The sequence below is a fragment of the Natator depressus genome, chromosome 1 (assembly GCF_965152275.1).
Source record: "Natator depressus isolate rNatDep1 chromosome 1, rNatDep2.hap1, whole genome shotgun sequence".
Classification (NCBI taxonomy): Eukaryota; Metazoa; Chordata; order Testudines; family Cheloniidae; genus Natator; species Natator depressus.
Window position 1 is genome coordinate 36,909,643 of NC_134234.1, and position 253,225 is coordinate 37,162,867.

Here is a 253,225-nt window from a genome sequence, read left to right on the forward strand (position 1 = left end):
GCTCTTGCGTGGATCGGTCCATTTTCAAGAATGATCAGAGGAAGCACGGAGGCTCACAGTTGAAGCAAAGGGAAACCCTCAGGGAATCCTCCAAGAGTGTCCTTGAGATCAGCCTCCAGGTCAGAGTCTCTCCTGAAAAAAACACACCAACAGAACAGACATATGAAGCTAAGAAGCCTAATAGCTATGTATATTACTATAAGTAAATGTTATTTCTATTGCTAAAAGTTAGTGTGCGCTGCAGAAGTTAAAAAGCAAAGAGTATCTCTACCAGCTTATCACCTTCTTTGATTTCCACCATTTGAGAAAACATGTTCTCAGTGTCACCCCAAAATACATCTATCACATAACAAGCAATCCTTGGAAGTCAGCTTTGACTTGCACAGTTATTTTTTTAAAAACTTCTGCCATATTCTTTTGAAGTGATACTTACTGCAAGCATATTACTATTAAAATTACTAACATTCAAATATTTGTTATTGTATCATTTTAAAATAAGATAGCTAGAAATTTTTCTCTGATATTCAGATCTTAAACTCTACATCTCTCTCTCTTCATTCCATACTACTAGTTTTACTTTAATACTGCAAGTATAACTTGGAAGAATCACTAAATTCAGCCTTTCTTTGCAGTGCTTGGAAGAGAAAACAACTTGAAGGATTTTTGTTATGACTAAAAAGGGAGAGGCGCAGTTATACAGTTTTGTTTCTGAAAAACATCAAAATTCATGGGCTAATGCTAGTAGATTAAATAGGTTTTCTCAGAACTCTTCTGACTCACCTGCACTTTCAAGTTGCTACAGTTCTCTTAAATAGTAATGCCTCTTGAGCTATATTCAAAAACTTTTAATCAGCTATTGTTTTTATGTGAGTCACTTTAATCACAGAAAGTCCAGATTTGTGTATGTTTCCCTGGGCACACACAGAGAAGTGATAACATTTGTGATGAGTACCCTGTTGCCTAATCCTATTTGTGTGCTGTGTAATAAATATGAAAACTTTTTTAAAAAACAAAAAGAGAACTAAGCTCTGGGCAAAAAAAGAAATGCAGCCATGCAAACAAACTCTTAAAGGAGAAGCTAGATTAGAAAGTAACATCTATGATGAACACAAGAGCAAGTTCAGTATCATACCATGATGAAGACAGAAGGCTTTAACTGGAAATTGTCTTAGTTTACTAATGAAATATTAAAAGCTCAATATGTGGTAATGCAGTTATGCAAATTCCCATGTCCTCATGTTGCTCTATCAGCTTCATATTTTATTTGTACAAAGGAAAAGTAGATCTAAAAAGTAGCCCAGGATTTACCTGAAGAGGATAAATGAAATGGTATTGCAGCTTCTGGAACCCTAGGTCAATCGGATACTATTTCTTCCTCAGCTTCTGCCGATCTCCCAGTGCAGTCTGGATTCCCAGTCTCTGTGTTGGAACTAAAGTAGTCGGAGGGAGGAGAGCAACAAGCGTATTGGCAACAAAAGTGATGACATCACCAACTAAATATTTTAAAAAGGCTATGCTGGGCCTCAGGATTCAATTAGGGCTATTTATGCATTTGGGCATATGGATGGATTTGCATATGACCATTTCATTTCTTCCTCTGATGAGTTGCTTTAATGTCAGAGACATGTACAAACCCTTTGGAACCAACTGGATTTCACAAATGTTTCTTTTGTGCTTCAAGTTCACCAGTTAGTATCTTCATCCATACTGTAAAAAAAGGTGCTTGAAATACTCCATATTCATTTTCAGGATCTGTACAAGACGCTTTCCAGTCTTTAGAAACTGAACAAAGTCCGGGCTACATTGTTTACTTTACAAGTACAGTCACCTGTTGCTGCCTTACATAGTTATTATAGTCTCTACAACGTCTCATGTTCTTATACATTTAGTCTAAGAGAGAGACAGCTAGAGCAAAATATTTTTGCACTTGGATATGCAGTAATTAAATAAAATAATATTTACTGGACATAAGAATTTGGGAATAAATTAAAGTATTTGAAAATCATGGACAGTTGCATTAGCCATGCCCCATTAACCTCCTCTCCTGCACTCTGCCTATTAGCCCATTTCCCCGGGGACTTACTCTAACATTCCACCCCCCTGAGCTACTTGAAAGAGTTGCCAGTAAAAAAAAAATTGCAATAAAATATATTCTCACCAAATGTGGAATTTCTTCCCCTAAATTACACTGCTCTAAAGTCCAGCCAACTTATATTGCCCACCTTACCTTAGCTTTGCTCCTTGGCAGCTGTAAAAATGGACACACATCAACAAAAATATTATTAAAATATAGAAAAGCATTTTTCTCAAATAAATTTGAAAGAGAATAGAACAGTATGACATAATACAGAATTAGGACAAGATTCTACCATCCTCACTCCATTGGGCCAAATTCAGACACCTCAATTACACTGAATACCTTACTCCACAAATATTTCTATTTAGTCAATGCGACCACTACTGAATAAGGAGCTACCCAGCATAAGTCAGTGTATCAGAATCTGGTTCAAGTTCGGAAGGATATTCAAATCGGTCCCTTGCAATTATTTCCAAAAACTACATATTGTGGATTACACAAATTATTTACAAACTCACATGGCTGTTGTGCATTTAAATTAATAACTTTAATGTTTCACTGACTTTTTGCATTTAATAGCTATTGACTCCCAGTTCGTACTCTATAATTTACTGACATTATTTCAGAACAAGTAATACAGTTCCATCCAAGTCACACAACTAATCACCAGCCCAGCCCATAGGAGAGGATGGGGGATATGAGAGACCCAAACTATAGTTCCCACATGGCACCAGAGGGAAATGCAGTTTAATGTAGACCTGACTCAAAATGAAACATTTCAGGTCACTTCAACACACTAAAATATTTCGATTAGAGTCAAACCAGCCCAAAACAAAATATTTCATTTTGGTTTTCCCAATAGGGAAACATTGAAATTGAAAATTTTGGGCAAAATTGAAATTTTCCCATGGAAAATTTTTATTTGCCAGAAACTATATTTTCCATCAAAAATCAGCATTATGATGGTAAAAGCAACTCTAGCCACCACCCTCGTCTCCACATCTTCTGTGCCGCACACTATTCCTGAAATTCCTTTCCTGATTTGGCCTGCCATCCTTTCTGCCTCTAGACCTGCTTTAAACCACAGTTCCTCTAAGATCTCTATACCTAGCCCTCTCTTCCTCCAGGTGTTAATGAAACACAAAATGTTATAAATGTGGAACTAACCAGTCACATGCTAAACATCACCACTTCTTTTGCATTCCTTCCGTTATTTCTATAGTGTCTAAATAGGATCAGATCCTTCACTCTTACTTGTGTGGTATAGGACCTTACTCAGTGAGCTTTCGCTGGGACTGCTACAGAATAAAATACTAGTCAATGCAAATAAGGTTGACAGAATCTGATTTTAAGGTCCAATCCTGCAATCAGAGGCATAAGAGTCAAGGCTTATGCCCGCCTGGAGTCCTATTGTGTTCAATACAAGGGCCCACCCCTGCAGCTCTGTTAGCAAGATTGGGGCTTTACGCTGTAAACTTTCCAGAGCAGGGACCTTGCCCATATATATGTTTGTCTAGAAAGTATCGGGCATACTTTTTGGTACTATACAAAATATAATTCAATAACACTCTAATTAGGGCTTTCTGCTTTATATGTTCATCAAGGCAGAGGGAATTTATTTTTTCTCCTGCAATGGGCAATGTTGAGACAACTCATTTGACAGAACTTTTTATATCACCACAAGACACAGCTGGCAAAGGAAGAACATTTTTGATTGGCAGATATAGTCCATAGTAACTTTAGAAGAGACAAACTACCGTATTACATTTAGATTTTGTGCCATCTGGCAGGATACCTACAAGGCTTGCAAAAAGACCTTAAGCTTAATGAGCACCATGTTACATATTATTAAGATGGGGAACATTTTTTGACTTGAACTGTGAAAGAAAAAAAATCAAGCAATGTTTGGCACTTTTTCTGACTTATGTATGCCACGGCTTAGTCTGCAGTCTAAAATCACCTCTGAGTTCAACCTCTGAGCCATCTCACTAAACTATATCCCTGCTCTTTATGAAGTGTGAAAGACCTTAAAGGCAGTAGCAAAAGAGGATGCTTTATTTAATCTAGTGAGTTAACCTCATCTAATGACGAAGGGAAAGAGGAAGGAAGGCAAAGGATGAGGTAAATGATTATATTTTAAATACTAGTCCTGGGTTTTGGTGATGTATTAAATGGTTCTTTTGTTGGCCATTTGATTTTCCTTTGACAGATTTGGTTGTTCTAAAATTTCACATACACCCTGCCAAAGATCCCTCCTCATGCCTTACATATTCAAACTTAAGGCTCTGGTCTATATTTAAAGTTGCTGTGTCTGTCTCAAATTCTTTCTAGACTACACATCAAGTACCATGTAATCTTTCCAAGTAATTCTTATATAACAAGGCTGCATTCATTGTTGCGGGGGAGACTGTCTTAAGATTTCTTAATAAAATCTCATTAAGAGGTTTTTTTTAAATGTCAAGGTCTGGGCAATGGTGGCCTTGGAATCTCTGTTCTGAGTGTAACAGAAGTGTATTGCCGAAAGATCCACTTGAAAAAATGACCTCTTACTATACATGCAAAGGTAAACATGAAGCCGTTGTAAGGTACATAAATCAGTGGTGTGAGTATGTTGCATATAATTACCATGTCTGGGTATAAGCACATAAAAATACCCACCAAGTTAGATTACTCAGCGTATTAACAATAGGCAATAGGTCTCTGAATTTGCTTTGACAATTAAAAGTCCTTCTAAGCTGACAGCACCACATTATTGAAAAACCACCATGTCAATAAAATAAAATGAAGTATATGTACTTCATGATTTATTGACTGGTCCATTTGATTCCATTATATAGCCTCATAAACCTGTAAGCCTCACAATTAGGGCCCAATCCTGCTCCCACTGAAGTCAATAACAAAACTCCCATAAACTTCAAAAGAAACACGAGCAGGCCCTTAGTGTTTGCCACTTACCCTCTCTCTCTTTCAGGAAGCTACTCAAAAATCCTCTCGGTGTATGAAGCATTACAGTTTCAAAGACCGCAGCCCATGCTATGGTGCCCCTTCTCTTGTGTATAGCTGTTTTGTTCTGACCTGTGCTGCTAGGGCCAGGCCCTGTCCCTGTGGAATTTCGGAGTAAGTGGCAAGGTGATGTGGTCAGAGTGGTGGGAGGGGGAGCAGCAGTAATTTTAACAGACTGGAGGAGACGAGGGTGAGAAGCAGAGAGCCTCAGAGTAGGAGGTTACAGCAGAAATGACCAAGGCATGGACAAGGCATGACTCAATATATGTCCTAATCCTGTAAACCGAATAGCCACCAGGCCATTCACTTACATTCAGTACCAGGCATGCCTAAGGCATTAATACTCCCCATCTCCCAGATGGCATAGCTGGGAGAAAAACCCCCACTCCATCTTCATAATGACAGGTTTCAGAGTAACAGCCGTGTTAGTCTGTATTCGTAAAAAGAAAAGGAGTACTTGTGGCACCTTAAAGACTAACCAGTTTATTTGAGCATGAGCTTTCGTGAGCTACAGCTCACTTCATCGGATGCATAGCATATTGTGGAAACTGCAGAAGACATTATATACACACAGAGACCATGAAACAAAACTTCCTCCCACCCCACTGTCCTGCTCCTAACAGCTTATCTAAATTGATCATCAAGGAGGGCCATTTCCAGCACAAATCCAGGTTTTCTCACCCTTCCCCCCCCCCCCACAGACACACATACAAACTCACTCTCCTGCTGGTAATAGCCCATCCCTCTTTGAAACCTCTCTTTATAATGTGCATGATAATCAAGGTGGGTCATTTCCAGCACTAATCCAGGTTTACTCACCACCACCACCCCCCCCACACACACCCCCCTCCAAAAACCCCACACACAAACTCACTCTCCTGCTGGCAATAGCTCATCTTACAATGTGCACAGCAATAATCCAAGTTTAACCAGAACGTCTTGGGGGGGGGGGGGGTTGTAGGAAAAAAACAAGGGGAGATAGGCTACCTTGCATAATGACTTAGCCACTCCCAGTCTCTATTCAAGCCCAAATTAATAGTATCCAATTTGAAAATGAATTCCAATTCAGCAGTTTCTCGCTGGAGTCTGGATTTGAAGTTTTTTTGCTTTAAGATAGTGACCCTCATGTCTGTGATTGCGTGACCAGAGAGATTGAAGTGTTCTCCGACTGGTTTATGAATGTTATAATTCTTAACATCTGATTTGTGTCCATTTATTCTTTTACGTAGAGACTGTCCAGTTTGACCAATGTACATGGCAGAGGGGCATTGCTGGCACATGATGGCATATATCACATTGGTGGATGTGCAGGTGAACGAGCCTCTGATAGTGTGGCTGATGTTGTTAGGCCCTGTGATGGTGTTCCCTGAATAGATATGTGGGCACAGTTGGCAACGGGCTTTGTTGCAAGGATAGGTTCCTGGGTTAGTGGTTCTGTTGTGTGGTATGTGGTTGTTGGTGAGTATTCGCTTCAGGTTGAGGGGCTGTCTGTAGGCAAGGACTGGCCTTTCTCCCCAGATTTGTGAGAGTGTTGGGTCATCCTTCAGGATAGGTTGTAGATCCTTAATAATGCGTTGGAGGGGTTTTAGTTGGGGGCTGAAGGTGACGGCTAGTGGCGTTCTGTTATTTTCTTTGTTAGGCCTGTCCTGTAGTAGGTGACTTCTGGGAACTCTTCTGGCTCTATCAATCTGTTTCTTCACTTCCGCAGGTGGGTACTGTAGTTGTAAGAATGCTTGATAGAGATCTTGTAGGTGTTTGTCTCTGTCTGAGGGGTTGGAGCAAATGCGGTTGTATCGCAGAACTTGGCTGTAGACGATGGATCGTGTGGTGTGGTCAGGGTGAAAGCTGGAGGCGTGTAGGTAGGAATAGCGGTCAGTAGGTTTCCGGTATAGGGTGGTGTTGATGTGACCATCGTTTATTAGCACTGTAGTGTCCAGGAAGTGGATCTCTTGTGTGGACTGGACCAGGCTGAGGTTGATGGTGGGATGGAAATTGTTGAAATCATGGTGGAATTCCTCAAGGGCTTCTTTTCCATGGATCCAGATGATGAAGATGTCATCAATATAGCGCAAGTAAAGTAGGGGCGTTAGGGGACGAGAGCTGAGGAAGCGTTGTTCTAAATCAGCCATAAAAATGTTGGCATACTGTGGGGCCATGCGGGTACCCATAGCAGTGCCGCTGATCTGAAGGTATACATTGTCCCCAAATGTAAAATAGTTATGGGTAAGGACAAAGTCACAAAGTTCAGCCACCAGGTTAGCCGTGACATTATCGGGGATAGTGTTCTTGATGGCTTGTAGTCCATCTTTGTGTGGAATGTTGGTGTAGAGGGCTTCTACATCCATAGTGGCCAGGATGGTGTTATCAGGAAGATCACCAATGGATTGTAGTTTCCTCAGGAAGTCAGTGGTGTCTCGAAGGTAGCTGGGAGTGCTGGTAGCGTAGGGCCTGAGGAGTGAGTCTACATAGCCGGACAATCCTGCTGTCAGGGTGCCAATGCCTGAGATGATGGGGCGCCCAGGATTTCCAGGTTTATGGATCTTGGGTAGTAGATAGAATATCCCAGGTCGGGGTTCCAGGGGTGTGTCTGTGCGGATTTGATCTTGTGCTTTTTCAGGAAGTTTCTTGAGCAAATGCTGTAGATGCTTTTGGTAACTCTCAGTGGGATCAGAGGGTAATGGCTTGTAGAAAGTGGTGTTGGAGAGCTGCCGAGCAGCCTCTTGTTCATATTCCGACCTATTCATGATGACAACAGCACCTCCTTTGTCAGCCTTTTTGATTATGATGTCAGAGTTGTTTCTGAGGCTGTGGATGGCATTGTGTTCTGCACGGCTGAGGTTATGGGGCAAGTGATGCTGCTTTTCCACAATTTCAGCCCGTGCACGTCGGCGGAAGCACTCTATGTAGAAGTCCAGTCTGCTGTTTCGACCTTCAGGAGGAGTCCACCTAGAATCCTTCTTTTTATAATGTTGGTAAAGAGGGATGGGCTATTACCAGCAGGAGAGTGAGTTTGTATGTGTGTCTGTGGGGGGGGGGGAAGGGTGAGAAAACCTGGATTTGTGCTGGAAATGGCCCTCCTTGATGATCAATTTAGATAAGCTGTTAGGAGCAGGACAGTGGGGTGGGAGGAAGTTTTGTTTCATGGTCTCTGTGTGTATATAATGTCTTCTGCAGTTTCCACAATATGCTATGCATCCGATGAAGTGAGCTGTAGCTCACGAAAGCTCATGCTCAAATAAACTGGTTAGTCTCTAAGATGCCACAAGTACTCCTTTTCATCTTCATAATGTAACTCTCCTGCAAGGTGCCCACCATTTCCCCTGTTAACAGGCGTTGCAGCGTTAAGATTCAGACTCCAGAATAATAAGTAAGCACAACTATACCAATTGATTCTTTTCTTTATCAGGAAAACTTATGTGCCACCAGTTAAGAGAACAGAAAGAAATCCTCAGAAATATTTTAAGGTGCCACCAATATGTTATCTTTCCCCCCTTCAAACAAGTTAAAAAGAACTAAACGACATGACAAGAATAAGAAGCACATATTGCCTCACCCTCAGCTGCAGCTAACTCTCTTGCCTCAAGGAAATTTGAGACAGTGGATAGCATTTAGGAAATTAAATATCAGAGGAAGAGGCTTCCCCTGCTGTGGAAAGTCTAGGCAAAAATATGTATTTTACATCTCATGTTGTGAAGCTACATATATCCAGCAGAACTGAATTCCAGGGGCACAGAAACCTGCTCTCATCTCACTCTCGGTGGGGGAATAAGCCAGAAATAATCTCTCTGATAGCTGGGTTTCAGACCTTTCAAGGTTTCATAGATCATGATCAACTCATAAATTTTACCCTGGAAGGTAACACGCAGTTAGCAGAGTGAACAGAAAACTGCTGTGAGATGCTCCCTCTGTGCTTCCTGGCATCACACGGGCATGCTGAATGCTGCATTGGTTGAAGCTGTTGACAGGCACTCAGAGTTAACCCTTAGAAAAGCAAGTTTCAGTAGTCCAGATTTAAGGGACCAAGGCACAGATTACTGCATCCAGGAAAAATGGTTGCAATTGTCTTGACATGGTCTGGTCAATGGTGGTTACTTGGAACATGGGCTTACTAGGAACAATCTCAGCAATTGTACAATGGCCACCAACCAATAGGCAGAGCAGGAGTGCCCGTTACATGTTATCATCAACTATTTGGTGCTATTTTACTAGAAGAAGTGAGGGCTGGGAGTCACGAGATCCTGAGTTCTAATCCTGGCTCCACCAGTTAATTGTAGGTTTGAGCCACCTCTTGGCCTTGGTTTCCACACCTTTACAATTGTGACACTAATACTTAATTACCTATCCCCCTGTACTAGTCAATATCTGTAGAGCATTTTGAACAGGTAAAGTGTTCTGGAAATGCTAAACGTTATTTTTAAGCTCTGATTTATTAAAGTATTTTCATGAACAAAGTTAAAAAACTTGGTAGATTTCACTGTTAGCACCTGAAGCTAGTAATGCCTCACAGGCAGGCACATTTGCATTGTTATTATTTACAAGTACCCAGAATGGTGTGTGGGTGCATACGTAAGTAAAATTTGGAACTAAAATGGTCTTATTTACTAAGACTGTATACAGCAAGTTTTCACTCAAAAAGTAAATAAAAGAGAATTAGTGGAAATGCTCTAAGACCTGTAAAGGGTGCTGGTATGGGGATCACCAAAATACGGAACAGGATTTGTGAGGAGCCACCCAATGGGGTGTACTCTACCGGTTGAGGGAGAAATAGCAAATTCCAACATTCACTAAGAGCAAAGGCAGGGGAGGGAAGGAGTTGTCTTTCTCCCTCATCGATCGCATGCTACTGCGTCCTTGGCACCAGCCCTGCTCTGGCTCCCACCAAGAGATGGTCGTAAAACCAACATTTTTCTTGTGAGAAACTCCAGGTGAAAAATCTAGGTTCAAAATTTTGGGGATTTCCTTCAGGAAGTTCTGAACCAATTTGTACGAAAAATGTTTGTTTAGAATCAACATTTTTAAACAGACCAACAATTTTTATTTCATTTCAACTCAGAATGTCATTTCATTTTTCAGTTTTAAGAAGAAATAACTTTTTAAGTCAAAATAGTTTAATTGAGTATGAGGCCAGAAGGGACCAGGAGATCATCTAGCTTGACCTCCTGCATTAATTTTCACCCGGATACCCCCATATTGGCCCTAGAGATTTTAGTTAGGTTAAAACATTTCAGTCCTCACAAGACTAAACTGTGTGTCACAAGCGGAGAGTGGGAGAGAGCAAAGCACCACCGAAACTGTCATTTCCAATCAACACTTCATCATAAAATGTTGTTTTGTGTCATTTTTTTAAACTGAAAAGCCAAAAGGAATCAACAGTTTAAGTCAAAATGAAAAATCGTTGTTTCATTTAGAAAGATCAGTTCCAAATGAAACCTTTAGTTTTGAGATTTTCCATGAGAAAAATAAAAATTTTTAATCAGAATTGACATTTTCCTGTGAAAAATGTTGGTTTCAACTTTCTGCACAAACTTATTTGACCAGCTCTACTGACATGCAAGCCTGAGGCTGCTCCTCTGCCTCTCCATCCCCACTCTCACGATACTCGCCTCGGGGAGGGGAAGCAGTGCTGCTGTCTCTGAGCAGAGTGCTCAGAGTACAGTGTGGAGTGGGAAGGAAGAGAAGCATTTGCAGCACAACTCACCCCCCCTTCACTCCAGCAGCCAAAGCCATAGGCACCAACTCCATGGGTGCTCTGGGGCTCAAGCACTCATGGAAAAAAGATAGTGGGTGCTCAGCAGCCACCAGCCACAGCTGTTCGGTGGGGCCGCCCATCAGCTGTTTGGTGGCTGGCAGGAGGTGCTCGGGGGAGGGAGGAGAGCAGCAAGCTGCAGGTGGGCACAGGGCAGGACGGGAATAGGCAGAATGAGAGTGGGGCCTCGGGGAGGGGACAGAGCAGGGGTGGGAAGAGGCAGAGCAAGGGTGGGGCCTCAGGGGAAGGGGCAGAGCGGGGGCGGAGCACCCACAGGGAAAAATAAAAGTCAGCACCTGTGGCCATAGCACCCCTCCATCACCATTGCAATAGCATCTCCATTCCCCAATGATACTATAGGACAGATCTCTCCACCAGCATTCTGACCCAAGATCTATCATTCCCCAGCATTAGCTATCCCCTCCTGAGGACTTTCTACCTTCTTTCAGCACCAGCATCCCCCCACCTATGGTTTCTTATCATGATCCATAAGCTTTTACAGCTGCAAAGGATTGTGGGATTTAATTGATCATAAGATGATTTTTTTTAAATCACTCTTTAGGTCAGTCAGACCAAACAGGGTTGCGAACCACTCATAGCATATTTTAGAAGCCAAATTTACAAAATACTGGTCTTTAAAATTCTGCAGATAGCCTGTTTCATTCTCTACTATACACTAGTTGGAATCTAAATATTATGCACCAAGTCTTGTAGTCCTTGGTTTTCATGGACATTTTTACTGAATAAGGACTACAAGATTTGTCCAAGAAGTTGTAATAGTTCACAGATTCATAGATTCCAAGGCCAGAAGGGGCACTGTGATCATCTAGTCTGACCTCCTATATAAGAGAAGAAGAGGCATTTAGAGACAAAGAGACATATTTTAAAAATTGGAAGTTAAATCCAACTGAGGAAAACAGAGAGAAGCATAAACTCTAGTAAGTCAAGTGTAAAGGTATAATTAGGCAGGCCAAAAAGGAATTTGAAGAGCAACTAGCAAAAGACACAAAAGCTAGCATCAACAATTTTTTAAGTACCTCAGAAACAGGAAGCTGGATAAACAATTAGTGGGACAACTGGACAACCGAGATGCTAAAGGAGCACTCCAGGAAGATACGGTCATTGCAGAGAAACTAAATGAATTCTTTGCATCAGTCTTCATGGCTGAGGATGTGAGGGAGATTCCCACACCTGAGCCATTCTTTTGAAGTGACAAATCTGAGGAACTGTCCCACATTGAGGTATCAATAGAGGAAGTTTTGGAACAATTTGATAAATTCTACAGTAAAAAGTCACCAGGACCAGATGTTATTCACCCAAGAGTTCTGAAGGAACTCAAATATGAAATTGCAGCACTACTAACTGTGGTATGTAACCTATCATTTAAATCAGATTCTGTACCAGATGACTGGAGGATAGCTAATGTGATGTAAATTTTTTTGAAAGGCTCCAGAGGCAGTCCTGGCAATTACAGGCCAGTAAGCTTGACTTCAATACCAAGAAAACTGGTTGAAACTAAAGAACAAAATTATCAGACATGTAGATAAATGTGATATGTTGGGGAAGAGTCAATAGGGCTTTTGTAAAAGGAAATCATGCCTCACCAATTAGTCAAATTCTTTGAGGGGGTCAACAAACATGTGGACAAAGGTAATCCAGTGGATAAATAGTGGTGTCCCCTAAGGGTCTGTACTGGTACCAGTGCTGTTCATAAATGATCTGAAAAAAAGGGTAAACAGTGAGGTGGCAAAATTTGCAGATGATGCAAAATTACTCAAGATAGTTAAGTCCAAAGCTAATTGTGAAGAGATACAAAGGGATTTCACAAAACTGGGAGATTGGGCAACAAAATGGCAAATGAAATTCAGTGCTGATAACTGCAAAGTAAAGCTTGCTGGAAAACATAATCCCAACTATATATACAAAACGATGGGGTCTAAATTAAATGTTACCACTAAAGAAAGAGATCTTGAAGTCATTGTGGATAGTTCTCTGAAAACATCCACGCAATGTACAATGGCAGTCAAAAAAGCGAAGAGAATGTTAGGAACCATTAGGAAAAGGATAGATGACAAGACAGAAAATATTTTAATGCCACTATATAAATCCACGGTGTGCCCTCACCTTGAATACTGCATTCAGTTCTGGTCGCCCCATCTCAAAAAGATGTATTAGAATTGTAAAAAGTACAAAAGCTAAGGAACAGGTTCCACATGAGGAGAAATTTAAAAGACTGGGAATGTTCAGTTTAGAAAAGAGATGATGAAGGAGGGATATGATAGAGGTCTATAAAATCATGAATGGTGTGGAGCAGGTGAATAGGGAAGTGTGATTTATCCCTTCACATAACCCAAGAACCAGGGGTCACCCAATGAAATTAATAGGCAGCAGGTTTAAAACAAATGTAAGGAAGGCTGCTTCATACAATGCACAGTCAATCTGGGACAGCCAGGGGATGTTGTGAAGGCCAAAAGTATAACTGGCTTCAGAAAAGAGTTAGATAAATTCCTGGAGGATAGGTCCATCAATGACTATTAGCCAAGATGCTCAGGAATGTAACACCCTGCTCAGGGCGTTCCTAAGCCTCTGACTGCCAGAAGCTGGGACTGGACGACAGGGGATGGTTCATTCGATAATTACCATGTTCTGTTCTTTCCTTCAGAAGCATCTGGTACTGGCCATTGCTTGAATACAGTATACCAGGCTAGGTGGACCGTTGGTTTGACCCAGTATGGCCATTCTTACGTTCTTATATAGTATTCTCACTTTCAATGGGGTAGATATGGACATTGCGTGCCCATAAAGGTACAAAGTCTACAGGTACCTGGTGAGGTATAAATGCCCTGTCACATGCATTCTTACAGGAAAAGATGTTTACCTTAGGGATGGCAAAGCACTTAATGGCTTCTCTCAGGCTTATGTAGAGAAACACTGGGAACACTGAAATGCTTCAGACAATCATTGCAGAACCCTACATATTTTTCTCCGCACTTTCAGCATGTCTGCAGTGGCGATAAAGCAGAATCTAACACTGAGAAATTGTTCTAGTTTGGGCTGAACATTATTGGGGATAGCTCCCTCATATAGCTCACAACTCTCTTCCACTCCTGCAGCACTTCTGTGGGGACCATCTTGGTGAATAACTTCACAGCATAGCTCACTGGTTTACCCTTTGCCTTTCTCTGCCTCCTAGTCACCTGACTCAGTGTAACTTCTTCAAGAGTCAGGACAGCCTAAAGGGGATGTAGAGATAATTACTATCCAGTTTGCCCCTCACTATCCTAGCCTGACAGCATATAAGCAAACCTGCAAACCCAAACTGAGAACATATTCCCAGCCCCCCTTCCAGGCCTCCCAGATACAACAGCAAACCCAAGCAGCACACACAGCATAGACAAAAATCCCAATGCAGCCGTTTTCATGCACACATCATTTCCCATCTCTGAGGTTCCCCAAGACTGGGAAGAGTCTTGGGGAAGGAAAGTCAGAAATGCATATAAAAATGCTATCACAGCCCCTCTGGAATATGAACAATAATCACTTGTGGGATTTTTCCTACTCTCATAGCCATGGCTCCTGCCGCAGCCAGACCCTCAAGGCTGAGCAGCTGGCTAACTTTGGGGCAGGGGAAACTGAAAATTCAGGATGAAATGTTCATGGACATCACTGCAGAGTCCCAAAGAAAAACGAAAACAGCAGAAAGGTGGAGGCAGTGCTTGAGGTCAGAGAGGGATAAAAAGATGGAGTTCTCCAGAGAGATTGTCAGAGTGGCCAGAGACAGTGTCGTAATGGCCAGGTATAGAGCAGTCATGGCAGAAGACACCGTTGAAAAAGACAGGGAGATGGAGCGGCAACTCTAGAGAAAATACAGAGCCAGAATGCTCTGTTGCAGCACATACAGCCTTTAGGGCAGCAGGCAATGCAGTGCTGTAAACCATGACCCAGCCATGTTCTGCAGCCCTAGACCAGTGGCTCTCAACCTTTCCAGACCGCTGTACCCTTTTCAGGAGTCTGATTTGTCTGTGGACCCCCAAGTTTCACCTCACTTAAAAACAACTTGCTAACAAAATCAGACACAAGAATACAAAAGTATCACAGCACACTATTACTGAAAAAAATGGCTTGCTTTCTCATTTTGACCATATAATTATAAACCAACTGGAATATAAATATGGTACTTACATTTCAGTGCATAGTATATAGAGAAGTATAAACAAGTCATTGTAAGAAATTTTAGTTTGTACTGAGTTCACTAGTCCTTTTTATGTAGCTGCTTGTAAAACTAGGCAAGTGTCTAGATGAGTTGATGTAGCCCCTGGAAGACCTCTGCATACCCCTGGTTGAGAACCAGTGCCCTAGACAATACAGGAGACTAGGAACACCAACTCTGCCCTGCTATAAGGCTACAGCAGTGCTCCCAAAGGCCATTCTCTTCACAGACTTAAGTTCAGAATGGTGAGATCAGCTACACCTGGAAGCCCAGCTCTTTTGTGCCATCTAAGGCCCCTAATAACTTGCCACTCATTGTCAGAAGGCCCAAGAACAAGAGGAGTCCGAGGCACAGTCTGGTATATACTCACCTGTGACTTGAATTCCCCATCCCCTTGTAGTGTTTTGCCTTCCACTGCACAACGTCACTTTCAATCTTGATTTCTTTTTTTTTCTTTTTTTGCACTTTGAATTTTTGTTTCACTATTGTTCTCATTGAGGTTTATTGAGCTTTGCAATATAATGCAGCATTTAATAATAAAAACTGTTGAAAATTCATTTATAGAGTCGCCAATGCATTTTACATAGAAAAATCCATAGATTCTAAATAACTCATAGAGCTTTACAAACACATCTAGGCACAGACACAAGGTAAAGGCTGCCACAGTGTTCAACTTCTACCACCCATGAACAACACTGCATTGCTCACAATCCATCCCAATCCCCCTCCACAGGTTAATGGCTGAATGTATAGCTCCACATTTTCATCCCTGAGACTCAAAGTATGAACACGAGGCATCCCCGATAGTATTGCCCCAGCTGTTTCTATTTCCTTTTGGATGTTTTGCTGGCTGCTCAAACTGATGAGCAAGTCTCTGCTCCTCAGCCTCCCACCCATCCCTGGGTCTTTCTCCCTTACTCTCACAATCATTGCAAAAAACAACATGCTGCTATGATCTTTGGCATGGTTTCTTCTCTTGCTTCCAACCTATTCCACAAACAGGGCCATCTTCCTTTCAAAAGGCCAAATGCCCACTCCACTACAATGCTGGAACTACTGAAGCAGTGGTACTATCAAAAAGGTGATTTCATACTAAGAACAGGACGCTAGGAACAGATTTGGTTCCCTGACAGGACAAAAGGTGGGTGTGTAACAGACAACATTTTGGCACTACATAGAATTACAGTTTTTATCCTCATGAGCAGCCACATCAGCACTACTCTAATGTGCGGCTCTAACTCATACAGCTGTCATGCAAGCATCTTAAATCTCCAGAGTCAGTTACAAGGCAGCCTGTAAATACTTGCTGCATGGAAAGGTTTGCACTGCATTACTATGTACTGTAACCTTATCTATAGTTATGGATTACTTTAACCAATTACCCACCCTAAAGGTGAGGGTTTACACCGACTTGAGTCTCTAAGCGTTCAGCCCCCAAGATTGACTACAGAAGAGAGGTTATCAATAGAAAGGGGAAGCCCTGGGTGCACAACAGAGAATGCATAGTGCTCTTTCTGTAATAATGCCTTTTATCAACCAAACCAAACAAACAATATACACGTTGCAATTTGCTAAAGGAGAGCGAGACCAATATAGAACGCATAATATAGGCATTACTCACACCATGCCTTGTGGAAAAACCAACTACGGTTGATGAGGATGTTAGTTCTCATCCTCACCATCATCACTAGTGATTGCCAGCCTGGTATCTCCCCCCACCACGGCATGCAGGCCAGGAAACAGCTTTTATCATGTGTTATGCTGACACCCACTGGAGTCAATACATATTTATGAAGGTTTTAATCCCTTTTCCTTATTTGAACTTCCAAGCCCCACTACTTTTGGGATGCCCCATATTTCATAGACTAACTCATTAGTTCCCCTTATACTCATTAACATTTATGTGACCATATCACCCTAGTACCAGTGGGTTACCTTAAGGAAGTCTCTAACATTTCTCCCTGGCTACCAACAGTCCTCTTGTGGTGTCTGCTGGTCTCTCGTAGACATTATTATCCAAACTCAGCAGTTAATTTCAAAACATCAGCATACCACAACATAGACATAAGCTTAGTAGGTTTTGTTATTAACTTACTTACGCTAACTTATCCTAAGCCCTAAGGCCTAATTTTGCTAAGATAAATATCTTACAGGCCTGAGGCCTGTGGGCCCTGTGTCACAACATTAGTTAATCCTTATACTTCACCTCTATATCCTAAATATACTTGATACCTTTTATCCTTGGCTACAGTAGCCACCAACTGCTATGCCAATGCAGTATGATACACTCAGCCTGTAATGTAAGGGGTATTATGCAGGTGGATAAGCCTCAGCCATTTTGCAAGGATGACTTCAGAGGAGCATTAAACCACTGACAATGTCCGCAGGTATTCTGACTGTGAGGACACAGGCAAATAGAATGTCTCAAGGGTGCTACAGGGACCATGCCAAGAAATAGGGCCTACAGTTTTGAAGATGTAATGTCTGCATCAGTCTGGTTTGCCAGCCAATGTGGATGGGGTGAGGGTTATGGCCCCACACGCAATACCTTCTTTGGAGTGCCTATCATCATTGACATTACTATGATCCCCCCTCCTGCTTCTTCTCAGGGAGTATAAACACTGGGCTTCTGGCTTAAAACCTTTAGAGGGTGAGGAAAGAACTGCCGGCATGCTTTCAGCTACACAGGGCAGAGCCAGAATCTAGAACAGAGACAAAGAACTTTATAGTAGAATGGCTAATGGTGCCTATATTGTTGTAATGAACCAGCTAGCTCATTCCTTCCCTTCGTGGCTGGGCAGAGGTCACAGCCTGCAAACAGGAGATGGGGGGGGGGGCAAATGCACGTGCCCAGCAGGAGGACAGTGCAGTGGTGAACCCAATTATTCTGATACCTTTATACCCCAGTACTGCACAGCCCTAAGGACAGGTTTAGGAGCTGTTGGGATGATCTTTATTGTTACAGTAATTGAAGTAATTGTGCCTAGGGAATTTGCACTTTTTAGTTTGAGGCAACCCTAGGTAAGGCATCCTCTGGACTCAGAATGGACTAGCCTAGTCCTTGGGGTGCTGAAGAAGTGCTTTACACATGAGGTGTTGGTATATATGTAAGTCGTTAATAGAGAAGGTGGCAGTAGATGGCTCTGAAGAACGATGTACCGTAGTTCATGGGCTTTCTGGGATCAATTACATTTCTTCCTGTTGTGCACCACAAGTGGCATCCTCTGTGCAGCTCTCTACTGCTTTAATGCTTTATTATGGCTGTCTGGAGGCACTGAGTCAGATTAATAATGGCTGTGAGCAGCATTCCACTGCCTTCTGCAATGCAAATGCATGGGGACGTCTGTGAGAAGTTGGAGCTTCTTCAGGCCACCTGGACAAATTATGAAGTGGCTCAGAGGCTTGACAAAGACAGCATGGCAATCAGAGTGGCTCCGAACACAGAAGTGGGTGGACTATTGCCTCATTTGTCAGCACTTACAGCTAGCAGATGGAGAGAAAGGCAGATGGAACCAAAATCATAGATGCTTTAGAAAAATACTTGTGCCTAAAAATATAGATAGTATGTGAGATTCCCTAGAGTGCTTAGCTACAAGCTTGTGATAAACGGAGCACACTACCAAATACCAGAGGGGCCAGTATCTCACAACACTCACTGAAGTGGCGTTAATTACAGTGTTACTATTACATTCCCTTTTCAATTACCAGGCCAGATACTCAGCTGTATAGATGGTATAGCTCCAGAGAAATCAGAAAAGATCATAACTTATATTACGAGCCCAAACCAAGTGGGAAATTACCTCAGTACCTGCAGTATTCAGTTGATAGATTTGAGCCATTCTGGAGATCTTTGCTACAAATAATGCCATATTTCTATGTTTTGTTTTTTAACTGCCTACAGACAGTATTTCCCTGATGGACTGAAATGGATACTTTTGAGCAACAGTAACAAGTAACTATAGCAACACAGAAGCCAAATAAATGAGAGAAATATGAAATGCAATAGCAAACATGACCTTAATTTAAGCAGCCATGTTTCAGTCAGCTACATTTATCTTCCGTTCATGCTTATAGGCCTGCCTCCCATTCCTTAGCCCACTAAGAATATGTCTACACTGTGATAAAATCTCCACGCACTGAGTATCTGCTGACTCAGGTCTGCAGGGCTCAGGCTGCGGGGCAAAAAACTGCAATGCAGACGTTCGAGCCTGGGCACGGCGGGAGTGAGCCTTGCGGGGGTCTCAGAGCCTGGGCTCCGGCCCAAGCTTGAACATCTACATTGAACTTTTATAGCCCAGGCCAGCTGTAGCCATGCAGCATGTGTGTAACATGACGTAGGCTCAGGTTCTAGTGGTGTGAAGGAAAACAAGGCTGGAGCTGAGCTTAGCTCAGCAGTCATTCTCTTCCCTCTGCCATCCTTCAGGTGTTTAGATACACCCAGAGATAAAGTCATGGGGGTGGGGGGTGCATTTTAATGCTTGTCTAGTCACGTAGCTCATTTACCCTGAGCGAGCTGCATGAAGTCTGAAATGAAACATGCTGCCCCAAATGATGTGAACTGAAGATTTGTATTTAAATATTAAAATAAACAATCCTCTTCTCTCACTGCATTATTATCAGCTAACAAACTAATGCGATTTGCAGACAGTGCTTAGATATTAGAGATTGGCCAGGGCAAAAATTATAGATTAGATTAGAACACACCTGGGCAGTCTCTTGCCACAGACGATGTTTAGGGGGTGTTGAAAATGGAACCCAGATACAAATTTTGCAAATGGCCTCAAATTTTACCCTATGCCAAACCAAAATTTCAGCTCTAAATTCTCCCGCTGCGCCTGTCCTTTGGTGGTGGTGGTGGTGGGTTTCACAATCCAAATCTACCCTATGGTTGCATTTCCCCTCCCCAGTCCATTTCTCAGGGTTTCCCACCTTTTGACTCCTCTGTAGATGCTTTGGGGATGAGTGAAACAAGACACAAAATTATACTGGGGGATGATGACAGCCCTTGGTGCTTGTTATTAATGCAGGTAAGAGGCAGTTTACAAGAGAGCTGCGGTGCTCATAACATGCATCAGGGAAATGAGAATCCCAGCAGACTGGGGCAATGCTATTAGCATCGCCGCAAGAGAGCAGCTGTTTATAATCTATGAAATATTTAGAAAATAAGCTTCTGGATTTTGATTAGCATTTTTAATAAGATGGCACTTCGTCTGGTGGATGAAGCACTGGAAAGGCATAAGGTCATACTCTTGCAGGAAAGGCTGACTAAGAAGGAAAGCACATTGTGTTCAGCTCTCTTTTATTATTATTTGTATCGCCCTAGTGCCAAGGAGCCCTAGTCATGGACATGGACCCCCTTATAGGCTCTGTACAAACACAGAACCAGCAACGGTTACACAGAGTTCCTAGGAAATACATACTGGACCCAATCAAACCTCATCAATATGCTTAAAAGGACAGACGAAAAGTGAACACCGAACCAGGTATACATTAAGGGCTTGATTTTTCCTGGCCCTTGTACAATTATGCAGCTAGAGGAGAGCAAAAGGAGCCTTTATTTCCCCTGAGGATGGCTGCAGATTGCTCCATCCTGGCAAGTTTAGGGTTCCAGCTGCTTCAAAGGGAACAGGGAGGGCAGGGTGTGAAAAATACAATCAGCCAAATTTGCCTTCTTTAAACTACAGTGTGCAGTTCACACAAACAAACAATGGGCCAGTCGAAAGAGCTATGCCAATGTATACCACCTGAGGAACTGGTGGTGCCCTCCTCCCCCTGCCCACTGCTTCCATCTTTTCTCAGGAATACCTGCCAGAGATTGGCGTAGGTAGAAATCTATATATAACTTCATGTGGGAGTAATTCACTAACCTCTGATGCACAGAGAGCATGGGAAGATTTATGGAAACAAGTGTAGTTCCACTAAGGATTGTTAAGGGAAGGGTGACCAGATGTCCCGATTTTATAGGGACAGTCCTGATTTTTGGGTCTTTTCTTATATAGGCTTCTATTACCCCCCACCCTAGGTAAGTGAGTGTGTGCATAGATTGCAAAAAGGTACCGCTGGACTAAAAATAAACCTGAACGTAATGATGATGATTATTGTTAGTAGCTACAGAAAAGAGACATTATCCTAAATAAGGAAAACATTGCGCAATTAGTGTAATGATACACCCTATTTTGGATCCTAATCCCTAACGAGACTCAGCAGGGGCATCAGCATCATCCGGGCAGACCCCTTTTCAATATGAGTACTTCCTAAGCAGAGCGATGCAAAGAGAGAACAGAAGTAACCGTGCATTAAGGAAGATGAAAGACTAGAGGAAGTCATTGTATTTTTCAGACAATGATCTAGGACAGTGGTTCTCAAACTAGGGCCACCGCTTGTTCAGGGAAAGACCCTGGCGGGCCGGGCTGGTTTGTTTACCTGTCGTGTCCGCAGGTTTGGCCGATCGCGGCTCCCACTGGCCACGGATCGCCACTCCAGGCCAATGGGGGCTGCGGGAAGGGTGGCCAGCACATCCCTCAGGCCGCAACACTTCCCGCAGCCCCCATTGGCCTGGAGTGACGAACCGCAGCCAGCGGGAGCAGCGATTGGCCAAACCTGCGGACATGGTAGGTAAACAATATTTTTCATGAAATGCATTGAACATATCTCTGAAGGAGATAGTAGGCAGAAATACAATGTATAGACTTCTATGCCAAAGCAATGTGAGCCTAGTACTCTCCAGTTTCAGCCTAGTGACAACTTTGTAAGACTTCTGGGGCACAGACTATGTCTTCCTCCCTGGAAAGCACCTAAATACACTTGCACTGAACAGAGTCTCTGCCCACTCTGCTTGTTGAAAGGGTCTTGGAGCTATGAGCAAAGAAACTACCCCTGCTGTTTCATTCTGCCTGTGCTCAAGAAAGAGACTTGGCATATTCTTTGTAAATAAACAGGATTGCATCAAAAAAGCGCCTGACCCAGTCATCAATTTCTCCTTCTAACGGAAGCAACCTGCAGGGCCTCAAACTTTGGCTAACCGCTCCAGTCACAAAGGGGTAACCCTAACAATAATTCCTAAAGGGTAATGACTAATCAATCTTTGTAACACCCCTCTTCCAGAATCCCAGAGAGAGGTTAGCTTTTAGTACTTGGTTAGAACTGCATTCAAAGTATCCTTGTCTTTGCTGCTTGTGGTTACATGTATTCACATTGAGTCTATTTCAATATATGCATGTGACTTGGCTGATTTCCCAGACTGTTCGGTTCCATAAGTCTGAAAGACAACACAAATACAACTTGCAGCAAACGCACACTCTGAGTAATAGGGCTGTGATATCTTTTTGCCATAGCTACTGTATCTCTTTACGCTATAAAGTTTCCTTGGTAACCACTTCATAACTTGTATTTATTTCACAGACAGCAGAATGCCTGTCACTCTCGGCTTCAAGAGCTCATTAAGGGCCAGGTGGACATTATCTGACTTCAGAAGGACTTGTTTGGATGAATGATTGTTACAGTGGAGAACCTGTGGTTTAATATTTCAGGTAAAGTTTAGTTTAATTGTTCTTTCAGATGACAAGGCTATGTCAAGAAACATTAGAATGGTTAGATGATCTGCAAAGGGTATAGGAGAATAATCCACTATAACATTTTACTGAAGAAAAACCTTCATTTCCTTATGTGGTATTAATAAATGTAGCTACAAAAGGTCAGCTCACAATGTACTTAGTTGATGTGGCTGACCTAAGTGACAAGAGAATGAGTCCATATATGGTCTGAGGACTGCAACGAAAATCTCCCTATGCAGTAGAGAAATACATCTGAAGAAATCAAAAAGATACCTTAATTGTTTGTTGAAAGAAATTAGGATCTATAGTGCTACATATGACTGCATATAGCCAAATATAGATGCTTAACGTTAGACACTTTAGTCAAAGGTGCCAGAACAGGGGGCCAGAGGGCCATGGCCCCAACACTTTTTACCAGCCATAAGGGTGAGTGACAGGGTGTGAAGGGGTAGAGAGAAGAGAGCGGGGTTGGGGTCTTGGGGGGAAGAAGCAGCATGAGGGTGGGGGCTCAGGGAGAAGGAGTGGTGCAAGGGCGCGGTCTCAGGGGGAATGGGCAATGTAACAGGAGGGGCCCAGGAAGAAGGGGTGATGCGGGGGTGGGACCTCATGGAAAGGGGCAGCATGGGGGATGGGGCCAGGGTTCAGGTGCTAGTGGCCCCCCACTTTTAGGGGGCTTCCGCTGCTCCTGACTTTAATCTATGTTAAGGCACTTAAATAAAAAATGTCTTGATTTGCCGAGGTTCTGAGCAATCCAACTCCAATTGAAGTCAGTGGGAGCTGGGGTTGCTCAGCAATATCAAGTCACTTTTATTTAGGTGGCTAATTATGGAATTTTATGCCTAAACTTGACTGTTTTTGCCATCGTGCTGTAAATATACAGGTTTCCATACTGTGCCATTTCATCCAAGCAAAGCCTTCCAGGGTGGTGAACTGATCAGGTGTGATGGTTTGAGGAGGGGAGCTGTAAACAAGAGTGCTCTTGAGGTAGAGCTCTGGGGAAGGATATGCCTAAACTCCAGGAGTGCCGTGGGGCCAAACTTCCAATGAGGGGTATCAGAGCGAGAGTCTGTGACAAGGAAAAAGAAAAGGAGTACTTGTGGCACCTTAGAGACTAACAAATTTATTTGATCATAAGCTTTCGTGAGCTCATGCTCAAATAAATTTGTTAGTCTCTAAGGTGCCACAAGTACTCCTTTTCTTTTTGCGAATACAGACTAACACGGCTGCTACTCTGAAATGTGACAAGGAAGTGGGCCAGAGACTACCCAGTGACCAAGTGGTGCTTTAAAAAGCACATAGGCCCAGAGTCCAAACACAGAAGCCCGGTGTGAGTGTCCAGAACTTACAAATGTAGATTTTGTTTGTTACGTAACTGCACTCAAAAACAAAACAATGTAAAACTTTAGAGCCTACAAGTCCACTCAGTCCTACTTCTTATTCAGCCAATCGCTAAGACAAACAAGTTTGTTTACATTTATGGGAGGTAATGCTGCCCGCTTCTGATTTACAATGTCACCTGAAATTGAGAACAGGTATTCTCATGGCCTGTAGGAAAGGGAAAGGCTCACATTTTAAGGGTTCTCCCTGCACCTTCTCACTGCAACCTTGTCTAGATTAGGAAAATAGGCTGTTTTGGGAACCTGTTTTCTTTGTCACATGTACTTTGAGCAGCAGTGAAATGATTAACAGTGTACACATTTTGTCAATTGGCACCTGAGTTAACACCTCCTTGAAGTGAAGAGGGCAGTTCATATCCTCTGTTGCTTCAGGCTCTCAGCAGACTCAGGCACACATCACAGTGTCAGTCACATGCTGACACTCAGGTCACATTTTCAGGGGGTTTGCTGCAACAGCTAGAAAGTTTGGTTTTTAAATGAAAGCTGAGACTTTGGAGTACAAGCCTGCAGCCAAACACAAAGTATGCAGGTTGCATTACCCAATCCAAGCACTGGACTGAGGTCTGGTTTAAGGATTCTGCTCTGGCAGTATTCCCAGCCCCCTGTGTCAGGCACATTGGGATTGAAGTTAAGGAAAAGAAGTCTCAGAATGGGAAGGTAGCCACAGCAAACTGCCCTATGGTTAATCTCAGTTACCCAGGACTCCTTGGAGGCATGGAAAATGGAACATAAGTAAGAGCAGCCTTGAGACTAACTGCCTGGGGCACCAGTAGCCCCAAAGGCTGAGTGCTAAGGTGGCTTAAAGCCATGTCCCCCACCTCCTTCCCCTCCATTCCCCATTCCCTTACTCAGTGCAGGAATGGAAAGCTCAAAAATGGGCCCCCTGGTTTTAGCCAGGTTGTCATGTAGCTGGTTTATTAATTTTTCAAAGGATGCTGTTTCCCATCTACAGTCTCTTAGTGTATGGGAGAGGATGCGCCACCTGGGCAGCATTAATCATTTAACACATTATATTGCACTAGCTACCAACTGTTTTCTTGGGGCAGAGAGGCTTGTGAGTTGAGTCCTAGTAGGCATTTCAGAACTTCACTCATCTAGTTCTATATTAAGTTTAGGCAGGGGCACGCCCAGAGTATATGTCCAGTGTCACACTTGTGCTTCTCACATCTTCAGCACTGATAGTTATTCATCAGGTCACATTGCCACAGAAAAGCAGGAAACTAGTCTCTGCAGGATGTATTTTATTTCAGATGGGGCATTTTCAAGCCCCTCTGATTGAGTGACAAGGTGTTTATAGGATTCTGTCCCACTCTTTGTATATTAAACATAGACCAGTGGTTCTCAAACTTTTGTACCGGTGACCCCTTTCACATAGCAAGCCTCTGAGTGCGACCCCCCCCCTTATAAATTAAAAACACTTTTAAATATATTTAACACCATTTTAAATGCGGGAGGCAAAGCGGGGTTTGGGGTGGAGGCTGACAGCTCGCGACCCCCCAGGTAATAACCTTGTGACCTCCTGAGGGGTCCCATCCCCCAGTTTGAGAACCCCTGACATAGACCAAACAAAAAGAAGAAAACAAAATCATCATCAATAAAGTTTGCTGATGACACAAAAATTGGGGGTTGGTAAATAATGCAGAGAACAGGTCACTGGTACAGAGCGATATGGATCACTTGCTAAACTGGGCACAAGCACACAATATGCATTTTAAGATGGCTACTTGCAAATGAATGCATGTGGGAAAAAAGAATGTAGCCCATACTTACAGGAAGGGGGCCTCTCTCCTGAGAAGCAATGACTCTGAAAAAGATTTGGGAGTCACAGTGGATAATCAGCTGAACATGAGCTCCCAGTGTGACATTGTGTCCAAAAGAACTATTGCAATTCTAGGATGCATAAACAGAGGAATTTAAAGTAAGAATTGAGCAGTTATTTTACTTCTATATTTGGCACTGGTGCAACTGCTGCTGGATACTGTGTCCAGTTCTGGTGCCCACAATTCAAGAAGGATGATCGTAAATTGGAGAGGGTTCAGAGAAGAGCCACAAGAATGATTAAAGGATTAGAAAACATGCCTTAAAGTGACAGACTCAAGGAACTCAATCTGTTTAGTTTAACAAAGAGAAGGGTAAGGGGTGACTTGATTACTCTCTGTAAGTATCTACATGTGGAACAAATATTTAGTAATGGACTTTTCCAGCTAGCAGAGAAAGATATATCATGATCCAATCTCTGGAAGTAGGAACTAGGCAAATTCAGACTGTAAATAAGGCATAATTTTTTAACAATAAGAGTAATTAACCATTGGAACAATATACCAGGGGTCGTGGTAGATTGTCCATCACTGACAATTTTTAAATCAAGATTGGTATGTTTTTCTAAAAGATGTTATTTTGGGGAAGTGCTATGCTCTGTGCTGTACAGGAGATCAGATCACAGTGGTCCCTTCTCACTCAGATGCTATGAATCTATGAAACAGCTGTTTAGGTTACTTTCCCATAACTGTCAGGTTGTGCTTATTTAACTTTTATTACACATGAGCCCTCTTCCTTTCCCAAGCTTGGTGACGATTTAAAATATCCAAAATGCATCCTTCAATAAATACAAAGTCAAGATATAAAAGTACATATATATAACTTTTAGTAGTTAAATGATTTAAACTAACTGTTAACTAAGTTACCAGTGCCCCTTGTCCTATGAAGAACATTAGTTTCAAATGATGTGCCAAGTTTGAATGACCTATGCAGCAGAGAGGCCTGATTAATGTGGCACTGACCCCACCCTCTCACCCATAATCCAGGGCAGCGTGATCCATACAGTACCTTGTCTTTAAATATGTTGATTCAATATATTTTATGCTGAAGCCATACTCTCACATTTCAGCTTTCTGCCGATTCCTGTCACAGCATCAGAGAAGCTGCCAAGGGAAAAGCCGGAGGGTTTGGCAGATGGGTAGACACGCCTCTACTAGCCAGGAGGGGATGTGTCTTCTTTTTTTTGTCTTGGACAGGGCCAGAGGTGACCTTAAATTTGGCAACTGGGGTTGAGTTTGTCACTCCATACCCCATCAAACCTCTATAACAACTACCTATCCCACTACACCTCTTCTCAATATCTTCCACTACATCACACAATGGTAGGAAAATGTGTTATCTTGGTGTTTCTGCTATTATGAAAAGCAGTGACTCATTAATAATGTTGACATCATTAAGCTCCACAGTTAACGCTCCGTTGAAATGAACGGGGTTATCTGTACCTCTCTCAGAAAGGATGGCCACACTGCAAGCAGTACAGTGGCACAACCGCCATGCTGCAGCTACGCTGCTGTAGTGTAGACTCTACAGCAACAAAGGAGGTTTTCCATCACTGTAGTAAATCCACCCCCTTGGAAGACGGTAGCTGGGTCAATGGAAGAATTCTTCCATCAACCGAGCTGCGTCTACTCTGGGGGTTAGGTCGACCTAACTGAGTCACACAGGGCATGACATTTTTCACAGCCCTGACCAATGTAGCTAAGTCAAATTAAGTTTTAGGTGTAGACCAGGCCAGAGTGATTTTTTCAGGCTGTCTATAGACTTGGGTGGACATCACTGCCTTGATATATGTTCATTTCATGTTTTGAAGGTTATCTTTGCAACTGTAAAGGCTAGAGGTTTAATTTTTTTACGTGAAACCTTTGATCCTGGAGCACAATTATGCAGCAGATTCAAAAAGGACAACTAGGCAGTACTTTGAACAGCTGCATCATCACCTGATGCAGTGAGCTCTGCCAATAACTGCTTGCTTCTTTCCTATGCAAATTAATAAGTGATTCAGTTCTGTGTCTCCTGACACTAGCAATTTCCATGTTCACTATAAAAACTTGGAATAATAACCTACTCTTGAGGAAGGGGCCACACTTTAACCCCTCTGACTTGTGAACAAGGCTGTTTTTGGAATTTGCCACAGATGAGCTGACCTTTGTCGGGTTTAGCCTTAGCTGGTTTTTGTTTGCTCATCTGCAGAATTTTAGCCACTTGTGCTGTGATCCTCTCAGGCATTCCGATACCTATTTTGGTGTCATTTTCTTTAATATTCACAAAAGTTCCAGAATTGTACATTCTTGTAGTTGTAGTTGAGTCTATATTTACTTCTGTTGCTTGAAGTTGCTTTGCCTGTACATTTGCCTGTTGGTCTCATCTACACTACAACTATATTTGAGACAGGGTAGCTGGTTACTGCACAGTTGTCCCCTCCCCTTAAAAAGCTGTAGTGAAGAGGTTCTCAGACATTTGTACTGGTGACCCCTTTCAAATACCAAGCCTCTGAGTGCGACCCCCCCCCCTTATACATTAAAAACACTGTTTAATATATTTAACACCATTATAAACACGGGAGGCAAAGCGGGGTTTGGGGTGGAGGCTGACACCTTGTGACCCCCATGTAATAACCTTTTGACCCCCTGCGGAGTCCCGACCCCCAGTTTGAGAACCCCTGAGGTAGTGTGACTTGGCTCTACCTGGGACCTCATCATTACAGCATTGCTAACCTCAAGACTTCAAAATATCATGAGATTTGAAAATAAATAAATTTGGGATGCTCTTTATTTGCATTCAGGTTTTTGAGCCCCTAAGATTCATATTTTGAAGTTTTTCTCTGCAACCACGAGGACTAGAAACTTATTTTTTGTTTAAAATGAAATCTGACATTTATGATGTAATAACATGACTCTAAGAACTGGAACTTTAAGGGAAAACACTATATATCATGTGACTAATAATAAAATCCTCAAGAGTTGGCAACTCTGTATCCATATGAAAATCCTGAACTGTCAAAGACTTTAACTGGGTTTCTGGGATACATTTAGGTCTCAAGTGTGCTGCAGTTTTAACTGTGTTTTAATGAGGGCAAGGAACAAGCCGGCTGTAACTGGGTCACTTGATTCAGTTATAATAGTAGTATAAGTAACAGTCACAGAAAGATTTTGCTTATTTTTCTCATGGTGACTTGTCCATCTGGATTACTTTGAAACATCCTTCTGGAGTGATATTTGCTTGTACTCCTTTGCCATTAAATATAGAAATTCTGTCTCATGTAGTTTCGCTTTTGCACAGGGTGATCCCAACAGATGCAAAACACTGACTGATGTTCCTGGGTCACTGCCTCTTTCAAGGTGACTGTAAAGGTCTGGAACATTAATCTCTGTCTTCTATGTCTGCAAGTAAAAAATAACAGTTGAGAATGCATAGCTGCACATTACTTGTAAAGGGTCTCATGCCTATTGAAATGCAAGCTTGAGAAGAAGTTAGGTAATGCCTGATCTAGGGAGAGGAGATCCCTGAGGTATAATATAACACAAAAGAGAAATAAGAATAGAAACAAAATTTTAACGGGTAAGAAACTAGAAAAAGATTGAAGAAGTTTGCTGGAAACAGCCCAGAAGCAAAGAGATAAAATATGGAATAAAGCCTGGAAATAAATGAAAGCAGGCAGGGTTAAAATCTATATCCAATTCACTGTGGAAAAGATTACCATAAACTTAAAATAATTTAAAATACTTCAATTTGCAAATGTTCCTATCAGGTCTATATGTCGAGGAGCAAGCAGGAGGCGTAATACATGGCCATGAAAAAGGAAGCAAGAGGTGAGAATTTGCTGACTCTCTGTTCAAGCCCAGTCAAGGCTGAGTGTGTCTATTAGAACTGATAACGGGAGCTGAATAACAGCATTAACTTTATTTTCAGCCTTGGAATTTTGTTGATGGTAGATTCTTGTAAATGCGTTTGAATGCTTCACACTGTGCAGAATGCTTGGTTATCCTGGAGGCTGTGAATCCAACTCCTCCCAGTAAGGAAGTGTTGGATCAGAGGCCATTTCCCATTGATTTCAATGGAGCACATAGCGTTTAGACACAGCCCATAGTTAGGGACCATGCAGAACTGCACTCCCCCCCCCCCCCCACTGGGGCATCAGGAGGCATTCTGTTCTACAGGCACATTGACTCCTGAAGCTCCCTGGCTGTGCTGAGGGAGTAGGAGGGGGTAGTTTGATACAGCACTTTAAGAGGTGCAACATACTCTTTCCCTGTGCAACCAGCCAGCCGTGCTGACCAGCTTTCTCAGTCTGTTCCTGCCCCTAACTCCTCCTTTTCTGGAGACTTGGTCCAGGTGGGCAGCCTGACATGAGCAGCCCCTGTGCCCCTACAGTTCTGGCCAGATATTGCACAACTAGAAGGTATAAGTAACTCAAAATGTGTTGGGAGACTGACTGGGATGGGAAAGTGAGAGATGATGTATAAGTGCTTAGATACAATAGTGATGGGCACTATTAAAAAAAAAACCCTGTAGGTAGGTGCATAGATCACAGCTAATTGTATTTATGGAAGGGATCACCAGAAAGGAAAGAAAAAACAGCTAATTTCTTCAGAAAAAAAGAGTGTGGTCTGGCCCGATAATAAGACTGGGAACCAGGCATTTCTGAGTTTTAATCCTGTCTCTGTCATTGACCGGCCATGGGCAAACCACTTAAAGCCAAATTTTTGCCACCCTTATTCTTCTAATTAGTACCTTACTCTATGAGGAGACTAATCAAACCTGAGCAAGAGTTGCAGAATCTGGTCCTGGACTTCACTGTGCCTCAGTTTCCCCCTCTGTAGATTGGAGTCAGTAGTTCGTGGCTGTATCACAACGGTGCCTGCAAAGAGCTAAACTTTAAATTTCCAGAGGCAGGTGAAGAATTTAGAAGAGCACCAGTATAGATACCATAAAATAAGACTCTGAAGTGACATAATTAATATGGTTGTTACAGTCCTTCAGGCATTATATTTTGCTAGCAAGCATTGAGTAGTTATAAAGGTGCAACTTCCTTTTTGGTCTATTTGATCTCTTTGGCTTTCCTTTAGGTTGCTAAAATAAACAAAACCTCACCAAACCATTGTCCCGATTGCCTCAGTGAAAGCGCGGTGGTGTAAAACTTTCTCAGACTGTTCCATTGCAGACAGAATATGAAACAAAACTAATTTGGTAAAGTTTGAGATTAGACGGAAGAACGGATATTTTAAGACTAAATCGACCCTGTCATTCTTTCCTCTCTGTACTCAGCTTAGTAGAACTTTCTGACCTTGTATCGGTTTTTGATTCTCGTGGAGATGATGTTTACAAGAACCACTGTAACTTGACCTACTTATATTTTCTTGATCCAAGAATAGTACATTCTAGGCTTCTTGCCACCTGCCAGAACTGACAGCTGTTTATGAGATCACTATCTGACATACTTTGAAGTGGGGGATTCCACTTAAGGAGGACTACAAGAAGTCTTTTTTTCCCTTTTTTAGGTTTCTGTTACTGAGGGGAAAATGTATTAATTAAAAACAACAACTCTGACCTAAAAATGTCCTTGTACAAAATCCAGTGAGGTTAGTAAAAAAAGGGAGAGACAGCAAGAGAGAAATTATGAAGCAGGTGACTCCCTCTTCTATTTCTTCACCATTTTTTAGTTTGTGGGACTCCTCTATCAGCTCCACTTCTTCAGACAGATGACTGTGCCCCATGCCTCTCTCCTCATCCCTCTGTTGAATATAAATTTTCCTTCTTGGACAGGCAAAAAGTGTGTGTGTGTATCTGGGTCTGTGCTTGTGTATGTCTGTATGTGTTCTCTGTCATACCCTTTCCCCCCCCACACACACTGGTAAAATAATAGATTTTTCATAGAAGCAGCTAAGCCTCTGTACCCAGTAAAGCTTCCCCGAAACATAAGAAATGCTTTATTAAAATCAAATGGATGCTGTGTGTGTCTCCCTATATCACTACCTCCCTTATATAGCATTCAGCAAGCCTCACAAACATACAGATGACATTCCTGATTGCTCAAGGCCTGCGCGGCAGAATATATGCATTCCCTGAATGTAAAGCCAAACCTCATCTCATATACTGCAATTCATTTCCATTCCTGCTCTGTTCTTTGTCATCTCCCTTTTCCTCAGAGCAGCACCACTTGCAACAAAGACTGCAGCACAGAAAAATAAAGCTCATATGGGATTTGGATTAGAGAAATCAGCATTTGCATAATTCCTTTGTGTGCAAACCACTACACCCCACAACCTGCAGCAGCTTTTGCTTTCAGTTCATGCTCACCTTGTCATTAGAGCACTGGTCTGTAAGTTTTAACCCATTACTACACCTACATTACAGATATAGTCCATGATCCAACCCTCATTAAAGTCATTGGAAAGATTTCCACTGACTTCAACAGAAGTTGCATCAGGCCCAAATTTTGCACTTGTCTTTCCATTATTAATTTCTATTTTTTGGAACTCAGCTGCAACAAACATTTGCCCTGAGATAAATCACACTTTGGGTTTTCTGGTGACAACTAAAGAAATTACATTTGCTGACTTTTTAGTAATAATGTTTATTTTTTCTGCCTGTTTGCTCATACGGCACCTTCCAGCTGAGGTTCTCTGAACATCTCTTGTGCTTTAAAAAAACCTATGACTTGAAAATAATAATTATTATTATGTATTTATATTACTGTAGCACCTACACGCCCATGTCATGAACCAGACCCCATTGTCCTAGGTGCTGGACAAACACAGAACAATATAGATAGTCCCTTAGCTTACGATCTAAGTATAAGGCAAGAGACAACAGATAGATAGGTGTAGTACAAGGAAATTATGAGACAGAACCAATCAGCATGACAGGCTGTGTCTCAGTGCACCATTAGCCTAAAGTCTGTCAAGTTTTTTTATGTTGTGCTTTAAAAATGTGATCGGTTTTCCAGAAACAAAGCACAAACACATACTTTCAGTTTGGATGGCTTCTATTTTAAAGGAAAACAAAAAGAAGGAACCAATGGTCTCCATAGGTCTGACTCACACTGTGGCAGCTTGAAAGGACTCCTAGGGAGTGCCCTGCAGATAGGTCAGTGAGTCCATTTTATTCTTTAATGTGTGAAGTACACATATGGTGAACCACATGTACCATATCAGAGATGCTTTTTTTGGTCCTCTGACACCTCAAAAACTGATTTAAATTTTTTAAATGTAGATCACTGGTCCCGAATGTGAAAAACCACTCCCCACATATGAAAATAGTGAAACAGAATTAGAGCAAAGAATTACTGTCCAGGTGTGTTCCAATTCCACTCATTCTACATGGGAGTTCCTGCCTCAGATGTTCTTGTCAACTGCTGGAAATGGCCCACCTTGATTATCACTACAAAAGTTTCCCTCCCCCACCCCCTCACCCCCGGTAATAGCTCACCTTACCTATCACTCTCATCATAGTATGTATGGTAACACCCATTGTTTCATGTTCTCTATGTATATAAATCTCCCCACTGTATTTTCCACTGAATGCATCCAATGAAGTGAGCTGTAGCTCATGAAAGCTTATGCTCAAATAAATTTGTTAGTCTCTAAGGTGCCACAAGTCCTCCTTTTCTTTTTGCAGATACAGATTAACACGGCTGCTACTCTGAAACCTGCCTCAGAAGGTGATTTCCAGTGAATGAAACTGGGTTCTGGTAAAAAAAAGACATTCTCTTTGCACAGGACAGGAGGAATTTGGTGTCTCCAGAACAGCGTTTGGCTGTTGTGCTGTCTTTGATTGCAGACTGGCATGGGGGGGTCCCGATTCCTGGAATAGCTCCCTGAGAGTTCCAGATCAAAGTCATTTTTCACCATGTAGATAAGGCCTTAGAAAGGCAGGCGCATTTCTTTGAATTTATATCTGCTGAATTTACATCCCAAGCATGAGGAAGAGCAGGGAAAGAATATGTGGCATGAAGTCTTAACTACAAGGGCCCAAGAATCTGGTTCTACATTATTATTTATCAGAAGATGGGGATGTGTGTGTGTGTGTATATATGTATATATATACACACATACACACGCACTCAAATATGAAAAAACCTCAATTCCTGGGGACATTTGTCACCTCTTTGTCAGACATATCCCTGGTGACACCAGATTAGCATTGACAGAAGGAAGCAAGAGCATTAGCACTACCACACTTCACCATTCTTACAAGACACTGTGGTCTCCCTGAATCTAGTCAAACTAGAAGGTATTTACAGCCTCAGCTGAGCTGCCACAGAGCACAGTGCAAAGGCAGAGGTTATAAATTAGTTTTAAACTGCAATGACAATTGTTCACATCTCTGCCTTTCCCATAAATTTCAGAGGCAAGAGCAATTAGTCTGATTAAAAACGTGAATGTGAACTGGGCAGGCTGGATTTTAATAAGCAATTACATTTTTCCATTAAAAATGGTTTGCATGATTTAATTGTAATGCATTATCCTAATTTCCAAGCCCATTTGTGATTTTGGTTACTGAGCCCCATATTAATTATTAAGAAAAATCAGAGCAGCTGGCCTCAGTTTTAAGGTCCTCCTTCCTTTTGTGAACAAGAAGCTCAGAGGCAGATGTAGTTTTGCTAAGGTAAATACACATTCTAAAGTAGATTAGTAACATTTTGACTGCCTAAGAGAGATGTTTGCCAGTTTGAATGGGGAATTCACTTGCTTCTGTGGAAGAAGAGGAGGAGGAGGATCGGTATTACATGTAACCCTCTGCTTGCTATCAAGATGTTCTGTATTGTGCATTGCTCTCTACAGATCATAGCCCAATTTTCCACTCTCTTGCAGCCCTGAGGCTGCTCTATCTAGCACCGGGGCGGGGGGGAAATGGCACCCAGTGAGATCAGGATCGGGGAGGGAAGAGATAAAGATGCAGCCCTTTCAGTCCCTTCCCTCACTGAGTCTGACTTGTCCCAAGGATCTACTCCAGTATGTACATTTCTTGTCTCCCAGCTTCCAAAAAATATATTGAAAAAAATCAATGCATCCGATGAAGTGAGCTGTAGCTCATGAAAGCTTATGCTCAAATAAATTGGTTAGTCTCTAAAGTGCCACAAGTACTCCTTTTCTTTTTGCGAATACAGACTAATACGGCTGCTACTCTGAAACCAGTAAAATATAAATTATTCGACCCAGGTGTCCACACCACAAACCCCCCCACACAACAACCAGCACTATTGTTAGACTCAGCAACAGAGCCAGGAGCAATTCATGAATGCTGAACTAGGTATTTGTCCTGCAGAGGGCTGAGACTAGAACTGGGTAAATACAATAAAAAAGTATTTGAGAGTATTCTTGAGAATGAAACCTAGTGATCCACTTCACTGCTAACCAGGCCTCCCTTTTATTTCACAAATATTTGGGTGAGCAAGGTTTTAGCTGCAAAAATATTTAAGGAAAGCAACAACAGTATGAACACATTGCTGGGTCACCGGTGTCTCATGCTGACCAGTATTGTCTCATTGTACTTCCCTGTCTGTTTTATTCACCCATGGCTGATAGTCTTATATTTAGACAGTAAGTTCTTTAGACCAGGGACTCTCCCTTTAGTATATGTTCATTCACTGCCTAGTTTAAGACCATAAGAACATAGAACTGGAAGGAACCTCTTGGGTCATCGAAACCTGTCCCCTGCTATCACACACAATTGTTTTATAATCCCATTCATAAATTTATCAAGCTCCATCTTGGTTCCTAGCACAATGGGGCCCTGCCTCTAGGTGCTGCCATAACCCAAATAAATAATAATAATAGGAAATACTTGCAAGAATGTTTAAGCTGGAAATTCTTTTTAGCCATTATGAAAACCTATGATTTAGTCACAAAAAGATTCATCAGAAATTTACTAATAATGGGTACCTTTGTAAAAATCACACCTTGTTTGCAGATAAATTATGAACTGGAAAAGGGACTCCTAGTTTTAACACAGAGGTCATCCAGTCAGGAAAGAGAGATAAGCACCTATGATTCAGATGAGACACAATTTGCTATTTTTGCCATATCATAAAGAGAAAATACTAACAGAAATTGTTTTGCAAAAAAAAAATTGCACAAAGCAGTCAAACAACTGGGAACAACAAACACTTTAATAAATATACTAACTTTAATATTAATAAATATCACATTAACACATATCACATTCCATTGATGGATAATTTGCATTTATAGACCATTTAAAAAAAATATGAGTTCCCTTTCTTGCCAGCGTCTCTAAAGGACAATTAGAATCAGAATAATTGGATGGAGAATGAATTTGGATTGTGTATGGTTCAAGTTTATTGCTCCTAGTTCATTTATTTATTAGTAGCACAAACGAGAGAATCTGTAATTGAGATCAGCTAGCTAGTTAAGCTATCAGGCCTTATTTAATAGGCATCAGCAGGTGCTGTACGTTAATCTTGATAAGCCCTTGATACTCTGCAAGGCCTGTATTTCCAGGTTTGTTAGAAACACTTAGGCCCCAGATCCTCAAAAGTATATAGGCTTTTAACTTCCAGTAGGCTTCCATCTCTGTACGGTTAGGAAATGGAGGGGTTTGCTCTTATTTTATGCTGTTAGTTTAAATATTCCCATGCTGAAGGAATTCTGTGAGTGGTCAGGACCTGGGAAATGGCTTAGCACGCTACTAAAAGGGACAGTGGCAGTTCTGAGAATACTTCAGAGGCAGAGTTTGGCTATAGGTCTAAAGACCAATATTCTGTTTATGTGTGAAAGGACTGGTGCTGTCAGATTCAGGCTCAAACTTGCTCCCATTGACATCAATGAGACTTTTGCCTTTGGCTTCAGTGGGAACGGCATCAGGCACTATTTGTTTTTAAACATGTTTTAAAGTTTCCTAGGCAGATTGGCATTGCCATTGTGCAGGGTGGACACACCTCAGGCCCAGGTCCCCCAGACTCAAGTCCTGTGCTCATGGGCACCAGGTTTGTATAATTTTTGTTGGTGCCCAGAATGGGTCCAAGCAGAGGCATCCCGTCCATAGGATGGACCAGGGCAACCACCCCGGGCCCCAAGCTTTGGGGGGCCCTGTGCTTCAGGAGTATTTGGGGTCCAGGGTGGCCTGGTAGGGTAGCAGGGGGCCTGGTGCCAGCAGCAGCAAGTGACCCGGCCCCAGCCTTCCCCGCTCTGCCAGGTCCCAGCGTCGCTCGGGAGAGAGGGCAGAAGCCAGAAAGAAGCAGGGCAGGGACTTGGGGGAAGGGGTGGAATGGCGATAGGGAGGGGGCAGAGCAGGGGCAGGGCTTGGGGGAAGGGGTGGAATGGGGATAGGGAGGGGGCAGAGCAGGGGCAGGGCTTGGGGGAAAGGGTGGAGCAAGGGCGGAGCACGGGCGGGAAGAGGCGGAATGCAGCAGGCTGGGGGCGGATCGCTTGCTGCTGCCGGTGCCCGGCCCCCCGCTAATCCCCCAGGCCGCCCTGGGCCCCTCATCCCCCTGAAGCGTGGGGCCCCCCAAAGCGCAGGGCCCAGGGTGGTTGCCTCAGTCCATCCTGTGGATGGGACGGCTCTGAAAATATAAGCCCAAACATTGGTGGAGCCGGGCCCACGTTCCTGAATATTGGTGGAGCACGGGCACCATGGGCCCATATAACTATGCCTGTGCTATCCCACAATCCCATGGGCCAGTGTTCCTAGACATTCTATCTCAAGACTAGCCAAGAGACCCTCCGGAAACAGCAGGAACCCCCTGGTTCGAGTACAGCTGCTTGATGTTTAACCCTTCCATTTTATTCTGATCACAGAGGGACCTCTCTCCTGCATATGGCCACCAATAAGAAGGCCTTTGCCAAGCATGCTGCCACCTCTCACGAAACTACAGTCAAATTCTGGTAAATATGTGGTGTGAGGTGAGCAAGACATTCGACTCCAGTGCCAGAGTACCCGAAATGACCATGTGTACCAAGAAATAGACAAGATGGTCGTGTTGGGGATTCACTGGATTAAGTGGCTCAGGACAACTACCAGAAAGCCAGGGATGAGAACTGCACCTCTGAGAACTCCTCATCATGTGCCTCCATATGAGGATTTTGACAAGAGTCGGGATGCTGCGCTATGCACTGAGCCCCCAGTGGCTCACACCAGCCTGAACTGTGATCTTGAGACCCCAGAATCCAGTTTGGGACTGGAGGGGAGCCAGTAGGTGATGGATCAGGCTACCGAAGTGACTCTACTGCTCACACTGATTGCCGAGGAGGCTTTGCCACCACAGCAGCTGCAGCAATCCTGGGTCCCTACGCAGAGGAGCTTTTAGATGCTCCCTGCCCACCAAAGGAGCAGCCCGCTACATGGAACTGGCACATAAATAAAAGGGGCAGAATTAGTCCCAGAGCCTGATACCTTTCTGGCTCCATGGCTTTTGTTATTATTAATGGATGGGAGGGATTTCTGGTTTATGCCCCAATACAAATTTATTACAAGTTGCAGGCAGCAACATGTATCCGCTAATGGCAGATTTCATGCCAGCGCCCCCGTCCTCATCGTCACCACGTGGAATTCAAAATGGAAGCACAACTAACAGTGAAACAAGTATTCAAAACTAAATTTTTAATAGAAACTCGCACATTCCCACAAAGATGTGCTGAGGTGTTAAAAGTGAGAACCTTGTATTGCCTTCCCTTTCAGTATGTCCTGCCATACAAATCAACCAAACCTCCTGTAAACAGTGAATTTTACAGGAGGTAGGTGAAATATAGTTAATGTGCGAAGTATGGCTAGGGGTTTGTGTGTAGTCAAGAAATATGCTGGGGGGAAGGGAGGGATGTCTGTGTAGCTCTTTTAGAGTCCGTATTATCAGGTGTGTTTGCATGCATTCACAGCAGGCTGAATCAGAAACCAAAGGGAGGCAGTAATCCATAGCCATCCTGTTGATTTCCCCCATGCATTTTGACCCAATCCCGGGTGCTGATAGCTGCAAACTTTTCCCGTCGTCAGAACTCCAGATAGGCGGTCAAATTACAGGGATGATGGGCATATCTTCTGGGCCCACCTGTTTCGGTCACCAGCCCACTCCACTCACACATGTGCTGCTCAGTCACCATAAGTGTGAAAACTTCTGTAGCGTACACAGCTGAGCTGCCCCCAGAGGTTTGGAATGAAATGTCTCTTTGCCTTTTGAGAACCTCCAGAACTGTTATGTCCTCCAGATTGTGGAATGCCTGAAAGGACAGAGAAAGCTCAGGTAGTAAGTTGTGCCCTCCCTGCTCCCCTCGTCCCCATCCCCCACCTCCCAGTCCAAAATGGTCTGCAATTTTTAAAGAAAAAGCAATTGTATATTTTAACTCATGATTGTCGTGCACTCTTTTCACTCTCACTCTGTTGTGTCCATGGAACTCCTGGGAACTGAAGAATCACTCACACAATCTAGTGACCCTCAGTTTTACAAAGTTTCATTCTTTGGCCTTGAGACTCCACCAGGTGCTTTTCTCTGTGGATAAAGTGAACCTGTTTTGAAGCACTGAGACAATAATGTACTGTTTGACATCCGCTTTCCAGTCCATCCGCCTCTGCAAGCCCTTGTACCTTGGCAGCGCAGCCACACTTCAGCAGGACCCTGGGACTCCAAACTATCACAGACTGATCCAGGTGTGTTTGTACCATACTTGGTATCAGGGGTTCTGGTACCACCCTTCTGAAAGGTGCTTGCGTGAGTGTCCTGTGCCTAGTACTTTTTAGGAATGTGGGTGTTTTTGCAGTGCCAGCCCTATTCTTGCCAGCTGCTTTGAATTTGAATGTTTTATAACAGGGCCTGACTTCTGCTCACAGTCTGACTTTGCTTTATATTAGCACGGTTTGACCACTACCTTAGTTCAGGCCTCATACCAGCCCTCATGTCTCAGGCTCTCTCTTTCTACTACAGTAATATGTCAAAACACATTTCCAAAGGGTTCTTGGAATGTATTGGGGACAACTTTTCATTTCAGAAAGTGGAGGAAGTAACGGGGGACAGCCATTTTAGACTAGATTCTGACCAACAGGAAGGAACTGGTAGTGAATCTGAAGGTGGAAGGCAATTTGAGTGAACGTGATCATGAAATGATAGATTTCATGATTGTAAGGAAAGGAAGGAGTGAGAGCAGCAGAATAAGGACAATGTAATTCAAAAAACAAACTTTAACAAACTCAGAGAACTGGGATAAGGTCCCATGAGAAGAAAATCTGAGGGCTAGAGGAGTTCAGAAAAGCTGGCAGTTTCCCAAAGAGACAATAATAAAGGCACAACAACAAACTTTCCCAGTGCAACGAAAAGACAGGAAGAATAGTAAGAAGCCAATATAGTTCCATCAGGAGCTCTTTAATGAGCTGAAAAATCAGAAACAAATACTATTAAAAGTGGAAACATGGACAAATTGTTAAGAAGGAGTACAAAAGAATAGCACAAGCACGTAGGGAGAAAATCAGAAAGGCTAAGGCAGCAAGTGAGTTTCACCTAGCAAGAGATATAAAAGGCAGTAAGAAGAGGCTCTTCAGATACATTAGGAACAAGAAAAGGATGAAGTTAGGTGTAGGTCTTCTGCTTAGCAGTGAAAGAGAGCCAATAACAGATGACACTGAGAAGGCTGATGTGTTTAATGCGTATTTTGTTTCAGTCTTCACTAAAAACGTTAATGGTGACCAAATACTTAACACAATTAATATTAACAACAAAGAAGAAGAAACATGAGCCAGAATAGGAAAAGAACAGGTTAAAGTGTATTTAGATAAATTAGAGGTAGTCAAGTTGGCAGGGTCTGATTAAATGCATCCTAGGGTACTTAAGACATTAGCTGAAGCAATCTCGGAACCATTAGTAATTATCTTTGAGAACTCATGGAGGACGGGTGAAGTCCCAGAGGTCTGGAGAAGTGCAAATATAGTACCTATCTTTAAGAAGAGAAACAAAGAGGACCCATGGAATTATAGACGGATCATCCTATTTTCGATACCTGGAAAGATACAGGAACAAATTATTAAACAATCAATTCGTAAGCACCTGGAGGATAATAGGTTTATAAGGAACAGCCTGCATGGATTTGTCAAGACTAAATCATGCCAAACAAATGTAATTTCGTTCTTTGACAAGGATACTGGCCTAGAGCAGTGGTTGCCAACCAGTGGTACACGTACCCCTTGGGGGTACGCAGAGGTCTTCAAGTGGGTACACTAACTCATCTAGCTATTTGCCTAGTTTTACAACAGGCTACATAAAAAGCATAGTGAAGGCAGTACAAACTAAAATTTCATACAGATAACTTGTTTATACTGTTCTATATACTATACACTGAAATGTAAGTAATATATTTATATTCCAATTGATTTATTTTATAATTATATGGTAAAAATGAGAAAGTAAGCAATTTCTCAGTAATAATGACTTTTTTGACACTTTTGTATTTTTATGTCTGATTTTGTAAGCAAGTTGTTTTTAAGTGAGGTGAAACTTGGGGGTACACAAGACAAATCAGACTCCTGAAAGGGGTACAGTAGTCTGGAAAGGTTGAGACCCACTGACTTAGATAATGGAATGGAGAATATGCTTATAACACTTGCAGATGAGCTGGGATGCATTCCGAGCACTTCGGTGGATGTGATTAGAATTCAAAAAGTGCTTCAAAAATTGGAGAATTGATCTGAAAGGAATAAGATGAAATTCAGTACTGATAAGTGCAAAGTACTTTACTTTGGAAGGAAAAGTCAAATGCACAACTACAAAAAGGGGAATAACTGGTTAGATTGTTGTACTGATTAAAAGGCTTGGGAGTTATATGATTCAACTATGTGATGCAGTTGCAAAAAAGGCTAATATTCTGGGATATATTAGCAGGATTGTTGTACCTAAGACATGGGAGATAAATGTCCCACTCTACTCAACGCTGATGAGGCCTCAGCTGGAATATTGTGTCCAGTTCTGGGTGCCACAGATTGGAAAAGATGTGGACAAATTGGAGAGAGTCCAGAAGAGAGCAACAAAATGATAAAAGGTTTAGAAAACCTGACCTATGAAGAAGATTTAAAAAAAACTGAGCATATTTAGTCTTGAGAAAAGAAGACTGAGGAGGTACCTAATAACAGTCTTCAAATATGTTAAGGGCTATTATAAAGAAGACTGTGATCAATTGTTCTGCATGTCGACAGAAGGTAGGACAAGAAGTAATGGCTTTAGTCTGCATCAAAGGAGATTTAGGTTAAATATTAGGAAAAACTTTCTAACTATAAGAGTAATTAAGATCTGGAATAGGCTTCCAAGGAAGGTTGTGGAATCCCTATCACTGTAAGTTTTTAAGAACAGATTGGACAAGCATCTGTCAGGGATGGTCTAGGTTTACTTGATCCAGCCTCAGTGGAGAGGGCTGGACTTGATGACTTCTTGAGGTCCCTTGCAGCCATACATTTGCATGATTACATGATTCTGCAGGGCTTAATTAGTGTGAGTCGTCAACACCTGAGTGAATTTCACCCTTAGACTATGTCTAATTAGGAAAAAAAGATGTATTAACTAGGGCGGTCGATTAATCGCAGTTAACTCACGTGATTAACTCAAAAATTTAATAGCACTTATAACAATAGAATACCAATTGAAATGTATTAAATATTTTTGAATGGTTTTCTACATTTTCAATATTGATTTCAATTACAACACAGAATACAAAGTGCACAGAGCTCACTTTATATTATTATTTTTGATTACAAATATATGCACTGTAAAAATGATAAACAAAAGAAACCGTACTTTTCAATTCACCTCATACAAGTACTGAAGTGCAATCTCTTTATCATAAAAGTGTAACTTACAAATGCAGATTTTTTTTTTTGGTTACATAACTTCAAACAAAACAGTGTAAAACTTTAGAGCCTACAAGTCCACTCAGTCCTATATCTTATTCTGCCAATCGCTAAGACAAACAAGTTTGTTTACATTTACAGGAGATAATGCTGCCCTCTTCTTATTTACAATGTCACCTGAAAGTGAGAACAGGCTGTTCTCATGGCACTGTTATAGCCGACGTTGCAAGGTATTTGCATGCCAGATATGCTAAACATTCATATGCCCTTTCCATACTTCGGCCACCGTTCCAGGGGACATGCTTCCATGCTGATGATGCTCGTTAAGAAAATAATGCGTCAATTAAATTTGTGACTGTACTCCTTGGGGGGAGAATTGTACATCCCCCGTACAGAAAGGAGAAAGCTAATGCTGAAGATCAGGGGAGAAAGTCTGGCAGCTGTGACTTATTAAACTGCTGGCCTATGCCTCTGGGAAGCCATAAAAAGGCATTGGTGATAGAAGCCAGTTAGTCAGAGAGTAGTAATCCTGAAGAGGGAATTGGTTGCTTTCTAACTCCTGAGACTGCTGAACTAGGCCCTGGCTGAGTGAGAAGAGGAGCTGGAGAGTTATCTGCTTTGCTTGTATTGAGACAGACTAGATGCCAGGCACTGTAACAATGGTAAAACCTATTTGGGTTTGTTCTCTCCAATTGTCTGAGGCTGAAGAAAGGGGAGCTTTGCAATTGTTTCGGTTCATTTGGCCCTGTAGCTGGGGGAAGATTTTTGACTTTATGTTGTTTTGCATGAGACTATAAGGGTGTTTTGTGTGTGTATATCACCTTCTCCTTTTGACTTGGCCGAAAGGCCCCAACCTCCTGCCCAGTTTCCCCCAGGGAAGGCAATGGTCCTATTACAAAGTGCTAAGTAAACAGTTTAGCGTCTGATCCTCTGTGTCATCACACTATCATGAGTCTGGTGTATCCCATGAAGTTACACAGAGCCAGCACTAGGCATAAACAGATTAAGCAATAGCTTAGGGCCCCGAGCAGCTCCAGGGGGGCCCCTATTTGCTTTCTATTATGTATTGGGGGGGGGTCACAAAAATATTCCTGCTTAGGTCCTCCAATGGGCTAGCACTGCCTCTGGTGTTACAACAGCATAAAACTGATGTAACAGAGTAGAGAATTGGGCCCATAAATAGGCTATGTGTGGGAGGAGGAGTCACAATAATGTGACTATATAAAGCTGACTCTTAGAAACTAAGTGTTTCATTAACACTTCAAACCCATTCTTTAGACACTTTTGAATAAGCATTAATAATATTATTCACCTTTGTGGTGCTTTTCATCTGTATCTCCAAACATTTACCAAAGAAGGTTGGTATCCTCATTGACTCTTTTACAGATGGGGAAACTTGAGGCAAAGAGAGGCAAAGTGACTTCCCATGATCAAACAACAGGGCCATGACAGAGCTAGGTCTCCTGGTTCTTATTCTGATGTCCTATCTGCTGAAAGATGGTCAGACAAAAACAACCTGACCAGACGGTAAAATTATTTCAGTGCACATTTCACTGCATTGTACAAGAGGCCTTATCAAAATGACTTGTTCATAGATTCATAGATATTTAGGTCAGAAGGGACCATTATGATCATCTAGTCTGACCTTCTGCACAATGCAGGCCACAGAATTTCACCCACCACTCCTGCAAAAAACCTCACACCTATATCTGTGCTATTGAAGTCCTCAAATCGTAGTTTAAAGACTTCAAGGAGCAGAGAATCCTCCAGCCAGTGACCCATGCTACAGAGGAAGGCAAAAAACCTCCAGGGCCTCTTCCAATCTGCCCTGGAGGAAAATTCCTTCCGGACCCCAAATATGGCGATCAGCTAAACCCTGAGCATATGGGCAAGATTCACCAGCCAGATACTACAGAAAATTCTTTCCTGGATAACTCGGATCCCACCCCATCTAATATCCCATCACAGGCCATTGTTTCCATGACTCATACATAATCTTCACTTAACACACCTTAGTTGTTTCCTAAGTGTATACAGTACACTTAGTAAGGCTGCACTGAACCTTATATTCACAACCAGACAGTAAAGTAACCCACAATGTGTAAAGTGGCTTTATTATACTTTGAACGTGGTAGCTGAATGTTGCTGATGTTCTCTGATAAGTAAAAGCAATATAAATTGTTCCCCATGGTACTGTACTGATCAGTGAGAAACACATCTCAAGACAACTCCTTAACCCTGAAGCTTTATGAAAAGAATACAAGAAAGCTGTGCCATAAATAATTAAATATATGTATTTTTAATATTAATGCAATTCGTTGATAGCTTGTGTTTTGCGTCTGATGTTCCAAAGATGTTGACTGTAGGCAAGTAAAGATCTTATTTCTGATGCGAAAAGCTTTGAAAATAGGACAATGTCTTTTATGCTAAAAAGCGTATTTCCAATTGTGGGTTTTTAACTGAAGTGTATTGGCTGCTGTGCAGTGCACCTAGGAATGGGTCCTGAAGATCAAAAACAAGCAGATGATAAAAGGAACGGCAAATACATTTAGCTGTTTTTTAACTAAGTAATGTGTCAGCCATTTAAAGACTACAACATTGTACTCTATGATAAGGCTGGTGCCAGAAATGTGTCACTATGATTTACCACCATAAGATGGTATGAAACAGATGCTGGCCACAGCAGCTTTGCAGATCTATTAAACAATATTTCTTGACATTGTGGAAAAAGCTGAGTTTTCTATGTTGGTTAGATATATCGATGTTATTTTCAAACTAGCAAATATGATAAGTTGACTGTTGCCTTTCAGTGCTGAGAAAAGCACAGAACATAATAAGTCATTTTCCTTATTGGAATTCTGCTCTTCTTGGGAAGACCTTATGAATTTAAAGGATGTTGGCAAATGAGGAAAATCCAGATTTCTGGAGTCAGTTGTTACACTGAGTGAATTAGAGCTGGTCAATATTTTTCAAACTTACAAAAATGTGGCAAAATTTTTCTGATTAAATTTTGTGAAATGTTAAGGGTTTTTAAAAAATCATCTTATGTTGGGGTGAGGGAAGGGATTCAAAGCACTTCCAATCCTTATCATTCTTTAAAGAGAGCAGGACAAATGCCCACCACTCTTGTTCCAATTTCGTAAGTCAGAATCCATCTTTTGACAGAGTTTGGTCTTGTTTATTCATCAGGATTTGAATCTGGCTGGTGCTGAGCACCTTTTATTGGGTGCTGAGTGCCCTCTGCTTCCTGTGACTTCAATAGAAGTTGAGGGCACTTGTTTAGAAAAAGGCATGATAGGACCCTTCTGCTGTAATTCTATCCATCACCAGTATTTTTATACAACCTATTATTGGCAGAAGCCTACTCACTCGGTGAGGTTTGAATGGCTCGGCCTGATTTATCATATGCTAGGTATTCTATTAAAAAAAAGCACCCTTGTATTAAAGTAAACCCAGAACATAAAGATGAATAACATAAAAGGGTCCTGTTAAAAAGAAATAGCTAACAGCTACTAGCCTATAAAAAAGAGCCCCAGCTACAGAAAGGAGCCCATCTCCTAGCCCCTTGTGCCACTGCCAACAGACTAAAGTTTATATTTTCAAAATGCGTACTTTAAATCAATGCTGGTTATTCCAATACAGCTGCAGAATAGCTTGACTTATCTGTGTAGGGAATATATGGTTTGCATTATTATGTGCTGTGCACAGATATTGTACTGCACAGGAATGCAGGGCATTGGTATTCCGGAGCTCAGGTGTACTGATACTTATGTTAAATGGGTTCACTTGAGCCCCGTTGTAAATGGTCAAAATCATAATGGAAGCTGTAAAAACAGCCCAAGGAGCCCTACGTATGTTAGTGAGCTCTGACCTTCATGAGTCAGAAACGTTTACGCTCCAAAGTTAATGGGGAGCTCAGACACATGACTACACCTGGCTGTCCGAGGCAAATGATTAGTGATGTTATTGTACATCCCTGTTGTACAGTTCCTTTGCAGTTCATTCACTTCTCCAAAGGCCATGTTGTCCTCTCACATTTTGGGGCTGATCAAAGTCAGTTGATGCCAATGGAAGTGTTTCCATTGACTTCAACAGGCTTAGGATCAGCCCCCCTAAGGCGGAACTCCTCTGTGAACTTAATGTAGTTCTGATTAAAAACTGGAGACACAATATGCCCTCTAGTCACTAATAACTAGTAAATCTGTAACTTAAACTAAAGTAATGGTGGAGGACACTGGTATATGATGTACCATTTGCTAGGCAGCCAACTAGTAGCTGACCACTGCATTAGAAAACAAATAAATAAGACTCAGTTCTTGCTAGACCTCACGACACAAGTGCGATTTTCCAGCTGGAACATGTGCTTCCCCCGTTAAGCAGGAACACTAGAATGTAAAATGCTAACTTCAAAGGGATTCAGAGAGTCCTTGGTGCCAGCTAAAATGGAGATTTCACTATAAACTTTCTCCTACCAGCTTCATAGACCAGCAGTGCCCTCCATAACTTGTTCATGGATAATAACATTGTCTTTCTTTTGGTTTGAATTTTTAATCTTGAATTTCCACATGGAGGTTCAGTATTTTGAAACAGAACCCATTGGATGAGAAAACTGACTAACATGACCAGCAAATTTCCATTCACAAAAATTGTTTACTACAAGCTACTGGCTTAGCAGGATCTGGGACAGACAACCACAAGCTGCTGATGAGGTGGACTCCATGGACCTGCACCCCCGTGCTCCCAAAGACCAGACATGAAGGGCAGACTTATAGAGGTTCAAGGAGGACCATGATGACCCAGAAGTCTCGGGAAGGATTATGTTCTGAAGTACAATACCTTCCTGTGCTTTTATGGGGCAGTGTATTTTGAACGCAGCCCCTACATATGGCAGAGACTAAATAGTAGAGTCTAGACCTTAACCTCTCTGTACCTCAGTTTACTAATCTATATAAAAAAAGGATCCTAAGTCTCCCTTTGCTTCCTCATAGAGCTGCTGTAAGACATAATTCATTAGTGTTTATATGGTGCTTTGAGATCTTTCGATGGAAAATGCTACAGAAGTACAAAGTACTATTATCACGTATTAACTTTGCTTTTCCATCTTATCACCCGAATCAGACATCACAGTGAGCTCTCTGGGGTAGGGACTGTGTCTTACAATATATGTATACAGTGGAACTGTGATGAAGGATAAAAACCCCTCACTAGACAAGCAGGGGTTAAAGAATAGCTATGGGCTCAGGCAGCCCCACCTGGCTGTGTCTGTAAAGCATGGCAGCATTGGCGGAGGAGACTTAAAAGGGAGAAGACAACCCCCCAGCTCAGAGGATAGCTCTACACTGCAATTAAACACCTGCAGGTGGGTCAGAGCCCAGGCTCCAACCCAAGCCCAAACATGTGCACTGCAGTTAAACAGCCCCTTAGCCCAAGCCCAGTGAGCCCGAGTCAGCTGACACGGGCCAGCCATGGGTGTTTAATTGCTGTGTAGACCTACCCCGAGGGCCCAGCATAGGGAGGTGAACAGCCTCTGATCCTCCTCTCTCAAAGAGGAGCACAGCAGAGAGCCAAGCTGCTTTCAGTGCCTGTGAGCACAGAGCAGTCGGACAGATGGCTGGAGGATCCTGCTAGGACAGAGATGCTGGTGCAGCTCTTTACTGCTATTAATTTAGTTTCTTTCCTTTGTTATGTGGGGAACTGGGACCAGGGCTTGACCCCAGAGCAGACTGCTCTGAGAATGTGAGCCCTTAGAGGAGAAGGTGGGCTGATGTAGGAAGTAACTCAGGGAAGACGCATCAGGCCTGGCAAGATGGATCTTAACCATTCGCCAGAAGCCGGGCGGGGGAGGAGGGTGTCTGGGTTCCACGACAGCCTCACTGAGGAGACTAAAGTGAAGACCCCAGGCACAAGGGGCCTGACACACTAGTGGGCCTGCACCTGGGTTGTCGACCTGGCATGAGGTTCTGGGACTACTGAATGAAAACCCTGGATTAAAACCCCAAAAGGGGTGAGACTAAATGTAACCCAGCCAGAAGGCCGAGTCACAAGGCAAAGGAGACCACCAGCAGACTGCGTCAGCAGGTCTATGGAGAAAAAATCCTGCATCAGTGCACCTCACTGCCAAGTGGCAGACCAGCTGGTGAGTCACTCTGTCACTGGGCCCCAGCAAAGTGAGCCCAGATCAGAGCTTTGAGGCGCTGTCACAGTACAAAGAAAATGCTATACGAACTGAAGGTTAGTTACATTCCCAGAAGGAACTGTGGACTTTTTATTTATTGGATCCAATTTCCAATATGTAGAAAACTCAGGACATTTGTACTAACCACTCAGTCCATTGACCTAGATTCCTATCTTAGCAACTAATTAAAACGTCAATACCTGGTCAAAGAGTTAGAGTTCATGTCACTTCGTATTTCTGCTTGAAAAAGTGAAATGAAACAATTAACTAGATGGTACAATAAACCACTTTACATATTCACAGCATTATACACACACTCATTCATTTCTAACGGGATTTCCTGCCGCTGGAGCAGTCTGCTACTGAACTGATTATCAGAGCACACAGAAGCTTAGTTAGGATGGTGAGAACTCACAGCTTCCACATCTCAGCATGTCCTACTGTACCCAAGGTCACCGCCAGCAGGGCACAGGTGGAAAACCACGTGAGCTGGTGCAAATGCAATTGTGAAGGAGACAACGATGACAGTTCTCTGTTCCTGCTGCAACCATCCCAGTGTGCACTTGATCATTTATTATATATTTAGCTCTATTAATCATCTTATCCCATTCCTGAAACAGGCAGGATTACATTTCAGTGTGGTGTCAGAACTTTTCTTTTAACAGTGACTATACTGAGCTACACATTAACCAGCTTTCACATTTCACCCAGTGGACCATGTTAGCAAAGATGGCCTGGTGAGTTATTGTGAAGGTGACTCCTAAATGCCCCCTTTCTTTTGTGCCAGCCTCATCGCCAGCTTGGTATCCAGATGGCTTCTAACAGATGAAGCTGGAAGGAAAGCCAGTGGTGGGAGCCACATTTGTAGTAATGGAAGCAAGGAACAGGTTCTCATCCTCCGCCCTAGCATCCACAATGTCCCCGGTGGTGGCACTACTTCAGACGAAGCACTGCCTGGTGGCTCTTGGTGGTCTCTGCCAGGATACAGTATCAAGTGTGTCTCACCGAGAAGAGCTTCTTGTCTACTTCACACACAAGGTTGTTGAGCTTTGGACAGGACTGCTCAGCCAATGGTGGGTGATCATGCCAAAAGGAGACAAAGTTCTCTGCTGCATTTTAGCACATGTTCAGGAGGAGCATAGGGAACTGTGGGACATGACCTATGACTTGGACTCGTGCCCAACTGATAAAATCTCACAGTGCGACACTGGTCCATTGCTGGGGCAACAATTGACAAGATTGTTGACAGTTGCCTGATCGCTGATCTATTTTTTAAGGGGACATCATTAGGAAGGTGGTGGCAAAGCAGTACCTGGAATTCTCAGATCTCCTTGACCCTGACTATACCCCTCTTGTTCATGTTAGTGAGCCTTTATTTGAGTAGGCCCACTGATACCTATATTGCTATGTGCACAAACACTTACAAATGCTAGGCACTGAGGCTGTAGGTCAAGGTGTTTAATACCTTAGATCCAGTAGTCAGTGAGTTAACATGAAGCATCCTGATCTTAACTGAATAGCCAATCACTTTAAAGAAACTTGTGCAGCACTCTGATTCCCGGGCTTATGCCATGTGAAAGACAGTCAAATGACAGGAGACACAAACTGAGAGTCCCATTGGAAGACTTCGTAACACTGCTGGCCCCTGAAAGATTCATCTCAGAAACCATACAACACAGGGGAGCAGAGCACATCACATTGTCTGACAGTGCAACATCGTCCTCCATTCACAAGAGGAGTAATTGGATGAACTAGAGGAAAATAATGATTAGCTGTAGATCACTGGTGACATGTCCACACTGTGGAATCGTACTGAAAATCCTGTTTCTGAAGAATATACTATCTATCTGGATGGCAAAATTCTACCTTGGCATCCTACTCCCTAGAGGATGGACTAAATGGGACTTACTCGTAGGTCTCTTCTACATCTAACTGCTATAATTCCATATTCCAAAGGAAAGCACTTACTTAATTGTGCTGGCCAATCTTTGGTGAGGGGCTCTCTATTACAGACCCCAATATTCAGGAGAGTACTGGGGACACTGTCACTCACCTTCCCAGCCCCCTACATACAAGCATTGCTCCACTGGAGTAGGACTTTGCCCCATACTGCTTTAGGTGGCTCTGGGGAACTAAGACCCTGACAAAAAGCCAAATTGCGTGTCACTTTTGCCGCTCCTCAGAAAACCATGCTTGCATAGTCGTTGTATGAAGCATGATAAGGGGGCACTGCAGTGTCTTGGGGGTTGTATTTCTGTTTCCTCATTGATGGCTCCTACCAGCTGTCAGAGAATCTAAATTTTAAATCGCTTGGACAATGAAAGGGGAGACCTGTACTGAGGTGAGCAGGAAGATGAGGATGGAGAGAAAATACAGCGTTGGTTCAAATTTGCCACTTCCATAATGTTTTCTGACATCCTTGGGAACCGGATCCTGCAAAGTACTGAGAGCCCTGACCTTCTGCTGAAGGACAGCACAGGTTTGGATCCATGACAGTGGCCTTAATCTGACCCTGCAGTACCTTACATTATAGAGTGCTTTTTTTGTCCTGAAGTATCCTCAAGTGTTTCACAAACAAAAGCTGATCTAGATACTTTACACAGCGCTCATTGCATTTCATGAGTGAGTGAAGTCAACTCTGAGATGAAGTACCCAGTAGCACAGAGATTGTGTGTGTGTGTTCCTTACCTCATGCTGCTGGAAATCCCTAGCAACAGAACCTGTGTCCTCCCAGTGATCTGTGTACCTCAGTACAGACCTGTGTAAGTGGGTACAGCTAACTGAGATCCTGGCAAAACTCCCCCAAAAAACAGCAAGTGCCTGTCAGAGCACGGGAATTGTGGGAGGACAAGGAGCAAAAAATTCCAGAGTCTCGGTTGGAGGAACTTTCAATCCTGGCCAATGTGAGAGTCCCAAAACTAGAAACACCTGGTAGTTACAATTCATGTGATTGCTAGATGGCACGTGTGGGCATTTCTCAAGCGGTAGAGCACCCCTTTATTTCTTTTTGTATGTTTTGATATAAAAGAAGAAACTGTTTCCATGTCAAATGATTTATTTTAGATTTAAGAAAAACAACAGGAGTAAAAGCAAAGCCTCCATGAGAGAGCACAGTGTGTACTTCCTCAGTTACAAGCTGATGCAACTCTGAGAGTAAGATGGCTGTAGAAATCTGTACACAGGACACATATTTGCTCACACTGTGGTTTTATCTATTTACTAACATTTAACCACACATCAAATAATACAACTTTTTTTGTAGGTTGCATAGTGGACCATTTTGTGGCTACTGAGAGGAACCATAACTTTGTGCCTACTGACTTTTGTTTGACTAAATTCTTATCCTTAATATTGCATTAACATGGTGTGTGCAGTCATACTGTAATTTCATTCCAACCGCCTACATGCTCCCCTTAATTTAATCAAGCTACTCTAGTTTCCTTGTGAGTTATAAATCACTGTTGTTCTCAGGAAACAAATTAATTTACAGATGTTACAAGCGATAAGATTACCCGGTAGGGTTCCATTTTTAACACATGCAGCTTATAAACTTTATTAAATGAAAAGAATTTCTTCCAACAGGCACTTGCATTAATGGCAGAGGAAGACAAATTAGAGAAAGTGTTAGCTTTATACAGCATCGCAGGCTGCTTGCAACTGAATTTGACAGAGTGCTGTTATGAATAATACAACAAAGCTAGTGTATAAAATACACATCCACACCTGTGTTTTTCAGTATTCACTGACTATTGTTGGTGAATGCACAAGACACAAATGTGGTCACTAGAACATACAGGGGTGCTTTTCCAGTTGCTTAGCACTTTTGTCACTCTCACTTTCAGGGCTAACTTTCTAGTTCAGTTTCGGCCTGATGGTCTCTGGAAAGCTTGAGCAAAAAGGGTACCACTGCTTCTAGGATAGAAAGTGAAGAAATATCCTTGAATGCTATATAATGCTTCCGAGGAATTCTTTGCTCTTTGTTATGCAGGAGATCAGACTAGGTGACCCTCCTGGCCTTAAATGGTCCCTCCTGGTCTTAAAATCTGTGATAAAGTGCACTCTTTACAAAGCTTAATAGCTTACAGAAAGATGGAAAAAAACTGTTAAAAGGCACAATAGCCTGGTGGTTAAGGAAACTGCCCTGGGATTTTAGAACTACAGGTTCAATGCTCTGCTACACGTTTCCTCTGTGACATTGGCAAGTTACTTAATCTCTCTTTACTGTAAAATGGGGGTAATATACGCTGTGTCTTGTCTACTCAGATTATAAACTCTTTGGGCGGGGACAGTCTCTCACTGTGTATGGATAGGACCTAGCACAATGGGGCCCTGTTCTTGGCTGAGGCCTCAAGGTGTTGCAAAGAAATAATGATCAGCTTAAAATACAAAACTGCTGCTTTAGGGCCTAATGTTGTACTTCATCAGAATTCATGGCACTTGATGATCATGCAGGAGCTTGCAGGATCAAATTCTTCAATGGCATTTGGGTGACACTGGGAATATTTTTGATGAAAGGCTGATGAAATTCTAAAATCTTTAGTTGGACATTCTTCAGAAACTGTATCTGTTTGTGCCACATTGTTCACAGATCAGCCATATCGCCTTAGAGCAACTTTTCCTATCAGATTTCCCAAACTGATTTAAATGAGTATTTGCAAGGTGGCAGAGAACGGCATAAACTCTCCAACAATATATAATGCGTGCATAAACTGATGTGTTTGTCCTGAACATCACGTCATACAGAACTAAGTGCGTGTCTTATGAGTAAAGGTCATGATTCTTAAAATAGTTAATAGCCAATAGCTCTATTTTCTTCCTCAAATTCCAGTGACGATAATGTCACACACTCATACTCTGTTGCACTCAGTTTTTCAGACACATCACAACATTCTAATGCCAGCTAGGTTTCTGATGTCCTTGAGACCAAACCCTGCAGCAAGGCAGGAAGTCACGCTCTTTGGTTTGGACACATAGATTCAATTCATCTGAAACATCCGAATTTCTTTTTTTTTCAGTACAGTGCTTGCATGCTTAAAAACGTCTGCCTTGTAACTTCTCCCCCAGGTGCTGTATGCTCTTATATTGATTCATTATCTTGACACTCATTTCCCCAGCAACAGTGAATGTGTGTCACTTGTGTTCTTAAGAGATGCACAAATCTAAGAGGCTCTAGACCTTATTGCTTTCTGATCTGTGCCTTGCCTCCACAAAACAAGCCACTGGAAAGGGGAACTGATTGCAGCATTAAAGGGATAAGCCGCCCTTCACCTGTATGTCACTCACTCAAACCCAGACCAGTCTTACCAAACTTTGTGCTTGGACACAATTTCTAGATATATCCCCTCTCACCTCACTGAGCACCGTAACAACAAAAAGCTGTGAGGGGAAGGACGGACTACTGGTTAGCAGGCCTGGATTAAAGTTCCTGTTCTGCCATAGAGTTCCTCTGTGACACTAGGCAAGACACTTAGCCTCCCCTGTACCTCAGTTTCCCACCTATCAAGTGGCTAATAGAGCTTCCTAGCTCATAGGGGTGTTATGAGGCTAAATGCATTAAAAATTGTGTGATACACTTCGCTACTGCTATAATGGATGCCTTAGACGTTCCAAAGGTAAATAGATAGAAAAAAGCATGTAAATCGGTGATATTCAGAATGTGACTTTATTGAACTGTGACCGTATAGATCATTGTTGCAACCAGGGTCTTATGGTTGCACCAGGTCTTGTACAGAGGAGGTCAAGTGCGGTGTCTATGGAAAGGTTGTACTTTGCTGTCTGTATGTGTGTATCATTTTTGTATTTGAAGTTATGAATATTGGCTATGTACTTGTATCTCAATGTGTTTGATTCTAAGTAGCCTCCGTGAAGCATTTGGTCAGCTTCGTGAGAAAGGACTATTCTCAGTAAATGCCCAATCAAGAAACACTTAACTGACAATGGACTTTGGGAGACGCCAATCGACATCTGAGCTTTCCTGGGAACATTCAAACTAACATGTAAACAATAGCATCGGCCTGTAAAAAACTGAATCATTCATAGACATGTGACTTGCCCAGGTGGCTACAAACTCCATCTTGTTGCTGTGACTTTGCACAGGAGAACAAAGGGGTTTCCGCCCACAAGAGAAAGGCCCGGGAAACCACTCCATTTTGTCTTCAGCTGGTTTAAGAGATGGCCTCTCCTCCCCAAAGTAGGGTGACCAGACAGCAAGTGTGAAAAATCGGGACGGGGAGAGGGGGGGTAATATGAGCCTATATAAGAAAAAGACTCAAAAATCGTGACTGTCCCTATAAAGTCGGGACATCTGGTCACCCTACCCCAAAGAGATGCCTGAAAGAAACTGGAACAAAGGACAGTAACTACAGGGGTGTGAGTGATTGCTGGACCCAGACTAGGAAGGAGTCTAGTGTGTGAAAGAAGCTTATTGGAACATCTCTGAGGGTGAGATTTACCTGCATTCAGTTTCCTACTGTATTAGGCTTAGACTTGCATGTTTTTGTTTTATTTTGCTTGGTAACTGACTTTGTTCTGTCTGTTATTACTTGGAACCACGTAAATCCTACTTTTTATATTTAATAACATTACTTTTGCTTATTATTGAACCCAGAGTTAGTGACTAATACCTGGGGGAGCAAACAGCTGTGTGATAGAAAGATACTCTATCAGTGTTATAGAGGGCAGACAATTTATGAGTTTTCCCTGTATAAGCTTTATACAGAATAAAACAGATTTATTTGGGGTTTGGATCCCATTGGGAACTGGGTATCTGGGTGCTGGACACAGGAGCACTTCTTAAGCCATTTTCAGTTAAGTCTGCAGCTTTGAGGGACGTGGTTCAGACCTGTGTCTGTGTTTGCGGCAGACTGGTATGTCTGGCTCAACAAGGCAGGGTTCTGAAATCCCAAGGTGGCCGGGAAAACAGACCCAGAGATAGTCTCAGCACATCAGGTGGCAGTCCCAAGGGGATTTCTGTGACCCAACCCGTCACACAGACCTCAGTGGTTCAGGAGCCAAATTAGCAATCAACTTTACTCAAAAGACACTCTGCTTAAAAAAGCTTGGGAATAATGAACCTGTTGTTGAAAAACAGCTTGGATGGGAGCCTTGAAGGGACATAGGCATTGCAGTGCTGAGCGTCACAGCACTAATTTTTAGGCGCCTAGAAAGATCATGGGAAAAACACTGCGACCCACAAAGTGAGGTGCCCAGGCTCCTATACAATGAATGGGGAGACACAGGCACCTAAGTATGCAATCCACAAAAGCCGGCATGCTGGGTGGGGAGCCGCCTGAGCTAGCCAAAGACAGATGCCCACAGGAGTGGTGTGTGCTAAACCCTGCCCCTCTCATGGAGATAGGCACCTAGGTCAGTTTAGCAATCCAGGAACGGGAACCCCACTGTCTGCAGTCAGGCAGCTCAAGCACCAAGGCTGCTTTTTGAGGGAATGTGTTAGGTGGCTGCCTTGCTTTGCACACAATGGCAGGAGGTGCTCCCCTTACAAGTTATAGCCAAGTAGTTAGAGTACTTGTCTGGGGTGTGAGAGATCCAGGTTCAATTCCCCACTTTCTAGGGAGGAAGGGGCAAGGATTTGAACAGGACTCTTAAACCTCTCAGGAGAGTGTGCTACCCACTGAGCTACAGGACATTCTGAGGTGAGGCTCCCTCATTCGCTCCTCTTGAAGCTGTTGCAGTCTGGATAAATAATGAAAGAGTGGCTTGGGCAGGGGGACTGGACCCAGGGTCTCCCACCTTGGTGCCCTAAGCACTGGGCTACAGAGTCATTCTCTTACACATGCTCTCTGTCTGGTCCAATGACTGTTTCATCCACAGGGAGTCAGAGAGAGAGATAGACAGCATGGGAACCACTCCGTAGTGCAGTGTTTAGGGTATGCACATGGGAGACCCTGGATCTAGTCCCCCATCTCCAATTGTTCTTGCATCATTTATCCAGAGCTTCACTAAGAGCAACTGAGGGAACCCTGCATCAGAATATACCAGAGCTCCCTGGCTGGAGCACCCTCCTAAGCAGTATTCCTTTTCCCCCTCTGGTGGAGCGGGGGAAGGGAGAGCATGGCAGAATTGAACCTGGATCTCCACATCCCAGGTGAATGCTGTAACCTGAATGGGACCTGATCCACCAGGTGTACTCACAGGCCACCTACTGGATCAGGTCCTGCATGTGCCTTAGGCAGCTGAACTCCTGCCTTCCCCCGGTTCATGAATTGTGCTGGGGTGTTGGCACCCAGATGCCTAGAGGGAGGCAGCGGTATGTGTGCCCATAGGCAGGAACAGAGGTGTCTAGGGATCCTTTACGTTTAAACACTTAGGCACCAAGTGACAGTAATCTCGCTTACACCAATTTTACACAGATTTAACGCCATTGGCTACAAAGCAAATGAAGAGTAGCTGATATTGGGTCCCATCTACTTACTTATATGCTAAGTTGTAACTAATCTTATATAATATGCAGACAGACTTTTCTGAATTACCAGCATTAGACTTGGCAGCACTTCATTTTGTAAATTAGCCAAAATTTGAATTTGCGCCCTTATCTATATGTATTCCCAGATAAAAATCTACATTCAGATGGCATTAAGGTTGAGTGTATCTCAGTAATTTAGCGTAAGTACATTACAGGACTATTGCAATTATCTCAAAAAGAAGCATGAGCCCAGGAAATTCAGATAAGGTTAAAACTAAAAGTAATCCAAACATGTTAAACTATGGGAATAAACAATAAGTGCATCCTAACAACCTTAATTCTGCCCTGTCATGACACCATGTAATAACCATCTGATTACGATTAAGACATTTTAGTATTTGTTGGCCCAGACTAGCTGAAAGTCTTCAAAAGTCAGTTATTAGATGATTTATTTCCCTCTTGATGTCAACACATGGCAGAGTTAACGTTCTTTAATGTAGCCTACACACAACACTTAGGTGGGTTTAAACTACAGGGCAAGATTGAAGCATTTGTGTTTACTCTGTAATAATCATTTGGGATAAATAAAACTGAACCTGGGTGCTGAACTTCTTAAAGGAACTATTTAAAACCTTTAATCCCTGGAAGCATTGTGATTTTGGGGAGAATACACGTCCCCACTTCCCCCGCCCCATCATACATAAAGGGTTGAGTCCCTGCTTTAAGTATAAAATTCAATTTAGCATTCTCTTTGGAGACGCAGCTAAACCCTCTACAATATGTAGGAACATTAAATGTTCTAGTTCACCTTTTTTAAGGTTTATAGGCATTTCTAGGGTGTTTGCCACTGCAGGTGTATTTGACTTCCTCACAAATAGGGATTAATTAAACCTCACGAGTGCCTGGCAAGCTAGGTAAGTATTGTTATAGCAGGGGACGTTAGAGGGCTTTCCCTTCACCCTCTTGCCTGGTTCTTGTCACGCAGACAGAAAGCAGAAGACCAGAAGTCCGAAGTGCAGGCAATTTGATGTTTATTGGGGTTCATTCCAAGGAAGCATATCCACAGCTCTCCATGCCGGCAGAGTCTGTTTCCCATTGTTCCATTCCCAGCTCTGACCTTTACCCCGTGTCCCCCTTCCCAGCTTTGATGCTGCAGAGCCTTGCCTGTGTCTCCCTTCCCCATTCCCACCTCCCATCCCCCACTCCTTAGCAGGCCCAATATACCTTGAGTGCACACCCCTAGTCACACCCCTTACAACTTATGGTCATGTTCCGTTTGGGAGGGTTGTGAGTTGGAGTCTTCATCCCACCTCTTTTGTATCCCAGGGGAGGGTAAGGAGTGAGGTTGTAATCTGGTCAGAGGCAGGCATTTCTCTGGTCTTTCAGTGTTTTACCTTCCCCCCATCCAATCCCAACTTGTCCCTCCTGACTGGTTGCTTGACCTTGCCTTGAAATAAGGAGCTGAGGCAGTCTTCAAGTGTGCACTCATATATTTACATTTCCACCACCATGCCCAGTAACACTTTAGCTGTATCCCTTATCTTTTCCCATTGTACCATTGCCCCATTTGGTTGTGGGAAATTCAACACACAGTCTCTTTGTTCGTTGTTCTTCACACATATTAGTATAAGATACAAAACGTCAAAACCAGAATTCTATCTCAGGCTGGCAAACAAGCCTATATACTAACAAGGGTCACCAGCTGACCCTGGTAGTCACTCTTACAAGCTTCTTTTTCGTGACATGTGAGCAAGTCTATGATTTTATGAAGTATGTGGTGTTAGAAGTAAATGTCGCATTGATGTGCTGGTTTGGGGGGTTTTCTGATTTTGTTTCTTTAGGAGAGATACGGCAAGCAGAAAAAGAGTTTTTCCTTTGGCCTTTCTCTCTCTATCTTTGAGAGAGAATTCTAGAGACAGAGTTGCTCCCTGGAAACCAGGCATTCAAGTTTGGGCTGAAATCGCAGAAAGAGGGGATGGCCCTGCATGATGTTTGTGACCACCACTAAGCTAGGATAGCATATGTGTAAATAAAACAAGTTTCACTGAGAATATACCCCGCCTCCACATAGCTGATTCTTCTACAAATAGGAAGCTCCGCTGCAAGGCCTCAACAGCTGCTTTACTCAGCCAAGGAGTGACAGTCTTATCATTCTCCTTTTACATACAGGGAAAGTGAAGTGCAAAGAGTAAGGCCAAAAAAAAAAGTTCTTATTGACTTTTACACAAAGAAATACACACCCACCACACATCTTAAGTACAGGTAAAATCCCTGTTATATCCACCACTGGTTAGCTAATTTACCAAATTCTTGCCCCATAAAAGGAAGAGTTTTTACACCAATGAGTCACAGATGAAACGGGATGAACCCAGTGCTTCATTTGTGCCAGGGCTTGCCAGGTACCTGGCACAAATGGTACCTCAAATGGCACAAATGGCACCCTGGCACCTGTAGGCTTGGCAGTTCCTAACCCCCGCAGCTCTGGGCTTGCTGCATCCGTTATGAATGTAAAAACGTTGCTTGAGCCCCAGCATCTAATTGCTTGAGCCCTGGCACCTCTTTTATTACAAATTATGCACTGGATGAACCCTTACATTTTAGATTATTGAGTCACTTTGGAACCATGCTGTCATGGACACCTGCCCATGCCTGGCCTACCCCAGTGGGAGTTTTCAAAGGATAGAGTAAGAGCTTGTATAAATCAGCGCTAACAGGGCACCCTCAGACTGTGGGAAAGATCTCCATGGGGCTCTAGGAGTTTGATGGAGAGCTTTGCCTGCTGCCAAAGCACAATGGAATACCAGTTGAGTACCCCTCACATACAAGGACTGCTGTGACATGAGGCGAATGATGCCACATAGCCACAATGCCTTCCCCCGCCACCCTTCTGAGGAAAGATTTTGGCACACAGGAGCAGACCTTCCTCTCCTTTCATCCCTTCGATGGGACATATCAGAGGGGAGGGTGTGAATAGCAGAGCTCACTTACCTTTGTTTTCACCATTCTCCCGAGCAGCGCAGTCACCGCCTCTTATTTTGCCTGTGTCCGTTTCTGATGGACTGCAAGTCAGGTAGCATTTCTGTTGGAATGATTATTACATGCTAGTGCTGTAGCCTTGTACTTTCTTTTCTTTGTTCTATGATTCATTCGCCACTTGGGTAAAGGAGCACACTGTTCTTTTGTGTGTCCTACTTTCCTGCTTTAACTAAAATGGCTGTAAGTAAAGACAATAAAAATGCACAGTCTTGGCCATGCAGCACTGCATACGGTACATGTCAACACGCTATGGAATATGACAAACCATGTTGTTATAATATAAACTCTTAGTTTAGAGAATGGATTCTTAACGCTCCATCTAGTGCCCACACAAAGTCAATACTAGTACAATATGCCTATGGTGTGATCGTAGAGAAACAAGGTGGATGAGGTAATATCTTTTATTGGACCAACTTCCTTTGACGAGAGAAGCAAGCTTTGGAAGAGCTCTGTGTAGTTCGAAAGCTTATCTCTTTCACCAACGGAAGTTGGTCCAATAAAAGATATTACCTCCCCCACCTTGTCTCTCTAATATCCTGGGACCAACATGGCTACAACATTGCAATACAGTCTGATCTGTAACTAAGGAATTAGGTTCAGTGTTCTGTACCCTTCACCTATGAATCCTGAGTGGTAGCATTTTGCACTCATGTTGCACTGGTGCAAATGGCAACACAAGGTGCAAGGCAACAGAGAATTGGACCCAAAGCTTTTCATAAGGATCAGCAGCTCTTCTAATCCTTGTCTGTATGAAGTATTCAGTGTAAAGGCAATATTGAAAAATAGCCACCTCACTGTGTACTGAATATTTATTTTGTGATCTCTGAAGAAAACTGGATAAACCACTTTGCACAAATGAAGTACAACAGACCTATACAAAAAACAATCACATTGTAATTTGATACCCAGTATCTTCTAAAGAGGACCATTTACCATTTAAGACAAAACCTGTTAGTTTAAAAAATAGTTTGGTCAGTAAAAATCAATAAATACAGTCTTTAACAGAAAGTGAAATTCCAACAGGCAAAAACAGAGTGAGAACCAGATCTTCAGCTGGTGTAAATTGACACAGTGGAACTATGCAGATTTACACCTAAAAGTCTGGCCACAGAATGTCTAAACAATCTCAAAACCTCACTTTCATGTAGTGACAGATCAGTTTTAATCACAGATTAGAAATGAAAAAAAATGGCACAAATAAAGACAAATTAATTACAAGCCTAGCAAAAGTACTTAACATTTTGGAGAGCCAGAGATCATTGCTACAAAGAATGAGCTGATGTGGGGCACCAGCAGCATCCCCGCCCATGCTCACTTAGCGGCATCTCCCCCTTTTTTTTAAAAAAAAATGTGGACTGCCAATTTTGCGTGTGGCTCCAGTGAAGGAATGAGGTCCTACATCACTTGGTAGATGTACACAGGTATTATGAGAGAGAGTGAGAAGGGGGATGAGGAATATCTTTTATTGGACAAGTTTCTGTTAGTGGAAGGCACAAGCTTTCAAGCTTCACAAAGCGCTTCCTTCCTGAGACCTGAGGAAGGGCTTTGTGAAGCTTGAAAGCCTGTCCTTTCCACTAACGGAAGCTGGTCCAATACAAGATATACCTCACCCACCTTATGTGTCTCATATCCTGGGACCAACACAGCTACAACATTGTAAACATATGTATGATGGCATGTAGAGCTAGATCTTGCAAGGTGCTGAGGGCCTCTTGAGAAGTGCCGAGTGCTCTCAAATCCCACTCATTTCAATGGGAGCAGAGGACACTCCCTTAGCACCTTGCAGGATTGGGCCCTTAATAGTTAACACACAACAAAGGATTTCTGCTCCAGCTAGTGACCTGAGAGCTAGCTTTGGCTTCATCTTTGTAAGGCATTTGGTCTTAAATTAATCAAACTTTCTGAACATGAGGTTCTGTCACTTCCCAGAGGCTTCCAAATATATTTCTACTTCACTTTAAGGGACAGATCTTCAGTTGGATTAGATTAACATAGCTTCATTGATTGAGGATCCAGTTTTAACAGCTAAGCGTTTATCCAGTGTACTAAAACAAATGCAGCATGATGTACACTCTTGGCAACAGAGCAGTTCTCCATATCGATATTGAGAGATAATTTTGGCAGTATAAAGGCTTCCTTTAAAACGCTGCTAGTTTTCTAACCCGTGTTCACCTGCACATTTTCCTCTTTAGTATATTGTACAGTAGCAGCAGGAGTTTCCTGGTGGTTGTCCTCAATTTTTAGTCCAAGGTTATCAAACCCAATGCTGGCTGGTTGTGGCAAACTGGTTGTGGCTTCTTCTGCTGTTCGAGTTGGAGTAGAACAGTACAAAATGAAGCCCACCATAATGACACCAAAGGACAGAAGGTAGAGACCTGAAAACTGACAAGGATATGGGGAGGGGAAGGGAAATAGATGTGGTTAGTAATCCTGACTTATGATTGTGCCTTGCAGAAAGAGCATCAGTTACAGCTACACTTTCTTTATGACTCAATATTTAGAATGCATCCATCACCATAGTATATAGGGCCCAAAAAACAAAATTCAGAAGCTCAGTCCACTGTCAGACTCAGACTGCCTTATTGTTCCTCTCCACTTCCCCTTCTTAACACTGGTATACAGGGAATTGTTGTCCTAAGTTTAGACACCCATCTTGACGGATGTGACCAAGGATAACATGGTTCTAGATACGGTGATGGCAAGGAGTAATTGTTTATGCAAGTGAACACTAATGTAATGTACCACTGAGTGTTTTCAATTTTAAATGCAACATGGCCAAATTCTGTGATGGATTTACTCCAGACTTTCACCTGTGAGAAAGAATTTGTCCCTGTTGTTGGAATCCTGCAAGTCACTAGATCAGTAGGTGTGTTGTACATCACTTTTAACCATTTGATGTGCTATATACTTGTTATTACTGGGCCAAACCTGTTTTTCTGTCTCCTGATATACACCAGTTTAATTTCACAGAAATTATACCAGTGTAAAGAGATAACTACTAGTAGGTGGATCAGGCAAACAGGAATTGGTCCATTATTATCATCCAGTAAACTGTTAACATTCTAAAAAAGGAAGGATTACTACAAACCATCTTGATAGGAAAATAAGAGTCCACTTAAAGTGTTGACTTTATAAAATTGGATTTAAAATGTAAAAGGATCAAATTACCCTCAGCTGGGAACAGTTTGTCAGCAGACACAAAAAGCTACAGATTTTCTTCCCAACACCATAATTACTGAAGCAGCCGGATGACTGAAATCAAAATATCCCTGCTTAAAACTAACTCCCCAGTAATAATGCAGGCATAATATTCTTTTGAGGCCTGATCCTGCTGTCAACAGAAAGACTCCCATTGGTTTCAATGCATGCAGGATTGTTCCATACGTCTTTGTTATCTGGGCTTATTGTCTTATGGCTGAGATTTTCAATTATGTCTTATGATTATTGTTTAATACTATGAATTCTGATGGAGGTTTATATTGTTTCACTTGTCTGCTAATACTTGCACTGACAGTTCTGGTGTCAAGAGGATTCTATTACCAACTACAATTAATGTTGACAAAGTCAGTGTCGAAAATTATTTTCAGCTGAATCAGAATGCAGTATAGCAACCCAGCTTTAAACAAGTTCAGTTGCTCGGCGTATTGGCATGAATACTAGCCAGAACTTTTCAAACACTGGCCTCAATTTTAAGGAAAACAAGTAATTCCTCACAGTCACAAAATGAAGGAAAAATTGGGACTTCAGACTCAAGCCTCTTTGATAGCTCAGCGCTTTGAAGGGCACCACATGATACTGCACGTGGAGAGGTGAGCTGGCTCAGAATGGACAGGGGCCTGAGCTTAATATGGTCACGCAGGCACAACTGAAGTTGAACTACTAAGGAAGGGTAAATGGCTGCTACAATTCCAACTCCTCAGCTTCTACATCGAAGGATTTCAGAAATGATGAAAATTGTGCCAGATTCTGCTCAGTTACACTGATGTTAATCTGGAGTAACTCTTACCTGTAATGGAGTTACAAAAGTTTAAACTGAAGACAGAATTTTGCCCATGGATGTCTAAATTTTATTTATTGGTTCCCATGAAGACGGTCTGTTTTCACAGAGCCTTCGGTTTACGTCCACGGTTATCTTATAGCCAGGCAGCTAAATTCTCATCAGGCACACAGACGTAGCAAAGCAGAGTGTACTGGTGCCCATAATCTCTAATAAGCATGCTCATGCACAGCTTCCCCTGCTATGCCCCACCTAAAAGGATTATTCTTCTTAGGATCTGTGGCTAAGACTTTCAAACTGACTGATCTGGGGGCGTGACTTTCTAAAAATGCTGAGCACTCAGCCCTGAAACTCAGGCCCTTTTTGGGGTGCAACCAAAACTTGAGGCACACAAAATAGTCACCTTTGAAAGTCTTAGCTTAGCTGCAGAGCTATTGCCAGGTCCAAGGGAAACACACAGGCATAAACATGAAGATCATACCTTGGCCCACCCAGGAATGCCTCTGCCTCTCAAGGAGGGGTTGTAGGACAGTTTCTTCAGGGCTTTAAAGGGAGATAATGAGAACAATGATCGTACCCTCTTCCTTGCACTTTCACTGCTGAACATAGGATTTCTGGACACACAGCACCTGCTGTGACTTGGCATAAGACAGACAACTCATCTCCAATCTGCACTGTGGATTTTTGTGACATAACACTGTACCATGCATGAAACTCCCACTGTCATTGATAGGAGGCCTGAGTACATAATGTGCAACAGACTGCTACAATATGGACTGGAGAAAGTTTTGACCACTGAATAGCTTGCAGCATAGGAACTGCAAGTAAGCAAAAGGGGTGATTGGAGCCCATTTGTGAGCACCCACAAAATGACTGCTGAAACTTACATCCATCCTGTAATTAGAGATGATGGTTCCCTAAGCTTTCCAATCATATTTATGTTTTACCTAATTATTGCACTGATGTCTTGTACTGACACCAATTATTCCAGAATATTTACCAGTCACTTTAATGCAAACTCCGCTGGGATTTCTTTTCAATAGGATACTGCCAACTGCTCTTGGGGCACTCTCCCTCTAGAGGTCCTAGCTTCCTCCTAACCTGTCCCCCTTTCTACTTCACATTAGCCCATTCAATCAACTTAGCCTAAAATGAGTCAATCAGCCCTTAAACTCTGGGGTGTGCAGACTTCCTTTGTCTACCTATCATTTTCTTAGGCCATGTACAAAATTAAGTCAACCTAACTTATGTCAGCATACAGCCACCACAGTAATTTCTTCACTTGTGCGTGCCTACACTTTGCTCGTGTCAGCAGTGCGCGTTCTCAACAGGACTGCTTGTATCACTTGTGCTGTCAATGTGGAGCATTGTGGGACGGCTTCTGAAAGCCAGTAAAGGTCGACCTAAATAGCAGTGTCTACATTGACACAACATCAACCTAACTACATTGACCTTAGCTCTATGCCTCTCATGGCGGTGGAGTTATTAAATAGGCATAGCAGGGTGGTTATGTCAGCGGGAGTGACATTTAAGTTTAGACACTTCCATAGTTAGGTCGTCATAAGATGCTTTGCATCGATCTAACTCTGTAGTGTAGACCAGGCCCTAGAGGCAGCTGGGCATGGTGCTGTTGTCCCTACATTCTCCCAAACCTTTCTGCCTCCCCAGCCTTCTCCGTTTTCCTTCCTTTATAACTGGGCTTGTTTTCCTTATTGGTCCAGGCTGTGGTGCATGCCTCCATGACTGGCAGTCCCAGCACCTGTGTGGTCAGCCTGGTCACCTATAAGCCAGGAAGTCTGTCCTCCCACTTCTGCCTATGCTCGGTATGGGGTTTGCACCACAGACACAAAACCATTTTAGATGCAGGCGACTCAACTTTTTAGAGATGAGTAATTAGGAAAATTAAATTTGGATTTTCTGATACATAAGTTACTCTAACCACTAGAGCATGTGCTAGAGAATAAGGTATGTATCTTAGACACCAAGGCAGAGATACTTTTCCTGAAATAATAGAATAAAGGCTAAATCCTGGCTCTGAGTACAGGGGCGCGCAAGGAGGAGGCGGCTCCATCATAGTCCAGGCATTGTGGCTGGAGCCATTCGCCGCGTGTGTAAATCTCAATGCCTGCACAGATAGCACAGCATTAGTTACCTAGACGGATGGCTCTGGAAGTTGGGAGGAGGGCACTAAAGCAGCACCTGTCAAAAGCTACAGCCAGCATTCCTCCAGCACAGTCCTACTAGCTCTGTGGGGAGAGGTGTAAGGCCAGGGCTACGCTCCCACCCTGCTTACACAAATGCCCCCTGAAGCGTTGCATGCTAAGACGACTGCTGGCTGGCCTCCATCACTTATGCTCCGAAGACCAATCTGAATCTGTGTAGACAACGGCAGTCTTTACAGTGACGGTGATGGGAATCAGATTGGGCCCTAATAACAGAAGCAGCCACACCACGTTTGCTTCCTGCACTGGGGCAGGAAAGGGTCTCCCATCCTCCTTCCCCCTACAGACTCATAGGCAGAGACATGTAATTTAACCCTTCTGGTGCACAGCAAGCGGATGGTCTTGTGGTGAAGGCACTGAACTGGGTTCAATTTCTAGCTCTGTCACAGACTTTCCTGTGTGACATTGGGCAACTTACTTCACTTCTCTGGCCTTCAGATTCTCTAGCTGTAAAATGATGATCAAAATCCTTCCTGACCTCGCAGGGATGGTGTGGGGCTAAATGTTTGGGAGAGTGCTCGGATACGATGGGGATGAGGCCAGATAAGAATGGGGGTTGGGATTAAAGTAGATAGAAGTGCTGCTCAGTAATCCAATGTCACTAGAACTCATTTGGGTTGAACTCACTAAATTCGGGGGTGTGGAGAAATGTGTGGCACTGACAGCAGCCCCTTCCCTTTGGAACGGAAACAGAAAGGGGGTTATTCCTCAGGCACAAAGTAAGCCATTGTTCCATTCTTTGACACCTTTTGCCTTGGCAGTTCCACAGCTCCAGTGTGTTTTATGCCTCACACTGCTGAAGAAATAAACTCTCGCATAGTTTTGCTTGCCCTCCTCTTGCTGCTTTGAGAGGAGAGATTTTGTTTCCCCTTCCACCAGGACGCCCTCAGCATGTCTTTTAGGCTACTATATGTGGAACAGGGCTGAGTTCAGAGGACTAAAAGCCCCATTTTAATTAGTGCCCCATGTACCGTATCTGAAAAACCAATATTCAAGAACAAGTATTTATTTATTTTACTCAGTCAGGCTTTATTGCACCAATTTAAAGCAGCATAGAAACTAATTTTCGTTAAATCTGTACAACTTGTGTATGTAGACAAGGCACCATCCAATACCAAATCTAAAGTCTACTCTCAATGTGATTGGTAATCCGATAACTCCACCTAGTGTCCAGATTTGCAATAGACTCTTTCCTAAAAGTTTACACAACAGAAGCATGTTCAGAAAATATTTGTGGCAAGCAAACTCTCTGTTCAGTCTTTGGAGAGCTCCTGGGGTTTTGGTTTGTTTGATATTTGCCATTGTATTTCAGATCTCAGCTGCAGCTGCATGTAAGACAATGACAGAAGTGATGTTCCCACGGGGTGAAAATGTAATTCTGAAAGGGAGGGTTGGCCACATGAAGGCCCCCTGTGGGCCTGATCCTGTAAGGGACCAGGTATCCTAATTCCCATCAATTCCAGTGGTAGGCAAGGGCTCACACCACCACACAGGAATAGGAATGGGATCTTCCCCCACCTCAGATACTGTTCTGTGATGAGCTTATTCCAAGTGGCAACAATGAAGAAGGTTTCAGACTTGTGACACAAGTACTCCTTTTCTTTTTGCGAATACAGACTAACACGGCTGCTACTCTGAAACCTGTCATTATGCAAGGCACTGAATTTAGCCGTATGGAGTAAAATTTTAAATTTGTTAGTCTCTAAGGTGCCACAAGTACTCCTTTTCTTTTTAATAATGAAGAAGGTTAACAAAACCATCATGTACTAGAAGACCACAGCCAAGAACCCCTGGGGTTAGCAGAAATCAGAAAAGTAGAGCAGAATAAAGGCACTCTGTGGCATAAAGCTAAGATGAAGACAGAGATACTCTAACTTCACCTGCAACAGCCTCTGAGGGGGCTTATATGGAATATCTTTTGGTGACAAGAGAAAAACTGTTCTTCTTCAGTAAGAGTTGAGTGGTTCCTTGCATTTTTTATCATATATTCAATCCCCTATACCTTTATAATCCATGAAACACCCTTCCTGGTGTCTTTGTGCAACAGCAAAGGAAATATAACATAACTTTGCTGCTGTTAAATATGCAAAAATTGTGCTTCCTGGTGTGTAGTTACCTAGTTCTCCCCTTAGACCGGCTTGTAACTGTAGGTACTGCATTAGTATTGCTCCATTCTCTCACTGCCTCCCCGTGGCTGTTTTAAATTACTTATGGAAGCTCTCTGATTGTGGAGTTGTCATTCTCCAGACAATTTCATTCCTTGATCATTCATAGTGTGATCCAGAGTTCATTACTGCTCCTTTCGCCCAGGAAAAATGTATGATGGTTTCAAACACCACTCACTCCACCTTGCTTTGTGAAGACACTAGCAAAGAATTAATTTAACCTTCAATAAATTAGTCTTGCCATCTCCTCCACTTCCCATCGTGGCCTTCACTCTAATTTCTATATGTGCCTGAAATTCTCTTCTAACTTACCCCCAATGCCTTCTGAAATCCCCTCTTCTTTTTTTTTTTCTTTTTTTTAGCCAACATTGGCTGGTACCAGATGCTTCAGAAAGAGATGTAAGAAACTCTGCAGTGGGCAATTATGGGACAATCTGCCTCTAGGGAAAGCTTCCTCCCAACCCCCAACAGTAAGAAGTTGTCTTAAAAAAGCGTCATGCTTCAGGGTTTATATATGTCCCTTCCAAAATTCTTGATTATCTTTTAAAAATATTTACTATTAGCTCTATAAATGTCTAATCCCTTCTTGAATTACACCATTAGCTGTTTGGTGCCAAGACACATCATTGATAGGTGACTTAGAAATGGATGCAGTAACTGAGCTGCCTGTTACAATGCACAGTGCAGACATTTTCAGTCTCTCGTATTTACTTAATTTTTAAAATGAACACTGTTGAGTAGGTTAGATCCAAAATTTATTAATGCTCAAAACTGTTGTAATCTGGTGGGGAACGTCAATTGCTACATATCTCTTCGAAAGGAAACTCTAGCCGTTGTGTGTGCCTGACACTGCAATATTTCTGTTCTTATGCTTCAGAACTAAAATAAATGGTCCTTCACCTTTACAACCAAATCTGACATAAAAGCTTCTGATTTCTGTATGGCTGAGGGCAAGTGACCTTGTAGAGTAATACAGCTAAGCCTCTTAAGCAAAGTTCTCAAGCTTCTCACTAAGCTTTTCCATCTACTGAGAAGGTCAATGATTAAAAAGGTGATAGTGAGCTCGGAATGACTCTGGGTGCAAAGGATTAGCTAGAGTGGAAGGTTGTTTTTAATAGGACCACACGGCTACAACAGAATGCTAAAGAAACAAATCTTACAGAAGCAGTTCCACAGACTGTCCTAGTCAGAGTGTAGAACAGATACATTTGTGTTCAGAACTCAGCCCTGGTCTACACTAGGACTTTAGGTCGAATTTAGCAGCATTAAATCGATGTAAACCTGCACCCGTCCACACGATGAAGCCCTTTATTTCGACTTAAAGGTCTCTTAAAATCGATTTCCTTACTCCACCCCTGACAAGTGGATTAGCGCTTAAATCGGCCTTGCCGAGTCGAATTTGGGGTACTGTGGACACAATTCGACGGTATTGGCCTCCGGGAGCTATCCCAGGGTGCTCCATTTTGACCGCTCTGGACAGCACTCTCAACTCAGATGCACTGGCCAGGTAGACAGGAAAAGAACCGCGAACTTTTGAATCTCATTTCCTGTTTGGCCAGCGTGGCAAGCTGCAGGTGACCATGCAGAGCTCATCAGCAGAGGTGACCATGATGGAGTCTCAGAATCGCAAAAGAGCTCCAGCATGGACCGAACGGGAGGTGCGGGATCTGATCGCTGTATGGGGAGAGGAATCCGTGCTATCAGAACTCCGTTCCAGTTTTCGAAATGCCAAAACCTTTGTCAAAATCTCCCAGGGCATGAAGGACAGAGGCCATAACAGGGACCCGAAGCAGTGCCGCGTGAAACTGAAGGAGCTGAGGCAAGCCTACCAGAAAACCAGAGAGGCGAACGGCCACTCCGGGTCAGAGCCCCAAACATGCCGCTTCTATGATGAGCTGCATGCCATTTTAGGGGGTTCAGCCACCACTACCCCAGCCGTGTTGTTTGACTCCTTCAATGGAGATGGAGGCAATACGGAAGCAGGTTTTGGGGACGAAGAAGATGATGATGATGACGAGGTTGTAGATAGCTCACAGCAAGCAAGCGGAGAAACCGGTTTTCCCGACAGCCAGGAACTGTTTCTCACCCTGGACCTGGAGCCACTACCCCCTGAACCCACCCAAGGCTGCCTCCTGGACCCAGCAGGCGGAGAAGGGACCTCCGGTGAGTGTACCTTTTAAAATACTATACATGGTTTAAAAGCAAGCATGTGAAAGGATTACTTTGCCCTGGCATTCGCGGCTCTCCTGGATATACTCCCAAAGCCTTTGCAAAAGGTTTCTGGGGAGGGCAGACTTATTGCGTCCTTCATGGTAGGACACTTTACCACTCCAGGCCAGTAACACGTACTCGGGAATCATTGTACAACAAAGCATTGCAGTGTATGTTTGCTGGCGTTCAAGCAACATCCGTTCTTTATCTCTCTGTGTTATCCTCAGGAGAGTGAGATATAATCCATGGTCACCTGGTTGAAATAGGGTGCTTTTCTTCAGGGGACACTCAGAGGAGCCCATTCCTGCTGGGCTGTTTGCCTGCGGCTGAACAGAAATGTTCCCCGCTTTTAGCCACAGGGAGGGGGGAGGGTTGAGGGGGTAGCCACGCGGTGGGGGGAGGCAAAATGCGACCTTGTAACGAAAGCATATGTGCTATGTATGTAATGTTAACAGCAAGGTTTACCCTGAAAGAGTGTAGCCAGTGTTTTATAAAATGTGTCTTTTTAAATACCGCTGTCCCTTTTTTTTTCTCCACCAGCTGCATGTGTTTCAATGATCACAGGATCTTCTCCTTCCCAGAGGCTAGTGAAGATTAGAAAGAAAAAAAAACGCACTCGAGATGAAATGTTCTCCGAGCTCATGCTGTCCTCCCACACTGACAGAGCACAGACGAATGCGTGGAGGCAAATAATGTCAGACTGCAGGAAAGCACAAAATGACCAGGAGGAGAGGTGGCGGGCTGAAGAGAGTAAGTGGCAGGCTGAAGAGAGGGCTGAAGTTCGAATGTGGCGGCAGCGTGATGAGAGGAGGCAGGATTCAATGCTGAGGCTGCTGGAGGACCAAACCAGTATGCTCCAGTGTATGGTTGAGCTGCAGCAAAGGCAGCTGGAGCACAGACTGCCACTACAGCCCCTGTGTAACCAACCGCCCTCCTCCCCAAGTTCCATAGCCTCCACACCCAGACGCCCAAGAACGCGGTGGGGGGGCCTCCGGCCAACCAGCCACTCCACCACAGAGGATTGCCCAAAAAAAAGAAGGCTGGCATTCAATAAATTTTAAAGTTGTAAACTTTTAAAGTGCTGTGTGGCATTTTCCTTCCCTCCTCCACCACCCCTCCTGGGCTACCTTGGTAGTCATCCCCCTATTTGTGTGATGAATGAATAAAGAATGCATGAATGTGAAGCAACAATGACTTTATTGCCTCTGCAAGCGGTGATCGAAGGGAGGAGGAGAGGGTGGTTAGCTTACAGGGAAGTAGAGTGAACCAAGGGGCGGGGGGTTTCATCAAGGAGAAACAAACAGAACTTTCACACCGTAGCCTGGCCAGTCATGAAACTGGTTTTCAAAGCCTCTCTGATGCGTACCGCGCCCTCCTGTGCTCTTCTAACCGCCCTGGTGTCTGGCTGCGCGTAACCAGCAGCCAGGCGATTTGCCTCAACCTCCCACCCCGCCATAAATGTCTCCCCCTTACTCTCACAGATATTGTGGAGCACACAGCAAGCAGTAATAACAGTGGGAATATTGGTTTCGCTGAGGTCTAAGCGAGTCAGTAAACTGCGCCAGCGCGCCTTTAAACGTCCAAATGCACATTCTACCACCATTCTGCACTTGCTCAGCCTGTAGTTGAACAGCTCCTGACTACTGTCCAGGCTGCCTGTGTACGGCTTCATGAGCCATGGCATTAAGGGGTAGGCTGGGTCCCCAAGGATACATATAGGCATTTCAACATCACCAACAGTTATTTTCTGGTCTGGGAATAAAGTCCCTTCTTGAAGCTTTTGAAACAGACCAGAGTTCCTGAAGACGCGAGCGTCATGTACCTTTCCCGGCCATCCCACGTTGATGTTGGTGAAACGTCCCTTGTGATCCACCAGAGCTTGCAGCACTATTGAAAAGTACCCCTTGCGGTTTATGTACTCGCCGGCTTGGTGCTCCGGTGCCAAGATAGGGATATGGGTTCCGTCTATGGCCCCACCACAGTTAGGGAATCCCATTGCAGCAAAGCCATCCACTATGACCTGCACATTTCCCAGGGTCACTACCCTTGATATCAGCAGATCTTTGATTGCGTGGGCTACTTGCATCACAGCAGCCCCAACAGTAGATTTGCCCACTCCAAATTGATTCCCAACTGACCGGTAGCTGTCTGGCGTTGCAAGCTTCCACAGGGCTATCGCCACTCGCTTCTCAACTGTGAGGTCTGCTCTCATCTTGGTATTCATGCGCTTCAGGGCAGGGGAAAGCAAGTCACAAAGTTCCATGAAAGTGCCCTTACGCATGCGAAAGTTTCGCAGCCGCTGGGAATCATCCCAGACCTGCAACACTATGCGGTCCCACCAGTCTGTGCTTGTTTCCCGAGCCCAGAATCGGCGTTCCACAGCATGAACCTGCCCCATTAGCACCATGATGCATGCATTGGCAGGGCCCATGCTTTCAGAGAAATCTGTGTCCATGTCCTGATCACTCACGTGACCGCGCTGACGTCGCCTCCTCGCCCGGTAGCGCTTTGCCAGGTTCTGGTGCTGCATATACTGCTGGATAATGCATGTGGTGTTTAATGTGCTCCTAATTGCCAAAGTGAGCTGAGCGGACTCCATGCTTGCCTTGGTATGGCGTCCGCACAGAAAAAAGGCGCGGAATGACTGTCTGCCGTTGCTCTGACGGAGGGAGGGGCGACTGACGACACGGCTTACAGGGTTGGCTTCAGGGGGCTAAAATCCACAAAGGGGGTGGCTTTACATCAAGGAGTAGTTCAGGCAGGACTTCACGGAGGGTTCCAATAAGAAATGGTGCACCTAAGTTATTGTTCTTATTGGAACAAGGAGGTTAGCCTGGCCTCTGATTGATACATGGCTAGATTTACCTCGCTGCACCTTCTCTGTGAGTGACTGCAGTGTGACCTAGACAGGGGAGGAGGCAAATGAGTACAAAACAAATCTGGTCTATTTCTTGTTTTGATCCACTCCATCTATCTTTTACATCTTTGGCTGGCAGCAGACGGTGCAGAAGGACTGCAAGCCATCCACATCTCATGGCTGCTCGGCAGAAGATGGTACAGTACGACTGCTAGCCATCCTCATCTCTTGCCTGCCTGGCAGAAGATGGTGCAATATGACTGCTAGCCATCCTCATCTCTTGCCTGCCCGGCAGAAGATGGTACAATACGATTGCTAGCCATCCTCATCTCTTGCCTGCCCGGCAGAAGATGGTACAATACGACTGCTAGCAATCCGTATTGCCTGCCTGATCACCATTAGACGGTTCAATAGGACTGACTGCAGGACTAAAGAGAATGACCTGGTCAAGTCACCAAAAATTTAGTCCCTGCGCCCATGTCTGCCCAGGCGCTCCCAGCCGACGTGGCCAGGAGCACCTCGGACATGACGAGGACGGCTATCAGTCATACTGCACCGTCTGCTGCCACAAGGCAATGGGTTGCTGCTACTGTGTAGCAATGCCGTACCGCGTCTGCCAGCACCCAGGAGACATACGGTGACGGTTACCTGAGCGGGCTCCATGCTTGCAGTGGTATGGCGTCCGCACAGGTAACTCAGGAAAAAAGGCGCGAAACAATTGTCTGCCCTTGCTTTCACGGAGGGAGGGAGGGAGGGAAGGGGGGACTGACGATATGTACCCAGAACCACCCGCGACAATGTTTCAGCCCCATCAGGCATTGGGATCTCAACCCAGAATTCCAATGGGCAGCGGAGACTGCGGGAACTGTGGGATAGCTACCCACAGTGCAACGCTCCGGAAGTCGACTCTAGCCTCGGTACTGTGGAAGCACTCCGCCGAGTTAATGCACTTAATGCACTTCTGTGGGGACACACACACTCGAATATATAAAACCGATTTCTAAAAAACCGACTTCTATAAATTCGACCTTATTCCGTAGTGTAGACATACCCTCAGTGTCTTGAGTTCTGTTCAGAGATATAACTGCATAGGCTTGATTCTTCTCTCACAGATGTCTCTAATAACTGACTAAACATGCAGAAAACATTTACTTTTCACATCAGCCCAAGCCATAGCTTCAGATGTAGACACGCTTGAACTTTTGATGAACTTTGGATCTGAACTTTTTAACTGGCCTGTGAGGGCTGACCAGATCTGAACACTCCCAAATTTTGGGTGATTCAAAATATGGATTAAGAAAAGAATTCTGGGACTAGAATGAATCACTAATTTATTTACAGTTTCTTGTGCTGATTGCAAGACTTTCTGAAGGTTTTGCAATGGTCTTTAGCACCCTAATCCAGAAAGTGTAAAATGAATTTTAAATCACCATCTACCTAACAGTGCAGTATTATCTAATTAAACTTGAGTCTTCTGATTAACTTTTTCATTTCAATGATAAATGAATGATGTAATCTGCACAAACTCACAGCTGCAAATAGCTGTTAGAGACAGTTAAAATGGTTATACTTTGGAATGAAACTTAACTGAAACCACGATTGGATGTTTGCTTACCTTATAGCCAAACAGGAACAGTCCAAAGAAAAGACTGTAGAGATCAGCTGTCAGAATGCCCAAGTTGACAGAAGTAGCGCTAGTAACTTTAATCACTACTGGCATGAAGCTGTACAGCCCAAACATACAGAAGGCAAAAGCCACGAATAGTAACACTGAAAAACAAGACAACAATTTACACTAAAAGGGATGAATAACAAGAGAGCAAAAAAGGCTGAAGTTCTTCAGACACTGTAAACCTTTGCACATTTTATCAGGTGCTACAGTCATATAAATAATAAATGTTAATCAGACTGGGTACAAGCAAATTCTTTACCCACAACTCTCTTGTATGGCAAAAGCAAGCAAGAAAGAAAATTACAGTAACAAGGGAAGTCTTGTACAGATTCAGACGCGGTGTGGATGAATGGCAGGGAGGAGGTACTGAATTTCTATACAGAAATCCCTTGATCACAGGGAGATGAAGGAGGGGGCCTGTCACATCAAAAAAAGGAATAATCCCGTTCCTTCATTCTTCATTGGATAATACTAGAGCTGGTCAGAGAAACTTTGATGGAACCATATTCCAGCTAATATGTAATTCCATCTAAATCAAAACACTTCATGAAATCACGTCATTTTTGCTGGAGTTTAATTTCAGAAGAAATCAGAAAAACTGCAACAGGTTGAAACATCCCATTTTGACCCTTTCAAAGGAAAACTTTTCAAATTTTCATTTTGAAATGACATTTCATTTCCATTTTTTAAATGTTGTCTCATATGATACAAAAGAAAAACGTTGGAATTGAAATGAAACATTTTGATTGACCCAAAATGAATTCTATTTTGGAACTTTCCTTTGCAGACAATCTCAAGATTTTTGGTTTTCGCTCAGATTTGAAACAAAGCCAAATTTTGAAATCTTGATCTTTTGCAAAACTGAATTTCTGTCCTCCAATCAGCTCTAGTTAAGACTACCTTTGCCTAGAGGGGACACCAGCATCTGCCTGAAATATTCTGGCTGAAACAAACCCAGTCAAGAAAACAATGATGTTGGTGGCATGAATAAAATATTATGAAATAGCAACCAATTCCATAACTTCTGTCTTGATTGGGTCTTCTGTCCTTTGACGGTCAATGTGGTTCAGTTCCTGGACCTACTTGGCTTTTGGGGTCCAAAACCTGTAAAGCTTATCTCTTTGCTACCCAGAGTCTGCACAGAGTACAGCTCTTCTTTAAACACAGTATGAATGTTGCTTGTTTTATGTCGACAAATGAAATAAAGGCAAATGAAGATATCACAGCTCTGATAAATTCATTTTTCTGAGGTTTTTTAATTTATACATTCATTTTAATGTATACATACCAATTTTCCAGTTCCACTGAATGTGAGCTATGTCCGTGTGTTCCACAATGGCTCTACATAAGAAAAGACATGCCACAGTGAAAATTACTTTGCATTGTTTTCACTGTGTATTCAGTGACTTAGAAATGGATGGATTTAATCAAATGATGGATTTAATTACAAGCATGTATAAGAAATGTTTTGACTTTCTGTCTCTCTTATAATAAGGAAACAATACATAAGAGTTAAATAAAAGGGCTCTTGCCTTTCACGGGTTCACTTGCTATTTAACATACCAGCTGAGAAAATGATTAACTGTGATGCTGAGAGGTGAGGAACATAAAATTAGTTAGTCTGCCTTGTTTGCCTGCTCTCTCCGTCTCCATGTTTGTTTGTAATAGTAAATGTTGCCTCATTTTTAAATTCAAGCTTAAACATCACAAATACCCCTCTTTAATCATTCCTTTTTTTTTTAAATAAATTTTAACACTGATTTTTTAGTCACTTTTTAGAAAATCACAGAAGTCATTCTGCCAGGGAGTAACTTCTGCAGGTTCCCACTGGAAAAACCTTTACAGAAATGCAACCCTGTGAGTAATCTTTCCTCACATGAGTGGTCCCATGAAGGTCAATGAGACTATTCACACAAGTACATACTATGGCCCAGATCCTCAGAGGTATTTAGGTACCACACTGCCACTGAAATCAATGGAGTTTGGCACCTAAATGCCTTTGAGGATCAGGGCCCACACTCAGAGAGGTTTGCAGGATTGGGCTTCAAGGGTGCTACATGAAGCAGCTGCATGTATGACCTAGGCAGAAGATGTAAAAAGGAAATGAAATGCATGCTGCAGCTCAACAAAAAGGACCCCAAATGCCTAGGTAAATGCAGACTTAACAATGAATTAATTTAAAAACAATAGCACCATTTGGTGGTACACAAAGAAATCATTCTGCAGTGTTCTTAATTAGGGTTAAAGTAAATATATTAGATCCTTACAGCTGTAGACCGCTGATAATAGTCCCAAACAAGCCCACCATTCCTAGAAACTCCACTCTGCTCAGATTTTTCACAATGTACTCCTCACTCACATTAGAAATGGCATAGAAAGAAGCACCCAGCAGAACTAAGACATCGCCAATCACCACGTCACTTCCTGTACAGAAATATTAATCCACAAAAAGGGAAATACTGTAAACACTTTTTAGCTTTTTTTTTTTTTTTTTTTAAATAAACAAGTTTATTTCTAATGTCTCCACCTTTCAGGATAGGGAGAGGGGAATGTTTCTGTCCTGCTTGTGACCTATCACTTGCAAACCAAAGGCTGACAATGCCAAAGGCTCCAGCCGCCCTTGCAAAGTTTGGGGTCAGCTGAGCTTTTGGTTTTTATTTTAAAGGTTAAAACACACTTTAACTCACCAGCTATTTTATATTAAGGTCCAGTTCTATCTAGTTCTGCTAGGGTTAAGCACTGTGTGGGAATTCCAGCAGAATCCAGAAGAATCCTAACTTTCAGACCATTGATTCAGTTCTTCTGCATTAAGGGCCTGATTCAGCTCCCACTAAAGTCAATTTATTGATTTCAGGGGGAGCTGAATTAGGCTCCAAGTCTACAAAAGCTCTTAAATGGGTGCTACAAGTCTGTGATTGCATGATATGGGCTAAAATAAGCCTTTTATACTATACTAATGGAATTCCCTGTAACGCCAACAGTCTTCAGGTAATGTCTTATGCATCAGTTCAATAGCCAGATCGTTGCTCTCATTAAAGTCCTTGATTTGATTTAAAACCTCTTCCCCAAGCAGTTTGATAATCATTCTTTAGGAAACATGACTGGGAGCTGGGGGAAGGACTGAGAGAGTCACTTCTTGCAAGAAGTATAGCTATGGGCTTGTCTACACTTACATTTTATAGCGCTCTAACTTGCTGGCTCACGGGTGTGAAAAATACCGCCCCCCCCCGAGCGCAGCAAGTCTGAGCGTTTTAAAGCACTAGTGTAGACAAACTCTGAGTATTGGGAGCCGCGGTCCCAGCGCTCGGAGCTAATCCCTTGGTGCAGGTGGATTACCAGGAGCGCTGGGAGAGCTGTCTCCCAGCACTCCCGCGTGACCACACTCACACTTCAAAGCGCTGCTGCGGGAGCGCTCCCGCGGCAGCGGTTTTAAGTTTCCAGTGTAGCCATGCCCTATGTTGTATCTATGATGGATGAATCATGACAAATCTAGATATCTCAGGGAAGGAAGATTTTCCCTTTGGACTCTATTCTGTCATAGATTCTAAGGCTAGAAGAGAACATTGTGATCATCTAGTTTCACCTCCTGTACAACAAAGGCCATAGAACTTTCCCAAAATAATTCCTAGAGCAGATCTTTTAGAAAAACATCTAAACTTGATTTTAAAATTGTCAGTGATGAAGAATCCACCACGACCCTTGATAATTGTTCCATTGGTTAATTACTCTCACCGTTAAAATTTTACACCTTATTTGCAGCCTGAATTTGTCTAGCTTTAGCTTCCAGCCATTGGATTGTGTTATACCTTTCTCTGCTAGATTGAAGAGCCCATTATCAAACATTAGTCATGCTTACTAATGTCAAGCAGCACTACGACTACGCCTTCACTACAAAAAAGATGTCTTTTTACATCGAGATAGCTATCACACTCACTGTAAAATCCTGGTGGAGACAAGGCACGAGGCAGTTTTACCTACATGTAGCTAGTCGAGGTCAAACTACACCTCCCACCTGAGGTTTACCTTGACTCGTTTCTGCTAGGATTTACACTGAGATAGCTAAAAGCTGTGTAGTGTAGACAAAGCCTAAGTCATATGAAAAGACCCACTGACGTCAATGAGACTGGTTGTGTAAGTAGGTGCTATTCAGTGTATTTAACAGATGCATATCTGGGCCCACTATACGTTTTTTAATTGGACTAAAGACATGTTGATACATTAGCTCTAGACAAAGAGTACTCATCCACACTCTCTTTGGTTTGCAACAGTACTAATTACTTGAAGTTATAATTAACTCCAGAATCTAAAGGACAAGGTTTTATTTGAGGAGAGGTTAAAAGACATAAACATACACATAGGCCACAGTAATCAGCTGCACCCAATAAGTGCTGTACACAGCAGGGTTGCCAACAGTCCCTTATTACAAGGGACCTCCCTTATTTTTTCATCTCTGTACAACAAGATTGGGACTTGCTGAGTGCTGCAAAAAGCAGCAAGAAATACCCCTGGCGAAGGTAGATAAGTACTGCTTATTATTAATAATGATCATTATTAATGATATCAGAAGGAGGGGTGGGGCAGGGGTACGAAGAAAATGGTCCCTTATTCTTGAAATACAATGTTGACAACCCTAGGTAATGGGCAAGCTGCAAAGGAGCTCTCTGTGGCTCCCTAATGCTGGAGCTGGCTTGAGATTGTTTTGGCCCCAGCATAGTTTAGAGCAGCCCTAATGCTGCTCTAACCGATGCCCAGTTGGCCGTTGGCCTCAAGGGGCCAGCCTTCCTGGCCACACATCCTCCATCCCCAGCATGCCCGACACCGGCTTCTATGCCACGCAGGGATTCCCTTATGCAAGCAGTATCTCCAGCTGCAGAGAGCTGCTAGCCTTCTGGCCCCTTCATGCCTTTGGAGTGGTAAGATAGGATAGGAGCAGGTCTTAGTGAACTTGGGCCTAGATCCTCAAAGGTATTTAGGTGCCTAACTCCCAATGAAATCAATGGGAGTTAGGCACCTAAATACCTTTGAGAATCTTGGCCTCGTTCTTTGAGGCAGTAGCATTAACCCAGGTCTGCAGGCAAACGGATACCACCATCCCCATAAGTCTGAATACAAGCCCTCAAATACTGTCTTTGGGGACGAGGAGCTACTACACTTCAATAAAGGAACCAAAAGTGGGAGTGTTGTTCTCCAGGACAAGTAGAAGGGCATCCTGTAACATATGGCTCCACCCCCATGTCTGCAGTCTGAAAAGACAGAAGTCCTAGAGTTTGGAAGGGCATTAACCTGAAATAGAGGGTGTCACCCTGGAATAGAGCCAAACCCATTCACCATGAGTTTTCTCTTCTTTTGTCTCCCCTTTGAAAGTAAGAATGTCATGAAACCCATGTTTCCACACTCTGCCCAGATGATAACCAATTCCTTACCTTCACTGTTCTGCCTCCCAGCTAATATGTCTGCACCAACCATAGTTCCCACACCCAACAGGCAGACAGCAACAGCTATGAAATGGATGAGTCTGTATCTTGCGCGCAGAATGAACCATGATAGAGCCATCAACACAGGGATCCCAAAGCAGTCCAGCAGCTACGTGTACATAGAAACAGTTTTTAATTAGAAACCTGCCAAAAAAAATCTTGACTTCACCATCCAGAGGGCAAACACGGACTTTATACTCCACCAGAGTACATCAGGAGTAAGCCTATGCAAGTCAATGAAGTTACACCAGTGTAAAGCCAGTTTAGGTCAGAAGGGAATCAGGCCCACAATTTTGCCATCAAAGCCATTATGTGACTTAGGCAGGTGTGGATGCTACTGAGTTGAAAGTCTCTCGTATCTGTAAACTAAGTGTACTATATTCATGATGGGTCTGCTCACCTCCGCTATCATGAGGAGTGAGAGCGTTGAAAGTGTTGCTGCTAAACTCAAGTTCCTCCAGGAGCCACTGAACTACTAGAAAGAGGATTTTTGTTTGGATTTCATTTTTTCCTCTTTTTATGTGGTTTTATTTTGCCACACTAAAGTGGCTAAATCTGGTCATGCTCATCTGGGGTTTTTTCTTTTTCCCCTTTTCTACTTTGGAATCAGAACTACGGGCTAGATTCTGATCCCAGTTACACCAGTGAAAATCTGAAGTAAATGAGGTAAAAAGAATGGAGTTATTGCAGCTTTGTCCCATTCTGACTGAGACCAAAATCTGGCCCTGCATTTTTAAAACGGGTTCTGCCGAAAAAACTATGTTTTGTTTAATTTAGTGCTACTGAAAGGAAAGGTGTAAAGAATTTTTGAGGGGAACAGTTATCCCATAGCCAGTTTCCAAAGCCTCCTGTTTCTTCCAGAAAACATCTACAATACAGCAATGCATTATCAGTCCAAAACGCTGTAGTATACTCAAAACTGAAAATTGGGTTGCAGCATAAAACAGATTGAATGTAACAGAAAATTAAATAACACAAGGAACATTGTCCCAATTGTATTAGTCATTTTTTATATTTAATTCAGTAAAAACAAAAACCACCTTTCCTGTTGGAATTTGCCAGAAACTGATGTGGACTTTCTAGTCTGCCTTAATGGATGCCATAGAAAGTGAGGGTCACGGGACTATAGCCGAATTCAGGTCCAACTTCCCACAGAGCCCTGAACATTGTGCTTCAAATCACTGAAACTTACCAGAACTAAAACATAGGTATTAAAAACTGATCTCCTGAAGTCACATCCAAACATAAGTGCCAAATCAATGGGAAGTCTCACATAAGTACCATGATCAAGATTTAGCCCTCCGTACTTAATGTTCACTGTTACTTTTTGCCTTTCTAAATACACCATTTCAGTGTTTTATTCTGCACTCCTGTTACTGAAGTGTGATTACCACTTAGAAAAGCAAGGCTGCAAAATGACTTTTGTTTATAACCCCATGTTTTCACTTCTCATAACTATACAGAGTATTTCAACTAAAATCAAGACAGCAGAAAGAGGAATTGTCACAGGTTAAATTTTAATTGGGCTTCATAAATCACATGCTCCATCTAATCCTGCTATCAGTTTTTTCTCTGTTCCCTGGATTCTCTCCAGTTTGCCCTATTTGAGAAGCACACAGATGTACAGGGACCTACCAAGGCTGTATTATGAGAACATGTTCCGACATGTATTACCAAACATTCCAATGTAGCATTTGCTTTATCGTAAGAATGAAAACATTTATACTTCCTCTGGCACCACTGAATTCTGTGGTTTTATCTAGTGTTAAACTAAAGGTGTCATTTATCTGCTGGAACAGCAATGCACATTGTTCTAATTTCACAGCTCGGTTACTCCATTGCCTGTAATTAAAGGCTAGGTTGAGAGTTTACTTTCAGCCCTATGTAGGGAGGTGTTTAACCCCAGGAGGCGCTCCAGAAAGGAATGGTGACTCTGAGTCCTGATCTGCACCTAAAACAGGTCAACCTATCTGTGTCACTCAGTGGTGTAAAAATACACACCCCTGAGCGATGTAGCTAAGCTGACCTAGGCCCAGGTACAGACACCACTAGGTTGATGGAAGAATTCTTCTGTTGACCTAGCTACCCGCTCTCGAGGGAAAAACCCCTTTTGTCACTGTAGCAAATGTCTACACTACAACCCTGCCGCAGCACCGGAGCTGCACCACTGTAGCACCTGCAGTATAGACATAGCCTGAGATGTCCCTCTGCATCACAGTTTCCCTTGAGCTCATATTTTTGGGTGGGTGAAGGGAATTTGTTACAACAGCTGACTTCTACTTTCCATATATTCCCCCTTGACATCCAGCCAGTGACATGTAAGAGAGCTTTACCATTGCTCTATCTACTCTCTGCCCCCCCTCCAATCCACTTGCTCAGAGAAATGAGCATCAGACACCAAGTTCCATCTCTTCCCCCCCATTATGCACAGACTCACAAGGCCTGCTCAGCCATACAGGCCCTACAGCCTTATGTCCAGTTACTCCCCTGTGTATCTGCTTAGGGATAAATCACAACTAAGCTCTAAGGTGGCTGTCTCCTAGAATGAAGCACTTAAAAGTGACCTGCAAAGGATTTTTTAAAACTGTGTTTGTCCCCTTTTTGGTTCTCAATGATGGATAAAGTCAAAAGGGTTGTGGGGAGAGTATTTAAAGATGTTTGTTTTCTGCTTTCTTTCTTTCTTTTTTTTAGCCTTTAGAAATGTCAGGAATGTAAAATCTTGTCTTCCCTGATTTTTCTGAAAGACCAGATATTAGGGAATCTATCTGAGATTGCTGAATCTTTAACAAAGCCTCCTCTGCGTGAAATGATAGGCATTGACATCAAATAGGTTTTACCAAAAAGAAGCAAAAGCAAAGCTGTCTAGAAATGTCCCTTTCACTGTTAATAGACAAACACGGTCACCATTTCACTAGTTTTCTAATCATTATACAGTCCTCCAGCCCAGACCGAAAAAAATCATTTTTAAAATAAAAAATTTAATAGATTTCTTAGCCCAGAAGGGACCATGGGATGATCTATTCTGACCTCCATAGAATTTTAGCCAGTGATTCCAACATCTAGCCCAATACCTCCAATAACTTGTGGTTGAGCTAGAACACATCTTTTAGAAAGAGTTCCAGTCTTGATTTAAACATCCAAAGGATGGGTAATTTTTCTTGGTAATGTTTCAGTGGTTAATCACCCTCAGTTAAAAAAAAAATCTTATTTCCAGTTTGAATTTTTCCACCTTCAACTGGATCTTGTTATGTCTTTTTCTACTAGATTACAGAGTCCTCTACTATAAGATATCATCTTCTAGCACCATAATCGGAGAAGGGCAAAGCAGCTGAAGTATAGCAGTGAATCTGGCCAACTGATGTCACTGGGATTACTTATAAGAATCAGGGTTCGTACTATAGCACTCTAAGACACCTATGGGGAAGTAGGCAATTGACATTTGGAGTTATTGCTACTAGCACCTCAGCAAACTCTCTGTTGCTGTTCAATTCTGCCCTCCTTTTTTATCGGGAGGAAAAAAATGACCCTCCAATTTGATTTACCAGATGTTCTGTCTCAGCCCAGTTTTGGCCACACTTTATACTGAGGTTTCATTTATAAACAGCTAATAGATGTTTTAATAAACGGTTAGTCAATTATTACAGATTTAGAGATCCCAACAGGTCAATAGGTTGCTTATAACCATTATAACACCTTCAACTAATGTGCTTATAAACATCTATAATAGATAATACTCTTGTCTATAACATGTTGATAACATCTATAATTATTCAGAAACCATTTATAAATGGGCCCTTAATATAAAGCGATCTTTCTTTCAATATTGCATATTTTGTGCTGTGAAGTATATGGTCAAACAACTTGTTTCCGTTATCAGCTCAGCTAGACGATGGCATGAAATTAAAATATGTCCTTGTTACAATTCTAATTTCCACTGGCATTGTCTGAACTGTAGCAGGATAAACCATTGCATATGTGCATCAAAATCCTTTTTTCTTTATCTACCAGGAAATAGTAGTTGCCATCTCAATGTTATCGCTGTAAAAATCTACAAGACCTTTCCTTGGCAGTACAAACATCTGCTAAACTAAAGAAAATAGTTTTGCTTTTCCATTGTTGAAAGCATGTGGAAGTTTCCCACTGAGTGGAAGTTTCCCACTGAGAAGAATCATGAGGCTGATCTCAAGCTCCATTGATTCACTGATGCACAGAGGATCCTGAACTTGCTTTAAGGGGGCAGCCCGCTGGGCCATTTTGCCAAGTAGCCTGTCTCCAGCAGTGACCAGGGCCTTGGGGAAATTCAGCACCAGAGATAGGGCTAAACGTTATGGCTCGGGCCTCTCTCTGTATTTTAAACACCTCTTTCTCCCTGTCTGGCTCATTCACTGTCATATTCCCAGATGCAGGCCAGACCAGTGAGGGGCTGTGTCACCACGGCCCCTGCAACCTTGGGTGCCTCAAAGTGCTTTGCTGTTGTAGCTCCCAACCTGGGCTGCACACAAACAGCCAAACAGCATGCACGTCGCACCCCGAGTATCTGTGTATAGCTACACCCCTGGTCCAGCAACTCTGACCCCAGCAGCCTGTCGGCAACACACCAGTCACACATTGGCTTCCCTCACCCTTGGTTACTACTTGCAGGGTGGATCCCAACACAGTCCCAGTCCCAAAATTTCCCAGAAATGTCTGTTCTGCACTGTCTCTTTACTCCTGAGGGAATTCTGCACCAAAAAAATTAATATTCTGTGACAAAAAATTAAATATTCTATGCACAATATTTTAAAATTCTGCAAAATTCTGCACATTGTATTTGTCAAAATAACACAATATAATCACACCATTTTCAACTATTTGCTGACAAGTATTTTGAAATAAATTACCAAAATAATTGAAAATGGCGTGATTATATTGTTATTGTGTTTGTGTGTTATTTTGACAATTAAAATATGCAGAACTTTGCAGAATTTTAATTTTTTAAATTTTTTGGTGCAGAATTCCCTCAAGAGTTCCAGGGTTCTGTGTGGCGCAATCTGGGTGTGGGCAGCTTGGTAGGGGTTCTGGGTGCAGGGGGAATGGGACTCTGTACGGGACTCCAGGTGAAGGTGGTTAGGGTTTGGGTGGGGGACTGGGGGAGTGGGTCTTGGTGCGGGGGTCTGGGTGTGGGGAGCTCCTGATGCAGAGGGTGAAGCTCGGCAGGGTAGGAGCTTGGACAAATCAGTGGGGGGGTTCTGGGTGCGAGGGGCTCCTGATGCAGAGGAGGCTCAGGGGGAGGGGGGTTCTGGGTGCATGGGTGGGGAGAAGGGTCACTGTACAGGGAGCTGCTCCCCCTGTCCACCTAAACCCAGTGCATCCCCCCCTCACACACACCCAGCCCCCGCCACTGAGCCTCACCCCGCCACACACCTGGAACACCCCTCTCCCCGCCCCCGAGCCAGATCCCCACCACAGTGCAGGGCTTCCAGCAGCCAGGGTAAATTTCTGGGGCTTGGTCTGACCCAGCCCCTGCTGCTCCGTGCAGGGAAGGGAGAGGGGGAAGGGGAATTCTCTCTCCATCCTCTTCCCGCGCTCTCTCCCCCAGCTGGGATTAACAGTCTCTGGTTTGTTGGGGCATGCTCAGCGCAAACAGAGCATCTGAGCTGCCTGAGAGGGGTGAGTGAGTACTGGTGCAGCTTCTCTTTGCTTCCCCGCAGAAACCATTTTCTGCAAGGAAGCAACGGGAATTCGGGGGGCATTTTTCTGCTGCACTGCAGTTGCCCAGCATTTCCCCAAGAGTATCTCCTGGAGAGTTCCAATATTAAAGGTTTATTGTCCCTGTAAAGGGTCAATAATCAACAGTTTGCTACTTTAACTGGAGTTACCAAACAGTTCAATTTACACACGGCACTGGATTGCTTATTTTAAAAACTAAAACAAGTTTATTACAAAAGAAGATAGGATTTTTAAGTGAATTCAAGTACAGGAGATGAAAGTGAAAACATAAATCTAAAAATCTAAAACCTAATCTAGCAAATTTTGGGTCCAGGCTTTGTTTAAGATGGCCTTTTTCACCCACAGTCTTTCAGAAAAGATGATGACTGACCCTTTCCTTGGTCAGGATCTCTCCCAAAGGCTCAAAGGCCTTGGTCACTTTGTCTCCTTAGGTGAAGCAGAGAGATATAACGTGGGGTTCTCGGCCCCTCTCTTGTATAGTCCAGTGAACCTCTGAAGTGGTTTCTTCTGAAGGTTATCCTCAAAGCAAAGTTTAATCAAACTGTAAAGAAGGTGACAGGGAATGTGGTGGTGAAGAAGGCGCCATTATCTTCCTTCTCACCTGTGTTTGCTGAAATGCAAATTTTGCTTTGTCTCCTGTCATTTCCTCCCCCTGCTGTCCCGAGGACCCTGTTTACTACTCATGTCACACATTCCTTTGTTTAGGGTAGGCCTGTTTAACAACTTCTGCCTGGGCAGGGCTATGTGGGTTGGAAAGTATGCTAATAATATCATACAGGGGGATTTCATAATATTACATATAATATTGCTCCATACATTTCACCACCATGATATTATTGACAAGCCTCGTGATACCTCACAGGCCTATTTAGTACTAAGATTATTACAGTGGTGCATAAGGTGTGAATACAGGGTTGCTTTCAGTCACACTCACAAAGCTCTGTCTCTGCTGGAGCTCCTTAGGGCGAGGCTGTGGCTGACTCCCGTGCAGCTGCTCGAGCAGAAGGGTGTGAAAGGAACCTTCCCATTCTCCTCACACTAAGGGGCAGCCACAGCTGCAGTCCTTGCTCTCCCCTGTGTCCTGGGACTGCTCCCTGCAGTGCTCCTTTGATGCGGGTACAAGCCCCATCAAAACAGGGTGAAGAAGAACAGGAGGCAGGTGGGATTATGGCCCTGCTCCCACTCCACACTGGTCAGAAATACTGGTTGGCCGAGGATGAGAATGCACCCATCTAAGTGTCGTGCAACAGGTGTGCCCCACTGTGTTACAATGCTTCCCAGAGCTCCTTGGGGCAGGGACAGCACCACCCTGCCCCCAACAAAGGCCTTTGCCAGAGAGACACAATCTAGCCCAAATCCTTGTTTTGCACCACCCAGGAAATGGAGCTGTTGTCAGCAAACTCTTAAAAATGCGTTCTATCAAAAGAATAAGAGCTGTACTCAAGAGACTTGGCACTGGATACCACAAGCAAATGTTCACTGCTTCCCAGAAGTATTACTCATGGCACAGCATGCTCCACTCCCCAGACTGCAGAGAGGACTCCATATATTGACAACCTTTTCCATTTTAAAACAGTTCCATATTTGTTCTATAAAATCTCATGTTAATAACAGATTCAAATGGATTTAAAAGCAGCAAATCAGAAAGGGAAAAGGACCCATACCTGAACGCTCGTTAGGGTTGTATACTGGTAAGCCTTTACAATTGTGTAATTAGCTTCGACATCCACTAGTGCCAACAGAATATACTTCCACCATTTCCTTTTCAGAATTTGCAAAAGGTTGTCACTGCCTGGTTAGAGAAAACTTCAGTCAATATACGTTTGTTTCAAAAGGAATGCTGAATGTTTTTTAATTTTAATAATGCTGATATTACTGTGTTTGGTTCTAGTTGGCCCATCTGAATTAAGATAAAGTAGAAACAGACCGCAGCCCACAGACAGGCAATAGAAATGATTAAAGGCATAGAAAGATTTCCATTTGAAAAGAAACTGACAAGACTATGGCTGTTTAAAGAGAAGATGAATAAGAAAAGCAGCAGCCTCAGGACTGCTCTAATTTATTCAAAAGGCTGAGCATAGCCCTATATAGCCCCGAATACGGGAAGTGCAAAGGTATCTTAAAGCTGCCTTTGCCGTCACATCCTCCCTCTTCATTCCTGCCAGAAGTACAGGAATTCAGTAACTGAGAATTAGGTCCACAGACTTCAGTGAGGTTCTGTACAAGAAAAGGGTCCACTCGTGCTTATCTGAAGGCAGGGTCAGAGCCATAAAATTGCCAGCTTCTCACTATGCTATCACTGATACTTTAAAATATATACAAAATGGGTTTTTTTAACTAATTATGAAACAAATAAAACCTCCTTTGCTCTCCCCACAATATTCAGGTGAATTCACGCTTCTACAGCCCAATCCTGCTTCTACTGGAGTCATTGGGGATTTTACCATTGATGTCAGTGGGTGCAGGAGTGGACCCCTACTTTTACGATATCTCTCATATCTCTCATGGTGTTCAGTTGGCCCATACTTCACAGAGTGCATGTCTCACTGTTTTAGTGCATTAATCTGAAAAGTATGCAAGGAAAACAGAGTTTTATGAACCAAAATCCCTCCCACAGTATTTCACATACCTTTCCTAAATGCCAACATAGTCGTATAAACTAGAAGAAGCAAACAATAGTTGATAAAACTTTGTAGCATTGGAGTGTTCACTTTGTACTGTTCTGCTAAATACTGGCTTGCAACAGCAGTCCCACAGATAAACAAGGAAAGCATCTGACCCAGCGCAAGTGTTTTCAAAATATGACTGTAAATGTAAAAGAAAAATGTAATTAATTTAGAATTAAAAAAATATTAATTATCTTAATATTTACAGAAAAAAATAAGAAGCCGTTTCTTCCAAGCTAGTTCTTTCTTCCACTCCCTTTCATTAGCTCCTTAGCTCAAACATGTTGTTGATACCATTTTTAGCGCACCTCCTACTTACACATGCACATGGGGCCCTGTCTACATGGGAAGCATTTTCTAACCTCATACAGTCTTGGAACCCGTTCAGTAAAAATAGATCAAGCCAACTTAAATCACCTAAAACTGAGTCCATATTATCTCTTTAAATAATTTTAAATTCAGTTTAGCTGAAGTGGTTTTAAAACCAAGCAGAGAATATCTCCAATGTAGCTAGGTATTCTGATACCAAGGGCCTGTGGTCTATTCCTTGCTCTGCACAGACTTCCTGTGCCACCTAAACTCTCTGTGCCTCAGTTACCCAAACCATAAAAGAGGGATAATACTTATCTAACTCAAGCCTCTTGTGAGGCTCAATTCCTGAGTGACTTGAAGTCAGCTGAGACATTTGGAGGGAACGTGCTACAGAAATGCAAAGTGTTATTATTAGCTGTGGATATTTTTGCTATTTTCCATCACATTCCACTGGAGTTGTTGATGGTGATTAGAACGAACACTTCCTGTGCAAGCATTGCTTTAACTCACATGCCTCTTCCTATGCCCAGCTAAAACTAGGGAAAGGGTTCTAGCCCACTTTGGTTTTCAAGCACGTTATCTATTTAATTCAAAGTAGTTTTGAGCTTTGTTGTATTCCTAGACATTCAAAGTTAATATATCAAATTATATTCCTAGCCTAGTTCACAGGCTGGTTATGTTGGTGACCATTCTGTCTATTCTTTCTGTGTAGGATATTAGATCTCACTCATCACTGCAGTATCTGAGCTCCTTCCAGTCGTGCATTAAGCAACACAACTACACATCTGTCATGTGTGGTTTATTCTCTCTTCCTTTCCCCAGACACAGAAACATGTGCAGTGGCATGCCTTGTTGTGATAAGGGTTTTGTTGTTGTTTTGGTTTTGGGGAGAGCGGTGGGGAGCTAATAAATATACCTGTTGCTATCTATGTTTGAAAAGGCAAGCTCAAAGAAAAGTGCCTTGCACTTGGAAGTGGAAGATGGTGAGGTTTGTGATGCTTCTTAGTTTCTGGGGGTATTCATTCCACAATCTCAGATCATGCGGTCTCCTGCACAGATGAGTTTTAGTGCTAAGAACTCCCATGTACCAGAGGAGTGGAGTTGTCAACCACCATCTTTGTCCTGGAGCTTTAGTCGATCTTTTATATATACTGGCCATGGAGTGCTCTGAGCACAAGGACGAAGACCATGAACTTGATTTGAAATTCTATGATCGTTGAATGCTTGAAGTTGGCAATATTGCAAAGATACAGCCAGGTTTTCATGTACATCACAAAACAATGTGGATGTTGAAAACTGTCTGACTATGGGCTTGTATTCACGGCTGAGCTAACTCGAGTGTTGCCCCAGTAAGGGTATTTCTACAATCAGAGGTGTGACTGCAGCATGGGTAGACATAGCTAAGCTGGCTTTGATCTAGCTAGTTCGAATCACAAATAACAGTGAAGCCAAAGCAGTTTGGCTGGCAGCACAGGTGGTAGAAGCCCACCCAGGACCCTGGGACGTAATCATGCGGCTAGCCTATGCTGCCACAGTTTTTGTAGCATGAGAAGACCTATGCCAAAGCCCTGGGCACCACGTCTACACTACTACTGGTAGCTGTGCTAGCTATATTAAAGCTTGCACGGGTATGCTTACCTGTGCTACAATCACATCTTCGTTTGCTGTGTAGGCACATGGGTACCTCTGAGCTGCAGCTGCAGGACATGCAGATGTCCCAGCATTAAGCTAGCTAGCTCACTAAAAACAGCAGTGAGAGCGTGGGCTTCAGCTTGGGCTAGCAATGCAAGTACATACTTAGAATCATAGAATCACAGTATATCAGAGTTGGAAGGGACCTCTGGAGGTCATCTAGTCCAACCCCCTGCCCAGAGCAGGACCAATCCCCAACTAAATCATCCCAGCCAGGGCTTTGTCAAGCCTGACCTTAAAAACTTCTAAGGAAGGGGATTCCACCACCTCCCTAGGTAACACATTCCAGTGTTTCACCACCCTCCTAATGAAAAAGTGTTTCCTAATATCCAACCTAAATCTCCCCCACTGCAACTTGAGACCATTACTCCTTGTCCTGTCATCTGCTATCACTGAGAATAGTCTAGAGCCATCCTCTTTGGATCCACCTTTCAGGTAGTTAAAAGCAGCTATCAAATCCCCCCTCATTCTTCTCTTCCGTAGACTAAACAATCCCAGTTCCCTCAGCCTCTCCTCATAAGTCATGTGTTCCAGACGCCTAATCATTTTTGTTGCCCTTCACTGGACTCTCTCCAATTTTTCCACATCCTTCTTGTAGTGTGGGGCCCAAAACTGGACACAGTACTCCAGATGAGGCCTCACCGATGTCGAAAGGAGGGGAACGATCACGTCCCTCGATCTGCTGTCAATGCCCCTACCTATACACCCCAAAATGCCATTGGTCTTCTTGGCAACAAGGGCACACTGTTGACTCATATCCAGCTTCTCGTCCACTGTCACCCCAGGTCCTTCTCTGCAGAACTGCTGCCTAGCCATTCGGTCTCTAGTCTGTAGCGGTGCATTGGATTCTTCCGTCCTAAGTGCAGGACTCTGCACTTGTCCTTGTTGAACCTCATCAGATTTCTTTTGGCCCAATCCTCCAATTTGTCTAGGTCCCTCTGTATCCTATCCCTACCCTCCAGCGTATCTACCACTCCTCCCAGTTTAGTGTCATCCGCAAACTTGCTGAGGGTGCAATCCACACCATCCTCCAGATCATTAATGAAGATATTGAACTTGGGGGGTCAGGCAGGCTCGTGCAGCCCACGCTGCCATATCCTCACTGCTATTTTTAGCGAATTAGCTAGATTAAAGCTACCAGATAACTCACACTCCTGGCTGCACTGTACACTAACCCCAAGGGTATTTCTTCTACACTGCAGTCAGCACATGTAGATGTACCCCAGATAGCTTTGAGCTAGCTGGCTCGAATAACAATAGCAATGAATCCGCAGTAGCATAGGCTAGCCGCTCGAATACATACATACCCAGGGTCCTGGATGGGGTTGTGCAGCCCTTGTGGCCACTCAACCTGCTGTGGCTTCACTGCTATTCTTATTCGAGCTTGCTGGATCAAAACCATCTTGGATATGTCTACTCCATACACTGTCGTGCGGACATACTCAAGAACCCCAAAATTGACTGCATGCTTTTAACTCAAGTTGGCTGGCCCATCATGGGGTATAGGCGACAGCTCAAGTTACCAAAACTCATCAGCTGCTAATACAATCACTAATACAATTATTTTGTGCTGTTCTAGTGTCATTTTGCAATTATTTTGCACTCAAGCTAAGCTAATTCAAGAGGAGTTAACTTGAGTTAACTGCAGTGAAGACATAGTTTTAGGAAAAAGAAAAGGAGGACTTGTGGCACCTTAGAGACTAACAAATTTATTTGAGCATAAGCTTTCGTGAGCTACAGCTCACTTCATCGGATGCATTCATAGTCTTAGGGTATGTCTAAACTGCAGTTGGGAGGTGTAATTCCGGTCTGGGTAGACATACATGTTCTAGCTCTGAACACCTTAGTACAGCAAAAATATAAGGGCCTGTCTACATTTGAAATGCTGCAGCGGCACGATGCCTGGTGGCAGTGAAAGTTGTGATCTTGTATACTCACAACCCATAGGGCCAGTGCCAAACAGAGTAGTCACCATAAATGTACAGCAAGCATGCCAACATTATTAGCTGCAATGTCGGTGACATACGCACAGATGTGCAGCAAGCATCACACAGTTCCTAACAGGCCCCCAAACTGCAGCGCCAGGTTGAGTGCAGTACACCAGAGCACATTACTTTGGCTTGCTGTTACAGTGCTCTTTCAAAGCCTCCCTACACCGTATAGCTCCTCGTTGAGGTTGTCCAATAGCCCTTGTCTTTGTGCAGTGTTGCTGTAGCCGTGATGGTCCCAGGATATTAGAGTTTGAACAGCCAGAGACACAAGGTCTTTAGAGAGACAGGGTGGGTGAGGTAATATCTTTTATTGGACCAACTTCTGTTGGTGAGAGAGACAAGCTTTCGAGTTTACATAATCTCTTCTTCACGGCTGGGAAACTTGAGTGTCACTGCTAAATTCAAGGTTCAACAGATTGTTTAGTATAAGTAGTTAACACATATTTCAAGGAACCACTCAAGGTGAAATGGCCCTTTAAGACCACTCCAGTCACAGGAAGGAAAGGAAGCCGGGGGGCGGGGGGGGAAGCAGATGGGATGGGTGTTGTAAGTGGGTTATAGATTTTTGTAATAAGCAATAAATCCAGCGTCTCTATTGAGTCCAGGATTTTTAGGGCATGTCTACACAGAGAAGAAAGACCTGGAGCTGGCCCATGCCACCTGACTCAGGCTCAGGCTGTGGGGCGCTTTCATTGCTGTGTAGACTTCCGGGCTCGGGCTGGAGCCCAGGCTCTAGGACCCTGCAGGGTGGGGCTATGTGGAGGCAGCTAACAGGAAACAGGTGGGGCTTCTATATATCTGGGAGGCTTGAAATAGTGTGGGAAGGCAGCAGGGAGGAAGCCTGAAGCCCTGCTCTCTGACGTAAGGGAGAAGGAAGAGAAGAAGCAGGAAAGAAGTAATCCAGAAGTGACATCAGTAAGGTCAGGGAAGCTGCAGACCTTGACTGCTTGGTAAAGGGCCCTTGGCAGGTTCCTCTACAAACCACTGCAGAGTGGTACTGTTTGGGGCGATGAATTAGAAGACTGCCTGGATCACTGCAGGAGTGACAGGTCAGGGCAGTGGACGTGAGGAATGCCTGATGCCACTTGAACAGAAGAGACTTTGAAGGACTTTACCCTGGAAGGGGAAACCGCTGAGTGACCTGGCTGGAGGACCGAGTCACAAAGAGGCAGCAGCAGCTCCTATAGCGAGAGAGGGGCTGCAGACTGGGAGAAAGAGACAGTGGACAATGGAAGGAAGGGGCATTGGCCTGGCAGAGCTAATCACCAGAACCACCAGGAGGGGACACCATTCCATGGTGAATAGAGCCCACATCTCAGGTCCTCATCAAGTATGGGTTGTAGCTGTGGGATGATAGGTGACAACAAAGTGACAATAAATCCCCTCCGACTACACACCCCTAGTTGTCACCTCCCACCATGACTGTCATTCTGCACCTGCTGAGTTGGTAGTTAAATCTTTCCATGGTGCTGTCAAGATGGCTGGTACACGGCTTCATGAGCCCAGGGCGTAAGGAGTAGTATGAGTCCCCCAAAGATCACTACTGGCATTTCAACATTGCCAGTTAGCAAAGAAGGTCCCTGCTTGTAGCTGTCTGAACAAGGGAAGCATCATGCAGCTTCCCTGACCAGCCAACATTGGTGGCAATGAAGTAAATCCCCAGTGATCCAACAGCACTTGCATAAGCATAGAAAATTAACCCTTTCTGTCGATGTACCCTGTGGCAAGGTGCTCTGGGTCCAAACTAGGGACATGTGTGCTGTCTATTGCTCCATCCATGATGTCCTGCACATTGCTGAAAGTCACAGTCCTGCGTAGCAGGAGACTATTAATGGTCCAACACACCTGCATCACAACGGCCCTAACTGTGGATTTCCCCACTCCAAAATTACTCCCACGGACAGATAGCAATCCGCCATTGCAAGTGTCCACAGTGTGATTGCCACTTGCTTCTGCACTATCAGAGTCTGTCTGTGCTGGGGCAGAGCCCCATCCCCTGAGAAATGGGCTGAACCAGGCCAGGGAGGCTGTGCGAACCAGCATCCAATCACTGAAGGCCTGGGGAGAGCCAATCAGGGTGGGGGGAGGGGCAGCCAATCAGGACCGGGCAAGGTCCTATATCAAGGCTGCCCAGCTAGGGAGCAGGGTAGTCTCTCCCTGACTGGCAAGGAAGGAGGACTGGCTTCTGAGCAGAAAGGTAGCACTGTAGACAGAAGGTGCTGGGGAGCTCTGGCCAAGGAAAACCCCAGGCTGCAGGCCTTGCTGCAAAGGGCTGAGCAGGTGCACAGGGCTGAAGGGGAAGTGGCCCAGGGACAATAGTTTGACAAGGGGAGAGAAGGAGGGCAGAGAGGCTGCTGCTAGAGGGTCCCTGGGTTGGGACCCAGAGTAGTGGGTGGGCCTGGGTCCCCCCTCCTTTCCCCCTTGTACTACACCTGGCTGAGGAGGAGCGTGGCCTGATACAGGCTGTGGCTGGCCCCTGTGACAAAGGGGCTAGACTCAGAGGCTGCAGCTGGCCACTACAGCATGTGCAGATTGTGGACTGCTGATAACACCAAACCCCTGGAAGGGGGTGAGGCCGGAGCAGTGGGCACTGCCAGAGGGCAGTGTCCTGAAGAGGATGCTGCCAAGCAAGGAGCAACGCAGGTCCAGATGCCAGCAGGGTGAGAGATGGATGGGACACCACCAGCAGAGGGCACTCTGCACTGGACAGAGCTAATTCCCTGAGGCTCTGTGGTGGTGAGTCACAGAGTCACTCCCAGTTTAGTGTCCCTGAGTTGGATGGTTGGGGTGAGTTCAGTGCACAGATCCAGGAATATGGCGTTGCACAGCCAAAGGTTCTGCAGCCACTACCCGTCATCCCAAATCCGCATCACGATGCGATCCCACCAGTTGGTGCTCATTTCTTGATCTTAGAAGCAGCACTCCACCATCTGCAGATATCTGTGAATACCAACAACCACCTTGAATTGGTTCTTGTTATGTCCCATGGCAATCTGTCCCATGGCAGTCTGTCCTCCAAAAAATTGTCATGTTCCCTGCAGTTTTTGCGGCTCTGCAAATACCAGAGGACCGGGCCTCCTGTGCTTGCAACGCTCACAACAATAGCGCAGAGCTGTGCAGGCCCATGCTTCTGTCAGAGATGGCAGACAGCAACAAGTTCCACATGGGTTTGTGGGAAACTGATAACAGGTGTGAAAATTATGGGATGGAGAAGATTGCTTTATGGGAAGTTGAACCCTTGCTCCCAGTCACCCTGCCCAACTCACTTGCGCCCAAGACAGAGTGCTGAACAGTGGTGGGTTGCTCACTGAATACCCACGATGCAGCACCGCACTGTATATCGACACAAGCACTCCTGATGAGTACACACAGTGCCAGTGCAAGGAGCCCAGTCTGCATGCACACAAGCAATATGCTAACTGCAGCGGTTGTATGCTAACGTAACTTGCATCAGCAAAACACTGTAGTGTAGACAGAGCCTTAAGTGTAGACACACACACACACAACTAGGTTGATGCAAGGCATACATCGACCTAACTTGGTAATGCAGACCAGGCCTAAGTGTGGCCGCTGTGGCTCACGTGGTGGCTCAGTTTAGCCGCCTGAAGTACATACCTAGGATCCCGTACAGGACTGTACTCTGGAAGATAGCCCAAGCCACTGCTTATGCTGCCATGTCAACACTGCTGTTTTTAGCACACTCGTTCAATCAGAGCTAGGACATGCACATCTACCCAACGTGGGAATTATACCTGCTAGCTGCTGTGTAGATGTACCCACAGACTAGCAACTAAGCTTGTGTGAACCCTTGTAACAGCCAGGCAGCTGTAACTCAAAGCAGTTTTTAGTTGTGTTGTGAGGCTAAATTAATTAAAAAGGTCTGCACTGAAGATAGATTATACCAAAATTACATTTTTCTTATTCAAGAGCTCTGCCCGTGTGTATATTTCAGTCAGATCTGCTGGCGGGACGGCTAATAACAAAACTTACTACTTTTTATTTTTGTTAGCCCTGCACAGCTAGCGTGAGCTGGGTTCTACTCCTTCCAGTGACTCTTCAAAAGAGTTGTTTGGTGTCACCTATGCAAACCTACTGAAAGTTAATGGCATTGCAGAGGTGTCACTGCGGGTCTTTGTTACTGTTGATGATGTATGAAAAAGAAACAGATTGCAGGCTGCGAGTGCAGAGCTGGCAGATAAAAAAACAAAGTAAGCTGAGCATATTTAACACAGAAGTTATTAGACACTAGTAAATATGGAGCCCAACAATGCATTTTTACAGAGATACTTTTCAGAATAGAAGTGCATTTAATGTTTGTAAAATGTATTAAGAGCCTTGAGATAAAAGTCCAAAATAGTATATGAATTATTATTACAGTTCCTAAAATGGCTCTCTGAGAGTAGATGGCTCTGCATGCATACACTTCAGGGTATATATACTGCCTTTCACAACTTTGCCAAAATTCATCCATAGGAACAAAGAACTTTTTTTTCTTTCCCTTTTTGAGATCCCCATACTTAGCTAGCTTTCAGAGAACAATCCTGCATTGGCAGTGAGATAGTTTGTGCACCACTGATCTAGGCTATGAGGTGCGCCACTCTGGGCATGGAGGAATGTTTGGGGGTGTGAACAGCGATGCCAAATGGCTCATGCCAGCTCCAACAGGGGGCTGGGGATGGAGCACCACCTACTCCCCAGACTCACCTCAAGAGGCCACCCAGCCTGTGGGTCAGTGTCCACGCTGATTTCTGCTTCCACCAGCCTCCATGCCCAGCATTGGCTCTGCCCCCCAGAGACTATCATACTTTGCCCTCCCCACCCTGAAAACCCTAGAGGGGAGAGACAGGGGCAGGTATTGGCCCTGCCCTCGCGATGCAGCCTGGCAACAATATAGAAGCAGCACGCTGCTGAGGAAGCCTTGACTGTGCAGTAATGGGGGGTCACGGACAGATTCTGTTAATGGTAAGGGGGAGCGCACCTGGAAAAGTTTGTGCACCATTGGCCTAGATGACCTAACAGACCTTGTCCACCTCTAACTAAACTAGGGCTGGTTAATTGTTTTTTCCATATGTAGGCTTTTTTTGTTATTGTTGAAAATGAGTTCTTTTCTATATCAGAAATCTTTAGAAAAAACAAAATTTTCACAAACTTTCTGGGGGCTTTTTCATTTTCACAAGATTAGAAAATGAAAAATGTAGTCTCAGTAATGTTGTTTATGATTTATTTATTTCCCGCTTCCTTTTCCTTCCTCTTTTGTCTTCCCCCTTTTTCTGTGGCAAATGGAAAAAGGGGTGAAGATTTGGGAAAATTAAAATGTGGGAAAAATGGGAAGGGGTGAAGGAAAAAAAAGAGCCCCAAAACATTCAAAAACCTGTAAACCAAAAATTTCTTTTAAAAATTTGAATGAAAAATTCTGAAGTAATTTTCAGTCCATAGGTTTTAAAAAGGAACTTTTGTTATTCAACATGTTTGTGAATATTTTGAAAGAATATGAGTTCCTTTTCTAAACCCGTGGAAAGAAAATGACTTCTAAAATTTTAGTGACGATTTTTCCCATTTGTGTTTTCACCAGATACTAATACTCTCCAATACGAAGCTTGTCTGAGCTGAAGTCACTTGTCAGACATTGAGATGCAAAAGAGATTGTAGTCTTGAGTTTTGTCCTGTGTTAGACACAAAAAGGATCCTCACTGAGAGACTTGACTCTTAGAAACCTCTCTTGTCATCCTGGCCCGTGATGTTACAATGCTGTAAAAAATGTTCCTACTATGTCGTGGTTCTGGGATACAGACGGATAGATGAGTGGGGATACAGGCCTGATTCTGCAAGGTACAAAGCAGTCTGGTCCCAGTCCAGCAAAACATTTAGGCGCAAAGTTTTAAAAGGTATTTAGGCTTTGCTATACTCAGCATTGCAATGCCTCACTGATTTAAGAGCCTTAAGCACTCACTTAAATGAAAGCATATGAGTAGTTTTTCAGTGGGACTACTGGCATGTTTAAAGTTAAACATATGCTTACAGGCTTTGCCAGGTCAGGGCCAGCACATTCCACATCTTACAGGACCAAAGTCACACAGGAAGAGTTAAAAGCAGCCTTTCATGGTGATGGTTCATTTAAGGCAGTGGTCAACAACCGGTCAATCACAATTGACTGGTCGATCCTAGAGGATCTCCCAGTCGATCACAATCTCTGGTGGAGAAGCAGGGCTGCCGCTAAGGCAGGCTCCCTGCCTGCCCTGGCCCCACGCCGCTCCCGGAAGCGGCCAGTGCGGCCCCAGGGGCAGGGATCTCCCTCCGCACGCTGCTCCTGCCTGCAAGCACTTGCCCCCACAGCTCCCATTGGCCAGGAACAGGGAGTTGTGGTGCTTCCAAAGAGGGGCAGCACACAGAGCCACGTTTCCCCCCAACGTTCCCCCCCAGGGACGCATTGGCCCCGTCCAGGAGCAGCGTGGGGCCAGCGTAGGTGGGGAGCCTGCCTTAGCGGCAGCCATGCTACACCACAGACTGGGAGCCACTGGGGGTAAGTGTTGCCCGGCGGGAGGTCACACCCCAAACCCCAGCCCTGAGCCCCCTCCCGGAGCCAGCATCCCAAACCCCCTCCTGCACCCCACCCCTGACCCCACTCCCAGAGCCAGCACCCTGTACCCCCTCCTGCACCCCAACACTGCCCAACCCCTGACCCCCCTCCCAGAGCCAGCATCCCATGCCCCCTCCTGTATCCCAACACTCTGCCCCAGCCTGGAGCCTGCTCCTACACTCAAACTCTCTCCCTGAGCTTGCACCCCTCACCCCCTCCTGCCCCCCAACCCCCTGCCCCAGGCTCAGCCAAGAGCCTGCGCCCCCTCCCGAACCCCAACTCCTTACCCCAGCTCGGTGAAAATGAGTGGGGGGGGGAGCGAGCGATGGGGGGGAATGGAGTGAGCAGGGCGGGGCTTTGGGGAAGGGGCAGGGCCTCAGGGAAGGGGAGGGGTAGATCCTGGGTTGCCCTTACATTCAAAAAGTGATCTTGTCCAAAAAGGTTGGAGACCACTGATTTAAGGGTATGTGTGACTACACCATACCCAGACTTCACTACTGCAGGTTTTTAAAAGGCAGAAAGATGGATGGGAGATTACATCATGCTTCCCTTCCCCCAGTTTATCCACAGGACAGAAAGCGTGAAATCCAGAGCCCATTAAAATCAGTGGGAGTTTTACCAATAATGTAAATGAGGCCAGGATTGCAGCAAAGGTGGACAGAGTGAGTCTGTTCCCTGTTCAGGTCACTAGCTCTGCCCTGCCACTCCTTCCCAAAAGATTGTTACTACCTTACAGAGATACCAAACAGGGATGAGTTGAGGGGTGAAAGGGGACCCATCAAGGGTTGCCTCTCAAGCACTCATCCCCCTGGTACTGACTTCTTCATGGTAATCCCACTAACTGTAAACTCTGTTCGTGAGCCATTAGCAGGCCCCCAATTCAGCTTTAGAGCCTGCAGAATATCAGCCCACAAGCCAGGCCCAGGTTAGGTTACACCCCGGGGCTGTTTTGTTGCAAAGGGCGGACACGGTGCCAAATCAGGCTGCTATTGTCCATCCTGTTCGCATGTGGCAACACCCAGTTGGGTGTGCAATAAAGTGGCTGGTAAATCAGGGAAAGGGGGCACGTTTGCTCTGAAGCTGGGGACACCGATTTAATAGCAAAAGCTACAGAATACCGTGCTTTTCTGTAGCACCTTCCACCCGAGGATCTCCATGCGTTTTACAGCGTCCCCTCATCCCCCCTGGGTCAGCGGCAGCGCTGGGATCTGGTCTCCTGACCCTTGATCCTGCAATTCACTCACAGGCTCGTTCTCCGCCTCCCAAGCAGTCCCGGAGCGGCGCCGCTGTTACCCCTGATGCTGGGGCTTTCCCAGAGAAGCACGTGTAAACGCCCCAGGCAGCCCACACGCGCTGGTAGCTGGGCACAGCCAGGGGGCTGCTCTGAATCGGGTGGCCCTCTGGCGGGGGGGTGGGGGGGGGGCGCGATTAGGGCATCCCTTCCGGGAAGGGAGCTCCCCGCTGCCCCATGTGCGGATCACACGTGGCTCAGCCTCGGCAGGGCTCCTCCGGCTCGCAGCAGGGCAGAGACGCGCGGCAAGTCCGCCCGCCGCCTCTGCCCTTTGTACTCACCAAGTGCAGAGTTTGTCTTTGATCCCAAGCAAGAGGCTGCGGGGCGATCTCAGAGGCGCTGCTGCAGCCGCGGGAGCTGCTGCTGTTTCCGACGGTGCCCGCGGGCAGGGGGCATCCTCCGGACCAGCCACGTCCATTGGGAGCCAGACGCCGCCGAGCAGCCGCTGTCTAGAGAGCTGGGTGGGAGGCGAGCGCAGACTGGGAGGAAGGGGGGGGGGCGGTGCTAGCGCGCGGCTTCTTTGCTGGCTCAGCTGCTCTGCAAAATCTCTCTCCTGTGCGGGTGGCTTCCGCAGCAAATCATTAACAGTCAGCAGACAAGACCCAAACAATCCAGTCAAGATCGCACGCTGGCATCTCTCTCCGGGGCTGTAACCTGCTCCAGGAGCGGGGAGAGACTTCTGCTCCTCTCTCCTGGCTGGTCTGGGGAGCTGCCAGCTCGTCATTTATTCCCTCCTTTTCTACCTGCAGGTGAGGTTGCACAATGATTTTAGTTCTCGTTTTTCCCCTCCAAGGTGTCTTTAGGGCAGAGGAGGCCATGCCCCAAATCTCTGGGATTTTCTCACTCAGAATGGATTTGTTGTGCGCCCCTATTTGCAAGAAGCAACACTTAAACCAGACTTGCAATGAATCAGAGCTGCTTTCCCGAAGGCCTGATTCTCTTTCCAGTCATACACGAGTTTTACACCAGTGTAACTCTTGACGTCTACAGGGTTTCTTCTGATTTCCATCATTTTAAGTGATGGGACAGTCATTATTCTGAGCGAACAATAGATCTGTGGGTGGTTAGAGACTACAAACCAGGTCTCTAGCATGGCCCAGAGTTTCCTTTTCAAGATGTTGAACAAATCAGGAAGGTCACTGGCTGAATCATAGAATATCAGGGTTGGAAGGGACCTCAGGAGGTCATCTAGTCCAACCCCCTGCTCAAAGCAGGACCAATCCCCAATTTTTGCCCCATCCCTAAATGGCCCCCTCAAGGATTGAACTCACAACCATGGGTTTAGCAGGCACAATCTGAAAAGGTGAACTGGCAAGGAACAAGCAAGATTGTGAATATCTGGAATGTACACATGCTAGAGAGATGCTTTAACATGAATTCAGTCACCCCAAGCAAAAGTTGGCAGATCCAAAAGGGAGAGTGAATAATTTCCCTCTAAGTTTGGTTGACTACCTTCCTTTAGAATGATTTTTAGATAGCCCTTATTATTCCTGAACCAGGGTGAAAGTACCTTGTGTGGCTATGTGAAAAGTTCATGATCTCTCTCAAGGGAAATTAAAAGTGCAAAACTATCAATCAGTTATTTTACATTGATTTTCCTTGTAAGAGGGTTGGCCTAATTTAATTGTTGATTTGCTATGTCCAGGTTTTTGCATTCTCCAGTTACTTCTGTTTCTTTTTAACTTTTGGTAATGATGCAGCATATTCCTGCTCCACAAGCACAAAACCCACTGGCCCCAATAACAAATAAAATTTCAAAAATTAAGTAAACCAAAAAGTTGGATTTTTAGCAAGTTTTCTCAAATGAAAGTGGAACAAAACAACACACTGCAAACCTACTTTATAAGCTCTGGTCTACACTGGGCTAGACGCGATAAATCGACCCCACTGGATCGATCGCTGCCCTCCAATCCGGCGGGTAGTGTAGACATACCCTAAGATTCCAGAAATCTGGTGCTAATGTAACTTTCTGGTTCCGATTTTAAAAGTTTGAAAATTCAAGTGATTGTCACCAGAGTAACTGCAGTTTGGTATTTTTTTGGTATTTTATAACCGTACATGATTTTTTTTCTTTATTATATATATATATATGTCTAGTGTAGAGAAAGATGGGCCCAAAGCCAAGCCCTGGGCTTTGGGAAACTTCAGATTCAGATCTGACCTTTGCATCTGTATACCCTACCTTTACAGTAAAGGCTGGAGCATAATCCTCTTAGTTTTTGTGGAGTTCCAATCTTGGATTCAGATGCAAACTTTGCAGCTTGAGCTCATCCCTAATGAAGTGAGTCAGAGTTACTCTGGGAACCATAACTTTTAACTTCTCAACCTTTATACCTATAAAATCTCAGTGATCTCACCTATTCACAAGGCTTCAAATACCCTCATTATGCCAATGACTCACAAATGTAACTTTCCATTCCTGATTTGTCTCTATCTGTCCACATCCACATCTCAGGTTGTCTCTCGGTGATATTTCCTGAACGAATTGCTGGTAATTTAAACATAGCCCATCTTTCCTCACTAATCCTTCCTCTTGTGCCACATTCTCTGTCACTGTTGACTATCACTATCTTCCCAGTCACTTGGAATATGACTTGAGAATATTTTAGTCCTTCTCCTCTGCACGTCACAGCCAGGTTGTGTCCAGGTCTCACTCCTTCTTCCTCCATAATGATAAGATAATAAAGCAGTTGATATGTGATTCAATTAATAAAGAACTAAGGGAAGGTAATATAATTAATGCCATCAGCGTGGTTTATGGAAAATAGATCCTGTCAAGCTTACTTGATATCTTTTTTAATGAGATTACGAGTTTGATTAATAAAGCTAATAGTGTTGATGTAATAGACTTCTGTGAAGCATTTAACTTGGTACTGCACAATATTTTGATTCAAAAATTAGAACAATACAAACGTAACACTGCACACACTAAAAAAAACACTTGGGAAAATGGTTAAGAAGTTATTAATCTTAGCGAAGTGTTAGTGACCTTTATTGAGAATTAGGTTTATACCCAAGTTGAAGTTTTAAATCCAAACTATTTTGAGTGAAAAGGAGCCAAGATCGTCCACTCTCCTTTAAAGGTTGAAAACCAATTATAATGTCTGAAAAACAAGTTGGATAACAGACTGACAAGCTTTTCTTATATTTTCCAAAACCAATTACTGGTACTTCATGGCTGAGAATAAACAAAAAATATCAGCCCAAAAGATAACATTTGTGGGTAGTAGGAGAAGTTTGAAAGGGGGAGCTTGAAATCTAGCTGGTTTTTTTTTAAAGGAGTTGAAAGCAGATTAAAAAATGACACCTGCCCTTGAATCCCCATTGTTACAGGAGTGCTCTATAAAAGAGAGGTGTCTAGGTGTATAGCTAGATAGCTAAATAATATGCCAGTAGGTGGTTATCCAGAATATGCAGCATAGTTCATGGGTTTTGTAGGACCAGTACCACTTCTTCTTGTTGTTCATTGCAAATGGCTTCTTACGTGAAGCTCTTTACATGCAGCTTTTCATAACTGTGCTGACTTTTGTGGATTTACAATAGTATTTTCCTTTTAACATTTTTTCCTCCCTGGTTGGTGGGTGAAAGCCTGCACAAAACAATAAGGGAAACTGACTCGTGCTCTGATACTGCAAATATTTATGCATATGAGTAACTTTTTTTCAGATGAGTAGGCCTATTGAGATCAAACTGATTATTCATTAGCATAAAGTTACTCACATAAGTGTTTCAGGAGTGGAAGGAAAAAAACCCTGTTAGCTTCAAGAGCTTTGACTCAGGCCCTAAATGAATAAAGGAGAAACAATTAAACAAGTGCTGTCAAATGCATAAAGAAAGAAACTTGTGGAGAGAAAAAGAGAAATCTTTTTTTTTCCATTCAACTTCTCTCAATACACTATTCAATCAGAAGTCTCATTTTTAAGTAGGCAGTGCCCATTAAAGTAATTGAAATAGGAGCTTAAAATGGAAGTGCCATCTCAAGCGTAAGCATAATATTATGTTATTAGTATAACACAATCAAAACACAGATCAGATTTCCAGATCTTTAAAAAACAACAAGAAAGATTGTATCCCATTAATGCAGTGTCAATTTCTGAATGTGAACAGAAATTTTCCTGTACGATGACAGTACATAGAAGCAGGTTTGCATTATTTTGTAAAATGTAGACCATTTTCACCACTAGAGGTTCCACATGATCCATACATGTCTCTGTGACATCTGAGTCTCAATGTCCATCTCTTCTGCCTGGTTTATGGTGCTGTTAGACTCAAACAAAAAACATTATTTATGCCATTTTTTTTCTTAATTCATATTTCTCCTTCCATAAGAAACCCCAGATTGCTATCCATAAAGATAACTGGTTTTGTTTAGTTTAACATACATATACGTAGAATTTTCCTGCAGAATTTTTGAAGGGTAAAAACATCCTGAAAATCAGGTTTTCAGTTGAAAAATTTCAGTTTCCACTTTATTTGTTTTTACTTCAAATGCCTGGTTTTTAGACCAAAAATTGTGGGTTTTTAAAAACTTTTCTGGGTTTTCTCCACCCGCTTTTTTCTCTTTGTTACACTTCTCTTTCCCAACCCCTGCACACACACTTTTTTCTGCTAAAGGGAGATAAAGGTCAAACTGTGAGAAAGTGGGGAAATCTTAATGAAAATAGTAAAAATTCACAAAAAGTAGTTTTTTCTCCACAGTTTCCTGATGGTTTTGCCAATTGTAAAACAGTTACTAAGTGTTTGAAAAGCAGGGGGAAGGGAGGGTAAACCCACAATTTTGAAACAAAAGTGTTCATTTTTTTCCAAATTTTGCCAATTCAATTTTTTTGTCAAAAATCTAAATTTCTCTGCTTAAAAAAATTGTTTTTTTTTAATAAAACTGAAACTTCTTCTTTTCCCTTTATGCTGCTTTTCTTGGTGAGGGTCGCGGCGGCAGCATGGAGAGTAGGGAGGACCAGACCTCCTTTTCCTCCCCAACAGGTTCCAGCTGCCCCTGAGGGATTCCCCAGTGTTCCCAGCCGGGAGATATCATCCCTCCAGCATGTCCTGGGTCAGCCTCAGGGCCTATGCCCAGTGGGACATGCCCAGTATAGTTCCAACAGAAGCCTCCCAGGGGGCATCCTTATCAGGTGCCCAAACCACCTGAGCTGGTGCCTCTCGATCTGGAGGAGTAGCGGCTCTCCTCTGAGGCCCTCCCATATAGCCGAGCTTCTCACCCTGTCTTGAACAGTAAGGCCAGCCACGCTGCAGAGAAACCTCATTTCCACTGCTTGTACCTGCAACCTCATCCTTTCGGTCATTACCCAAAGTTCATGACCATAGATGAGGATGGGGAAGTAGAGTGACCTGTAAACAGAGAGCTCCGTCCGAGAACTCAGCTCCCGCTTCACCACCACGGATCGGTACAGTGCCTGCATCACTGCTGCTGCTACACCAATCTCCTCTGAGGACCGTTACCTTGTGGTGGTGGAGGGGCTTGTGTGTTCCAACAAACCCCAGGGCTATATCGTCTGGAGCCTAGTGCTCCTGGTAGGGTCACCGTAGGCAGATAGGTCTGGGGGGAGGTTCCAGACTAAAAATGATCCACGTCAAGGCCCTCTTGAAAGCCCAAAATGACCATGTGAACTTCACCTGGACTAGGGATACCTGAACCTACCCCTGGGGGTGGAGTCAGGCGAGCATCTGGTGGTCAGGCTACCCGTGTGTCCCAGCTGGGCCCAGCCCCGAAAGGCAATGTGGACCCAGTGATGAGCTGCCAAAATCTTAACAACCGGTTCCCTCCTCACCCCATGAGGGGGTCGTGGCCCACCCCCGCCCCCCAGGGACTCCTGCCTCATCCAACCCCCCGTGTTCCGTGACGCCTCCCCCAGACCCCTGCCCCATCCACCCCCCTCCCCGACCCCTGACTGCCCCCAGAACTGGGCAGGAGGGTCTCATGGGCCACCATAGTGGGTGCCCACCCCACCCCTAAGAGCCAGAGAGACCTGCCGGGGGGCGAGGTGGGGAGTCCCGGCAGTGCTTACCTGGGGCAGCTCCCAGGAAGCATCCGGCAGGTCCCTCTGGCTCCTAGGGGTGGGGAAGCATAGCTGGGGGGGAGCAGGGGGAGCAGCTGCTCCCCCCAACTGATCACATCAAAAGTGGCGCTTTAGGCGCCGACTCCGTGGGTGCTCCGGGGCTGGAGCACCCACAGGGAAAATTTGGTGGGTGCAGAGCACCGACAGCTCCCCACCCCGTGCCCGGCCCCAGCTCACCTCCGCTCTGCCTCCTCCCCTGAACGCGCCGCCCCGCTCTGCTTCTCCGCCCCCTCCCCCGGCTTCCCGCGAATCAGCTGTTCGCGTGGGGGGGCTGAGAAGCAAGTGGCGGCTTCACGCTCAGGCCCAGGGAGGCGGAGGTGAGCTGGGGCGGGGAGCGGTTCCCCTGCGCGCCCCTGGGTTACCTGCTGCAGCACGGGCGGCCCTCCTCGCGCTCCCCCCCCGCCCCAGCTCACCTCCGCTCCGCCTCCCTAGGCCTGAGCGCGAAGCCGCCGCTTGCTTCTCAGCCCCCCCCCTCCCCCCGGCTTCCCGCGCGAACAGCTGATTCACGGGAAGCCAGGGGGAGGGGGCAGAGAAGCAGAGCAGGGCGGCGCGTTCAGGGGAGGAGACGGAGTGGAGGTGAGCTGGGGCCAGGGGCGGGGTGGGGAGCTGCCGGTGGGTGCTCTGCACCATTCAAATTTTCCCCGTGGGTGCTCCAGCCCCGGAGCACCCACGGAGTCGGCGCCTAAGGCGCCACTTTTGGCCGGTTGTTAAATTTAGAAGCCCTTTTAGAACCGGTTGTCCCTCATGGGACAACCAGTTCTGGACAACCGGTTCTGAAAGGGCTTCTATATTTAACAACCGGTTCTAGCAAACCAGCTCCAGCTCACCACTGTGTGGACCCATTTAGTGGGCTCATCGCCCATGAGGCGAAGATGAGGATCAGGTGCGATGCCAGAATGGTAGGAGGAGAGACGGACCATGCAATGGAACTGGCCCTCAGCAATGGAAAAAAATAAAACTGAAACTTTTTGTTGGCAAATTTTAGACTGATTCTATTAGAAAGCCAGGTGTTAAAATAGGGGATGAAGGATAATGGTATGTATTTTAAGTGTGTATATATAATGATATGTATTTTATATAATCTATTTTTATAGTGTGTCCATCACTGTAGCAGCTGAATAAATACTTCTGAATTTACCAAGGTGCAAATGTAAACACAATGTGTGACAAAGACCCAAGATAGGACACAAAAATATTATTCCTGGTGGAAACTTAATATGCTATGGGTTTAATTCTATTAGCGTAAATGGCCGCAGTGCACTAATTCATTGTTTCTGATGTAAATAATTTTTCAACAATAAAACTGAGGGAACGCCAAATTTGTGTGAATGTGATTTTGGGAATAAAATTAGGTACACTTGACAGTTATGGCTAGGTACCAAATGCAGATCTGTCTCTGGACTGTGAAAAGGATGTCTTTTATATCTCCCACCCTTGTTTCCCCTCAGGCCTTGCCAGGGCCCTAAACTACAATCATGTTTGCCTTTAGGACTACATTTCCCAGCAATCCCTAAGAAGAGTTCCATTCCACCCTGTTTATGGAGTGTTAGTCTTGGGCCTTAAAAGCAGTAGCAGTATGAGATTTTCCCCCAGGCTGCCGCTGCCTCACTTACTACACCCTTGGTCCACCAGGTTTTGTTCCTGGAATGGAGACATTCTATAGATAGAGCTAAATCTGAGTTGCAGGTGCGGCGTCACATATACCAAAACTCTTGAGAAATGTTAAAAGGAAGTATGGGAAAGAGAGTTCTTTGGTTGATGGATCAAAATTGCTCTGTTAATAAATTCCTCAGCTGTATGTGTTTTAGGAGTGTGGTGAAGGTCTTTGGACAATTTAAGTATGTCATCTTTTATCAGAAAAGTTTTTCAAAATCACGTCATTAGGTTTTAACGCTAGTTGCTTTGCTAGATTTTCTCCAATGTTATTTACATGGCACTATTCACAGGGGAGGTCAACTGAAAAAAGCCCCAAAAACAATACTATTTTGAGCCCGAACAGCAAAAATTGCATATTTGTACAGGAGATCTTGTTGTAAGTTATATGTTCCCAAGCCAGAGTGTTACATGTGATTCCCTGAAACCACAGTAGAGCATGACTCAGAAGGAAGGAGCCAAAATATTTTTTAGGGTTAAGAAAGCAGCCTCCTCATTTGGATGTTGGAAGATAACTGCAGGGAGATCATATTTTTTTCTTATTAATCAAAGTGTGTTAAGTAGCTCCAAGCTTTCTGTGCTTCCTGCCTTTGTTATGTCTGTCTCTAGAAGACACAGCATAGGATTTTTTCTCACTGTAATCTCTGCCAGACTGGTTCAGAAATGCAAGATTTTCCCATCAGCTCTTTGGATTATCATTTGTCAGGCCATGTCAAATACCACTAGCAGGACAAGATGGATTTGAGGGAGCTATGTTTAGGCTGGCCATGAAGGCAGACTGTCCTTCCGGATTTTGTTAGCTATTACTGGAATTAGCAATAGGGTCAGTGAACTCAAAAACGCAAGTGCTTCATGTGTACAAAATCTGCTATAATATCACACTTTGTCTGGGCATAGTGTAATGCATTATTTCAACCTTTTCCCCCATTGTGCCTCCCTGTCAGATAGGAACCCACTACTCGCTTCTGTTGATATCTAGCTTTTGTAAAACAGTAAAGATGCATAGTGTGTGGGGCCAGAGCTAGCTGTAGCCAGAATCCTATATGTTCCCTAAATTATTTAGCCCCCATGTAACACCCTAATGGTAAATAATTCATCTGCCTCCTAGGTGTGTGCACCCTTTAAGTATTTATACTCTGTTACAGTGATTTTCAATGGTCACCCACCTCCCTTAGGCTCCTTTAAGGCTGACATTTTCAATCTTTACTCATAAGAAAATCCCTCCAGCCCCTGATTGATTGAACTCCTTCCAATTAGTCAACATCTTTCTGGCAATGAGATACCAAAGACAGAACGTATATTTTTCCAGATATCATCTCACTCAGGCTCTTGAGAGAGGATCCTATCACCACCGTGCTCTGTGACATGGTATCTCTCAGGTAGTGTCTTAACTGCAACAGAGGTGTGGTTTTATGTCAAGCTAACTCTTGCCTAGAAGATGAACCCTGGGTAAGCAGCCCAGAATGACACTGACCCTTTCTGCAGATCTAAAAGTAATGGAGGTTTCTTGCTGGATCATTCACAGAATAGTTGGATAATGTTCTTTCCAGACAGGATGCTTAGATACCAAAGGTGACAGATGCTTTGGAATGTATGATTAATGAGCCCGATTTTTCAGAGGTGCTAAGCACCTGCAGGTTCCATCAGCTGCAGTTATGAGTGCACAGTGCCTCTAAAAGAATCAAGCACGATCCCCTTGGATTACAGTGGCACCGAGAGGTTCCAGTTAGCATTGGGGACTCACTCTGCTAGACAGTGTACATTCTTACAGAAAGACACAGTCCCTGCCCTGAAGAATTTACTGGCTAAGAGCATGATTCATCTTCCATTAAAGTTAACCAGAGTCTTTCCATTGATCTTAACTGGCTTGTTGGTCTAGGGGTATGATTCTCGCTTAGGGTGCGAGGGGTTCAAATCCTGGATGAGCCCATTTTTAGGCGACCATATGGCCTAGTGGAGAGAGCACTGAGCCAGGATTCAGGAGATCTGGGTTCTATTCCTGTGACTGGCCTTCTGGGCACTTCCCTCTTGGGTGAGGGATAGTTCAGTGGTTTGAGCATTAGCCTACTAAACCCAGGGTTGTGAGTTCAATCCTTGAGGGAACCATTTCGAGATCTGGGGCAAAAAGAAAAAAAAATTGGATGATTTAGTTGGGGATTGGTCTTGCTTTGAGCAGGGGATTGGACTAGATGACCTCTTGAGGTCCCTTCCAACCCTGATCATTTATGATCTTAAGGGTATGGGATCAAGCCCTAAATATTTAGTATTTGTTCCCAGTCCCATTTCCATATCTTTTTCTATGCTGCCAGGTGCTTCCCCATCCCAGTTCAGCAAGCCACCAGCCTCTCTGCATTCAAATCCCTCCCTAAAGTCTCACTTGTTCCAGAATGCCTACAACCAGTAAGGTTAAAGATGGAAAATAATCCAGTTATTCCCTCTTCTGAGCTTCCCAGTGAGTCCTCTTGTTTCTGTGTGTGTCTTTTAGACTATAAACTGTGAGCTAGGAATATCTTCATTTTGTGTCTTGTACAATCATTAAATGATAGTAGCCGTAGTAATAATAATCAATAATTAATAAATAGGTAACTACAGTTCCTGAATAAAGGGAATAACAAGCAGAGGAAGTAGGTTCTGATCACTGTGTCCTTAGTAGGAAGGACATAAGCAAAGAGACCAATAACAACCTCACAACATGCATTGCAGTCATAAGATTCAGCCACTAGAGATCAGGCATTTATACTGGTTAATTATCTCCCAACTGCACACTACTAATTTATTTTCTCTTTTATGTGATTGTCTCTGGCTGGACAGCCATGTCTGAGTTGAACTTTTATTTTTGCAATTACAATAAGCAGTTACTAAATCCAATACAGTAAAAATATTTATAAGCATATGATCAGTATACTTACAAATAGGCTAAACCAGGGGTGCTTAGACCAATATTGGTCAGCTCCAGCGTAGTCAGGCAGGTATTAGTAATGAACCCTTTAAGAGTTTACCTTTAGCAAAAGCTAGTTTGAAGCAGTTTCTCCCTGCTACTTTCCTTCCTTCAAGACCTTCTCTTATTTTCTCCCCCACCTGCTCCCCACTCCCTACCATCCTTGCTTGCACAGCAGTACAGTGGGAAACTTTGGGGTTTTTTTCTTTTGAGACAATTTCCCTTTGTCTTGTTACTGCAGCTGTTTTTACTTTATTAGTTACTTTTAAAACCATACATCCTTCTCATACCTACAGGTAACACTACTTACTATTCTCATGGCCTTCATTTACTTGCTAATTAGGGCCTTTTCCATACTGGTCACAAACTGTAAGAGAAAATGTTACTTTCTTAACCAAACTTAAGCTAACTTTTATTATTGTTAATTATTATTATTTTATTTATGTATTTATTTATGCATTTATTTATTAATTATCCTACAAACACCATTTAGGCAGGGCAGATGCCTTTATACATTTTTCCCTCATGCTCCATTTCTATGGGGACCAGGCTGTGGTCTCCAAAAAGCTTGAGGTTATGTCAGAGTCCAGCATTCTACTCAAAATGTAGATAAAATGTACAGAAGGTGTGCCAATATACTCATAATATGGAAAAGAAACCAAAATGCTTTCCATTCATACTGTTTTTCATAAATAATTGTTATGAATGTAGCATATGTAAAACAGGAAACTTCAAATAAAATAAAATAAGTACCATGTCTCCTACCTTTTGTTAGTTCTTTGCTTTTCTTGTTCATAAGGTTGAGGAGCTGTCCCTTAGAATGGACATTTTCCTTCCTTCTGTATATTTTTATTTCTATTATATCTATTTCTATCTCTATTCTATCTGTATATATATTTCAATTATATATTCCTCACAAGATTCTTTTTTCCCTTTATATTTTTCTCTGTGTTTTCTTCATTTTTGTCTCCTCCATGCTCTTTTCTTCCAGAAAATCTCTCTTCCTCTTTTCCATGAATACCCTATTTTTCTTATTATTATCAAACCTAATGCCCCTCCACACTCTGAAATGACTCATCACTCCTGTCCTTTCTCCAGTTTCTGCCTTCCCTGCTATCCTCCACTTCCAGTTTACCCTATGTCATATGACAAGGGTAAAAAAAATCAATTTTCTTTTAATACTGAACAAGGAACTTTATTAGAATAAGAGAAACAATAATAAAGTAGCAACTGGCTACTTCCAAACTCAGCTTTCTGGTTCTCATCAAGCCTATTCATTCCAGCTGTCACACTGCCTGCTCCTCACCTCCCTGTCCCAGCTTTGAGGTGGCAGTAGCTGCTGCAAGATCCATCTAAACAAGTTCCCTTTCTGCAACAAACCCTTTTTTAAGGATTTCCATCCATTTTGACCTTTTGGACAGGACAGTGATCTGAGGCGTGCCTTCTCTCCTGTTGACCAATTATGTACAACTGAGGTATTCCTGGGGCTTGAAAAATGAAGAATCTATAGTGCAGCAGGTTGATCACAACATGATATTTTATTGAAGCTCGTAGGCAGAGAAAAACTATCCAGGTTGTCTTGAGAAGATAACATCCATGTTGATAGAAGGCGCTCCCTTCAACACTTATGTGCTTAAAGAAATGGGGCTCGATCATCTTTCCATTGTTATTAAGGAATTATTTTAAAGAGGGTCATCACTGGTGAAGATTTTTTAAGACACACTGAAATAGGGGTATTTTCACCTATGTCTAATATACACAGTTTATTCCATGGTGTGATGAGGATGTTAAAAGCCTGAGAAGTAAGACTGTAGAGGCTGTGTCATAGAGTAATTTAGAATAATTTTGTCATAGGACCAGAGTATATGTGATAGAGAAGCTGGGGAGTGTTGACACCTCCAACATTTTGCACTCTGTTACTTCAGTTGAGTAGAATTTTGCTGGAATCCAACAGTATAATATATTTAAGATTTTTATTTAGAGTTAGCAGGGAACGGATGAAAACATTAGTGTGACATTGTTGACATATCATAGCCCAGTTTTCTTCCCATAGGGACTAAGCTCTTCGTCCTAACCTTCTGGAAAGGGGCAGATTATATACAGATATTTAGTGAGCTAATAGCAGCAATTGCACGCAAAATGAGCTTTGGCCCCAAAGTTGACAATCATGTCTTCTAAAAGTGACTAGTTGTTTCTGCAGCATAGGGTTAATTCCATGGAAAATGCCATGGACAAAGGAACTGATGGGAGCCTAACTGTAAGGTGAAAGGAGAAGAAACTTCGGATAGAACATCAACTTTTTCTTAACCACCATGTGACGTTGCACCCCATAATTCTTTATAGAAATATGCTTATGAGTGTAAATGTGACATAACTGGAATATGTTTTATGCTAGATATGCCATGTAACATACCTTTGCAAAGGTTATGTTCTACTGAATATATTCATCCTATTTGTATGCATGTATCATTTTTATATCTGAAGTTATGAGAGTTGGGCTTGTGTTTAAAGTGTTTGCTGTAGGAAGCACAAAAGGCAGATTTGGTCAACATAGTGTGAAGGGGTTATTCAAGTAATTGGGAGTACTTATCTAACAATGGACTTTGGAGACGTCAATCCACATCTGAGCTTTCCTGGGAACATTCAAACTAACATGTAAACAATGATGTTGGCCTGCAAAAAGCTGAATCATTCATAGACATGTGACTTGCCTAGGTGGCTAGAGAGGTGGGACAAGAGAAAGACTATATAAACCCCTGGAAACTCCTCCATTTTGTCTTCAGCTGGCTCAAGAGATAGCCTCTCCACCCCAAAGAGATGCCTGAAAGAAACTGGAACAAAGGACAGTAACTACCTGGGTGTGAGTGATTGCTGGACCCAGACTAGGAAGGAGTCTAGTCTGTGAAAGAAGCTTATTGGAACATCTCTGAGTGTGAGATTTACCTGCATTTAGTTTCCTACTGTATTAGGCTTAGACTTGCTTGTTTTATTTTATTTTGTTTGGGAATTTACTTTGTTCAGTCTGTTATTACTTAGAACCTCTTAAATCCTACTTTTTATATTTAATAAAATCACTTTTTACTTATTAATTAACCCAGAGCAAGTATTAATACATGGGGGAGCAAACAGCTGTGCATATCTCTCTATCAGTGTTATAGAGGGTGAACAATTTATGAGTTTACCCTCTATAAGCTTTATACAGAGTAAAATGGATTCATTTGGGGTTTGGATCCCATTGGGAACTGGGTATCTGGGTGTTGGAGACAGGAGCACTTCTTAAGCTGTTTTCAGTTAAGCCTGCAGCTTTTGGGGGATATGGTTCAGACCTGGGACTGTGTTTGTAGCAGGCTAGCATTTCTGGCACAGCCAGGCAAGGTATTGAGTCCCAAGCTTCCAGGGAAAATGGGCTTAGAGGTAGTCTCAGCACATCAGGTGGCAGTCCCAAGGGGATTTCTGTGACCCAACCCATCACACACCACTGGATGGAACATGACATAGGGCCACCTAGGAGCCACTGAAGTCTCACTCAGTTGCAAAAGCCAAATCCTCCAGCTGCTGCTTCTCAAGTAACCATTTTATTTTAAGCTGCCACCCAAGTTCCACATTTTCCTTATTTGGCTCTCTCAACACCCATTTCATGCTCTTTTTCAACTCGTCTTACATGACTCTCTCCTCAGTCCCTCTTTATATGACTCATCCCATGCCTTCCTACCCGTTTTCCAGGCCTCACTCTTCACTATCTTGCACTCTCGCCCACCCATGCTTCTCCTTGACTGTCTTGTGTTCCTTTCCTAGCTCACAGCTCTCCACATCAGTCTCACGCCCTTCCTTGTCTGTCTCCCACCTAGAGCTCAGCAAGTAATTGATTTTTCAGTTCAGCGGCTGAAGTGAAAAATCCTTCCCAAATTTTTTTGGGACAAACTGAAATGGAAATTTTGGGGGTTTTCTCATCAAAGTGAAATACAATGAATAAATAATAATAATTAATTGCAATAATAATTTTGAGTCAAACAAAACATTTATTTGACGTAAAACATTTTTTTCAGTTTTTTAATTTGTTACATTTTTGGGTGATTACCACTTTAAAAAAAAATTTAAATAAATCTAGCTAAATTTTGAAACAAAGCATTGTTTTGAAGCTAAAGGTCAAAGCATTTCATTTTGAAAATGTCAAAACAAACTGTTTTGGCTTTCAATTATTTATTTTTTTCATTTGTTATTTGGTCACAACCATTGCCCAAAGTGGACCAAAATTCATAGCTAGTTTTGATCACCCCAAAACTACATTTTTCAGTGAATAAGCTATTTGACAAAAAAAATGTCACCCAGCTCTACTCCCACTCTTGCACAGCATCTCAATCTTATGCCCTTCACCCCTTCTGCAACTCCTTACTCATCTCCCTCCCTTCCTCTTCATATCTCATGCTTCTTTCTACCATCCTTGCCCATCACCCTTTATTGCACCCACCTTTACTTTGCAACACACCCTTTTTTCTCAGCCCTGCTCACACCTTCCCTTGCCCATCTCATGCCCCACAGTCCATTGTCTATCCCGCATCATACCCCAACTCCCTGCTCATCCTTTTCAGTGCCTAGCTTGTACACCCCCCCACCACCACTGCCTCTCTAATTCGCCCCCCTTTCCACCCATCTTGCAGTTCTTGTTGGATCTGTTGTGAGTTGTTACAAGCTGTTGTATAGGGGAATAGGGCCTAACATGTGTGAATTGGAGTTTGGGGATAGAGGGGAAACTCTTGCTTCAAGGAAATGTCTTTGCCGCACTGAGCCTGGGTAATTGGCACCCAGGTCTTAGCACCCAGAGTAGCCTAGCTGGGGGATGAACCGCCACATTGCAACACCACATCTGAATCACTATGTCCTCTTCGGGGTTGGGCTCCCACGTGTGTCACTAGGACCTGTGCAGGGACATACCGCAGTTGGTTATACTGCAGTAAGCTAAGCCACTCTGTGAGTCTTTCCCAGTGAATTGTGGAGATCTTGTCTGTCCTTTGAGGCACATGGGGGGAATTGTGGGAAAGCACTGGAGTCCTGAGAGGGGCTTAGCCTGCCTCCTCACTGCAAAGTGATTGGGTAAACCCCCAGCTGGGCCAGCTAGCACCACCACACTGGGGTGAGAGGACTGGGGGGTGGGGGGGTGGGAGGAGTGATGGGGTGACATCCCAAGAAGAGCATGAGTTAACTCTGCAGGGAAGACACAGGGTGTGTGATGCAATGGCTCAGGCCGACCTGTTCAGCTCAACCTGAGCAGAACAGGTGCTGAAGGGACAGCACCCTCCCTCCCCCACCTGTACCGCCTCCAATCCCCCAGGAGTACAATCAGCCCTCCCCCCTGCATCACGGGGTCCGTGGGACCCCAACCCTCCCCTCTGCACCACGGGGATCGGGGGGGACCCCCAACCCTGCCCTTTGCCCATGGGGATCGGCGAGACCCCAACCCTTCCCCATCACCACCAGGAGCCAGGGGGCCCCGCCCCTCCCTGGCATCACAGGGTGCAGCTGCTCGGGTCCGAGCCGTCCCCTCCCCCGCAGCCGGCCTGCAGCGCCGATGCCCGGGATAGGGGCGGTGGGAGCGCGGTGCAGGCACCGGCCGAGGAGGAGCCCCAGGAAGGGCCCCGAGGCCGAGCCGGGCCAGGCCGGGGCCGCCATGGACGCCGCGATCTGGATCTATCAGTTCCGGCTGATCGTGCTGGGCGACTCCACCGTGGGCAAGTCCTGCCTCCTGCACCGCTTCACCGAGGGCCGCTTCCCGGGGCCGCTGCACTGCGACCCCACCGTGGGGGTGGACTTCTTCTCCCGCCTGGTGGAGATCGAGCCCGGCAAGCGGGTCAAGCTGCAGCTGTGGGACACGGCGGGGCAGGAGCGGTTCAGGTACGGGCGCCTCGCCTCGCTCCCGGCCTCCTTCCAGCGCCTCTGCCTCCCCGCCCATCCCCGCGCCGCCCCGCACCGCGCTCCTGTCTCCCCGCCCATCCCCGAGCCGCCCCGGGACCCCACCCCTGCCTCCTCCTCGCCCAGCGCCAGGACCCTGCCCCTACCTCCCCGTGCTGCCCCGGGACCACCTGCCTCCCCGCCCAGTCCCGTGCTGCCCCGGGACCCTGTGCCCGCCCCTGCCTCCCCATTCCACCCCCAGGATCCCGCCTCTGCCTCCCCCTGCTGCCCTGGGACCCCCTGCCTCCCCGCCCATCCCCCCGCCACCCTAGCACCACGCCTGCCCCCTACCCTTTCCCGATTATTCCTGTGCCTCCCCTGCACCACACCCCATACCTCTCTGGCCCTCCCCTTCACACTAGGTGACAGCTCTCCCGCCACCCCAGCCCACCCATACAGAAGGGATGAATAGTGCCATTGTCCCATCTCTTTACCCCTCCATCTCTGCCCCACACCTCCACTGGGAGTAGCAATTCCCTCTCCCTCATCTGCCTCCTCCCTTGCAATAGGGGATCTTTACTCCCTGCCTCCCCCCAGTCTCTTACTTTCTCACCCCCTTAAAGCTAGTCCCCTCCCCCATCTCTCCTTCCTCTGCAGTAGGGGGGAAGCTAGCCCCCTCCCCAGTCCAAGGAGCTACCACCTGTCAGTTGTACCAGTGCTAGAGCCATAGTGTAGACACCTTGCTGTCTGGACTGTTGATTACCTGTCTTCTCTAGTGCCCTTTAATGCCTTCACACTCCCAGTCCTAACCTGGGCTCTCTCCCCTCTACTTTGGCCCACTACTGGAGAGTCTCTACCTGCACCCTGGGCTGTGGGCGGCTGCCCTGCCGCTCTGCGCTGAGCTCCCTCAATGGCCACTGCCGGCTACAAAAGGGAGCAGCACCGGCGGTGGGCTGAGGCGGCGGCATACACATAATGGCAGCTCTTCCCCTGGCACCCACCACAGGGGAGGCAAGGGGGCTTCCTGGACCTGAGAGGGGCCTGGCCCCTAGGAGCACGTGAAGTGATGGTGCCGGGTGAGTGTGCTGCCAGGGGGAAAAGGGGGGCCCCTCCCCCAGAGCTTGCTGCTGCCAGGTGGGAGAGGGCTGGGGGGACTATGGAGTCCTCCTCTCTGTCCCCAGCCCTGGGGCAGCCTGCCTGTACCCCAAATTCCTCAGCCCCAGCCCACCCCAGATCCTGCACCCCCAGCCAGAGCCCTCACCCCCTGCACCCTAACCTTCTGCCCCAACTCTGAGCCCCCTCCTGCACCATGAACCCCTCATCCCCAGCCCCATCCCATAGCCCTCACCCTGCACCCCAACCCTCTGCCCTAGCCCTGAGCCCCCTCCCACACCCCAAACCCCTCACCCCCAGCCAGAGCCCGCATCCCCCCATACCTCCCCACATTGTGCAATAAAGGGAAACTGTATTGTTTCCAGTCCATTTTTACATTATTTTAAAATATATATATCAGCTTTCCAGGCAGGTATAGGGAGGGGGCAGGACTTGGACCCGTTCTGGACACCACCAAAAATTATACAAACCTGCCACCCCTGAAAGTAACCAGCAACTTTCCTGGGCTTGCATGAGTCAGAAGTGCATAAATATTTTTTGATGAGTCAGGCCTCTCCAAGATTAGTGCAGGATTCACTATTGATAACAACAGCCTCTTAATGTTTTTCAACTTTTTAGTATTTTCCTACAAACAAATGTAAAATACTTATAAACACATGCCTAATAACTAGTAGTCGTTGAATTTTGATTTTGCTGGCAAAGGGCCAATATGTCCAATGACAAGACTATTAGTGGACTCAAAGGGGTGTAAATAAAATACCATTTGAAATCAAATAATACCCATCATTTAACATGATGATGCTCAGGGGATATGCAATGATGAGTCATGCATGCCGTTGCTTTGACTTTTACCCACTAGTGTACAGGATATGTGTATTCTCCAATACCCAGCAGATACTTACCAGAGGAAATACTGTTAAATATATTTGGGTTGCTAATAGACATTTCTTGACAGTTGGCATGCACAGAAATTATGAAAGCAATTATTGTGTTTAGCCTATTCAAGCATGTTATAAATAGATTACTAAAATATAAACAGTATATTGGAAACTTGTATATTCTGTCCTCTGTTCATTACACTTAAATGAAGAAAACTGCAACCTTTGGCACGTGGCCCATCAGGGAAATCCGCTGGCGGGCTGGGATGGTTTGTTTACCTTCAGCGTCTGCAGGTTTGGCTAATCGCTGCTCCCACTGGCTTCGGTTTGCCGTTCCAGGCCAGTGGGGGCTGTGGGAAGTGGCGCGGGCTGAGGATGTGCTGGCCGCCGCTTCCCACACTCCTCATTGGCCTGGAACGGCGAACTACGGCCAGTGGGAGCTGCGATCGGCCGAACCTGCAGACACTGCAGGTAAACAAACTGTCCCGGCCCTCCAGCGGATTTCCCTGACGGGCCACATGCCAAAGGTTGCCGATCCCTGCTGTAGATCATAATCAAACTATAGCCTTCGGAGATTAGAAGATGCCAAAAGGTCTAGGATGCTTTTGTTGTAGCAATAAAAATGACCAAGCAGTGTATAGGTCTGTTTCTCAAGTCTGCTGCAGCTCCTTTGCACTGTCCCACTGGTGCATTAAGGCTGGCTTAATACACTCCCAGAGGATTTCCCTGTGTAAGGGGAATCCATAGTAGTTATACGCCAGCCCCCCTGCTGGTCCCAAGCCTGGGGACATCCCCAGAGAAGAGTACATTTGGATGGTGTACTTGCCACCACCACCCTATTCAAATCTCTTTCCTTCTTCTACATCCTATGGTAAAACTTCTGAGAAAGTTATTGGATCTGCCAGTGGTGTCTTGGGATTGGGATCTGATTCTAAGTAGGCTCATGGAAACACCATTTACATTGCTGAGGAGTGCATTACTTTGCATTACTTTTCAATTAAAGTGGCATGGTTTCTACTACTTCTGCAAAGTGGGTAAGCAAGTTGCAAGCCTGAATGGCTCCTTACACTGAGATCAGATAATACAGTGATGGACACAGTTTTATTATTACTAATTTATTTGTATTGTGGTAGCATCAAGGGGCTGCAATCATGGACCAGGACCCCGTTATGCCAGGTGCTGTCCAAAGAGAACGAAAAGATAGCTCTACCCAAAGGAGTTTACAATCTAGGGGACAAGAACCTAGATAGACTATGTTTAATGAAGATAAAGTGGTTATTCACCGTGTATTTCTGACCAAGATGGGATAAGATTTAACCTAAATTAGTTAATTTCTTTGCCTACCTTTTTTCCTAAGCCTTACACTCTGCCAGGGAAGCTAGCTTCAGAAAGTCTGTTTGTGGACTCTAAGAAAAAGTCCAAGGAGAGATGATCTATGCTCACAAGCCATCCAAGTGGATTTAGTATTGCCTATAGTCAAGTTTGTTATGACAAATTATTTGTACCAGGGAGATTATGGGATGTTTTAAAGCTCATTCTACCAGAGTGTTAACATCAATAGCTTCCCTGTAAAGTGTTTCGAATTCTGATATTGCCACTTGTTGCTCCGTTTATTTTTTCACAAAATTATTCTTGGTTCTGAGACTCAGGCTCATGCCCAGATCAGGAGAGCACTGCTTCTGTCTTTATTGAATTAAGTATTCACCAGCAAGCATTAGCAGACAACTCCAATAGGAGGGCTAATTTACTATAGCAGGGATCGGCAGAGACAATTTTATGATAGAGAAAAAAAGGTTACTTACCAGTAACTGCAGTTCTCAGAATTTTTTTGCCTATGCCCATCCATGCTGACCCCACTTCTGTGGAGTGTCTTTGCTGAATTAGATGAAGCTAGGAGAAACTCTGGATTTATTAGGGGTGGTGCTTTTTATAAAGGCCTCAGGTCAATGGTGCTAATGTTCCAGAATGGTCATACTGCTTTGGAATAGTATGTTCGGAACCACATGAAGACTATGGATGTTGAAAGGCAACCATATTGTCTTTGGCCTCATTTATTCTTCCAGAACTCCGCTGGCTCAGCTTTGGAAATGCATATCTTTTATAGTTAATCTCTTATGAAGGTTTTTGAACATTTTATTAATGTTAGCATTCTTCATTTCTACACACACACATCCCAGCTTTACTTATTTCAGGTAATAAGGAAGAGGTACCGACAGAGATACAGGTGTCAAAGAGGAGGCACTAAGGCATTTTGATAAAAAGCAACAAGATACCATGGTTTGATGGCATTTATACAACAGAATGTAAATTGGGCACTCCTATTTACTCTCTTATAATACAAGAAAAAAGGTCTATTAAATTAGATTGAAAGATGTCATATTTAAAACTGATAAAATAAATACTTTTTTACACAGTGCATAATTAACCTGTGTAGCTCACTGTCACAAGATATCATTGAAACCAAGTGCGTAGGCTTGGTGAGAAAAGAGTTCTTGTACCAATTTAACTACTTTGATTAGAGGTGTATATTTTTAATCAAATTAGTTAAATCAATACAAATCATAGTGTAGATGAAGCTATTTTGGTATAAAGGTGCCTTATAACAGTATAGTTTGTTATCCGTCCCTACACAAATAAGCTATATCAGTTATTTCATTTACCAGTAAAACTGTGTCCACACCAGGGACACTTCAACTATTCTGGTATAATTAAAGTAGTACAATACGTGTATAGACAAGCCCTTGGTAAGATTTTTTAAAGGATTAGATATTTACATGGCTAACAAGAACATCCATAGTAATGTCAAATAGGATAAAACATTATAACAGATATAAGCTTCATGCTTCAAATCATAAATCAACTTCTAATTGACAGGGGTTAGGAAAAACTTTCCCTCTGGGCAAATTTTTTCCATAACTGTCCATCACAGGGTTTCTTGCACCTTTCTCTGAAGCATCTGATACTGGCCACTGTCAGAGATGGGAACTAGATTAATGGACCACTGATGTGATCCAGTATGGCAATCCCTGTGTTCCTATCACATTCTTCATAGCTCTGCATTCTGTTTCTGCAACGTAGAAGGAGCTTCTAGAGAGGAAGTTGGTTATGGAAGGAGATTTTAAGTAAGCAGATCCAACAGGTGAGTCAGAATGTGATTCTGAATTGGGAGCCAATCTTATTATTTGCACAAAATTTGCAAACGTGAGTGACTGAAGTTAGTCAGGCTCCTGAATCCATCCTTAAGTACTAAAACCATGGCCTGGTTTTCAAAGAAGATGAGCAATCCCAGTTCCCATTGAAGTGATACTGTACCAGAGTATATTTGTGTACACATTAAAGCAAAAAAATTAAACTTCCAGGTTAAGTGAGAGGAAACTTTGAACAATCTGTATGTGAAACTCACATGAATCCAGACTGGATAGTTTTTTCACATGACCTTCTCACATATTAACACATTTGTTTTTTTCCTATGCTTGACTGAATGCAAAGGTACCTCATAGGAACAAATAATTTGCCATTGGCAATGTCAGGACAGAATTTAAGAGAGAATGGATCTGTTGCCAGTTTGACTGAGTAGTGCTTATCACCTGCCTGGTTCAGTAGTGAGTAGGCAGTGTGGACTTTAAATGATTTGTTCAGCCCTCCCTGGGGTTGAACCACTCTTATATAATCTGAGCTGCAGACATACATGCTGTGGGGTGAGTTAAAGACAGAGATTGAACTTGAATGTAGCTTGCCTTGTTGCTCTGAGTTTTTCAGATGTTTACAAGTATCCATGCAGTTTTTAATACAGATTAAATATAAACTGTGTGAAAGGATATACCTTTATTACTGAGGTAATGGTAAAGGCTCCACAGTTAGGGTCAAAATAGACTACCATCCCCAAACTCACAGCACTTCCTCTTTGAGTAAAGAATGGATTTTCCGTTCACATACAAGTAAATCTGTAAATCAGTTGAAGTTCAAATTAATTAAAAACTGAGTCCTTTAAGAAATTTAGCATGTTTCAATCTTGTCATTGTTCAGAATTATCTTAATAATGGAATAACACAGACTCTTCAACTATCCATACAGTTAAAATGAATTGTAATCTTGTGCATAGGCTGTATTTGAAAAAAATAGACTGAAATTAAACTAAGTTATTAATGATTGTTGTATTTAATTACTATGATTACATAGACTACCGACGGGCTCAGGTAGGGTGACCAGACAAGTGTGAAAAATCGGGACGGGGGTGGGGAGTAATGGGAGCCCATATAACAAAAAGACCCAAAAATCAGGACTGTCCCTAGGACATCTGGTCACCCTAGGCTCAGGTAACTTTTAAGTGGAGCCATTGTGACTGCAGAGGTAAATCAACCAATTACCCCCCTTCTCCTACAGCTAATTTGCATGCAATAAGTCTATTGGCTGAAATGAGACAGTGGTATGAAGCAGACTGGACAGTGTGTCAAGAGTTTTCATTGGTTGATTACGTGACCCAGTTATCACTGCTCCCTAAAGATTCTTTGCCTGCATACCAGCTTGGTCATCTCTGCTTGAAAGTCTCCCCATAGCACTGCTGCCTGAGCTCCACTAAGCACCCAGCCAGACCTTCTGGGGAAACTGAGGGAGGAGTGCATGGGGAGCCTTAAACCCCAGAGTCATTGGGATTCTGGCACTGGGCTCCCCAAACCTACTCTCATATTCTGCCTGTCTCATTAACACCACCCTCTAACTCATACATCAATAAGAAATTAAGGGTCAGAGTCACCAGTAAAGTTTGCCTGGTTTTCACTGCTGTGATGCAAAGCCGCTGTACACCTATCTTAACTGGCTAATGCACACTGGCTGTTTTGCTCTGCACTGATGTACCAGTGAATTTGCCTGTAAAAGGTATTTTTTTAAATGATTTATGGTTGATATTACATATCATCAAACCATTAGAAATTTCACATGGTCAATTTTGCTTTAGGTTTCTTGTTTAATGTTGTTTGAAATTTTTAATAACTTTTAAATAGCAGGGAAATTCCAAAACTGAAAACTACATTTTGATACAGATAAGGTTGAGAACGTGTATTAGTAGTTTAAGGGTAAAAACAGTGCATAGATGTTGTAACTATCCTAAAAGTATGCATTACAAAGCCAGAATATTATATGAATGCATTCTAGCTTTGTAAAGAATGGTTTGGGGATAATTATACCATCCCTGTAATTTTTTAATTGATTGATATGTATTCTCAAATTTAACTCCATTATAATATAGTTCGTAGGCTGGGAATACAAATAATTCTCTTTCTAAATTAGATAAAGATAAAGCTTTCATTTGGAAAGTTTCCTTCATTTTAGTAAAAATCAGTGAGATCAGAATCAGAAAGAAAATGGTAATTAAATAAGCATGACTCTAAAATGAGCATTACTCTAAGAATACAGTTTGATGTGATTAATATAGCCTCTAATTTATTTTCAGAAACAGTTGTCCAGTGAATAATATCTTATCATTCCTTTCATTTAGAATGACTATCAGGGACATATTTTTTAACCTAATTTCTCAATTTAATCTAAAATGACTTCTGAAGTAAACAATTTCCCCCTTTAGTAAAACCAGTTTAATCAGGATTAATTAACCTACACAAGGATTCCGCTAAATGAGAAGTCATAATTTCAATAAAGCATTTTAGAATCTACATTAAACAATATGCTCCCAATTAAAACTAAAGAGTGTGAAATTATTATTCTTTGGAGGGTCAGTCTGCTGCATGATTTTCTGATGGAGCAATCTCATTTTCAACAGGAAACTGTTGTAGAATACAGAGTTATTTTGTGGGCCTTGTAATTGTAGAATTCAGGATCAAAGCCATCTGGTTCCAGTTTAATAGCTACTGTAGCTTTATTTAATCTATTGAAAAGGCAGAGACTTATTAAGATTTATTTTAGCATGTTTTGATCGACAAAGATTAACTTTCTCAAAAAAAACCTGCCTTTTTTGTTGAAAAGTTTTGTATGAAGATTACAAATGTATTATTGATAGCTTTGATACAAACTCTCTTGTTGCAAATCTGAAATGATAGCAGTCCTTTCAAGAATCCGATATCCTTTAGTTAACATCGTTTATCTGGGGGAGGGGGTTGTTTTTGTTTTTTTAAGATAGATTGTTTTACTATATTTAGCAAAAGCACAAATGGTTCATAGGTTTCATAACCTGTAACTGGTTTATATGGAGTAGAGAATAAATATAGCATTGTTTTTTCTAAATGATTTTTAGACTCAAGTTTACTAACACTCATAAACTTGGTTTGATTTGTACTTAGCAAATCTTTGTGATATCATGACTCTATCTGGTAAGAGGGAAATATATTTCATTTTCTCTTTTACAATAAATTAAACTTTGTTTAGGGTCTGATATTGCAGCACTTATTTGCACATTGCTAGTGATGTCAATAGGTTTTGCTTATGAACTGCATCATGCTGTTCAAAATTATTGTGATGGTGGTCACAAGAAGAATGTTTGAGATGTAGTTAAGCTCTTTTCCTTTAAGGTTGGGCAGGACAGAGTGAGTTGAGAAATAAAATTAATACCATCGAAAAATACTAAAAGATTTTCCCTTAGTATTAGTAAGGACCAAATTCTGCCCTTTCATATGGTTTCATAGAATCTATAGATGGAAAGACCTATTGTGCATCATCTAGCCCATGCACTCTCATCACTACCCTCTCTTTTGGCATGGTAGAGGATAGTGTGACTGAGAACTACCGAAGTCAGAGATACAATGCATCTATTAAGTCACTGAGGCCCAGATCCTCAAAGGTATGTAAGAGACTAATTCCCATTGAGTTGAATGGGAGGTAGGCACCTAAATAACTTTGAGGATCTGGGCCCTAATCCATTTCCCAACCAATGCTGGAATGTTCCCCAAAATATATTTTTCTAGTGTTTGCCCAGACTAGTTTTGAAAACCTCAAGTCTGGGGTCTTCCATGACTTCTTTTGGAGTGACTGTTCAACAGCCTAATAGATCTCAGTGCTAGAAAGATTTTTCCTGATTGTCAGCCTCAATTTCCTACTTCTTAATTTTATCTCATCACTCATAATTATACTTTCATGTAATACACTACTCTAAACAATTGCTTTCCTTGAGGTTGAACCTCTTCAAATATTTGCACACTATTTCCACACATATCTGCCCTCCTTAGTTGTCACTTAATCAAACTATACATATTTAAATCATTTTTAAAAAAATCTTTCTTCATAAGTTATTCTCTCTAACCCTCCTCTCTTGCTGTTTTTTGAACTCCTCGAGTTTATCAGATTTTCTTTAGTAATGAGATCTGAAAGTGAAAGATTTATTTGAGTTATGATTGTACCCAAAGATAGAAACTATTCTCTCCCTGATATGATGCCACTTCTTATGTAGTCCAAAATTACAGTTGCCTTTTTTAACCATTTGTTTATTTTGCAGAACTGTTTTTAGGTAATTAAACAAATAATATAGGCCATAAAATCAACATTGCTATAGTGAAGCCATGGAGCTACACTGATATACAGCTTAGGATCTGGTCCTGTATATGTAAAACACACAGGTGTACATGTGGTATTATTTAAAGGCAAATAGACAGTTCATGGGTATTTGATGCCACATAATTCTATATAAGAAAGTATGGTACTTGTATAGCATTATTCCAGCTAATTTTCTGTCCCCTATTGCTTATATCACTGTCTGCATTACTGTTTTCAAGGATTTTCTTCAGATTGCTTGCATTATTTACATTATTCCAAGTTAAATCTCATTTTGCTGGCAATATTCCTAGTCCCTCTAGATCCATTTCAATTATTTCTTATGGCCTTGCTTGCATTTGCAATTCATCCAAAGCATCATCTGAAAATGTCAACAACATGCTAGTTATGCCCTCTTCTAAATTATTAGTGAAAATACTGGGTAAGACAGAGCCTGACACAGATCCTTTTGGTCTCTCCATTAGAGACTTCACACAAAGTATTATTTACCCTGTATTTATGTTTCTTCAGCCAGTTTTCACCAACATCATTTTTCAGATCCAAGCCAATTTGAATTAATTTTGAGGATACGATTCCATTGGCTTCACTTTAGAACTGCACACACACACATCCACAATAGAATTTGGCCCTAAGATATTCGAAAAGATCAGTCCAAAATATTAGAATAAACAGTTAGTCTTACCCTAGTATATAGCTGCTACCCCCCTTCAAATGCAACTTGCTGTGACTACCAGAATTTAATTATCCCAGGATTCATGTACACATCTGCAACATCATTATTTGAGTTCGTTATGCCTTTATGTTCCAGTTGTTACAAAAAACTTTACAGGTGATAAATTGAACAGTTAAGGAGAGTTGTTGCTGTATAAAAATATGTTATCAAATAGGGTTTACCCTGATCCAAACTATTTTAAGGCTATATACACTTGCTATATAGCATTTATAAAAGAACCTGCCCCCCACTGTAAAATTAAATAGAATAATTTGTTGGCTGTATTTTTACTCCAAATACTTACCATAAACACAATAAGTGTATCATTTCAATTGGAAAGGCTTTTTACACTAGTAGTGTTTCTTGTGTCTTCTCCTAGATGCCCTTTCACTTCCTCAAATTAAAAATGGCTAAAATTGAGCTAATCTTTTTGGCTTTGTGAAATACCATTGACAATAACATCATTCTCCCTGTTGCCCAGGCTTGCAACCTCATGGTCATTTTCAACTCATCTCTCTCTTTCCTGCCTCACACATCCAGGCGTTTGCCAAATCACGACATTCCCTCCCTCACTCCGCACACACAGCATATCAAAAAACTTTCCTTTCAGCAAAAGGCTTGGTTATCTCCTATCCAAATAACTGCTTTTGAGGTTCAGAGTAGGGATGGCAGTTACACTCTATCTCAAACCAATCATTGTCTCCTTCAGTCTCAGGTCAGGCTCACCTTTCTCAGAGAAAGGCTTTATTTTATTGGTTTGCTTGTTAGAGGCTAAGAGAACCTGTTTGATTCTGGTATGAATATCGTTCAGCTGGGTGAAACATTCTACTCATAGTTTGGTGGGACACTATTCTAATCTTTTGTCCACAACTATGGTTACAATAGCTCTGAAACCCCATGTTCCCCAGCTGCATCCTCAGAGGTCATCATAGAATCATAGGACTGGAAGGGACCCCGAGAGGTCATCTAGTCCAGTCCCTACACTCATGGCAGGCCTAAAGTATTATCTTGACCATCCCTGGCAGGTGTTTGTCTAACCTGCTCTTAAAAATCTCCAGTGATGGAGATTCCACAACCTCCATAGGCAATTTATTTCAGTGCTTAACCACCCTGACAGGAAGTTTTTCCTAATGTCCAACCTAAATCTCCATTGCTGCAATTTAACTCCATTGCTTCTTGTCCTATCCTCAGAGGTTAAGAACAATTTTTCTCCCTCCTTGTAACAACCTTTTATGTACTTAAAAACTGTTATCATGTCCCCTCTCAGTCTTCTCTTTTCCAGACTAAACAAACCCAATTTTTTCAATCTTCCCTCACAGGTCATGTTTTCTTAGGGTGACCAGACAGCAAAGGTGAAAAATCAGGATGGGGGTGAGGGATAATAGGAGCCTATATAAGAAAAAGACCCCAAATCAGGACTGTCCCTATAAAATTGGGACATCTGGTCACCCTATGTTTTCTAGACCTTTAACCATTTTTGTTGCTCTTCTCTGGACTTTCTCCAATTTGTCCACATCTTTCCTGAAATGTGGCATCCAGAACTGGACACAATACTCCAGTTGAGGTCTAATCAGCACGGAGTAGAGCGGAAGAATTAATTCTTGTGTCGTAGTATACTGAAGGCCTGTGACAGATGAAGTGGGAGGAATATTGATTAAAAAACTAGAACAATATATAATTAACATGGCACACATTAAAAGGATTAAAAACTGGCTAATTGAAAGGTCTCAAAATGTAATTGTAAATGGTAAATCAGCATCAAGCGGGTGTGTTTCTAGTGGGGTCCTAAAGGGCTCTGTTCTTGACCCTACATTATTTAACATTTTTATTGATGACCTGGAAGAAAACATAAAATCATCACTGATAAAATTTGCAGATGCCACAAAAATTGGAGGAGTGGGAAATACTGAAGAGGTTAGGCTCACTGATACAGAGCTGTCTGGATTGCTTGGTAAACTGGGATCAATGTGTTTTAATACTGCTAACTGTAAATGAATATATCTAGGAACAAACAATGTATGCCAGACTTACACAATGGAGAACTCTATCCTGGGAAGCAGTGACTCTGAAAAAGAGTTCGGGGTTGTGATGAATAATCAGCTGAACTTGAGCTCCCAGTGTGAAGCTGTGGCCAAAATCCATGGCTGCATTATCAGGGGAATATCAAGTAGGAGTAGAGAGGTTATTTTACCTCTGTATTGGGCATTGGTGCAATCACTGCTGGAATATGTGTCCTGTTCTTATGTCCACAATTCAGGAAGGATGTTGATAAAGGGAGAGGGTTTGAAGAAGAGTCACGAGAATGACTGAAGGATTAGAAAACATGTTTTATAGTGATAGACTCAAGGACCTGAGTTTATTTACTTTAACAGAAGAGAAGGTTAGGGGGTAACTTGATTACAATTTATAGGTACCTGCCGGGGAACAGATATTTGATAATGAGGTCTTCAATCTAGCAGAGAAAGATACAACGCGATCCGATGGCTAGAAGGTGAAGCTAGACAAATTCAGACTATAAAATAAGGAAATAAGGCATAGATTTTTAACAGCGAGGGTAATTAACCATTGGAACAATTTACCAAAGGTTATGTTGGAGTCTCCTTTAAAAACAAGATTGCATATTTTTCTAAAAGCTATGCTCTAGGAATTATTTTGGGGAAGTTCTATGGTCTGCGTTATGCAAACTAGATGATCACAATGGTCCCTTCTGGCCTTGGAATCAATGACAAATGTCTAGAGCCCCAATGCTAAATGTCTCATTCCAAGCCTGAGTGATTGTAACATAAAGAATTTTGGAAGCCCTGTGCCATAGATAGGCAAGAGGTAAAGAAAGGTTCCTTGTCAGTGCTGTAATAAGTGCATTTGCCCCTCTGATTTCTTTTTGGCCAGAGTTACAGAACTTCCTTTCTCGGTCTTGTGGTATATTTAAAACTGTTAAAATTGTAAAATATCACCTTCAGTTGTCAAGGGCTTTCCTGGTCCTGCTTGTAAGATATGGGGCTCTGTAGGAAAGCGTGCCATCTGGGTCCATCTGCGCAGAGCCAGCCTAGAGCAAGGTGGGGTGACTTGTGCCTCTTTGCGTTAGGGAGCAGCTGCTTTTTCTCTCTCTGTCTTTGGTTTTTGCAAGTTAGGGTTCAGGATTCTAAGAAATAAAGTGATGTTATGTTGCAACCTTCCAGAAAGAGTGTTTTGTTTTTTCTAACTTCTCTTTCCGTATCCCATGAACATAACAAGTCTTATTCTTGCTGACCTCAACAGACATGATTATCTGCATGGAGTTTAATATCAAGGAATTGGTTTGAGAGGAGATTACAATAAGTATACTTGTCTATGGCAAACTTAGGTCCCAATTCTGACAACACTGTTCCATGTGCCGAACTATAGAACTATTCACATGAGCAGTTAAGTACATGCATGAGTGTTTGCAGGCAGGGCCGTCCCTAAGGGGATGCGGGGCCTGGGACAAATCAGCCTCCCCGCTAGCCTCCTTGCTGTCTGCCCAGCATGCCTGCCTGCCCAGCCACCACTCACTTCCTTATCCTCCCGACCACTGCTCTCCTCCTTGCCATCCTTCCGCCTGCTCTCCGCTCGCTTCCCCACTAGTCTCCTCACCGTCCGTCCGGCATACCTCCCCGCCTGACCACCACTCTACTTGCCGTCCTCCCACCCGCCTGCCTCCTCACCCCCAGCCCGCCTGCCGCTCACCTCCTCACCCACCTCCCCGCCGCTCGCCTCCCCGTTAGCCTCCTCCCCTGAATACCGGGACAAATGGCGTCCCAATCGTACATTGGCCAGGACTCAGGACAAAGGGCTAAATATCAGGACAGTCCCAATTTTATTGAAGTGTGGGGCCCCCCAAAGTGCAGGGGCCGGGGCAGTCACCCCGATTCGCCCTATCCAAGGGACGGCTCTGTTTGCAGGATCAGAGCCTTATCTTTAAAAAAAAAATTGTCATTAATGCTGTAAATTTTTTTCTTCTTGAATAAGTGCAACATGGTAATTTTTTTACCAGAAATACCTCTTTCCAAACTGAGTCTGCATCCAAAGTTGATATCAGAGATGTTGAGTTCAAAGAAGCTGCATGCAGTGACAGCTTTTGGCTTTAAGACAATATGGAAAATGAACATGATCAAAGACAACTTCAGTAAATAAATTCTGGTTGTGAAAAAGAACCAATGTGTATTTTGTGAAGAGATGGTAGCAAGCAAAGAATATACTGCTGCACTGAAATATCAACTTGAGAAATGTAATTACATTCCCTTTAAACTTTTCTTTTTTTCCCCCCTTCTCTCTTCACTTTTCAGATCAATAACACGATCTTATTACCGCAATTCTGTTGGTGGCTTACTGGTGTTTGACATCACAAACCGGCGATCTTTTGAGCATGTGAAAGACTGGCTAGAAGAAGCTAAAATGCATGTACAGCCATTTCAGATTGTGTTTCTGTTAGTTGGACATAAATGTGATTTAGTGTCACAGCGTCAGGTTACAAGAGAAGAAGCTGAAAAACTGTCATCTGTCTGTGGTATGAAATACATAGAAACCTCAGCAAAAGATGCCACAAATGTTGAAGAATCCTTTACAATTCTGACCCGAGACATATATGAACTTGTAAAGAAAGGAGAAATTTCTATACAGGATGGATGGGAAGGTGTTAAGAGTGGCTTTGTTCCAAATGTTGTCCATTCATCAGAGGAAGCTGTAAAGCCTAGAAGACGATGCATCTGCTAAACTCATAGCATGCCAAAGAGCATATCAGGTGTTCAGAGAATGATACCAACATAAATAACATCACTTTGAAGACATAATAGATCATGATGTAGCTGAATCACCAAATGATAATTCATTTTTGTATCATTTTGTCTCATTCACAACTTCATAAAATTTAAAGCGCTTTTTCCCCACAATACAATAACTTTGAGCAGTCTTCAAGAAAATAAATTAGATATTGCTTAAGGAAAAATATGTGCTAAGTAGCAAGATGTTGAGAAAATGCAATAATCATCATGGTAGCATCCTTTATGGGCTTTGTATTTTGAACAGAGTTTAAAATCAAGCTCTTGTATATAGGCTAAGTGTTGATAAGCTCATTGCTTCAGTTCATCCTGCCTCCATTTGGGATAAAAAATATTATAACCTGTACTTTTTTTATTGTGATTTTTCATTCACGAAGATGGATTTGCTAAAAGACAGCTAAGATTTAGAGCACTGTAGAATTTAATAATATAAATCACTTCGAAGAAAGCAAACTGAAAGATTGCTCCATCAGTGAACACTTTTGTTATGACTGTGAATACAAGCCTTACTAAGGAACAAGAATGTATTTGAGAAGACTAATATATTTATATACTAAAACAGGGACCAGAAGAAATGCAGTTTAGTATGAAATATTTTCTGAATCACCAGTGTAACTAGATGTAATGAAACAAATGGTACAGCCATTATTCTAGATGCACAGAAAATAGATTTTCCAACTACTAGCAGCTATATACCAAGAAGGTAATTTAAAATTTGTGAAATGTAAAATTTTTGTTCAAAAGAGGAGTTGCTTTAGGCAAGTATGATTATCATATATTTTAAGGAATCAGTTTATACTTCTGAGCTATAATAATTAATTCATCCACGAAAATATTTATCACAGTTGATAACCTAATATTCATTGGGCCAGATCCTCAGCTGGGATCACTGGCGTAAAGTTACACCAATTACACAAGCTGAAGATCTTGCCCACCAGCTTTAGAGAATAATTTTGATTCTGACTAGGAGTAAAATTCAAGAAAATATTTAGGGCTGTGTCCTAAGGGGACTCCTGCCCTGAATATGGAGAAAATAGGGATTGGTTTATTCTCAGCCACTCTTTGTCTAACTGTGGTCCACAGAATGAAAGGTTCTGAGAATCTAGCAGTTGGGAATTGGCATGTTGGGAGGGGAGGGAGTCCATAAAAGGATTTCACTCTTAGGAGGTAGGCACAGAATGAAAAAAGGTGGAGGATCCCTGCTCTAAGAAAACAAAGAACACTGAATCCTAAACTAAGAAATTTGACCCAGCAAGCCTGCTGCATTTTATCTGACCTTGGGCTCACCTTCCTAACTACCTATGGGCATAACACATACTTGCTTTGTGCAAAATATTCCCCTATGTGTCACTTTTATGCCAAGGAACCCAATGTCACTTGTATCTTGGCAGCAAAACAGATGGATGGCTCACAGCTGATGAGCGCTCACCTCTGAATCAATTGCACTAAAAATCCCTTGACTTCAAATGGCATTGAACTGAACTCTTCAAGGGCCTGATTCTCATTTATATTAAGGCCCCTTTATGCTGGCAGAGTGATACAAAGGGGCCTTAGTATAAATGGGAATCTTGCCCTAAGACTCTAGTGCCATACTATAGCAGTTAACAAAAATCTGCTGTGTGCTGTGAACCAACCTATTCCTGTGTGTGACATGCTGCTAGAGGCAAGGGGCCTGATTCTCAACTGACTTTCACCTTTTAGAACTTGTCTATACAAATACTTAGTTTACAGCTAGCTGGGGTGATGCAGCACATTAAGGGTATGTCTACACCGCAAGGAACACCCAATGGCACCAAGTCTCAGAGCCCAGGTCAACTGACTCGGGCTTGTGGAGCTCAGGCTGCAGGGCTAAAAATAGCAGCATAGACATTCAATCTGGTGCCATGCCCCCCACTTTTTAACATGGGTGTAATTTTTGGGGGCAGGGTTGGCACCTGCATGAGGCTTGCAATTCTGGGGGGGCAACGCCGCTCCCTGCTACCCAAAATATGACCATGTTAAAATGGAGTGCATAGCCTCCTGGTTCTGACATGGCCCTCCCACTGTTACAAAGGTTCCAGGGCCCTTGCTTATAGGTCTCAAAATATTTCCTCATAGCTTATAAGAGAGACAGAGTGGTTTGAGCATTGGCCTGCTAAACCCAGGGTTGTGAGTTCAATCCTTGAGGGGGCCATTTAGGGATCTGGGACAAAAAAAAATTATTGATTGTGCCTGCTTTGAGCAGGGGGTTGGACTAGATGATCTCCTGAGGTCCCTTCCAACTCTGATATTCTGTGATTCTAAGACCTGAATTCTGACTCATTGTGTAACCATGGGCAAGTCACTTAACCTCTGTGCCTCCGTTTCCTCATCTCTAAAATAGGAATGATAATTCTTACTCACCTTTGCAAAGCCACTGAGATCTAGTACAACTATAAACTCTTGGGGGCAGGGACCCTTTTACCTGTGTGATTGTACAGCACCTGTCACAATGGAACCTGGAGATTATGGCTGCTACCACAATGCAAATAATAGTTACATGGATGAAAAGAGATATAAGTGCTAGGTATTATTATTTTAAGTCTACATTTAATTGCACGCATCCCCAGACCAAAATTGTTAATTTTGAAAAAAGATTCCTGAATACTCTGCAGCCAACACACTTTTCTTTCTATGTAGAAGATTTTTAGTGTTGGAACAGTGAGGAAATATGCACCAACTAATGAAACAATCATCAGAATAGAGCCTTAATGATCTCTATTGGGAATGTTGTAGTCTTCAATTAATTATGGTGGGAGGAGTGGTTTAACCAGATTTGACTGTGTGGGGAATTGCCAGAGCCAATGAAACCAGAAAGGATTTGCAATGCATTTTAAAGTACTGTGCACATATTCATCTTATTTGTAGCACCTATAACTGTAGAGTAATGTGTAAATTCAAACATTGCATATCTAGATAACATATTAAAATGATACAGTATCTTCTCACTACACACATTTAATAGAAGTCGCTGCTGTATAGCTGACTTGCTGAAAAGTATGAACTTGCTTTTTTATGTTTTGCAGTGCAATATATAAGTAACAGCTTGAGCACGCTGTAGATGTCTGATTATATTTTAATGCACCTTAATTCTTTTTTCAAGAAAGTTTAAAGATAATCACTTGAAACTAATAGTGGAGCTTAATATTGTTCTTTATAGATCATTTTGCCTGCCAAATTAAAACATAGAAATGGTAGAGGGAAATATAATCCTTTACAAATTAAATATTTTTTTCTGAGTATTTTATGTATGGTAAGTCCCATTTATGGATAAATAGAATTATAAAAACAAGTCTGTCTGCATTTGGATTCCAGTGTCCACTAATGCAGTGGTTCTCAACCAGGGGTACGCAGAGGTCTTCCAGGGGGTACATCAACTCATCTAGATACTTGCCTAGTTTTACAACAGGCTACATAAAAAGCACTAGCAAAGTCGGTACAAACTAACATTTCATACAGACAATAACTTGTTAATACTTCTCTGTATACTATACACTGAAATGTAAGTACAGTATTTATATTCCAATCATTTTATTTTATAATTATATGGGAACAATTAGAAAGTAAGCAATCATTCAGTAATAGTGTACTGAGACACTTTTGTATTTTTAAGTCTGATTTTGTAAGCAAGTAGTTTTTAAGTGAGGTGAAACTTGGAGTACACAAAACAAATCGGACTCCTGAAAGGGGTACAGTAGTCTGAAAAGGTTGAGAGCCACTGATCTAACAAAATTCTGGCATCCAAAACTTTGGTTTGTGACCCGCCACTAAAATTTTAAAAACGTAATTAGAGCTTTAAGATGTTTGAAAATTTGCTAGTGAAGAAAAATAATCTTGTTCTGCTCACCAAAATACTTTATGCCGTAGAGTTCTTCAGATAACTGTGGCTTACAATGCACCATAAGTGGCAGCAAGTAGCTTAGGAGCAGATCAGAGAATGAATTGTGACTCAAATTGTTAGTCACAGTTTCTCCCCCGCTCTCCCATCCTCTGAGAGGGAGGGGAGTATGTCACTTAGCCTCTTTTCCTGATGCAGCTTGCTCCCCACTGTGCATCCAGCCAGCCATTCTGGCTGCCGGTGGAGAGAACAGAGCCTGGGCTCCTCTCACTCTCCACTTCTCGCCGTCCTTGCTTTCCCAATGGAGCTGGAGCCATGGCCTAAGCAGCCCTTATTCAGCCATGTAGGGAAGAAAGGGGTGGAGGGGCAGGGCTTAGTCCCCTGCGTGTAAGAGCTGTGGCAATCTAACCAAAATGTTTTTAAATATTTTACAAAACCACGAGACAATTGTTAATAGTTAAGATTCTCCTTGCTGGTTTTGCAGAGACAATCTTCTAAATAATTTCATGGAATGCTGTTCCCAGAGCAAAATATTTGAACATAGTAGTATTTTCAGCAATCCCTAATTACCAAAATCACCAAACGTTAACACCACAGTAGTCTGACAATAATAATTATGAATTTCAAAGGAACATGTACTATCCTTCATGGAACTGAGTCTACACATATTCATTTCAGAGACTGTGTACTACAAAATAATAAAGGTTGTAACCAAATTATTTGTAAAATTATATAAACCACTTTACAAGAATTAGTTGCTATGATTTGCACAACAAAATAAAGAGATTATGAATGTGCTAGAAGAAAAATCTGATTGCTTGTCAGTGATTCTTTAATATTTATTTATGTATTTATATTGCCATAGCACCTTGAGTCCTAGTCATGGACCTGGCTAACAGGATAAGGAATAGTATTACCAGTTTCTGTACGTATTTAGAAATAGGAGTATTTGTGTTGAATGCCACATTCAGCTGGCCATCCACTTAGGAGAAAAAAACTTCCAAAAGATCTCATTGGTGCACCTACACTTTCTATTGGCTCCCAGTTCTTAAACTTTAAAAGTGTGGCTCTCTGAAAAATGACTCTATAAATATGGCACCCTCTTATTCAGCAATTCTTCCCTCAGCACTATGGCACTAACACATCGAAAACTAAATTCTTTGTTGTGTAGGCACATTTGATGTGGAACCACTGAGAGTCAGACACAGTGAACATGGAGCTCCACACAGCCATCTTTTTCATCCAAATATTTTTGTTGCAGGCACAAGGGAACAGTGAAATCAAACTCTCAGAAGAATAAAATATGCTGTAATACTCACTGATAGGACCACAGGGATTTACTGGAACACTGGAAATACCAACTCCAGCACACACAAGCAGGACTCGGCTTCCAGCTAAACCAGGTCAGCTACAACAACACCATAACATACCACACAACAACTACACACCAAGATAAAGATACAGCACCATCTAGTGGTGGAGGTACTGCCTACGCTAATCATTACAACTTTCCCCTCTCTAGTTCAATAACAATTTAAACAGGTTTCAGAGTAGCAGCCGTGTTAGTCTGTATTCGCAAAAAGAAAAGGAGTACTAGTGGCACCTTAGAGACTAATGCATCCGATGAAGTGAGCTGTAGCTCACGAATGCTTATGCTCAAATAAATTGGTTAGTCTCTAAGGTGCCACTAGTACTCCTTTTCTTTTTAAGAATTTAAATAGTAATTCTGGGGAATCTGGGCAATCGGCCCCCCCACACAAGTTTTCTATTGGTCTGCCTGCTCAAGTCCTATATTCAGTCAATGAACCATCACTAATAGTTGGATCTAGATTATCAGCAAATGCAGGAGTCATGTCCTTTTGGTCAGTCCTATCCATTGTGTCTGCTGAACCCTGTAGTGTGTTGAGGTCCCAAGGACACCCTGGCAATTCTTCCTCCACAACTGGTCTCCCACCACGAGCCACAGGAACCTGCTGGGGTACTTCCAAATCGTCTTCTGCATCCCTCTGGGATGGTGGTTGAGCATCCTCAGTGTTGGCCCTCCCCTTTCTGTCAATATGTTTGTTCACCAGTTCTCAGTGTGCTACAGAGGGATGAGCTTTTGCTTCTAGTATTATCAGCGAGGATAAATTGTTTAGGTATTTTAATTACAGACAGACAGACATAAGAACATAAAAACGGCCACACTGGGGCAGACCAATGGTCCATCTAGCCCAGTATCCTGTCTTCCCACAGTGGCCAATGCCGATGCTTTAGAGGGAATGAATAGAACAGGGCAATTATCAAGTGATCCATCCCCTTGTCATCCGGTCCTAGTATCCGTCAGTCAGAGGCTTAGGGACACCCAGATAATGGGGTTGCATCCCTGACCATCTTGTCTGTGAATCCATCTCCACAGGCATCCTTCTGGGTTGTGCTTGATAAGGAGCCGCTGCAGGGCAGCGTGGTCTATGTTCACAGTGAATTCTGTGCCTTATCAATTGGGATGATAGGCCTCAAGGGCTCCACAATAGCGAAATACTCCAATTGTGTAGCTGAATACTTGATGGTAGTAACTGTGATGGGGATGGTCATGCTGAGTGGTTGGAACTGTGGCAGTTTGCCTAGTGGTCTGAGCCAGGAGTCAGGGCTGGAATTGAAAGTCCAAAGTGGGGTTGGAGTGAGACCAGAGTGAGAGCAAACCCAGAACAGGACAGGAGCAAGAGCAGGGCCAAAGCAAGACTAAGAACAGAACTGGAGCAGGCAACAGATGTCCCATAAGGCAGAAGATAGTTCCAAGCCCTGGAGTGACACTGAGCAGACTGAGCTGCTGTTCTTCCTGTGAGCCTTATATACCTTCCCTGAGAGTCACCAGATCAGTTCCTGACTTGTGGATTGGCTGGAGTGTAGCACAGGAGTTACATCATCTTAAATTTGGTTTCCCTCCCATTTAATTTGCTACCTCCAAAAGCCACCTACCAAGCTCATCAATTTAAGTGCAACCTTTGAGGCATCACAGGTTACTATAAATGGGTGAGCTGGATCTGGAAATTTAAGCACAGCATAATTTAGAAGTCCTTCCTTCAGTGACTCAAACACTTTTTGATGTTCCTCCATCCAGACAAGGTCACTCCTGGTTAGCTGCTATAATGGTGCTGCCCACTCTGCAGATTTTTTTACAAATCTATAGAATCTGCAGAGGCCTACAATCCACTGTACCTCCTCCCAGCTTGTAAAAACTTTACAGTCCTTTATAACATTCAGTTTTTGTGGTTGGGGTTCCAACCCAATCTCACTGACTACATGTCCCTGGAAGGTGATGCAACTCCTCCCAAACTGTCATTTGTTTCCTGAATATTTAAACCCTGACTCCTTAAAAAGCTTTAGAATCCTTTCCACTCCAACCAGATGTTCCTCCCACATCATCTAAGTATGTGAGGATGTCTTGATTACTCAAAATTTGGGTTAGCTCATTTACTACCCTCTGAATATCCCTCGTGCATTCATGAGTCCAAAAGGTATTCTGTGGAATTGAAACAGTCTATAGGGTGTCACAAAGGCAATTTGTCACTACAACCTGATACACCAGTGGAATCTGATGCGGGGCGGGGGGTGCCTCACAAGAACACTCCCTATCTTAAGCACAATCTAATGTTACCCCCGATCATCTCTCCCAAACTCTTCATTATTCTTGGAGAACACACTAGCACACTGTAAGAGCAGCTGTCTAATCGCTTCCTTCTGTTGTCTTCTGCAGCTTCTTCCATCAAGCCATCCCCACCCTAGTCCCTTTACTGATTGGGCCACTTCACAGCTCTTGATCTCTGGCCCCTGTGAGGTTTTGAGATACCAGCTACATTGGACACTATCCCCATGGTCTGATTTTTCATCAGCTGCATTTCCTGGTCAGTCACTTTAATTGCTCTTACACAGAACCCTTTGATCCAGCTTGAAAGAGGGTTCTATTAAACAGGAGTCCTGACTGGATATTGGTAGCTTCAAACACTCCTACAGAGTCACTGCAGGACCTTTATCCTTTGTGGTATTATTGTGTGATGACCTGGCTTCACCACAACTTTATTCCAAGCCTCCACATGCATCTGGCACGTAAATACCTTGCAATGCCAGCTACAACAATGCCATGCGCACGGCTGTTCTCACTTTCAGGTGACATTGCAATTAAGAAGTGGGCAGCATTATCTCCCGTAAATGTACACAAACGTGTTTCTCTTAGTGATTGGCTGAACAAGCTGTAGGACTGAGTGGACTTGTAGGCTCTAAAGTTTTACACTGTTGTTTTTTTGAGTGTGGTTATGTAACAAAAAACCTACATTTGTAAGTTGCACTTTCATGATAAAGAGATTGCACTATACAGTACTTGTATGAGGTGAATTGAAAAATACTATTTCTTTTATCAGTTTTACAGTGCAAATATTTGTAATAAAAAATAATATAAAGTGAGCATTGTTCACTTTGTGTTCTGTGTTGTAATTTAAATCAATATATTTGAAAATGTAGAAAAATATCCAAAAATATTTAATACATTTCAATTGGTATTCTATTGTTTAACAGAGTGATTAATTTTTTTATCACAATTAATTTTTTGAGTTAATCACGTGGCTTAACTGTGATTAGTCAACAGCCCTACAAATTATGCCTTCAACCAGGCCTGAAGAGCTCAGGTAGAGAATGTAATACACCCTGCATCTGTATTACATTTTCAAGGCCCTCATTGGAAAAATCCCTTTTAAAAGGTGGCAGAACCCTTAAGACGCTGCAGAAATCTTTATAGAGCTAGAGAATGATGGGAGAGACAGGTGATCTGCACAGGCCATCAGCAGCAGGCCTGTTGCTTATCCCTCAGGATCTGAGGATTTTGTGGACAAGTCCTTAGGCCCCCTCCTGCTGGTTTTCCTCATAGGAGAGCATTATTGGGTGCTGTATTTGGAACCTAAATGTTAGAACTATGGGGCCCCTGGGAATACCTATGATAGACACCGACTGCCATCCTAGTACACTGATGTTTAGCAAGCATTGCTAAATCGGAGAAAAGAAAAATAATAGAAAATTGTCGATTTTCTTTACTTAATGGTAATAAGAAAATTGCAGACCTGGCACTGCTTCAGCAGCATATTGGGAATTCCCACTTTTGGTTACAGTATTCAGAGTCAGAGAAATAGTTTAGACATTTAAAGATGTTAAATCGCTTATGTAGTTATTAAAGCATATCCAATTATACTCACTTTCATAATGTGAAGAATATGGTTTTACTGGATGACATCTGAAATCATTATTTATTCTTTTATTCTTCCTGCAAAAGACTTTATAGGGATCCTTTCAAAGTGTCAGTGAATAAGAACTCTGCTTTCTCTCTTCCAAATTCTTCAGCTTTCCTACCCATCATTTAAAATTTTTGGTCTCATAAGTGAGTGAAGCATCTTTATTTGATTCTGGAGAATTTTCAGAGACAAAACAAACATATTGTTTGCCACTGTTAGTTCCCCCTTTTTTCTTGCAATTGCAAGATCCTCTTAATCTTAGAACAGGTTGTGTTTTAAAACATGTTAGCAAATACATGTTATTAATATGTTTTTAACCATCATTTAGCATCTAGTGTAGTCAAAGACAATGTACAGCTGGGCAAGCTAACACATTTTAGAGGTATTAATGTCCAGTCCACGATAAGTGTTTTAAAATGTGCTAGTTAAAACTTGTTAGCTAACACAATTTTAAACATGACCTATTTTCCTACTGTAGACATGGCTAAACTGAGTAAAAAACTCAAGATCTTTATCAAGTATTCTTAAAACTACAACAACCACCTGGGGAAGTGAGGAAACAGATTGACAGAGCGAGATGAGTATCCAGAAGTCACCTACTACAGAATAGGCCCAACAAGGAAAATAACAGAACACCACTGGCTATCACGTACAGCCCCCAGCTAAAACCTCTCCAACACATCATCAACGATCTACAACCTATCCTGGAAAACAATCCTTGACTCTCACAGACCTTGGAAGGCAGGCCAGTCCTCGCTTACAGACAGCCCCCCAACCAGAAGCAAATACTCACCAGCAACCACACACCACACCACAGAAACGCTAACCCAGGAACCAATCCCAGTAACAAACCCCATTTCCTACTCTGTCCCCATATCTACTCTAGCAACACCATCAAGGACCCAACCACATCAGCCACACCATCAGGGGCTCATTCACCTGCACATCTACTAATGTGATACATGACCTCATATGCCAGCAATGCCCCTCTGCCATGTACATTGGCCAAACTGGATAAAAAGAATAAAAGAATATTCTATGTAAAAGAATAAATGGACACAAATCAGACATCAGGAATGGTAACATACAAATGCCAGTAGGAGAACACTTCAATCTCTCTTGACACTCAGTAACAGATTTAAAAGTAGCCATCCTTCAACAAAAAAACTTCAAAAACAGACTTCAAAGAGAAACTGCAGAGCTACAGTTCTTTTGCAAACTTAACACCATTAATTTGGGCTTGAGTAGGGACTGGGCGTGGCTGGTTCACTACAAAAGCAATTTTCCCTCTCTGGGTATTGACACCTCCTCATCAATTATTGGGAGTGGACCACATCCACCCTGACTGAATTGGGCTTGTCAGCACTGGTTCTCCACTTATAAGGTAACTCCCTTCTCTTCATGTGCCAGTATATTTATGCCTGTATCTGTAATTTTCACTCCATGCATCTGAAGAAGTGGGGTTTTTACCCATGAAAACTTATGCCCCAATAAATCTGTTAGTATTGAAGGTGCCACCATTGTTTTTGTGGGTACAGACTAACACGGCTACAACCTCTGATACTCATTTCTCCCAGGGGGATGGTCTTTACTTCCCAGTGTTTCAATCCCTACTAAACAGCTGGGGTATTATTACCATGAATTTCTAGGCCTTGATCCCTAGAACAACACAGCAAAGTTGCTGCATCATCCAGACATTATGCAGCACATGTAATCGGACATTATAGAGTTCGTAGCTTCCCAGTGCCCCCACATTTTGAAGCAAAATGAAAAATTGTAAAATAGACAGACTGTTCATCAGAGAGTGATTCTAAATATACATTATTTATAGTAAACTTAAGTCTGAAATGTTCCTTTAGTTTATTATAATATTTAACACTTTTCATCTCAGAGAGTTCCACAAATGTGAGCATCATTCCCCACCTGGGGAAGAGGTTGAGAGAACAAGCAACATGTGACAGATGTTAGTCATGTCATTTAATGCATACTGGAAGGCATTCAGATAATATGGTGATGAGTGCAGTATAAGAACCTATGCAGAATAGACTAGAACATATTTTCTCAAAAAGTATTTACAAACTCATATTTTAGCCAGAGGGCTGTTAAAGTAACCAGATGCATGTAATCAATTAACTATTTAAAGTACATGGTTGCAGTAACAGACTGATTTTTAAAGCTCCTGAGACTCATCCGATTGCTTTTTAAGGCTAAATAACAAATTCGAATTACTTTGTTAGTTTTTGGCAATCTAGTCACATGTATAAACAGTGGTCATAGAATTGGTCGTAGGTCATAGAAGTTAAAGATCAGCGTGATCTATTCAATCATCTGATACCTGTCCCTGTCAGGGCAGGATTACTCCCTAAAATACATTTTCAAATGCTTTGGCTAGTATGGTTTTTAAAGGGCCAAGTGATGGAGCTTCTATGGTACCACTTCCCTTGGTATCTTTCTCAGCCTATGTGATGTTCCTCTGGTGTTATCTGGACCGGCGATCTGCTAGGTCACTCCAATCCTTGACTCTGGGAGCCAGCCTTACCCTGCTCTGATGTGAGAAGCCCCACTCCTGGGCTGTTCACGGACAGCCTCTAGCATGTAAGCTGCTCTTTGGATTGTGCAACCAAATGACACTAACCAATTCCTCCGGTCCCAGACACAACCCTAGGAACCTCCCTCTTGCAGTGTCCAGTTATGCCCGCTGGCTGCTGCAAACTTATATGAGTTCATCAATTTAACAAAGAAATTGATATGTACCAGACTTGTTATCCCAAGGGGAGTCTCTGAGACGCTTCAAACCAAATGCACGGCTTCAGGTAGAATAAACAAACATTTTGTTATGCTTGTAACGATACATGCATACAAATTGGATAATCACATTCAGTAAATCATAACCTTTCCAATGAGAACTCACGACACATCTTGCATAAAACATATCTTAATTATGCCATATTCATATCATAACAATATTTCTATGAAGAATATGGGGCATAATGTCACAAGGAGTACTAAAGATGAAGAGACCTCGTTTCATGAACTCGTCACTTCCAGACTCCCTTACATAAAGAGCTGTGTATATATACATGAGGGCTGTTGATTAATCGCAGTGAACTCACGTGATTAACTCAAAAAAATTAATCCCAATTAAAACAAATTAATCACGATTAATCGCAGTTTGAATCACACTGTTAAACAATAGAATTCCAATTGAAAATTATTAAATATTTTGGATGTTTTTCTACATTTTTAAATATATTGATTTCAATTATAGAATACAAAGTGTATCGTGCTCACTTTATATTATTATTTTTATTACACATATTTGCATTGTAAAAATGATAAACAAAAGAAATAGTATTTTTCAATTCACCTCATACAATTTCTTTATCATGAAAGTGCAACTTACAAATGTAGATTTTTTTTGTTACATAACTGCACTCAAAAACAAAACAATGTAAAACTTTAGTTTAGAGCCTACAGTCCTACTTCTTGTTCAGTCAATCACTAAGACAAACAAGTTTGTTTACTTTTATGGGAGATAATGCTGCCCACTTCTTATTTACAAAGTCACCTGAAAGTGAGAACAGGCATTCACATGGGACTTTTGTAGCCATGTGGTATTTATGTGCCAGATATGCTAAACATTCGTATGCCCCTTCATGCTTCTGTCACCATTCCAGAGGTGGCGGAAGCATGAAGGGGCATACGAATGTTTAGCATATCTTATTCTATTTGTAAGAAAAAAATAAATAGAAAGTGAGCACTGTACAATTTGTGTTCTGTGTTTTAAGTGGAATCAATATATTTGAAAATGTAGAAAACATCCAAAAATACTAAATAAATGGTATTCTATTATTGTTTAACAGTGCGATTAATCACGCAATTAATATTTTTAATCGCTTGACAGCCCTAATATATATATATATATATATATATACATATATTTATATATTCAAACCAGTTTACAACACTTTCCAGCAGATAGCAACTTGCTCAGCAGGTGGCGTGGGTGAGGGAGAGTGAAATGATTGGTGCTGCTTGGTTTAGAGACAATTATGAAGAGAGAGTGAAATGATTGGTGCTGCTTGGTTTAGAGACAATTCACGTAACAGAGGATATAATAGAGGTAAATAAAATGTGAAGGTAATTCTGGTGCTCTAATTTACCTTTTTTAAAGTGGTCATTAAATGAAATTCCAAAGTAAATACTTTAAAACTGATAATGAGAAATACTCTTTGACATAACACAATTAAACTGTGGAATTTATTCCCACAAGACATTGAGAGGAAAAGCTTAGTATGATTCACAAAAGGATTAGACATTTATATGGATAATGAGAACATCCACAGCAACATTAGCTAGGAGGAAAAAATGTATAAGAGTTATAAACCGTCATATTTCAGGGTATATGCCAATCACTCTCATGATGTTAGAAAAGAAGTTTCTCTATGTGGATGTCATTCCATAGTTGTCCTCTATGACATTTCTTGCATCCCCATCTGAAGAACCTTACACTGAGAACTGGAAGAGACAAGATACTGTCCCAGATGGAATGATGGTCTGAGCCAGTATGGTCATTCTTATGTGTGGTTTTGGGCCGCCCTGACTTCCAACATGGAGGATTTTTTTGAAATTGCTTCATGATAACATGAAAGCGACTGTTCTGAGCAGCACTGGCTCCCAGAGTGAACCTTTCAAAGTACAAACAGGAGTCAAACAGGGCTGTATCATCACTCCAACCATGTTTGCGGTTTTTATTGCTGTCATTCTTTACCTAATTGCTGTGAAGTTTACAGCTGGCACTGAAATCATTTACAGAATGGATGGAAAGCTTTTCAGGCTTAACAGGCTGAAAGCCAAGAGTAAGATTTCCACAACATCTATTGTGGAACTTCAGTATGCTGATGACAACACAATCTTTTCCCACTCTGAGAAAGATCTTCAAACTATCTTGAATGTGTTTGCCGATGCTTACGCATGTCTTGGTCTCACTCTTAATATCAAGAAGACTAAAGTGCTCTATCAGCCCTCTCCAAATGAGATATTACATGCCCCATCTATCAAAATCAATGGAGTGGCACTGGAGAATGTCAATCATTTCCTCTATCTTGGAAGTCATCTTTCATCCAAGGCAGATATTGATGCAGAAATTCAATATCGCCTGAGTTGTGCCTCTGTAGCTTTTTCTTATTTATGGAACAGGGTCTTTGAAGATCACAACATTCGAACAGACACCAAGCTTCTTGTTTATCAAGCCATTATTCTCCCAACACTGTTGTATGGGTCCGAAACTTGGACAACCTGAAGTCCCTGAGAGGCACCATCAACGCTGCCTTCATAAGATTCTGAAGATCAAATGGGAAGACAGGCGCACCAATATTAGTGTTCTGGAAGAGGCAAAGACCACCAGTATTAAGGCAATGATCATCTGTCAGCAATTCTGCTGGACTGGTCATGTTGTCCGGATGCCAGACCATCACCTCCCAAAACAGGTCCTGTTCTCTCAGCTGAAAGAAGGGTACCGTAACGTGGGTGGACAATGGAAGCGTTATAAAGACTTGCTGAAGGAAAACCTAAAAAAATGTAATATTAACATTGATACTTGGGAGATACTTGCCCAGGATTGCTTAAAATGGACTGAAGTCCTACGTGATGGTCCCCTGCATTTTGAACTTGCTCGCTGACAAGCCGAAGAGGACAAGAGGCACAGGAGGAAGGAGACACTGGTCTCCAGTCATGGTCAACAGCCTCCTGCTGAGCCTGAAAACATCTGCTCTCATTGTAATAGAACTTGTGGTTCAAGGATTGGTCTTATTAGCTACCTGAGGACCCATAACTCCCATGGAAGATGATCATACTTGGTAATGAGTGAATGCCCAACATCATCAAACATGGAGGCCTTTCCTGGTTCTAAGGTGGTATTTCCCATCCTCTCACAACCATAACAACCACTAACCAAAATCCTTTCTATGTATAAACCAAGGTGTTTTTTAATTACAAATCTAGTGCTCTATACGTCTCAAACTGAAAAGTTCTTTGTACTTTGGGTAAAACCATAGTGGATGAGCAAATGAAGAAATGTATGTAGTTAATAACGGAATGTGCATAACCTTTAATCTGACCCTGTTAACCCTTGGAGACTTGTGTCCACAAGTCCAGAAAGAGACCTCTGGTGACTATCAAAGGATACCTGTGTAACACAGACATGCCCCTGCATACCCAGGCAGGGTACATCTATGTCAGACCATCTTCTTGATATTACACCAAAAGGGGTCATTTGTGATCTCTGCCGAACGCTAAGAGTTTGTATGGGAAACAGTTTGTGAGATATGTCAAATGTAGAATATGAGGTTGCAAAACTGCTGAAGTGAGACTTATCACCTGAGGCAAGGCAGGTTCAGGGCTAACTCAAACAACGTTAAGAATAATGGACATCTGTGGAGACAGCACTTTGTTTAGTGTCTGGTCCAGGTGGAGAGTTGAACACTGACAAAGAAAAAGAACTCCAGGAGGGATCTCTGAAGATGGGGGGCCCCTAGGCTAAGAGACAATAGCCTGTAATGGTAAAAGAGCAGAAGAAACAACAGAAGTTGTTACCCATCACAGGAGGAGACTCTCTGCCAGCAGGGATGTCTCATGGACAAGCACTGCAAGGAATAACCTTTGGGTGAGAAATACATTGTTAGACAGGAAAGTAACCTGTTGGAAAGTATAGGCTCTAGATTGCATCTTATGTTTTTCTTTTACCTGTAACCTTATGTTTCCAAATCCTTATTCTCGCTTTTATTTGAATTGCTATATTCATGGTAAATAGGCCCAATGGCCTGTGATGGGATGTTAGATGTGGTGGGATCTGAGTTACTACAGAGAATTCTTTCCTGGGTATCTGGCTGCTGAATCTTGCCCATATGCTCAGGGTTTAGCTGATTGCCATATTTGGGGTCGGGAAGGAATTTTCCTCCAGGGCAGATTGGAAGAGGCCCTGGAGGTTTTTTGCCTTCCTCTATAGCATGGGATACGGGTCACTTGCTGGAGGATTCTCTGCTTCTTGAAGTCTTTAAACCATGATTTGAGGACTTCAATAGCTCAGACATAGGTGAGAGGCTTTTCGCAGGAGTGGGTGGGTGAAATTCTGTGGCCTGCGTTGTGCAGGAGGTCAGACTAGATGATCACAATGGTCCCTTCTGACCTTAGTATCTATGACTCTATGCTATCTCAAGCTTTGTTAAATAAACTTTAATCTGGTTTTACTATAGACTTGTCTAAGTAACTTGCGCTCAAGAGAGCGTTGAGCTGAGGGGAAGCCAGTGAACTGGGGTACACTACTTCACCGGAGACAGTGAATCAGTGTATACTGCAGATGAAGATAAGGGACTGGGCACTCAAGTGTAACAAAGTGGGGTGTGTAAATTGCTAGTCTGCATAGACACAGGGCAGGGCTTGTGGAGCCTGGAAAAGAGTGCTTAAGTTGCCATCAGCTGGTAGTTGGGGAGAGTTTCTTCTGGTGGGTGCAGAGGAGTCTCTATCCTGCTGTGAGCAGGTGGCAGTGATTCACCTGGACACCTCGGCTAACCCAAAAAAGTGTCAGAGGCTGTTATGACAGCTGTGTGTTGTAATAACAACACAAGACTGTCTGAAACCAAGGCGAAGCTGGTCATGCCTAGGGGGTGGAACAATGTTAGGTCTACGGGTCAGAGCCAAGGGTCAGCACTGAAATCAGAAGTCAAAAGTAGGGTTGGAACACGGCAAGAGCAGGGCTGGGAGCCAGGCTGGATCAGGACTAGTGCAAAAGCTGGGCTGAGGCCTGTGGAATCTGTCACCTTACCAGGCAGAGTAATATTCCACCCCATGGAGCAATGTTGGGCAAACTGAGCTGCTGTTTCTAATCCTGTAAGGTATGCACCTGCTCTGAGAGTCACAAGACCAGCTCCTGGCTTGTGAATTGGCTGGAGCCTAACACAGGAATGACTCATTTCCGCATGTGGCTTAATCAGGATATTATTCAGGGATGACTTCACCAGGACAGTGTGATAAATAACAGGTACTTATCCAAATATGTTCTGTGATTGGCAAGATATATTTGTTATTGTTTTCTGTGATTGATTTAATAATGACCCCTTGAAAGATGTGTGATGTTGCACTCTATATGATTTTAGGAAAATATGCTAATGAGTGTGAATACAATGTAACTAGCATATGCTTCATGCAAAAGGTCTCTTGTAAGGTATCATTACAAAGCTTATAATCTACTGAGTGTGGTCATCCTATTTGTATAAATGTATCACTCTTGTATCTGAAACTAGAAATATGAAATATTACTCTGAGGGCCTATTGTAATTATGCAAAGTGTGGGCCATTAATGGTGGTTTGGAGTCTTGATGGCTCCCATTAACCAGGACAATTGACTGTGGATGGCTCTGTTTGCAGGCAGGCCTTCCTGTGAGTCAGGCTGGGAGGAATGAAGGCTTGGGGTCTCACAGGACATGTGACCGTGTCACCTGGTACTGGAATCCATCTTAAACCTGGTGCTTTTCCATTTAGAAGGGGGGAGGGGACCCAGAGAGACAAAAGATTCTCACCTTGTGCCAAAGCCATATAAGGGGGTGGAACAGAACAAAGGGGGCGGCCATCATGAGAAATCCCCTAGCTACCACCTGAGCTGGAACAAGGGCTGTACCAGGGGAAAGTATTGTGCCCAGACAAGGAAGGTGTCCAGTCTGTAAAAGAAATGTATTGAAACATCTCTGAGGGTAAGATTTTCTCTGTATTCAGTTTTATTACTGTACGAGACTTAGACTTGCATGTTTTATTTTATTTTGCTTGGTAATTCACTTTGTTCTGTCTGTTACTAATTGGAACCACTTAAATCCTACTTTCTGTATTTAATACAATCACTTTTTACTTATTAATTAACCCATAGTATGTATTAATACCTGGGGGCGGGGGGGGGCACAAACAGCAGTACATATCTCTCTATCAGTGTTATGGAGGGCAAACAATTTATGAGTTTACCCTGCATAAGCTGTATACAGGGTAAAACGGATTTATTTGGGGTTTGGACCCCATTGGAATTTGGGCATCTGAGTGTTAAAGACAGAAACACTACTTAAATTGTTTTCACTTAAATCTGCAGCTTTGGGGCACGTGGTTCAGAGCCTGGGTCTGTGTTGGAGCAGACGGGCGTGTCTGGCTCAACAAGACAGGGTGCTGGAGTCTGAAGCTGGCAGGGAAAGCAGAGGCAGAAGTAGTCTTAGCACAACAGTTGGCAACCCCAAGGGGGTTTCTGTAATCCAACCTGTCACAAGATGTTTATAACTCATTAGGAATTGCTAGTTGCCACACATGTTCTTAATAATAATGACAGGATTAGAAATCCCTATCAGTCATGTGAACTGTGATACCATAAAAAAAGTTCCATAAGTATTACATAAACTGAGATATAAAAACAACACATAGTGGGATCAACTGTGGGAAAGTAGATTCTCTTCTTCACAAAGGAATATCTTTGTCCCATACCCTATAAAAAGGAAAAGATAGCTATGCTGAAAGTGGACACGTTGCTATTGCTCCACCAGTTACAGAGGATGTGGTAAACGATGCTTTTTTTCTGAATCCCGTATCGTGCCAATCTCCCATATCATACTAATAATCTTTCATTAAATAATTCCAATTGACCCTATTTGACATCTTTTGTTACTAATATTATCGTCATTAAATTAATACACACAGCATGCTGATTATGATTGCTTCTTTCCCATGGGTGCCAGTTATGTGTTGGGTTGACAAGCCAAGTGTTGAGTGTCGTCAGAGTTTGGCTCCATGCATGTGTTCTTTCTGTGGGCTGCACTGGCTCTGGCCAGTTAACCCATACAGCAGGCTCCGATCAAACTGCCCAATGAGACTACAAGTAGCGAAGGAACTCAGTTTTAGTAGCGAAGGAACTCGGTCAGGTTTATTGCCAACGAAGCACGGTCCTAGGTCCCTGGATCAATATCTACAGTTATACCAATGGGGGCTGCGGAAGTGGTGCAGGCAGAGCGACGTGCTGGCCACCATTTCCTGCAGTCCCCATTGGCCTGAAGCGGCGAACTGCAGCCAGTGGGAGCCGTGATTGGCCAAACCTGCGGATGCAGCAGGTAAACAAACCGGCCCGGCCCGCCAGCAGCTTTCCCTGAACAAGCGGCTCCCCTAGTTTGGGAACCACTACACTAGCACATGTATGCCCATGACAATGGACACAGCTCAGTCAGTGGAGGGAGTTTCCACTGTGCCCAGGCTGGACGAAAGGTTAAAGCGAGGTATCCCAACATTTATTGACTCAGACAAACAATCTGGGGTAAATAACTTACGTATCACCTTATGTGTTTCATGACATGTTTGTTACCTCCCCTTGTAGTGCCTGATATTTAATCCTGAGGGAACTTGCGCCACTGCGCAATGCAGAATTTTGCAGAAACTAACATTGTGCACGCAGAATATCCTTTCCCCCACAGAAATGGGCTGCTGTGCTGCTGGCTGCCCCGAGGGGCCACTAGATCCAGCAAAGCCCAGCTCGCACATAGAAGATGCTGCCGGGGGGAGGGGGAGGGAGCTAGAGGGTTCCTGGCAGCTGCAGTTCCCAGCATGCCCTGCGTGCAAGCTGGGACCCAGCATCAGGCTGTTTCTCCCTCTGGATCCCTGGGCTCTGGGGAAGGAGTGAGACTGGTGTCTGGGCAAGGGGGGGGCCCCCGCGGCTGGGCTCGGGGGAGGAAGGGGTTTGGGTGTATTGTCTGTGGTGGGACACCACAGCAGGGCTAAGTGGGGGAGAGGTTGTAGGTGTCTGGCCCCTCGGATGGGCTTGTGTGGGGGCAGAAGGTGGCAGAGAAACAGGAACTGGGTTGTCATGGGTTTCTTTAACTCTCTACTCCTGGAGGAATTTTTGTGTGTGCATATTTGCTGACAGGTATTTTGAAATAAATTATCAAAATAATTGAAACTGGCATGATTATCTCGTATTATTTTGACAAATTTGCAGAATTTTAAAATTTTATGTGCAGAATTTTTAATTTTTTGGTGCAGAATGCCCCCAGGAGTAATGTTTCAGACAAAATATCCCTATTCACCACCTGTCTTTGTACTTTTACTCCTGATGTTTCAGACAAAATATCACTATTCATCATTTTTATCTAACCATTTTATCGTGTGCTAGGATGTTCTTAAGTGGCCAGCTGGAGTGTGTTTACATATTCAGTGTGTTATAGCAATGCTACATGCTGGTACCGAGTTCATGTACCAGACACTGACTTGCAGGCAAGCTGCTGCTTTTGCTAGGGCCTGACTGTTGCTCAGAGCATAACTTTTGCTGACTTTGGTTCAGGCCTCAGGCCTTGCACCAGGCCCATGCTTCAGGTCTCTCTTTCTACTACATTCCTGAACTTTTTGTCTTTTTATGGGGAGGATGTTTACCCATCGTCCCAGAAAAGCATAATGCATGGACTGAAGATGACCCAGTGGGCTAAACACTGTTATGTGGCCACCTTATTTTATCATTCATCCATTCATGCCCCATCTGTCCCTTGGTCTGCACATTTCCTCGTACGACTGATGGATACGTTTTATTTTTTAATTGTGTTTAGTTTTTTATGGTGGGCCTGTTAGGAATGTTAGGCCTGGGACTTTTATTGAGGAAAGTAGTTTTATAATTGAGCCGTGGGGGCACATAAACTATATGTGTAGTTTATATGGGTGACATATGACATAGATCCAGTTGTTTCTTATAGATGCTGTCTTCCAGATAATCTACTGGATGGACAGCAACGAATTTATCAAATATTGCTGTGTTAGGATTTAGTATTAGTACCCAGACACTGAACAAGATGTTTTTGAATTACATGTGCCTCAGTTAGGATGCAGTGCCGCTGACCCCATATTGTGACTATTACTCACCGGGAATTTGTTTACCCAATTTGTAGTTACTATGTAATTTAATTTCTTTACCAATTTGTTTTTTTTTTCCTTGCCTTCATTTTGTTTCCTGGCATCCATTTTTTGATTTTTTTCTGTGTTTTGGTTAAATAGTTTAGAAATGTTGTGCACATTGTAAGTGTACAGCAAAAATATAACAATACAGCAATAATACAGTAATACAGCAATAGTACAGGTGCTTTTATACGGTAGCCAAATTCAAATTAAATGACAGTTTAACCTGGTCCAGCTAGTGGTTTCTAGCTGATTGCCAACTTATTTGTCCATATATGGTAGACTGAGGTGTAGTTGACCAGTGTCTCATTTATAAAACACTTCATTTTGCTTTTCTTGATGCTTGGGGGTTCCTTCACTGTATATTGATATCTTCTGGTTTCTTTGTGGTGTGATATTTTCTGGTGTCTTTGATCTGTTGGATGCAACCTTAAACATCTTAAGTTAGTTAACATAATACAGTTTTTGCTTGTTTGTTTACATTTTTTTTTTGTTTTCAGTAACCCAAAATACACAGACTAATTTAGTTTGTTTACAATGTAATAGGGACCAAGTCTTTTATAACACAAGCTATACTTTTGAAATTGTTGTATAGACATTTATTTTCACTTGATGTGCATTACTAATATTTTATACTAAATATAATGCTTGACTGCTAAAATAGATGCTCACAACCTTTTATGAGAAGGTGTATTGCTTTCCCCTCTGAGCACTCTGTTTTAACAAAAAAGTTAGTAACAGAATTTTTACCCAAGCTTTTCAGAGTTAATTTGCTTGTGATACCAATTCCACTTTTGTTAACTGTTTAGAAGCACAAACTTTAACAACCACTACTTCCCTTTAATATAACATAAAAGAAAAGCTTATACAAAATTAAACCAAAATGAATTTTAAATGCAAGTTTCTGCAAACACTTTGAGGGTATTACATTTTTGTGACACTTTGTTGTGTTTGGGAGCCAAAGGTGGGATAACCACACATAGCAAAATTGTTATATTTTTAACATTTTTGCTATAACATTCTTATAACTATATGTATAAAATACTTGATAAAGGTGCAAACAAGTTTATAAAACCCAAATAGAAGATTGGCATTTTGTTAATATTACCTTTGCCTTAATGTTGAGGTTATGTGTTGGGTTGACAAGCCAAGTTTTGCCAAATAGCAATGGAACATAAACATCTAGGGCCCATATCCTCAAAGGTATTTGGGTTCCTAATTCTCATTGAAATCAGTGGCGTTTAGGAGCCCCAATACCTTTGAGAAACTCGGTCCATCAGCTTTATTGAATACATCCAGCCTGATCTGAGGGTGGCATAAAAATGACTAAACTCCCATCAAATGTTCTGTCCCATTATGCACTCAGTAAAAGGTGGGATAAATTCTATACAGGTTGTGCATAACGCGCTGATACTAACTTCTGGTAAGGATCTTAATGCCCCAAATTTATCTCTGATGTAAATCAGTTAACTTCAATGGAATTACACCAGGGATAAATTTGGCCCAACATCTCTAGGACATTATACCCAATATTTATTTCTGTCATCTGCCAAATCTTAATTAACTAATGTTTTGCAAATCAGTTTGAAGGAGTACAGTGCTATAACTGCTAAACGTCATTCATTATTATCTTTTAAATACATGCAATATATTTGTAATTGTAAATCAATATAACACCATGTACTCATTGATAAATCATTAATCTTTTGTCAACATCATCATTTAGTAATAATCAGCTTGCAATCATTAAAACTAAGACAAAATTATGTAACTCCTTCATTATTAATACTTATATAACTATAGAGGCAGGCACTAAATAAACAATAAACCATGATGCTTAAAGAGCTCTTCCCTTTCCAGCAAAAATACTCTATGGGCCTTATAGAAAGATCATATCGATGTTGTCAAAACCATGTAGAATAAATTAAGCTTTATTTTATTTATTTATTTTTGTTATCAGCAGGAAGTACCATTATTTCTTTAACTTGCGTTTTTTTGTTTGTTCAAATACCCTTTCTTCGCTAGCTATCTTTACTCACAAAGGTTACTTCAGAACAGATCGAATAGTATGTGCTCTCTCTATGTTAATGCTCTCACTGTTGCAGCACCGGTGGAACCACACCAGTGCTAGAGCAATGGTGGGAGAATATTTTAAAATGTTGATGCAGACAAGAGCTTGCAGGGTACTCATACACTTCTGCAACCTGTGTGCTCTTACATTTGCCATGCAGCATTTGATATTTTTACAGGGAATGTGTAATCACTGTAAGCTATGTCATTATCTTTTAGCTACATGTAAAAACTCTATGCAGGAAACAAACTTGTTTTATCAACACCCACCACAAAAGCTAAAGGGGACATACTGAGACACAGCACAGCTCAAGAACCACTACTGCTTATCTACCTGCATCACTAAGGGAGAGAAATAAAAAGATAAATAGTAATTAGATTAATAATAATAGATGATAAATAAAAAGCAATGTATGTATCTCCTTGGTGAGTTTGTTGTAAATCATAGCATTAAAAAAATCTTACAAGTTCATCCTGTTTGAATGCTGGATAAGCAACATTTACAAGTCATGAAATTCTGATGAGTTGCATTGTGGTTTTGTACTACAAACTCTGTGCCAATGTTTGAGAACTGAAGTCATCGTCTGCATATCAATTTGCATCTTGGCTAAAATCCTTTCTCAAAAGCAAAAATTACTAAAAAAACCACTAAATTGTGGCAGAAATAGCAAAGATATAAAAATTTAAGGTATAAAAGTTAGTAATTGAGGTGAAGATTCATCTTTGTAAATGGAAACTAAACCATTACAGAGCCATTGGAAATAACCTCATATTAAAGAAGATATATGAAAGAGGTAGGAAGTATTATTTCATCTGAGAGAACGAGGCTTGTCAGCTTGTGAACCAATAACTCTAGTCTATACTAATATTAACACTCAGCACTTTACATCTCCAACACATTACATGCCCACTGATTGATCCTCACAATATCTCTATAAGGCCAATGTTATTATTCCCATTTTTAAAAAAGAGGAAACTTCAATTCATAGATTAATAGAAACATAGGTTCAATGACTTGTCTCATGTTACCCTCTCTATCCCGAATTCTGCAAACATTTATGCAGATGCTTAACTTCAGACACATAGCTAGTCCCACTGAAGTACCTGAGGAGCGACTGGTCTAGTAAAGGAATCTGGACAGGTACCAACCGAGCATGGACTGAAGGGAAGTATTATGTTTGGGTTGGAGTTGCACACAGAGCCTTTCAAGCTATGAGAGGAACCTCTGAAAAATTAGTTATATGGAGAAGAATCTGAGCTCTGCTGGGAAAAGGGCCAAATCCTGAAGTCCTTGAGACTCTTGCCTGAATAAGGACTTCAGAATTTGGCCTGTAGAGAACTGTACATTAAGACATTGGTGAGAAAAGTCATGGATATGAGTCCACTTTGCAAGCTTGAATTTTGCTGTTTTTTCAATTAATTCCCATTTTTGTTCAAAAGTCTGGGAACTGTGCATTTGTAAATAAAAATGGATTAGGATAATTTCATACTCCAGTGTCTTCTGACCACTAATTTTCTATCCTAAAAGGAATAACCCACCTTTGGGAACTTAGTGCGTTAAGGCCTAGATCCAAAAAGGGACTTAAGTGTCTACGCTCCAAATTTAGGTGCATAAATCCCAGTTTTAGCATAAATCCACTGGGATACCACAAACCCCTGCTCAGTTGCCACCTTCCCTGTCTCCCACACCTCTCAGGTGAGTTCTTTAACTATTTTCTCCCCATTCAGGAAGAAGGGGCAATTGAACCTATGTCTCCCTCATCCCAAGCGTGTGCTCTAACTAATGGGCTAAAAGTTATAAAGTGGGAACCATCACCACCACCTCCTCCTTCTCCTTACCTCCCCCATCTCCATTTTGTGTGGAGTTAGGCAGACACCCGTGTGACGTTGCACTCCATATGTTTTATGGAAATATGTTTATAAGTGTGACTATAATGTACTTGGAACATGCTTTATGCTAAAGGTTTCTTGTACAAAGCTTATAATCTACTGAGAGTGTGATCCTATCTGTATGTATGTATCCTTCTTGTATCTAAAGCTAGAAATATGAAGTATTACTCTGAAGTCCTATTGTAATTATGCAAAGTTTGGGCCATTAATGGTGGTTTAGAATCTTGATGGCTCCCATTAACCAGGACAATTGGTTGTAAATGGCTCTGTTTACTTGAAAGCCTTCCTGTGTTCATGTGAGTCAGGCCAGAAAGAATGGAGGCTTGGGGCCTCACAGGATATGTGACCAGGTTACCTCATACTGGAATCCATCTTAAACCTGGTGCTTTTCCATTTAGAAGGAAGGGTGGAAACCCAGAGAGAGACAAAGGATTCCCATCTTGTGCCAAAGCTATAAAAGGGGGTGGAACAGAACAAAGGGGGCTGCCAGTCATGAGAAATCCCATAGAAATCCACCTGAGCTGGAACTAACAAGAACTGTACCGGGGAAAGGATTGGACCCAGACTAAGAAGGAGTCTAGTCTGTGAAAGAAGCTTATTGGAACATCTCTGAGGGTGAGATTTACCTGTATTCAGTTTCTTAATGTATTAGGCTTAGATGTGCATGTTTTTGCTTTATTTTTCTTGGTCACTTACTTTGTTCTGTCTGTTATTACTTGAAACCACTTAAATCCTACTTTTTATTCTTAATAAAATCACTTTTGTTTATTATTGAACCCAGAGTAAGGAATTAATACCTGGGGGAGCAAACAGCTGTGCATATCTCTCTATCAGTGTTATAGAGGGCAGACAATTTATGAGTTTACCCTGTATAAGCTTTATACAGAGTAAAACGGATTTATTTGGGGTCTCTGTGACCGAACCCATCACAACCCACCTATCTCATTCTTGCAAGAAAATACTTAGGCGCTGAAGCTGCCTGGTTCAGTAGTTGATCACAAGCAGAGAAAGGCATCTCCTTGCAGCCCAGACTTAGGTGCCTATCTCCATGAAAGGGGCAGGGCTTAGGAAACAGCTCTCTTGTTGACATCACCCATTGGGTGCTTAGGCAGCTTCTCACTTAGCATGCTGGCTTTTGTGAATGTCATTCTTAAGCACCTAGCGCCCCCTCAGCATTCATTGTATAGGGAGCTAGGTGCCTAACTCAGGCTTTGCGAATCCAATTGTTGTTCCAGTGGTTTTCTAGGCACCTAGAAGTTGGGTGCTGCGACATTGAGCATCACAGTGCCTAAGTCCCTTTGTGGATCTAGGCCTAACTAATTAATGACTATGCCACTATCTTAGTCCTGTTTCCTTTTCCACTTAATGCAGCTTTGCCAGAAGCTGGGAATGGGCGACAGAGGATGGATCACTCGATGATTACCTGTTCTGTTCATTACCTCTGGGGCATCTGGCATTGGCCACTGTCGGAAGACAGGATGCTGGTCTAGATGGACCTTTGGTCTGCTCCAGTATGGCCATTCTTATGTTCAACATATAGACTATAGTTTTTTTCTCAGGGAGATGAAGTATAACTTGAGACTCCATTTTGCTTCTTCTCCCCTTCTCCTTGAGGCCTTCCACTGCAGTGACCCTGCTTCTAGTTCAGAGAGACTGAATTTTCTAGAGCACAACATTAATATAACTCTGAACGCTGCCAAAGGGAAAGGGCATGCGAGGCTAACAAGAAAGAAAAAGCACTTATTAGGGGCTGAGGGTGCTGCCTCTGTGGCACTCTTAGCCCTGCTAGTCAGAGTGAAAGTTTGAATGGTGCTGCTACTAGACTACAATAGTGGTGCAGAATACAAGCATTTCTGTTTAGTCTTGCTACACTTGCTGCATTGTATTTTGTACTCCTACCTCACTAACTGATTGTATTCATAAGAACGGCCATATTAGGTCAGACCAAAGGTCCATCTAGCCCAGTATCCTGTCTTCCGACAGTGGCCAATGCCAGGAGCCCCAGAGGGAAAGAACAGAACAGGTAATCATCAAGTGATCCATCCCCTGTCGCCCATTCCCAGCTTCTGGCAAACAGAGGCTAGGGACACCATCCCTGCCCATCCTGGTTAATAGCCATTGATGGACCTATCCTCCATGAATTTATCTAGTTCTTTTTTGAACCCTGTTATAGTCTTGGCCTTCACAACATCCCCTGGCAAGGAGTTCCACAGGTTGACTGTGCATTGTGTGAAAAAATATTTCCTTTTGTTTGTTTTAAACGTGCTGCGTATTGATTCCTTTAACTTCCCGCAGCTTTCTTTAATCTATCTTCTCTTGGAAAATAACTGTAGTGACAAATTGTGCTTCCCCCACTCCACCCGTCGAGGCAGCTGTGACACTGCATGTCATGTTCTTCACAGATATATTATTATGATATGATTATGATATAATCATTGTGTTTTGTGCAAGATAAGTGATGTGAGATAGCATTGAAAAGGTTATGATTTACTGAATATGTTTATCCTATTTGTATGCATGTATCATTTTTGTATCTGAAGTTAGGAATATTGACTGTGTATCTGTATTACTAATGTGTTTAACCTGGGGAACACCCTCTAGGCAAAAGGCTCTCAGTCTAGATGGCTGGCTGGGAAGGGCCCATTCAGGAGCCATTAGGAGAAAACAATAGGCCTTAGAAGAAGTTTATCTCCCACCCGGGGGCCTTCCTGAGGATGCTACAGACAGCCTCCGAGTTATGGCTGCTGTGACACTACAGGGACATGTGACCAGGTCACCTGTTGCTGGACTCCATCTTGGGATATTGGTGTTTTTCCACTGACTGGTGTGGGAACCAAGCTTTGAAACAAACGGTTCCTCTCATATGTAAAAGCTATTTAAGGCAAGGGAGTGACATCATCATAGTTCTTCACTGACTCCCCCCAAGAGAGACTCCTGAAAACACCTGAGGAACAAAAACTGAACTGGGGGTAGTGCTGGACCCAGGCTAAAGGGATTTTTAGCATGTGAATGGAACACCTGGGGATTCCAAGCTGTATGCCAATGCAGTTTGCCCCTTACGAATCTGCAGCCTGCTTGTATCATCACTTAGAGTGAGGATTTGCTATTCATATCTGATGTATGTAGTATATTAAGCTTAATCTGAGTGTTCAGTTTATTTGCTAGGTAATCTGCTTTGATCTTTTGCTAGCCCTTATAATCACTTAAAATCTATCTTTTGTAGTTAATAAACTTGTTTTTGTTTTGTCTAAAACCAGTATGTGGGAGTCATAACTCGGGGCAGAAAGCTGTTGTATATTCCTCTCCACATTGAGGAGAATTTAATGAGCTTATGCTGTACAGTTCCCTGTGCAGCAAAGACGGTATAATTTTGGGTTTACTCTTCAGATGGGTGCATGCCTGTGTAGCTGGGAAGTTCCTTAGCTGGAGCCTTCCCATGCAGAGCTCATTACAGCATCTGCATGTAACTGCAGCTGGGTGTGTCCCTACCTGCATGTGTGCTGGTGAAAGTGCAGGCTGGTCACAGCAGTATAGTGTAAAGGGAGGCCAGGCTGGTGGGTCAGGGGTGTTCAGTGGTACCCCAGTTCCAGGTGGCACTCCAGGGGAAACCTGTTACAGCATCAAGGACATTTGCAAGACAGCTAGGGAAAGGGCTAGGCTCATGGACCGACAGCTTGAGAAATGACAAAAGGAAATACTTTGTCATCCAATGTGTAATTAGACTATGGAAATCATTGCCACACAGAGTCATTGAGGCCAAGAATGTAACAAGATTCAGAAAGGGATGGGACATGTATATGGATAACAAGAATACCCATTTATCATAATTAATAGCAACAAATTTTGTAAGGGATATTATATCTTGTGCTTTAGGGTTTAAACCAGTTCTAATTTAGAGACCAAGATGGAAGCAGATTATCCCACTTTTGCCTACTGCGCTGTTTTTAATACCTCCCTCTGAAGCATGATACCGGCCACTGTCACAGACTGGATAAGACACTACACGGATCTTGGTTTGGGTCTGATCCAAATTGCAATGGTAATTGCTATGTTCCTACATTAAATCTGCCCAGACGAGAAGATTTTATTTAGCACAATATCTACTTTATTTTTTGTTTTAATTCGTGAGTTGAGAGAAAATGGACAGATATGGGCACAAACAGAAGCTGTGTTATTGTAAAAATTGCTTTGCTCTCATATTTTATTGTAAAATGAATGTGTTTAGGTACTGGCTCACCATGTTTACAGTTTGACGTGACTAGATCACAGGTGCTTTGGTCTTGTGTAAGTCAATCACTTTTAATCAGAATCAAAAAATGCCTGAAGATTCACTCCCCTCCTCTATAATGTACTCAAACAATAAGGATTTTGCCCCCATCGGGTCTGTTGTATGTTACAATATAATTTCATACAAAAAGAAAATGTTTAAGGTTAAAATTCAAGCATTCAAAAGTTAGGAAAGTTAGGAGAGAGTGTTCACTGAATGGGTAGCTATTCAATATTTCTTTTTATACTTATCATTTAAGTGTGGCCCTAAATCTTATTTACTGAATATTTTCCATACCTAGCACTGAATACACAATTATTTCCTCATGGGTTTTTCAATGGCACAATCACTGTAGTATCTCAGTGCTTTACAAACATATATTTATCTTCACAGCACACCTGTGAGGTAAGAGGGTGTTATTGTCTCCATTTTACAGATGGAGAACTGAGCCATGGCCTAAACTGTCAAAAGTGTCTACTGATTCTGGGTCCCCAACTTGAGATGCCTAAGGCCTGATTTTTCAGAGTACTTATAAAGTTCAGTAAAAAAAATGCTGTGGTCAATGCACGGCTCCCATTTAGTTGCAGTTGTGACTGCTCAGGACTTCTGCAAATCAGGCAATTGGCATTTTAAGATGAGCACCCAGAGATGACCCACACAGTTATTGACCACCTGTGAAAAATTTGGTTTAAACAACTTGCCCCAACAGAGGCAGAGATAGAGTCCTGTCCTCCGGGGCTGCATTAAACTTTCTGAACTGCAAAACCATCATTTCACTTCCTGTCAGCTCCTGCGTCTACACCCCTTCCAGCTTCTGCAATTAAGCAGGTAGGAATCTACAGATAGAGCACCATTCATCTTGTGCACTGAATGCGGGATAAAATAAGGACTGTATCATACAATGCTTATACACAAAGGGGCTGAATTAAAGTTGTACAGTCAATTTTAATTCCAGAATTTCCCAACCTTTGAGTAAAGCAGGTTGACATTTTTTCATCAGAATAGTTTTTTGACACAAAAAGACCTATTGCCCAAAATTAAAATGTTCATAAAAGTTTCATTTGACTTATAATTTTCAAGTTTTTCAACCAAAACCCCCACAGAAGCTAATAAATCTTTGGTGAAATATTTGATTTGTTTAAAAAAAAAACCCACCATTTTTCCCCCCAAATAATTACCTGAATCCAATTTTTGTTTTGTTTTGTTTTTGTTTTTGAAAGCCCGTTTTGGTACAATTCCTTACCTTTGGCTTAAAAAAAATAAAAAAGCAGAACAAATTTACCAAACCCCCCATTTTTTCCTGGAAACTGAACATTTTTACTACATATTTTACTCCATAAAGTTAAGCGCATACATAATTAAGATGCCTGGAAATGCCTTGGGGTACGGATTCTGTTAACTGTTCAGCATAGTTACCACATTGTACAGCTTCACATACACTTGCTGTACACCTACAACTACATCACAATATTAGCAATGCCAAGTGTTCAAAAATCATGACCCCTTGAGAGGCTGGGCTGCAGGGGCCTGGGGTCTCTCTGGGGGAGGTGGAGGGAGCTGGGCAGGGCTGCAGGGGACTGGGGTCTCTGGGCTGAGCTCCAGAAGGCTGGGGTCTTCCAGGGCAGATAGGGGGGCTAGGCTGCAGAGGGCAGAGGTCTCCTGGGGGGTTGGAGGCAGAGCGGCAGGGGTCTCCCAGGGATAAATGGGGGTGCAGGGCTGCAGGGGACTGAGGTCTCCCAAGGCAGATGAGGGTAGGAGGGGGAGGGAGGCGAGGGGGGTCTCCCAGGGATAGGTGGGGTCAGGGGTGCTGGAACAATTTGTATAGTGGGGGTGCTGAGAGCCATTGAACCAAACTATAAGCCTTGTATAGGATGGAAACCACTTCAAGCTAGGCGGTGCAGCAGCACCCCTAGTTCCAGCACCTATCAATGGGGTGGGGGCTGGTGTCAGAGAGCAGGGGTCTCCCCGACGTAGATGGGGGTGGGTGGGCCGAGGGGGCGAGGGTCTCCCGAGGGTAGATGGGGGGTGGGTGGGCTGAGGGTGCAGGGGTCTCCCGGGCGTAGATGGGGTGGTCTGCAGAGGACGAGGGTCTGCCGGGGATGGATAAGGAGGGGGTGGGCCAAGGGGGCGGGGGTGTCCTGAGGGGCAGGCCTGTAGGGGTCTGGGGTGTCCCGGGGGTAGATGGGGCTCAGGGGGGCAGGGGTCTGCTGCGGTCGACGGGAGTCAGGGGAACCGCCCGGCCGGCAGAGGGCGCTGCAGCTGGAGCCTCCCGCCCCAGCCTCTCCCCTTGGCGCCGGAGCCGGCTCCTCGGCGCCGCATCATGCGGGCCAGGCCAGCCCTTGCACGGAGCCGCGGCCGCGGCCGAGTGTCTCCTGGGTGGGCGCCGCCATGAGGCGCTGAGCGGCGGCTGCGTGGGGAGCATCGAGCCGGCCGCAGCCCCGAGTCTCCGCCCGGCCTTGTCCCGAGCGAAGCCCCGTCCGCTGCGGCGGCGGGTCCGGCCGGCGGGAGCGCGGGGCCATGTGAAGCGGAGCGGCCGGGAGCCCGCGCCCGGAGCGAGGAGCCGCCGCCGGCCCGGAGGGGCCCCTGCGGGGGGAACATGGCGACGTCTAATCTCTTAAAGGTGCGACCCAGGCCCGCTGCCCGGGCAGGGCCTGGTGGGAGGACGCGGGCGACCCGAGTCCCGTCTGCCGGTGGCGGCGGGGCCTGGGGGCTGCTCCTGGTGGCCCCCAGGGCCCGTCACTGTGGGGCGGGGGAGGTGGGTGAGCGCGGCGGCCGGGCAGGGGAAATGTGGGGGAGGGGGTGTAGGGAGAAAAGGGGGAGTAGATGAGAAGGGGGGCAGTGCTGAGGGCGGGAGGGACAGGGGCTGTGCGGAGACAGGGACCTGAAGGGCTTGTCTCTGAAGTTGTGGTATCCAGTATGTTGTAATATTGTGAGGGGGAGGGTTTATAACAAACCTTCATTTTACCCTGTGCTGGTGGCTGTCTGGGCTCGAGAGACACGGGTCTCTCTTCTCTTCCCCCCTCCCTCCAGTACTAAACTTCACACAGTCTAACCTGTCTCCAAATATCACACACCTCCCCCCCTCCCCCGATCAAATAAGCGTGGGGAAAGTATACGGTAACATATTTTAGACAGCAAAAAGAAAAGGAGGACTTGTGGCACCTTAGAGACTAACAAATTTATTTGAGCATAGCTCACGAAAGCTTATGCTCAAATAAATTGGTTAGTCTCTAATGTGCCACAAGTCCTCCTTTTCTTTTTGCAGATACAGACTAACACGACTGCTACTCTGAACCCCATATTTTAGACAGGACACTGTTTCATCCATTTCTGCATTAACAGAGAAACTAGAAACGCAATGATTTTTAGGATAAACAGAGTTTTAAATGATTGTACAGTGAATAAATATTGCTTGCATTACCACCATGTTCAAAATCTGATGGGTGCAATTTACCTGGAAGGAAAAAAACACTGAACATGTACCACTTATTTAAGCAGCTTTTTTTACATAATCTAGTGTTTCCATAAATTTTTGGTATATGATGATAAACATCTGAACGTTGACATATTACTCCGGAGGGCATTCTGCGCACAATATTTTAAAATTCTGCAAGTTTTATTAATAAATATATGCAGGGGTTCCAGCACGGCAGTGGGCAGCACAGGCCAGTGGCTGCATGAAGGTGGGAGATGATCCTGCAGCCCCCAGGGTTACAGACTCAGTGGGGAGGCTGCACCTGACCTTGACACAGCACAAGGCCTGGACCTGCCCCAAAAACACCCTGGGGCCTTGCCCCTCTGTGCCAGGTGCACCAGGTGTGGGGCAGGCAGGCTCACTGAGGCAGGATCTAAGTTTGGGGGGATCCAGGTGTGGGGTGAGAGGATTCTGTGTGGCACAATTTGGGTGTAGGCAGCTCAATGGGGGGTCTAGGTGTGGGGGGATTGGGATGCACAGAGGCTTGTTGGGGGGTGGTTCTGGGTGAAGAGGCAAGCCCCTCTGCTGAGGCTTCCTGGTGAAGGTGGTTGGGGCTCAGTGGAGGGGTCTGGGTGTGGGGGTCTCAGCAGGGGGCCTGGGTGCAAGGGGAGTGGGGCTTGATGGGATGGGGGTCTGGGAGCAGCTAGTGGGGGTCAGTGGCGTGGGGGCTCGGGGGTAGGGCTCATCAGGGTGGGGGTTTGAATACAGGGAGCTCAGTGGGGGGTGGTCTGGGTGCAGGGGTGGGGGTACAGAGACAGGAGGTCTGGGTGCAGGGGGCTCCAGATGCAGGGTTGAGCTTCAGTGTGGTGGGGTTTAGGTATGGAGGACTAGGGGGGTTCTGGGTGTACGGGGTGAGACTTGGGGGTGTCTGAGTATGGGAGGTCCGGTATGGGTAGGGGGTTGGGCAAATGGGGCAGCAGCTCCTGGCAGCTGAGGAGCGATGGGGGCAGGAAGCAGGGGAGGATGCTGAGCTTCCTGCAGCTGGGGGAGGTTTCTGGGAGTGGGTCTAACACAGCCCCAGCCACTCCTTGCAGGGGAAGAGGAAGTCCAGTTCTCTCCTGCCTCCAGCCCAGCCAGGACTAGCAGCTGATCCTGGCTCAGGGTACGAGCCACTGGCTGCAGTGATTTACCTCTCCACTAGCTGTTCCGGATACCCTAAACAATGTACCTGTGCTGCTAGAGAGTGGTGTGTGACTGCTGTTGCAGCTTCCCTGTCAGAGAGTCATTTTTCTGTGGGGAAGCAAAGAAATCTGCGGGAGACAAGAATTTGTGTGTGCAGAATTCCCCAAGGAGCAATAGCCCTTATCAGTTAAAATTGCAGAGTTCCAAAACCAGTATGTGTTGCTACGAAACAAAATGCCCAAGAGGGGGAAATGGGGATGCAGTATGATTATTTGAAGGAATCCTATTTCAGAATGCTAGGTCCAAACAGCCTACCTATTTGGTCATGTTTTACTCCATCACTGTGTGTATTGTGTTGTTATTTATAGTATGTTTAGGGATTTTGGATAGATTGACATTTGCTTTGGGAAAACATTAATTACATGGTTTTACAAACAGATGTAAGAAAGTTTAGCATCTCAGAGTTGATAGTATTTCACTTTAAATCTTCTAGAAAATAATTCCTACAGTTGTGGGAGAGTGCAGTGTAAGGCCCTGATTTTGTTAGTTGCAGAATGGTGATATCTGCAAAACTGGTTTTGAAAAAGTGTTTATAATCACATGTTAAATATACAAAGGTGCAGGCTCACCACAGATAATATAGATATAGATGCCTGGTAGATAACTTGGTGATGTCTATAAAGCTTTTAGATAATTAAGTTAGTAGTAATTGAATGCTAGTTTGCCTTTTCCATCAGAACATCTCAAAGCGCTGTACAAAGACACATAAATATGAACCCTTTTTACTAAAGGAGAAACTATGATAGAGATCGACTTTCAGGAAACCATACAGCAGTCCAGTGAGACCTGGGAATAGAAACACTCTTGACTCCCAGTTCTTGAGGCTTAAAAAACTACTACACTTAAAGCATATTAACACAAAATTCAGGATGACTGGCAGTGTCTCATATCCTTTCAGAATATAAAATGTATCTATACTTCAACCATCTGAAAACTCTACAATACAGAGTTAAACTTAGGCCGGGTCTACACTAGCGAAATTACTCCGGCACAGCTGTACCAATAGAAGATTGCTTATGTAGCCACTCTATGCCAATGGGAGATGTAATAAAATCATCACGATCGGTGGTAGCTATGTTGGTGGGAGAGCGTCTCCTGCAGGCATAGTGCTGTCCAGACCAGCGCTTCTGTTGGTGTTTTTTTTCACAACCTTGAGCTACCTAAGTTATACCGACAAAAGTGCTAATGTAGACGTAGCTTAATATTTCACCCCCTTTCTTTTTGGGTGGGGCAGAGGGTTGTGGTATGCGGGAATTGCAGAAGCGCTAGCTTTGTTATCACTCACCTCCACATCCTGGCATTCCACTAGGCGTGTCCAGAAAACACGGGAATACGAGTTTCACCAGATTCTAACTCTCTTGCATATTCTCAATTCTCAGTAGAACCCCGTATCCGAACTCGTGTTCACGCATTGTTGTGTATCCTTTCTGTCCTCTCTGCTACATTGAGGTTTTGGGGAGTTCTAACCGTTTGGTGGCCCACATCCGATACTACTGCTATACAAATAAGTAATAACTGAAGGTGTTGTCCCATAGGTAATATTTAGGATTAGAAAGAAAAGGTGTTAACATCTGGCTAGTCTACTTAGAAGAGGGAGACGGCCAAGTGGTTGAGTGTAGGTCAGATTTAGGTAGCTTCTGTTCACTAAACTGTACCTTTATCCTAGTAAATACAAGGCCTATGAGTTTCCCTCTCATTCCTTGTGCACTTTCCCCATGGTTCTCTATTTGCTTGGGAAGTGAAGTGAAATGAAATATGGCTTCCCCACGGGGGCAGTGGATGCCTTGACAGTTGCTGAGTTGAAACCTGACTGGGTGATGTCAGTTTGGAATGGATCAGTACAATAATTTGAGCCTCAGATATGCACCTTCATTCGCCCCAAAAATGAAGAATAGTAACATTTTGATATCACATGAATTTTTTTTTAAAGGGATGTTGTGTTTTGAAAACAGTTTGCTCAAACAACCTCAACTTTGGTCAACTAGTCCTCCCCTGGACCGTGATGAGGCACAGCAAATTTCAAGGCAATCTCAATATGTGTGTGGATTTTAACAAACTGATTTTGATAAGTGCTCTAAACAGTAAGGGCTTGTCTACATTATGCGCTGGATCGATGGGCAGCGTATAGGCCAGGCCTAAGATGGTCTCTGCCTTAACTGTAGTGGTGCTACACTCCTCTATCATAGGCCTCAGGTTGCAGGGGACAGTTCCTTGTGTCTGTATTTAAATATTTCTAGAGCTCATCGCATAAAACTGGAGCTGTTATGAGACTTACATGAATTATGTGGTTATTTCAGAAGTATATTTGCTACTCTGTAAATGACTGCATTACAAAAGTTAGTAAAGATGCTCAAACTAGTGCAGGGATCTCATACTTGCTTTCTGGAACTCTGAAGTAGAGAAAGGCTTAATACATAACAGGATTTTGATCTCCCAAAGTTCAGGGATGTTAAAATCCATGGTTTTCATTCAGATATCACAGTATATCAATACTGTGGTCTCCTCAGAGCCCTTGGTGGCACTGGGAGCAAGAAAATATGGTCCCTGATTGTGCAATTGGATCCATGTGGACAGAACCTTGTATCTATGTAGAGTCTCATTGGAGTGAACGGGGCTGCATGCAAGTGCAAGTAAACCCTTGCAGATTTCGTTAGGGATTGGGGCATAAGCTTAGTCCGGCTTCTGTAGGAAACCTACTCCTTTTTTTCCCCCCTTTCCCTGTTTAAATCCTGTATCTTATCCCATTTACCTTTTATTTCAACCATTCTTCTCCAACCTCCCATCCCTGGCAACCTGCAATATACCAGCTAGTTTTGATCTCTATAACTCACAGTAAATATTTCCAGCTGCATATTTTGGGTGTCTCGTCTTGGCTATTTCGTAATAGGACTTCCTTAAAATGTCAGCAAGGCATATATGCCAATTGCAGTTGTATAGTGGAGGCCTTCTTGTCATTAACATTGCCTAACCCTCAATATCTGTTGATAAAGCCCCATTCTTCGGCTTGTCCATAGTTGCTCAGTATTCAGTAGTAACTGCACTGCAGTCACAGCACCAAGTGTGAGAGCTGCCAGACAGTAGAGGTTGGTCAAATTGCATGCTAAATTTGAAGTTGATGTGAGAGTTGGATTTAATCACCCTTTAGGACACATATTTGACATCCAGGAGCTAGTATATAAGATCAGCACAGTAACATACATGTTAAAGTTAGAGACAAGGCGGGTGAGGTAATATCTTTTATTGGACCAACCTCAGTTGGTGGAAGGAGCAAGCTTTTGAGCTTCACACAGCTCTTCCTCAGGTCTGCAGAAGGAAGGAAACTAGAGTGTCCAAGCTAAATACAAGGTGGGATAGATTGTTAAGCAAAAAGGGTTCACACATGTTGTAGGCCAGTGGTTCTCAACCTTTTTTTACCCAAGGACCCCTAAACTTAAATAGACGAACCTGCGGACCCACAATCAGAGGCGATGCATAGAGGCGTCACATGCCCCGCAGATTTCTGCCTTCCATTTGGCCCTGATCCCTGAAGTGCTGATGTAGCAGGGCAGAGCTGTGGTGTGTCTCCTTGGCTAGCTGCTGCCTGCTCGTGGAGTCAGTGGCTGTGCGGCAATCCCTTCTGATGGCTGGGGAAGATCTCTCTTCTGCCGTGATCCTTCAATTTTTGGTTGCACCCCTCTAAACCCAGACAGGCTGGGTGACCTGCTGAAGTGAGTCGGGGGTGGAGGTGGCGCTCCCTCCCTCAGTTCCACTGCCTGGGGTTGATACTTGGTTTATTTTGTCAGACCCCCTAAAACCTGCTTGTGGACAACCCCCCCCCCCCCCCCAGGTGAGAACCAGTACTGTGCAAGACCACTTAAAATGAAATTGGCAACTAACACCCCTACAGTTCTAGAACAATGGAAGATTAGTAGATAGCAGGGTATGTAGTAAGTAGGGCTGTCAGTTAATCACAGTTAACTCACACGATTAACTAAAAAAAAGACTAATTACGATTAACAATAGAATATCAATTGCAATGTATTAAATATTTTTGGATGTTTTTCTACATTTTCAATATTGATTTCAATTACAACACAGAATACAAAGTGCACAGTGCTCACTTGATATTTATTTTTGATTACAAATATTTGCACTGTAAAAATGATAAAAGAAATTGAATTTTTTAATTCACCTCATACAAGTACTGAAGTGCAAATTTTTTATTGTGAAAATGCAACTTACAAATGTAGATTTTTATTTTTTTTGGTTACATAACTGCACTCAAAACCAAAACAGTGTAAAACTTTTAGAGCCTACAAGTCCACTCAGTCCTCCTCCTTCTGCCAATCACTCAGACAAACAAGTAAACATACGTTGATGGGAGATATTGCTCCATGCTTCTTACTTACAATGTCACCTGAAAGTGAGAACGGGCATTCGCATCACACTTTTGTAGTCGGTGTTGCATGGTATTTACATGCCAGATATGCTAAACATTCATATGCTCCTTCCATGCTTTGGCCACCATTCCAGGGGACAAGCTTCCATGCTGATGATGCTTATTAAAAAAAAAAAAAAGCATCCATTAATTTTGTGACTGTACTCCTTGGGAGGAGAATTGTAAGTCTCCTGCTCTGTTTTATCCACATTCTGCATATATTTCATGTTATAGCAGTCTCAGATGATGACCCAGCACATGTTCATTTTAAGATCATTTTCACAGCAGATTTGACAAAACGCAAAGAAGGTACCAATATGAGATTTCAAAAAATACTACAGCACTTGACCCAACGTTTAAGAATCTGAAGTGCTGTCCAAAATCTGAGAGAGATGAGGTATGGAGCATGCTTTCAGAAGTCTTAAAAGAGCAACTCTCTGATGTGGAAACTACAGAACCCAAACCACCAAAAAAGAAAATCTCAACCCTCTGCTGGTGGCATCTGACTCAGATGATGAAAATAACATGCGTCGGTCCGCACTGCTTTGGATCGTTATCAAGCAGAACCCATCATCAGCATGGAAGCATGTCCTCTGGCATGGTGGTTGAAGCAGGAATCTTTGAATGAATCTTTAAAGCACCTGGAACGTAAATATCTTGCAATGCCAGCTACAACAGTGCCATGCAAATGGCTGTTCTCGCTTTCAGGTGACATTGTAAACAAGCAGCATTATTTCCTGCAAATTGTAACCAACCTTGTTTGTCTGAGTGATTGGCTGACCAAGAAGTAGGACTGAGTGGACTTGTAGGCTCTAAAGTTTTATATTGTTTTATCTTTGAATGCAGTTTTTTTGTACATAATTCTACATTTGTAAGTTCAACTTTCACGATAAAGAGCTTGCACTACAGTACTTGTATGAGGTGAATTGAAGAATACAATTATTTTCTTTTTTACAGTGAAAATATTGGTAATAAAAAATAAATATAAAATGATCACTGTACACTTTGTATTCTGTGTTGTAAGTGAAATCAATATATTTGAAAATGTAGGAAACATCCCCCAAAAATAAAAAAATAAATGGTGTTCTATTGTTGTTTAACAGTGTGATTAATCACAATTAATTTTTTTAATCGCTTGACAGCCCTAGTAGTAAGTTGTCCTAATGGGCCATGAAATCAGTCTCTCTTTTAAATCCATGGTTTTTGGTGTTCAGTAGTTACAAATATGTTTCCTTGTCTCTCTCATATCCTGGGACCAACATGGCTACAACAACACTGCATGCAACATTAAAGTTAAGGAAAATGAAGTAAGAAGTGTGAGGGAAATGTAGTACTAGCTACAAAAATAATTGAGATGAGTGGGTATGCTCTCAGTATAAAGTGTCTCATTTTCTTTTATTGTATTACAGTAGTGCCTGAACCCCAGCTGAGATCAAGGCCCCATTGTGCTAGACGTTCTACAACAAGCAGTAAGAAACAGCCTTGCCCCAAAGAGCCTACTATTCAGTGTAAAAAAAAAAAAAAAAAAAAAAACCTCACTACATTAAGGAAGAGTTACAGTTGCTTGGTAGTGTGTCGTCCTGTTGCAGAATGTTGAGTTGGGGGAAAACTCAGACTTCTGAGAAGCGGGAAATGAAAGTGAAAGTTACCTGTGCAAACATTCCTTTTTGTCTTTTAATAGTGTTAGATGGAATCCAATGGGTGAGAGTGAATGGGTTGTAAAAGGAAGTAAAGTATATTTCAGGAACTGTGGGGTTGGCAGAGTAAAGGTATGTCGTCCTTTCCCCCCCCCCCCCCCCCCCCCCCAAGATGCATGACAGTTTTATTTTCCGTTGGGTCTTCTCGTACAAATCACTGTTTTTGTGATTCAGAAATGTAGCTTGTTTGATTAACAACATTGGTTAGTTTACAGTGTTTGTAATAATAATAATAGAAAGATATGCATGGTACTTTATAGACAAACAAGAATGACAGGCCTCCGTTCCAAGGAGCCCAATCTTTCACACGTCTCTTGAGTGATCTTTACTCATGTGAGCAGTCCATTTAAGTTCAAGACTTGTAGAAATGGGCCCTAAATTATGGAAATTTATATTTGCAAAGGTGTAGCTAATGCTCTGAAAACACTTAGTCATACATTTTTGTTTGTGTTAACAATGTGTACTGGGACATTGCTGAAAGAGAGCAGAGTTAAGGTTGCATGGGCAACCTTAACTGCATATCTTGGCCAGATTGAAAAGGGCTAGGATGGAATTGGAGGAGAGGAACTCCACACAGTGAATGTAGACAGCACACTCTGAGCTTAGAGATGGAAGGGAGATGGGGGAGTAGCTGCAGAGGCATGTGGGGTCAAGGGTGTGTGTTTTGTTTTTTAGGGTGGCAGAGACTAGAGCAGGGAAAGCAGAAGAGTAAAGGAGAGCATGAGAGTGGGCACAAAGGAATCAGATTACTTGATGTGCTGGGGTCAGTAGGGCAAGTAGGATGATGTTAGAGGTGGAGAGCAGAGGAGAAAATTGTGTCTGTGACGGTAGAAGGAGATGAGAGTTGTAGGAAGGGAAGGAAAGACGAGCTGAAAAGAGGGTGAAGGTCATATAGTATTTTTGTCAACTTTCTCTTGGGGAAAAAAAGTGGTGAAAACCTGTGCAGAGAGGGAAGTGAATATATGGTGGAGTCAGAATCCCCATCCTAAAGCAGAATATATTTTTGAAGAAATAGAGGTTATTTTGGAAGATAACTACAACTGTAAGGATTGTTCAGACATTATCTGTATGCATTTTGTACAAAATATAATTTTATATGTTATACATAGACTTGGCAGAGTTTGATTTTTTTTATAATGTCAAAGGATAATTTTAAGCTATTAATATTTATATAAATTATGGGAGGTGGGGGGGGTCAGACAATTATTTAATGACCGTAGATACTGAGGGTATGTCTACCCTATGAAATTAGGTCAAAGTTATAGAAGTCTTTTTTTAGAAATCGTTTTTTAATAGTCGATTGTGTGTGTCCCCACACACAATGTTCTGAGTGCATTAACTCGGTGGAGTGCTTCCACAGTACCGAGGCTAGCGTCGACTTCCGGAGCGTTGCACTGTGGGTAGCTATCCCACAGTTCCCGCAGTCTCCACCGCCCATTGGAATTCTGGGTTGAGATCCCAATGCCTAATGGGGCAAAAACATTGTCGCAAGTGGTTCTGGGTACATGTCGTCAGGCCCTCCCTCCCTCCCTCTGTGAAGGCAATGGCAGACAATCGTTTCATGCCTTTTTTCCTGAGTTACGTGTGCAGACGCCATACCACAGCAAGCATGGAGCCCGCTCAGCTCACTGTCACCGTACGTCTCCTGGGTGCTGGCAGACGCGGTACTACATTGCTACACAGCAGCGGCCTATTGCCTTGTGGCAGCAGATGGTGCAAGAGGCCTGATAACCATTGTCATCATGTCTGAGGTGCTCCTGGCCACCTCGGTAAGGTCGGTCAGGAGCGCCTGGGCAGACATGGGCGCAGGGACTAAAATAGGAGTGACTTGACCAGGTCGTTCTCTTTAGTCCTGCTGGCTTCTGGCGAGCAGGCAGGAGATGAGGATGGCTAGCAGTCCTACTGCACCGTCTGCTGCCAGCCAAAGATGTAAAAGATAGATGGAGTGGATTGAAACAAGAAATAGACCAGATTTGTTTTGTATTCATTTGCTCCCCTTTCCTTCCCTCCCTCCCTCCCTCTGTGAAATCAACGTCCGACAGTCATTTTGGTGAGATCTGTCAGGGGCACCTTGAAAAGTTTAATGGAGATTCAGTCCTGCCTGAAATACCAGGGGGAGGGATAGGTCAGTGGGTTGAGCATTGGCCTGCTAAACCCAGGGTTTTGAGTTCAATCCTTGAGGGGGCCATTCTGTGTGACAGTTGTTTTTGTTTCTCCTTGATGTAAAGCCACCCCCTTTGTTGATTTTAATTCCCTGTAAGCCAATCCTGTAAGCCATGTCGTCAGTCGCCCCTCCCTCTGTCAGAGCAATGGCAGACAATCGTTCCGCGCCTTTTTTCTGTGCAGACACCATACCACGGCAAGCTTGGAGCCTGCTCAGATCACTTTGGCAATTAGGAGCACATTAAACACCACGCACATTATCCAGCAGTATATGCGGCACCAGAACCTGGCAAACCGAAACCGGGTGAGTAGGCGACGTCAGCGCGGTGACGAAAGTGATGAGGACATGGACACGGACTTCTCTCAAAGCACGGGCCCTGGCAATGTGGGCATCATGGTGCTAATGGGGCAGGTTCATGCGGTGGAATGCCGATTCTGGGCTTGGGAAACAAGCACAGACTGGTGGGACCGCATTGTGTTGCAGGTCTGGGATGATTCCCAGTGATTGCGAAACTTTTGCATGCGTAAGGGCACTTCCATGGAACTTTGTGACTTGCTTTCCCCTGCCCTGAAGCGCAAGAATACCAAGATGAGAGCAGCCCTCACAGTTGAGAAGTGAGTGGCAATAGCCCTGTGGAAGCTTGCAACGCCAGATAGCTACCAGTCAGTCGGGAATCAATTTGGAGTGGGCAAATCTACTGTGGCGGCTGCTGTGATGCAAGTAGCCAACGCAATCAAAGATCTGCTGATATCAAGGGTAGTGACCCTGGGAAACGTGCAGGTCATAGTGGATGGCTTTGCTGCAGTGGGATTCCCTAACTTGTGGTGGGGCCATAGACGGAACCCATATCCCTATCTTGGCACCGGAGCACCAAGCCAGTGAGTACATAAACTGCAAGGGGTACTTTTCAATAGTGCTGCAAGCACTGGTGGATCACAAGGGACGTTTCACCAACATCAACGTGGGATGGCCAGGAAAGGTACATGACGCTCGCGTCTTCAGGAACTCTGGTCTGTTTAAACGGCTGCAGGTAGGGATTTACTTCCCAGACCAGAAGATAACTGTTGGGAATGTTGAAATGCCTATTGTTATCCTTGGGGACTCAGCCTACCCCTTAATGCCATGGCTCATGAAGCCATACACAGGCAGCCTGGATAGTAGTCAGGAGCTGTTCAGCTAGAGGCTGAGCAAGTGCAGAATGGTGGTAGAATGTGCATTTGGACGTTTAAAAGCGTGCTGGCGCAGTTTACTGACTTCGTTAGACCTCAGCCCAACCAACATTCCCATTGTTGTTACTGCTTGCTGTGCGCTTTACGATATCTGTGAGAGTAAGGGGGAGACGTTTATGGTGGGGTGGGAGGTTGAGGCAAATCACCTGGCTGCTGGTTACGCGCAGCCAGACACCAGGGCGGTTAGAAGAGCACAGGAGGGCACGGTGCACATCAGAGAAGCTTTGAAAACCAGTTTCATGACTGGCCAGGCTTCGGTGTGAAAATTCTGTTTGTTTCTCCTTGATGAAACCCCCCGCCCCTTGGTTCACTCTACTTCCCTGTAAGCTAACCACCCTCCCATCCTCCCTTCGATCACTGCTTGCAGAGGCAATAAAGTCATTGTTGCTTCACATTCATGCATTTTTTATTAATTCATCACACAAATAGGTGGATAACTGCCAAGGTAGCCCGGGAGGGGTGGTGGAGGAGGGAAGGACAAGGCCACACAGCACTTTAAAAGTTTAAAACTTTAGAACTTATTGAATGCCAGCCTTCTGTTGCTTGGGCAATCCTCTGGGGTGGAGTGGCTGGGTGGTCGGAGGGGCGCCCCCCCCCCACCGCGTTCTTGGGCGTTCTGGGTGAGGAGGCTATGGAACTTGGGGAGGAGGGCGGTTGGTTACACAGGGGCTGTAGCAGCGGTCTGTGCTCCTGCTGCCTTTCCTGCAGCTCAACCATACACTGGAGAATATTAGTTTGATCCTCCAGCAGCCTCAGCATTGAATCATGCCTCTTCTCATCATGCTGCCGCCACCTATCAGCTTCAGCCCTCTCTTCAGCCCGCCACCTCTCCTCCTGGTCATTTTATGCTTTCCTGCACCCTGACATTGCCTGCCTCCACGCATTCGTCTGTGCTCTGTCAGTGTGGGAGGACAGCATGAGGTCAGAGAACATTTCATCGTGAGTGCGGTTTTTTGCCTTCTAATCTTCGCTAGCCTCTGGGAAGGAGAAGATCCTGTGATCCTTGAAACACATGCAGCTGGTGGAGAAAAAAAAAGGGACAATGGTATTTAAAAAGACACATTTTATAGAACAATGGGTACACTCTTTCACGGTAAACCTTGCTGTTAACATTACATACATAGCACATGTGCTTTCGTTACAAGGTCGCATTTTGCTTCCCCTTCACCACATGGCTAACCCTTCCCCCTCTCCCCCGGCTAACAGCAGGGAACATTTCTGTTCAGCCACAGGCAAACAGCCCAGCAGGAACGGGCACCTCTGAATGTCCCCTTAAGAAAAACACCCTGTTTCAACCAGCTGACCATGAATGATATCATTCTCCTGAGGATAACACAGTGAGATAAAGAACGGATGTTGTTTGAACACCAGCAAACATACACTGCAATGCTTTGTTCTGCAGTGATTCCCGACTATGTGCTACTGGCCTGGTGTGGTAAAGTGTCCTACCATGGTGGACGGAATAAGGCTGCCCTCCCCAGAAACCTTTTGCAAAGGCTTTGGGAGTACATCTAGGAGAGCTTTATGGAGATGTCCCTGGAGGATTTCCGCTCCATCCCCAGACACGTTAACAGACTTTTCCAGTAGCTGTACTGGCCGTGAATGCCAGGGCAACTTAATCATTAAACACGCTTGCTTTTAAACCATGTATTCTATTTAAAAAGGTACGCTCACCAGAGGTCCCTTTTCTGCCTGGCGGGTCCGGGAGGCAGCTGTGGGTGGGTTCGGGGGGTACTGGCTCCAGGTCCAGGGTGAGAAACAGTTCCTGGCTGTCGGGAAAACTGGTTTCTCCGCTTCCTTGCTGTGAGCTATCTACAATCTCATCATCTTCCTCGTCCCCAAAACCTGCTTCCGTGTTGCCTCCATCTCCATTGAGGGAGTCAAACAACATGGTTGGGGTAGTGGTGGCTGAACCCCCTAAAATGGCATGCAGCTCATCATAGAAGCGGCATGTTTGGGGCTCTGACCCGGAGCGGCCGTTTGCCCCTCTGGTCTTCTGTTAGGCTTGCCTCAGCTCCTTAAGTTTCACGCGGCACTGCTTCTGGTCCTTGTTATGGCCTCTGTCCTTCATGCCCTGGGAGATTTTGACAAATGTTTTGGCATTTCAAAAACTGGAACGGAGTTCTGATAGCATGGATTCCTCTTCCCATACAGCGATCAAATCCCGTACCTCCCGTTCGGTCCATGCTGGAGCTCTTTTGCAATTCTGGGACTCCATCATGGTCACCTCTGCTGATGAGCTCTGCATTCAACCTGCAGTTTGCCACGCTGACCAAACAGGAAATGAAATTCAAAAATTCGCGGGCCTTTTCCTGTCTACCTGGCCCGTGCATCTGAATTGAGAGTGCTGTCCAGAACGGTCACAATGGAGCACTCTGGGATAGCTCCTGGAGGCCAATACTGTCTAACTGGGTCCACAGTACCCCAAATTTGACCCAGCAAGAGCGATTTCAGCACTAATCCCCTTGTCAGGGGTGGAGTAAAGAAATCGATTTTAAGAGCCTTTTAAGTTAAAAAAAAAAAAAGGGGGGGGGGCTTCATTGTGTGGACGGGTGCAGGGTTAAATTGATTTAACACTGCTAAATTCGACCTCAACTCCTAGTGTAGACTGGGGTGAGATTCAAAAACTTAAAGCATTAGAACTGTTCAAACACAAGTTGTCAGCATCAAATATCAAAATATACAAAGTAAATATCTTTATATCAAAGTCTAATAGGATCTCAAGTAGCATTTTTCTAACTTTATCTATTTGTAAATTTCATTTATCGATGGAAATATTTCAGATCGATTTGTGTACAGTGAAATCGATTACTCACAGTTATTGATAAAAATATAATCCTTCCAAGCCTAGTTATACAAATGTTTGTTCTACGGTTATATTTTGTTTGTAAAGTTAGTCAGCTTTGTTACTCTGACAAAAAGCAAGTATGTATTCTCATTCTGATGATATGTGAACTTGTCTACCACTGCACTATAGTTTAACTTCCACTGGAAGAATACTTCTTGCATCAGTCTCTACTCATTTATTCTTTTCTGTTATAACCATTTACAGGGCGTAGGATTTCGTTAAGAAAAAGGAAACTTGTTCATAGAGCATTGTGTAGGCAATATGTAGTGAAGAGAGAGAGTCTAAAATTGGTACATGTTATGCCTGGTATTCAGTGCCTCTTCAGACAGCGGATATTGGTATTGTTGAAATGCAATTATTGTGTTTTAATGTAGTATGTGAATGCTGGGAGGAAAGGAAAGTCAAAATTTCATTAGCAAGATTCCTTAAATGTATCACAGTGAAAGATGCTTACTTATTTTTTAAATTTACCTTTTTTCTCTATCTTGTGGATAAGATCACCTGGATTTGTCTCAGATGGATGCTTTCTGTGGTGGCACAATCGCCAGGTGGGAAAAGAATGACAAATACGTAGGGCCCTTCGTTTTCAGTTTTTATTTTATTTAACTTTTTCCTAAGAATTTATCAGTGTTTATTACCACAGCAACAAAAACAGATGAAAATCAGTGCAAAAATATTAATTTTTCTGGGTAAATATCGCAGTCTATTTTGGTGGACAATGGGAAAAATTAGTAGATTAACGCTTTGAATTCAGTTTATCAATGTGGTTTGCTGCAGAACTAAAACAGAACTCAAAACATGCCACTTCTGAGTTTAAGAGAAATATATCTCTGATCCCCAGATAAAACTTTATTTGAATAAACAGTTTACTGTTGTAGACTTAGAACTATTAGCCTGTAAATATTTACATTTAATAATTGGGCCACACTGTTTGCAGCGCATACATTCAATTTTAGCTTTTTCTCCTGTTTTTGTTTTTTAAAACTTTCGAATACTTCCTTGTGTTCTGAAACGTATTCTGATACAGACTTTTGTTTTCTTTCCATTTTAGTGTGTCAAATCTTTAAACCATTGTATGTTAGAAACTTGAGATGTGTACTTGGTGGGCGAGAGATTTATCAGTACGTTCAGATGAGGACATACTTAGAGTTTGCATGCGTTCCTGTTTATTGCAGTATCTTCTAGACCGGGTTCCCAAACTTGGTTTGTGGCTTGTTCAGGGCAAGTCCCTGGTGGGCTGTGAGACGCTCTGTTTACCTGAGCGTTCGCAAGTATGGCCACTCGCAGCTTCCAGTGGCTGCGGTTTGCTGTTCCTGCCCAATGGGAGCTGTGAGTGGCCGTACCTGAAGACGCTTAGGTAAACAAAGCGTCTCACAGCCCGCCAAGGGCTTACCCTGAACAAGCCACGAACCAAGTATGGGAACCCCTGGTCTAGACTAATACATAGCCTTACTTCAACAGGCAGTTTTGCATGTACACACAGACTTAATATATTACTGTAATATATATAGCTCATGCAATGTATTGTATTTTCCTAATAAAACAAGTTATTTTTTATATATTTGAATGATACACAAGTAGGGTGAAAATGGGAAAAAACTGAATAATACTTTTTGTAAAACCCAGGAATTTTTCAGTAAAAATCGGTTTAACTGAAAATGAAGGGGCTTACAAATAAGTCCTCTCTGTGGTCTGGTCAGTCCAGGGGGGAGTTGATTTAAATCACTAGTCAGGAAGACTCAATTTAATCATGGATTTCTACATAAAAATGCATTCTTGTTGGTTTTTATAACCTTAATACATATTCTTCACAACTCAAAAAGAAAAGGAGTACTTGTGGCACCTTAGAGACTAACCAATTTATTTGAGCATAAGCTTTCATGAGCTACAGCTCACTTCATCGAATGAATACTGTGGAAAATACAGATGATGTTCTTATACATACAAACCATGAAAAAATGGATGTTTACCACTACAAAAGGTTTTCTCTCCCCCCACCCCGCTCTCCTGCTGGTAATAGCTTATCTAAAGTGATCACTCTCCTTACAATGTGTATGATAATCATGTTGGGCCATTTCCAGCACAAATCCAGGTTTTCTCCTCCCCCCCCCCCCCCCAAACCCATTCTCCTGTTGGTAATAGCTTATCTAAAGTGATCACTCTCCTTACAATGTGTATGATAATCAAGGTGGGCCATTTCCAGCACAAATCCAGGGTTTAACAAGAACGTCTGAGGAACGGGGGGGGGGGGGGGGGTAGGAAAAAACAAGGGGAAATAGGTTACCTTGCATAATGACTTAGCCACTCCCAGTCTCTATTCAAGCCTAAGTTAATTAAAGCCTAATCGAATTTGCAAATGAATTCCAATTCAACAGTCTCTCGCTGGAGTCTGGTTTTGAAGTTTTTCTCTTGTAATATCGCAACTTTCATGTCTGTAATCATGTGACCAGAGAGATTGAAGTGTTCTCTGACTGGTTTATGAATATTGTAATTCTTGACATCTGATTTGTGTCCATTTATTCTTTTACGTAGAGACTGTCCAGTTTGACCAACGTACATGGCAGAGGGGCATTGCTGGCACATGATGGCATATATCACATTGGTAGATGTGCAGGTGAACGAGCCTCTGATAGTGTGGCTGATGTCATTAGGCCCCGTGATGCTGTCCCCTGAATAGATATGTGGGCACAGTTGGCAACGGGCTTTGTTGCAAGGATAGGTTCCTGGGTTAGTGGTTCTTTTGTGTGTTATGTGGTTGCTGGTGAGTATTTGCTTCAGGTTGGGGGGCTGTCTGTAGGCAAGGACTGGCCTGTCTCCCAAGATTTGTGAGAGTGTTGGGTCATCCTTCAGGATAGGTTGTAGATCCTTAATAATGCGTTGGAGGGGTTTTAGTTGGGGGCTGAAGGTGACGGCTAGTGGCGTTCTGTTATTTTCTTTGTTAGGCCTGTCCTGTAGTAGGTGACTTCTGGGAACTCTTCTGGCTCTATCAATCTGTTTCTTCACTTCCGCAGGTGGGTATTGTAGTTGTAAGAATGCTTGATAGAGATCTTGTAGGTGTTTGTCTCTGTCTGAGGGGTTGGAGCAAATGCGGTTGTATCGCAGAGCTTGGCTGTAGACGATGGATCGTGTGGTGTGGTCAGGGTGAAAGCTGGAGGCATGTAGGTAGGAATAGCGGTCAGTAGGTTTCCGGTATAAGGTGGTGTTGATGTGACCATCGTTTATTAGCACTGTAGTGTCCAGGAAGTGGATCTCTTGTGTGGACTGGACCAGGCTGAGGTTGATGGTGGGATGGAAATTGTTGAAATCATGGTGGAATTCCTCAAGGGCTTCTTTTCCAGGGGTCCAGATGATGAAGATGTCATCAATATAGTGCAAGTAGAGTAGGGGCGTTAGGGGACGAGAGCAGAGGAGGCGTTGTTCTAAGTCATCCATAAAGATGTTGGCATACTGTGGGGCCATGCGGGTACCCATAGCAGTGCCGCTGATTTGAAGGTATACATTGTCCCCAAATGTAAAATAGTTATGGGTAAGGACAAAGTCACAAAGTTCAGCCACCAGGTTAGCCGTGACATTATCGGGGATAGTGTTCTTGACGGCTTGTAGTCCATCTTTGTGTGGAATGTTGGTGTAGAGGGCTTCTACATCCATAGTGGCCAGGATGGTGTTATCAGGAAGATCACCGATGGATTGTAGTTTCCTCAGGAAGTCAGTGGTAGCTGGGAGTGCTGGTAGCGTAGGGCCTGAGGAGGGAGTCTACATAGCCAGACAATCCTGCTGTCAGGGTGCCAATGCCTGAGATGATGGGGCGCCCAGGATTTCCAGGTTTATGGATCTTGAGTAGTAGATAGAATATCCCAGGTCGAGGTTCCAGGGGAGTGTCTGTGCGGATTTGATCTTGTGCTTTTTCAGGGAGTTTCTTGAGCAAATGCTGTAGTTTCTTTTGGTGACTCTCAGTGGGATCAGAGGGTAATGGCTTGTAGAAAGTGGTGTTGGAGAGCTGCCGAGCAGCCTCTTGTTCATATTCCGACCTATTCATGATGACAACAGCACCTCCTTTGTCAGCCTTTTTGATTATGATGTCAGAGTTGTTTCTGAGGCTGTGGATGGCATTATGTTCTGCATGGCTGAGGTAGTGGGGCAAGTGATGCTGCTTTTCCACAATTTCAGCCCGTGCACGTCGGCGGAAGCACTCTATGTAGAAGTCCAGTCTGCTGTCTCGACCTTCAGGAGGAGTCCACCTAGAATCCTTCTTTTTGTTGTGTTGGTAGGGAGGTCTCTGTGGATTAGTATGTTGTTCAGAGGTGTGTTGGAAATATTCCTTGAGTCGGAGACGTCGAAAATAGGATTCTAGGTCACCACAGAACTATGTCATGTTTGTGGGGGTGGAGGGGCAGAAGGAGAGGCCCCGAGATAGGACAGCTGTTTCTGCTGGGCTAAGCGTATAGTTGGATAGGTTAACAATATTGCTGGGTGGGTTGAGGGAACCATTGCTGTGGCCCCTTGTGGCATGTAGTAGTTTAGAAAGTTTAGTGTCCTTTTTCTTTTGTAGAGAAGCAAAGTGTGTGTTGTAAATGGCTTGTCTAGTTTTAGTAAAGTCCAGCCACGAGGAAGTTTGTGTGGAAGGTTGGTTTTTTACGAGAGTATCCATTTTTGAGAGCTCATTCTCTATCTTTCCCTGTTTGCTGCAGAGGATGTTGATCAGGTGGTTCCGCAGTTTCTTTGAGAGCGTGTGGCACAAGCTCAGAGATAGATGTAGGTTTCATTCTTAGAAGGTATACACTATACATTTTGAAACAGTGATTTATTTTGAAAACTTTTCAGATTAGTTTTACAGCTGTATCAGAAAATGAATGATTGTTTGGTTATTTCGTTTACCAAAGATAATTGAAGCAGATATTTATGAAGTCGTTGGGAGGTGAACTATCTCCAGTTCAACAGGTTAATCATTAATATTTGGAGGATTTTCTTGCCATGTTGTATTAGGAGGAGAACATCACCAGACAGACATTTAAATTGTTTTATTTAACTAAAACAACGTTATGTATTCTGGATTTTTTTCTTCAACAGCAAATATAATATTTTAACAAAACAAGCATACGCCCCTCACTTCTCACATTTATCTCCAGACTTTTTCTCCTTGTCCAGATCTATTCCGCCCCCAACAATCTTCTATTCATTGAACTTTTTGAAACTTTGCACTTTTAGAGAGAAGTAAGGGATTGACTCTGTGTACACAAATTTGCAGTGGGACAATAGAGCTAAGGTCTGTTTCTCACCTCTCTATATTAATTTATTTATTTAAAAACATTTTTGCTGTTAACAGGCATGTTACCTCTGGAGACACAAATCCACAGTCTGAGAACTACAAAACTAAGCATCCCTGATGGTATCTTCTAGACTGAGCACTGAGTCCCATTAGGTAGATAGAAAGATTAACCTAAATTATCTGTATAGAAGCCTGTGGAACCCCATAAAATTGGGTCTCTAATCCATGAACTGTTGGAACTCATTTACAAAATTTTCTTAATCATTACGTGAATATATTGTCTCATACTATAGAATTAGAATTTATAATCCCTGTTGCATGATATGAGATATTTGAGCTATAATGTATCTTAATTAAAACTATCTTTAGATAAGTTTTTTCCTCAAAAAGTATTTTATCAAAAAAATCCAATTTAAATTAAAAAATTCAATTTTTTTATTTTAAAATCATTGATTTTTATCCACCCTGTTTTTAAGTCGTCTTCGCTCTTCCAGCGCTCTTAAAAAAAACACTTCCACAGGGGCGTAGCTACCAGCGCTGGGGGCGCGGCTCCCAGCGCTGGTGCACTGTCTACACTGGCCCTTTACAGCCCTGAAACTTGCTGCACTCCGGGGGGTGTTTTTTTCACACCCCTGAGCGAGAAAGTTGCAGCGCTGTAAATTGCCAAAGTAGACAAGCCCTGGGAAATGTAGTCTGAGGGCTTGGCTACACTTGCAAGTTAGAGTGCATAAAAGCAGCACCGAGCGCCTTAGCTCACTACCTGTCCACGCTGGCAAGGCACGTAGAGTGCTCTGATTCTACGGCTAGAGCACTCCTGGTACTCCACCTCGGCAAGAAGATTAACGCTTGCTGCGCCTTGGCTGAAACGCCTGGGCGTCACTGTGGACGAGGTGTTGCATTACTGCGCTCTGATCAGCCTCCGGAAATGTCCCATAATCCCTTTAAGTCAAGTGGCCACTCTTCTCATTGTTTTGAACTCACTGTAGGAATACGGATATGCCCTTTGAAAGCTCTGTTTCTGACAGCCGGCATGCTTATCTGCTCTGAAACAAAGCAACCATTAGTGTGGAATGCTGTGTGTGAGAGAGGGGTGGGGGGGAGGGGGCGGTCTGCTGCTCTCTGAACTTATAAGACAGCATGCTGACATGCTCTCATTCCCCCCCAAAACCCACTTTCTCTCCCCCCACATACACACAACACACTCCCTGTCACACTCCACCCCCACCCCCCATTTGAAAAGCACGTTGCAGCCACTTGCATGTTGGGATAGCTACCACAATGCACTGCTCTCTGAGGCCGTTGCAAAAGATGCTAATGTGGCCATGCCAATGTGCATGTAGCTGTCAGTGTGGACATATTGCAGTGCTTTCCCTACTGCGCTCTACGAAGGCTCGTTTAACTCAAAGCACTCTGCATCTGCAAGTGTAGCCATGTCCTGTGTCACAGCGAAATACAAGGTGGAACAGATTGTTTAACATAAGTAGATAACACACTTTTCAAGAGACTATTCAAGGTGAAGTGGCCCATTAACACCTCTCCAGTCATCAGGGGGTGGAAAGCTGGAGGCTGGAGCGGGCTTGGTGGGTTATAGATAGTTGTAATAAGCCATAAAGCCAGTGTTTCTATTCAGTCCATGATTTTTAATATCTACCAAAATTATGAATTTAAGCTCCCAGGCTCGTCTTTTGAAGGAGTTGTGCAGGGTTCCTTTGAGGATGAGTGAGGCTACGTTTTAGTCACAGGTATTTTTAGTAAAAGTCATGGACAGGTCACAGGCAGTAAACAAAAATTCACAGGCCCGTGACCAGTCCATGACTTTACTAAAAATACCCCTGACTAAAACTGCTGGGGGGGATGGGGGACGACTGGGGACGACTCGGGGAAGCACCGCAGGTGCTGGGGAGGAGGGTATTGCAGCCCAGGGAAGCGCCGTGGGGGTTGGGGCTTGGGCAGGCTCCTTTCCCAGCTCCTGGGAAGCAGCAGCCCTAGCTCTGTGTGCTGCCTCCGCTTTGCCCCAAGCGCTGGTTCTGCAGCTCCCATTGGCTGGGAACCGCAGCCAGTGGGAGCTGTGGGGGCGGTGCCTGGCTGCCGGCAGAGACAGCATGTGGAGTTAGGGGAGTTGAGGGGGAGGAGCCCCTGCCCCGGTAAGCAGCGGCCCTGAGTGCACCGCCCACCTCTCCCCGCCTCCCACACCCAAACTCCTGCTGCTGGGTGGCTGCCCAAGCTGCTGAGGTGGCTCCTGGGCCAGCTGCATGGGGCTGCTGCAGCAGTCACGGAGGTCACAGAATGTCATGGAATCCGTGACCTCTGTGACAAACACAGAGCCTTAAGGATGAGGACTGAGTTCAGATAAAGAATGATGACTTTAGTGAAAAGCTTTCACCCACAGGTGATGCAGTGTTTGTTTTTTTATCTTTTTTTTTTTGTATGAGTTCATCCAAGAGCATAGTGATTGTCTTGTTTCACTCATGTAGTTGTTGTTGGGGCATTTAGTGGGCTGGATGACGTACACCACATTTTGTGATAGGCATGTATAGGACAGATATGCAGATATATCACTGGGTTCTGCTTTGAGTTGCTGGGAAGCTTGCTTCTGATGATGAACTTGTAGAGGTCGGGGAGTTGTCTGTAGGCCAGAAGAGGTGATTCAGGAAAGATTTCTTTGCGGATGTGGTCCTCATCGAGTTTGGGTTGTAATTGTAATTGATTGATGATGCCCCATATGGGTTCCATTGTGGGGTTGTAAGTGACAATTCATGGGTCCTACACATACCAAATCCTGGTAGATTGAACACAGGTTTACTTACTACCCATGTTTCTTGCACAAACTTTACATTAGGCTTTTTTCGCCAATTCAAAGATGGGTTTCTTAACTGCATTATTAAATTATGCACATTCCAGCTAAGGATCGTTAAGACCATGTTATTTAAGATGTATTATTGCTTTCATTTAAAATCATGTGAATGTGATCTATTGAGAGGTTGTCTATTTTTAGATATGTTTCTGCTGATTTTGCTATGATTTTAATTGTTTCAGGTTTTTTCCCATCTGCAAGATTCAGTTAATTATTTCTCTAATGAACACTATAAACTGCTCTTTATTTACAAGCAGTCATCATCTCCCATTCTTCTCATATTCTCCTCCCTGACCAGAGATGTGTTCTGCTGCCCATCTCTTCCCTGAGTATTTTTCTTCCTATTTTCTGCAGTGTACACCTTTTGGTAGCCTCTGCTTACGACACACAAAAAAATAATTCTAAATGTATTTCTCTAGCTTGTTCTGCTACTGCACATCCTTTATATTCTGCACTGTGCTTTCCCCTCATGATTGCTGCATTTAGGTTCTGTCCCTTCTACACAGTTCTCATAGGAATGATTTCCTCCACATTTATTACACCTTATTGTTCCCTTACAAGTGGCTGCCCAATGTCCAAAACTTTGACAATTATAGCAACTTATTGGGGGAGAGGGTATTAATGTATGGTCACTTTGGGAAGGCAAGGTGAGCATCTCTCAAATAAAAACAACGAGGAGTCCTTGTGGCACCTTAGAGACTAACAAATTTATTTGGGCACAAGCTTTTGTGGGCTAGAACCCACTTCATCGGATGCATGGAGTGAAAATACAGGAGCAGGTATAAATACATGAAAGGATAGGGGGTTGCTTTACCAAGTGTGAGGTCAGTCTAACGAATTAAATCAATTAACAGCAGGATTCCAAGGGAGGAAAAATCTCTTCTGAAGTGGTAAGAGAGTGACCCGTTACAGACAGTTGACAAGAAGGTATGAGTAACAATAGGGAGAAATTAGTATTGGGGAAATTAAGTTTAGGTTTTGTAATGACCCAACCACTCGCAGTCTCTATTCAGGTCTAATCTGATGGTATCCAGTTTGCAAATTAATTCCAGTTCTGCAGCTTCACGTTGGAGTCTGTTTTTGAAGTTTTTTTTGTTGGAGAATTGCCACTTTTACGTCTGTTGTTGAGTGACCAGAGAGATTGAAGTGTTCTCCTATTGAATGTTATGATTCCTGATGTCAGATTTGTGTTCATTTATTCTTTTGCATAGAGACTGTCTGTTTTGGCCAATGTACATGGCAGAGGGGCACTGCTGACACATGATGTCAAATATCACATTGGTAGATGTGCAGGTGAACAAGCCTGTGACAGTGTGACTGATGTGGTTAGGTCCTATGATGGTGTCCCCTGAATAGATATGTGGACAGAGTTGGCTCCGGGGTTTGTAGCAGGATTGGGTTCCTGGGTTGGTGTTTTTGTTGTGTGGTGTGTAGTTGCTGGTGAGTATTTGCTTCAGGTTGGGGGGCTGTCTGTAAGCAAGGACTGGCCTGTCTCCCAAGGTCTGTGAGAGTGAGGGATCGTCCTTCAGGATAGGTTGTAGATCAGGGGTGGGCAAACTACGGCCCGTGGGCCAGATCCGGCCACTCGGGGCTTTGGATCCGTCCTGCAGGATTGTCCCTGCTGCGGGCTCCGCACTGCTTCAGGAAGTGGCCACCCCACGTCTCTACAGCCCGTGGGGGTGGTGGGGCAGAGCTCCGCACGCTGCTCTTGCCTGTGGGTACCTCCCCCAAAGCTCCCATTGGTTAGGAACGGGGTACCGCGGCCAATGGGAGCTTCGGGGAGGTACCCACAGGCGAGGGAAACTCGCAGAGCCCTCTGCGCCTCCCCCACTCCCAGGGGCCGCGCAGGGGCGTGGTGCCGGCCGCTTCCCGGAGCGGTGCGGGACTGGGGCGGGCAGGCAGGCAGGCAGGGAGGGAGACTGCCCTGGCCTCGGTGCATGCCGCTGCCACCCCGGAGCCACTCTAGGTAACCGGCGCTGGTCTGGAGCCTGAACCCCTTCTGCACCCTGCCCCCCAACTCCCTGCCCTAAGCCCCCTGCATGCACCTTGCACCCCTCCTGCACATCAACCCCCGACTTGAGCCCCCTCATACATCCCGCACCCCTCTTCTGCCCCAACCCCTTGCCCTGGGCCCCTTCCTGCACACCACCCCCCCACACACACCCCGCACTCCTCCCCCAACCCCCTGCCCCGGCCATGCAAGCAACTTCCCCACCCAGATGTGGTCCTCAGGCCAAAAAGTTTGCCCACCCCTGTTGTAGATCCTTGATGATGCGCTAGAGAGGTTTTAGTTGGGGGCTGTAGGTGATGGCTAGTGGCTTTCTGTTACTTTTTTTGTTGGGCCTGTCTTGTAGTAGGTGACCACTTGGTACCCTTCTGGCTCTGTCAATCTGTTTCTTCTTCACCAAGTGGGTATTGTAGTTTTAGGAATGCTTGATAAAGATTCTGTAGGTGTTTGCTCTGACTGAGGGATCAGAGCAAATGGGCTGTATTTTAGAGCTTGGCTGTAGACAATGGATCGTGTGATGTGGTCTGGATGAAAGCTGCAGGCATGTAGGTAAGTATAGCAGTCAGTAGGTTTCCGGTATAGGGTGGTGTTTGTGACCATCACTTATTAGCACTGTAGTGTCTAGGAAGTGGACCTCTTGTGTGGACTGGTCAAGGCTGAGGTTGATGGTAGGGTGGAAATCGTTGAAATCTTGGTGGAATTCCTCAAGGGCCTCCTTCCCATGGGTCCAGATGATGAAAATGTCATCAATGTAGCGCAAGTAGAGTAGGGGTGTGAGGGGACGAGAGCTGAGGAAGCGTTGTTCTAAGTCAGCCATAAAGATGTTGGCATACTGTGGGGCCATGCGGGTACCCATAGCAGCCCTGCTGACTTGAAAGTATAAATTGTCCCCAAATGTGAAATAGTTGTGTGTGAGGACAAAGTCACAAAGTTCAGCCACCAGGTTTGCCATGGTGGTATCGAGGATGCTATTCCTGATGGCTTGTAGTCCATCTTCGTGTGGAATGTTGGTGTAGAGAGCTTCTACATCCATAGTGGCTAGGATGGTTTTTTCTGGAAGATCACCGATGGATTGTAGTTTCCTCAGGAAGTCAGTGACGTCTTGAAGATAGCTGGGAGTGCTGGTAGCATAGGGCCTGAGGAGAGAGTCTACATAGCCAGATAATCCTGCTGTCAGGGTGTCAGTGCTTGAGATGATGGGATGTCCAGGATTCCCAGGTTTATGGATTTTGGGTAGCAGGTAGAATACCCCTATCCTTTCATGTATTTATACCTGCTGCTGTATTTTCACTCCATGCATCTGATGAAGAGGGTTCTAGCCCACGAAATCTTATGCCCAAATAAATTTGTTAGTTTCTAAGTTGCCACAAGGACTCCTCATTGTTTTTGCTGATACAGACTAACATGGCTACCACTCTGAAATCTCTCAAATAAATAATTATTTGGCCCTTACACAAGAAATAATCTCTCAGTGCTAACAGTCTTGCCCTGTCTCTAATGTTTCTGGGGGGCTGGAAAGTGGGGAAGATTACTGAGGAGATTGTGATACTGCCACTCTGGCACATGTGAACTTTTTTTTAACCCCCTTCAGTCTTAGCCCTAGGATGGTATGGAGACTGTGCTGGGCTTGTTGGTCTATCATTTCCTTCTGGTGATGAACAGAGATCAAATGTCTCTGTTAACTTAGGTCCATCACTTGCTTTTGATCCTGTCATCGACCATAGTTGATTGTGTTAACTGTAGAACCTGCCAGGGATAGCCAGAGTAGCACTTGAGTGGCTTGGTTCTTTTCTCTTTGAGAAGAACCAGAGGATAGTATTGTGTGATGGATCATCTGTTTGGAGAACTCTGTCATGGGTGGACTTGTAGGCTTTTATTTTGTCATCTTTCCTTGTTTTGTGTCAAGGTGCTGAGGTGATGTCAGTTTAGGCTGCATTTCCATGAGCATGCTGGATGCTCAGCTCTGTCTTCATCTCATTGGACTTGCATAGTAATGTCATTAGCCATTCCTCATAATATGGTCTGAAATCAAATAAAATTCGTCTGCAGATACTTACATGTTAGATGGAAGTAAAGCTGTTTAAGTGAGGAAACAACCAGAATTAACTTCTCCAGTCACGTCTACACCTAAAATTTAGGTCAACTTAGGTCAGGGGTGTAAAAAATTCACACCTGTGAGAGACGTTAAGCTGACCGAAGTCCCAGTATAGACACTACTGGGCCGAAGGAAGAATTCTTCCATTGACCTAGCTACTGCCTCATGTGACAGTGGATTAACTAAGGTTATGGAAAAACCGTTTCCATATGTGTAGCATCTACACTATATTGCACAGCTGTAGCACCATAGCTGTGCCATTGTAGAGTCTGTAGTGTACACAAACTCTCCTTCTTTGAAAGGGTGTATTCCTCTGTGAATATGACTCCCAAATCCCAGAATTCCAGTTGGTTCTGGTAGGAATTCCACAATGCAGTACAAGAAAAAACCCAGAATGTATAGGCTAGTGGTGGAACATTGCACCATTGGAAAATCTGCTCAGAATGCTGTGCGGTTATTTTGAAAAAGCACAGAGCTGTCTGGACACTAATTAACATGGGAAGCAGTCTAAGCGGGCATCAACAAAGTGGTGTGGGTGCATATTTTGGTATAGTTATATTGGAAAAACATATACTGAAGAAACTTTCCTGTATAGACAAGACCAGACTTTTTGGGTTGGTGAATTCTTCTCAGGTGTCCCAGCACTTGTCTCGGCTGCTGTTCAGAGCTTGCCCAAGCAGTATTTAGAGTAAAACTGAAATAATTATTCGTTTCACAGCTGTATATTGTTCTGGATAGCAAGAGTAAAAATAGCCAGCCTTGACATTTTCACTTTACTAATGCTTGTGAAATCTGGGATCTGCAGTAAAGGCATTGGAACTGTCAGTCTGCTGATTCAGGTAGCCTGTACTGGATGGATTCAGAACTGGAAGATTATTTTAGCAACTGTGAAGGCTAGAAACTTTACATAAATATAAGCTTACATCTGTCAGAAATGGTTGGCTTAGTGACCTAATCACCAAGGAACATACTGTGCTTACCATTGGTAAGTGGCTTTTCCAGGGCTTATTCTGAGGGAGGCTGGGAGCAGACTCAAGGTTTCAGTCTTCCATTGCTGGGGGCAGGAAAGAGGGAGCATAGGGGAGTGTCTGCTTCTGTACCCATACACTCTCCGCAGCAAAGAACAGTGTTATATTGACAGTGTCTTTCCTCAGAGCCATCAATGAAAATTACAAAGCTCTCGTCTGTTTTACTAGTACTCGGAATCATAGGCCTAATACTGTATTCCTCAGGCAAAACCCTTAATTCTCTCCAATTGTAGTTCTGTCGTCATGTGGAGTACAGAATTGGGCTCTTTAATGGCAATGAAACTCAACACATTTTTGTAAACATCATTCTTTTGCTCTGGTAATTTGTGGCTAGTGAAGATATGGAAGACACAGGGGAAGAGGATCAAAAATAGGCTGGTGAAGAGGAAGAGTGAGAAGGTCTCCCTACCTTTTTTCAGCAGGCAGGAAATGGTAGTAGGGGAGGGGAAGGTTTTTCCGTCTCCTTCTCAGTATCATTGTGGTGTGTGTATGGGAGGACATGAAATGGATCAGATACCGAAAGGTAAAGGGCCATGCCAGCCAGATGTACTCTGCAGCAGAATGAATCTAAGGCTTCAGCAAGGTCCTGGCATTCTGTACCACTTGGGTGATCGGAAGTTCTGCAGTAGCTGTCTGTAAATTAAAAAAAAAAAAAAAAAAAAGTATTGAATATATATGTGACAACAAATGATACAATCAGTGTAATAGCCACCCCTTATATTTAAATAAATTTCTTTATAATTTATATTGTTCACACTTTCTTTTGCAGACTTCAGTATTAACACTTTAGCTGCATTGTAGAAATAATCTGGCTATTTCTCATGAAATTAACATTAGAGACATAATTTTTTTTAAAAAGTGGTTGTTACATTATTATTCTCCACTTCAGTGAATGAATATGAGGTAGTTCTTAACTCTTAGAGCTTCTGTTTCAGGCTGTCTGTAGATTCAGGCAGATAAGACTGCAGTCTTCAGGTCACGCTTTCATGATTTTCACAACACTGAGAACTGGAAATACTTACTTTAAATGAAAGGCTGGAGTACCATTCTGCCATTTCTGGAGTGCCATTCTTCATCAAAGAATACAGAGAGCCCTGGTTAAGGGCTATGAGACTCAAGTACTCAAAAGCAGGGTCCAGAGCCATTGTTTTGGTGGGAAGCCCAATGCTTCTCCTTGTCTCCTGCCCTACTTTCTAGCGGTTGGGAAAGGAAGACAATGCTAGGCTTCTCTGTAAGGTACTGTACTGTGCTTCCAGGTAGAGGGAGTCTCTTTCCTATTGGATTGCAACTGCAGCTGTTTCTCTGTAGTGTGGATGCACTTTACATGGATCTGTGCTTGACAACCACTTGAAAAGTTCAGCCAGTACTTATTTGCTTACTTAGCCTGGGCAATATATTCCTTATGTTTAAAACCACGGTGTACACACTACAGCTTACCTCGGTATAAATCGTGTTGCTTGGGTGTGAATAAACTAACCCCCCCCCCCCCCAACCACCACCCTGCGAGTGATGTAAATTATACCAATCTAAGCGCCGGTGTGGATAGCGCTTCTCCCACTGATATAGCTACTGCCACTCACAGGGGCTGGAGTAATTAAGTTGATGGGAGAGCGCTCTCCCATCGACTTAGAGCGTCTGCACTAGCAGTGCTACAGCAGCACACCTGCATCAGTGGAGCTGCACAGCTGTTGCCATGTCTCTAGAAAGCAGGATTCTCATTTTTGCTCTAGGTTTGGTGTTGATTTAATCTCCTTTCCTATGAACCAGCATGGCAGTTAAGATCTATTTTGGCCCTTATGCTAACTTTCCCTAGATGTGACAGCTGAGGATTGGTGACAGGGAGGCTGTGGAGGACCATTGTATCTGGAATTGCCTCACCTTGTTGTGCCAGGCTTCGAGGACATGGTTCAAGGTTGATTTTATTCATTCAGGTGTTTTCTGGAGGGGGAGTGTAGGGAGATGTTTTGGGCAGAAAGCCCTTTTTGTTGATGAGTTAATTCTAATTGTATGTTACATTTAAAACTGCATTTCATTTTATATATGCTTAAAACTTACAAGATAATCATAAATCAGATAAATAAATGTAACATGTTTAAATCGTAGTTATATTTCACCATACTTAGCAAAAGAGACTATTCTTATTTATACAGCAAGGTGCAAAGCAGCTGCATTTGTTTATTTTCAAACAAGTCTGAACAGTTGTGTTTTCCTGTTTTAAAAAACAAACAAAGTGTATTCCTATCCCTCTCAATTCTTAATGGCTGAACAGGGTTTTCTCCACTTACAAAAAAAACCACCTTTGGACTAATATCAAACTTGTGAAGTTTCAGCCCAAAACTAAATCTTTTCAGGAAGTTCTAAGTGCAAGCACAAGTTTATGATGTCTGGCATGGAACATCCTACTCTATTAAACAATTGGTCTGTCAAATCTGTTACCTTGCTGTGAGAGCAGTAGATCGGGACCAGAAATGCTAACAGAAGTTGAAATCTTGCCATAGGAACAAGGAAATATTAAGCAGGCTACCTGTGATTGCCCAACAGACTTAAGAAAACTGAACCGAAGTAGGAAGAACCAGGCAGTTCATGATTTTCAAAGATACTATGTGATATTCAAGAAGAGTGTTATCCCTACTTCAGACTAGGATGAGGCATTTGATCATTACAAAAATAAATGGACAATTGATCTGTCAAGCATGGGTCAAATTATTGTCAGATGTCAAAAACGGTGAAATATTTTAAAGTGCTAATTTATTAGAACAGTAAAAAAAGGTCTCCAATGGTCTTAGTCGCAGACAGATACTTATGCCTAATTACAAGATTAACTAGTTAAGTAACTTGTTTTAACTCAGAAAAATGTGAAACAATGAATTTCTAAAAGATGAAAGAAAAAATGAACAGTTACAAAATAAAAGAAATTAAATTAAACAGAAATGGAATAATACATAGCAACAATAAAAGAAAAGTAATTTTAAAATACACTTATGCTAGGTAGGCAACAGGCCAACTCGTTACTCATCTTACTTTTCATTATATTTTTCTTTTTTGATTTCAGCTGCTTCATCTATATCATTGTTGTCATCAAATTCATCCATACCTCCTCCTTCCTTTTCATATGATCAATATTGATTCATCTGCCATTTTCTTTTCTAATCTTAAATTGTGATACACAGTCACTAGCTTCTCAGCACTAGAGGTCTTCTGTCTATTTCTGGATTTTGAATGGATGATTCCCCAAATTGAAAAACGTTCTTCCATACATGAAGTAGTACAGATAGTGTTAAAAGAATTTCTGCCACTATGGCTAGAGTGCAAAATGGACACCCCCCCCCCCCCCCCCCCTTTCAATCATGATGAAGTAGCAAGCTGTCTTGATTCAGCTGCTGGGATTGTACTCCATATTGTTCTACGACTGAACGAGCTGCTTCTTATTTTATAATTTGCTACTTCCATCAGAATTTTGTTTGCTTGGAGATCTTTTAAAATTTGCATCAGTCACTACAAGGTCACAAACTGAATCAAATTCATCAACAGAAAGGTCTTGGTCCTGGGAGCGTGGATCAAGAAGGTAGGCAGCATTACGTGGAGGTATTTTTTCAGTGCTACTATTTTGGGTATTATCTTTTTCTCTTACACTTTTGTAAGTGGACTGTTCAGTATTCTCACAAATGTTTCTTAACCTTTAGGATCTTATTCTCTGCATCAGACAATGTAGAATGATCATTTTTCTATATTCTGAATGGGTTGAGTTTCACATCCAAAAGATATCATCATCAAGAATGTCAGTGCGGTTTACTCAGGAGCAACACCCAGCCACCCCTTTTGGAACAGCAGCTGGTTACAAGAAGGCTGTTAGTATCTGAAGATTTTTGAGACATTTAGTAGATGCCCCTTAAATATGACAGGGCTTACTTAGTGTAGATGAATGGAGTGCTGTACTAAATAATGCTAAAAAATGACTGCTGGTACTTTGGCTTTTAAAAAAAATGTCGAGACAAAAAACACTGACTTGATGAGAAAGTTGTCAGATATTGAACATAGCTAATGGAAAGCTGCATCACGTGGGTTGCACATCTGTAACATAAAAGATGTGGTTACTCATTTATCAATAAAGCCCAAGCAGCTTTTATATTAGCATTATTGTCAGTCACAACCAAAATAACCTTCCATGGACCCAATTTGTTGTTTTTAAACTGGTCAGCAATATATTGGGTTGTGTGGTGATGCTCAGTTGTGCATTGGAATGGGTAAAATACTGATTGTGAAGTTATTATGAAGTTGAAAACACCCTCATTGCGAATAATGCTCCAGCCATCAGACATCATGGATGTGAGGAGCTTGACCAATAAGAATGCCAACTTTTTTTGTTGGTCCACTTTGGCATTCAGAAAACATTCTGCAAGCCATACTTTGTAAACTGTGTGCAGCTTGTGAAAAAATTCTAGAATATAAGGATTTTAAACTATATGAAATGGTGGGTGTATTGCTGGCATAAATACCAGTGGTCAAGTTTTGTGTTTCTGGTCACGGGACATTCCATGCAAAAATCTCTTGATCCCAATTTGATGGATATCTGAAGGCTTTCCAGGAGTAAGGAGTTTTCAGTGCTGAAGCAGATGGAGTAGTAAAATTCTTATTAGAAGAAATGGAATTAGCTTCACTTTCATTGTCATTCATATCACTGTCTTCAGCAAAAGACTCCATGCTTCATGCTGCTGCTGCCAAAGATGAAATTAGACAAGAATGCAAAGAAGAAAATAAATTTTGATCCAGACTGGTTTTCCCTTTCTTTCTGTTTGAGTGCAATAATCTAGTTTTGACAATAGGTCAACAAACATCATAAAAATGCAACAAGTGTTTCTCCATTCTGTCTGTGTCACGCTTTCAGAAGAACAGAACTTGCACTTGTCTTGAACAGTTTTGCCGTACAAATTATTTTCGCTTTCCTTGACTGTGTAATTTATGTCACTCTTAATGTCTCACTACTTCTGGAATGCTCTCTAGATTATGAAGTGTATCTCATATTTCAGTTATCAGTATCCACTCATTTTGATTTCTAACTTCTGGTATTCCAGAAAATTCCAGTGCATCAAAATGTTTTTGGGCATGTTGCCCCCCTCCGCGGGACCTTTACAGACTCCCAGATCACATGGAGGGGGAGGTAGACAGGCGACTCCTCCTTTCTGCAGCAAATTCAGTGGATTCTTAAGCAGCCTCAGGGGGAGGAACAGAGCCGAAAAGGAGGAGCCTTTATATTCAGTGCAAAGCACAGAAGAAAAATAAGGCATACATGGAATCACAAAAATATTGCCAAAATTCGCACACTTGTCACCGCATTGATGGCCTAGTACAAATATTGTATGTATATCTTTGGCTGCAATCTTCTAGTATACAAATAATCAAGATACTCAACTTTCAGTTGATTCTCCTTTTGTCCGAAAGGTGACATTAGTATATAAGAGAGACAAGATGGGTCAGGTAATATTTTTTTATTGAACCACCCACTTGGTCTCGCTAACGTCCTGGGACCAGCATGGCTACAACACCACTGCATACATTCACATATAGTAAAGTGAATGATCAAGATATTTAAGTAGATTTGCTAACAGATGGTACCACCATGCTGTCATAAAGTAGGCTGCTGCCTACATCAGGGCATTCTTGCTGGAATACTTGACAATATTTGACCATGGTCAATAGGCAGTCAGTTGATATTATTTGACTGGTCAATTGGATCAGCTTACTAAGCCTACTTCAGACTTTCCAAAGAGTTAAAATTTTATTAGTGGAATTTTGTAGGTTCTATTTAAATAAGTTGTAAATGATTGTATCTAATTATGATTATAGACTAAGAAATAAGTTGATAGCACAGGTCATTATTTAAATGAGTATTTTGGGACATCGGAGAGTTCAACCAAGACCCCATGTCTTAAGCAATTTCCAGGCCACAGAATTTGCTACAGAAGCCAAGTTTGTATTCTTAAAAGAATGTTTTCTATCCCATAAAATTATTTTTTCTGGAAAAAGTGGGGGGCTCTGCTCAGGCAAGATTACAACATGTACAGTAAATATCCTTTATTGTTTTTTATATCCTTATCATTTATCTCTCGCCCCCCCCCCAGTCTGTATTTTTGCTAGGGTTCAGTGCATATATAGGATTTGGATTTTTAAAAGCACTTGAGGTGGTGTACGAGTTCAGGGTCCCACTGACTTTCAGTGGGACTTATGCTCCTAAATCACTTAGATGCTTTTGAAAATCCAGATCCTCCAGCATAATGTGGTTATTTGGACTGGACTGCTCACAGATTCTGGCTGCCATGTTGATATGCCTGCCCTGGAGAATCACCCTGATGGAAGGAGGTTCCTTTGGTATAGAGGCTCCTCCACTTCCTTGTTCTCTCCCCCTTTCCCTGCTGCCAGCGTAGTGTGTAGTCTTAAGGTAGTCTTAACCAAACAAATACCATAAGAAGCTTGCTGCCTGGACAGCTTCGTTTAAGAGTGAGCTTGTAGAAGCCTAAAGGACAATAATTGGTTAAATGTGAGGGTAGGAAACCATCCTATGGGAACAAAATGTTCCTTTTTTTCAAATGAGATTGCAAGTACAGCAAGGACACCCAATCTAAGGAGAAGCGTTCATTACAATATCTGGAAAGATTAAATGTTTTATGAAAGGATAAATGTGCTTGGACAAGCAGAATGGTAAATAGTCAATCTTAATCTTTGCTAAAGAATTTTTGAGCTGGAAGCTCAAAAGAACGGTCATTTCCACTAAATGTTTTAATCTTGGGAATAGTCTGGTTCTGAGGTTCTCAAACTTCATTGCATCGCAACCCTCTTCTGACAAGAAAAATTGCTGCATGACCCCAGGAAGTGGGACCGAAGCCTGAGCCCCGCCCGAGGCAGGGGGGCCAAAGTCCGAGGGCTTTAGCACTGGCCAGGGGGCCTGTAACCTGAGCTCTGCCACCCAGGGCTGAAGCCGAAGCCTGAGCCCCGCTGCCCAGGGCTGAAGCCCTGGGGCTTCAGCACTGGATGGTGGGGCTTGGGCTTTGCCCTAGGCGGTGAGGCTCTTGCTTCAGCCCTGGGCCCCAGCAAGTCTAATGCCAGCCCTGGTGACCCCATTAAAACAGGGTCGTGACCCACTTTGGGGTCCCAACCCACAGTTTGAGAACTGCTGGTCTGGTTCTTAGAGAAAATGCCATTCTGCATTTTAGCCTTGGTATATGTACTTCATGATAAACGAAGAGATGGCTTCGCAAATAGTATCATGTGCAGCTTATCAGGAAATCTAGATTTCTCTGGCTACTTGGGCCTCTAAGGAACATAGGGGTGACTGCCAGTCTATGAAAATACAATGTATACGAATTTTTGACAGTGAAAGTGATGTAAGCTCCTTAGGGCTGGGGCTGTCTCTGTATGTGTTCATATGGGCCCAGCACAATGGAGTTCCAGTTCTGACGGGGGCCTCTGGACACTACTACAATAACATTAGACAAAATGTAGTTAAATCTAGAGTTAGCTACAACTGTTTTTCACGGAGTCCCTAACGTGTGCCGTACAAGAACTTTAGACTTTTTTAAAAAGTTAGAAAATTGGGGAACTTCAGAATTAAAGTTGCATTTCATGAAGAAGTGTTTCCCTGCATTTATTCACTGGGGAAGCAAGGGTTCGTATGCACATGGATGGTCTGAGTGTGTATTTCCTCTAAAGAATGTTGAAATTAAAAACGAACATTAGGAAACATTACAGGGCATTTAGAGTTCAGGTTGTACTTCTTAAATAAGACAATTGATGTATAGCTTTTTCCAAAAATCATGTATTACATTTTATAAAACATTCTGGGATCACAGCATAATAAACTAGCAGCCATATCTCAAGTGACATATAGAACAAAGTTTATAGTTCAGAATAATTAAAATAAATATGAAGCATTCACAACTGGCCATTCTAATATACTAGAATGCATGACCATCGTGTGCTCCAAAGACAGTACAGAATCTGTATGTGTACATGGCATTTTACAAAAAAAGTCAATCACTGCCTTGAAAAACTTAAGTTGAACTTGAATATTGTAGATATGACCATTCAAATGGAAGGAAATGTGAAAAATCTGTGATGAGATCATAATATTTATTGCACTATAATCCACTGAGGACTGTAATTCTTAGAAGTAATTTTAAATCAGAAAATTAAGATTCTTTTAGGTATTAAACATATGTATTAAGTGTAAATTACTATTTGTAAAAATCTTAAATAGGAAACCTACAGATTCGGAAAATTTTATAACTGTTCTTTTACATCTATTCTGTGAAGTAGGTCATACCTCACAACTTTAGAATTAAACAAATTTTTGTTTGTTAATTTTACTCAATATTGAGTCTTAATTTGTCTATTTAGCTTCTGGATTTAGTAATCCTTAAATTGAAGTAAAAAGAAATATTAGAAAACGTGGAAGCTCTCAAACTGTCCTAATTGACTTAGAGGTTCATTTTTACTTGATCTGCATTTAAATTATGCTTTTTGTTTCTTCTTTAAAGAATAAAGGTTCACTTCAGTTTGAAGACAAATGGGATTTCATGCGCCCCATTGTTCTGAAGCTGTTACGCCAGGAATCTGTCACAAAACAGCAGTGGTTTGATCTGTTTTCGTAAGTGTTTTTTTTTTTTTATTAAACTTCCAGTTCTTGGGTAACAGAATGGAAATAAAACTATAATATTGCTTATAACGTAGAAGTCAGATATAGGAGGGCCATGTAGAAATGGATGCATTCACAAGATAAAAGAGAGAACAAAAAATACTAGTTAATTCCATTTCATTAAATAGTTACACTGACGTGTCTGCTTCTCTTGAGTACAGTTTTGTAGAGTTGGTGTTTTACTGAGACACAGGCCTCCACAGATAGAATACAAAATACGGCACAGCTTTCTTACTGTTTTTACAGTTTTGTTCTACTTCAGCTGAAGATGATAGGCTTATTTTGTAACATCTCGCAAACCTTTCACTCTAATTGGAAATGGGGACTAGATATTTTGTAGTGCTTTGACAGTAAAGTCTGTATATATGATCAATCACTTCATACAGTATTACTCTGACAATAAATGCACATGACTTACAAGTAGTTTAGCTTGAAGCTGATTGTTGCGTGTCCTTCAAAAATGAAATTATAATGCAATTTCAGTGATATGATTGGAGTAATTGTGTGCTTTTAAACATAACCCTTATGATTTTTTTCCTGACAATGATTGCAGAATTATACTTTTAGCTTTTTTTTTTTTTATTCCAGATTTACTACAATACAAGGAGTAGACAGTAAACCTTTCATTGTATAAATCAGGCCATCTCTGCTCTATCAGCTGAAGAGCTGAAGTTAAAAATGACTTACGATAGATCAAAAATTAAGATTGAGCTTGGGGAGGCCCTGTTTTAATTGCAAAGTTCTAAAAGTTGTTGTTTCCAGCAGGGATATCTTACACCAGCTCCTGTAATGGAACATAGGTATCTTCTGACATTCCAGCTACTGGTTCCTTTCTGACCCTGATCAGAGAACAGTGTGGTCTCATATGGATGAGGAGTATTCAGAGATCTAGCCCTTGTCTGCATGGGAAAGTTGCACTGGTTTAACTTTAATATGCTTTTACGCTGATATAGTTAAACCCTGCTTAGACATTCTTAAGCTGAAAAAAATCACTTCTCTAAAGAAATGAGTGTGTTTACAGAAGGGTAACTATATTGATGTAAATCCACTCCTTAGATTATGCAATACAACTTTCCCATGTAGACAAGGCCATAGTATCCCAAAAGGTAGTAATGAATCAAAGTGATGCTTGACATAGCATGTTTTAGGTGACCCATGATGATGTAACTGAGGGCATAATTTACCTGCAGTATCTTTATTATTAGTGATGAGAGGGAAAGAGCCCAGCTTGACTCTTAACGGCCAGGTTGTTTGCTGGACTGGCAGTGTTGGGGGGGGAATTATGTTCATGTGGATGGAATTAGTGATGCAATAGTGCCATTTTTGGTTCCTTTTCCCGAGGAGAGCCACACTTTTAAAAGCCACCCATATCATGGAACATTTCTTGACTAAACTGACAAAAGTGCCTCTTGAGGTCCCTGATTTACCTGTAAGCTCAAATTTCTTACAAGGAAGGTCAATTTCCAGGCAGTAGTGATTCAGCTTGTTGAACAAGTAAGCTTCAAGCTGTAGTGCAGTGATTCAGAAATTTTTTACAGTTGGGACCACATCTTACCAGAGTGTTTCATGTAAAGCTCTCATCTTGCTTAGGATTGGTCAGTGTCAGTGTGACAATGACGGCAATTGCTTGTAGGTAAAAGTAAAGTTAGAAAAGTATTTAGATGTTATTAATTTAGTAAGTGTTCCTGGCCCTTTTGAAAGAAAATAAGCCTTCATTTGTTCTTCATTTTACTCTCCCTTTCCTCCCATCTGTTCTTTTCCCCTTATCTCCTACCAGGTGCCTGGACATGCTTCTGTAACCTGGTCCCTTTCTCTCTTACTGTCTCGTTCTTTTCTCCCATTATGTGTTTCCCTACCCCCAGTTCTGTTCTCCCATAATCCTTGCATGTGTTAATGATCTCCCTGCTACCCCAGTTCCATCCAACTCACAGCTGTCCTTTCCCTGATTCCTTGAATGTATTGCTTGGCTACTTGTTTACCTTCTCCTTTGCTTCCCTGGATGTTCTCTTTCTAATGAGAGGAGGCACGAGTCCTACTGGCAGCTCTTGGGTTCAAATGGTGGCTGTAATCCCTAAGCATATTCTCCTCATATACAGGAATGGCTTCTAGTGGAGGCTTGCTCCTTTTCTGTTTCTAGCTGCTTCTATAAATGTCAAGGCTCTTTGCTCACTGGAAATGAGGCCCCAGCGCCCTGATTGGTCAGCAGTAACATGTGAGCCACAGTTTTGAGAACTGTTGATTTAGAGAGAGATCCATTTTGTACCATTTCTAGACTCCTTCAGAAGATGGTGGTGATCCCACCTTAATCAGTCAATCACTCTGCTGATGTTTTCCCATGTCTGCATGCCACTCCTGTTAGTCCTCCTTCAGATGTTTCATGTTAAAAAAACCAACTAAAACTTCCTTAAAAGCGATCCAGCTGTTTCTTTTGGTACTAAGTGAGTATGTTTTGCTGTTTCCAAAAGAATCATATTTAAAATGTCTGAGTGAATCTGTTAGACTGCAGCATATTGGTGCTTCAAAGCTTGCAACGACGACTACTTGTCAAGTCTGCTACATTAGCAAGCTTCTAATCTGTGGCTATCGAGGAGATTTGCAAGATAGTCATATGGAGTTCTTTGAACACATTCATTAAAGGGTATGGTATTGCTTAGATTTGGCCTCTAGATATGAATTAAGACTTGATCTGTCAGTGTTATAAAGCCCCTTCCCAAGAGAGGTTTGACCAAACATTTCTTAAAATATTTCCCAAATAAAATGAAACTACATCCTCTTCCTGTTTTGAGAGGTATCCTATTTCTCTCTACATAAAATCTCTTGGTTAGAGCCCCAAAATTGCCTATTTTCTAATTCAGTGACAAGATTGCTTTTTGCTCTCTGCCGTGCCTACCACAGTGGGTCGTGATTGGGGCCTCTAGGACTAAAGTAATACAAATAATTAGTACTAGCTTATGATTCTGCTTGTTGGGACTAGTAGCTTTAGAACAAATTAGCAGTTTTAGAAGTTGGTGTTCCCACCTTGGTTTGCAAAGGAACAGACTCAAGTATCAAGAGTGTTGATACTTACTTGGTGAATATCTTCAGAAAGTAATAAGTGAATGAGTAAGTCTTTTTCTTGTCTGAGTACAGTAGAACTTCAGAGTTATGAACACCTCGGGAATGGAGGTCATTCGTAATTCTAAAATTGTAACTCTGAACACAACGTTGTGATTGTTCTTTCAAAAGTTTTCAGCTGAATGTTGATTTAATACAACTTTGAAACTTTACTATGCAGAGGGAAAATGCCGGTTTTAACCATCTTAATTTAAATGAAACAAGCACAGAAACAGTTTCCTTACCTTGTCAATTTTTTTAAAACTTCCCTTTATTTATTTAGTAGTTTAACACATATTGTACAGTAGAGTATTTGCTTTATTTGTCTTTGCTGCCTGATTGCGTACTTCCAGTTCCAAATGAGGTGTGTGGCTGTCTGGTCAGTTCATAACCCTGGTGTTCGTAACTCTGAGGATCTACTGTACCATTTTATTTTTTTTCCATTAAAACAACTGAAATGGTGGAAATTTGAAAGTTCATGTATAGCGTGGATTAGTTCTGCCTTTAAATGTTTAGTTTTGATAACTTAAGTAGGAACATTTTGGAGAAGGCACTGTAGGAAAATATATCAAGCTCAAAATGCATATTTAATCTTGCAACCAACTCCACACAGGTGGACGATGGAACCCCATTAAAGGCACTGGGTTTCCATGTAGGCATAAGTGTCTGCCCGTGTTGATCCAATTGCAGGACTAGGACCTTAGTGTTCATACTGGTGCAGCTGCTTATCTATGCATACCAAATGATAGTTTTTCACTATATCAAGACGCTGTGGAGACCATCTTACTTGTTGGGAGTGGCAGACAACCTTTTAGTTGAGGACAGAGAGTCAGGAGATGTAGGCTCATTTCCTGGATCTGCCACAGAGTTACAGCATGATCTTGGCCAAGTCATTTAAACCTGCTGGGTCTCCACTTTCATATCCCGAAGTGGGGCTATTTCACTACCTCAGAGTGGTGCTTTATGAACATGAACGATGGCTCTATGGTATATTCAAATGGAAGGTGAAGGACAAAGTATTACTGCAGTTCCTGACTTTATACTGCTTGACTGTCAAATTTCAGTGTTACATCTAATATTATTAAGGCATCATTTTGGGTTTATGAATTTCATTTTTCAGGGTTTATTTTTACCAATTTTTGCATTTTATGTAGATGTCAATAATTGGGAAGGTTGGGTGCTTTCTCTTTTTATATGCTGTAATGAATAATATATATTAAAAACATTACTCATCATATACAGTAATGAGTAATCTCTCTGTATTGTTTCCTAGTGCACTTTAGCATACTACTGTTTCAAAAGTGCTATGTTAAAGCATACTAGGGAATCTTTAGTGCTTACCAGAAAGCCTACACTAACCAATAAGTATGCAACACTGTTAGTGCTTCAGAAATCACGCCTCCATAGACTGAATTACTGCTCTGTGTAGAAAAGTCCTCAAATACAAGTACCCATTTCTGGTGTGCTTTGGATCAACACCTATTATTTATTTATTTGTTGTTTTATTTTTTTTATTCGGGGTGTTTTTCAGATAAAACCTAAAATTACATGTCAAAATGGTTCATGAATGGCTTTCTAAAAAAGAGGACGGCATGTGCCCTCATTCATAAACAGTCACTGTATTGGTGGGATTTCCTTTTTAGTGTGTGGAATGTACACACGCTTCCTTTGGAGAACTACTTCAGTATAACTGTTTAGACTTCATACATTTCTGCATTAAATTGTAAGTGTAGTTCTTACTGAAAGATGTATACACTGTTTTCTAGGGATGTGCATGCAGTTTGCCTGTGGGATGACAAAGGTCCAGCAAAAATCCATCAAGCTTTGAAAGAAGACATCCTTGATTTTATTAAACAAGCACAGGCTGTAAGTTCTCAACCTTCAACAATTTACACTGTCCTTTAAAAAATAAAAGTATAACTGTAAACCTCTTTGGATCCCAAACATGACTTGTTCCAGTAATTTCTAACACAATGGAAAATTGCCTTTTAGGCACTGATGGATCTTGTTTTGAATGTCACAACGGTACTAAAAACTTTTTAATAACTGATTCATTTTATTCTGAGTGTTTACTTTGGCCAGAAAGATTAAGTACTTCTCAGTCTGTTCTTGAGAATAAAGAGGTAATGGTTGTTATATACTGTGGAGGAGATTTGGCCATTATTGGATGAACAAAAATATTTATCAGGCAGTCTCCTTGGAAGTATTCCTTCACTCGCTTGCCTCTTTGACTTATAAATAAAAGCACTTACTGCTGAAACTTTGACTGAGGCAAAGTTAAGCATCAAAGTGGTCTCTTTTGTATGATTAGAGAGAGAGCTGGAAAAGGAACAATAAACCCCCTTTTCTAGTTCCACTTTTTATTGCCTAGAAAATTCATTTCTGGGGATGTGATCTGCAAGCTGTCTAGCTTGCTACAGAAATAGCTAGAATATTCTAAATTTAGCCATCAGTAAAGAGACCTTTAATCTGATCTCCATCTTTTTTGATAGGCATTAAAGATACTTTAAATATTTTTCAAAAATTACTAATATTTGTTTGACTGTTAGCTGTCACATTGATAAAGCCAGAATTTGTGTTCTATAAGAAAATGTCTGGAAATAAAGATTAACTCTTAAAAGCAAGGAAGTTCTTTAATTGTTTTAGCTGGCTTCAATACTACACTAGCATATTCATGGTTTTGGTTAAGAAATGGTCAAGTGTATAGTCTTCTGACAGAATACTAGTGAGGTACCAGCTTTACATGCTCCATAGGCTATTTGTATTTCAGTAGCTTTAGTCTACTGTTGACTTGACACCTGGTTTTGGGAGTTTATTCTAAATTAAAATACATATGAAATAGTGTTGTAGTGTGCTCATAAGAGTTTTTGTAGAGAGTGAAAGATGTGCAAAGACAAAAATTTAGAAAAGTAAAATAAATCTAAAATGTGTTCCTAGAAACTCAGAAAGGGTCTTTTACTCAAACAAAGCCCTTTCTTTTCTAGGCCCAGATACAGCAGACTTATCCCTATCTGGCAAAGCTCTTACACATGCTGATGTCCCTTTGACTTTATTGGTACTTAAGTACTTGATTACGTGCTTCGTTGAATTGGGGCCATAGGCATGATCTGTAATGGTTGCTGTTTTCATAAGCTTATGTTTATGCAGTGTCTAGCCCAGGGGTCTCAAACATGCCGATGCAGCCCGCCCGAGTTACTTCCTGTGGCCGCCAAACTCCCCTCACCCCCGCCCTCCCCCCGAGTTATTTTCTGTGGCCTCTAAGCTCTCTGCCTTTCTCCCCCCGCTCCTCCCGCGCGCTGCTCCTTGCTCCCCTACCTACCTCCAGGCAGTTCCTGCCGCCAAACAGCTGTTCGGCTGCTTAGCGGTTTCTGGGAGGGAGGGGGGAGGAGCGGGAAGCCGTGTGCACAGGGGAGGAGGGGAGAAGAGGCGGGGATTTGGGGAAGGGGTTGGAATAGGGGCGGGGAGGGGGCAGAGTTGGGGTGAGGACTTGGGGGAAGGAGTTTGAATGGGGACAGGGAAGGGATGGGAAGAGGCGGAGCAGGGGTGGAGTGGGGGCGTAGCCCAGTGCAGGGGCGGGCTTTAACAGAAGTAAATCTAGCTAAGTGCGTGTTTTGTCCTTTGAGTGAGGTGCATTACTGAGTGTGTATATTTTATTAAAACCGCCTGGAAATGACTTCGTCGAGAAAAAGAACACTCATAGAAGAAAAGAGAGTTTTCCAAGACAAATGGGAGAATTTATATTTTTTTCCACAGAGGTAAAAGATAAAATTCAATGCCTTATTTGTCAGCAAACGATTGCTGTTCCCAAGGAGTATAATGTGCGTCAGCACTACGACACAATGCACTGTGAAAAATATGATGCATTCACCGGAAAAATCCGAGAGGAAAAAGTTCAGCAACTTAAAGCAGTATTTGCCAAGCAAAGAAATTTCTTTTCGGGGATTAATAAGTCTAGCAAAGATTCAGTAAGAGCAAGTTTTGTGATAAGCGAAATGATAGCTAAATCATTGCAACCTTTTACAGAAGGCCTATTCGTAAAAGAATGTCTTATGAAGGCCAGCGAAATTTTATATCCTGATAGGAGGAAAGTTTTTGAAGGCATAAGCTTGTCTGCCAGTACAGTTGCCTGCAGGATAACGGATATAGCAGATAATGTGCAAAAACAATGGATTCAAATGGCAAAAGACTTTGAAGCATTTTCAATTGCTCTTGATGAGAGTACAGATGTATCAGATACCTCACAGAGTGCAGTGTTGATTGCAATTGGTATATAACTGAAGAATTGCTAGACTTAATGCCACTGAAGGGTACCACAACGGGACGTGATATATTTCAAGGACTGGAAGAGTGATTGAAAAAGCGGCGCTGCCATGGAACAAACTCGTATCTTTGGCTACGGATGGTGCGCCATCATTGTGCTCTGAAAACGTTGGTGTGGTTGGATTATTGAAGACCAAACGGAGCAACCTCAATATACCAGGAATTAGCTTCACCAGTATACATTGTATTTTGCACCAAGAAGCCCTGTGTAGTAAAAGTCTACAAATGAAGGAAGTTATGGATGTAGTTGTTAAAACTGTTAATTTTATACGTGCACGAGGGCTGAATCACAGACAGTTCACTTCTTTTCTAGCAAGTATGGACAGTGAATATGGGGAACTTCTGTATCACACTCAAGTTAGATGGCTGAGTTGTGGAAATGTTTTGAAGTGTTTTTTTTCCACTTAGAGGAGATTGATTCCTTCATGAAAACGAAAAACAAGGAGGTTCCACAGCTTGCTGATTCCACTTTCATCTGCAACCTTGCTTTTCTAACAGATGTAACTGATCACCTGAATGCGCTGAACTTGAAGCTTCTGGGTAGAAAACAGGTGATAACACAGATGTATGACAGTGTTAAGTCATTCAAAGTCAAGCTTACTTTGTGGGGGAAACAGCTGACTGCTGGCAATTTCTCGACTCTGAATTCCTTAGGAAAAGTTGAACCCAAATCCTTGAAAGAATATGCAGATACTTCTAACTTACACAAACAGTTTGATGTGCAGTTTAAAGATTTCAAGGCACTTGAACCACATTTTCAACTTTTTTCCACACCATTTGCTGTTGAAACTGACAATGTTGCAGAGGAAATGCAGATGGAATTAGTAGAGCTTCAGTGTGATACTATTTTGAAGCAGAAGTATACAGATGTTAGAATTCCAGAATTCTACAGGTTTCTTCCACAAGAGAGATTTCCCATGTTATTCTCTGCTTCCGCAAAGATAATGGCAATGTTTGGAAGTACATATATATGTGAACAGTGTTTCTCTTCCATGAAGATTAACAAATCTGTGTTAAGGTCAAGGCTCACTGATGAAGTTTGAAAGCAACACTGAGATTGGTTTTGTCTCAGGATATCAAACCTAATATTGATGCTCTGGTTGATGCAAAACGCTGCCAGCTAAGTGGCCAAAAATGAAATGGCTGTCAAAATTAGCCTTGACTTTTCACATTACAGTTAAAAAAGTTAATAAATTAACTTTTAATAGCATACTATATTTTAATACTACTATATTACTCTTCATTTTTTTCTGCCTACCTCCATGCGCTTCCTGCTGCCAAGCTGCCAAAGAACTGCTGGCGGCGCTTAGTGCTTTCCAGGAGGGAGGGCGGAGGAGCGGGGAGCCACACGCTCAGGGGAGGAGATTGGAGAAGAGGAGGGGCAGGGCAGGGCCTCATGGAAGGGGTGGAGTGGGAGCGGGGCCCGGGGGAAGCAAGCGGGGGGTGTCAGTGATGCGGCCCTCAAGCCAATGCACTAGTCCTCATGTGGCCCTCGTGGTCATTTGAGTTTGAGACCCCTGGTCTAGCCCATTATGCCTAAATTGATTGTCCTAGTGCAGCATAAATGTTAAAAGTTCAGGTGTCTAAAGCCAGATCAGTAAATCACACTGAATTCGACTTTCTACTGCATGTAAGGTAGAAAATAATCCTTGTGAAACTTTCCTGTGTAGACTGGCTATACTGATATAACCCCCATGTGGACATTTATTCTGGTGTAAGAATAAATAAAACCAAGAAAAACCAAACCTCTTCACAGGCAACATAACCTAACCCAAAAAAGCCATTCTTATACCAGAGTGGTTACATGGGGGATTATATCATTTTAAATTCAAATCTTAGGTTATAACAAAAATACTTGTACCATGTGGATAAAACCATATGTTGTTTATTTAAAAACTTATTTACAAATGAGCTGCTCTTTTCTTCCAGAGAGTACTGAGTCATCAAGATGATACAGCTTTACTAAAAGCATACATAGTAGAATGGCGCAAATTCTTTACACAGTGTGATATCTTGCCCAAACCATTTTGTCAATTGGAAATTACTTTAATGGGTAAGCAGGGCAGCAACAAGAAATCCAATGTAGAAGACAGTATTGTTCGAAAGGTAAGTGACACTTTCTGATCAGAGTTTTGTAACAGAACATAAAAGATTTAGTGTTTTATAGTATTGATGCATTCCACAGCTGAGAGATGAAATTGCACTAACCTCACAGTATTGGAGGAGTATCACTTTGCTTAAATCACCTTGCAACTTTTACTCCTCTTCCCATAATTTTCCTCTGCCACTTACCGAATATTGCCCTAACTCTGACAATTTCCTTCCTCTGCTCAGAGCAGCTTCCTGTGTTTTAAAATAGTTGTAGATCTCTGTAAAACGATTTATTTAACAAAAAGTACTTCTGATCTTGCTCCCTTTACAGTCTGAGATACAGGAGGTCAATGAGCTTACATTTACTGGACCATTAAGGAGTAGTAATGACATGTTACAGATGAAGCTCTAGTCAGTACTTAGCAAGGAGCCGGACAGCTGTTACTAAGGGCACTTAATGGGGCTATTCAAGGGCAATCCCTCGTGCTCCATGTAGAACACTTCCCCACCCTTTGGGAAGGAATGGAATTTATACTTCTAAATAGCATGGAATTTGCTGTGACAATCAGATACAAAAACTGCACAGAATTACAAAAGGGAGCTTTTTTTGGTTGCTCAAGATAATGCTGATCATGTTTTCTAAGCATCTATTAACTTGTTTCCCTGGAATTCCTATTGATTTTTTTAATGCAATTTAAAAAGTGTGCTGAGGTAAATAGCTAAAAATATTGAAAAACAGTCTTTGCTGAAAAGAAACACATCTTCCTCATCTCCATTATTGATAAATCTCTGAGCCAAAATTGTTACTTTGAAAATTGTAAATTGGAAGACTGCTTTTTGGAATGCTTGAATTATGATCATGCATTTTAGAGCTCTAAAAAATGAACCATTTTGTTTTGAGTAGCAGCCCAAAAATTTCACTATCCTGTGGCTATTAAATTGCATTTTGTTTGGACGTGTTTTGCTAAAATCTCAGATAAGTGGTATACCTACTGTATATCTTACTATTATTATAAATCCTTTAGAGTTGGTTGTTAAGACAGTGTGATGAGCTCACGTTGAGAATCCCTAGCTTTGCTGGCTTCCAGGTTTTAAAAAATGAGTATTTATTCATTTTGAGTGTGAGATTCCTCTCCAGTTCCAAGAGGTGACCGTCACAGTGTCATGGTAAAGGTCACAAGTTGTTCTTGAATAAATTCTTGTACATCAAAATACAAAGTTAAGTATTTCACCTACCTACTCTGAAGTGAAATTTTAAAAGAAAAGCAACTGTAATGTATACATTTACTCTCTATTTTGACATCTTCATTTTAAATTTCCTTTTAAATATGAAAGGAGAGCTAAACAAAAGAAACACAACTTAAGAAAATTCTTTATTTTAATGACACTCAAAAATTACCTGCTGTCTTCTGAGCATTAATTCAGTTCCAACATGTCCGAGTCTAGCATGTTTAAGAACATTGAAGTTAAGTCAGGGCAGAGTGTGGTTTCATGGAGAGGCTCAGGCTAAAGGGTGTCTTTATGTTCCTTAACTTTTCCAAACACTCATCTGCATTTCATTAGACACCCACTATAATAAATTATATGATGCACAGAAGTGGAAATTTTTATCTTTACTAAACTTGTCAAAAAAATTAGGCTCCTAGAAATCACTATTGGAATCACTGAAATATAAGACTGTTCACAATCATCCTTCAGAAACAAAGTTGATTCAATACATTTTACACTGATGACAGTGAAAAACAAAACTGGACTCTCAAGTAAGTAGTTGGTGCACTTAAAAGCTTGAGATCATAGCAATTAATATAAAGCACAGAGATACTAGACATTAACAAAGTCAGAGCTTAAAATATGATATTTTAGGTATTCTGTGTGGCAGAAAGAAGAGAACCAGGATTTATAAGGAAAGGTTATTACAGACATTTTAACTTTAAAATGACCAATATGTCATTTACATACATGCTTCTTAGTTGTAGAATTTTTGAACGGCTGGCAGTGCTTGGCTCTGTACAAATATGGCTTCCACCAGGGAGCTTTCAGTGTTGTTCAGATGCAACACATTGGTCTGACTTTGAGGTGTGTTACCAAAATCTTAAGAGGTCTTGGTGCTTACCAGAACCAGCTGAAGAGACAGTCATCCAATAAAAGTAATGAGACCCTTATCTAGCAGTAACTCTTTTTAAATGGGGACTAAAGCATTGACTGAAACTGCTCATTGCAATATCTGTGTAACTCACTGATTATTTTTACGTTGTACTCACAGAAACAAGTGATCACATGGCTTTGGATGCTAATAGCTTAATCTGTTATGAAAATCTAAGGCAATCCAACAATTATTTACTTTTTTTGCATACCCTTTGCTCACTTACTAATGGCTATTTTATCTTAATTTTTCTACGTAAGCCTTTGAGTCTGCCAGCTGCTGGACCACTATTTGACATTAGCTCCAAAGTTAACTGCTTTGTATTGGGAGACCTGTTACGTCCTTTAGTATGTCAGTGCGCACTTAGGGAACTTCTGGTGCACGTCAGCAGGGTTCACATAGACAATTAGTGCATGGCATGGTTGAGTTCTCCAGATTTACACCCCAGCTTGCTGTGCAGTAAGTGCTCATGTAGACATGCCCTTAATTTGAAGTTCTGCCCATCTCTTTCTAACTGACTTTTTTTCTTCCTTGTTGTTTAGCTCATGCTAGATACTTGGAATGAGTCCATATTTTCAAATATAAAGAATCGACTTCAGGACAGTGCAATGAAGCTGGTCCATGCTGAAAGACTAGGAGAAGCTTTTGACTCTCAACTTGTTATTGGAGTTAGAGAATCATATGGTATGTCTTATACAGTGTGATCTCAGCTGCATGTTCCTTTCTAGTTCACAGACTTTCATAACATGCCTTCAACTAGATGTTGACAAAGGAGGTATGGTTGGAATGATCATTATAATGTTTTTGTATTGATTATCAGTGGGGTAAATGCACTTGCCAATGGCAAGTAATAAACTTTTCACTGGCAGATGAGCCTGCTCACCAATTTCTGCAAAATTGAAACGTACGTTTTAAATAATAGTTTTATCCCTTAACGTTGCAAAGAGACCCTTTTGAATATGACATCTGGCAGTGTAGTCCCAGCCCTAGATCTTGGGCTCCAGCCTGAGCCTAAAAGTCTACATAGCAATGTAGAATTGGCTGGCATGGGTCAGCTGCAGGTTTTTCTTTGCTGTGTAGACATACCTCAGTATCTTCAAAAGAAAAATTTTGTAAAAGAAATAATTATTTTTTAGTCACGTTCAAAGCACTGAAAACTAGAATAAGATCTAAGTTTTTCTCTTTACAGTTAACCTTTGTTCTAATCCTGAAGATAAACTTCAGATTTATCGGGATAACTTTGAGAAGGCATATTTGGATTCAACAGAGAGATTTTATAGAACACAAGCCCCTTCTTATTTACAACAAAATGGAGTACAGAATTATATGAAATATGTAAGTATAAAGTAGGGCTGTCAAGCGACTAAAAAAATTAATCGTGATTAATCACGTGATTAAACAATAATAAAATACCATTTATTTAAATATTTTTGAGTGTTTTCTGCATTTTCAAATATATTCATTTCAATTACAACAAAGTGTACAGTGCTCACTTTATTTTTATTACAAATATTTGCACTGTAAAAAACAAAAGAAATAGTATTTTTCAATTCACCTAATACAAGTACTATAGTGCAATCTCTTTATCATGAAAGTTGAACTTACAAATGTAGAATTATGTACAAAAAGATAACTGCATTCAAAAACAAAACCATGTAAAACTTTAGTGCCTACAAGCCCACTGAGTCCTATTTCTTGTTCAGCCAATCGCCCAGACAAACAAGTTTTGTTTCTATTTGAAGGAGATAATGCTACCCGCTTCTTTTGCACAATGCCATCTGAAAATGAGAACAGGTGTTCTCATGGCACTGTTGTCGCCAGTGTCACAAGATATTTATGTGCCAAATGCGCTAAAGAGTCATATGTCCCTTCATGCTTCAACCACTATTCCAGAGGACATGCGTCCATGCTGATGACAGGTTCTGTTCGATAACAATCCAAAGCAGAGCAGACCGATGCATGTTCATTTTCATCCTCTGAGTCAGATGCCACCAGCAGAAGGTTGATTTTCTTTTTTGGTTGTTCGGGTTTTGTAGTTTCCACATCTGTGTGTTGCTCTTTTAAGAATTCTGTAAGCATGCTCCACACCTCACCCCTCTCAGATTTTTGACGGCACTTCAGATTCTTACACCTTGGATCGAGTGCTGTAGCTATTTTTAGAAATCTCACATAGGTACCTTCTTTTCATTTTGTCAGATCTGCTGTTAAATGTTGTTAAAACGAGCATGTGCTGGGTCATCATCCGAGACTGCTATAACATGAAATATATGGCATAATGCAGGTAAAACAGAACAGGAGACATACAATTCTTCCCCAAGGAATTCAGTCACAAATTTAATTCACGCATTATTTTTTTAAATGAGCATCATCGACATGGAAGCATGTCCTCTGGAATGGTGGCCGAAGCATGAAGGGGCATACGAATGTTTAGCATATCTGGCACATAAATACTTTGCAACGCTGGCTACAAAAATGCCAAGCGAACGCCTGTTCTTACTTTCATGTGAGCTTGTAAGACGCAGGCAGCAGTATCTCCCATCAATGTAAACAAACTTGCTTGTCTTAGCGATTGGCTGAACAAGAAGTAGGACTGAGTGGACTTGTAGGCTCTAAAGGTTTGTATTGTTTTGTTTTTGAGTTAAGTAACAAAAGAAACCTACATTTGTAAGTTGCACTTTCACGATAAAGAGATTGCACTACAGTAGGAGGTGAACTGAAAAATACTGTTTCTTTTGTTTATCGTTTTTACCATGCAAATATTTGTAATAAATATAAAGTGAGCACTGTACACTTAGTATTCTGCATTGTACTAGAAATCAATATATTTGAAAATGTAGAAAAACATCAAAAAATATTTAATAAATTTCAATTGGTATTCTATTGTTTAACAGTGCGATTAATCATGATTAATTTTTTTGAGTTAATCGTGTGAGTTAACTGTGATTAATCAACAGACCTAGTATAAAGATCGTCATGTAATAACCGTTCTGTTATTGTTAGTACTTAAAATGATTGTTGTTCTGCTTCTGCACAGGCAGATGCTAAATTAAAGGAAGAAGAGAAAAGAGCATTAAGGTATCTAGAGACAAGGCGTGAATGTAACTCTGTAGAAGCGGTAAGTTTAAAAACTTAGTTGTATATGTAGTAAAATCACGTGCAGTATTTCAATAGTAGTAAAGGTTTCTGATGTCAGTTTTGATTGTAATTTGTCTTGCATTATTTTATTCTGACTGTAATTGCAGTCAGAAGATCTGACCTGGTAGAAGCCTTATTTTTTTTTTTTTTAAATCCGCTATTAGTTTTACTTATTTAAAAAAAATAAAATAAAAAAAAAATCAGTAGGCCCTACTTCAAAGGTCTCCAAAATGTGGGGTGTGCCCCCCTAGGGGGGAGTCGAGAAACATTCTGGAGGGCATGGTGTGCCTGGGCCAGCCCCCACAGAGGGCTGGGGGAGAGCGCGACCCAGCTCTGCTTCTGGCCCTCACCCTGTCTGCCGGGCCCCGCCTGCCAGCCGGCCCCACACCTCAGCCAAGACTCCTCTCCCAGCCCCACTCCGAGCTGTGGCCACAGTCTCAGTCTCTGTACCCCTGTCTGTGGCCCCCCCTCCCAGAGCCACGGCCTCACTCCCAGCCCTGGAGTGGGGGGGTGTGGACAAAGGTAAGGGGGAGCGTGAAGTAAAAAGTTTGAGGACCACTGCCCTACTTTGTAGTTTGGAATCTTACTAAACATTCTGTGGAAAATACAGTAAAAGGACATAGTTTTTAACTTCTAACTCTCCTGTTTTAGATTCAGTACGGATTGGGTTTGCCTTTTTTTAAATGTAAGCTAATACAATTTATGTGGATTAGAGTGACTTGGGAAGTAGGTAGGCAATCATAGGCGGTAAAAGGTTATTCAGTGCCAGTTTACAATATCTGGAAAAGTTCACTGTTTATCACATGAAAATCCCCAAACACTTCACAACTGATAAAATGACTAAATTTCCTCCCTCCATAACTGAAATGTAACCATCTCTGGTGTGAAGTACGTCAACAGTTTACCAATGCTCACCAAACAGCCTAAGAAGGAAAGTGAAAAAATAGTTTATCAGGTTGAAACTTCAGGGAGAGATTTAAGTGCAGCAAGAAGCAATTTGTAATTGCCTGTGCTGAAATTTGTTCAGCACACAAGGCTATTTTAAACAAACGCCCTAGGATCTGTGGTAGTCAGGATTTGTTTGGTTGCATTCTGCATTACATCATAAGTGGGGCATCCCTTGCTAAGGTGAATGGTAAGCAGTATATAAAATTGTCTCATCTGCCAATCCCTTGAGTGTAGAAGTAATTTCTGTGCTAGAATTGTCATTAGGCCCTTGTTCAAAGCAAACCAAGTCAGGTCAGGTAGGGTACACTGGAGTGAGAACTATTCTTGGCTGATGGAAGTGTACTTGGAAACTAAGTAGGGTAGTTACTGTTCCAGAACTGATACTCCCTTGTGAGGAAGAGGCCACAGAAATATTAAACTGTTCACTATTTTATGAGAGAAACTACTATATTTCCCGTTCTACATGCTTTAAAGAAAAACATCTATGAACTGAAGTATAGACTTTGTTTCATAGTATCATAACTTCTGCATTAAGTACAGCCTATGAGCATGAAACATTTTACTGAGCTGTAGTGCATGAGGAAAGGCTAGTATTTATATTGAACATGAACTTGAGAGAGACAGAACAAACTGGCGCTCAAAGGATTGTAATAAGCTAACTATGTTTCTTAATACATTTCAGCTTATGGAGTGCTGTGTGAATGCTCTAGTGACATCATTTAAAGAAACTATTTTAGCTGAATGCCAAGGCATGATCAAACGAAATGAAACAGAAAGTAAGTGAAGCTTAAAAAATATTGCAGCATGATCTCACGGTCAGCTAGGTTTAAAAAACTAATTTGTTGATAAATGTATTTGATTACCATTTTGTAACTGAGGCAGCTACATGTTTCTTAGATGAAAAATTTATTTCATATGGGACCGTTTCATTCCACAAAAAGCATATGCTGCTATGCACCATCGTAGGGTAATACGTTTTTAAATGTGTTTATACTCTGTACCTTCAATACGCCCGTTTGACTGGCTGGATAACTCTTCTTTTCGTGAAAGGCCAATTGTAGCTAAGGATTTTTTTACACCCATTTATTATCCTTTCTTTTGCAACAACCTGCTTTCTCCAATTTTAATCAACTTTGGGGCTCTTCTTCAGAGCATGCAACCTCTTGAACTTGAGTAATTTTAAAAATAAAAAACCTCTCTCTGGGAGTCTCCCTCCTTCACCAAGATACTGCTTTTGAAGGCAGAGAAGGAGTTGGGTGTTTTTAATTACTATTTCTGGTCCAGGACCAACATGTGGAAGAATGTACTGGTCAGTGAATAAAGTACCTCTGCACGTCTTTCACCTGTTTTCACAGCCAATATCTCAAGACCTGAGAGAGCTAAAGATTAATGCTGTATGACATTTAAAAGATGGTTTGAAGTGTTTGCTTCTAGAGATTTTGAGAGAGTGGTGTGATTCAAGTAGGAAAGATTTGTGAAGGTGCTGATCTGCTGGCCATTCAAGATAGTAGCTATTAAAATGTCAGAAATGAAGTAGGGAGATTGACAAAGAAAACCGGAAATCAGTGTGGCTATTTTTAAAAGCACAGGATCCTGCAACCAAATTGTTGAATTTTCATAACTGTATGAAGTTTTCATTTCTATACACATGAGAAGTGGGGTTTCCAGCTTTCAGATAGTCTTAAGATCAAATATGTTCTGAAATGCCAGGTCTAGAAGTGAACGTTTGTTTTATACTACATCAGACTGATCCCTCTGTCTAGCAATACTTTATTGGTACTAGTCCAGGACTGAATATAGCAAAGTACCAAACCTTTTCACCAGAGGCAACGTGTGTGTGTTGGGGCGGGTGGGGATGTGCGGTCAAGTCTCGTCTCTTCTCCCCCTCCCCCCCTTTGCTGCTTGGCTTGTACTGAGCATGCTTACGGGATTGAACATGCTCACTAACACTACTGAAGCTGGCTGCCCTCACTACTGCCTCCTCCCAAATCAGCAGACACAAGTCGTGTCTGCTTGTTACAGTATAGCTTTCAGTCCCCAAAGGAGTACAGAAGGTTTATTTGAACCCAAAGCTATAGAGGTACTTCAAATAAGATACTTTCCTTAGAAACTTTGCTATTTACTCACATGCATCTCTGTTCCTTTTTCCATGCTAGAGACACACAGTGGGTGAGGTCCAGTAAAAGATGTTATCTCACTCACTTTGTGTCTCTGATATCCCGTGACCAACGCGGCTACAACAACATCTTTCCATTACGTTCTTTATGCCCTCTCTTGAATTGATCTAGACGGCCACTACCATTTCTTTCAGATCCCTCTTCAAAACTCACCTCTGCCCTATTGACTATTAGAAATCAGCCACTTGATGGCTGGGTTAAGGAGGTAGATGGAAATAGCTGAATCTTAAATTAAAAGATACAACCACGCCTATAACACATTCTCCCCCCTTTCATATTTCATTTGTCATTTTATATTGTAAGCCAGGAGAGCGAATAGGCAGACTGAAGACCAAATCTGGACCTCCAGACACTTTTGAGTGCACTTTAAAGGTCAAACGGGCTGAAGCTGAGCTGGGGCTGGAGTCTTGCAGAGTGGGGCCTGCTCCCCAGCACAGTGCCGCCCCAGCAAGGGGTGGGTACTGGGCCAGGCTGTGTGGCGCAGTGTGTCCTGGGAAACTGCTTGTGCAGCCACAGTGCCATCCTCCACCGGCTGGCAGCAACTCAGGGGTGGGCCATGTGAGCGAACGAACCGGTGCTGACATTCAGGCTCAGTGAGTGGGGCAAGCAGGAAGCTGCCCCCCCCCCCCGGCCCACCAGGTAAGCAGAGCTGCCAAGTGCCTCTTGGCCAGGCCACCTGCTCCACTGCAGGGCCTCAGAGCCTGGCCAGGAGCGGTGACAGAGCCAGGCCCCAACTCCCGGTGTTGGGGTGGGGGGAAGTCCGCAGGGAGGTGCTGACTGACAGGCTGGTGCTGTGTCCCTCACTCAAGAGTGAGACTGCAGGTAGCCCCTCCTGAGCCCCCCAAATAACCCCTCCCAGTACGTGTGTACACACATACACACATGGGCAGTATCCTCTTTCTTGGGAACTTGAAATACGGTAACCCTAAGCTGGGTAGGGGACAATCGAGGGGGTAGGGGAGACGAGGTATAGGAGTTATATACTTATACATCATTTTATGTGTCAAACCAAAGTTGTTAATCTTTGTAAACTCAAAACAAATTAAAAACTTAAAACAGTTGTCTGAAAGTGTTCTAGTACTAATATTTGCATCTCTTTGACATTTTATCTATGTACTTTCTCAGAGTCTCAGATGTAATTTATTACATCTTTCCTGGAGGTTATTTTTAGGAAAAAAGTAGAGAGAGGTTGGAGATACATTTCTTTACTCTCCTTGTGGATGCAGTGGGGAAGAAGCACTAGAGGGGATATTGATTCTGAAAAAAGGCGCTAAAGAATCCTTGGCCCCAGATGTTTTTTGGGACAAGCAGCAGGACCAAAACAATACAACCCTGCTTGTATATCCGTACCTAATCTTGCATCCCTGGTCAGTTTCACACCTACATGAATGTAGGCTTCTAATTCTGAGATCCATTGTTACTAGGAAAGTTGAGGTAACTGGAGAAAATGAGTGTGATTGAATGTCAGAAGGTGGGAGGAGGGGTTCTAGTTGTACCCCAAACTACTTCGTGAACAAGATGACATACAAATGGGATGTGGGCCGAGAACTGTTTATGATATGAAATACATTTACTTTGAACTTGGTTGCATATGTGTGTGTACAAGTAATCTATCAAAAAGGAAAATAAATCAAACACTGATAGAAGGGGAGGATAATACATATATGTTGACTTCTTCCTGGTTGCCAGTGATTTTTTATTATAGTTTTTTTTACTGGTGAATATAGAAAAGTTTTTATTCTCTAACATTCTACTAAGCATTTTTATGAACTTCTCAAAGAGAAGAATCCTTTCCTTGTGGAGTTCACATTTTGAAGAAGTTTCAGTAATATTAATATAAAGCCATTTGAGGGAATGTATCGTTAATGAGATAGCTTACTCTACTATTTTTTGTGACTTTTATGTCCCATTTGAGATATTAGTGTGAAAGAACATACACAATTTTTACTTAAAGCATTGTCTGGTTGTTACATGTGGAGTGACTAGTGGTTTCATCAGTATTTTGTGTTTTTCAGAGTTGCATCTAATGTTTTCACTGATGGATAAAGTTCCTAATGGAATAGAGCCCATGTTAAAAGACTTGGAAGAGCATATTGTTAGTGCTGGACTAGCAGATATGGTAGCAGCTGCTGAAACTATTACTACTGTAAGTGTATGCTCTTGAGGGGAAAAAAAAATTTCAGTAGTCAGCAAGAACCTCTTGCAAAGGAAAACAAAAAATGCCTCCTTTCCCCTCCTCCGCACCCCATAGTGGGATTACTGTGTATGCTACATGTATGTGTAAAAATATATTTTTAAAATTTAATAGGTATGTCAACAAACACTTAGACTTTCTCTTTGTTTAAGGAGATCAGAATTTAAAACAGCCTAAAAGGAATTTTATGCAATTATACCTGAATCTTCTTGCATGTTTGAACTTTCATATGTTTTAATATATAGATCCAGTATTTGTAATTTAAAGAAAATGCGCAGATGATAAATTAGAGGAAGCACATAGCAATCCCTATAGTTAGATGTATTAGCAATTTAATTTTATAAATGACTTTTTCAATTGCTTATAACTTTTTGAACCTTCTACCTTTTGAGATTAAAATTTAGCATGCTTGTTCTGAACTCAGGAATGGTTTTTTTTTTTTTTTCTGGACATTTCTCAAAAATGTTTGTTTTTCAAGCAAGAAGAGAAAATATATTTTTCTGTTAAAGATTTTTTTCATATCCTAGATGGTGGGGTTGTTTTTTAATAGCTGTAGCCGCACGGGAGAGATGTGATAGACATATAATACTAGGTACCACATCCCTACCTCTGGTGCATAGATATCCCTCTTGTTAGTCCAGTGAAAACTGATTTAGCTTGGCATTTATAAGGATTTTTAATACTCATTGTACACCTACACATTTTTAAGTAGGAAATTTCGTACCAAAAACTACATTAAAAGAATGTAAAAATTGCAAGCCAAAGCACTAAAGTTAGGGAAATACAGTTAACGTTGCCTACTTGTGCCTTACCTATCCATGCGTATTATGATAGTCTCTAATTTCTGATGGTCTTTAATTACGTGATCACATATTCTTATTCTTCGAGGAGTGTCCCTTGGGGTGCTCCACTTTAGGTGTCTTGATGCCCTGCGCTTGTCATTGGAAATTTGTGGTAGCAGTGCCCGGTTGGGCCATGCGCATGCCGTCTCGCGCCGCTCCGGGCGGTTACATAGCGGTGCATGGCTAACAGTCCCTCAGTTCCTTCTCTACCGCCTTCGGCTTGAGTCGAAGCGATCAGCAGTGGCCCTCTCTTACCTTAGATAAGATTAGCTTTTAGATAGGTCATAGCTTATAATTGTTAGTATAAACAGTAGTTAGATATTCTACCCTTTTTACTTATTTTATTTTACTTCTTAAAAAAAAAATTTTTTTTTCTTCCTTATCTACCTTTATACCCCTCAATAGGAAGATAAGTTTATCCTCCCGTAGGATTACTACCATCCCTTTTTGTTGGGGGATAGACTTTTTCAGGCATGCCCTGACCACTGGGCTTCAAAGGTTGCCTGACTTGAAGACTGTCGGTCCTGGTTTCTGACAGTCACGCACAGTGCATCCGCTGCATGTACCAGTGCCAGCCCATCCATCAGTAACACCCATTACTCAGAAGTGCCCGCGCTGTTGGAATCTGACAGCCAGGGCAAGAAAAGCTAGGGATCTCCCACTTAAATTCCTTATGATAGAGAAATCACTCAGGCTGGCCTCAAACCCCTAGTCCAGGATACCTCCGGGCCAATGGTCGCCAGCGGCAGCCTCTGACAGAGGTTCTGCCCCAGCAGCGTCTATGAAGGAGATTTTACCTAAGAATACTACCAAAAAGTAATCCCAGAATTCTCCGCACAGGGAATCAGCCAAGAAAAAGTAATCCCTGCCCAAAAAATGTACCCCAGTACTGATGGCACTGAATGCATCGGACCATGAGATCCTCAGGTACTGAGAGTCCTTAGAAAGTGAAAGACCCTGTGAGGGCTAGCTCGAATGGAGGTTCGCAGAGCAAAGTGAAACCCTCTACCTCGGCACCCACAGAGCTGAAAAGAAGCTTGGCACTGACCGACATAGTGGCACCACCTGTGGTGCCTATGTGGCACTGCTCGAGATCTTTGGCACCGGTGGCTACAGTTCACACTCCTGGGCCGTCAGCAGTGCTGTCCCCTGTACCAAAGCTAACGGTTCTGCAACAGTTCATGAGACATGTGGATCTATTAGTCTCCTCTACACCAGAGTCCCAGATCGGTACCGAGCCATTTGAATACTCCACCTAGATCAGCTCCACCTCTGTCTAGTGATGATGAAGATGAGGATGACCCAGTCACATATACTCCTTGTCACTCCTTACCCAAACCTGGACTGTCTCATCTATCAGAACACCACTCATCTGCAGAGGTATGTGCCTGGTATGTGCACTGCCCCCCGTGCTATTCCTACCTAACTGGCCCTACTGGGATCCGTTAGCAATATATAGGGCCCAACACTGCAGGTCTCCTAACCCACCAAGCTTGAGAGCCACACAGTCCCCATTGCCAACTATCCCAGCACCCTCAGAAACACAAGAGGAAGTGACTGAGGAAACCGAGGACCTATCTGACCAGGAAACCTCGCCACGTGCACACCTCTCATCTTTGTCATCGGATGAAACCATAATGCCACCACCTCCAAGCTCTGGGATGATTTCAAGGCCTTTCAGGACCTGTTCAAAAGGGTGGCAGAATCTTTAGATATTTCATTAGAACAGATTACCTGAATCTCAACAGAAGTTACTGGACATACTCCAGTCATCCCCATCAGCAAAGATAACGTTACTGATCAACGATGCTGTTATGGAGCCTGCAAAATACATCTGGCAGACACCTGTCACACCATCATGCAAGAGATCGACAAAAAATGTTGTTTGCCATCTAAAGGAGCTGAGTATTTACACACCCCACACCAAACTCAGTAGTGGTGGAGGCAGTAAATGAGAGGGGAAAAACAACTCCACTCCAGAACAACCCCATATGATAAAGACTGGAAAAGATTGGACCTCTTTGGCCGCAAGGCCTATTCCTCCACGACACTTCAGTTCCGCATAACTAATTATGCAGCCCTACTGACAAAATGCACACACAATATCTTTTCAAAAATGTCATAATTCATTGATAGTCTGCCTGATGATAAAAAAAAAGAACAATTTAAAGTTAATATCGCTGAAGGACATCTCATTGCCAGAACAGCTTTATAGGCCTCTCTTGACTCTACAGACATGGCTGCATGGTCCATTGCGGCTTCTGTGATTATTCGCCATGTATCCTGGCCCCATCACTCAAGGTTCCCTAGGGATGTCCAGGCTACGGTCGAAGACTTTCCCTTCGAAGATGTAAAATTATTTATGGCCAAAACGGATGAGTCTCTCCACACCCTGAAAGACACAAGGGCAACTTTGAAATCGCCGGGTATCTACACGCCTGCAAATAAAAAGAAAGAGGGTAGGTATTATAACCAGAGAGTCCGATCACCACCATGTACACAACATAGAAAGTATGACCAGCACTGCAAACAACAGCAAATCAGACGCTGACAGACCCAAAACCAACCTTCGACGTCCCAACAATCCAACACTAGAGAGCAGTTTTGAAGGTTTGAAGGTGTGCTTGAGGGCACAAGACAACCACACATTCTTACACTAGAAACAGAGACTATCTCCCGACCATTCGGAGATCGATTGTCACATCGATGACCTTCCTCATTGCCATCACGTCCGCCAGGTGGGTGAGAGAATTAGGTGCCTTAATGGAACATCCCCCATACACAACATTCTTTAAAGATAAAGTTACTTTATGACCACACCCCAAGTTCCTACCCAAAGTCGCCTCCCCCTTTCATTTGAATCAACCCATTTACTTACCTGTGGTTTTTTTCCAAAACCCCATGCGGATGGGAGAGAGGCATCAGTCCCACACTGGATGTCCGAAGAGCATTAGCTTTCTGCACTGAAAGAACAAAAGTATTCAAAAAATCACCAAGACTATTTGTCTCCATAACAGAATGCCCAGTGGGTCAAAGCATCTCAACACAGAGACTATCCAAATGGACATCAGCATGCATCTGCTTTTTCCACCAAAAGAGCAACCTACAAGCCCCAGTGGGAGTCTGCACATACCGTACCAGAGCACAGGCAACATCTGTGGCCTTTCTTAATAATGTCCCCGTCACTGACATTTGCAGAGCAGTAACCTGGGCATCAGCCCATACATTTACAAAGTTCTATGCTGTAGAGCAACAGTCAGCATCAGACATTCACTTTCGACTCTCAGTGTTATCCAGCATCAATAATGCAACTTCAGAGCCCCTCCCTTCCACTGAGGGGCACTGCTCAACAGTCACCTAAAGTAGAGCATCCAGAGGGACGCTCCTTGAAAAAGAGAAATGCAGTACCTGAGGTTCTTCATGATGGTTGTCCCTGTGGGCGCTCCATTACCCTCCCTACTCCCGTATTCTTCGGAGTTTCATGTAGATTCTCTGTGGTAGAGAAGGAACTGAGGGACAGTTAGCCGCATACTGCTATGTAACCGCCCGGAGTGGCACAAGATGGTGCCGGCACGGTGCAGTCGGGCACTGCTACCACAAATCTCCAATTGCAAGCACAGGGCATCAAGACTTTAAAGTGGAGAGCCTGCAGTGAAAACCATCTCAAAGAACCTCAGTTACTGCACAAGGTGAGTAACCTCTTTTTTTTTTTTTTTCCCCCTGGAGATTGGCTTTTGTTTTCATTTGTTTTATTGTTTTGCTGCTTTAATTTTAGGATTCTGAGAAATATGTAGAGCAGTTGCTTACATTATTTAATCGATTTAGTAAGCTGGTTAAAGAAGCTTTTCAAGATGACCCGAGGTTTCTTACTGCAAGAGATAAGGTATATGTTTTAATTTAACTGATCTTTGTCTTCATTTATTTTAAATTGTTGAAATCCATAATAAATTATGCCTCTAAAATCCCATTGCCCATTTGTTGATGAGTCCTGAAGTCTGTTCTTATGCTAATAAACTTGTTGAATAAAAAGCTGGTTAGAATCTTTTTAAGGTAATTGGTAACCTGATTTTTATTATTTGTATTGTGGTAGTGCCCAAAGGACCCAGTCAGGACTGGAGCTGATAGTTTTGTTTAATGGTACAGCACCTATGAAGATGCTGACTGTGCTGAGGAGCTTGTAGTCTAAGTGTAGGATTCAGCAAGGTAGTTATGCTCCAGGTTGTACGTATAATTCTGAATAGTCCTCTGACTTCAGTGGAACCCCACACATGCTTAAAGTTCGGCATGTGCTGAAGTATCTTGCTGAATCGGGGCTTAAGAAAAAGCTGCGTTTCAGTACGTTAGCATTAGCCTACTTCTAAGACATTCTTAGTGTTGAATCAATTGATCTTTAATTCATCAGTGCTATACATTTCCAGGGCCTGTCAGTGACCTAAAAGGATTGGGGAAATCACGGACAAGCTCTGGAAATGTGTAGCACTGATGAATTAAAATCAATTGATTTAATACAAAAAAAGCCTTAGCCTGCTTCTAAGACAAACATATTGAAAAGCAGTCTACAAACATATTGGATGAGTAAAGGACCTGGGTTAGAGTGGTACAGACACTTACTATAGTAACTTTAAAAAGGAGATGGGAGTTGTTTCATATTTTAATACATTATTAAAAAATTGAATGAAGTGTTTTATACTGTTGTTTTAACTATTCATTTTAGGCATATAAGGCAGTTGTGAATGATGCTACAATATTTAAACTTGAATTGCCATTGAAGCAGAAAGGGTAAGCCATTTAAATACCAATGTGAATCAAGTATGTCAAATTTAAATTTGAACAGGCAAGTTCAATAATGTTTTTTAATGTTTTAAGAACACTATGTAATGTCATACTGCAGTTTACTTTGAGTGCTTTTGGGATCAACAGAAATGAAAAAAAAAAGGCCTTTTTGGGCGTTGTACCTTTTGTCATACTCTGAGGAACTTTTTCACATGACAGCAGATCAGTGATATAAATAAAAAATGTAGCCTATCAAACTGGCTTTTACTTGTAGTATTTTGTTGCTGAAATATTTTTACATTGTTTATAATGACTTGGAGTTGGGGTTTATATAAGTTGATGTAGTCCAGGACTGTTTAGGGATAGTGATTTTTTTTTAAATACCCCTCTTTATTAAAATGGCGTTTTTATTAATTATGTAAAGTTGCTGTTGAGCTGTGTAATGCAGAAATCCTTGTCCCTCCATATACTGTTACTGGACTGCCACTATCCAGACTGATGGATAGTCCTCTTTCAAAAGTCATACTTAGAGCTGGCAGTGAGTGCCAAGCATTTTCATTCCCCTCAGCTAGGGTACAACTTTTATTTCCCTCTACTGTTTTAATTTCTGAATCAGGCAGGAAGGAGGAGGCCATTGTCAGCTTCTGTCCTATTGCACTTTATTTTATATACATCTGTTACTTTCTTTTTCTCTGAGATAATGATGACAACGGAGGAAGTGGGATGAAAGAAAAGACATAGGTGCACTGTGTGTAGGGAGCCTAGTGCAGGAGTTGTTCACCAGAATTTTTGTGACCTATGAACAGACTGTGAATTTCCACTGTATTTTTCTTTTTTGTGACCTATGAACAGACTGTGAATTTCCACTGTATTTTTCTTTTAATTCTGGTTTTTAAATTGTGAAGTAATTCACTATCTATTTTAATTTGAAAAACTGAAAACTTTTTGTATTCAAAGAAGTCAGGGCTTTTGTGTAATGTTTAAGTTTTTATGTAGAAGTCAATGTGATTCCTTTAAAACTTAAACATTCATACCATGTTGATATTCCTAGTCAGTTGTATCTTCAGTACCTGGTATATCTTGTCAGGGAGTCTCTTAATTGTAAATAGTGTTTACACACAGCACTGATTGGTTGGGTCTCTGACAACTATTGATTGACAAACTTGTCAGCTCACGTGGTCTGAAAACCACTTATTTGCAACAGTCAGAATTGAAAATTAAGAGCCCTGATCACTTGGGCAAAAACACTTTAGTTCTAATGTTTAAAACGTTGCATTTTTAAGGGCAGAGGATAGTTATTGTTACTTTTAGCAAATAGAATGCTAAAACATAGTTCCTGACAATGGCACAGATCTGGTTGAGCGCCCCTTGCTGGACAGTTACCAGACTCTGTGAGGGAGGATCCAAGTGCTGAATCCCACTGCTTCTTGGGACTGGGTAGAGTTCATGGGTCCCCCACAGTCCTTGGCACCCCAGTACTTCTGGTTAGCTGGGGCAGCCATGAGAGGCTTGGCCTCCTGCAGAGAGGATATTAGTATTGCAATGCCTTTGTCAAGTGAGCAGCTTCTCTTGCCGGATGAGGTGAAATCTCTCTTCTTCACACCTGCTGAAGAGAGGTGAGCTGTGCTTCCTCATCTGTCTCCACTCTGGTTCAATGATTCATCTTGATTGAAACCCTGAAGCCACAGATTAAGGGGAAATCCGTTTTCTCTGCATTTCCCTAAGCAGTTGCTTTATACCCAGCTGGGGCTTTTCTTACATCTGCTGGATATCATGAGTTTGCGGGAGTGCTCTTTATCATTTCTCCCAGCAGGGTTTTGAATCCATAAAACCTTGAACTGTATCTTTTTCTCTGCTTCTGACATGATTTTTGACCACCAAAATAGTCGACACTGATTTTCTTCCCTGGTAAAGGTAAATTGTGAGCTCAGCTTCCGGGCCACTGTGTCTGGCCTTGGTGAGTTTGCATCTGTGCCCTCTGGGGTTACCCGGTTACAACATTTCCCACTAACTACTCAAAAAGAATATTTTCTCCAGTATTCCCACAGCCAGCAGCATTCCAGAACATTCCTTGGTGTCCATATGGACTTGGGCTACAGGCAGGGCAGTCGTTCATCATAGGAACTTTTACCCACATCTGTTTTCCTGTCAGCGCCTTATATGGAAAATTTCACATGGGATTTCACCAGGGTGTATGCAGCACCAGTGTCATTTTTTTTTCTAACCTAGACTGGGGTAAACTGTAGTCGGTAAAAGAGATTGCTATGCCCCCTAAATTATTGAAGGAACCAACCTGGCAGAAGCCTGGAGCCCAGTTTTCTCCAGGTTCGGCATGCTGTTTGTACATACAAAGGTAATGTAAAGAGAATTCCACTAGGTTTTCACTCACCGAAGTCCAATTTCTTAACACAGTTTCCAAACAAAGATTCCCGATTAATCTTTTGGGACAACTAATCTGTTGTCCCTCCCTAGAAACCTGCATCTAGTTCTTTCACAGCTTAGCCTTTCTACCACACCCTCTTCCACCATTTGAACCACTAATGACATTCCTGGCCCATAGTTTTCCTAGAGATCATAATATTAACGTGAATGGTAGAAAAAGTCACTGTTTTGTCATATTCTTCCTATTCAGAATTCTTTTGCATGTCATTCATTCCATGAATTTGTCCAAGTTTTCTACCTTTTGGTCTGTTTTACCTTAACCAGGACGTTTTCCTGCCTAGTTTGTGCCTTAAACCTTGAGCAGACAAAATAAAGCTTTGATACCTGTTGAATGCTTCTGCGGCCCAAAAAATAGCTTGATCCCATCATTCAGAAAATCCCAAGAAACTATTCCAAAGCCAAGGCTTCAAGGCTTACAGTAACCTAAAGGTTCTATACTTTAATTTCTGAGACCTTCAAAAGGCCATCAGACAGCCCTGTACTACAAGCTGCTTTTTGTCCTAAAAGCACTGAGTTGTCTGAAGTGTTCCATAAGACTGCTATCTTGTGGCTCTTGCATACTTTGTGGGGCACTACAGTCTTAATATTGTAGTTCTGCTGATTCAGCTTGTAGCGGTGGGATTTCAGGTCTGCTGTCTCTGAACCACCTTCCAGTGGTTTGCGTTCAGTACTTTTTTGGTGTGTCTGTGACAATAGTGGCTTGCTCTCTTGCTTCTATGAAATGCATTTCTCCGCATTGTTAATTGGGACCCATCAAACTGCGCTAGTAGCAGGAAGACACAGAAAATGCATCCCTTATTAGATCATTCTTTTCTGGAACTCTAACCAGTATGTGGACACCCACCTTTAAGATGTTTATGCAAATTACTGTTTGAAATTAAACCTAGCTAATTGCATTCTGAAATTTCCAAACAGCAATAGTTGAAGAGATGTATGGAAACACTTGGTCATCTTTTGGTTACTGTTAGACTGAATGGGGAGGGGGTAAGGGCAATGAAAGAGGGAATTACCTTTCATTTTGGAACAGTTTAGTTGAGATAGGATCTCTTACCTGGTCATTTATTCCCTTTCCTTTAATCGTAGTTTCTTGTTAACCTGGTATAGCAGGTTTCTCTTCACAGTTTTATGGAGTTTTCATTTCATGTTGCTTTTAGGGTTGGGTTGAAAACACAGCCTGAGTCCAAATGCCCTGAACTGCTTGCTAATTACTGTGACATGCTGTTAAGAAAAACACCACTAAGCAAAAAATTAACCTCTGAAGAAATTGAAGCAAAGCTTAAGGAAGTGGTATGTGCATGCTCTCAACTTCTTTTTAATTAAGATAAGAAATAATTTTTGCTGTTTTATTTTTGTAGACAGTTTTTCAGGATTTCATCTTAAAAAATATTGCTATACTCGAATATTAATCGTTGAACCTGAAACCTCCAGAGAGAATATTTATATGTCCATATGCTGTCACAGGACAGCAACGTCAATGTGCAAGTTTACAATTTACATATTGTGTATTACACTAATACAAGTCTCATGCATGATGAGTATATAATAGACAAGAATCTGAAAATATAGACAGGAAATTAAAGTTTAAATACAAAGCAGAGCTGATGCACCATTGAAGGGCCTGTTCCTCAGTGATTTCGTTGAAGAAATTGGTGATTATGATACTGTAACAATTTTACAACTGGTGACTAGCTTGTAACATGATTCTTTTTTAAGGAAATCTGAAGTAGCCTTGCACTAGTTTTATTTTATGGTGATATGTGGGACCGGTTTTGAAAAAAAACTGTAAATGAAGTGGTTTGATTTGCCATGGAAATAAATAATCATTGAAATCTATTTTTAACAGCTTTTGGTACTTAAATATGTACAGAATAAGGATGTTTTCATGCGATACCACAAAGCTCATTTGACAAGACGTCTGATACTAGATATATCAGCTGATAGTGAAATTGAAGAGAATATGGTGGAATGGCTGAGAGTAAGTATCCTGAAAACTTGTTTCATTTCTTAGTTCTTGTTGATCAGTTTTTATTCTTCAATTTAAATGTTTCTCCTGTCATGTGTGACTTTTCTATTTTAAATTATACCAATTTTGGATATTTTATGCCTCTGTATTAGGGCTGTTGATTAATCGCACTGTTAAACAGTCGAATACCACTTGAAATTTATTAAATATTTTGGATGTTTTTCTATATTTTCAAATATATTGATTTCAGTTACAACACAAAATACAAAGTTTACAGTGCTCACTTTATATTGTGATTTTTATTACAAATATTTGCACTTACAAATAATAAAGAAATAGTATTTTTTAGTTTACCTCATACAAGTGCTGTAGTGCAATCTCTACCGTGAAAGTAGGGTTTATAAATGTAGATTTTTTTTGTTTGTTACATAACTGCACTCAAAAAAATAAAATGTAAAACTTTAGAGCCTACCAGTCCACTCAGTCCTACTTCTTGTTCAGCCAATCGCTAAGACAAACAAGTTTATTTACATTTACGGGAGATAATGCTGCCCATTTCTTATTCACAATGTCACCTGAAAGTCATAACAGGCATTCACATGGCACTTTTGTTGCCAGCGTTGCAAGATATTTACATGCCAGATATGCTAAACATTGATCCGTATGCCCCTTCGTGCTTCAACCACCATTCCAGAGGACATGCTTTCACACTGATGACACTCGTTTAAAAAAATCATGCGTTAATTAAATTTGTGAATGAACTCCTTGGGGGAGAATTGTATGTCTCCTGCTCTGTTACACCTGCATTCTGCCATATATTTCATTTGTGATTTGTGAGCACGTTCATGGAAATTGCATGTAAGTTAACTATACATTTTTGCATGTTTATTTGCACACCTTAAACTTTTTGGTTTAAGCCCCTTCAGCTTATAGGATCCATCAGTCTCTTAATGTTTTTACCTTTTTTTTATGTTGATTCTTGAAAGTAGTTGCATTTTCTTTCGGCCCTGATATGATATAGTTGTGATATATACAGAAAGATTACAACTTGCTATCACAAAATGCCACAATCTGGTTTTTTTACTGAAGTCATTTATTTTAAAATTTATTAAAATCATTTATTTTAAAATTAGTTATTGTAAACCTGAAGACTGATGTATGTAAGCTTTTATCTTAAAGATTGTGGTGTCTTGGTGTAATTTGTCATCTGTTTTTACAGGAAGTAGGTATGCCAGCAGACTATGTAAACAAATTGGCTAGGATGTTCCAGGATATCAAAGTATCTGAAGACTTGAACCAGGCCTTCAAAGAAATGCACAAAAATAATAAATTGGCCCTACCAGGTATTGTTCTCAAATGTGTTTTGATATTTGTTTTACTCATGTTAAAGAATAGTTCTTTTAAAACTTGTAATTTCTATCATTTTTAGACTTCAGTTTGACCATAGGCTGTCATTTAGAACACATCTTACTTTGAGGTCAAAAACAGTTATCATGCTCCTTGGCTATCTGGTTTGGTGGTATATTTTCAGATTAATATATTTTAATACTGTCTGGTTTTTATAGCTGATTCTGTGAATATTAAAATTTTAAATGCTGGTGCCTGGTCTCGAAGTTCTGAAAAAGTGTTTGTATCGCTACCCACGGAATTAGAAGACCTCATCCCAGAAGTAGAAGAGTTCTACAAAAAGAATCACAGTGGCAGAAAACTGCACTGGCATCATCTTATGTCCAATGGAATTGTAAGTATATTGAGTTCACTATTAATTTTTTATGTATAAAATCTGTATCTGTCTACAGTAATAAACCATATGTTTGCACTTAAAAAAACAACTGATGAACAAAATACCTAATGAACAGAAATATTTTTTTTTCTGTTTTCAGATAACAAAACAAAACAAAAAAACCTAATGAACAAAAATATATTTTTTTCTGTTTTCAGATAACATTTAAGAATGAGGTTGGCCAGTATGACTTAGAGGTAACAACGTTTCAGCTGGCTGTGCTGTTTGCATGGAACCAAAGACCCAGAGAGAAAATCAGCTTTGAAAATCTTAAACTGGCAACTGAGCTCCCTGATGCAGAACTTAGGAGGACTTTATGGGTATTTTCCCTTTCTGTTGAAACAGATTTCTTCTTTACCTTTATTTAATACTTAAATATCCACCTGAATATTCTTTGAAAGTACTAACTCTGGCAGTGCTTTTGAAATTGAAGAGTGAAAACCTTTCCTAACTAGCCTTTTAATTGCAATGGTGCTTCTTTGTGCTTTGCATTAATATGTATAGCCTTTACCTGTAGGCATTCTTTCCTGTCAAGATTGCCCAACTTAAACTTTTAGAGGTAGCTAAATCTTTCTGGCCAAATGTTGCTTAGAGAATGCAATTGTAATAGTTTGTTTTTGTTGTAGGACTCGTCAAGTTTTAGGAGTTCAGCAGTTACTACTAAAATGTACTTTATTTAAAAGTGACTTAATTTTTTGGGGAACACTCCTGTAATCCACTCAGATCAGCAGAAACTCTAGAAGAAGAAATCTTGAATGGATCAGATTTACCACTGGCCATTTCTGTGGCTGTGAGTTCATGCACTTCAGCTCTTCTGAATGATACTGTTTATATTAAAACATTTCAAAAAGAGAGGTGTGGTAAATAATGTATCACAACAGTGTTTAATAAATCATTGACTTGATGCTGATTAGATTATTATGAGTGCCAACAGCATACATGAGCTTTTTACAATCAAATAAGACTACACAGTCCCTGTAGCAATGAGTGTATGGTACAGCTCTCTGTTACACAGTTAAATCCTAAAGGTTGGTTGGTTCTGTTTTAAGAGTCTAATGTTTCATTTTTATGGTCTCTTCCCCTCTCCCCTTTCTCTGTAGTCTCTTGTAGCATTTCCAAAGCTGAAACGTCAGGTTTTATTGTATGAACCTCAAGTCAGTTCGCCCAAAGACTTTACAGAAGGAACCCTCTTCTCAGTGAACCAGGAGTTCAGTTTAATGTAAGATATTTTTTGAAAATGAAAATATATAATGTTTTAATACTGAAAGATTTCTCTTGAAATAAGCTGATTTCTTAATCACTTCGCAGTAAGATGCAAAATTGAGGTTTTGATGACTTGTTACTAATGAGTCCATGGCACTTCAAGGAGGAATAAGTGTGTTAGCATCAATCTTCTACTCAGATTCTGTTCTATCTACATTTTTACCCTATGGTGTCAGAAACAATAGGAATGATATTTTCACTTCTTGTTCTAAATTGTTTAATGTTTTGTGCACTGTTAAAAAGTGGCTCATCTGCTGTATCTTACGATAGAGGTGACCATATTGCTGTGGGGAGGGTAAAAATCTCATATTGGTGCTTTGGGATCCTTCAGAATGAAAGATGCTTTAGAAATAAGACATTAACATCTGATATACATTTGCTTCAGGGCACTTTATGTAGAAGATATTAGCTCTTTTTATCATGAATAACTATCAATAGGGCTGGCAGCTTGCGGTGGGGATCAGATTCTGTGACTCTCTCCTATTTGCTGCTTGGCCTTTTTAGAGGGGGGATATAGTGACAACTGCTGCTTAGTTCCCAGTAGCTGCTGAGTCCCCTCCAAAGGGCTGAAGATGTCTCTGCTTCCTTCTTGGAACATACGCTGGGGGAACGGATGACAGAACACCATGATACCGAGGAAGCAGTACGGAAAAATGTTGGGGGTGAAAATTGAATAATTCTGTCACCATGATTATCATATTTATCATAATTTATCTGATTTTTCCACATGTTTCTCTGATAGACAACCAGCCTCTATGAGGAACAAGAAAGTAGCCCAACTTCCTAATTTTACTTTTGTATAAGCTCCTTGTCCAGAATCCTGAACTTATATTGTACGTGAAGTATTTTTGTCTGTAAAACTGCATAATACCACAGTTCAGCAGTCTAGCCTGTCAGTTTGACATCTGTTGTGTATATTTTTCATCTGTTGATGCATCAAACTAACCTACACTTGTTTTGGGGGATGGGGTTTTCAATTGTGTATTGACTGCCAGCCAGCCATTTCCAATCATTGCTGCAGTACTGTTATACTGTGCTTTGCTGTGAGTCTAATGTGAATTCCTTCTTAATGTAAAATGGGTATGTTTTGGCTTATTTTCATATATAATTGACTTTTTCAGAAAAAATGCTAAAGTTCAGAAAAGGGGTAAGATAAACTTGATTGGTCGGTTGCAGCTCACTACAGAGAGAATGCGAGAAGAGGAGAATGAAGGAATTGTCCAGCTAAGAATATTACGAACCCAGGTAAGTAAACTTTAACACAGCAATGTAAAACAGTCCCATTTCCTTTGGTGAACTACTACTACCATATGCCACCTCTGTTTCTGAGATGTTCTTCCACGAAAAGCTTATTAAACTGGATAAAAATAGCTTTAAGCTCAACCTCACGAAGTCTGCAGAGCACAAGGAGTCTGTGTTATGTTGCTTTACCACTATTGTTTAAAAGTACTTATTTTTTCTGTTCTGCACCACTTGAAAAAGGCTGTTTTCAAACTGTATTTCCTTTCAGTTTTATTTATTTAGACCAGCGGGTCTCAAACTGGGGGTTGGGACCCCAAAGTGGGTTGTGACTCCATTTTAATGGGGTCACGAGGGCTGGAGTTAGACTTGCTGGGGTCAGGCTGAATCCTGGGGCTGTAGCCTGAGCCCAAGGGGTTTAGCCCTGGGTGGCCAGGCTCAGGTTTCACCCCCAGGTGGGAGAGGCCTGTAGTCCTTGGGCTTTGCTTCCACCCCCAGCGCTCTGGGACAGTGGGGCTCAGGCTTTGATCCCCCCTCCTGGGGTCCTGTTGTAATTTTTTTTGTCAGAAGGGGGTCGCGGCGCAGTGAAGTTTGAGAATCTCAGATTTAGATGCTCATCAGTGTAATTAGAGTATGGGGGGAATTCAAAATGAGGGTTGTTTTTGAAGAGGGTTTACAATGCATGAATTTTTTTTTTTTGAGGGAAAGTTTCATAAATGTGTTCAACCTGGGAACTGTGTACTCTGCAGCATTGCTCCCAAATATAAGTTTTCATTTAAAAATATCCAGTCTCTAGCTCTTATGGTTGTGAAGAAAGCCTTCAGAAATTGAGACAACTGTGAACTTGTCCCCCTGAAGTCAGCCTGAAACAATAGCTCTGAGGGGTGTTTGCTGCCCAACCTCAATTCATCTCCGTTAGCTGTTAACTCGGAAACAAAAGACTGTTTTATAAATGGCAGTGTGGTTAATTTCACTGCTGGTCATTATAGCAGAATCCTCAAGCTAATGTACTTCATTGCTGGATGCAGTGGCAAATATTGAGATGGAGTGCAGTGGGGAGCTAGCTTCTATCAAGGGTCAGTGGGGGGTACAAAGTGGGAAATTCAACCTACCCTCCACTCCTTTTCAAATCTAGTGTCTCGTCTCCTCGCCAAAAGAGGGAGACTCATACCCGACCCCATTATCAAATGCCTTGGCTGCTTCCTGGGTGTCAAAAAGCAACACTTCCAATTATAGTTAGGTGCCAATAGCCCATCTGTCCCCTGCTTACCTGCTGAAATCACCTGCTTACCCCAATGGCATCTATACTGTAGTTATGTATTTTCAATGTAAAAATCTGCAGATTTTTGAAAATAACTAAATTTGATAGCCTTGCTTTAGAACTGTTACCAACTTCTCACTTAAGCCTTTGAAGACTATATTAGAGAATGACTAGATGAGTTAGAAAATTAGCCTTAGATATCTAACTTTTCACCTATGCAATTTGTTTGTATGCAGAACAAATCAGTAGTAAATGAAAGCTGTTACCCATCTGATGGCTATCTGGTAACCTGTGTGAAAGGTGTCTGGTGGTCTAATTTATGGTCCAGTTCCCAGCAAGCAGGTGTCCAAATCATAAAAAAAAACAACTGTAGCTGTTGCAAGGGCTCTGAGCAGGGATGTAAAAAACTGACTGACTTCTGGAAGCAAAATTAATTTCTTGCTTCTAAAGGGGTTCAGTCAGATCAAATCTGAGATTCGGTGGTGGGATAGTATGGGGGTGGGATGCTTAGTTTTGACTTAGAGGCTCAATTTGAGCCCTGGTGAGTGCCTATTTGTATTTGTGTACAGATAATATTGACCTTCTGTTCTGATGTAACAACAAACTGTCATCTGTAAATGGCAGAGAGCAATGCAATGGGAGTGGACGCTTTGTAGTGGGGACAGTGGGATACTGAGTCTCACTCCAGCCAGGGCAGAAGTTCCTGACAAAGATGAAGAAACAGTGTATCATGGTTTTAATTTTTCTTTGACTGTTCTATACACAGAATGGGTGAGAGCAGCGTTCTTGTGAAAGACTTATCAGCCTTTAAATACAAAGGAGTGACATGCTTTCTTCGAGAAGCTTTAACATCCCTTATTTCATTTAATTTCTAGTGAAGATTTAAAAGTATTTCACAAACTTAATAAAAAATGGAGTTCTGTAAAAATACATACCCATCTGGAAAGTCTCCAAGCTGATAACCCTCAATGGAGTCAGTAAAACTATCATACACCACGCCTTGCAGTGGACTTTCAGCATTTCACAATTAACTTCAACTTGCAGTTTCTTTCTGATCATGGTCAGGGATTAGATCCCCAGGTCACTGCAGCCAGCTCTCTAGCAAACTGTGCCACCTGGGTCCACTTGACATTTTGGCTCTTCTTTCAACAGAAAGCTTGATTTATGCATGGTCATGGCTAAGCTAATGGAAACTCCTTTTGAGCTCTTTGATGCCTGAGAGCTTGTTTTTCAAAGGAAAGATAATTTTTCTAATGACAATTACTTTAGCACACAGAGCGAGTGAATGCCTTAGTGGCTGACCCATGTTGTATACCAACCACAAAGTAAGGTAGCACGATGAATGCCTTCTAAATTCCTTCAAAAGTTGGTGACTGAAATCCATCATAACTCTTAGTCATCCTCTCAGCAGTTAACTGTATACTCTCTATCCACCAACCTCTTCATGAAATGTATTCAGTAGCTGGTTAGGTGAATTAAGAAGGATGGTTGTAGGATGTGACTTTCAGTTCTTACCAAACTAGCCGACAAATGATTATTCAAAGTATAGATCTGTGTAGCATACTAACTTCAAAGATCTCTACAGTGCAGATCATTCCAAAGTAGTCTGTTGTTTAGGGGCATTCTGTTGTAAGCCCAAAGAAAACCAGCCCTTTTTAATGTTCTCCTCTTAGAGGTTATTAAAAACATAGAGTGTGCCCTTTTTTCTTCGGTGAGTGACTGAAGGCATTTGGTCCAGTAATAACTGATATGGACAGTAAAATCATTACTATTCCCATCTTAGATATTTGCTGAGCAAAACATATAGTTTTAAACCAAACTTCATAGGAACACAGAGATTGCCATACTAGATCAAACTTGTAGTCTGTCTAGTTCACTGTCCTGTTTCTGACAGAGGCCAGTGCCAGATGCTTCAAAGGAATGTTAAGATCCCTGCAGTAGGTGAATGTGGAGTATTCTGCTCTCCACATTAGATCTTACCTTGGTCTCTAATAGTTTAAAGGTGGGCTTAAACCCTGAAGCATGAGGTTTAATATTCCTTCCAAAGTCTTTGTTGGCATTACCTATTATAATCTTTGTTGTTGTTATCCATATAAATTTCCAATCTCTTTGAATTTTGCTAAGTTCTTGGCTTCTGCAACTTCGAGTGGTACTGAATTCTACAGTCTAATTATTCATTGTGTGGAACAAGTATTTTCTTTGATCAGTTTGTAATTTTTTCCACCTTTTAGTTTCCTTGAATATCAACATGTTCTTGTGTTCCCAAACAACCTTCTGTATACCATTCATTATTTTTTCCAGCTGTTAAAGACTATTCATCTCACCCATTTAATCCACATAGTTATTGCATTTCATACTGGTTAAATATGCATGTATGTGGAGTGATTTCCTCATGAGAAGATCCTGCCCTCATTTATTCTTATGCACATCCACTGAAGTCAGTAGGATTGACTGGGCATGAACAAAAGCAGAAGTTAGCTCTAGGTTGCTTTTACTAAGGCCAACTATATATACTTTCTTTAGGATCTAGTGTTATAACTTGACAGGCTAAATTTCCTATTAGCAACATATTGAGGAAAAAAAACATTTAATTGGTGTTCATCAAACTGAATTGCTCTCTTTCCTTTCCCACAGCCTCCCAATTAACCCTGTGTATTCATTTTGCCACTTGTACCCGATATTTCCAAAAACACTTTTCTTTTTTATTCCCCCCCTATTAGGAGGCTATTATCCAAATAATGAAAATGCGGAAGAAAATTACTAATGCTCAGCTTCAGACTGAACTGGTAGAAATATTGAAAAACATGTTCTTGCCACAAAAGAAAATGATAAAAGAGCAAATTGAATGGCTTATAGAGCACAAATATATCAGAAGAGATGAATCGGATATCAACACCTTCATATACATGGCATAATTTGAAGACTCTGTAAGATGCTGAGAACACAAATTGAAGGGTGCTTGGGCAGACAGCTGCAACAGTTTTTGTGCTGGAGAAGGACTCATTTAAACTTTCATTACATATTAAAATCCCTGCCTTATCTTACAAGAGGACTATATTTTGCCAATCTCATTCAGCTAGCATGGTGGCATTCCCTTCATGTTGCACACTTTAACAGCATGCTGTTTTGTGGGAAACTTGCATTCATGAAGAGCCCATTGTGAGCTTTTTAAAGTAGATTTGATTTACACCCACCAAGAAGAATACAGGTTTGGGTTTTTAGATGAACAGTACTTGCACACAAAAAAAGACCTTCAAATACTCATGCACTGAGGAACTGCTATTAAGTTTGTTTTTGTTTTTAAATGCAATTAGGACTAGAAGTAGCACTTTCACTTTGTGTTTTGGATCAACAGAGTAAATGTAGTGTCCACCTTTGGTGATCCTTTTTATGTATAACATTTGAGAGAGACACAGATGCATCACGACAGATATGTATTTGTTACAGTAACAACCTGTTGGCTCAAGCAGTGCTTCAATATAGTAACTGGATTTTAATATTGACATAGAAGTGACATAAAAATATTTCCAACTTGTGGATGTTGTTTTTCCTTAAGCAGGAGATCATTGTTTTATATCGTTTGCTGTAAACATATGGATATACATTGCTTATCTTATCTGAGCAGATAGTTTATTGCAATCCTTTTGAAAAGGTGAATCTTCCTTCCCCATAACTGTTTTATGGCTGAGTCTGTTATAGTGAACAGAAATATTAAGTGTATTCCCTTGTACATTTAATATTTGTATTCCATATGTTTGAATATAACTACATACATCTGAAGGCATTAAAAAGTAACTGATCCATAAGTCCCTTATGAGAAAATAACCCTTTGCAATTTCTGTACACACACAGTAGCATCATATCCACGTATCCAATGGCTTTATGTTTTAGAGTTTAGACTCTTAAATGCCTAAAAGTCAATCTCCTTTAAAATAAATAAATACATAAAGCAGCAGCTGCCTATTGATTTGAAGTGAGCAGGAGATGAAGAATGTAGCTAAAGGAGACCTACAAAGGTTTAAGGAAGAAAAAATACCCAGTTTTAGTGTGTGAAGAGAAATTGTCAAAATTCCTGATGTGTATTTGGCAAATTTTAAATGTTACTTCTGCCTTCAGCCATGTTAAGTAACCTCTTGGTAATATCTAACTCCCTCTCAAATGTTCCAGTGCTTATTGGACTGATGACATCAGTATCACTGGAGCAGAGAATCTGCCTTGGGGAGGGTGGGGGTATGAGGAAGGTAAGTCAGCTTTTACTCAGTGTCATGTGAATACTCTTAGTTAGATGCTATCAGGCAGCCTTGCAAAAACTGCCCTGAAAATTTACCAACCCAGGCACAAAATCTACTTGTTTGCTTTTGATAATCGATAATGGGGGGGACCCCCTTAATTTTACACACTCTTCCAAAAAAGAAAAACCAAATCCTTTCCGTAGGTGAGTGGGGAATTGAATTTTGCATGATTGCTGTAATGCGTAAAATAAGAGCATCTTACAAAAAAATAAATTGTGGGGATGGTCTTTCACTGCCTTAAGCCGACTGTGAGCTTGTCAACACTTGGAAATGCTGCTGCGGCACAGCTGCACTGCTGCAGCACTTCAGCATAGACACTACCTACACCATCGAGAGGGATTCTACTGTTGGTGTAGGTAATCCACCTCCCCGAGAGGCAGTAACTAGGTCGACAGAAGAATTTTTCTGTCTACAGTGCAGGGGGGATAGGTTGGTATAATGTCTCAGAGGTGTGGATTTTTCACACACCTGAGAGACGTAGCTGTGCTGATGTGAACTAGTGTAGACCAAGGCTGTGTCTCCTACCACTGAAGTATGTGCCAGTGCGAGTTCCTTAGAACAGTGCATATTTGACTTCTTGCTGAATAGGACATCTTCAGCTGCAGGAAGGCTTCATGGACATACAAGAGAGCGAGAAAAACTGATATGTGGCAATATAAAACTCGGATTGAAATCTCACTGCATACATTTATATGCCTTTATTGATGCTTATAAATGAGTGGATACTGTGAAAACATATTTCACCTTCAAGGTAGCATGGAAACATGAGATTTTTAGCCCTAAAATGTTACTATTCAGAATTAAAAGTAAATGGTGCTCTCTGTATTTTGCCAGTAACACACATGCCAACGTTTTAAATTTAGAAAACGAAAATTAGTTTTGTTCTAAGAATAGAAATCTTTTTGTATGGTGCCACAAGATTTTCAGCATTTGTAACTTGATATTAAGAGTAATGCTCATTTGGGAATAGTTGGGAAATGGCGAACAAGCCAGAATTTTAAAATAATTCTATTATGATGATCTGAGCACTTATTTTGAATATGTAACAGTTTACAACATTAAATCAGAGAATAATAGCCATGAAGTATTGTCACACACAAGCAAGTTAAATGTAAAAGTGGGCAATACTAATTTCTAAACCCTAACCAAAATCTAGGAGACAGCTTTGAGATTGACTTTCATAAACAATTATGTCCCAGTTCACTTTGCATCCAGACAGCAACAAACTTAAATGCTAGTTATTTATATTTCTCCCTTCCCCTCCCACTCGCATATACTAAAATTATAACCTGTAACTTATCTAAACGTACCTCATTGTCTGGATGAGGGGAATTTATAATTAACAGCACGTCAACAACATCGTTATATTTTCCTTAGGTTTATATTTGAAAATAGATGTTATGTTAAGAAACAAACGAACAAACAAAAAACCTTAAATCTGAGAATCACACTAGCAATTTCCTGAAGATGCAGAATCACATTTAGCATCAGGTTACCTTCACGAACATGCATTTAAAGCTAATATTATGAGGCATGGGTAGATACTTTCGGTAAAGTGTTTTGGGGATGGGAGGAGTTCTGATCTAAATAAAAATGAGATTCTTCACTTGCAATATGGCAACAATGCACTTTTAAAGCTGAAGTTTAGCAATGACTATATATCTCCAAAGACCTAGCTTAAAGAGGTGCTGCATCTGAAACACATGGTGCCACTCACGGTGTCACAGTGAATAGGTATGGAGTAAAACTGACTACAGAAGCGAAAATACAGTTTGTCACATTCTTAATGTCTCATTGAATTAAGAAACATTGTTAAATCCTTCTCTGTCCCAATAACTTAATGAAGATCTCAGTTTTAATTCTGAAGTCTTTCCACTGTTAGTGTCCATAGTTTCTGTTTAGTAATCTAATTCTCTTGCACTTGTTTTGAACATAATACAATTACATTTCAGAAACAAAACAAATGGTGGCTTTCTTGTTTTCACGTTTTCTTAAATGTGTAATATGTTCTGAATAGTCAGCATGTAAGATGCATATTTTAAAAACACAATGGGGTGAAAGATATGATAGTTTTTACAGAAAGATTTGCTGTCTTAGAGTCAAACAGTTTTCTATTTTCATCTAAATGACTGGGATGCTATCTTTGTAAATTCTTCAAGGTCATATGAAATATTCTTTGTGAAATAATACATGAAAGCTTTCCTGTCATATACACTATATGTAGTCTGGTGTGTTGAGCAAGCTTGAGTTCCTAGGTTGTAATATCAATCTACATATGGTATTTACAATTTTGAATGTGTGCCACTACATACTGAGATAATAATGCTGTACAATTTTGAATGGTAGCAGTTTCTTTATGGCAGTCAGGCTGAACTATTTTGATGTACTGCTTAATTTTTGAATTTTATTTTTTAAGTTGTATAATTTATTTTCTTGCAAAATAAAAATGTAATATAAAAGACTATTCATTTTAGCAAGATATGTTGGTGTCCTCCCCTGCAAATTTTTTAATGAGCATAGTACTCTTTCCTAATTATTATATTAGAAATACCACCGTGTGTGAAATCTACCTATTCTAAATTCCAGTATATATTATGAGGTGAGCAGAGGACCAAAACATACAATGAAACAAGTTTTCAGTCCTCCTTTCTCACCTTTGTAATTTGATTTAAGTGTGTATGTACATAGAGATGGATCTTTTGCTGTCCTTTTTTATGCTATAAGTTAAATTCCTTTTTAAAGGTGAAATGCAAATCTAAAATGAAAGGTAACTTAAGCCAAGAAATGTGGGCTGAATACCCTCAGTACCAGTGTTGCTCAGGAGTATACAGCACACAAATGGTGTGGTTCTTTTAAAAATTTATATATGTCCATGAAATTCTCTGGCACGTCTTTGTTAAATACCTCCCAGAATAAATCACTTTGTGAAATCACTGATACCATTAGTTCCCCTGATTGCATAGTACTAGAACTGTCTATCAGTGATGTCACCAAATTATACAAGCTGATAGAACTTTCAGGAAGCTAATACTGTATAAACAAACCAAGATGAAGGAAAACTTTCAACCAAGTTATTGATGCTGCTGTGACTTTCTGGTTTGACTGTCCTTGCCTTCTTTTTATTATGTTACAATTCTTATATTTCAGCTTTTTTGTATTTAAGGTGCACAGAGTAAATTTAGAATGTTTTGTGCCTTCTGATATATGCAAAGATTATTCTTTCTATAGAATAAATACTATTTTTGAATGAATATTCAGTGCTCATGGCAGTTTTCAGACTGGCAACCCTTGCATACAAGGCTTCCTCATACTATACTGCCAGTGTTTCTCAATCCTGTTCACAAGAACTCAATGCAAAAGGTAAGTACAATCAGTTGCCATGTCCCACAAATCCTTGGGAGGGCGCTTCCGCTACCACCTGCAGCAAGGAAAGTAGTTGGGATGATGGTCTTTGTGAAATGTGTCCACAAGAAATAAATAAGAGAAGCAACTCTTACAGAAATTCATTGTGTAGCATTGGGTGGTAACTTCTTCAGGTTCTACCATCTTATGTTAGACTTGAACCAATGACTTAAAGGTGAAAGGCTTTTTATCTATTTCAGTCTTCTGATCTATTTAGTTCCCTACTACATTCAATTATGATTGTATCCATTAACATGTCTCCTGTTTATATTTGTGTGTGTGTTGTGGGAGCGGGGGGAGGGAATTTCCTATGGTGCGGCTGAAAGAGAATCTTTTGTTGTTTTATAGCTATCTTTTGTCATGTGACCTTTCCATTTCTCCTGGTGTCCTGCCTTCATTTCATACTTGGTAATTCTAGCTTCTCAAATTTCCCATGTAACGTCAGTTGGACAATGTGAGCCAGATCCTGGGACATAATCTGGAGAGTACACATCACAAGCTGAGGGGGCAGGGTACTACTCTCCGCTGATCCTGGGCCTGCTCTGTGCAAGGCCAATCTCCAGAGATAAGTGTAGCTGCTCCAACTTATGTCAGCTTTTAACAGCCCCGAGGGAGCTATAACCCTCGAAGCAGATAGTGTAGGAGACACTGTGCCACCAAATGATGCATAGGGGTTGTATTCCCTTGCCTAGTTTTGCTGGCTTGATTGGCCAGAGTCTGTCATTAGTTCTGTGGAGCCCAGGATCTGACCCTTTATGACTTCCATTCCATTTACTTTCATGGTTCGATGCTGCATTCAGAAATAGTGTTGCCAGTGATCATGGATACCTTAATACGTGAAATATTTAAAATATCCCGTATTAAATGTTGCTTAACAGTTTATAAAGTGCTTTTGTACCTTTTATGCAGAAAGTAATCATATACAAGTAAAATAATTATTCTCTTACTTGCAATGATATTTTGATGTCTTGTCTTCTCTGCTTTCATTTTTAGAAGGTTTGGGGAATACTCTGATGAATATCATACTCACTGAATAGTCTTCAAGTGGACAATTTCACTCTTTTTGCCTTCTAATTTATTCCTCTGAGTTACTCATTGTACTAGTACTAGTAGTAATCATAGTAAAATGACATTTGCACCACTCAAATCCCAGTGTAAACTAGTCTTTTACATGAGAGATTTGTCTTGTTGCTTAAGTGTTTGGTTTACAACCAGTGGAGTGCTCAGATAACTTTTTTTTTTTTTAAAATGTAATGATGTCTTGTGTTTTATCTTCTGGGCCACAGAATTGCTATCCATTCTGCAGAAAACACTGATACATTATCTGATACCCTTGCTCACCTCTTGGCCAGGTACAGCATGCTTACTCATTGTATCCTGACTCATGTTTTTTCAGACTAGCAGGGCAAAAATCATTCTAGTGTGGGCAAGAGACACAATCATCCATAATGTTTGTGACTTTGTTTAAAATACATTCAAGTGAGAGAAACATTTTATAATTCTATCATGCTTTTCATGAGTGCAGTCAACATTGCTAAAGGAACCTGCACTGCAGGAATAAATGTGAAATCAAGGAGACCTGGAAACTTGACTTTGTTCTTAATTAGTCTATATATGCTTAGTTTCAGAATTTAGCATTAGAAAAGACACCCATGTCCAACCAAGCACCTTCTTTATTTTTATTTATTTTTTGTTACACTTAATCTTTAAATCTGTTTTCAGATTTAAGATTTTTTAGCTGTTTTGAGCCAAGCTTTGAGCTCTGTTCCCTGTGTTATTTGTTCATATATAGTTAGTTGCTGAGCTGTATGGCTCTGGATCAGAGAAATGGGATTTTTTTAAGAGAATAAGAGAGAGCTGCTTGGCAGTAATTGTCATGCCTGACTGCTTGTAAGAGATTGGGGGCCATCATCTACCAAAAAGCAAGGAGCCAAATGAATTGCGATCCTGCCCCTGTCTCTGTAAGCTTCCCTCAGTCCCTCTAGTTTAGAGAGCTGCTAGAGCTACTCACAGAAAGAGAGGTAGTAGCCAATATAAACAAAGACCAAAAAAAAAAAAAAAGGAAAATGGCACTCTACATCAGAGGGAACACTCAGGATGTATGTAGAGTGGGAGAAGAAGAAAAAGAAATGTTGCCTTTATTGGTGAGTGATATTTTTTTCCCCCTAGTCATATGACAATCTCCTCTCCAATCCTATAACCAGCATTCTGGATTGTGACTGGAGGGTTATAGGGGGGTGAAATTGCTCAATTAGGGCAAACTACAAAGAATGGGGCTGACAATCCCCCAAACTGGTGGTTATTCCTGTGACATTGCACTCTATATGATTTTATTAAAATATGCTAATGAGTATGAATATAATGTAACTGGAATATGCTTCATGCAAAAGGTCTCTTGTAAGGTATTACAAAGCTTATAGTCTACTGCGTGTGGTCATCCTATTTGTATAAATGTATCATTCTTGTATCTGAAACTAGAAATATGAAGTATAACTCTGAGGTCCTATTGTACTTATGCCAAGTGTGGGCCATTAATGGTGGTCGATGGAAGCAATCTGTGTAGAAGACTGGACAGTCTTGAAACAACAGACTGGACTTCTACACTACTTCCGTCGACATGCACTGGCTGAAATTGTGGAAAAGCAGCATCACTTGCCCCATAACGTCAGCCGTGCTGAACACAACGCCATCAGGAACAACTCTGACATCATAATCAAAAAGGCTGACAAAGGAGGTGCTGTCGTCATCATGAATAAGTTGGAATATGAACAAGAGCCTGCTAGGCAGCTCTCTAACTCTACATTCTACTGGCCATTATCTTCTGATCCCACTGAGGATTACCAAAAGAAACTACACCATCTGCTCAAGAAACTCCCTGAAAAAGCACAGGAACAGATCTGTACAGAAACATGCCTAGAACCCTGAGCAGGGGTATTCTGTCTTCTTCCCAAGATCCATAAACCTGGGAATCCTGGATGCCCCATCATCTCAGGCATTGGCACCCTGACAGCAGGATTGTCTGGCTATGTGGACTCTCTCCTCAAGCCCTATGCTACCAGCACTCCCTGCTATCTTCGAGACACCACTGAGTTCCTGAGGAAACTACAATCCATCGGTGATCTTCCAAAAAACACCTTCCTGGCCACCATGGATGGAGAATCCCTCTACACCAACATTCCACACAAAGATGGACTACAAGCTATCAGGAACAGTATCCCCGATAATGTCACGGCTAACCTGGTGGCTGACCTTTGTAACTTTGTCCTCACCCACAACTATTTCACATTTGGGGACAATATATACCTTCAGGTCAGCGGCACTGCTATGGGTACCCGCATGACCCCACAGTATGCCAACGTTTTTATGGCTGACTTAGAACAACGCTTCCTTAGCTCTCGTCCCCTAACGCCCCTATTCTATTTGTGCTACATTGATGACATCTTCATCATCTGGACCCATGGGAAGGAGGCCCTTGAGGAATTCCACCATGATTTCAACAATTTCCATCCCACCATCAACCTCAGCCTAGACCAGTCAACACAAGCGGTCTATTTCCTGGACCACTACTGTGTTAATACGCGATGGTCACATAAACACCACCCTATACCTGAAACCTACTGACTGCTATATTTACCTACATGCCTCCAGCTTCCATCTAGACCACACCACACGATCCATTGTCTACAGCCAAGCTCTAAGATACAACCGCATTTGCTCCAATCCCTCAGACAGAGACAAACACCTACAAGATCTCTATCAAGCATTCTTACAACTACAATACCCACCTGCTGAAGTGAAAAAACAGATTGACAGAGCCAGAAGAGTACCCAGAATTCACCTACTACAGGACAGGCCCACAAAGAAAACAACGGAAGCCACTAGCTGTCACCTTCAGCCCCCAACTAAAACCTCTCCAGCACATCATCAAATATTTACAACATATCCTGAAAAATGATTCCTCACTCTCACAGATCTTGGGAGACAGCCCAATCCTCGCTTACAGACAGCCCCCCAACCTGAAGCAAATACTCAACAACCACCCATCACCCAACTAAACCACTAACCCAGGAACCTATCCTTGCAACAAAGCCCGATGCCAACTCTGTCCACATATTTATTCAAGTGACACCATCATAGCACCTAATCACATTAGCCACGCCTTCAGGGGCTTCTTCACCTGCACAGCTACCAATGTGATATATGCCATCATGTGCCAGCAATGCCCCTCTGCCATGTACATTGGCCAAACCAGACAGTCTCTATGCAAAAGAATAAGTGAACACAAATCTGACCTCAGGAATCATAACATTCAAAAACCAATAGGAGAATACTTCAGGCTCTGTGGCCACTCAGTAAAAGATTTAAGGGTGGCAGTTTTGCAACAGAAAAGCTTCAAAAACAGACTCCAAGGAGAAACTGCTGAGCTTGAATTAATATGCAAACTAGATACCATTAACTTGGGTTTGAATAGAGACTGGGAGTGAATGGGTCATTACACATATTGAATGTATTTCCTTAAGTATCCTCATACCTTCTTGTCAACTGTCTAAATGGGCCATCTTGATTATCATTACAAAAGTTTTTTTTCTCCTGCTGATAATAGCTCATCTTAACTAATTAGCCCCTCAGTTTGTATGATAACTTCCAACTTATCTGTGTGTGTGTGTGTGTGTGTGTATCTTACTATATGTTCCATTCTGTGCATCCGATGAAGTGGGCTGTAGCCCACGAAAGCTTGTGCTCTAATAAATTTGTTAGTCTCTAAGGTGCCACAAGTACTTCTGTTCTTTTTGTGGATACAGACTAACACGGCTCCTACTCGGAAATCTGTTTTACTTGTAAGTTTTCCTGTATACCTGTGGGCTGGCAGGTGGGTAATGAAGTCTTACAGTGACGTGATCATGTCACCTGAACTGGAATCCATCTTAAACCTGGTGCTTTTCCATTGAGAAAAGGGGTGGCAACCCAGAGGGACAAATGATTCCCGCCTTATGCAAAAGATATATAAGTGGATAGAACAGAACAAAGGGGGCGGCCATCATGAGAAATCCCCTAGCTACCACCTGAGCTGGAACAAGGGCTGTATCAAGGGAAAGGATTGTGCCCAGACTAGGAAGGTGTCCAGTCTGTGAAAGAAACTTATTGAAACATCTCTGAGGGTGAGATTTTATCTGTAGTCACTTTTATTACTGTACTAGACTTAGACTTGCATGTTTTATTTTATTTTGCTTGGTAATTCACTTTGTTCCATCTGTTATTACTTGGAACCACTTAAATCCTACTTTCTGTATTTAATAAAATCACGTTTTACTTATTCATTAACCCAGGGTATGTATTAATACCGGGGGGGGGGGGGGCAAACAGCTGTGCATATCTCTCTATCAGTGTTATAGAGGCCAAACAATTTATAAGCTTTATACAGGGTACAACCGATTTATTTGGGGTTTGGACCCCATTGGGAGTTGAGCATCTGAGTGTTAAAGACAGGAACACTTCCAAAGCTGCTTTCAATTAAGCCTAGAGCTGTTAGGGGACATGGTTCAGACCTGGGTCTGGATTTGTAGCAGGCTAGTGGGTCTGGCTCAAACCAGGCAGAGCACTGAAGTCTTAAGCTGCCAGGGCAGGAAAGCAGGAGCAGAAATAGTCTTGGCACATCAGGTGGCAGCCCCCAAGGGGGTTTCTGTGATCCAACCTGTCACAATTCCAATACTTGGATTTACCAAGCCAGAAACAAAAGAGCTTTTATGATGCTTTGCTAGTTACTCAGAAGCCAAAAATACAGTTCTCTTAAAGCAGTCCAGCCTTGGGCTTCCACCCAGACAGCCAAGTCAGATATGATGATGACTGAAAATTTTGTTCATCATATAAAAAGTTCTACCCATCCCAAAGGATTGGACACCTCACAGATTAATGAATATTTCAGATCTTACCCAAATACATGTATACAGCCAATTCTAATTCACTAAACTAAAATTTATTTTAAAAAAGAGAGTATTGGTTAAAAGATCAGTATACATACAGACTTGAATATAATGCTTAGGTCAGTTTCATAGTAGAGATGGTGGTCTTCAGAGTTGCATAGAGTTCTTTCAGAATTAGTCCATAGGTTATAGTCCAAATATTCAGTATCAGGGCAGTCCAGATGGCACTGGAGATCTGTCTTACAACTCAAACTTCCCTTGAACAAAGCTTAAGCAGATCTGAGATGAAAGGATTAGGTCCCAAGAGTTTTTATAGAGATTTTTGCAGCCTCTTGACCATGCAGTCCTGGGATGAACAATAGTGTTTTTTGAAGTAATCTATTTCTTAAACATCACCAGTCATTAACTGCATGGATTAATATAAGGTAATTATCAATTGAGCAGTTCGTAGACAGTTTACTACAAACTTCATCTAAATGTTAATATTCCCTTTTGATCTCTGAATCAATAGCTATAGTAATAGACAGGAACTGTCTGTTTACATGGCTAACATCTAGCAAGATATAAGTAAACGCATACAATTAGTAGTACCTCTAATTCTCTAACAATACAGGTTTGCATTTCAAAGCTCTAGTCCATTTGACATGGCTATGTTAACTATTTCTAAGAAATAGCCCTAATTATCATTTTATATACTTCTCTAAAAAGTCTTTGGAGATTAAATTAGGGTCAGTTAGTCTGCAAGTTGCTTAACCATTTTTTGGCCCTGTATCACATGGATAGTTAGTGCAGTACCTGAGGAGGGAAGGTCTTACCATCTGGTGCTACTTGCAGGACCCTCTATTCAAAAGAGGTATTCTGGGATTTGCAGAGGTCCAGCTGATAGTATTGTATGAAGGTGTGAGGAGATCAGCAGGTTGCTGTCTTAAATCCCTCATAGGTTTTATTTAGGTGTGGCAGGTGAGAGGTTGGGGGGTGTCCTGATAGATTGAGAATATATGATGAGAGAGAAATAGTGACCCTGTCCTGGGAATGCAGAAGCCAAGTATTGGGAATGCTCTAATAAGATTGTGGTTGTTCATAGCCTTTTCTTCGCTGGGAGGTGATACACTGACAATCAGGAATTTTGTAAGAGCCTGGAGCTGAAGAAAACCTGAAGGGCAAGGTAGTAAATTAAAAGTGGTTGTCCCCAAAAACACATTATAGGAAATGGCAGGGATGTGGTGGCATGTTGAGCAGGGAAGCAGTGACTGATCTCAGCAGGGCTTGTTATCCCAAGGATTTCTCTCAGCTAGGGTGGCCTCAGGAATACCAAGGGGACATGGCCCATTTGTCCGATAAGTGATTGACACAAGCAGTATCTCTAAAAACAAACACTTTATTGACACAACACAGCACAACACTGTCACAATAGACGAAGAGCACCCCAAATTGAAGTTACATATAATTGGGAGTGATGCTGAGTGGTGGCGCCCTGCTTTTGATGACCAGTCTTCCACGGGTCACTGACAGCAGTTCTCTCGAGTCAAGTCTTCACTGGGTCTCCTCTCTTTTCTTTCTGCTCTCCTACAAACACTCACTGACTGACTGATTCTTATACCACTCTTGTTTTTCTCACTTTTGCTTATATTTTTCTGTTAGGGCCCTTAGTGCATGTACCAGCATTGCAACACAGTATCTAAATGCACCCAATCTTGTGATTAACTGCCTCACCAGTGCTTTTTATTTTCCCAGCAGTTTTTGTTGCTACATGTTCTCTTACCATTCTCTTAATGGTGGAATGGTACCTCAGTGATGTGCTTACTTAACACACAATGGTGGCAAGATTTATAATAGGAGTAACTCGTTCTCTGCTATCAGTCCCCTCCTTGATGATTCATAGAATATCAGGGTTGGAAGGGACCTCAGGAGGTCATCTAGTCCAACCCCCTGCTCAAAGCAGGACCAATCCCCAATTTTTGCCCCAGATCCCTAAATGGCCCCCTCAAGGATTGAACTCACAACCCTGGGTTTAGCAGGCCAATGCTCAAACCACTGACACACAGACACAGACACAGCTTTGTCCAACATTAGCTCCAGGCTCCCTTAGGGACCGAGCAGGTGTGGCTTCTTGTTGGCACAATACCTTATTACCCCTGATTTTGCCTCACTAGGACGATGTAACCATTTCAATTCTTTTTAAAGCGCATATGCTGCAGTTGCTTAATCCAGCATGCCACAATAACAGTCAGGACCACTACCAATATCTGAAACACTAAAAACATTGCAACGGGATGCAGAATTGCATTAAAGCACTGTGGGAGACTATTTACCATTTATGTTTTGTAATCCCTTTTACTTTCTTTACAATTTGTTTAATTTTATTAACTGTGTGGTGTACAGTTGTCATAACCCTGCGTGCATTCATTTGAGGTTTTTTGTAAACAGTTTTACAAATTTGTATAATTTAACCCTTATCTTTAGATACGCTAAAATTTACATTTAATTACAGCAATTATATTACATAAATATAGATTTATTAGTAATATAACACTTGTAAGGCATGTATGAAAGGAGAGAGAAATTTAAATTATGGATGATCAAGCCCTTGACAAATAGGCTGTCCTACCATGCACATTAAAATGACTTAGAGAACTATATGCATATACATTTTTTTCATAAAATCTGGAGGCACTGTTAAATGAAAATGTAATTTTCAGCCTTCATACTGAAAGAGCATTTGTATGCCATTACGACGACCACATATTAATGTGTAAGTGCTCGGTTCAGTTCTTTTTCCTTTTTAATTTCAACCTTTAGCATTCAGTGTTCTGCCTGCTTGTTTGTGGAACTTTGCCAGTGCTTTTCCTTTTTTCTAGCATTATTACAAAGTTCAATAACCTTTTGTTGAATAGTCCAAATAACACAAACTTTTTTACTTTCCAATACCTTCCTGCATAAAATGCAGTTATAACCAGTTTTCCTATATACACAACTACAGACCCGTTATATGAGAGAAGATTTAATTGATAGTGGCATTTTCCTTTAAATTTAAAAAAAAAAAAAAAAAACAGAAGGCTGTACAGCATTACTGTTGCAAATGTTTGCTGGGATACACAATGA

The 253,225-nt window shown here is 42.3% G+C and overlaps 5 protein-coding genes and 2 long non-coding RNA genes across 10 annotated transcripts in view; 4 read left to right on the plus strand and 3 right to left on the minus strand.

Annotated features, from left to right (window-relative positions):
• SLN (sarcolipin) overlaps window positions 1-108 on the minus strand; it is a 479-nt gene extending 371 nt beyond the window's left edge. Inside the window, exon 1 of the mRNA XM_074943391.1 lies at window positions 1-108. This exon is cut by the window's left edge and continues 371 nt beyond it. Coding sequence (XP_074799492.1) covers window positions 1-22 — 22 coding nt within the window. The 5' untranslated portion in view covers window positions 23-108.
• A 28,972-nt stretch (window positions 109-29,080) lies between these two features.
• LOC141981752 (uncharacterized) lies at window positions 29,081-38,312 on the plus strand. Its single transcript, XR_012637901.1, has 3 exons — window positions 29,081-29,186; window positions 29,553-29,613; window positions 37,564-38,312. It is a non-coding gene; the product is annotated as an uncharacterized LOC141981752 (long non-coding RNA).
• Window positions 38,226-60,211, minus strand: LOC141981757 (uncharacterized). Its single transcript, XR_012637904.1, has 3 exons — window positions 60,166-60,211; window positions 40,678-40,743; window positions 38,226-38,976 (listed from the first exon to the last, which is right to left on the minus strand). It is a non-coding gene; the product is annotated as an uncharacterized LOC141981757 (long non-coding RNA).
• Window positions 60,212-61,012: 801 nt separating this feature from the next.
• On the minus strand, window positions 61,013-101,523 carry SLC35F2 (solute carrier family 35 member F2). 3 transcript variants are annotated; one of them, XM_074943411.1, is made up of 8 exons: window positions 101,331-101,523; window positions 89,150-89,325; window positions 88,185-88,312; window positions 80,761-80,920; window positions 77,605-77,761; window positions 76,626-76,678; window positions 75,281-75,435; window positions 61,013-62,595 (listed from the first exon to the last, which is right to left on the minus strand). In XM_074943411.1, the coding sequence occupies exons 1-8, from the start codon at window positions 101,465-101,467 to the stop codon at window positions 62,371-62,373; spliced, it is 1,191 nt and encodes a 396-aa protein (XP_074799512.1). In that variant the 5' UTR covers window positions 101,468-101,523; the 3' UTR covers window positions 61,013-62,370. The 3 variants fall into 3 exon arrangements, with proteins under 3 accessions (XP_074799512.1, XP_074799523.1, XP_074799518.1); XM_074943422.1 differs by lacking the exon at window positions 101,331-101,523 and adding an exon at window positions 100,877-101,025; XM_074943417.1 differs by lacking the exon at window positions 61,013-62,595 and adding an exon at window positions 73,583-73,710.
• LOC141987788 (uncharacterized) lies at window positions 70,178-71,869 on the plus strand. The gene is made up of 2 exons (XM_074953547.1): window positions 70,178-70,760; window positions 71,349-71,869. Exons 1-2 carry the CDS (start codon window positions 70,178-70,180, stop codon window positions 71,867-71,869), a joined length of 1,104 nt encoding a protein of 367 aa, XP_074809648.1.
• Window positions 101,524-117,210: 15,687 nt separating the features above from the next.
• On the plus strand, window positions 117,211-137,899 carry RAB39A (RAB39A, member RAS oncogene family). Of its 2 annotated transcripts, XR_012640167.1 has the most exons (3): window positions 117,211-117,603; window positions 132,102-133,296; window positions 137,711-137,899. XR_012640167.1 is itself a non-coding variant. In XM_074957509.1 (2 exons), exons 1-2 carry the CDS (start codon window positions 117,281-117,283, stop codon window positions 132,526-132,528), a joined length of 750 nt encoding a protein of 249 aa, XP_074813610.1. In that variant the 5' UTR covers window positions 117,211-117,280; the 3' UTR covers window positions 132,529-137,227. The 2 variants fall into 2 exon arrangements, 1 of the variants encoding a protein (XP_074813610.1); XM_074957509.1 differs by lacking the exon at window positions 137,711-137,899 and having other exon boundaries at window positions 132,102-137,227.
• Window positions 137,900-164,470: 26,571 nt separating this feature from the next.
• Window positions 164,471-243,259, plus strand: CUL5 (cullin 5). The gene is made up of 19 exons (XM_074957527.1): window positions 164,471-164,509; window positions 200,684-200,793; window positions 205,701-205,800; window positions 210,184-210,360; window positions 213,031-213,172; window positions 213,678-213,823; window positions 215,523-215,603; window positions 217,254-217,347; window positions 220,764-220,894; window positions 225,560-225,667; window positions 226,499-226,563; window positions 230,154-230,286; window positions 230,843-230,974; window positions 232,182-232,305; window positions 232,528-232,703; window positions 232,904-233,065; window positions 233,846-233,964; window positions 235,130-235,253; window positions 239,229-243,259. The coding sequence occupies exons 1-19, from the start codon at window positions 164,486-164,488 to the stop codon at window positions 239,421-239,423; spliced, it is 2,343 nt and encodes a 780-aa protein (XP_074813628.1). The 5' UTR covers window positions 164,471-164,485; the 3' UTR covers window positions 239,424-243,259.
• Window positions 243,260-253,225: the final 9,966 nt, after the last annotated feature.

What these genes read in the sequence shown, in the direction of transcription:
- RAB39A (XM_074957509.1), top strand. Translation starts at nt 117,281, where the DNA reads ATGCCCGGGATAGGGGCGGTGGGAGCGCGGTGCAGGCACCGGCCGAGG. An exon ending in GCGGGGCAGGAGCGGTTCAG is followed by an intron (nt 117,604 to 132,101) that starts GTACGGGCGCCT and finishes TTCACTTTTCAG; the next exon opens with ATCAATAACACGATCTTATT.
- SLC35F2 (XM_074943411.1), bottom strand. Translation starts at nt 101,467, where the DNA reads ATGGACGTGGCTGGTCCGGAGGATGCCCCCTGCCCGCGGGCACCGTCG. An exon ending in ATTATCAGCGGTCTACAGCT is followed by an intron (nt 76,679 to 77,604) that starts GTAAGGATCTAA and finishes TTTCTTATGTAG; the next exon opens with AGCCATTGTGGAACACACGG. An exon ending in TCAGTGGAACTGGAAAATTG is followed by an intron (nt 75,436 to 76,625) that starts GTATGTATACAT and finishes CTTGTTTTTCAG; the next exon opens with TGTTACTATTCGTGGCTTTT.
- LOC141987788 (XM_074953547.1), top strand. Translation starts at nt 70,178, where the DNA reads ATGCAGAGCTCATCAGCAGAGGTGACCATGATGGAGTCTCAGAATCGC. An exon ending in AGGCGGAGAAGGGACCTCCG is followed by an intron (nt 70,761 to 71,348) that starts GTGAGTGTACCT and finishes TTTCTCCACCAG; the next exon opens with CTGCATGTGTTTCAATGATC.
- CUL5 (XM_074957527.1), top strand. Translation starts at nt 164,486, where the DNA reads ATGGCGACGTCTAATCTCTTAAAG. An exon ending in CAAACGAAATGAAACAGAAA is followed by an intron (nt 217,348 to 220,763) that starts GTAAGTGAAGCT and finishes TGTGTTTTTCAG; the next exon opens with AGTTGCATCTAATGTTTTCA. An exon ending in CTGCTGAAACTATTACTACT is followed by an intron (nt 220,895 to 225,559) that starts GTAAGTGTATGC and finishes CTTTAATTTTAG; the next exon opens with GATTCTGAGAAATATGTAGA.